The 214,707-nt window shown below is 40.4% G+C and overlaps 7 protein-coding genes, 1 long non-coding RNA gene and 2 pseudogenes across 15 annotated transcripts; 5 read left to right on the top strand and 5 right to left on the bottom strand.

The window, feature by feature from the left end:
- Positions 1-17,059: 17,059 nt before the first annotated feature.
- LOC116753552 lies at positions 17,060-24,245 on the top strand. Its single transcript, XM_032631428.1, is given in 1 exon segment — positions 17,060-24,245. A coding segment is annotated over 1 exon segment (6,924 nt). The 5' UTR covers positions 17,060-17,293; the 3' UTR covers positions 24,218-24,245.
- A 5,144-nt stretch (positions 24,246-29,389) lies between these two features.
- UBXN7 (UBX domain protein 7) lies at positions 29,390-99,250 on the top strand. 3 transcript variants are annotated; one of them, XM_032630328.1, is made up of 12 exons: positions 29,419-29,514; positions 34,169-34,276; positions 50,273-50,420; positions 53,102-53,169; positions 59,433-59,498; positions 60,721-60,833; positions 71,740-71,886; positions 73,235-73,325; positions 73,981-74,108; positions 88,619-89,012; positions 89,142-89,221; positions 90,904-99,250. In XM_032630328.1, exons 3-12 carry the CDS (start codon positions 50,299-50,301, stop codon positions 91,063-91,065), a joined length of 1,371 nt encoding a protein of 456 aa, XP_032486219.1. In that variant the 5' UTR covers positions 29,419-29,514; positions 34,169-34,276; positions 50,273-50,298; the 3' UTR covers positions 91,066-99,250. The 3 variants fall into 3 exon arrangements, with proteins under 3 accessions (XP_032486217.1, XP_032486219.1, XP_032486218.1); XM_032630327.1 differs by lacking the exon at positions 29,419-29,514 and adding an exon at positions 33,371-33,897; XM_032630326.1 differs by lacking the exon at positions 34,169-34,276 and having other exon boundaries at positions 29,390-29,514.
- On the bottom strand, positions 29,487-30,339 carry LOC116752993 (annotated as a pseudogene).
- A 3,814-nt stretch (positions 99,251-103,064) lies between the features above and the next one.
- Positions 103,065-116,653, top strand: TM4SF19 (transmembrane 4 L six family member 19). Its single transcript, XM_032629407.1, has 7 exons — positions 103,065-103,174; positions 107,093-107,228; positions 108,714-108,838; positions 113,441-113,642; positions 114,049-114,126; positions 116,053-116,222; positions 116,473-116,653. The coding sequence occupies exons 1-7, from the start codon at positions 103,065-103,067 to the stop codon at positions 116,651-116,653; spliced, it is 1,002 nt and encodes a 333-aa protein (XP_032485298.1).
- Positions 116,654-119,169: 2,516 nt separating this feature from the next.
- On the bottom strand, positions 119,170-122,022 carry LOC116753678. The gene is made up of 2 exons (XR_004349788.1): positions 121,884-122,022; positions 119,170-121,278 (listed from the first exon to the last, which is right to left on the bottom strand). It is a non-coding gene; the product is annotated as an uncharacterized LOC116753678 (long non-coding RNA).
- A 3-nt stretch (positions 122,023-122,025) lies between these two features.
- Positions 122,026-143,219, top strand: TCTEX1D2 (Tctex1 domain containing 2). Of its 3 annotated transcripts, none has more exons than XM_032631690.1 (6): positions 122,096-122,247; positions 125,196-125,329; positions 131,381-131,450; positions 136,830-136,911; positions 139,942-140,005; positions 143,064-143,219. In XM_032631690.1, exons 1-5 carry the CDS (start codon positions 122,123-122,125, stop codon positions 139,969-139,971), a joined length of 441 nt encoding a protein of 146 aa, XP_032487581.1. In that variant the 5' UTR covers positions 122,096-122,122; the 3' UTR covers positions 139,972-140,005; positions 143,064-143,219. The 3 variants fall into 3 exon arrangements, with proteins under 3 accessions (XP_032487579.1, XP_032487581.1, XP_032487582.1); XM_032631691.1 differs by having other exon boundaries at positions 136,854-136,911; XM_032631688.1 differs by lacking the exon at positions 136,830-136,911 and having other exon boundaries at positions 122,026-122,247.
- A 2,129-nt stretch (positions 143,220-145,348) lies between these two features.
- LOC116752558 (protein FAM114A2-like) lies at positions 145,349-147,260 on the bottom strand. The gene is given in 3 exon segments (XM_032629325.1): positions 145,349-145,839; positions 145,841-147,000; positions 147,003-147,260. Coding segments are annotated over 3 exon segments (1,437 nt in total). The 5' UTR covers positions 147,232-147,260; the 3' UTR covers positions 145,349-145,791.
- Positions 147,261-148,319: 1,059 nt separating this feature from the next.
- On the top strand, positions 148,320-190,017 carry PCYT1A (phosphate cytidylyltransferase 1, choline, alpha). 3 transcript variants are annotated; one of them, XM_032630171.1, is made up of 9 exons: positions 148,320-148,445; positions 165,263-165,389; positions 173,146-173,245; positions 178,874-178,990; positions 179,729-179,880; positions 182,431-182,509; positions 182,854-182,996; positions 184,449-184,637; positions 185,533-190,017. In XM_032630171.1, the coding sequence occupies exons 2-9, from the start codon at positions 165,273-165,275 to the stop codon at positions 185,737-185,739; spliced, it is 1,104 nt and encodes a 367-aa protein (XP_032486062.1). In that variant the 5' UTR covers positions 148,320-148,445; positions 165,263-165,272; the 3' UTR covers positions 185,740-190,017. The 3 variants fall into 3 exon arrangements, with proteins under 3 accessions (XP_032486062.1, XP_032486063.1, XP_032486064.1); XM_032630172.1 differs by having other exon boundaries at positions 148,336-148,926; XM_032630173.1 differs by lacking the exon at positions 148,320-148,445 and adding an exon at positions 156,636-156,709.
- Positions 190,018-190,537: 520 nt separating this feature from the next.
- SLC51A (solute carrier family 51 subunit alpha) lies at positions 190,538-208,300 on the bottom strand. 2 transcript variants are annotated; one of them, XM_032630174.1, is made up of 9 exons: positions 207,447-208,183; positions 206,729-206,823; positions 195,615-195,769; positions 194,760-194,833; positions 194,191-194,349; positions 193,533-193,644; positions 193,099-193,245; positions 191,475-191,580; positions 190,538-190,922 (listed from the first exon to the last, which is right to left on the bottom strand). In XM_032630174.1, exons 1-9 carry the CDS (start codon positions 207,482-207,484, stop codon positions 190,765-190,767), a joined length of 1,044 nt encoding a protein of 347 aa, XP_032486065.1. In that variant the 5' UTR covers positions 207,485-208,183; the 3' UTR covers positions 190,538-190,764. The 2 variants fall into 2 exon arrangements, with proteins under 2 accessions (XP_032486065.1, XP_032486066.1); XM_032630175.1 differs by lacking the exon at positions 193,099-193,245 and having other exon boundaries at positions 207,447-208,300.
- A 5,001-nt stretch (positions 208,301-213,301) lies between these two features.
- On the bottom strand, positions 213,302-213,529 carry LOC116752638 (annotated as a pseudogene).
- Positions 213,530-214,707: the final 1,178 nt, after the last annotated feature.

Raw genomic sequence — 214,707 nt, forward strand, 5'->3', positions numbered from 1 at the left:
GGGGACGCGGGTTCGTGCCCCGGTCCGGGAGGATCCCACATGCCGCGGAGCGGCTTGGCCCGTGAGCCGTGGCCGCTGGGCCTGCGCGTCCGGAGCCTGTGCTCCGCAGGGGGAGAGGCCGCAGCGGTGAGAGGCCCGCGTACTGCAAAAAATAATAATTTATGCATCATGTATTTCACTGAAACCTTTATTCCAAATTTAGTGGCTTCTGGGGAGGGATAAATTAGGAGGTTGGGGTTAACACATACACATTACTATGTATAAAATAGATCACCAACAAAGACCTACTGCATAGTACAGGGAACTATGCTCAATATTCTGTAATAACCTATATGGGAAAAGAATCCGAAAAAAAAAAAATATATATATATATATATGAATTACTATGCTGTACACCTGAAACTAACACCACATTATAAATCAACTATACTTAATAAAATGTTTTAAAATATATTTTTAAAAAATCTAAACAAATTTAGTAGCTTCTACATTAAATTATCTTTAAATGTCAAAACTTTATTTTGACACTTTAATTTTATGGAATGTGGTTTGTGTTTTTCTCCAGGGTCTTGAGAGGAGTCGCTACAGAAAACATTTATTTTAAATGAGGTTGAGGGTTTTTGTTGTTTTGGGTTTTTTTTCTCAATGTTCTAAGACCATTTGTATTTATTTTCCGTTTGCATTCTTTGCTTATTTTTCTATTAGGTTGTCAGACATTCTTCTCAGTTTCTGGGGCCTCTTAATGTATTAGGAAGCTTGACGCTTTTAAGTAATGATTACAAAAAATTTTCCCCATGGGAATGAGTCCCCACACACCTGGGAAAAGATTGATTGTTTGATAGCCATGGTAACAAGTAACCACCAGAACAGGTTATAAACCTGTCTAATCAATCAATGACAACTTGGTTCATTGAACACACCTCTGAAAACCAACCAATCAGTGACAGCCTCATGCTTTGAAAACCAGCTAATCATCAGTTGTCTCAGGACAGTAAACACACTTCCTGCACAGCCAACACCGTCACACTTCCCTGTGAGATCTGAGGTTTTCTTTGTGCAGTGCAGTCACCTGACCACCAGCATACCTGTGCTAACCACTGGACTGCCAGGGAATTCCTTAGTCTTATATTTTGACAGCAGTTTGCCATTTATCATTTGACTTTAATTATGAGATGCTTTTTTTTCCCCCATGCTGAAGTTTTTGACCTTCAAATAGTTTAATTTTTCAATCATTTGAAAAAATGGATTTTTTTTTGTTGAAGGAATTTTCTTCACAGCTATAAAGATGTTACCCTTTCCCCTCAATACATGTATATTTTATATGGTTTTATTTTTTACATTTCAATATTTTTTTCTCATTTGATGTTCAACCTGGTGTAGGGAGTAAGGTACGGTCCAACTTTATTATTTTTTTCATTGTTTATTCAATTTCCCCAACACCATTTTTTTAAAGTCCATTATTGCCACTAATCCGAGAGCCTACTTATATGCTAAGTTTCCGTACGTTAGGGTCTATTTCTGGATTTCCTGCTTTGTTCCATTGGCATGCTACCCACCCGTGCATTGATAGCATATTGTTTTAGTTACTGAAGTTTTATGATACAGCAAGTCACCTCTCATTGCTTTTTGTTTTCTCCCACAGTATTTCAGCTATTCTTGTTATTTTTGCATATCAACTCTAGAATCTCATTCTGTTGCTGTCAGTCTCTTACCCCCAGCCACTTCCTTTCCTTCATCACCAGTGGCTGCTACCAAGGGATACTACCTCTGCTTTCTAAAAGTATTCCCTCTCTTAAATCTGCCACCACTGGACCTATGTAATTTTTTGACTTTTCCTTTCCACCTCCCCCTGCCACCCTCTCCAAATGCTCTGCCTGACTCTGTTCTCAGATCTGCTCATAGGACTTCCACTCAGAACGGAGCCCTCACCTTCTGCAGATGAATGCTTGCTGATGTTCTTATGAGATCCTACCTTTAGGACCCCTTGGCACTTCCCATTCTTCCCCACTGCACCTTTTTAGCTCCCCAGGTTGGTTATTCTGGTAAAAAGTGTTTGAGGCCATGCTGGGGAGCCTTATGCGTCAGGGAACTGTAAATGGGCTCTAGGAGCTAGAGGGTGGCCTCCACCCAACAGCCAGCAAAAAACTGAAGTTCTCTGTACTACAGCTGCAAGGAACTTAATTCTGCCAACAACCATGCAATCAGGGGAGTGGGTCTTTCCCCCAGTGGAGCCTCCAAATGAGAACTAGCCCTGGCCAACACATTGACTGCAGCCTGGTGAGACCCTAGCCGAAAACATAGCTAAACCGTGCCCAGACCCCTGGCTGACATAATATAGGTGTGTCATATCAAGACATTAGGGTTATATTGTCGTGCATCAACTTAACTAATACAGGTCCTATGGCATGGACTGAGAAACCACCCAGCTTGAAATGGCCTTTCCTCCCCATTCACTGCCCCCAAAACACCTTCTCACAAGAAGTCTTGCTACTTTGTCCTTAAACTAACCCTAACTCACTAAACAGTATAACACGTATCTTCTGATTGCCCCTCCTTTTCACCCTTGTCCTGGGAATGCCCCGGGAGGACTGTAACCTGTAAGGACTAAATCGGGGGGCTCCCTGACCCTCTGATGTCTAGTTGAGTTATGCCAAGAGGAGCCCTAGCAGGAAATCAGAGAGAGAGGGGAGTACGATTGGAACATTAATCTCCCTGACTTCTCTGCAGGATCACCGAAGTCTGGCTGGCTATGCCCCTCAACTGGAAGTCAGAGCTCCCGTGAAGGTGCACCCTCCACACAGTCTCCCTCACCACACAGCCTCTCTTTCCAGGTTCTGGCAGCTGCTTCCTCCTCTCTGCCCCTCTGGTGCGGTGGGAACAGCTCTCTGGCATTGCTACAAAGAACCATCTTGTGCTTTCCCTACACCACGCCCACGCCTTTGTAAGTAATCCCTCTTCTCAAATTATCCAGTTTAACTGGGCCATCTATTTCTCGCCAGGCCCGTGACTGGTACTGTTAGCTACACTAAGAAGCATACCAGATATTAAAAGTCATGGAAATGTTCAAATATCTTGAAAACTCATTAAACAGTACTATTAAAATGGATGCACTTTTATTACATGTAAATTATACCTCAATAAAGTTGATTTTTAAAAAATTAGCCCATGAAATGGACCCATGCCCATTGGCTCCCATGGCCCACTTGATGATCCTTTGCATATTTCCCATGACACAAGAGACCCCTGCATACATGCTCCCCTGTGACTCAAGAGATCACTGAACCACAGAGAAAAATAGTTAACAGAGGAAAAAAAAAAAAACCTTCATGGCTTGCTCAAGTTGCTATGCTAGTTCTATATATTTGTTCTGAATAAAGATGTAATACAAAAATATATATATTTGTTTAATTGAAGTATAGTTGATTTACAATGTTGTGTTTCAGGTGTATAGCAAAGTGATTTATTTATACATATATATGCATATATATTCTTTTTTAGATTTAGATTTTTAGATTTAAATATACCTTAAGTAAAGTTTTTTTTTTTAATTTTTATCCGAATATAGTTGATTTACAACGTTGTGTTAGCTTCAGGTGTACAGCAACGTGAATCAGTTATACATATACATATATCCACTCTTTTTTAGATTCTTTTCCCATATAGGCCACTACAGAGTATTGAGTAGAGTTCCCAGTGCTATACAGTAGGTCCTTATTAGTTAACTATCTTACATATAGTAGTGTGTAAAAGATATATATTTTAAAGTTTGTAATCTTAAGGTACTGAGAGAACTGAACCTCAGCTGCATGTGTGCATCTCTATTTCTTCTTCCTGTCTGCAGATTTTAGGAAATGACAGCCTTACTTTTTTTTTTAAATAAATTTATTTACTTATTTATTTTGGCGGGCTTCTCATTGCAGTGGCTTCTCTTGTTGCAGAGCACAGGCTCTAGAGCACAGGCTCAGTAGTTGTGGCACACGGGCTCAGTAGTTGTGGCTTGCGGGCTCTAAAGCACAGGCTCAGTAGTTGTGGTGCACAGGCTTAGTTGTTCCGCAGCATGTGGGATCTTCCCGGACCAGGGCTCGAACCCATGTCCCTTGCACTGGCAGGCAGATTCTTAACCAGTGCACCACCAGGGAAGTCCCAACAGCCTTACTATAAGTTTGGAGACTGTCATCTATTTCCTCTACTCTCTCCCTGCCATCCCTCATTTTAGTTATTTTCAACCAGTAGTTAGGAGGAAAAGACACCTATTCCCATGTACTATTATATAACTACCTATTGTATTCAAAATATTATTTATTAATTTCAATGACAGGTTTCCAGGCATTTCCAGGCGTTTTCTTTGAAGAAAAGTTAAAATTCAGAACATTCCTGGAAATGCTGTTGAAAAATGACCTTGCCTGTGATGCTACCAGTATCTGCTCTCCCTCTCAAGTTACTTTCTCCAGAATTTCTGCTTTTCAAAACACCTTTCAGGTTTGTGCATCTCCAGGTTCTTGTAAATGTCTAGCAGGGCTTATTGTGGTAATGGAAGAAAGAGACTGTGTGGTCTTTTGTGTGTATCCTTTTATAACTTGGACATCAGTCAAGGACTGCACTATTAATATCACATGCTTTTTGGTATAAATATAAGTATGTTAATTAAATTCAGAAACAATTAAATTTCTCCACCCTCACTCTGAACAAAAGAAATCAACTTATCATTACATATTTTTAAAGTCCTAATTGCAGGCATAAATGTCAGGGTTTGAGATTAAGGTAGTCTTATGAGTCACACTCAGGATTATAATTTATTCTGATATTAGCCTTGCTACAATGTGTGCCAAGAGCCTCAACCTATTCAATTTCATTCATCACCTCTAAATTAAGTCTTGTTTGGGGACAAGTATAGAGTCCCAACTAATCAAAATTGAAATATGACTGCATAAAGGTAAGACATGATCACATTCTCAAGAGCTAACATTTACTGAAAACTAACTACGGGCTAGGCACTGCACTGTGTGCTTGATATCTCATTTAATCCTTTCAACAATTCTATGAGGTAGACACTATTACTGTGCCTATTTTACAGATGAAGGAAACGGAACCTCAAAGAGATTATTTGCCCAAGGTCAGATGGCAAGAATGAGGCCAAGTCAGGATTTGAATACAGGACTATTTGACTCTAGATACTGAACTCAGACTCACTCTTCTGTTCAAAAAGGAAATAAGCTAGGATCTGATTTATAATAAAAAAGGAAGGGATTGTGTGCAGTTTTAGGCATCCAGTAAAGGGATGGCATGCCCCATTTTACAGAGGAAGAACGTGAGATCGGGGCAGGTGTCACTTCCCAGGGGCATTCTGATAGTAAGTGGAAAAGGCCAGGATTTGTATCCAGATTGGAGTCTAAGGCCCATGTTCTTTCAAGCAAAATGTGCTGCCTTGTTAAATATAAATTATATAAAATAAATATAAGGATTATATAACACCTGAAATTTATAAATCGTACTTATTTCTGGTGATTAGAGCTGAGAGTATGGTAAGATTTCCCTTTTCCTACAGAGGGGAAGAGCGGTGGGCCTGGGCAAGTCTCAGGACACAGTGAATGGCTGGTAGAGAAGAATAAACTGCTGAAGAGGAGGGAAGGACCAGAGAGATAGGTCGAAAATCAGCAGGTGTGGTCCCAGGAAGCCAAGAGTGAGACTGTTGTAAGAATGGGGAGTAAGGAAACGTCAAATTCTATTGAAAAGTCAGTTGAGATAAAGACTGATAAATGTCTATAGGAATTAGCTTTGAGGTCTTAGGTGACCCCAGTAAAAGTGGATTGGGTGCACCGTGAGCAGAAATCATATTGGAGCGGGTTCTGAGGTGAGGGGAGAAAATGGAGAATTTTCTAAGATCAGATAGATGTGGATTCAAATTTTGCTTCTGGTTGGGCAGTCTTCTTAACCTCTCTGTTTCCTCAACTGTAAAACAGAAACAAAAAGATCTTCCTCACAGAGTTGTTGAGGATATGAAATGATATGGCAAGTGTGTGTCAGGATAGGTTTTTGGAATAGTAACCAATGTTTTACCTTGTCTTTGCATTATTTGGTCCTTCCCACATTTAGTCAGCTGGCCTGTTGGACGTTTATTCCTTCAGGAAAGATTCACCCAGGAAGAAGCAGAGGAAAAAGAAGTTCTATGCTTTTCAGTCTCAAAATCTACTCCCCAGAGAGAACTCAACACAAGTATATATTTGTAAGAATACCTGATGCTGAGTGAAGGGAATCAGAATTTGCCAACCCAAAATATACTACTTGGGGGCTTCGCTGGTGGCGCAGTGGTTGAGAGTCCGCCTGCCGATGCAGGGGACACGGGTTCGTGCCCAGGTCCGGGAAGATCCCACATGCCGCAGAGCGGCTGGGCCCGTGAGCCATGGCCGCTGAGCCTGTGCGTCTGGAGCCTGTGCTCCGCAACGGGAGAGGCCACAACAGTGAGAGGCCCGCGTACCACAAGAAACAAAAACAAAAACAAAATATGCTACTTGGTATAAAGATTATTTTAAGCTGAAGACATTTGAGGTTCAACAGGCACAGAAAAATAGTCTTCTCAAAGCCTCTTTATGTGACTCAAAGCAACAATGTCTTGGAAATAAGGCTGCCATAAATTACTCTTCAGGGCAGACCTACTCCCAGAAGGGAGAATACGAGTAAAACCTACCCCAAATTCCTTCTCCAGGGAAATTTTATGGCCCTGAAGTAGACACGAAGACCACTCATACCTATATAGACAAAGATTATTATGACTTTTTTATATCCTGTTTATTCTCCTAAAACCCCCAATTTAAAAAAAACTTTCCAAAAAGTCATTTCTCTTCCTGTAAGTGCCTTTCTCCCTCTCTTTTACCTACTAAGATGGTATATAAGCCCCAAATTCTAAGTACTCCTCTGAGTTACTCATCACTGAGTTTTCCTGCATTTGTGTGCATTGCATGTGAAAATAAACTTTTTTTCTTCTGTTGAACTGTCTTTTGTCAGTTTAATTCTCATGACCCCAATAACTAAACTTAAGAGTAGAGGAAAAAGTTTTTTCCTCCCCTACATGAATAAGACAGGATTTCCTGACCTCAGCCCAAATAAAGACTCTCTGGGCTGGTAGAGGGGAGAAGAAGGAGAAGCATCACAAGTTCAGGTGCAGTATGTGTCCCTAGAGAAGGAGACCCTTTGCTCAGATCTATGCATGTCTCAGAAACATATCCAAAACAACATGGAAATAGAGCAGACAACCTTAGAGCTTGCTTTGCCCCATTGTGGAATAGGAGCAGTAAGGCATTTCCTGTATGCTCAAGAGTGACACAGACATGTAGCCCTGAGGGCCTCTGGACCCGAAGGAATCCTGCAGATGGGAGCAAGGGAGAACCCTACAATGCCTGGGGGCCACTAAGCACCAGACAGGCTGTGCCAATATCTCAAAGATGGTGGTATGAATAGATGACAACCAAGGACCACATATATCCCCTAGGGGAACTAATCAAGACACTCTAGAACTTAGGCACAACTTGGGTAAAACATGAGGAAACCAACTTAACTGAAACTTGCCATCCCAGATGACAAGGGCTCAGTAGAAATTAAACTATAGAAGAGTAAAGATATTGTACAACTACTTCTCATTCAAGATTAGTATCAGGGCTTCCCTGGTGGCACAGTGGTTGCGAGTCCGCCTGCCGATGCAGGGGACGCGGGTTCATGCCCCGGTCCGGGAAGATCCCACATGCCGCAGAGCGGCTGGGCACGTGAGCCATGGCCGCTGAACCTGCGCGTCCGGAGCCTGTGCTCCGCAATGGGAGAGGCCACAACAGTGAGAGGCCCGCGTACTGCAAAGAAAAAAAAAAAAAAAAAGTATCAGCTTAAAAAAAAAGTATCAGCCATTTGTGGGGCTCATCTAGGATGTCTTAGAATTCTGGGGTAACCCGTATCTGCTTAAAGACTGAGTACTAACCCTAGACTAGGATTAGAGCTGAGCCATCCTGAGACAAAGACCATGATCTGGTTGGAAACTTGGTGTGTAGAACTGATGTGACCCCTCAGAAGTCTCTGCTGATTTCAGAAATACGAGTGGACAGTGATGAGACCAAGTATGAAAGAGGCCTACAGAATGATTAAATTCCTTGACAGACACAGGGTGATTGATAAAAGAAGGCTCCTTGTTAGAGTTTGCATTTATGATTAAATTTCCTAAATCAGAGAGGAGTGAGGTCATTGTTCCGGATTGAATTACATGCCCCTAAAAAATACATATATGTTGGAAGTCCTAACCCCCAGTACCTCAGAATGTGACCTTATTTGGAAATAGGGTCATTGCAGATATAATTAGTTAAGATGAGGTCATACTGGATTATTTCAAGCCCCTAATCCAATATCACTGGTTTCTTTACAAGAAAACGGCCATTTGAAAATGCAGAGACACACAGAAGAACGCTGTGTGATGGGAGAGGCAGACATTGGAGTTATACAGCTCTAAACCAAGTGCCAAGGATTGATGGTGAAACCAGAAGCTAAGAGATAAGCAAGGAATAAATTCTGCCTTAGAGTCTTCAAGAGGGCATGAACCTGCTGACATCTTAGACTCCTAGCCTCCAAAACTGTGAGAGAATACATTTCTGTTGTTTTAAGCCTCCCACTTTGTGGTAATTTGCTGCAGCCCTAGGAAACTATTACAGTTATTATAATGCCCTTGTCCCAGGGGGAATTTCTAAAAGACTGAGCCTCTTTTTAGGAAAGGAATAGTAATTTCAATGGCACTAACCCCAGTTGCCAAAGTAGAGAGGCACTCAAAACCCTTCCAGAACTGGTGTACCTCTTAATCTGCTGTAAAATTGGTGGCCTGGTTAGGTGGTGAGAAACTGAGTTTTGGAGGATGAAGCTAGTCTCTACAGTACTGTCTAGCCCCTGGCACCCAGGGGAGGAATTATTTAGGACCTTGAGATTGCTGCTAAGAGTTTAGGGAAGTGCAAACATTTCTCTCCCTGGCCCCCACCACTATTACTTTGTGGTAAAAATGGACAATTCCTAAATTCACAGAGAACCTACAGCTATTAATGCAGAAGCTAAGAGTTATCAGGCCTGACTTCACTGAACCAGTACCAGCCTGCTTACCCCTGGACATCTTGTTATGTAAGAGAAACAACTTGCTATTACTTAAGCCACTTGTAATCAAGCTTTTTTATTCATAACTTTTCCTAACTAATGCCAATGACAGTAGGAAACAGGATAAACAAAATCACAAACAACCTCAGGGTATGGGCAATATGTTTGGGAGATTAAATGATGGCTATCCAACCCCTAGACCACATAAATATTCCCTGGTCTGGAAATAATAAAAGTTAAACTGAGTTATGGAAAAAATAAAATTGCATTTTTCGTTACATGAGTTTGTACACTAAGATTTATACTTACCAAATGGTAGGGAATTCCCTGCTGGTGCAGTGGTTAAGAATCCGCCTGCCAATTCAGGGGACATGGGTTCGAGCCCTGGTCCAGGAAGATCCCACGTGCCGCAGAGCAACTAAGCCCGTGAGCCACAGCTACTGAGCCTGTGAGCCACAACTACTGAGCCCGTGTGCCACAACTACTGAAGCCTGCACGCCTAGAGCCTGTGCTTCGCAACAAGAGAAGCCACCACAATGAGAAGCCCGCGCACCGCAACAAAGCGTAGCCCCGGCTCACTGCAACTAGAGAAAGCCCGCGCGCAGCAGTGAAGACCCAACGCAGCCAAAAAAAAAAAGATTTATACTTACCATGTGGTAACTGTCATCTGACTGAAAATGTTATTCCTGTCTTACCCTTTGAAGTCTTACTACCACTCTAAACAGTACTCATGGTCATTCTCGGAAAATTCACTTCTATTCTACATTTCTTGATAGAAATCACCATTCTTTCTCCTCCCAAACTTGAAGGCTTGAGGTTGTCCTTCACTTTTCCCTCTTTTTCATCTCCTTCCCTCTTTTGACATCTGATCTATTATTTCTTGCTTTTCTTTCATCTCTCTCTCCTCTCCCACTCTCTCCCCACCCTCTTTGTCCACTTGCCTCCCTGTCTTTCCCCCTTTCCTTCTTGAAGCCTTCCATTATTGGGACTGTTGACATTTTTAGTACATTAACTCCTCCCCACAATGGAGCTGCAGCTCCATCAAACCTGATCTGTGGAGGGAGGTGTTTGGACAGACTGTCCCAGAGAAAACGACTAAAAATGCTGGATACTATTTTAAAACAAACAAAACTTCTTAAAACCATCAAAGAGATGACAAGATAGTAAGGAATTACTGGGCCAAAGCCAAAGAGAATGTGGAATCTCAGAAAGGAAGAGGGAGTTCTGAAGTCTCCTCTTTTCGAGGGCATATGCCAGATGTGGCAAACATGAGCTGCAATTTCACAGCCGCTTGGGGTCTAGAGTAAAGAAGTCAAAGTTCAGGGTCATGCAACGTGGGAAGTGGTATTAGTTTGCTCGGCCTTCCATAACAAAATGCCACAGACTGGGTGGCTTAAACAACAGAAATTTATTTTCCCTGCAGTTCTGGAGGCTAGAAGTCTAAGATCAAGGTGCCCATAGGTTTGGTTTAATTCTGAGGCCTCTCTCCTTGGCTTATAGTTGGCCACCTTTTCTCTGTGTCTTCACACGGTCTTTCCTCTGTGCACGTGCATCCCTGGTGTCTTCTTTTGTGTCCACATTTCCTCTTAATAAAGACACCAGGCAGATTGTATTACAGCCACCCTAAGGACTTAGTTTTAACTAAACATCTCTTTAAAGTCCCTATCTCCAAATGCAGTCACATTCTAAGGTGCTTGGTGTTAGACTTCCAACACGCAAATCTGAAGGTGACTCAATTTAGCCCAGGAGTACAGTATAAAGCACTCCCATAACACTAGGACTTCTCTGATGAGGGAGAACCAGAAGTAAATAAACCTTCCACCCCATGTCACAGTGGGGCTGCCTGCGTGGAAGTTTGCCTGAGTGATGGGTAATGGGGTGTAGGAACTGTCTCTGAGAAGCCATAGCCCCAGGCCTGCTCTCACATGTTGATTAGCAGCCCCAGTTCATATCATCTGCATGGTTCAGGAAGCCTCATGAGCTTAGTTTAAATTGTTCCTGGGGCTTCCTTGGTGGTGCAGTGGTTGAGAATCCGCCTGCCAATGCAGGGGACACGGGTTCGAGCCCTGGTCCAGGAAGATCCCACATGCCATGGAGCAACTAAGCCCGTGCTCCACAACTACTGAGCCTGTGCTCTAGAGCCTGCGAGCCACAACTATTGAGCCCATGTGCCACAACTACTGAAGCCCATGTGCCTAGAGCCCATGCTCCGCAACAAGAGAAGCCATTGCAGTGAGAAGCCTGCGCACTGCAACGAAGAGTAGCCCCCGTTCACCGCAACTAGAGAAAGCCCACACACAGCAATGAAGACCCAACACAGCCAAAAATAAATAAATATAATTAATTAATTAATTTTAAAAAAAGAGTTATAAATTGTTCCTGGCATGGTAGTGTTGACGTTAAGCAAATAGACTGCCAGATATTTCTCCAACAAAGATGGGTTTATTCAGGATCACCAGAGAACTGCAACTGGGGGCCTATGAATATGGTGAGCCATGTGTAAGTTCCCACACAGCAAGGGAAGGAAAAGCTTTTATAGAGAGGAAAAGGAAGTTGGGAGGGCTAGAGTAAACAAGGAGTCCATGGCTTTTCATTGGCTGAGTCACAGCTAGGAAAGAAATCTTTCCTCTTCCTGTTGGGCTCTGCTATGGACACAGTGAATGAGAGCTCCCCCTTCTGGTCTCAAGATTCTTATTTAATTGAGGTTTCTATTTATTAATTTTTTACAGTAGTGCCTCTAAATGGTTGGCAGGAACAAAGGTAAATCTTCTTTAGAGAAATGTGATTTCATCTTAAACTGCAAAGAATTCCCATAAGTCATGTTGCAAAAAATAAGCACCTCACATTAAAAAAAAAAAAAATCTAAGCATACACAGAGAAATCCAGTCACAGTGGATGAGAAACAGGATAAATAACAGACAGAATGAACAAACATGCAAAGTCTTCAGATACTGGAATTACCAGACAAGGATTAAAAAGTAACTATGATTATCATGTTTAGAGAAATAAAATACTAGCTTGAAAGCACCTGCAAGGAACAAGAAATGCTTTTTAAAAAAAATACCTAACTGGGAATTCCCTGGCGGTCCACTGGTTGGAACTCAGCGCTTTCATTACCAGGGCCCTGAGTTCCATCCCTGGTCGGGGAGCTGGGAATCCCACAAGCTGCACGGCGTGGCCAAGGAAAAAAAACCTAACCAGATTTGAAATATAAATAGAATTTATAGAAATAAAAAATACAATAATTAGATTTTTTAAGGTATTTCATATGTTTTAAACATACAGAAAATTTGAAAGAACACCTGTATACTACTACCTAGATTCAACAATTGTTAACATTTTATCATAGCTCTGTTATAGTTTTTAAATTTGCTGAACCATCTAAAAGTAAATTGCAGACATCATAATATTTTACCCCTAAATATGTTAGAACGCATCTCTGAGAAATAAAAACCACTTTTTCATAACTACAATGTTATCTCATCTAAGAAAATTAATAATTGCCTAATGTCATCTCATATTGAGTCTGTATTAAAATTTTCAGTTTGCAGAAAAAAAGTTTTCTTTTTAAAAAAAATCTCTACCTTTATTTCCCAAAGATGCCTTAAACTTATTTTATTTTATTTTACTTTTTGGCTGAGCTGCGTGGTATGCGGGATCTTCCCTGACCAGGGATGGAACCCGAGCCCCCCTGCAGTGGAAGTGCAGAGTTTTAACCATTGGACCACCAGGGAAGTCCAAAAAAAAGGTTTTTATAGCTGTTTTCTTTTGGTTTTTTGTTTTTTTATAACTAGGATCCAATGAAGGCATTGATTTTGGTGTTTTCCTTTTCACTCCCTTTTCATCTAGAACAATCCCCTTGCCTTCTCCCTCTTCCACTACCTGCCTGCCCCCGCCCATGACATAACATTTTGAAAAGACCAGTATGGTTGTCTTGTGAATGCCCATATTCCGGATTTGCCTAAGTGCTTCCTTATAGAGTCCTTTAACTTATTTCTTGATCTTTCTTGTAGTCTGGAAATTAGGCCTAGAAGTTTGCTTAACAATTTTGCCAAGAATGTGTCATAGGTGATGCTGTGTATTTCCTAACATATCACATTAGGAATATGAAATATCAGGCTGCCCCATTCTTAGTAATATTAATTAACTTTGATCTCTCGGTTGAGGTGATGATTGCCAGACATCTTCCCCAAAATGAAATTTAAAAATCCCTGGACTGTTTATCGGCTTCTTATAAAGTCAAACATGCACTATACAATCCAGCAATTCTACACCCAGGTATTTTCCCAAGAGAAGTGAAAACTTACGTTCACACAAAAACTTGTACATGAGTTGATAGTAGTTTTATTCATAATGGCCCCTAGCTGGAAACAACCCAAATGCCCTTCAACTGATGAGTGCAAAAATGATTGTGGTACATGCTTACAACTGAATTATATCAGCAATAAAAAGGAATGAAATACTGATATAGGCAACAACGTGGATGAATTTTAAATGCATTATGCTAAGTGCAAGAAGCCAGATTCAAAAGGCTCTACCCTGTATATTCTATTTACATAACATTCTGGAAATAGCAAAAAACATAGGAACAGAAAACTCTAACCCTAAACCAAAATACCAGTTTTTTTGTTTTTTTTTTTTTTGCAGTACGCGGGCCTCTCACTGCTGTGGCCTCTCCCGCTGCAGAGCACAGACTCCGGACGCGCAGGCTCAGCGGCCATGGCTCACGGGCCCAGCCGCTCCGAGGCATGTGAGATCTTCCCGGACCGGGGCACGAACCCGTGTCCCCTGCATCAGCAGGCGGACTCTCAACCACTGCGCCACCAGGGAAGCCCCAAAATATCAGTTTTTAAATCTCATATTGAGAGACAGAAGTTTCCAATGACCAACATATTCCTACACCACTCTCCTGGTATGAAGGAACCTGGAAAGTTTAAGTATCACTCAGAAGGATTCTAGGTAAAGGTAAAATCAGAACAAAGGAAGCAGAAGAATATTTCATCATGCTCAGAGTGAAGCTTTATGAATGGAGCAGATTCTGACAATTTCCTAATTAACACCCGTTCCCCTCCTTCTTCCTAAAAGCACCAGACTTTAGGGAGGTGTCCACCTTCCTCCACAAAGCCATATGTTTTACTAAACCAGTTATGTTTATCTCATATCCCTTGGCAGGGACAGCTTCAGGAACAGAATTGTGACTCAATTCAGACCGATGCATTTTGAAGGAAAGTCTCTCAAGGGACTTCTAGGAAATGTTTTCTTTCTCAATTAAAAAAAAGAAAAAAAAGGCAGAAGAGATAAGTTGGCTCTTTTTCCTCTGGATGTTATTGTATCTGGATGTGATGCTTGGAACTGCTGCAGCTTTCCTGCTAACAGCTTAAGACAAAGCTCAGACAGATGAGGGCAAGTCAAGAGAGAAGCAGACCTGGAGCCCTGTGGTACTGGGCATAGACACTGCCCTAACTTTTATTATTTAAGCCAGCTGAGTAGGAATTTCCTGATAGAATACATAATACTTAATGCCTGTCCCACAACGTAATATACCTTTTTTGGTGACAGTAACACTCAGCCCACCTGAAAGATGAAAAAAATAACTAGATATTTTTATTCTTTGGATTTTCTTTTTATATTTGCAGTATACACCACTCCTCAACCTTCTTGTCAGCTCCTTTTGTTTAGGTTCAAATCTCATCCCTTACATTACAGACAGTTCTAGTTTTAATGTAGTCAAATTCATCACTTTTTTGCCTTTATGGTTTGTGATTTTATGTTTTCTTTAAGAAAATTTTTCCCCTTCCTTGATCAGAACCTCCTGATTCACAACTTCAGGGCTTTCCAATCACCTTCTGGCCTATGTGAATGGCACCCCCTGGAGTACTAAGTGCATGGCATCCCCTCCTTGAGTTGTGCAAAGCAGTTTGACTTAAAGTCATTAAGAGAAGCCACTATACATATGCTATTATGAAAATTGCAAAGTTTTGCTCTTCTTACTTGATCTTGAATAAATCTGTAATTTATTTTTGTATCTGATATAAGGTTAGGATCTAATTTTATTTGGTCCCAGGGTCATTGATTGTTTAGTCCATCTTTCCCTCACTGATCTGTAATGTTGCTTCTGTCACAGTGTCCATATATGTTTGTGTCTGTGTCTGGAATCTCTATACTCTATTTGTCTATTCCCCACCAATACCACACAGTCTTAGTTACTGTACCTTTATAATAATTCTTGATATCTCGTAGGCAAAACTTCCACCTTGTTCTTCTACTTTAAAAGTGTCTTGACTATTGTTGATCCTTTGTTTTTGAATTTTAAAATCACCTTATTAAAATACTGGAGAAATCCTGTGGGATTTTTGATTGGAATTACATTGAATTTATTGATTAATGTATAGAAAATTGGTATCTTTATAACATTGGGTCTTCCTATACATGAATATAATTTAATTATTTAATTATATAGGCATTTAATGCCTATCAATATAGTTTATTATTTTCTTTATAAGACCTTGTGAATTTTTCTTGATCTATACTTAACGTATTTTATATTTTTAGTTGCTATTGTGAATGGGATTTTTTTTTTTTAATTTGTTTTTGACTGCGTTGGGTCTTTGTTGCTGCGTGCGGGCTTTCTCTAGTTGCGGTGAGCAGGGGCTACTCTTCGTTGTGGTGCACATGCTTCTCATTGCGGTGGCTTCTCTCATTGGGGAGCACGGGTGCTAGGCTTGCGGGCTTCAGTAGTTGTGGCACGCAGCCTCAGTAGTTGTGGCATGCAGGCTCTAGAGAGCAGGCTCAGTAGTTGTGGCGCATGGGTTTAGTTGCTCTGTGGCATGTGGGATCTTCCTGGACCAGGGTTCTAAGCCGTGTCCCTTGCATTGGCAGGTGGATTCTTAACCACTGCACCACCAGGGAAGTCCCGTGAATGGGATATTTTAAAAATTACAGTTCCAAACTATTTGCTGCTCATCTTTAGGAATACAGTTTTAAAATATGCATTTTAGTTTTATATCCAGAAATGTCCCTGAACTCTTTTATTGGTTCAAAAATTTGTCTGTCAGTTTGCTTAGATTTTTCTATGTAAATAGTCATAGAGTATATAATAACAATTTTTTTCTTCTTTAAAAATTTTTAATGTATTCTTTCTTGTCTTACTGCTAAGGCTAGGATTTCTAGTATATCACTGAATAGAAATAGTGATAGAGTGCATACTTATCTTGTTTTTTTTTTTTTTCTTTTTGTGGTACGCGGGCCTCTCACTGTTGCGGCCTCTCCCGTTGCGGAGCACAGACTCCGGACGCGCAGGCTCAGCGGCCATGGCTCACGGGCCCAGCCGCTCCGCGGCATGTGGGATTGAAGGGCTATGTTCTACTTTGGTAGAAATAGGACTGAATTGATGCCCTGCCATTAGGCCGTAGTGCTGCTAGGATTGCATCGATCTTCCTGTTTGTACTGTTTGTAACTATGGCCCCATCTTAAGTATTCCTAATTGAAAAACAAAGCCTCAGGAAACTGAAACTTAACCAGCCGCTCTCGCTTCTGTAACTATGCTTGCTGAACCCCCTTTTGCAACCATCCAACCAATCAGACGGTGACTAGTGTCTTTGTTTAAAAGTTAACCAATCAGTGACTAATGTCTTTGTTTAAAAGTTAGCCAATCAGTACCCCCCACCCCTGAAGGTCGCGAGCTTGTTTGTACCTGTCTATAAAAGAGCTGTACTAAACTCCATCGGAACCTCTTAGCGTCACCGGCAACGAGTGCGCGGAGGTCCAGGTTCGAACCTGCAATAAATGACCCTTGCCGTTTGGCTTTGACTCTTGTCTCTGGTGGTCTTGTGGAGGGGTCTCGTGACCGTGGGCATTTCATTTGGGGGCTCGTCCGGGATGCCCCCAAGCCCACCAGACATCAGGTCAACGGGTCATCGCTGACAACCGATCGGTAAGTAAGGTGGCTCAGGGTACCTTCTGTTTTGGGGACTAGGACAGTCCTGGCGGACGCGCTATAGGACACCTAGTCGGGCGTGGTTGGAGACGTCCACCGCGACCCATCTGGGGGTTGATAGCCCATCTGAAGCGCGCACGCGATAACCTCCCTTCCTCCTTTTACAGGCTCCGCTATTGGGACTGCTCTTAATCACTTTCGTTTTCAGAATAACCTTTTCTAACCAACCTCTTCCAGGACCTAAACATGGGCCAAACACAGAGTACCCCTCTCTCCCTCCTTCTCACTAATTTTGGGGATGTGAAATCCCGAGGACACGATCTCAGTCTGGACATCCGGAAAAGAAAACTTATTACCTTCTGCCGCTCTGAATGGCCAACTTTCGGGGTTGGTTGGCCCACCGAGGGTACCTTTTGTCTTCCTATAGTCCTAAAAATTAAATCTAGAGTTTTCTTACCAGGGAAAGAAGGCCATCCGGACCAAATCCCCTACATCTTGGTATGGCAGGACCTGGTAGAAAACCCACCTCCCTGGATGGCCCCCTTTTTGTCATCAGGGACATATAAGATCCTTACGGCCCGACCAACTAAACCTCCCAAGCCTCAGACCTCAACCGCACCCATACTTTCTGACAGCCAAGACCTCCTTCTCATAGAACCCCCTCCATATCAACATCCTCCTTTGGCCCCACAACCGGTCCCCCTTCCTGCTCCTGACCCTGCTCCTCTCCCCTTGGAAGAACCTCCTGTGGCCCCTCCCGAGAGGCCACCCAGGTCAGAACCGGAGGAGCGAGAGGCAGAGGCACTGCCGGCCCTCCTGCCCAATGAAAATAACTCCCCTGGGCCGGCTGGACGCACCCGTGGACGCACTCAGCGCGACCCAGGGTTCCGCCATCCAGATTCCACCACAGCCCTACCCCTACGAGAAATAGGCCCTCCCGATGAGACAGGGAACCCCCGACTCCAATATTGGCCATTCTCTACCAGTGACTTATATAATTGGAAAACCCAGAATGCTCGTTTTTCTGATAATCCTAAAGACTTGATAGCTCTTCTAGATAGTGTTATGTTTACCCATCAGCCCACCTGGGATGACTGCCAACAGCTTCTCCGGATCCTGTTCACTACCGAGGAACGAGAACGAATCCAGCTGGAGGCAAGAAAACTGGTTCCTGGAGATGATGGTCAACCCACCGCTAACCCTGATCTTATTAATGCAGCCTTTCCCTTAACTCGCCCCCCGCAGGATGATTGGAACTACAACACCGGAGAAGGTAGGGGACGACTGCTCATTTATCGCCAGACTCTAATGGCGGGTCTCCGGGCTGCCGCGCGCAAGCCCACTAATTTGGCCAAGGTATATTCAATTGTACAAGGTAAAACAGAAAGTCCCTCCTCTTATTTAGAAAGATTAATGGAAGCCTTTAGGCAATATACCCCTATGGATCCAGAGGCCCCCGAAAATCAGGCTGCCGTTGTAATGTCCTTCGTTAACCAGGCAGCCCCTGATATTAAAAAGAAACTCCAGAAGTTAGAAGATCTGGAGGGCAAACAGATACAGGACCTACTCCGTATTGCTCAGCGCGTCTTTAATAACCGAGACGCCCCAGAGGATAGACAACTTAAAGCCACTGAGAAAATGACTAAGGTCCTGGCCGCCATTGTTCAGAAAGATCAAGGGGGCCCCCCAGCCACTCGACCTCCCAGGCGACCATTGGACAGAGATCAATGTGCCTATTGCAAGGAAAAAGGCCATTGGGCTCGGGAATGCCCCCAAAAAAGGCAACCGCGCCCCAACCAGGGGCAATGGCAACCGAAGGCCACCACCCCAGTCCTGTTTACACATGATGCAGAGTAGGGGGGACGGGGTTCGGACCCCCTCCCCGAACCCAGGGTAACCCTACAAGTGGAGGGGAAACCAGTCCAATTCCTGGTGGATACAGGGGCACAGCATTCGGTCTTGGTTAAGCCCCACGGGAAAATTTCTGACAAAACCTCCTGGGTCCAGGGAGCTACGGGAGTTAAACGTTACCCCTGGACCACTCAGAGAACTGTAGACTTGGGCACGGGAAAAGTAACCCACTCCTTTCTGGTCATTCCCGATAGCCCTTGCCCCTTACTGGGGAGAGACTTACTTACTAAAATGGGAGCGCAAATTCATTTTCGGTCAGAGGGGCCGATCATGACAGACCCTCACAACCAACCCATATCTGTGCTCACCCTGAACTTGGAAGATGAGTACCGACTTCACCAGGAACCACCCTCCCAAAATCAAGATATAAAGTCATGGCTTCAGCAATTCCCCGAAGCATGGGCAGAAACAGGTGGGATGGGACTAGCCAAACATCGCCCAGCCCTATTCATAGAAATCAAACCAGGGGCAGATCCTGCACGTGTCCGACAATATCCCATGCCCATAGAGGCCAAAACTGGTATCACTCCACATATTCGCCGGCTTCTTGACCTAGGTATACTGCGTCCCTGCCAGTCGGCCTGGAACACACCCCTGCTGCCAGTCCGCAAACCTAACAGTAAAGACTACCGCCCAGTACAGGACCTGAGGGAAGTTAACAGACGAGTCATAGACATCCATCCTACCGTACCCAATCCATATACTCTTTTGAGCGCCCTTAGTCCAGAAAAACAATGGTATACTGTGCTGGACCTCAAAGATGCCTTTTTTAGTTTACCCTTAGCACCCAAAAGTCAAGAACTCTTTGCCTTCGAATGGTCGGATCCCGAGAGAGGCATAAACGGACAACTCACCTGGACCAGACTTCCCCAAGGATTCAAGAACTCACCTACCTTGTTTGATGAGGCCCTACACGAGGATCTCAGTGAGTACCGGAGACAAAACCCCAATATAACCCTCCTGCAGTATGTTGATGATCTCTTAATAGCTGCTGGGACCACTGAAGCCTGCCTGCAGGGAACCAGAAACCTCCTACAGACTCTCGGCACCCTGGGATACCGGGCCTCTGCCAAAAAGGCGCAGATCTGCAGGTCTGAGGTAACTTACCTGGGATACCTACTGAAAGGGGGGCAACGATGGCTCACAGATGCACGGAAAGAGACTGTCCTCCGCATCCCCAGACCCACCACGCCTCGACAGGTGAGAGAATTTTTGGGGTCAGCTGGGTTCTGCCGTTTATGGATACCCAAATTTGCTGAAATGGCCAAACCACTATACTTAGCCACCAAAGAACAGACGCCCTTTGAATGGACAGAGGAGGCTGAGCAATCGTTTCAGCAGATCAAAACTGCCTTGCTATCCGCACCCGCCCTGGGTCTCCCTGATGTCTCCAAACCCTTCCACCTCTTTGTGGATGAAAACAAAGGCATAGCTAAGGCCGTGTTGACCCAACCCCTCGGTCCTTGGACCAGGCCTATCGCTTACCTATCGAAGAAATTGGACCCCGTGGCTGCAGGCTGGCCTCCTTGCCTCCGGGTGATCGCCGCCACAGCCCTATTGGTAAAGGATGCCAACAAACTAACTATGGGACAGGAATTACATGTCACCACCCCCCACGCCATCGACGGGGTTCTCAAACAGCCTCCCGACCGATGGATGAGCAATGCTCGATTGGTCCACTACCAGGGTCTACTGTTAAATCCTCTCAAAATCAGCTACACTCCACCACGGGCTTTAAACCCTGCCTCTCTATTACCTGACCCAGACTTAGACTCCCCACTCCATGATTGTGCAGAGGTACTGGCTCAGATCCATGGGGTTCGGGAAGACCTACGTGACCAGCCCCTATTAGATGCACAAGTCACATGGTTTACTGACGGCAGTAGTTTTGTCCAGCAAGGTCAGAGGTATGCGGGGGCAGCGGTAACATCGGAAACTGAGGTGATATGGGCAAAGACTCTCCCCCCAGGGACCTCAGCCCAAAAAGCTGAATTAATTGCCCTGACCCAAGCTCTTAAGATGAGCAAAGACCAAAAAGCCACCATATATACAGACAGCCGGTATGCTTTCGCTACCGCACACATACATGGGGCAATATACCGAGAGCGGGGACTACTCACAGCAGAGGGCAAAGACATCAAGAACAAAGAGGAAATCCTGGCCTTGCTAGCGGCCATATGGGAACCCAAAAAGTTAGCCATTGTACATTGCCCGGGGCATCAAAAACCCACAAATCCAGTCGCCCGGGGCAACAATTTGGCAGACCAGACGGCTCGAAAGGCGGCATACACTCCAATACCATTACTTCCCCTACAACTGCCGGATCCAGGGCCCCGGGAATTACCGCCCCAACCCGACTACTCGGAAGATGACATTAGATGGATAAACAAACTCCCTCTAACCCAGGTTAAAGACGGATGGTGGCGGGACGCTAAGAACAATATCCTCCTTCCAGAAAAACTAGGAACCTTGGTCCTTGAACGGATCCATCGTAGCACCCACTTGGGCGCCCGACGGCTACAGGATCTCATCAGACAGACTGGACTTAAAATTAAAAATGTCTCCGAAAAAACTGAACGACTGGTTGCTGGCTGTGCAGTCTGCCAACTCCATAATGCTAACACCCACCCACCAACCGCTGGCATCCGGGAAAGAGGGAACCAGCCCGGAGCCTACTGGGAAGTGGACTTCACGGAGGTAAAGCCTGGCAAATATGGATATAGATATTTACTGGTGTTTATAGATACCTTTTCAGGTTGGACTGAGGCATTCCCGACCAAGAATGAGACAGCACAAATAGTAGCTAAAAAGCTACTAGAAGAAATCCTGCCCAGGTATGGCTTTCCAGTTATGATAGGGTCAGACAACGGGCCGGCCTTCCTTTCTAAGGTAAGTCAGGATCTGGCTTCCATACTTGGGGCTGATTGGAAATTACATTGTGCATACCGCCCCCAGAGTTCAGGACAGGTAGAAAGAATGAATAGAACTCTAAAAGAGACCTTGACTAAATTAACCATGGAGACTGGCGCTAACTGGGTAGTCCTACTCCCCTACGCTCTGTTTAGGGTGCGAAATTCCCCCTATAAGCTAGGATTTACCCCCTACGAAATAATACATGGTAGGCCTCCTCCTATTATCCCTAACCTAAAGACTAATCTTATCCAATCGGACCCAGAAAATAATCTCCTGTCTTCCCTCCAAGCCTTACAGCGGATACATGAGACAATCTGGCCCAAACTAAAAGAGTTATATACAACAGGACCCCCGCCTACTCCACACCAGCTCCAACCAGGTGACTGGGTCCTTGTCAAACGCCATCGACAAGAGACCCTAGAACCCAGGTGGAAAGGACCTTACCAGATCATCCTGACAACGCCGACGGCCATCAAGGTGGACAGCATAGCTGCCTGGATCCATTACACCCACGTCAAGCCGGTGGACCCACTTTCTGACCTCATCAAGTCCACTAAAGCTGACGTCACCTGGACGGTTGATCGGAGTAAGGACAATCCCCTCAAACTGACCTTACGCCATACCCTCCCCCATGAGGACCAAGGTACTGCTGATAGCTCTAATGACAGTCCTAACCCTCAACCCTCGGGCCACGAGGGGAGGATTCAACCCCCCCCCACTAAGAATGCTTTAATGCAACAACTATATGGTGCACCCTGCGAGTGCAGGGGAGGTACTAGCGAGACTCCTGTTGTTCCCCGAAGGTATACTCATATGCAGGATTGTGGGGGAATAACTGCATACCTTGTTCAGGTATATGGAGGCACCGGGGTCAAAACCAGCTGGCAATGCCACCATAAGCCTAAACCACTCCCCCCCCGAGCTATTTGCCCCTGTTCTACTTTTCAGGAATCAATGCATAGCACGTGCTACTCCTCTTACCAGCAATGTACAGGGACCAATAACAAGACTTATTTCACAGCCACACTACAGAATAATAAAAGTCCCACCATTAGTGATAATAATAAATACCTTCAGGCTGGATGCATTGGCACTCCCGGGACCCCGGTGTGCTGGAATACCAGGGCCCCCATACATATGTCAGACGGTGGAGGGCCCCAAGACGAAATGCGCCAGATAGAAACCCGAAGACAAATAGAAAAGGCCTATCAGGATCTGTACCCACAGCTCAGCTACCACCCCCTAATTCGCCCTAAGGTCAATCCCTCTGAACTGGACCCCCAAACCACGACTATACTAGAAGCTACTTTTGCGCTTTTAAATACCACCAACCCCAACTTAGCACAAGATTGCTGGCTCTGCCTTCCTCAAGGACCGCCCCGCCCTATAGCTATCCCCATTTTCGCCAATTTAAACATCAGCAAACAATGTAACCCAACTTTACTCCCCGAGCCGTTTCCCATACAATTTTCAAAGTTTTCAACTACCTTTAATACCTCATGCTTTGTCAAGAACGATTCCCTCTCTAACGCCAGTATTGACTTGGGAATCCTTTCATCTACTGGATGTAGTCAGTATATCCCCGTAAACTCCTCCCTCTGTAGTCCTAACACCACTGTCTTTGTCTGTGGAAATAACCTAGCATACACCTATTTACCCCAGAACTGGACAGGGGTCTGCAACCTAGCCACCCTCCTCCCTAATGTAGACCTGATCTCGGGAGACACTCCATTGCCCATTCCCAGCTTTGACCTTTGGGCAGGAAGAACCAAACGAGCCATTACAGCCATACCCCTCCTGGTAGGACTAGGAATTACAGGAGCTGTGGCCACAGGGAGTACAGGTCTTGGGGTCTCCCTTCACTCCTATAATCAGCTGTCTAGACAATTAATAGAAGATGTAGAAGCCCTCTCTGGAACCATTCAGGACTTACAGGACCAATTAGATTCGCTGGCCGAGGTGGTCCTACAAAATAGGAGGGGCTTAGACTTGCTGACAGCTGAACAGGGTGGGATATGCCTCGCTCTAAAAGAAAAATGTTGTTTTTATGCAAATAAATCAGGCATTGTAAGAAACAAAATTCACCAGCTCCAGGAAGACTTAGCCCGCCGTCGGAAAGAATTAGCGGACAATCCCCTTTGGTCAGGATTTCATGGGATGCTTCCCTTCCTCCTCCCCTTCCTGGGCCCTCTACTATGCCTCCTTCTCCTCCTCACTATAGGCCCCTGTATATTCAACAAAATCATGGATTTCGTCCGAAAAAGAATAAACACAGTTCAGCTAATGGTATTAAGATCACAATATCAGCCATACGAGGACTTAGAAAATGAAGAAACTGAGCCTTGAGGACCCAAGATTGGCTCCTCTGGTTCATGAAAGAAGGGGGAATGAAGGGCTATGTTCTACTTTGGTAGAAATAGGACTGAATTGATGCCCTGCCATTAGGCCGTAGTGCTGCTAGGATTGCATCGATCTTCCTGTTTGTACTGTTTGTAACTATGGCCCCATCTTAAGTATTCCTAATTGAAAAACAAAGCCTCAGGAAACTGAAACTTAACCAGCCGCTCTCGCTTCTGTAACTATGCTTGCTGAACCCCCTTTTGCAACCATCCAACCAATCAGACGGTGACTAGTGTCTTTGTTTAAAAGTTAACCAATCAGTGACTAATGTCTTTGTTTAAAAGTTAGCCAATCAGTACCCCCCACCCCTGAAGGTCGCGAGCTTGTTTGTACCTGTCTATAAAAGAGCTGTACTAAACTCCATCGGAACCTCTTAGCGTCACCGGCAACGAGTGCGCGGAGGTCCAGGTTCGAACCTGCAATAAATGACCCTTGCCGTTTGGCTTTGACTCTTGTCTCTGGTGGTCTTGTGGAGGGGTCTCGTGACCGTGGGCATTTCAGGATCTTCCTGGACCGGGGCATGAACCCGTGTCCCCTGCATCGGCAGGCGGACTCTCAACCACTGCGCCACCAGGGAAGCCCACTTATCTTGTTTTTGACTTTAAATGTTTTATTATTAACTATAAAGCTGTTTACTCTGTGTTTTTAGTAAATATACTTTATTAGGTTAAGCAAGTTTTTTTCTCTACCTAGAGCATTAAGGATTTTTTTTTTTAGTTTTGTTTTGTGAAAGGATATTGATTTATACCAATGTTTTTCTGTATCTGATCACATGGATCAAATGGTTTCTCATATTTAATTTATTCTACTATCGTGATTGCATTGAAAGATCTTTTTACTGTAAAATTATACCTTCATTCCTGAATAAATCTGATTAAAAAATAAATGTGTACATGTATGTACATATGTGTCTGTGTTATTGGATTTCTAAATTTTGGTTCAGTATAACATTTTTATCTCAGTTAACCATAAGTGAGGCTGAGCTTTCATTTACTGCTTTGTTTTCAGAAAGAGCTATTTGTCCCTTTTGTTTCTTTTTCTGGAATAATTTGCATAAGTTTGGGATCATCTGTTTCTTTTCTTCTTCTTCTTTTTTCTTGGTAGAAGTCACCTGTAAAGTCATCTGGGCCTCGTTGTTTATTTGTGTGGTGAAGTCAGTTTTGTTAATTGTTGTAAGTCTACTCATAGTTGAGTCAACTTTGGTAAATTTTATTTTTCCAGGAAACTGCCATTTATCTGTTTCCTAATTTATTGGCATAATGTTCATAATATTCTCTTAGTTTAAAAATCACTGCTGTATCTGCTATTTTCCTTTTTTTCTTAATCTAATTTGTAAAAGGATTTAAATTTTACTTGTTATTTCAGAGAACCAGCTTTTGTATTTTGTTTTCTATTTTATTTATTTCTGCATTTTCCCCTTCAAATTTCCCTAGGTTAACTCTGCTGTTTCTTTATTAACTTCTTGATTAGTTATTGAACTGTTCATTTTCTAGCCTTCTCTAATATAACCAGTTAAGGTTATAAACTTTTACTTTAGGCACTGTTAAAACTGCATTCCACAAATTCTGATATGTATTTCCATGACAATTCAGTTTTAAATATTTCTCACTTTCCATTTGTTTCTATCAACTTCCCTTTGCCCCTCCAGACCCACTCACTTCCTTCCCTCTCCACCCTGCTCTCTGCCCCACAGGCTGTTGTGTCCTCTGTCTTCCAGCTGGGTTCTGCTAGTGGGAATTCCTGGCAAGAGATGGTAGAGGAGAAGGAAAACGAGGTCAGGGTATTTATTTTCCTGGTCTCTTCTCTGTGAGATTGCTGGTTACATTCCTTGACAGAAGGTCACTGCTTCTTAAAAGATGGCCTGTTCTGCAAATAAGATTCTCTTTTGGTATTCCAGTAACTCCTCCATCTCCTGTCCCTTTGGACCTAGAGGTTGTGACTGTTCCACTGTTTCTAGTCCCAGATCCTCCATTGTCCCTTGATTCCCATATATCCTGCCCACATCTTTAAAATTTGTTTTTTAAAAATTGAGTGACCATCTGTTATCTGTTGGAACCCTGAATGATATACCACTTTTATTTTGTCTTTGGTCCATGACTTATTTAGAAGTTTGTTTTTAATTTCCAAGTATGTGAGTTTTTTAAAAGTTATTCTTTTAAAACTAACTTCTAATTTTTAACTGATCAATATTTAGAGAATATGTTCTATATCATCATGATTCTTTGGCATTTGTTGAGAATTGCTTTGTGGTCAATTTTTATTTTGTTCCACAGGTGCTTGAATAGAATAAGTATTTTCTGTACCTTTACTACTTTTGCCTGATAGATGGGGGTTGTATAATTGTATGTTTGTCATTTCTTCTTTAAAAATTAATTTTTCTTTATACACACTTGAGATCATGTTACTAGATGCATACAGATTTAGAATTATTTTATTTTCCTGGTGATTTGTTCTTTTTGTCATTGACCGCCCCCCCCTTATCTCTAATGATACATTTTGCTTTAAAGCCTATTTTGTCTGAAATGAATATAGTTACTCCACCTTTCATTTCCTTAATAGTACTTCTGCATGTCTTTTTTACTTTTCCCTTAATTTTTCTTTATCCTTATGTTTTAGGTATATCTTGTATCAACAGCATATAGTTGGATTTTTTTAAGCTACATAATCTAATTATCTGGTTTTTAAATAAAAGAAATATTGTCATTTTAGCTTACAGTCAAAGTATAGTACATTTAGGATTCAAGGGATTTGGATTCCAGTCTCTACCCCACCGTTGTGTGACCTTGAGCAACTCTTTCAAACTCTCTCTCAGGAGAGTAGTGATAAAATAGAAGTGTTGAATCAGATTATCTTGAATATCCCCTCTAGCTCATTTACTGTCATTCCCTTCAATTACAGTAACATGTTACAAATAGATTTGTGACAGGGACTCTTAAAACCAGACCTAAAAATAAAAACAAAATCCTAGTGTAATTTGGTGAAAGAATTCAAATAGTAACTGATGTTTAGCTTTGGGTATTTGCTCTTTGTCATCTAAAACTTTAATTTTCCGTCATTCAATGTATAATACTTTTGCAGTTCAATTTTCTGAGGACAATCCATGTTTTTTAAAGAACATATTTTCCATGATTTGGGGGATATATATTTTTTCTTGTGATTCTAAAGGTCTTTCATATTCTTTTCTTTTTTTTATAAATTTATTTATTTTTGGCTGTGTTGGGTCTTCGTTGCTGCCCATGGGCTTTCTCTAGTTGTGGAGAGCAGGGGCTACTCTTCGTTGCGGTGCACGGGCTTCTCATTGCGGTGGCTTCTTTTGTTGCAGAGCACAGGCTCTAGGTGCACAGGCTTCAGTAGCTGTGGCATGCAGGCTCAATAGTTGTGGCTCGGGGGCTCTAGAGCACAGGCTCAGTACTTGTGGCTCACGGGCCCAGGTGCTCTGCAGCACGTGGGATCCTCCTGGACCGGGGCTGGAACCCATGTTCCCTGCACCGGCAGGTGTATTCTTAACCACTGTACCACCAGGGAAGTCCCTCTTTCATATTCTTTAACAATCCAAAACTGATTTTCAAGGTTTTGTTATTAGTTTCCTGCCTCCTTTTCTTTTAGCCTACATTTTAATTTCTACAAAATCTTTTCTAGAGTTGTGGATACCACGATCTTTACCAGTTTTTCAAAAGATTAATCTAAAAATGACATCACTATATCTGAACCCTAAGACCTTGGAAATAAACCTACAGATCTCATTGTTAGTCTCTCCATTTAATGGAGGTACAGAAATAACTGCATCTAGTTTTTGTAGAGAGACTATTTTATTTGGAACCCCATTTTTCATGGTTGGCTATAGTGACACAGACTTTAGGATTAAGGCCTTTAGGAAGGAAGAGGTCACACTGTTTCTTGCTTTGGTTTTCACCTCCATTTTTGCACCTTTGTGTTAATGTGAACCAAACAGCTTCCCAAATCTACAACTGGTTCCTGGGTTTCCTCAACCCACCTAGAAAACTGCAGCAACCTAGGAGGTTGTCATTTAACTGACAATACTCTTGGTTAGGAGTCTGCTTTCTTATACACCAATCATATAACCCTATGGTTACTTTGATTTAACTTGGTTATTTTTTAATTCATCCCAATAGCGCATTTACAGACTCTTAGGATGGGTCAATTCTCCAGATGACTCATCTCATCTTTTATTGGGCCATTTTTCTGTGTAGATGCAAAATATGTGGGTGGGAGGTGGGAGGCTAGAACCTAAACTGAGTCTCTTTATGTTCAAGGTGGGTGGATCACCAGATTTGAGTGTACTCCTGTAATTGTTTTTTAAAGTACTTTAAATCATATAGTTAACATACTAATATTACCTCTGTTTAAAAATAAAGGATAAAAAACCCCTCAAGGTCCGCTTTCACCATGCCCTCCATTGCTTCCCTCTCTTAGAGGTAACCATTATTGTTTTGAGGACACCTTTCCAGTGACCTTTCTATACATTTCTTTCCTATACTGTATATACATATACACATTTTTTTCCTTACATAAATGACACCTTCTCATTTTATAGGTGAGGAAACTGAGACCTTGAGGGAAGATGTGTTGCAAATCTATTGAAGGAAAGTGGACTGGACCACGGGTTCTGGTATTTTACTTCTGATGCATGGGCTGCCGCACTAATCAATTAGTTTAGAGGCTGGGGAGCAGGTGCGAAAGTCGCTTTAGTGCAACGATGTAAGATTTGTACTTTGATAGGAGTTGCAGGAAACCTAGCAGAGGGCTCTGGAGTTGCAAAAACAAAAAATACACTGTCATCGGCAGTTGGGTCTGTTAATAAAGCTTGTGAAGCTGAAACGCAAATAGCCTACAACCTACCAAGCCCTTCGGAAACTTGGGAAGCAATTTCGCGTCTCTGAGACTGGCCTTAGAGATTGGAGAGGAAGGCACCAGAGGTTGCAATGAAGGATGCGGTGGCGGACAGCAACCGAGCAGCCAACCCAGAGAGCAGAAAGCTCTGCCTGACCGATCTGGAAGTGCGCCTGCGCAGGCCGCCACGGGGGGCCGGGGTGGGCGGGGCGGAGCTTGGGGGCGGTCAATGAGCCTGCGCAAACCGGGCGGCGAGGTGGGGGAGGGCGTTCCGTGTGTGTCTGTGTTGTTGTTCGGCGGCAGCGGCGGCGGCGGTAAGATGGCTGCCCACGGGGGCTCCGCGGCGTCCTCGGCGCTGAAGGGGTTAATTCAGCAGTTCACCGCCATCACCGGTAAGAGACGCGGTTACCGGAAGGTGGAGAGTGGGGTCTGGAGCGGGCGGCCGGTCTGCCCTGGGCTTCCCTTTACCTTCATGCATTCCTCCCTCGGGCTTTACCCACAGCTCTCGTCCTCCCTCCTGAGGAAGAGGCGACGACGGCGTCGGGTCTCCGGGTTCAGGCGGGAGACACCCCCTTACCCCCGCGCACCCCATACCCTCGTTCTTGGTCTTCTCGCAGTGTGGAGGGAAACCTCCCCACTCCCTTTCAGCCCAGACCCGGGGAATGGGCCGAGCTCATCCTCCCCCGCCGGCCCGGGAACCTGGGGGCGGGAGAGGTGGGGGGCCGCACCCGGGCCACCGCCCTCCTCCTTCATCATCATCGCCTCTTCTCTGTGCAGCCTTGGGGTGCAGCGCATCCCCTCACCTCCTTATTCCGTTTTTCCTTGGCCAGGTCATTCTCCCCCCCGTCCCTGGCCTGCCCTTCCCCTTTCTGGGCCCCTCGGAGCCATCGCTGTGGCCCTGGCGTGTTCGGGCCCTCCCGCCTTAACGGCGAGGCTGGGGGGTTCGGCAGCGCCTTTACCGATCTCGGGGGATAGGCCGCCAGAAAGGGGGGGGTGCTGAGGAGTACCCTCCAGACTGAGGTTTTAAGAAAAGAATGAGGGGGAACCCCCCCAGACCTTAATAGGAAAGGCCTGGAGGAATCTTCGGTGGCGTTTCCCACCTCCCCATTAAAAAATAATAAAGACTGAGACGATGGCGCCAGGGCCTCCTGCTGATAAAATAGGAATGACGGCAGAAACTTCTTTGAGACAAAATCAGTTTCTGGATGTCAGTATACCCCAAACCCACGGTTTTTCTTTTCTTTTGGACCCCTGCGAAGGGCACACGCAGATCCTCTTACTGCCTGGAGGAAAGGCCCTAAGCCGTTCTATGAATTCTCTCTGTCTTGTTCTCTGTGATGGTGCTGAACTTTTTTTGCATGAGTTATTAGAGGGCGGAGCAAATGATGAAGTTCTCTGTGGAGTGATTTGAGAGAAGAGTACTACATGTGCCTGAGTGTAATTTTGCCGTTCTAGTTTGTCATTTTGTAAGGAGGTCAGAATGTTAGCAGATCTATACATTATTTGGTAGTTTGTTAGATGCAGAGAACATTTCCATTTTCAATGTATCCAGAGTTTAACGTGCAAGATCTGGTTAAGTGAAATTTTATATTTTAACCACTGCCGGTTGTTTGCGAGTTGTCGTTTTATAGTTAAAGGTATTTTTATTTTTTACTTTGCAGCGATAACTATATGTTTGATGCATTGTCTAGCTTGTGGGCATGAAACATCGAGTCACAGTTGATAAAGTAAAATTTGTAACAAAATTGGGATGAGAATTGGAATAACTTTTCTTAATATTTAAAAATTGCGATTGGACTATTATATTAGAGATGTAATGCATTTCCCAGTGTCTAAGCAGATCATTATTGGGAAAATCAGAAAATTATTGTGTATATAAGTTAATACTGCTGTATTATGTTTATATAGAAAAATCTTTGTAGTGAATTACATATAGAAGTGATTATCATTATCTTTTCTTTAGATTTTCTAGAGGTGGTTTAAGATGCCACCTATTTCTTTCCAGTTTTTTATGCTAACTACCACTTTAGGAACTCGGATTGTTTTAGTCTCACATTATTCCTTCTAATGCAACATTTTTGGTAGGTGTAGACAAAACCCAAAATGTGGTGAGATGAAGTGACTCACTTAGTTGCTTTAATTCTGTTTCTGTGTGCTAGTCTTCATGGCTTGTTTCCTGGTCACAGGCCCTTCTATTCCTGAATCAAGTTGGAGACCCTCAGTAGACAGTGGTATCTGGAGGTCTGTAAAAGCAAAAATACCATAGATTCTTCTTAATGTATTATGGATTTATAATAATGATTTTTTTACAAGATAGTAATTAAATATTAGAAACACATGATTGACCCCTTTATTCCCTTTCATATATCCTAAAAAAATTTGTGTGTGTGTGTGTATATATATATATATATATATATATACGTGTATATATATATACGTATATTTTATAGTTATATAGTTAAAAATATTTTAACTAATATTTTAAATTGTAGTATTTATGACAAAAAGGTATTTGAAATTTATTTATTGCTAGATGAATGAAACTGACCTTAAGAGTTTATGCTCTCATTTCAAAAAGATTTTACTTACTTGGAAGCCCAACATTGTGGTGAAAGCAATGCATTTTCAAAAATGTGAGTCTTACCTTTTCTGTGGCATTTAGAAGTAGAAGAGAAAATTGAAAGAATTTTAACTTTTATTTCTCACTAAATAGAACAGATCTCTCTCACACTCTCTTTCTATGATGTGTGAGTATGAAGTGATGACTCTGACTTTTAAAAAACATTAAAAAGATATCACATGAAATAATTTTGAAAAAAGAAACACTAATTCATTCTCATAATAGCAATATTATTTATTTCACATATTATCTTCCAGTTCTTGTTTACATACTTATTTTTATTTTTTAAATTACTTTAAAATTATTTTTACATTGTGGATCATAATGTACATAATTTAGAATTCTGAAATTTTCAATTAACGTTACATCGTGAACATTTTTCCTATGATTAAACCCTTTGATAAGCAGATAGCCAAGGGAAGTGATGGTCTTTGAAGTGGTCACACTGAGAAGCTATGTACCTTTACCATTGATGCCATTAGCATTATTTCAAGCTACATAGAAATCCAGTCCTGTTATTTTATAGTCTACCACATTTTACAGTATTACTCAGTTTGATCTCCGTTGATGCTCTCATACATGGCTTAGACTGCTGACTGCTTTCAGAAGTTAAATCAGTTCTCAAAACCTGAGGAAAGAATGTGCCACTGGATCTGAAGGTAATTCCAGACGAGCAGTTTTTTAAAATGTTTTGAACCACGGCAGTATCCCATTAACACCAACTTGGACTGACATCCAGCCACACGTATACAAAATGCATAGATGTAATCAGAATAATTCATGAGATGAGGGATATATAGATGCTATAGAATAGGTAGAAGTAAATACACAATCAGAAGGTAAGGCCAAAAAGCAAGGGAATAGAAAGTGAGGCTGAGAAGAGTACAAGTGGTTGCTAGTGTAGCATTCCATAAAGCTTTGTGTATAGTAGGCATTCACGGACTTAATGAAATTATAGAACCCCTTTAGTTTAATCTTTTTTAAAATTGTTGAATGAATGCATATTTGTTAAATTAGAAACTCTTGGTGTTTGTAGTATTTGGATTTGTAGTCAACTTCCATTCATATTCTTTCTACAATACATTTTTCTTGGGTTAGTATTAAAGTGTATTTAAGTTCTCTGTGTCAAGAAAGGGAGTTGCAAGTGATCTAGTTATTAAAACTCTTCTGGAATTTTAAGAACTATTTCAAAAGGTGTTAATGAAGTTTGAGCAGAAATTAGGGAGGGAATAAATTTTTTTTGAGTTGCGAGTAGACTCTTACTAGTAGACTCAGTATTTATTAATAGACTACTATGTGCTAGGCATGGTTCAGATCTTGGGGATACTGCCATGAGCAAGACATGGTGTCTGTCCTCAAAAAGCTTAAAGGTTGGGCTTCCCTGGTGGCGCAGTGGTTGAGAGTCCGCCTGCCGATGCAGGGGACACGGGTTCGTGCCCCGGTACGGGAAGATCCCACATGCCGCGGAGTGGCTGGGCCCGTGAGCCATGGCCGCTGAGCCTGCGCGTCCGGAGCCTGTGCTCCGCAACGGGCGAAGCCACAGCGGTGAGAGGCCTGTGTACCGCAAAAAAAAAAAAAAAAAAAAAAAAAAAAAAGCTTAAAGGTTAATGGGAATACAGACACATAAATGGGTATTGTAATACATTGGGATAATGGTAAGGAACTGTTACGGTAGCACAAATGAGGGAGGTCAAGAAAAGCTTTCCAGAAGAAATAATTTCTTAGCTAAAACCTGGAGGGGAGCTGTTTCTGGCAGGAGAAACATGTGCAGAGACCTGGAGGAAAGAGGGACAGGCATACATATGGAGACAAGAAAGGAGAGACAGTAGGTTGAGGGAATTGATGATAATTCCAAATGAAGAGAGCATAGCTTGTGTGAGATGCAATAAATGGGGCTGAAGAGATAAGAGGGTACCAGATTAGGAAGGGCCTTGTAACTCATGTTAAGAAATCTTGGCTTTATTCTGAATGTAGTGGGGAGTCAGTGAAAAGTTTTAATTAGGGGAGTGACACAATCATATTTGGTTTTTTCAGAAAGAGCTACTTGGCCATAGGTGAGAAGAGGTAGGCATAGACATCAATAGAAGACTGTTGCAATAATTGAAGATGCTGGTGTCCTGAAATAAGTTAGTGGCAGAGAAGTGGACTCTGAAAGGTAAGGGAAGAATTCAGAGGAGTCAGAATGAAGCTTAGGATTCTGTTTTGGATGTCTAAGTGTATAATAATACAATTTGTGAAGGTATGGAATAGTAGCAGAGGTTTGGGGAGATGATTAGTTCAGCTTAGGTAAGTTGCTGCCTGTGGGACTTCCAAATGGAGCTGTTCAGTAGGGAAATGAATATTTGGGTCTAGAAAGAAGAGTGACATCTGATGAGTCATATTGATGGCAGTTGAAGCTATAAAAGTGGATGTGTCCTTTGTTCCAGGACACAAAGCTGAAGGAACACTAACATCTAACAGACGGTAAAGAAGAAAGTACAGAGAAGGATCGGAAGAAACCAAAGATGTAGGAGGAAAACCAGGAGAATGTGATGGTACTTCAAACATTAGGAGTAGGGTAATATGTCAGATATTATGTAGGCACTTTAGGAAACCAGAAATCATTGAATATTCACAGATTTTTCTTGGTTAGGGTTGGAAGACATCTTAGAAACCATATTGACCCATTTCTGAGTTAAAATGAGAAATTGAAGGCCCAGAGAAGTAAAGTGAGTTAGGGTTATATGTATAGGTCAGTGCTTCTCAAATTTATTTGTAGGAAAGGACCGCCCCCCCCTTAAAAAAAAATCTTCATAGACCAATACTTTTAATTTTTCTTTTTTTTGGGGGTTGCTACGCCACACGTGGCTTGGGGGATCTTAGTTCCCCAACTAGGGATCGAACCCGGGTCCTCAGCAGTGAAAGGAGGGAATTCCCCAGAAACTAATGCTTTAGTAAAAATGCAATAAAAATTAATTGTTTTAAAAAATGAAATAAAAAGAACACATACAAAATGTAAACCCAAATTCTGTTAAAATAAAGGGTATAATTTGCATACAGTAAAATTTAACCTTTTTAGTGTAGAGTTAAAGTTTTCATAAGTGCATACAGTCGTAAAACCACAATAAAGATGCAGAACAGTTCTTTTTTTTTAAAAATAAATTTATTTATTTATTTTTGGCTGCATTGGGTCTTGCTGTGTGCAGGCTTTCTTTAGTTGCGGCGAGCGGTGGCTACTCTTCGTTCCGGTGTGTGGGCTTCTCATTGCGGTGGCTTCTCTTGTTGCGGAGCTCGGGCTTTAGGCATGCAGGCTTCAGTAGTTGCGGCACATGGGCTCAGCAGTTGTGGCTCGCAGGCTCTAGAGCTCAGGCTCAGTAGTTAGGGCACATGTGCTTAGTTGCTCTGCAGCATGTGGGATCTTCCTGGACCAGGGTTGGAACACATATCCCCTGTATTGGCAGGCAGATTCTTAACCACTGCACCACCAGGGAAGTCCCCAAGATGCAGAACAGTTCTATCCTCAAAAATTTCCCGCCGCCCCTTTGTAGTCAATCCCTCCTCTCACCTGTAGCCTAATCTTTTTGTCTATTCTTTTCCAGAATGTCATATAAATGGAATCACAGTATGTAGTCGGGCTTCTTTTGAGTCTGGCTTCTTTTACTTAGCATACTGCATTTGAGATTCATTCATGATGTTGTGGTATGAGTAGTTCCTTTTTATTGGTGAATAATATACCATTGTATGGATATACTACAATTTGTTTATCCATTAAATGAATGGATAATTGTGTTGTTTCTTGTTTGGGAGATTATAAATAAAGCTGCCCAAAACATTAATGTACAAGTGTGTGAATATACGTTTTCATTTCCTTTGGATAAATAGTTAGGAGTGGGATCATATGATAGGTGTGTGACTTTAAGAAAGTCATACTATTTTCCTAAGTTACTATTGATACATACACCATTTTGCATTTTGTCTTTCTCTGACTAACTTATCTCACTTGGTGTGATAATCTCTAGGTTCATCCATGTTGCTGCAAATGGCATTATTTCATCCTTTTTTATGGCTGAGTAATATTCCACTGTGTGTATATACCACATCTCCTTTATCTGTTCCTCTGTCGATGGACATTGCTTCCCTGTCTTGGCTACTGTCAGTAGTGCTGCAGTGAACAGTGGGGTGCATGTATCCTTTCAAATTATGGTTTTATCCGGATATATGCCCAGGAGTGGGATTGCTGGATCATATGGTAGTTCTATTTTTAGTTTTTTAAGGAACTTCCATAGTGTTCTCCATAGTGCTTGTATATAAATTTTTTAAAAAATATTTTCTATTCCTCAATACTTAAAAACTCCAGGATGGGAGACCAGTGAGGAGGTTGAACTTTCATCTTACTTCTTGCAACTGTCACCGACTCTCATTTCCTTGGTGGATAGTCTGGCTGGCTTTATTACCATTTCTAGGGGAAGTGTAGAACCAAAAAGTAACCACTTTGTGTCCCTGTCATTTCTGTGCTCTATCCCTGTGGGGCAAGGAAGGGTCTGTAGAGGGATTTTTTTTCTTTTTAAAAAAAATCTCTGTGACTACCATACTTCGGTTCCTTGATAATAGTGAAGAGACTGTTCTTTCGGCATTGAAAATAGTGTAGAGAATAGGTATAAAGGACTACTAAAGTTTGAAATGTCTCTTGATTCTTCTTTCCAGCTGTGGTGGAAACATAGACTGCATTACAGGTTTGGGGCTATTTTCTATATGAAGTCATTAAAGGAGAAAGAGTGTGAACTAAGAGGCAGCAGCAAGGAGATGGCCACTGATAAATTGGGTGCCACAAGCTGGCTTAATGCCTTTGGTGCCATTAGCAAGCTAAAGCAGATGGAAGAAAAGGTAGTGGTTAAATAAAAAGTGCATGTGGTGAGAAACAGTACAGTGGGACTTTGGCCATAGATATGGATTATGGGGGGTTATGGACTGAATTTTTGTGTCCTTCCCAAAATTTGATATTTTGAAATCCTGAGCCCCCAGTGTGATGTTATTAGGAGGTGGGGCCTTTGGGAGGTGGTTAGGTCATGAGGGTAGAGTCCTTATGAATGGGATTAGTGTACTTAAAAAGGAGACCCCAGAGAGCTATCTGGGCCCTTCTACCATGTGAGTACACACACAGAAGACAACTGTCTTATCAACCAGGAAGTGGGCCTGCATCACACACCAAATCTACTGGAGCCTGATCTTTGATTTCCCAACCTGCAGAACTGTGAGAGATATTATGTTCATTGTTTAAGCCACCCAGTCTATTGTATTTTTGTTACAGCAGCCTGAACAAACTAAGACCCTGGGTTAGATTAAGCTATCCTGCTGCTACCTATAATATTGAGACCTCAAAATAAGCCCATGAACAGGTTTACAGGTAGTTTAAACCTACAAGTTTCTTTTAAAGGCCCCCCTCCCCCTTTTAAAAAAGATTTGTTCTTCATTCTGAATATAATAAGAGAGAAGTTCAAATTTTTTACGGCTGACTCATCAAAAATTGTTATTACCTCTAAGTATATAGGTAAAACTTGTAACTTGTTTAAATTTGTTTATCACTGTTCCTGTCCTCTATATCATTTAGCCCTCCTTACTTTTCCTTTGCCCTCTCAGTTAACCTTCTGTTCCTCTGTTTAGCTAAGTGGAAGTGTTGTTGGCATTTTGGCTAGGACAGTTTCTTGTTCTGTAGGACTGTTCTGTTCATTGCAGAAGATTTAGCACTTGTATGAGTTTCCTGTGGCTGCTGTAACAAATTACCACAAACTGCATTGCTTAACACAGTTATTCTCTCAGTTCTGGAGGCCAGAAGTCTGAAATGAAGGTGTGAGAAATCTTTAGGGGAGGGGAGACGTTTTCCAAGCTACTGAGGCACCCCTGGCTTCTCTCCACTAAATGCCAGTAGTGCTCCCATCCCCTAATCATGAAACACCAAAAATGGTGTCTCACATTTCTAGATGCCTCTACTACTTCCTGACATTAAGAACCACTGGAACCTTTCATTATCCTTCAGTTATCTTCTGTTTCTAAAACGATACACTTGGGACCTCCCTGGTGGTGCAGTGGTTAAGACTGTGCTCCCAATGCAAGGGCTCTGGGTTTGATCCCTGGTCAGGGAACTAGATCCCACATGCATGCTGCAACTGAGAGTTCGCATGCCACAACTAAGGAGCCCATGTGCCGCAACTAAGGAGCTGGTGAGCCATAACAAAGGAGCCCGCGAACCACAACTAAGGAGCGCTCCTGCTGCAACTAAGACCCAGCACATCCAAATAAATAAATAAATGTTTTAAAAAATGGCATATTCCTGGGCCCTACCCAGACCCTTCCAATTGGAGTGGGGGCAGGATCTACGTTTTAAAAGAAAAAAAAGATACACTAAGTGCTAAAACAAGTGATAAACTAAGAATGCCTGATTATACAAGCACAGATAGCTCAGATAATTTGGCTTTATTTAAGAAAGTGAATGGTGTATTTTGCTTCTTGGGCCCCTCTCTAATACTGTCTTCTTCAGTCTTGCCAGGATTTAGCATGTGCTTCTTTTTTAAAAAATCTCATGAGTAGAGACCCCTTTTATGGAAAGCTCTTAGGTCACTATACTGACAAGCTCCAATGATGGAAGTTATCCTGTCAGATTGTCAACAAATATATGATACGCTGCCTATAGTTTAGATTCTAGCACTAAATGGTTAAGTGAGGATTATAGATAAGAATGGCAGTTCTCACTTTGTTATACAGCAGAAACTAACACACCATTATAAAGCAATTATACTCCAATAAAGATGTTAAAAAGAGCAATTCTGAGCCTCGAGTGTTGACACCTTCTGCCCCCCAAAATATCACAGTTATTATTTCCTTTATTATAGCTTTATTTTTGTCTTAAAGTCATTCTCGGTATAATCCCTTTTAATAAATTCTATTTTAATCTATAGTTCAGTAGATCTCTGGAATACTCACCTATACTTTTTTTACATTTTCCTGTGTTTCTACATCAGCTCTTTTTTGGGGGGGCCACTTGCAGGATCTTAGTTCCCCCACCAGGGATTGAACCCGGGATTTGCAGTGAAAGGGCCAAGTCCTAACCACTGGACTGTCAGGGAATTCCCAGCAGTGGTCATTTTTAAGTTGAATTTCCTTATGAACAAATTTCAAAAGGAGTGAAGCAGCTGGGATTGGTTGCTATTATAGCAGAAGGGAGTTTCGATCCTGCATCAGCATGTTCTTTTTTTTTTTAATATTTATTTATTTATTTGGTTGTACTAAGTCTTAGTTGCAGCAGTCGAGCTCCTTAGTTGCAGCACGTGGGCTCCTTAGTTGCAGCTTGCTGGCTCCTTTGTTGCAGCACACGGGCTCCTTAGCTGTGGCATGTGAATTCTTAGTTGTGGCATGCATATGGGATCTAGTTCCCCGGCCAGGGATCGAACGTGGGCCCCCTGCATTGGGAGCGCGCAGAGTCTTAACCACTACGCCACCAGGGAAGTCCCAGCATGTTGTCTGTCCCTTTTGTGGTGCTTTAGTGCAGTGTGGTGAGCACCTAGAGAGACAAGAGCCAAAATGGTATAAACTCAGCCATTTAATTCTCTGAAAAGAAAAAGATAAGTAGGTGTCATTCAGAAGCTAGTTTTAGGGTTTATTATGGGGCAAAGATAATAGTTCATGCATCTCTTGCTGGAATAAGTAGCCAGAGTAGTTTACATACAGGAACCTTTTAATTTTCAGAAGCTGCTGGGTAGATAAATTAAAATGGTGGAGTACAATAGACACTGAACTTTTAGACTAGCATTTAAGAAATATAGTAATGTAACCAGTATAACTGGACACAATGTAAAAATATTAGAGAAGCGCTGAAAGCTTCAGGTTTTATGAGTAATGATATGGAAAATTTTCATCAAATTTGTGCTGGTTTTGCCCCAAGAGTCTGTATTTAATTACCTAACATACAGTTGGCTACTGGGATATTTGAACTCCTCCTTTCCCTCAAAAAGTTGAATTTGTTTTTATTTTTGTGTGTTGGGTCTTTGTTGCTGTGTGCGGGCCTCCTTTAGTTGCGGCAAGCAGGGGCTACTCTTCGTTGCTGTGCACAGGCTTCTCATTGTGGTGGCTTCTCTTGTTGCAGAGCACAGGCTCTAGGCGCATGGGCTTCAGTAGTTGTGGCACACGGGCTCAGTAGTTGTGGCTCATGGGCTCTAGAGCGCAGGCTCAGTGATTGTGGCGCCTGGGCTTAGTTGCTCTGTGGCATGTGGGATCTTCCCAGACCAGAGCTCGGACCCATGTTCTCTGCATTGGCAGGCGGATCCTTAACCACTGCACCACAAGGAAGTCTGAGATTTCACTTTTTTAAAGTGTTTCCTAATGGTGAGAATATAAGTCTGTATGTACTAGAACTTGAGAACTTTTTATTTTTTAAATTATTTTATTTTTATTGAAGTATAGTTTTTACAATGTTGTGTTAGTTTCTGGTGTACAGCAAAGTGATTCAGTTATACATACGTGTATATATATATATTTTTTCTTATTCTTTTCCATGATAGTTTATTATAAGATATTGAATATAGTTCCTTATGCTATATAGTAGGACCTTATTGCTTATTTTATATATAGTATAGAATTTGAGAACTTTTGGTTCAGCTTGACTGAGGACTTATGGAGAGAGAACTGGTTTGAGAAAAGTGAGAACTGGCCAGTTCAGTGAGTTTTTAAAGTCTGTAAGATAGAAGAGCTAGCAGAGACAAGGATAGAGATAAGGCCCTGTGGAAAAGTAGTATCTGTTATTGTATATACTTTAGGGCGAGGAGGGAGGGGGAAGGTCCACAACTTAACAGGTGGGTATTTGGTGTGTTGTCAAGAAAAATGAGGGGACTGGGACTTCCCTGGTGGTGCAGTGGTTAAGAATCCGCCTGCCAGTGCAGGGGACACGGGTTCAAGCCCTGGTCCAGGAAGATTCCACATGCCGCGGAGCAGCTGAGCCCATGCACCACAACTGCTGAAGCCCACACCCCCCCGGAGCCCGTGCTCTGGAAAGAGAAGCCACCGCAGTGAGAAGCCCACGCACCGCAACTAGAGAAAGCCTGCATGCAGCAACGAGGACCCAACCCCAACGCAGCCAAAAATAAATAAATAAATAAAATTAAAAAAAAAAAAGAAGAATGATGGGACTGATTTTCCTGCTGTCACTCTCCATATCATACAGAGGCATGGCATTGTAAAGTACCACCAAGTGATCTGCCTAGGTTACAAAAGCATCTTCACCTGGAGGGAATGGTACAGAGGTGAGATGAAAGCAGAAGGGTATAAAATAGGAGCAGTTTATAAGGGCCAAATCTTGTGTGCAGCTCAAGAGAGATGAAAAGTTTTCCAGTCAGCAGTGCAGAACTGTTGAAACAGGGGAGATAATCAAATTTACATTCTTTTGCGATATAGAAGGTTTATCAAAAGGAGCATGACCAAGAGCAAAGAAATGTGATAGTTCATGTAAGAGATGTTGAAGGCATGAACAAAGAGTATAGCAGTGGGCATAGAACAGTATGGATAGGGGTGTTGTTAATTAGATGGAAGCTGTAGGATTTGTTGGTTGACTGATGGGCTGTTTGCAGTTGAAGAGAGAATAGTGGAGGAAAGTTTCTCAATTTTGAGTAATATATGAAGCCCTTTTTTTTTTTTTGCGGTATGCAGGCCTCTCACTGTTGTGGCCTCTCCCGCTGCGGAGCACAGGCTCCAGACGCACAGGCTCAGTGGCCATGGCTCACGGGCCCAGCTGCTCCGCGGCATGTGGGATCTTCCCGGACCGGGGCACGAACCCGTGTCCCCTGCATTGGCAGGCTGACTCTCAACCACTGCGCCACCAGGGAAGCCCATATGAAGCCCTTTTAAAGAAAAAACATCCCTGGCCCTATGTAACTTAAATTACCATATATACCCAGACATAAGGCACACCCCAAATAGAAGGCAATTCTGTATTTGTCCAGTTCCCAAAAAAGATTTTTCAGTAACATAAATATGTAAATTTCTGGAGATTTAAGTGAAATGATTGATTTTTTTTATAATGTTACTTATTGAGTTAACATTAAATCACAACATTATATATTAATGCTTTTTTCCTGTCATGTTCCATGAAATAATTTTGTTCTTTTTTTGTTTTTTACTAGCATTTAGATATGTCTTTGTCAGCTTTCTGACAAAGCTGTAGCTGCTCAATATCATCTGAGAGTTTTTTGGAGCATGTGATTTTCACTTTATGTTGTTTGAAATATAGCATATTTAAAATTTGTATATGATGCTTTCACTGGACATTTTATCTTATGTTCATTTATCCTAAATACCCATTTGCTGTTTGTGATTTCCACAGCGTAACCATATTGCTTTATAAATGAAATTTAAAACATAAAATATATGCGGTTTAAAATTCAAAGGATAGGGGAATTCCCTGGTGGTCCAGTGGTTAGGACTCGGCGCTTTCACTGCCAGGGCCCGGATTCAATCCCTGGTCAGGGAACTAAGATCCCACAAACGTGTGGCGCAGCCAAGAGGAAAAAAATTCAAAGGATATAGAAGGGTTGTTTTGGCTGAAGTCTGGCCTTTCTTTCCCCAGTGTACTAACTGGTTAGCTGAAGTACTATGAGATAGTTTTAGGTCAGTTTATTAGATATTGATCACATGCAAGCGAACATGACATTAGATGCTGGGGTACCAAGAAAAAAATCAACCCCTGTGTTCAAGAAGCTTCTGCTCTGGGCTTCCCTGGTGGCGCAGTGGTTGAGAGTCCGCCTGCCGATGCAGGGGACACGGGTTCGTGCCCCGGTCCGGGAGGATCCCACATGCCGCGGAGCGGCTGGGCCCGTGAGCCACACCTACTGAGCCTGCGCGTCTGGAGCCTGTGCTCCGCAGCAAGAAAGGCCGCGATAGTGAGAGGCCTGCGCACCGTGATGAAGAGTGGCCCCCCGCTTGCCACGACTAAAGAAAGCCCTCGCACAGAAACGAAGACCCAACCCAGCAAAAATAAATTAATTAATAAACTCCTACCCCCAACATCAAAAAAAAAAAAAAAAAAAAAAAATATATAAAAAAAAAAAAAAAAAAAAAGAAGCTTCTGCTCTTTTGGGGGAGCTAGAAAGTAAACAAGTATTTACTGCTTAGTAGTATGTCCATGTATGTAATAGAAGAGTATCACAGTGGTGTGAGTGGGGAGGAGGTAGTGTAGAGAATGCTTAGCACAGGAATTGAAAAAAGTAACACTTATGGTGATTCTTGAGCATGCATGAACTAGACGAAGGGAGAGATAAGGGGAATAAAGACTTTCCAAGCGTGTAATTTGGTGTGACTGTACTGAATTGCATAGGATGGAGAGGAAAAGCCAGAGAGATAAGCTGACGTCTGATCACAGAGGACTCGCCAGATCATAAGAACTTTGGAATTTATACTGTGGGTGTCAGAGAGCTATTAACTTAAACTGTGTGTGTGTGTTTGTGTGTTATAAGCACACTTGTATTTTGGAACATAACTTCAGCAGCAAAGTGGAAGATAGAATGATGATCAGTTAGGAACCTATTGTAGTAATCCAGGTAAGAAGAATTAAGGACTTGATTTTAAAGTCTTAGAGATAATAATAGAGAAGAGAAAACAAATGAAAGATATTAAGAGTAGAGTCAGCAGTTCATTTCTGGCAGTAGGACTAAACTAGAGAGATACCATGAATAACCCTCCCAAGTGAGGAAAATCCTGAATAAAATATTTTTTAAAATCTTTCAAAATGCATCATTGGGCTGGCAAGAAAGTAAAGAATATTCAGAAGCTAAAAATGAAATGAAATTGGAAATGAGATGTTAGCAAGGTTTAAAGTAAGCTTTCACCCTGGTTGAATCTGCCCGAACTGGATGGCTTTGAACTTCTCTTTTGATGGCATCAGAGGGCACAGGAAACAAGCTTGCAGCCTTCCTAAGGAGAGGAATCTGAAAGGAGAACCTTCCCATACATGAAGCGGGGACCTTGGCATTTGGGGTGTGGCAGGAGAAATCTTCACTGAGAATTTATAACAAGGGTCCTTACAGGGTCACATTTCCCATGTGGTTTCATAAAACTTCAAGTCAAGAATGTATTTTATTTAAAGAAATTTTTTTTAAGAACTAACATTTATTATTTTTGGCTGCATTGGGTCTTCGTTGCTGCTCACAGGCTTTCTCTAGTGCGGCGAGTGAGGGCTACTCTTCGTTGTGGTGCACAGGCTTCTCATTGCGGTGGCTTCTCTTGTGGAGCATGGGCCCTTGGCGCGAGGGCTTCAGTAGTTGTGGCACATAGGCTCAGTAGTTGTGGCGAGCAGGTTCTAGAGTGCAGGCTCAGTAGTTGTGGCTCACGGGCTTAGTTGCTCTGTGGCATGTGGGATCTTCCCGCATCCAGGGCTCGAACCCATGTCCCCTGCATTGGTAGGCAGATTCTTAACCACTGCACCACCAGGGAAGCCCCAAGAATGTATTTTAAATAGTCTCTGTTTGGTGGTGCCTTCAGGTACCTTACAAAATCTCTCAAGTTACCTTCTCTTAGGAGAGATGTACCTTCAACCCAGCCTTCAAAAATCTACAGATTAAAATTCCAAGCCACTTGAGATCATAGTCAAAAAAAAATCACAAAGTGCACAAAAAAACATTGCATAGTGAGCAAGAGCCAGCAGAAATGAGACAGTGACCTCTAGAGACTGCAGAAAGTTTATATTTTGTCTTAGTAATTCCAGTAAGTTTGATTAATATATTAGAAGAAATGAAAAGAAATGTGAGTATGAAGTAAGGGTCTCTGACCAGGCAGATTAGGAAACAAAAACCCCAGAACTTCTAGTTATAAAAAATTAACTAAAATTAAAAGCTCATGAACAGGTAAAATACAAATTGGCACAGCATAGAATGAAGAGTTCTAACATACATCTAATTGGAGTTCCAGAATAAGTGTGAATGAAGGAGTAAGGCAATTTTTATTTATTTTTGACATCTTCATTGGAGTTATAACTGCTTTACAGTGGTGTGTTACTTTCGCAGTATAACAAAGTGAATCAGCTATACGTATACATATATCCACATATCTCCTCCCTCTTGGGTCTCCCTCCCACCCTCCCTATCCCACCCCTCCAGGTGGTCACAAAGCACTGAGCTGATTTCCCTGTGCTATGCGGCTGCTTCCCACCAGCTATCTGTTTTACATTTGGTAGTGTATATATGTCCATGCCACTCTCTCACTTCGTCCCAGCTTAACCTTCCCCTTCCCCGTGTCCATCTTAACCTTCCCCTTCCCCGTGTCCTCAAGTCCATTCTCTACATCTGCATCTTTATTCCTGTCCTGCCCCTAGGTTCTTCAGAACAGTTGTTTTTTTTTAGATTCCATGTATATGTGTCAGCATACGGTATTTGTTTTTCTCTTTCTGACTTACTTCACTCTGTATGACAGACTCTGGGTGCATCCACCTCACTACATATAACTCAATTTCGTTTCTTTTTATGGCTCAGTAATATTCCATTGTATATATGTGCCACATCTTCTTTATCCATTCATCTGTAGATGGACACTTAGGTTGGTTCCGTGTCCTGCCTATTGTAAATAGAGCTGCAATGAACATTGTGGTACATGACTCTTTTTGAATTATGGTTTTCTCAGGGTATATGCCCAGGAGTGGGATTGCTGGGTCATATGATAGTTCTATTTTTAGTTTTTTAAGGAACCTCCATACTGTTCTCCATAGTGATTGTGTCAGTTTACATTCCCACAAGCAGTGCAAGAGGGTTCCCTTTTCTCCGCACCCTCTCCAACATTTATTGTTTGTAGATTTTTTGATGATGGCCATTCTGACCCGTGTGAGGTGATACCTTATTGTAGTTTTGATTTGCATCTCTCTGATGATTAGTGATGTTGAGCATCCTTTCATGTGTTTGTTGGCAATCTGTATATCTTCTTTGGAGAAATGCCTCTTTAGGTCTTCTGCCAAGTTTTGGATTGGGTTGTTTGCATTTTTTTGATACTGAGCTGCATGAGCTGCCTGTATATTTTGGAGATTAATCCTTTGTCAGTTGCTTCGTTTGGAAATATTTTCTCCCATTCTGAGAGTTGGCTTTTCGTCTTGTTTATGGTTTCCTTTCATGTGGAAAAGCTTTTAAGTTTCATTAGGTTCCATTTGTTTATTTTTGTTTTTATTTCCATTTTTCTAGGAGGTGGGTCAAAAAGGATCTTGATGTGATGTATATCGTAGAGTGTTCTGCCTATGTTTTCCTCTAAGAGGTTTATAGTGTCTGGCCTTACATTAGGTCTTTAATCCATTTTGAGTTTGTTTATTTATTTATTATTTATTTATTTATTTTTGCGGTATGCGGGCCTCTCACTGTTGTGGCCTCTCCTGTTGTGGAGCACAGGATCCGGACGTGCAGGCCCAGCGGCCATGGCTTACAGGCCCAGCTGCTCCGCGGCATGTGGAATCTTCCCGGACCGGGACACGAACCCGTGTCCCCTGCATTGGCAGGCAGACTCTCAACCACTGTGCCACCAGGGAAGCCCGAGTTTATTTTTGTGTATGGTTTTAGGGAGTGTTCTAATTTCATTCTTTTACATGTAGGTGTCCAATTTTCCCAGCACCACTTACTGAAGAGGTTGTCTTTTCTCCATTGTATATTCTTGCCTCCTTTATCAAAGATAAGGTGACCATAGGCATGTGGGTTTATCTCTGGGCTTTCTGTCCTGTTCCATTGATCTATATTTCTGTTTCTGTGCCAGTACCATACTATCTTGATTACGGTAGCTTTGTAGTATAGTTTGAAGGCAGGGAGCCTGATTCCTCTAGCTCCATTTTTCTTTCTCAAGATTGCTTTGGCTATTTGGAGTCTTTTGTGTTTCCATACAAACTGTGAAATTTTTTTGTTCTAGTTCTTTGAAAAATGCCATTGGTAGTGTGATAGGGATTGCATTGAATCTGTAGATTGCTTTGGGTAGTATAGTCATTTTCACAGTGTTGATTCTTCCAATCTAAGAACATGGTATATCTCTCCATCTGTTTGTATCATCTTTAATTTCTTTTCTCAGTGTCTTATAGTTTTCTGCATGCAGGTCTTTTGTCTCCTTAGTTAGGTTTATTCTTAGGTATTTTATTCTTCTTGTTCCAGTGGTAAATGGGAGTGTTTCCTTAATTTCTCTTTCAGATTTTTCATCATTAGTGTATAGGAATGCTAGAGATTTCTGTGCATTAATTTTATATCCTGCTACTTTACCAAATTCACTGGTTGGCTCTAGTAGTTTTCTGGTAGCATCTTCGGGATTCTCTGTATAGTATCATGTCATCTGCAAACAGTGACAGTTTTACTTCTTCCTTTCTGATTTGGATTCCTTTTATTTCTTTTTCTTCTCTGATTGCTATGGCTAAAACTTCCAAAACTATATTGAATAATAGTGGTGAGAGTGGGCAGCCTTGTCTTGTTCCTGATCTTAGTGGAAATGGTTTCAGTTTTTCACTATTGAGAACAATGTTGGCTGTGGGTTTGTCATATATGGCCTTTATTATGTTGAGGTAAGTTCCCTCTATGCCTACTTTCTGGAGGGTTTTTATCATAAATGGGTGTTGAATTTTGTTGAAAGCTTTTTCTGTATCTATTGAGATGATTATATGGTTTTTCTCCTTCAATTTGTTAATATGGTTTATCACATTGATTGATTTGCATATATTGAAGAATCCTTGCGTTCCTGGGATAAACCCCATTTAATCATGGTGTATGATCCTTTTAATGTGCTGTTAGATTCTGTTTGCTAGTATTCTGTTGAGGATTTTTGCATGTGTGTTCATCAGTGATATTGGTCTGTAGTTTTCTTTTCTGTGACCTCTTCATCTGGTTTTGGTATCAGGGTGATGGTGGCCTCATAGAATGAGTTTGGGAGTGTTCCTCCCTGTGCTATATTTTGGAAGAGTTTGAGAAGGACAGGTGTTAGCTCTAAATGTTTGATAGAATTTGCCTGTGAATCCATCTGGTCCTGGACTTTTGTTTGTTGGAAGATTTGTAATCACAGTTTCAATTTCAGTGCTTGTGATTGGTCTGTTTATATTTTCTATTTCTTCCTGGTCCAGTCTCGGAAGGTTGTGCTTTTCTAAGAATTTGTCCATTTCTTCCAGGTTGGCCATTTTATTGGCATATAGTTGCTTATAGTAATCTCTCATGGTCCTTTGTATTTCTGCCATGTCAGTTGTTACTTCTCCTTTTTCATTTCTAATTCTAGTGATTTGAGTCTTCTCCCTTTTTTTCTTGATGAGTCTGGCTAGTGGTTTATCAATTTTGTTTATCTTCTCAAAGAACCAGCTTTTAGTTTTATTAATCTTAGCTGTTGTTTCCTTCATTTCTTTTTCTTTTATTTCTGATCTGATCTTTATGATTTCTTTTCTTCTGCTAACTCTGGGCGTTTTTTGTTCTTCTTTTCTCTAATTGCTTTAGGTGTAAGGTTAGGTTGTTTATCTAAGATGTTTCTTGTGTCTTGAGGTAAGATTGTATTGCTATAAACTTCCTCTTAGAACTGCTTTTGCTGCATCCCATAGGTTTTGGGTCATTGTGTTTTCATTGTCATTTGTTTCTAGGTATTTTTTGATTTCCTCATTTATCTCTTGGTTATTTAGTAGTGTACTGTTTAGCCTCCATGTGTTTGTAATTTTCACAGATTTTTTTCCTGTAATTGATATCTAGTCTCATAGCATTGTGGTTGGAAAAGATACTTGATACGATTTCAATTTTCTTAAATTTACCAAGGCTTGAATTGTGACCCAGGATAAGATCTATCCTGGAGAATGTTCCATGAGCACTTGAGAAGACAGTGTATGCTGTTGTTTTTGGATGGAATGTCCTATAAATATCAATTAAGTCCATCTTGTTTAATGTATCATTTAAAGCTTGTGTGGTAATTTTTAAATAGAAATGTCTGAGAATTTTTCAGAACTGATAAATGAAAACAGTCCTTATGGTGGAAGTCCAGTGAATCCCAAGGAGGATAAATAAAATCAGCCCCAGGAAATAGAGTGAAACTGCAGAAGACCAAAGACAGAGAAGATCTTAAAAGCAACTAGAGAGAAACCACAGATTGGTATAAAAATGTTTTTCTTTAGTCTGGCAACTTACTTCTCAGAAGCAACAACAGAAGACACTGGAATGCTATCTTCAATGTACTGAGAGAAAATAGCTGTCAGCCTTAGAAACGAATATCCAGTGGTGAAACTGTCTTTCAGGAACAATAGCAAAACAAAGGCGTTGTCAGACCAAAAAAACAAACAAAAAACCACACCCACACCCACAGCCTTCACTGCAGGAGACTCTTAAGGGACACAGTTGAGGCAGAAGGAAGGTCATCCCAAGTGGAAAGCCCAAGATGTTTTTTTTTTTTTCCCTTTTTATTTTTTTTTCTTTTTCATTGTGGTTTATTACAGGATATTGAATATAGTTTCTTGTGACCTGAGATGGTTTTTTGTTTTTTGTTTTTTTTTTTGGTGGTACGCGGGCCTCTCATGTTGTGGCCTCTCCCGTTGCAGAGCACAGGCTCCGGACGCGCAGGCTCAGCGGCCATGGCTCATGGGCCCAGCCGCTCCGCAGCATGTGGGATCTTCCCAGACCAGGGCACGAACCCGTGTCCCCTGCATTGGCAGGCGGACTCTCAACCACAGTGCCACCAGGGAAGCCCCTGAGATGCTTTTTAATGCCCACAAAATGTCCCACCAAATAGATTTACAATTTAGACTCTACTACTATTAGACATTTATGTTATCTATAATTTTTCAATTTTAACTGAAGCTATACTGGACATGTGTATAGATATGTTTATGCATGTGTTTTATATAGGTTTATTTAGACTAGATTTATTTAGATTTATTTAGACTTTATATAGATTCATATAGATCTTATTTAGACCACACGCCCAAATTACTGGGTCAAAAAAGTAACAGGCATTATGTTATAAAATTGATTTGTTAAAGGGCTTTACCAGTTTACATTGCATCAAACAGATTATGCTTGCTTTACTGTACAAGTGAGTGTGTGATAGGACCAGTTTTAAATGATGAAGATTGACATTTCTTACCAAATTTTGACTTAGTTATATCTTTGACAAAAAATCCCATCTTCCTTCTCTCCCGTTGTTATTAAAGTGTTTCTTTTCTTATAGAAGTAGAAATTGGTAACTGAATGTATTCTTTCTAACAAAATATTTCTAACTTTCTAGAGCATAGTTTTTCATTTTCTTTTTTAGTTTATTAACAAATATATAGTCGGCCCATATAAAGAAATGGCAAATAAATGCTTTATTTAGTTTTTGTTTTATTATGAAGGAAGACTACTATTTTTAATGCTGCTGCTTTCTTTTCTAGCTCTGTATATTTCACAGTAGTCAGCCAACAAGCATAGAAGTAAACAGTTTTTGTTTTAAAAATCATTCGTTCTAGAGAGGGAAAAGTACTATTTGCTTGGAATTCTGTATTCTGATGTGAACTGAATGTAAGAAGGTGTCTTTTTTTAAACTTTTTTCTTGTTTTTATACTATTTCAGGTGCAAGTGAAAGTGTAGGGAAACATATGCTTGAAGCCTGCAACAATAATCTGGAGATGGCAGTCACTATGTTTTTGGATGGTGGAGGAATCGCTGAAGAGCCAAGTACCAGTTCAGCAAGTGTCTCCACTGTCAGACCACACACAGAGTATGAATTTATTATTTATTATTGGGAGCTACCCCCTGCCAAAATTGAGCAGTTACATTTTTACATGTTAGGTTAATTCTCTGTTTTGAACAAATTAAAAGTTGAAAGTATCTGAAAGTGTCAGGTGAAATTTTTTATACTTATATGCTTTAAGTTCTCTACAGCACTGTCAAGTCCATTATTTAATCCTCAGAAGAACCCTATAGGGTGGCATTATTATCCACATTTTACAGAGGAAGCAGAAGGATAGCCATTTCCCCACACTATACAGCAATTAAGTAGCAGATATGGAAGGAAAGCCCAATAAAGCTCAGATTTCGCAATTCTGGATTTTCCTACATTGTCCCAGGAAAGTTTTGAGTTGTCATGAAAAAATTTTTGAAGAAAATTTATGCCTTAAATAGCTACATGTTGCTAATCTTTAGAGGCACCTTCAGCATATAGAACTGTAATATATAGAGCATAGTAACAGATGATAAATACATTTGGTGTTTACTGCCCTTTACATTTGATACCAATGAGAGTTTGAAATGAATATCTGTTAAGCAAAAGTCCAGTAGTCTTTGGAAAATATTGGAGATGAATTTTAGTCAAATGAAAAACATTGATTTTTGAGTCAAAATTTCAAAGATCCTTAAATAAGATTTTAATACTCATAGCCATTTATAACTCTTCAGTGTTTACAACATGAGATACTAAAAAAGAAAAATCCCCTTAAATAGGAATAGGCAAAAACATGGATTTTATTTTGACTAAATTAGATTTAAAAAGCTAAATAAACATTCAGGACATGATTGCCTCTTTTTTTTTTTATCTAGTTCCAGATTCTAGAGTAATATTGTTTCCCCACAAAGTGTGAACTCTAGAGGTTATTGTTTATATTTTATATAAGTTTTCTCCTATCGATGTTGGCTGTGTATTTCAAGTTTGATAGCCCATTCTCCACCAACATAACTCAAATCTTTAATGGAAATTAATATGAAAACATGATTTAGTTTACATTCACTTGAATAACAGGTATTCATAGCTGATTTCTGGGGACATATCAGTCCTCACTGTTTAAAACATGTTTTCTTAATTGTACTTGAAAATAGTTTTGATTAATGAATGTCTTTTCCTGCTGAATTACATTATAATTTTACTTAGATTATTTGTATTACTAATTGATTAACATTTGATAGTGGCACCTACTTCCTAAACTAAAATTTTCTTTCTTTACAGTTCACCTTCTGTTCCATTCTTCCATTTTGCTGGGTAGCTAACAGTCTTGGAATAGATGACCTCAAATATGTAGTAATCAAGTCTTTCTGTATAGGGACTACTAATTAAGCCATCACCCTAATTGATGTATTTCATCAGATTAAGGCTTGTTTTTTGAGTAATTAAATTGCCTTAGATTGAGATAACTTTGTACACACACACACACACACACACACACACACACAGTAAGGTGAATTATACCAATAATGGAAAGATCTATTCAGGTAAAAGATGTGTTTGAAGTTTTTAGTTTTGCTAAGATAATGGCCTGTTTCTCTTTGGTGAAAGAGATTTAATAGAGCTTCCTCTTAGAGACACATTGTCTGTTTCTTTAGAGTATTGCAGTTCTGTGTGTGAGCAGTGACTGAAATCCAATAGGAAAGAGTGCTTAACATAATTTTGAATTATCCTTTATCCTTCACTCATTTGGCTTATTGTAGATTTCTTTAACTAGTTGTTCTTTGATTACAGGATGTTAGTTTTTGTTGACAAATTAGTATTGATACTGTATTAAATAAAGTATGTTTTGAAGTTTCAACTTTCAGGTGTCAAAAACAGGGCCTTAAGCTCAGTTATTACTATTAGAAACACCTGAATGAAAAACATTAGGCCTAACATAAATTAATATTTATTATAAGGGGAGCATATTAAATTTGAAACTTACTCTTACTTGCTATGAGCATTAATCAGCAGAATTTCGTATTTGAGTTAAAACTAAAATAATTAAACTGATTTATAAAGAGATATACACCATTTTTACAGCATATTTTAAATGAGAATTGTTCACTGGAAGAGATGGATTATTAGTAAACCCTCTGGAGGTAAACTTTGAAGAGTTTTTAGGCTTTTAAAAGAGTATTTTTTCTGTTTTATATATGTTAGTGTCTATTTAATAAATAATTCAAGGGTACTACCTTTGTTAGCCAACTTCATAACTAGCATAAAATTAATTGCCTGTTTAAGCTTATTTTAATATATCTGTGATTTAATTATCTATTATTTGATATAGTATTGATGTAATATTGCTTTTATTAAGCTCATATTTTCCATTAATTTTTTGCCTGAATTGTGTGTGTATGTGTGTGTGTGTGTGTGTTTGTAAATTTCCTATCTTCTTTCTTTTCTAAAGAATTTAGGGCAGGGAACTTAGAGGAGAGGAGAAACATTTTTTATTTTTCTGTTTGTTCTCTTTCTTTATAAACCCATTTGCACTATCTATGCCAGGTACCTTATTCCAGTTCATCTCTATATGGAAATCACCTGACAGTCATTTATCATAATTCAATGTGGTTCCTAAAAGTCACTAAATCAGTTGTTCATTTTATTTGTTAATTTGAATGTGTTCACAATAGTTACAGTAAGAATAGGTAGCAGAAAACAGTTTTCATTTGGATATTCCCCCCCCCTTTTTTTTTTAATAGAGAGGAAGTCCGTGCCCCAATTCCTCAAAAGCAGGAAATATTGGTGGAACCAGAACCTTTGTTTGGTGGTAAGTTTACCTTTTTTCCTTAGCTTTATTTGACTTTATTGTTGTCTTCGGGATTTTAATGAAGCTATCAAAAGATATGAAGGCTTGCTCAGAGATTGTTACTTCAAGTAGAGTTGATTCTTATCTTGTAATTCTGTACTCCCCTCAGGAAAGTTGCACAGTTGGCTCTTTCCGAGGAGTGAGCCAGATGAAAAAGTTGATAGTTGTTGGCAGAATGCCAAAAGGAGGAAAATAAGCAAAAAGAACAGCTGCCTTAAAATGGAAACAAATCTATCATTAGATAAAAGACTATGATTATATTTTGTTTTTTGGGTACCCACTTGACTGCCATATCCTTACTGTCTTGATATGCTGTACCTTCACTCTTTTTTAATTTCTAGAAGTGCTGTTCTTGTATTGAAAAAAGGAGGAAGTAATCCCTAATCCATGCAAAAAATTGTGATATCAATCTGGGGTGCATAGAGAAGATAGTAGAAAATGGAACATTTAATCAAATTTAAAGAAAATTTATAGTTTTATTTTAATAAGCACTTATTTACCTTTTGTGAGCCAGATATTTTAGGCATTAATAGGTATATTAAAAAACAGAAGAGGGCTTCCCTGGTGGTGCAGTGGTTGAGAGTCCGCCTGCCGATGCAGGGGACATGGGTTCCTGCCCTAGTCCGGGAAAATCCCACATGCCACGGAGCGGCTGGGCCCGTGAGCCATGGCCGCTGAGCCTGCACGTCTGGAGCCTGTGCTCCGCAACGGGAGAGGCCACCACAGTGAGAGGACCACGTACCGCAAAAAAAAAACCAAACAAAAACAGAAGATAGGGGACTTCCCTGGCGGTCCAGTGGTTAAGACTCTGCATTTCCAGTGCAATGGGCACGGGTTCAGTCCCTGGCTGGGGAACTAAGATCCCGCATGTCATGCGGCATGGGCCAAAAAAAAATTTAAAAAACAAAAAAAAACCCCAGCAGATGAAGTTATGATTTGGTTGGGTAGACAGAGACATAAAAATGTATATTGTATATATTGAGAACAGCAGTGCAGAGAAATAGGCCTATAAAAAGTTTCGTAGGTAAACTAAAATAAAGAAGAAATAAATTGTAAGAAAAGGATGAAGAAAATTACATAAACCATATCTTTTGATTTGAAAAAGCAACTCAGTTGAGAGTTATAAGATTGATTTTTAACTTGGGAGCTTTGGAGTTTACTGTAGAAAGGAATAAAGAATATCCTTTCCAGATTCAGAAATAAAGATGGGAGGAAGAAAACAATAAGGTCTGAATATTGAAATATGATGTGTGCTTTCTGAACTGTTCAGTTTAGCTAGTCATTGTGCCTTTAATATACCAGAGGTAATAAAGCATTGTTCATGTTTTTTTTTTTTCATATAAATGTTATAGATTTTGGAGCTGAGGAATGCCCTTGGAAGCTTTATCTTTCCTTTATTGCAAGGAATAAAGGCAAGATCTTTGAGTGGGGAAGACTACAGCAAATGGATTCTGTGCTATTTTACTGTTTAACAGAGGCAAAAGAGTTCCCATTTGAAACTCCACTTTCTTCCTTCTACATCTGGTTTGGTGAGGGGGGTGAGAATGACTTTATACAGTTAGGAAGTCATTCCTAACTTTCATTATTAGACCTTATTATAACTTTGAAAAGGTTTTTGGAGAACTATTTTCTTCTTTGGGATAGTATCAATTTTTTAAAAATTGATTAATTAATTAATTTTGGCTGGGCTGGGTCTTCATGTGGCGTGCAGGCTCTAGAGCATGCGGGCTTAGTAGTTGTGGCATGCGGGCTCTCTAGTAGTGGTATGTGGGATCTTAGTTCCCTGACCAGGGATCGAACCCAGGTCCCCTGCATTGGGAGAGCGGAGTCTTAACCACTGGACCACCAGGGAAGTCCCAGGGATAGTATTGATTTAAAGTGTGATTCTCAAAGTGTGGTCAGGGAGTCCCTGATGCCCTTTCAGTGGGTCTGTAAGATCAAAACTGTTTTCATAATAATACTAACAAGTTATTTGCCTTTTTCACTGTGTTGACATTTGGGCTGATAATTCAGAAGCAGTGATGGGTCATACTGCTGCATCTTAATTGAATCAGGACAGTGGCACCAAACTGCTACTATTTGTTGAATTCTTCACTGACACACACTTGCAGTTTAAAAAAAAAAAAGCCAAAGCAATAAAAATTAATTTCATTTGATCTTGATCCACATTTTTAAACTATTCTGTTTGATGACATAGGATGTGTGCATAAAGCACTTCTGCATACTGAAGGACTCTGGTTACTTTAAGGTGAAACACTTGTACAGTTGTTTGAGTTGAAAGCAAAACTAGCTGATTTTTTTTATGGAACATTATTTTCCTTGAAAGATTACTGACAAACTATAGTTATTTAGACTTAAACATTTGGCAGACATTTTCTTGAATGTGAACGAAGCCTGTTAACTGCTTCAAGGCAAACAACTGACATTATTTGTTGCCAGTGATTTAAGAAAAGATAAAAAGGCTTTCAGGCAGAACTTAGAATTTTAGAAAGTTTATGTGCATGATTGTGAGCTTGATAGCTTCCCAGTACTTAAAGGCTTTCTGATGAGGTTAGCAATGACATTAACAGATGGTGATTTTTTTTTTAATATCATATGATGAAATGGTCAGTATTTGGAATATTTGCATAACTCAGTGAACAGGTATTTTCAAATGACCAAAGCAGAATATTACAAAATTGTGCATGGGTGAAAGATCTATTCGGATCTATATGTAAGTATCTATATATGCAATATAGGTTAGATATCTATTGCTGTTTAACAAATCGCTTCAAAATTTAGCTTCCTGAAACAAACATTTGTTATATCACCATTTCTGTGGGTCAGGAATCCAGGTGTGGCTTAGTTGGGTGCCTCTGTTTAGGGTCTCTCACAGGGTATAATCAAGGTGTCAGCCAGGGCTACGATCATCTCAGAGCGTGACTAGAGGAAGATCTAAGTTTACTCACGTGGCTGCTGGTTGGCTGGAGACATCAGTTCCTTACTGCAGAGCAAATGAGAGAGCCAGAGAGGGCAGCCCAAGATGGATGGAAGCCACCATCTTTTTGTATAAGTACCGTGCGCTAACAGATTGCACCACTAGAGCTCCATCCACTATCTTTTTGTAACCTAACTGTTGGAAGTGACCTCCCATCACCTCTGCCACATTCTATTTGATCCTGCCCATACTCAAGATGTTCACACACAGGTTATGAATCCTGGGAGATAGGGATAATCAGGGGCCATCACAGAGCCTGCCTAGCACATAAGACTAATGGATTTTAATGGAGCAGAATATGAAAAGTTCATTGTTAAGATTTCAGATTCCATGTTGCAGCCAACCTTTAAGAAATTACCACTGGTTGAGCTTTGGTGTAGTAGCAGGGGAGAATGTTCACAATTATCTTAAAACACTATTAAAATACTCTTCCCTTTTACAACTACATGTCTGTGTGAAATTGAATTTTAATTTTCTTCATATACATGAACTAAAGGAATAGCAGCAGATTGAATGCAGAAGCAGATCTAAAAATTCAGGTGTCTTCTCTTATACCAGTTATTAACAGAGATTTGTGAAAATGTGAAACAGTGCCGCTCTGCTCATTAAATTTTGTTCTCTGTTCCTCCCACTATTAATTATTCAAGGTGCCGGCTTGGTTATGAGGGTGCAGGTGTTAAGGGCTGGGGCTCAGACTGGCCACGGGGCGGGCGTGACTCGGCAGGCCCCGAGTCCAGCTGTGCTGTCCAGGCAGAGCCTCTGGGCGGGGCCTGGGGCCGGGTCTGCCCAGCTCCTTTTTGAATCTCTTTTAGCTCTTTGTAGCTTAGTCTCTTTGACCTCAGTGAGCAGCACTCCTATTATGTGGACAGTGGAGTGAGAGTACAGAGGACTGATGTTTACTTATAGCATATGGTTTGGAAGAGTGAGGAAACCACATATTGAAGAGGCAGGCAGGAGTAATAATGATCCTAGAGCTAGAGGTGTTGTGGCTTGAGGAGAGATTCTTGGTTAGACTTAGGATATATAAGGGGGAAACAAATGGGAGCAGGTGATGAGCCCAAGAAATAAAAGAGAGTGGTTGGAAAGCTAGCAATAAGAGGAGCTCGTATGAATCTCCAGGAGATCAAGTGTATAATAGAGAAAGGCTAAATTGGGGGGTGGGGTGGGGGCGGGGAGTGAGAGAGAGAGAGAGAGAGAGAGAGGAATGTAGAATATTGACTGGCCTGCCTTTGGCAGTTTAAAAGTAGGAGAAAAGTACCTTTTATCTACTATGTACTACCTCCCCAATAATAATATGCTTTCTTAGGCAGCTGTTTTATGTCTTATCCTAAGATAACCTTACTTTCTTAATTGTTATGGTTAAGTAATATCTGGTAATGAGTTTTAAGAAAGCATTATTTGAGCAGTTAATATTATTGCTGCTAGAAACATGTACATTTAAGATAGGAACTCTTGATTAAAAATAGTTCCAAGATTGAAAAGAATAACATTTCTTGCTTCGTGTTTATAAAGGGAGGGAGGGGGGACTTCCCTGGTGGTCCGGTGGCTAAGACTCCCTGCTCCCAATACAGGGGGCCCGGGTTCGATCCCTGGTCAGGGAACTAGATCCCACATGCTGCAACTAAAAAGATCCCTCGTGCCGCAACTAAGACCCGGTACAGCCAAAAAAAAAAAAAGGGAGGGAGGAAAAATAATGCAGTATTTAAATTTTATAAGTTTAATAAAATTTAAAATTAATAATTTATTTAAATAAAACAATTTATATGTAAAATTCAGTTTAAATTTTGAAATTCAGTACAAAGCTAAAATATGGAAGTCTCTGATTTTTACCAAATTTCCTTTTCCTAGAGATAATATTGTGATTCTTTTTTTTTTCTCAGTTTTTTTTTTTTTTTTTTTTTTTGTGGTACGCGGGCCTCTCACCACTGTGGCCTCTCCCGCTGCGGAGCACAGGCCCCGGACGCGCAGGCTCAGCGGCCATGGCCCACGGGCACAGCCGCTCCGCGGCATGCGGGATCCTCCCGGACCGGGGCACGAACCCGCGTCCCCTGCATCGGCAGGCGGACTCTCAACCACTGCGCCACCAGGGAAGCCCTGTGATTCTTTAATATAAATACTGATACACATATGTGCATAAATGATATACTGACTTGATAATGCTTTAAGCAAACGTGGGATTTTTTTAACATGTGGTTCTGCATTCTTTTGTTATTTTTTTGTTTTGTTTTTTACTCAGTAGTTCTTAGATTAAAAGAATTACCCTATATAATGGCAAACACAGGCTGTTGGGAAGATGCTTTGACATGGGATGGGAGACTTTTATAGTTTCTGTCTAATCTTACTATGTAATCATCATCTGTTAATGTGTAGCACTGTTCTGGTTACATGCTGGCAGTGCTCGTGGGGCTTGCCATAAACCAACTGAATAACTGTTACCCATATTGAAAGAATCATTAAATTTCCTTATTTACTGTAATGTGTATAAATGACCTGATAACTTTTTTTTAATTGGAGTATAGTTGGTTTACAATGTTGTGTTAGTTTCAGGTGTACAGCAAAGTAATTCAGCTATACATATACATATATCTATTCTTTTTCAGATTCTTTTCCCATTTAAGACCTGGTAAAATCTTTATGTTTAAGAACATACAGGAAGATAACGTGTTGATGATTGCTTTTTCAGCTTTATCTGTACAATACTTAAGGACTGGGTAATAGACGCTATACAAGGGTATCAAAGGACGTTGGTTCTGTTCATTTTTCTGTTAACTGTAGGAAAAAATTTTCTTCTGAAATTACAGTTTTTTGGTGTTTATAATTCTGCATGTGTATCCACTTACTAAGAGGTAGTTCTTAAATATTATGGTTTAGAACTTACTCAAGTATTATACTAAAGGGTAGGCAGATCATTTAGGCTAACCTGAATTATGTATTTGCAGCATGTATGTAGCTTCATCGCCATGGGAAGTCATCCTCAAAATCTTTCTTCCTATCTTTTTACACAAGTTTGGCCAAGTTTTTCAACTGGGCCTTAATTTTCTTTTTTGTAAAATATGATTGGGCTCAAGATGGTTAATTATGTATGAATGCCTTGAAGGTTTTTAAAGTATTTTATATTTTGAAGGAGGGCACCATTATGAATCTGAGTGTCTTAAAATAAGAAATTGCTATAGATAAGGACATTTTTAGAATTGTTACAAAATTAATGTTTAACTTTTTGTATCAATTCTATTTTTTCCTCCTATAGCTCCTAAAAGACGACGGCCTGCACGTTCAATATTTGATGGTTTCCGGGATTTCCAAACTGAAACTAGTAAGTATCTGTGAACCAGTTTATCATCTCTTTTTCCCTCCCTCTCCCTCTCTCATTGTCTTTCTCCCCTGTCTCCTCTCCCACAAAGGTGGAAAAGCACCCACACACTCCCCTTCAGGTCAAGATCCTAGTTTGTTTTATATAATTTTTTTTCTTAAGAAGATGATTAATATTAGGCCTAGTAACTTTGAGGATTCATCTTATTTAAAAACTAAATTATGAATTCAGTCTGTGATTGTTATTAACTCCCCCTTGAGCTGAATTGTTCCAGATTCTAACCTACTTGGTTATAGAAGAATAAGGCAGATGGATATAATGTGAGAAATATGGTAATTTACAAACTTAATCTGTTTCTGAATGAGCACTTAAATGCTGACTATAATAAAATAAAAAACCGATTTTCCTCAGGATCCTGATACATGTCAGTTAAAGGAATGACCACAATGAAAATGGTTATTATAGGGATTGGAAAATAGAAGAAGAAAAGGCCATACTACCCAAAGCAGCCACTATTAACATTGTGGCAACAGTTGTTTGGAATAGGTTTATATCTTCCTGTTGAATAAGAATGAGAGTCTTGGCCTTCTCCTTTTAGTGGACTTAATACTGATTTAGCAATGGAATCCTAGAGAAAAGACAGTTATGTTTAGAGAATGTATGAGAAACTCTTGAACCATATTTGATTTTGTAATAATTTATAATGAGCTCATTGAAGCACAGATAGGTCTTGTAACTTGAGAGTTGATGTGGAATCCAGACTGACTCAGGTCATCCAGGGAATCCTGTGCCCTTCCAGGAGAAGATGACAGCAGTAGTCATTCTCTCTCACTGCCATAATCTTTCAAGATTGGGAATGTAGCTAGAAACAACTAGAATGTAGCTAGATAAATTAGGATGAGTTTCAGAAATAGATAAATGAAGATGAAAGTTTTCTCCTGTGCTAAAGTTAGTTTTGAGTATGTGAAGGAAATATTTTGAATAAGTGACTCTTACATAATTTCCATTTTTATCCTTACCTTTGGATAGACAGCCCCAAGTCTTAAGACTCCCGCCCCACCTGGCTTTGTATTTTTTTTCAGAGTCAGCCTTAGATGTTTGCATTTGCATTTGAGGTCAAGCACATTGTTCGTTAGTTCTTGCCACTGATACATTTTTTTTTAAATGCAAGATTCATGACTTATTTTATGGCTAATTGAAACTTTCTCATCCTCCTTTGTTGCAGTTCGGCAAGAACAGGAATTAAGAAATGGAGGCGCAATAGATAAGAAACTAACTACCCTTGCAGATCTCTTCCGGCCACCCATTGATTTGATGCATAAAGGCAGCTTTGAAACAGTAAGTTGTTGGAGATTCTAAGCCTGAGCTATGAATCTTCTTGCATTTTTAGTGGCGTTTTTCCTTCTAAGAGCAAAAAAAAGTTTTCAGCATATAGAGAATTGGCGTCTTAGTAAGTATGAAATACCTAGAAGGTTACATTGATTTATATTTCTTAAAAGTTTGTATATTTTTAATTACTACTTACTGCTGAGAATATTGTGTGTGTGTGTGTTTTGGCCATTTGTGAGTTGTTTGTAGGTATCTTTTACCCATATTTTTATGAGGATCCTAGTGTGTTTTAAAAGAATATCCCTATGGTTGCGGAGTATGTTCTCCCTTAGTTCTTGTTTTAATTTAGCTGAAGCCAAAGGAAAACTTTCCGGAGCAGGTTTATATGATTGTCTGCTAAATTATAAGCTTACTGAGGGCAGGGGAACCATGTTTCTTTTTATTTTGGTGATCCGTGGGACCCAGTCTCTAGCATTTAATAGGAACACGGTATTTGGTAAATGAATGCGTTTAGTTAGGATTTTAAATATTCTTCTGTTGAAGTGTTCAAACAACTTGCTTTTGTGTGTTGACTATCGTGTTAACTCTCTTTTGAATCAGAAGAGCATTTCTGTAGATGTAAATCACTGAAATTTCAGGTAAGTCTTTTCTGTTAGGATAAAGTAGGCCAAACAATAACTGTAAAAATGACGTTAGTAGCTACATATTTAGAAGTGAATTTTGATTGTTTTTTAAAAAAAATTTTGTCCTTAGACATACTCTTAAACTAGCCTAAATGAAATATTTAGGTTAAGAAATTTAACTGTAAGCTTTTTCCTTCTGAATTCTTTAATTTTCTGAATTGTAAAACCTGAAAGTGTTTGGCCACGTGTAACAAAATCCAGATGATGGAGATTTGATTAAATGTGTTTCTTTTTGTTGTGTAAATAAAGTTCAGGGAGTCTGGTGTTCATTTATCAGCTCAAAGACGTCAGGTTAGATGTCTCCTCAGTTTTCTTCATCTTTCGTTCATGATCTTTAACATGGTAACTGCCTATCCTTTCTACTGTTCTGGTGATAATATAACCATTGACAGAATAGCACAATATGTAAGACAAAAAGGAACTGAGTTTGTTTTGATGTGCTTTCTATTTTCATTAGCTTCTGTGTTGCTCTGGGGCTTAACTAAATGACTCTGAGCTTGATTTAATTTTGTCACTTTGGGCTCATAAAAAGCAGTTACTCTGCTGCTTGTTATTAAGGGAAAATGTGAATATTTTTTTTTTTTTTTTTTTTTTTTGTGGTACGCGGGCCTCTCACTCCTGTGGCCTCTCCCTTTGCGGAGCACAGGCTCCACGGCCATAGCTTATGGGCCCAGCCGCTCCGCGGCATGTGGGATCTTCCTGCACTGGGGCATGAACCCATGTCCCCTGCATCGGCAGGTGGACTCTCAACCACTGTGCCACCAGGGAAACCCGTGAATCTTTTTTGATACTGTCATCTGAAGTTTGATTCATTTTGTTAAGTTGTGTCACCTTTTTTCTTTGAATTTTGTGACCTATGTTGTTTTCAACAATCTTCATTTTTTTCACTGATAATACTCAGCTTTATCATTTACAAGCCTTTAAATGATATAAACATTCCCAGAAAAAGTAGGCATTTCATTATGACTAATGATATATCCATTAGTTTTATAGAAATTAGGGAAGTAATATACAAAATTAAGTTCACTGAAATTTAGAGAGGTGAATATTAAAAATTAAAGGAATAGTCTGGCTGCTCAGCCAGGACCCACAGGTTTGAATTAGATATAGATCTGAGCCACAGTTTTATAGGTGTAGAAACTAGACTTCCTTCTTTCTTTCTTTTTTTTTTTTTAATTTAATTTATTTTATTTTTGGCTGCGTTGGGTCTTCCTTGCTGCACGCAGGGGCTAATCTTTGTTGCGGTGCAGTGGGTTCTCTTGTGGAGCACTGCTCTAGGTGCGTGGGCTTCAGTAGTTGTGGCACACGGGCTCAGTAGTTGTGGCTCACAGGCTGTAGAGCGCAGGCTCAATAGTTGTGGCGCACGGCCTTAGTTGCTCCACGGCATGTGGGATCTTCCCAGAACAGGGCTCAAACCCATGTCCCCTGCATTGGCAGGTGGATTCTTAACCACTGTGCCACCAGGGAAGCTCATAGACTTTATTATTTCTTAATGTAACTAGAGGTAGACCATGTTCAAGGGTTCTGGCTCATGCTAACCAGATGAGAGATTGATTAGTTCACTTGTTCATTCAGTAAATATTTAGTGAGGCCTCCTGTTGCAAGGCCTTGTTCTAGGGGATGGGGATTATGTGTATTGGGATAAAGATTTAACTATGTGTGAGAGAGACCAGGAATAAAACAAACATTAACTTAAACAAGATAGAAGTCCATGCTGTTAGGATGGTTCTGCTCTATGAAGTTATTAGGAATGCAGTTTTTTCTGTCCTATTCTGCAAGGTCTTGCTTGCCCTTGTCTACATGATTCAAGGTGGCTTACTACCGTGTTTGCTTTTCAGTTAGCATGAAGGAAGGGAGTGACTGAGAAGGGTACACCTTTTCCCTTTAAAGGCACAACCTAGAGGTAATACACATCACTTCTCACATTCCATTGACCAGAATTGTAACAGGGAAGAGCCAAATCTGACTACATGTTGAATCTGTTGCTTTTACTTTAACCGTTGCTTTCTGCTGCTTTTGCTCACTAAAAGGATACTGTCTATATATAATGGCCTGCCTCAGGGAACCCTGCCCCTCTGTCTGAAAGCTAAACCAAAGTGCCTTTGTTCAGGGAAGCATCCTAACCCTGTCCACCTGTGGATGGCTGCAAGAAAGAAGAAATTAACACATCCCCTCCCCAAGGCTGGCCATTCCAGGGGATATTTGCAAACATTAAAGGCCTTTTTACTTTACTTCCTCATCTCCTCCCCCTTTCTGTTCTATAAAAGAAACTGGCATCCAAACCACGATAAGGTGGTTCTTTTGAGACACTAGTCTGCCATCCTCATGGTCCACCGGCTTTCTGAATAAAGTCCCTTGCCTCAACACCTCATCTCTGGGTTTATTGGCCTGTCGTGCGGCGAGCAGAGCGAGCTTGGACTTGGTAACAGAACTTAGCAATGTGGCCACACCTACTTGCAAAGGACACTAGGAAATCAAGATGCTTAGCTGAAAATTGGAGATTATATATATATATATTTTTTGCGGTACACGGGCCTTTCACTGCTGTGGCCTCTCCCGTTGCGGAGCAGAGGCTCTGGACCCGCAGGCTCAGCAGCCATGGCTCACAGGCCCAGCCGCTCCGCGGCATGTGGGATCCTCCTGGACCGGGGCATGAACCCGTGTCCCTTGCATCGGCAGGCGGACTCTCAGCCACTGCACCACCAGGGAATCCCTCTATTTTTTTTTTAATTTTTAAATTTTATTTATTTTTTTATACAGCAGGTTCTTACTACTCATCAGTTTTATACACATCAGTGTATACATGTCAATCCCAATCACCCAATTCATCACACAACCACCAACACCCCCACACCGCTTTCCCTGCTTTGTGTCCATACGTTTGTTCTCTACATCTGTGTCTCATTTTCTGCCCTGAAAACTGGTTCATCTGTACCATTTTTCTAGGTTCCACATATATGCGTTAATATACGATATTTGTTTTTCTCTTTCTGACTTACTTCACTCTGTATGACAGTCTCTAGATCCATCCACGTCTCAACAGATGACCCAGTTTTGTTCCTTTTTATGGCTGAGTAGTATTACATTGTATATATGTACCACATCTTCTTTATCCATTCGTCTGTCAATGGGCATTTAGGTTGCTTCCATGACCTGGCTATTGTAAATAGTGCTGCAATGAACATTGGGGTGCATGTGTCTTTTTGAATTGTGGTTTTCTGTGGGTATATGTCCAGTAGTGGGATTGCTGGATCATATGGTAATTCTGTTTTTAGTTTTTTAAGGAACCTCCATACTGTTCTCTATAGTGGCTGTATCAATTTACATTCCCACCAACAGTGCAAGAGGGTTCCCTTTTCTCCACACCTTCTCCAGCATTTGTTTTTTGTAGATTTTCCAATGATGCCCATTCTAACTGGTGTGAGGTGATACCTCATTGTAATTTTGATTTGCATTTCTCTGAATTTGCATTTCTCAACAATTAGTGATGTTGAGCAGCTTTTCATGTGCTTCTTGGCCGTCTGTCTGTCTTCTTTGGAGAAATGTGTATTTAGATCTTCTGCCCATTTTTGGATTGGCTTGTTTTTTTAATATTGAGCTGCATGAGCTGTTTATATATTTTGGAGATTAATCCTTTGTCCGTTGATTTGTTTGCAAATATTTTCTCCCATTCTGAGGGTTGTCTTTTCGGCTTGCTTACAGTTTCCTTTGCTGTGCAAAAGCTTTCACGTTTCATTAGGTCCCATTTGTTTATTTTTGCTTTTATTTCCATTACTCTAGGAGGTGGATGAAAAAAGATCTTGCTGTGATTTATGTCAAAGAGTGTTCTTCCTATGTTTTCCTCTAAGAGTTTTATAGTGTCTGGTCTTACATTTATGTCTCTAATCCATTTTGAGTTTATTTTTGTGTATGGTGTTAGGGAGTGTTCTAATTTCATTCTTTTACATGTAGCTGTCCAGTTCTCCTGGCACCGCTTATTGAAGAGACTCTTTTCTCCATTGTATATCCTTGCCTCCTTTGTCATAGATTAGCTGACCATAGGTGCGTGGGTTTATCTCTGGGCTTTCATTTTGTTCCATTGATCTGTGTTTCTGTTTTTGTGCCATACCATATTGTCTTGATTACTGTAGCTTTATAGTATAGTCTGAAGTCAGGGAGTCTGATTCCTCCAGCTCCGTTTTTTTCCCTCAAGACTGCTTTGGTTATTTGGGTTCTTTTCTGTCTCCATACAAATTTTAAGAGTTTTTGTTCTAGTTCTGTAAAAAATGCCATTGGTAATTTGATAGGGATTGCATTGAATCTGTAGATTGTTTTGGGTAGTATAGTCATTTTCACAATATTGATTCTTTCAATCCAAGAACATGGTATATCTCTCCATCTGTTGGTATCATGTTTAATTTCTTTCATCAGTGTCTGATAGTTTTCTGCATACAGTTCTTTTGTCTCCCTAGGTAGATTTATTCCTAGGTATTCTTTTTGTTGCAATGGTAAGTGGGAGTGTTTCCTTAATTTCTCTTTCAGATTTTTCATCGTTACTGTGTAGGAATGCAAGAGATTTTTGTGCATTAATTTTGTATCCTGCAATTTTACCAAATTCATTGATTAGCTCTAGTACTTTTCTGGTGGCATCTTTAGGATTCTCTACGTATAGTATCATGTCATCTGCAAACAGTGACAGTTTTACTTCTTCTTTTCCAATTTGTATTCCTTTTATTTCATTTTCTTTGGAGATTCTATTAAGGAGTAGGGAATAATAGATATTTGTTACCTATAAGCAGTTTCTGCCACAGGGAGGTTGTGGTAAACAAATTATACAAAGTCCTTTGCCATCAAAAAATTTATAATCTAGAGGGAGAAACAGACTACCAGCAAATAAAAAACAATACCTATATAACATATTTAGTGTATATATATGTATATATTTTTGTATGTATGTGTTTGACACAGAGAAATTTCAGGTTACAGTAGTTGCTGGGAGAAAGAATAAAATAGAATAAGGGAAGGACAAAGAGAGGACTATTCTGTTTGGGGACATTAAGGTGCATGTGCTCTTATAGGCAAATGAAAAGCAAGGTTGATTTCATAGGTTTCACACACTTTTATAATTGTGATGAGAGAGGACTGATTCAGATAGGAAGATGAGGATATATTTCTGAAAGAATGAGATTTGAGTAGAAACCTGAAAGAAGTGAGGGAATGTAAATCATAGAAGCGTATCAGGGAAGAGCAGAAAAACAGTTAAGTGTATAGGCACTGGTGTTGGAAAGAGCGTGGGCAAATTTCTGGTACAGCCAAAGAAACCAGTGTAGCTGGAGCTGAGTGAGCATGAGACTTAGGATGAATAATCTGACCCGGGCAAGGGAACATTTCTTAGGTTTTCTTCTTTCCCATTAGCATGTAAGTTCCATGAACACAGGAATTTTGTTTTATTTATTGTATATTCACAGTGCATAGAGGGGTGTCTGGCACACAGTTGCCCAAAATCTTTGTTAAATGATTGAGTGGTATAATCTAGAGTATATTGTACAGAAAGAATCAGAACAATTTCCATAATATTCCTTATTTTCATAAGAAATACATGTTTATTTGTTAAAATTGCCATTCAGGGCTTCCCTGGTGGTGCAGTGGTTAAGAATCCGCCTGCCAGTGCAGGGGATGCAGGTTCAAGCCCTGGTCCAGGAAGATCCCACATGCTGCGGTACAGCTAAGCCCATGCTCCACAACTACTGAGCCGGCACTCTAGAGCCTGCAAGCCACAACTACTGAAGCCTGTGTGCCTAGAGCTTGTGCTCCGCAACAAGAGAAGTCACCTTAATGAGAAGACTGCGCACCACAACGAAGAGTAGCCCCCACTTGCCGCAACTAGAGAAAGCCCGCATGCAGCAACAAAGAGGAAATGCAGCCAAAAATAAAATAAGTTTATAAAATATAAAAAAAATATAAAAATTGCCATTCAATTGCACATGCACTTAGTCCTACTAAGAGTACTTTGTTAACTTCAAAAGTACTTGCTATAAATGCAAGTAAAAACATTTTAGTTAAAATATAAAGAACTAATTCAGAAACAAAATACATAAGATTAAGTTTTTCTAAATAAACTTTATACATAGCTTATATTTTTATTCAAATTAGGCAAAAATTATAGAAAAAACAGCAAGGAAAAATAATAGTAGTTTCCATTTACATAAGAAAGTATTGTGCATATTTTAATATATTTCCTTTTTGACTTTATGCATATATATTTATTCAAGCAAATTATCTTTTCCTCTGTATCCTCTTTTCATACTTTTCTGATCTGTTTGGGACTGGGAGAGATGTTACTCTCTCACTGTTCTCCCATTATCACAGATAGACCCTGTCACATACCTCTCTATTTGGTATAGCCACACTTGCTCTTGGGTTTCTCTATAATGGCTTTTGAATATTGATTCAGAACAACCTAATGAATTCCAAGAGGAAAGGTTCATCATTTGTCCCATGGCCCACTCTCACCTCTCGTCCTTGACTCATATAACTAGTATACTTAGTGAGATTATATAAGATTCTCTTATGTTCCCTCCAGACATTGCTGCTTTACATGAAATTTGTGTTTTTTTGGGGCCCTTCTTTCTAGAAGTAATTTCTTTTTTTTTTAAATTTAATTGAAGAATAGTTGATTTATAATGTGTTAATTTCTGCTGCACAGCAAAGTGATTCAGTTACACATATTTATACATTCTTTTTCATATTCTTTTCTATTATGGTTTATCACAGGATATTAAATATAGTTCCCTGTGCTATACAGTAGGACCTTATTGTTTATCCATTCTATATATAATAGTTTGCATCTGTTAATCCCAAACTCCCAGTCCATCCCTCCCTCACCCGCTCTCCCCCTTGGCAACCACAAGTCTGTTCTCTATGTCTGTGAGCCTGTTCCTGTTTCCTAAATTAGGTTATTTGTGTCGTATTTTAGATTCCACATATCAGTAGTATCATACGGTATTTGTCTTTCTCTATTGGACTTACTTCACTTAGTATGATAATCTCTAGTTGCATCCATGTTGCTGTAAATGGCATTATTTTGTTCTTTTTTATGGCTGAGTAGTATTCCATTGTATATATGTACCACATCTTCTTTATCCATTCACCTGTTGATGGACATTTAGCTTGTCTCCATGTCTTGGCTATTGTGAATAGTGCTGCTATGAACATACGAGTTCATATATCTTTTTGAATTATAGTTTTATTGGGATATATGCCCAGGAGTGGGATTGCTGGATCATATAGTAGCTCTATTTTTAGTTTTTTTTTTTTTTTTTTGCGGTACTTGGGCCTCTCACCATTGTGGCCTCTTCCGTTGTGGAGCACAGGCTCCGGACCGGGGCACGAACCCACGTCCCCTGCATCAGCAGGTGGACTCTCAACCACTGCGCCACCAGGGAAGCCCTATTTTTAGTATTTTAAGGAACCTACATACTGTCTTCCATAGTGGCTGCACCAGTTTACCTTCCTACCAACAGTGTAGGAGGGTTCCCTTTTCTCCACACCCTCTCCAGATTTGTAGATTTTTTAATGTGGCCATTTTGACTGGTGTGAGGTGGTACCTCATTGTAGTTTTGATTTATATTAGAAGTACTTTCTTAACAACATCTTCCAGTTTCTTTTGCTTGTATAAGGTTTCTCCCAATGTAAACTTCATGAAGTCAGGGGTTTTTTGTTTTGGTAACTGCTATAAATCCAGCATCTATAACTGTACCTGAAACATGATAGATCCTCAAATATTTGTCAAATGAATGAATCTGAATGAATGAAAGTGTGAATGTGAATAAATGAATTTTTAAAAACAATAGCAAATGACTCTCCATTGTTTTTTTTTTTTTTTTTTTTTTTTTTAAATAATCAGTGTACCCTTTATCCATGTTCCTCTCATGGAAACATCTTTTTTTTTTTTTTTTTTTTTTTTAATATTTATTTATTTATTTATGGCTGTGTTGGGTCTTCGTTTCTGTGTGAGGGCTTTCTCCAGTTGTGGCAAGCGGGGGCCATTCTTCATCGCGGTGCGCGGGCCTCTCACTATTGCGGCCTCTCTTGTTGCGGAGCACAGGCTCCAGACGCGCAGGCTCAGTAGCTGTGGCTCACGGGCCCAGTTGCTCCGCGGCATGTGGGATCTTCCCAGACCGGGCTCGAACCCGTGTCCCCTGCATTGGCAGGCAGATTCTCAACCACTGCGCCACCAGGGAAGCCCTCCATTGTTTTTGAATTCTGGACTTTTATTATTTTTCAGTGTTATACTTTAAAAAAAAAAAATTATTTATTTGGCTGCACCGGGTCTTAGTTGCGGCATGTGGGATCATTGTGGCGGCATGTGGGATCATTGTGGCGGCATGCGGGATCTTTAGTTGCGGCTTGCAGGATCTTTAGTTGTGACATGTGGGATCTAGTTCCCTGACCAGGGATCGAACCTGGGCCCCCTGCATTGAGAGTGTGGAGTCTTAGCCATGGGACCACCAGGGAAGTTCGTTATACTTTTTTTTGGTCAGTGTTGTAGTTGAGGCAGACTTAATAAATTTACTTTATTATAGGGATTATGTACTCTTCAATCTGTCTCTCTAGAGTGTGTTTTTTTTCTTCATTCTCAAATACTTTTTCTTCAGTTAAAGCAATATAATTACTCATTTATCTCCCATTTATCGAATCTATGTGCTTACTATAGGCAAGGAATTAACTGTAATACTATTACTTTCTAGAAGCAGAGAGTTATTTTATTAAATTTGTATACTTAAAAATAAGCTTTTGACCAGTTAATTGTAGCTTTCTGGCTCAATATAGGACTATTTCCTTTTAGAACTTGGGTTTTCACCTGTGGAATCAGTAATGAATATTATAAAATTATTTTCTCTGGCGGATTTGTACAGAAAAATAGGATAACAATTTTTGTAAGACTGCGTAAACTTTGTTATAAAACAAAAGATATTCTTAGTCTTATATTCTCCAGTACCTCGAATATGATGTATGTTCTTCAGTTGTTGTTAACCTGAGTTAATTGATTCTTAAGATTTTCCCATGTCAAACTGATTTGGAAAAAAATATTGTTCCAGGAAAAAATTATTCAAAACTATAGCTTTCATTTCATTGTTTCTGTGCAAAGGTTTGAGGTAGCATTTGTTCATTTGCTTTTCTGCCATTCTTTTCCAGTTCAGCAATATTTCTTAGGTCATTATGGTGATGAGGAAATGTGAGGCAAAAAAGAAAGTGCACACTCACGCACTCGTGATTGATAATTGTGCTATAAATTGGGGAGTCTTTTGGAGATTATTCTGAAACATTCTTTGATCTGTAATCTCAATTTTGAAATACACTCCTAAGAAAACAACCCTGAGAGAAAAAATCCTCAGCAGCTTTTACTGAAAGATTTAGAGTGATTCTATGAAATACCACATGCCTAATAATCGAGATGAATATATTTGGAAATGTTTATAGAAAATGATGTTGAAGAAAATAAAACAACATAAACTAATATGCACATACTAGTTACAACTATTAAAAAGGAGAGATATATTTGTGGATAGGGGTTGACAGCACAATAGAATTATGTGACTTGTTGCCCTTGTTTGTGGAATCTTTTTCAGGTAAAGATGTTTACATGTACAATAAAAATCCAGCTACTATAACAAATAACAGTGAATAAAAGGAAAACAGTTCATTTAAATTTGAGAAATGCTTGCAAATGGACAGTATAACTATATACATATAAGCAAAATAATGTAATTAATTTTTCTTTAATTTTAAATTTTATTTATTTTATTTTTGGCCGCTTTGGGTCTTCGTTGCTGCGCGCGGGCTTTCTCTAGTTGCGGCGAGCGGGGGCTACTCTTTGTTGCAGTGTGTGGGCTTCTCATTGCAGTGGCTTCTCTTGCTGTGGAGCACGGGCTCTAGGTGTGCAGGCTTCAGTAGTTTTGGCACATGGGCTCAGTAGTTATGGCTCGCGGGCTTAGTTGCTTCGCGGCACATGGGATCTTCCCGGACCAGGGCATGAATCCGTGTCCCCTGTGTTGGCAGGTGGATTCTTAACCACTGAACCACCAGGGAAGCCTGTAATTAATGTTTACACACTGAAAGCTATAGATGCCATACTTGGGGGAAAAAACTTAGTATTTATATGGAGAAAGGACAGCTTTTGAATTCTGAAACATACCAGTTACCAAGTAGAAAATCTTTCTAACAATTGTTATGTAACTTTACTCTTACAGGCCAAAGAGTGTGGCCAGATGCAGAATAAGTGGCTGATGATAAACATTCAGAATGTACAAGACTTTGCATGCCAGTGCCTCAACCGTGACGTATGGAGCAATGAAGCTGTGAAGAATATTATCCGAGAACATTTCATTTTCTGGCAGGTGGGGAGAGTTCATTAAAAATTTTGTAGTGTTTTACTTTGGTATGTGGGATGTCGGGGAAGAGGAATTGGGTTATAAACTGGAAAACATTCATAACTGAGTTAAATTTTGACATATGAAGAAGTAAAACCACCCATAATGGCTGAAATAGTAAGGATAAGTGAAAGGGCAGCAATGAAGGGAAGGAGGAAAAAAGGAACCAAGCCGTGTAAACCGTATAGTATTCATATCTCAGAAGAGTTTGAACGTCTTGATAGAGTGTGCAGCTGTACTGTTCAATAGAAATGTAATGTGATTCAAAATTTTCTAGTAGCCACATTTAAAAGGGTCAAAAGAAACAGGCAATTGATTTTAATATATTTTAAAAATCAGTATCTCTAATATAAAACTAATATTAAAATATTGATGAGGTGTTTTGATTTTTTTTTTTGGTGTTAAGCCTTCAGGATCTGGTATGTATTTTACACTTACAGTACAGCTGTTAGGACTAGTCACATTTCAAATGCTTTAGTAGCACATGTTCTAATGGCTACTATAATTGATAGTGGGAACTGTAGAAGATCTTGAAGTAATCAAAAAACATTTGACTAAGACGTGGATTTTAGCTTGAGTTTGATAGTCTTTAATTGTTTGTCCTTAAACTTGTCACTTAGTCTTACTGGCTCTGGTTTCTTTTTATATAAATTACCAAGCTAAGGGTAGATGATTGTGCTCCAATTGTTTATATTATGAAAAATTATAGGGAATTCCCTGGCGGTCCAGTGGTTAGGACTCTGCTTCCACAGGGGGCATGGGTTTGATCCCTGGTCAGGGAACTAAGATTCTGTATGCTGTGTGACACAGCCAAAAACATTTTTTTTATAAAATCAATACTTCTGAATGAACTTAATCTTTTCCCCACTGTAAGACATGCTATTAATGTTAGTAATTTGCCTGTTCATGTTTTACAGGCCCCTAAATTCAGTAAATTTTTTTCTGAATGGTAACCTTTTATTCAGCGACTGTTGATTGAGCGTCTCTTTGCCTAGCAGTATGCTATGCACTTGAACTTATAATCTTAATATATTGTGATTTATTAGGATATATGTGGTTGAGAGTCAGGAATGAAATAGGTAGACAGATAACTTGAAAAGGAAGAGCAGTACCTCTTTGAACTGGGAAATGAGGAAGAATGGATTGCTGTATTTATGTAAGTTTCACAAGTGACTGAGGGCAGGAAGTGGAGGGAGTTCACACTTGGTGACCTTCATTTTTCTCTTTAATTGCTGTTGGTATATAACAAGGATATAGCTAGTACTTTTCTAAGAGGCTGATTTTTTTTTTTTTTTTAATATCAATGATTTAACAGGTTTATCATGACAGTGAGGAAGGTCAGAGATACATACAGTTTTATAAGCTAGGGGATTTCCCCTATGTTTCCATCTTGGATCCACGGACAGGTAAGGGTTATTTCAGCTTATGGTCTTTAACCTATTATTTAACTTTCAGTTACCTAAATAATCTTTAGTATTTGACTGGGCCCAGTTTCAAAATTGTTTGTAGTAATTTAGTTGAAGGGTTCTTGTTCATGCCCTTTAGAATTATTTAAACACCTATTGATGTGTGTATTTAGGGAATATGTTTCCAACAACTTTGGGAGATGGTAGTATTTTATATTTGTGCAGTTCTCTTCTTTCAAAGAATAACTGTTTATCTTCCTTATGATTTGTAAGGAATCCCCTTAGGTCACTAAAATGTTAAGATTGTTCAGGTACTGGTTGTAATCCCACCAAAGAAGCAGAGGGTAGAGCTGGGTTTATTATTAATTGATTGAGTTTTATATAAGTATTGCTTTCTCTGAATCTCTTCTTCCTAAATGGCAATAAATGATATCAGTAGATAAAGTAGTTCCTCCATCATGATGGCTGGGAATCTCTTAGGTTGGTTATAATTAATGTATCCCCTAGGTTATGAAGACACTATGTAACTTAAGCTGGTGTTGGGTGGGGATATGTTCCCAGTAAATTTTAATTATGTATATGCTGAAAGAAATACTTAGTGAGAATTCAGAAAGAGTGTTGATTTTATTTCTATATCCTGGTTTTTAATCTTTAGGTCAGAAGCTAGTAGAGTGGCACCAGTTAGACGTATCTTCTTTCTTGGATCAAGTAACAGGATTTCTGGGTGAACACGGGCAACTGGATGGACTTTCTAGCAGTCCCCCCAAAAAATGTGCCCGTTCAGTAAGTATGACTAAAAAGTGGTGATGGGCAGTTAACTGTCACTGTGTAGAAGTGTCTTGTGTGAAATGTTTCAGGTAAAGATGGTAAAGATAATAATGTAAGTGGTGGACAGTTACAATTTGTGGCTGCACAACATCTTACATTTTGATAGTTTCCTACGTAAGGGTTCTCTCTTCTCAATGAAATTACAGGATTCATACTTCCCATCTCCTAGGATCAGGCATGTGACCTAAGACCTGGATTTAGAAGTAAACAATATGAATATGTAGCAGTGAGCAGGAAGACTGACCAGCAAGCCTGGTAACAGAAAAACCCACTTCTTCAGGGGCAGCACTGCTTGGACTTTTGGAATCCAGGTCTGAGCAGCAGCAGAAATGGTATTTTTGCTAGAACAACTCTCATGGTGTAATTGGGCATTATTGCTGGTTACATACCTTTAGGACCTGGGTCTCAGGCCCACCCAAAGATGATTTCTATATTTGATTTCTATAATATGCTATTACTAGGCAGACCTATTTGATAATTGATAGTAAGATTAGTTGCAAGTAGGAGACCTTCAAAGATGTGGGAATCTCACACTGGTTGTAGCAACTGTTTGGGTTTGATGGCCGTGAGATTAAAATTAGTTACAGAGGATATGACTTTAGCAGTCCAATATCATGCAGTGATGAAACAGTTCCTTAAGTTATTACCTAGAATAAAGTGCCCACTTAAGGAGAGGCTATGGGTGCTTGCCAAGGATTTGTATAGAATTCTTTTTTCTCCCCTCCATTACTCAGAAATTTTACTTAAGTAGAATTCTTTCTTAAGGCATTAAAAAACCCAGGAAGTTTCTGTGATTTCCCTAAGAGAGTTTTCTCATCTTTTACAGTCATAGGCTGATACTGTCAAAACACAGAGCCTGAGCTTGTGAGTTGATGAATTACAACATAAATTGAGTTTAAAATCTCACTAGATCTCTTATAAAAGTTAAGGGACTTAGTAGGGAAAAGAGTGGGACCATAAAATTGGACAGTGACATAGGGCTGATTTGGGTGACTAGTACCTCAGACCCCACTTCTGAACTAAATTCTCTCACTGTTACAAATTTTGATCAACTATGTGCAAGAGGCACAGCAACAAATAACGGCTTAAACAAGGAAGACATCTTTTCTCAACAAGAAGTTCAGAGGCAAGCAGTCTAAGACTTGACTCATGTGGATGTCATCAAGGAACCAGGTTCCTCCCCGTTTTTTCCCCCCTCCATCCTTAGTATTGGCTTGTGTCCTCGTGGTCACAGTACAGATGCTGCGCTCCCGTATTCCAGCATGGACAAGGAGGGAAGGGGGTGGCGTCTCTATTACAAAGGTAAAACAGCCACAGATAAAGAGTTCTGCTTGTTTTAGCTGGACACATTTTCTTGTACACAGTTGAGGTTCTTTTAATAAGGAAGCAAAGAAGACTGGGTGTAAAATAGGAAACTAACAGAGTCCATCATAATGTCATTCTTTAAAATCAGCCTTCATGATACACAGTATTATTATCTGTAGTCAGTCCAAGCCATTGTATGTCACGTGAGCACATCTGTTTGCTTTCTTGTGAGTGCTATTTAAGTTTATTTTGAAAAATTTCATAGCTTTGTTGAAGTATAATTAATGTCTAGTAACTGAGTATATTTAAAATTTGCAGTTTGACAAGTTTAGATATGAGCATCTTTTCATGTGCTTTTTTACCTTCTGTCTCTTTTGGTAAAGAGCCTATTCAGATCTCAGGCTCATTTTTCTCTTACTGGGTTGTATATCTCTTTGTGGGGGGGTGGGGCCCGTGCTGTGCAGCATGTGGAATCTTAGTTCCCTGACCAGGAATGAAACCCGTGACCTTTGCAGTGGAAGTGTGGAGTCTTAACCACTGGACCGCCAGGGAAGGCCCCTGGGTTGTATATCTTTTAACTGAGTTGTAAGGACTTAAGATATAAGTCCTTTGTTGGATATATGGTTTGCAGATATTTTTTTTTCAGTTTGTTGCTTGCTTATTCATTTCACGATGGTGTTTTTGAAGAGCAAATTTTAAAATGTTGATTAAATCCAATTTATCAACTTTCTTTTTTATTTTAACGTTTTTATTGGAGTATAATTGCTTTACAATGGTGTGTTAGTTTCTGCTTTATAACAAACTGAATCAGTTATACATATATCACCATATCTCTTCCCTCTTGCGTCTTCCTCCCACCCTCCTTATCCCACCCTTCTATCTGGTCACAAAGCAACGAGCTGATCTCCCTGTGCTATGCGACTGCTTCCCATTAGCTATCTGTTTTACATTTGGTAGTGTTTATATGTCCATATATAACCTACCACTCTCTCACTTTGTCCCAGCTTACCCTTCCCCTACCCTGTGTCCTCAAGTCCATTCTCTAGTAGGTCTGCGTCTTTATTCCCATCTTTCCCTAGGTTCTTCATAACCAGTTTTTTTTTTTTTTTTTTTTTTTTTTTTAGATTCCATATATACGTGTTAGCATACGGTATTTGTTTTTCTCTTTCTGAATTACTTCACTCTGTATGACAGACTCTAGGTCCATCCACCTCACTACAAATAATTTTGTTTCTTTTTATGGCTGAGTAATATTCCATTTTATATATGTGCCACATCTTCTTTATCCATTCATCTGTCAGTGGACACTTAGGTTGCTTCAATGTCCTGGCTATTGTAAATAGAGCTGCAGTGAACATTGTGGAACATGACTCTTTTTGAATTATGGTTTTCTCAGGGTAAATGCGCAGTAGTGCAATTGCTGGGTCATGTGGTAGTTCTATTTTTAGTTTTTTAAGGAACCTCCATACTGTTCTCCATAGTGGCTGTATCAGTTTACATTCCCACCAACAGTGTATGAGAGTCCCCTTTTCTCCACACCCTCTCCAGCATTTATTGTTTGTAGATTTTTTGATGATGGCCATTCTGACTGGTGTGAGATGATATTGCATTGTAGTTTTGATTTGCATTTCTCTAATGATTAATGATGTTGAGCATTCTTTCATGTGTTTGTTGGCAATCTGTGTATCTTCTTTGGAGAAATGTCTGTTTAGGTCTTCTGCCCATTTTTGGATTGGGTTGGTTGTTTTTTTGATATTGAGCTGCTTGTAAAGTTTGGAATTTAATCCTTTGTCAGTTGCTTCATTTGCAAATATTTTCTCCCATTCTGAGGGTTGTCATTTCATCTTGTTTATGGTTTCCTTTGCTGTGCAAAAGCTTTCAAGTTTCATTAGGTCCCATTTGTTTGTTTTTGTTTTTATTTCCATTTCTCTAGGATGTGGGTCAAAAAGGATCTTGCTGTGATTTATGTCAGAGTGTTCTGCCTGTGTTTTCCTCTAAGAGTTCGATAGTGTCTGGCCTTACATTTAGGTCTTTAATCCATTTTGAGTTTATTTTTGTGTATGGCGTTAGGAAGCGTTCTAATTTCATTCTTTTGCATGTAGCTGTCCAGTTTTCCCAGCACCACTTATTGAAGAGGCTGTCTTTTCTCCATTGTATATTCTTGCCTCCTTTATCAAAGATAGGGTGAACATATATGCATGGGTTTATCTCTGGGCTTTCTACCCTGTTCCATTGATCTATATTTCTGTTTTTGTCCCACTACCATACTGTCTTGATTACTGTAGCTTTGTAGTATAGTCTGAAGTCAGGGAGCCTGATTCCTCCAGCTCCGTTTTTCTTTCTCAAGATTGCTTTGGCTATTCCGGGTCATTTGTGTTTCCATACAAATTGTGAAATATTTTGTTCTAGTTCTGTGAACAATGCCAGTGGTAGTGTGATAGGGATTGCATTGAATCTGTAGATTGCTTTGGGTAGTATAGTCATTTTCTTTTTTTTAACGTGGTACAAACGTTTTTTTTAATTTATTTTTTTATACGGCAGGTCCTTATTAGTCATCAGTTTTATACACATCAGTGTATACATGTCAATCCCAATCGCCAAATCCATCACACGACCACCCCCGCCGCTTTCCACCCTTGGTGTCCATACGTTTGTTCTCTACATCTGTGTCTCAATTTATGCCCTGCAAACAGGTTCATCTGTACCATTTTTCTAGGTTCCACATATATGTGTTAATATACGATATTTGTTTTTCTCTTTCTGACTTACTTCACTCTGTATGACAGTCTCTAGATCCATCCACGTCTCTACAGGTGACTCAATTTCGTTCCTTTTTATGGCTGAGTAATATTATGTTGTATATGTGTACCACATTTTCTTTATCCATTCGTCTGTCAGTGGGCATTTAGGTTGCTTCCATTACCTGCCTATTGTAAATGGTGCTGCAATGAACATTGAGATGCATGTGTCTTTTTGAATTACGGTTTTCTCTGGGTATATGTCCAGTAGTGGGATTGCTGGATCATATGGTAGTTCTATTTTTAGTTTAAGGAGCCTCCATACTGTTCTCCATAGTGGCTGTATCAATTTACATTCCCACCAACAGTGCAAGAGGGTTCCCTTTTCTCCACACCCTCTCCAGCATTTGTTGTTTGTAGATTTTCCCATGATGCCCGTTCTAACTGGTATGAGATGATACCTCATTGTAGTTTTGATTTGCATTTCTGTAATAATTAGTGATGTTGAGCAGCTTTTCGTTTGCTTCTTGGCCATCTGTATGTCTTCTTTGGAGAAATGTGTATTTAGGTCTTCTGCCCATTTTTGGATTGGCTTGTTTGTTTTTTTAATATTGAGCTGCATGAGCTGTTTATATATTTTGGAGATTAATCCTTTGTCCGTTGATTTGTTTGCAAATATTTTCTCCCATTCTGAGGGTTGTCTTTTCGGCTTGCTTACAGTTTCCTTTGCTGTGCAAAAGCTTTCACGTTTCATTAGGTCCCATTTGTTTATTTTTGCTTTTATTTCCATTATTCTAGGAGGTGGATGAAAAAAGATCTTGCTGTGATTAATGTCAAAGAGTGTTCTTCCTGGGCTTCCCTGGTGGCGCAGTGGTTGGGGGTCCGCCTGCCGATGCAGGGGACGCGGGTTCGTGCCCCGGTGCGGGAGGATCCCGCATGCCGCGGAGCGGTTGGGCCCGTGAGCCATGGCCGTTGGGCCTGCGCGTCCAGAGCCTGTGCTTCGCAACGGGAGGGGCCGCAGCGGTGAGAGGCCCGCGTGCCGCGGAGAGAAAGGAAAAAAAAAAAAAAAAAGAGTGTTCTTCCTATGTTTTCCTCTAAGAGTTTTATAGTGTCCGGTCTTACATTTATGTCTCTAATCCATTTTGAGTTTATTTTTGTGTATGGTGTTAGGGAGTGTTCTAATTTCATTCTTTTACATGTAGCTGTCCAGTTCTCCTGGCACCACTTATTGAAGAGACTGTCTTTTCTCCATTGTATATCCTTGCCTCCTTTGTCATAGATTAGTTGACCATAGGTGCTTGGGTTTATCTCTGGGCTTTCTATTTTGTTTCATTGATCTATGTTTCTGTTTTTGTGCCAGTGCCAGTGTCTTGATTACTGTAGCTTTGTAGTATAGTCTGAAGTCAGGAAGTCTGATTCCTCCAGCTCCGTTTTTTTCCCTCAAGACTGCTTTGGCTCCTCGGGGTCTTTTGTGTCTTCATACACATTTTAAGAGTTTTTGTTCCAGTTCCGTAAAAAATGCCATTGGTAATTTGATAGGGATTGCATTGAATCTGTAGATTGCTTTGGGTAGTATAGTCATTTTCACATGATTGATTCTTCCAATCCAAGAACATGTTATATCTCTCCATCTGTTGGTATCATGTTTAATTTCTTTCATCAGTGTCTTATAGTTTTCTGCCTACAGGTCTTTTGTCTCCTTAGGTAGGTTTATTCCTAGGTCTTTGATTGTTTTTGTTGCAATGGTAAATGGGAGTGTTTCCTTATTTTCTCTTTCAGATATTTCATCATTAGTATATAGGAATGCAAGAGAGTCCTGTACATTAATTTTGTATCCTGCAGCTTTACCAAATTCATTGTTTAGCTGTAGTAGTTTTCTGGTGGCATCTTTAAGATTCTATAAGTATAGTATCATGTCATCTGCAAACAGTGACAGCTTTACTTCTTCTTTTCTGATTTGGATTCCTTTTATTTCTTTTTCTTCTCTGATTGCCGTGGCTAGAACTTCCAAAACTATGTTGAATAACAGTGGTGAGAGTGGACATCCTTGTCTTGTTCCTGATCTTAGAGGAAATGCTTTCAGTTTTTCACCATTGAGAATGATGTTTGCCTGGGTTTGTCATATATTGCCTTTATTATGTTGAGGTAGGTTCCCTCTATGCCCACTTTCTGGAGAGTTTTTATCATAAATGGGTGTTGAATTGTGTCAAAAGCTTTTTCTGCATCTATTGAGATGATCATATGGTTTTTATTCTTCAGTTTGTTAATAGGGTGTATCACATTGATTGATTTACGTATATTGAAGAAACCTTGCATCCCTGGGATAAATCCCACTTGATCATGGTGTATGATCCTTGTAATGTGTTGTTGGATTCTGTTTGCTAGTACTTTGTTGAGGATTTTTGCATCTATATTCATGAGTGATATTGGTCTGTAATTTTCTTTTTTTGTAGTATGTTTGTCTGGTTTTGATATCAGGGTGATGGTCACCTCGTAGAATGAGTTTGGGAGTGTTCCTGCCTCCACAGTTTTTTGTAAGAGTTTGAGGAGGATGGGTGTTAGCTCTTCTCTAAATGTTTGATAGAATTCACCTGTGAAGCCATCTGGTCCTGGACTTTTGTTTGTTGGAAGATTTTTAATCACAGTTTCAATTTCATTACTTGTGATTGGTCTGTTCATATTTTCTGTTTCTTCCTGGTTCAGTCTTGGAAGGTTATACCTTTCTAACAATTTGTCCATTTCTTCCAGGTTGCCCATTTTATTGGCATAGAGTTGCTTGTAGTAGTCTCTTAGCATGCTTTGTATTTCTGCAGTGTCTGTTGTAACTTCTCGTTTTTAATTTCTAATTTTATTGATTTGAGTCTTCTCTTGCTTTCTCTTGATGAGTCTGGGTAATGGTTTATCAATTTTGTTTATCTTCTCAAAGAACCAGCTTTTAGTTTTATTGATGTTTGCTATTGTTTTCTATTTCATTTATTTCTGCTGTGATCTTCATGATTTCTTTCCTTCCACTAACGTTGGGTTTTGTTTGTTCTTCTTTCTCTAGTTCTTTTAGGTGTAAGGTTAGATTTTTTATTTGAGATTTTTCTTGTTTCTTGAAGTAGGCTTATATAGCTATAAACTTCCCTCTTAGAACTGCTTTTGCTGCATCCCATAGGTTTTGGATTGTCGTGTTTTCATTGTCAGTTGTCTCTAGGTATTTTTTGATTTCCTCTTTGATTTCTTCAGTGATCTCTTTGTTATTTAGTACCGTATTGTTTAGCCTCCATGTGTTTCTGTTTTTTACGTTTTTTTCCCTGTAATTGATTTCTAATCTCATAGCATCGTGGTCACAAAAGATGCTTGATATGATTTCAATTATCTTAAATTTACTGTGGCTTGGTTTGTGACCCAAGATGTGATCTATCCTGGAGAATGTTCCGTGCGCACTTGAGAAGAAAGTATAATCTGCTGGTTTTGGATGGAATGTCCTATAAATATCAATTAAGTCCATCTTGTTTAATGTATCATTTAAAGCTTGTGTTTCCTTATTTATTTTCATTTGGGATGATCTGTCCACTGGTGAAAGTGGGGTTTTGAGGTACCCTGCTGTGATTGTGTTACTGTCGATTTCCCCTTTTATGGCTGTTAGTATTTGCCTTATGTATTGAGGTGCTCCTATGTTGGGTGCATAAATGTTTACAATTGTTATATCTTCTTCTTGGATTGATCCCTTGATCATTGTGTAGTATCCTTCTTTGTCTCTTGGAATAGTCTTTGATTTAAAGTCTATTTTGTCTGATATGAGAATTACTACTCCAACTTCCTTTTGATTTCCATTTGCATGGAATATCTTTTTCCATCCCCTCACTTTCAGTCTGTATGTGTCCCTAGGTCTGAAGTGGGTCTTTTGTAGACAGCATATATACGGGTCTTGTTTTTGTATCCATTCAGCCAGTCTGTGTCTTTTGGTTGGAGCATTTAATCCATTACATTTAAGGTAATTATCGATATGTATATTCCTATTACCATTTTTCTATTTGTTTGTGTTTGTTATTGTAGGTCTTTTCCTTCTCTTGTGTTTCCTGCCTAGAGAAGTTCCTTTAGCATTTGTTGTAGTGCTGGTTTGGTTGTGCTGAATTGTCTTAGGTTTTGCTTGTCTGTAAAGGTTTTAATTTCTCCTTCAAATCTGATTGAGATCCTTGCTGGATAGAGTAATCTTGGTTGTAGGTTTTTCCCTTTCATCACTTTAAATATGTCCTGCCACTCCCTTCTGGCTTGCAGAGGTTCTCCTGAAAGATCAGCTGTTAACCTTATGGGGATTCCCTTGTATGTTATTTGTTGTTTGTCCCTTGCTGCTTTTAATATTTTTTCTTTGTATTTAATTTTTGATAGTTTGGTTAATATGTGCCTTGGCGTGTTTCTCCTTGGATTTATCCTGTATGGGACTCTCTGTGCTTTTGGACTTGATTAACTATTTCCTTACCCATATTAGGGAAGTTTTCAACTATAATTTATTCAAATATTTTCTCAGTCCCTTTCGTTTTCTCTTCTTCTTCTGGGACCCCTATAATTCGAATGCTGGTGCATTTAATGTTGTCCCAGAGGCCTCTGAGACTGTCCTCAGTTCTTTTCATTCTTTTTTCTTTATTCTGGTCTGAAGTAGTTATTTCCACTATTTTATCTTCCAGGTCACTTATCCGTTCTTCTGCCTCAGTTATTCTGTTATTGTTCCCTTCTAGAGAATTTTTAATTTCATTTATTGTGTTGTTTATGATTGTTTGTTTGCTCTTTAGCTCTTCTAGGTCCTTGTTAAATGTTTCTTGTATTTTCTCCATTCTATTTCCAAGAGTTTGGATCATCTTTACTATCATTATTCTGAATTCTTTTTCAGGCAGACTGCCTATTTTCTCTTCATTTGTTAGGTCTGGTGGGTTTTTACCTTGCTCCTTCATCTGCTGTGTGTTTTTCTGTCTTCTCATTTTGCTTATCATACTGTGTTTGGGGTCTCCTTTTTTCAGGCTGCAGGTTCTTAGTTCCTGTTGTTTTTGGTGTCTGTCCCCAGTGGCTAAGGTTGGTTCAGTGGGTTGTGTAGCCTTCCTGGTGGAGACGACTAGTGCCTGTGTTCTGGTGGATGAGGCTGGATCTTATCTTTCTTGTGGGCAGGTCCACGTCTGCTGGTGTGTTTTGGGGTGTCTGTAACCTTGTTATGATTTTAGGCAGCCTCTCTGCTAATGGGTGGGGTTGTGTTCCTGTCTTGCTAGTTGTTTTGCATAGGGTGTCCATAACTGTAGCTTGCTGGTCGTTGAGTGGAGCTGGGTCTTGGCATTGAGATGGAGATCTCTGGGAGATTTTCGCCATTTGGTATTACGTGGGGCTGGGAGGTCTCTTGTGGACCAGTGTCCTGAATTTGGCTCTCCCACCTCAGAGGCACAGCCCTGATGCCTGGCTGGAGCACCAAGAGCCTGTCATCCCCATGGCTCAGAATAAAAGGGAGAAAGAAAGAAAGAAAGAAAGAGAGAGAGAGAGGGAGGGAGGAAGGAAGGAAGGAAAGAAAGAAAGAAAAGAGAAGGAAAGGAGGGAGGGAGGAAGGAAGAAACAAAAGAAAGAAAAAGAATTAAAAAGTTATTAAAATAAAAAAAAATTATTATTAAATTTTTTTTAAGTAATTAAAAAAAGAAAGAATGAAGAGAACAACCAAACCAAAAAACAAATCCCCTAACGATAACAAGCACTGAAAACCATACTAAAAAAACAGAAAAAAAACAGACAGAACCCTTGGACAAGTGCTAAAAGCAAAGCTGTACAGACAAAACCACACACAGAAGCATACACATACATACAGAAAGAGAAAAAGGGGAAAAATAGTATATATCATTGCCCCCAAAGTCCACCTCCTCAATTTGGAATGATTTGTTGTCTATTCAGATATTCCATAGATGCAGGGTACATTAAGTTGACTGTGGAGATTTAATCCGCTGCTCCTGAGGCTGCTGGGAGAGATTTCCTTTTCTCTTCTTTGTTCTCACAGCTCCCGGGGTTCAGCTTTAGATTTGGCCCCGCCTCTGCGTGTAGGTCGCCTGAGGACGTCTGTTCTTCACTCAGACAGGACGGGGTTAAAAGAGCAGCTGTTTCGGGGCCTCTGGCTCACTCAGGCCCGGGGGAGGAGTACGGAGTGCGGGGCGAGCCTGTGGCGGCAGAGGCCAGCATGACGTTGCAGCAGCCTGAGGCGCGCCGTGCGTTCTTCCGGGAGAGTTGTCCCTGGATCCCGGGACCCTGGCAGTGGTGGGCTGCACAGCCTCCCAGGAGGGGAGGTGTGGATAGTGACCTGTGCCTGCACACAGGCTTCTTGGTGGCTACAGCAGCAGCCTTAGTATCTCATGCCCGTCTCTGGGGTCCGCGCTGATAGCCACGGCTCGCACCCATCTCTGGAGTTCCTTTAAGCAGCGCTTTTAATCCCCACTCCTCACGCACCAGGAAACAGACGCAAGAAAAAATCTCTTGCCTCTTCTGCAGTTCCAGACCTTTTCCCACACTCCCTCCTGGCTAGCCGTGGCACACTAGCCCCCTTTGGGCTGTGTTCACATGGCGAACCCCAGTACTCTCCCTGGGATCCAACCGAAGCCGGAGCCTCAGCTCCCAGCCCCCGCCCACCCCAGCGGGTGAGCCGCCAAGCCTCTCGGGCTGGTGAGTGCTGACCGGCACCGATCCTCTGTGCAGGAATCTATCCGCTTTGCCTTCTGCACCCCTGTTAATGCGCTCTCCTCCTTGGCTCCGAAGCTTCCCCCCTCCGCCACCCTCAGTCTTCGCCCATGAAGGGGCTTGTAAGCCTAGTGTGTGGAAACCTTTCCTCCTTCACAGCTCCCTCCCAGAGGTGCAGGTCGTGTCCCTATTCTTTTGTCTGTGTTTTTTCTTTTTTCTTTTGCCCTACCCAGGTACTTGGGGAGTTTCTTGCCTTTTGGGAGGTCTGAGGTCTTCTACCAGTGTTCAGTAGGTGTTTTGTAGGAGTTGTTCCACATGTAGATGTATTTCTGATGTATTTGTGGAGTAGAAGGTGATCTCCATGTCTTACTCTTCTGCCTTTTTGAAGCCTCTCTCAGCTTTCTTTTATACTTCATGCTTTTTGTGTCTTATTTGAGAAATCTTAGCCTAACCCAAGATTTTATCTCATATTTTTTATAGTTTTAGCTCTTCAGTCAGTGATCCACTTTGAATTAATTTTTGTATATGGTATTAGGGTGGGGTTGAGTTGGGGTTTTTTGTTTGTTTGCCTATGCCTGTATGCTTGTCCCAGCACTATTTGTTGAAAAGATTATCCTTTTCCCATTGAATTGCCTTTGTACCTTTGTCAGAAATTGATCATGGATGTGTGGGTTTATGGCATCTATTCTTTCCAGTGATTGATTTGTCTACCTTTATGTTATTATTTTACTGTCTTAATGATTACTATAGCTTTGTAATAAGTCTTGAAATTGCATGGTGTAAGCCCTTCAACTTTGTTCTTTATAGTTGTTTTGGCTATTTCAGGTCCTTTACATTTCAGTATAAGTTTTAGAATCAGCTTGTCGCTTTCTTCGAGGAAAGCTGCTGGGACTTTGATTGGAATTACATTAGCTCTATGGATCATTTTGGAGAGAATTGACATCTTAGCAGCATTGAGTCTTCATATCTATGGACATGGCATATATCACTCTGTTTATTTAAGCCTTGAATTTCTCTCAGCAATGTTTTGTAGCTTTTGTGTATTGACCTTGTAGCCTGCAGCCTTGCTACACTCACTTATTAGGTCTAGTAACTTTTTTGTAGATTTCTTAGAATTTTCTATATACATGGTCATGTTATCAGCAAATAAAGACTGATGTACTTCTTCCTTTACAATCTCTATTCCTTTTATTTCCTTTTCTTTTTCTTTCCAGTACAAAGTTAAATAGAAGTAGTGAGATTAGACATCCTTAACTTGTTTCTGGTGTTGGGGTGAAATTATTCAGTATTTGACCAATAAGTTTGATGTTAGCTATATGTTTCTTATATATATATACTTTATCAGATTGAGGAAGTTTCCTTTTATTCCTGATTTGCTGAGGTTTTATGAGAAGTTTTTGTCATGTGATTTTTTGTATCTATTGAAATGATAATATGGTTTTCTTTTTTAGTGAATTCCATTGGTTGGTTTTCTAATGTTAAACCAACCTTACATTCCTGGGCTAAAACCCACTTGGTTATGATGCATTGCTTTTTTATATATTGTTAAGTTTGATATACTAAAATTTTGTCAAGAATTTTTATATCTCTGTTTATGAGGGTTATTGGTTTATAGTTTTTTTTTTTTTTTTTTTTTGTCTTTTGTTTTCCGTGTAAGAGCTTGATCTTGTCTGGCTTTGGTATCAGGTTAATGCTGGCCTCGCAATGAACTAGGAAGTATTTCTTCCTCTTTGGTTTTCTGGAAGAGTTTGTGCAGAATTGGTATTATTTCTTCCTTAATAATTGATGACATTTACAAGCGAAGCCACCTGGGCATAGAGTTTTCTTTGTAGAAGGTTTTAAACTACAAATTCAATTTCATTGATAGATATAGGACTATTTGGGTATCTGTTTCTTCTTTAATGAACTTTAGTAGGTGTGTCTTTCCAGGGATTTGTCCATTTTTACCTAAAGTGTCAAAGATGTAAAGTTGTTCATTGTATTTATTATTCCTTCAATGACTGTGGTATCTGTAGGGGTGGCCCTTTTTCCAGTCCTGTAACTGGTAATTTGTGGCTTTTCTTCCCCTGACAGTCTGACTAGAGGCTTATCAAGTTTATTGACTTTTTAAAAACCCAGCTTTGGGTTTCATTGATTTTTCTTTTGTTTCCTAAGTTATTGGTTGATTTCTGTCCTTTTTCCTTCTGCATAGTTTGAGTTTAATTTAATTTTTTTTGTATGGGGTACTTCTTAATTTAAGATGGAAATTTAGTTACTAATTTGAGACTTTCTTTTCTAATGTAGGCATTTAGTTCTATACTTTCTCTGTAAGTGCTGCTTTAGTTCCATTCCACAATTTTTTTTAGCTGCAAGGGGAACTGGTAAATAGAATTTTTTAGTGGGACATATTTCATTTATAGACATAATTAGGATTCTGTAAGTAAGGATTCAGAGGAGAAAGAATGTTGGGTAGGAAGCCAGCAGTGTCTACCATGGCAGCAATCTTTAAAAATCAAGCTACACGTTATGCAATATCATTATTATAAACCTGCAGTTCACCTAAGCCATTGCAGGTCACATGGGCACATCTACTTGCTTTTTTTTTTTTTTTTTGGTGGTAAATTAGCCTTAAGTTTCTTTAAAATTTAAAAAAGTTTTTTTGCTATATGACTGGCAGATAGGGAAAGCCAAATTGAGGGTCCTTTAGTTTTTTGTTAACAGCCTAAACTTTTTATGGTGGAAAATTTTTAAGTACAAGGAATTTATTGAGCTTCTGTGTATCCATTAACTGATTTAAATAATTAACAACATGTGGCCAGTCTTATTTCAGTTATACCCCATCCTTTGTGCATTATTTTGAAGCAAATCTCAGAATTCATTGTTTCATTCATTACTTTGGCATGTATCTTTAAAAGATAAAGGTTCTTTTTATTTTTAAAAAACAGTCACAGTACCATTAACATAACCTCTAAAAATTAACAGTAGTTCCTTTATATTATAAGGTATCCAGCGTTCAATTTTTGGCTATCATAAAAAATTTATTTTGTATAATTTGTTTTGAGTTAGGATCTAAATAAGTTCCATTCAAGCAATTCATACTTTGTGACTCAGTAAGTTTAGTGAAACCTGTGACATTAGAACTTTTCCAAGGCAAAAGCTATTGAAAATTGCTTTTCATGATCACAGTGAAAACCTTCATTGAAATTAAGCTTGGGAAAATATAGTTGTTTTTTCATATTTTTTTTTGCGGTGTTTTGTTTTGAATGTTAAAGATCTGACTGTTAGATTTTTTGAAAAATGATCATTACTGAGTTACTGATTGATTGATACCCTTCTGTGCGCCAAAGCAGTGCTAGTTGAAGTATACAACGGTAAGCAAGATAGACATCTTTCTCTGTGTTTAGTCATTTAAAATACTGATGTTTTGGTTTTATATTTGAAATCTTAATTCATGTCTTGTTCTGGGCAAGGAATAAATTGTTTTCTTGATTCCTCTCCCCTCCCACCAAATCTTGTGCTTGCAATCATTGTGCCAGATGGTATGACAGTTTTTATTTTTGTTTTTAAAATTCCATTCCAACTCGGCTGTGTAAGACAAAGTTGTTCCCCTCAAATAGCTTAAAATTTAATAGAAGAGATACATCCAGCAGAAAATAATAATGGCAGGCTGTTACATTTTCTGTGCCCTATTTGACTTGATTATTTTTTGGTTTAACTGTTTTCTTTTTCTTTCTACCCATGTTTTATGACTGCATCTTGCAGGAGAGTCTTATAGATGCAAGTGAAGACAGCCAGCTAGAAGCTGCCATCAGAGCCTCCTTGCAAGAGACACATTTTGATTCCACACAGACAAAACAGGATAGCCGCTCAGATGAAGAATCTGAATCTGAACTTTTTTCTGGCAGTGAGGAGTTCATATCCGTTTGTGGCTCTGATGAGGAGGAGGAGATAGAGAATCTTGCCAAGTCTAGAAAGTCTCCCCACAAAGATTTGGGGCATAGAAAAGAGGAGAACAGAAGGTCACTGACTGAGCCCCCTGCCAGAACTGAGCCTGGAACAGCCACAAACCACCAAGGATTGCCAGCGATGGATTCAGAAATATTGGAGATGTCACCTGAAAAATCAGATGGAATAGTGGAGGGCATTGATGTAAATGGTGGGTTACATTTTAGATTTCCTTTACTTAATACTTGAATATTACTGTAGGGATTTGTTTATTTGTTTAAATTAGTCTTCTATCTTAAGTAGCTATATCTCTCTATATATTTTTTAACCCTTCCTTTAGGACCAAAAGCACAGCTGATGTTGCGGTATCCAGATGGAAAAAGGGAACAAATCACTCTTCCAGAGCAAGCTAAACTACTAGTAAGTATATCTAATTGGAAGCATTTACTCGAAGCAGAAAAACTAATTGGCGTAATTAGCTTGATGATTCTTTGAAATAGGTGTTAGGTCTGACCTCTAACTGGAAACTTCACTGTGGTGAATCTTAATTCTAACTGCTTTATTTCCTTCCCAAATTATCTTGGGCAACTCACATAGTCCGTTGTAGCCAAGGCATTTCTGTTCCATGGCTGCATGTAATAGAAACCCAACTGAAATTATTACCTGGAAAAGGGGAGTGGGGTTATTTGAAGACTGTAGAGGGGCCTCCTGGGTTTCCTAGTAGCTGGAACTGCAAAGTAGTTAAGAACCAAGACTATTTTCCTGTGTGTTTCTCTTGTGGGGCCTGTTGGGTTTTCCCCTTGTGATTCTCTGCTTCATACCATTCTTCTCTCTGTATTCTGGTGGCTTTTGTTTGCAAAACAGCTTGTACATCGTCCATCATACCGGTGCTTTGAGGGCCTTTTCCTCCAGAGTCCGCAGCTGATGATGGGCCCTCCCTCCGTATTTTTCAACTTCTAGAAAAGAGAATGAGTCTGACTTGCTTAGATTAGCCTATGAATGGATCCTCCTTGAGTCAGGTGTTCATACCTGGCCATTTGCTGTGGCTAAAAATAATTAGAATCTTGAAGACTGTGACTTGAATGCAAGTAGGCTCTGGCCTCTGGTGCTAATATCCAGACTGTCTCCTTAGTCTAGTAATTGGAAAGGAATGGGAGATGAGACAATGAATAGAACAAGTATAGACCACTTTTTTGAGAAGGTTGGTTGTGAAGCTAGAGTGGGGAGTGGGCAGTAATCAGAGGGGAAAAGATGATCGAAGGAGAGACTGAGCATGTTTAAGTTTTATTGGAGGTATCTGCAGAGAAGATGTTGCAGATACCCGTAAAGGAGTGGTATTCCGTGGTGGCACAGTTTCTGAGATGGCAAGAAGGGATTCAATGCACAGGTGACAAGATAGGATGAACGACATATCTTCCCTGATAAATAGAAAGAAGGAAAACTGATAAAATGTTTAAAAATTAGGACAATAGTTTTTTTTTTTTTTTTAAGGGAACTTTATTTTTATTTATCTATTTATTTATGGCTGCTTTGGGTCTTCATTGCTGCACAGGCTTTCTCTAGTTGTGGTGAGCGGGGGCTACTCTTCATTGTGGTGCGTGGGCTTCTCATTGTGGTGGATTCTCTTGTTGCGGAGCACGGGCTCTAGGCACATCGCTTCAGTTGTTGTGGCATGAGGGCTCAGTAGTTGTGGCTTGCAGGCTCTAGAGTACAGGCTCAGTAGTTGTGGCGCACAGGTTTAGTTGCTCCGCGGCATGTGGGATCTTCCTGGACCAGGGCTCGAACCTGTGTCCCCTGCATTGGCAGGCAGCTTCTTAACCACTGCACCACCAGGGAAGAAATTGGGTTTGTTTATTGGAGAGACAGTAATAACCCTGTATATTTCAGTATCACTTAATGGCTCTAAATTATTGGGTGCAGGTTTAGTATCTCCCCATCCAGAGGGTTATATTGGCCCTTCCATAAGAGTAAGCTTCAATTATCTGAAAGAATAACTTAAACTTTTATCTGATTTTAAAATGAATGTTATATTTTTAATTCTTCAATATGCTCTTTCTTTTTGTTTCCATCTAACAGCTTTGTCTTTCTGTTATTTTTCATAGGCTTTGGTGAAGCATGTCCAATCTAAAGGATATCCAAATGAACGTTTTGAACTTCTCACCAACTTCCCTCGAAGGAAACTCTCTCATCTGGACTATGATATTACATTACAGGAGGCAGGCCTTTGTCCTCAAGAGACTGTCTTTGTACAGGAAAGAAATTAACATCATGGCCTGACCTCTCTCAGCTTACCCCTTTTTTTCCCTTTTTCTGTGAGATACCATGTCACTGAGTATGTATTTTGGCTCATAGGACCATAGAGCCAAAGTTGGGCAAGCAAGTCACCTGCCTTCTCTTTTATTTCTTGTTCTCTCCTATAATCAGTCTCACATACCCCACCCCACCCCTCTTTTTCTCTCTTCTCCCATTTTCTTCTTTTTCCTACTTTTCTCTCTTTCTTACCTAATCTGGTGACCAAATGGAAGTGTTAGGATAAGACCTCCTAGTACTGGCAGCAGGAAATGTATGTTCCAATAGGTGATCTCTTACACAGCACTTTTTTGGGATCAAATGATAATGTTACTCCTCAGATTCCTTTGGTAAAGGAATGGCTAGATTCAGAATAAGAGCAGCCTCCTTTTTTTGTAAGCCCCATGTTTAGTAGGGAGAAGAAATTCTCTAACACATGTTTTGTTTTATTATTCATGTAGAAAATATCGTGTAACAGTGTCCAGGGTTTTGTTTACATGGGAAAAGCGTCCTTTATAATTATTGCTCATCATATTTAAAATTTTTTTCAAAGGATTCCCATCTTCCCAGCTAGAATTGTTTCCATGATATGTGTTATTGACAGAAAGAATGTTAAACTAGGGTGAGTAGCATGGGGTGGCTTTCAGTATCCTAGCCTGAGACAGCTTTCGTTATTACTCTATGAACTACCTTGATCCTGCTAGTCCTGGAATGGACATTTCGTGAGCATATTGTGGTGACTGGGATAGGAAGGTGCTTGCTGTTCTTGCCAGTACAGCATAATAGTTCCTTTGGCCCTTCCATTGTTTGGGTCCACAAGTGATCTGTAGGAAGGCAGATGTTCAATAATCATGAGTGCAGTGGCTTGTAGTCGTAACCACTATGGTTATTGATTGTCCTATGTACTTTAAGGCATACTTAATGTATGCCCCAGGGGAAAAAGAAAAGATGCAGCTGAGAGTTGCTAACCATGTTCCTTTGGTTAGAAATAATGATTCATTTTTTACCCTTGGTTGGAACAGTCTCTAAAAGGCTCTGGTGACTGAATGAGCCTAATTCCTCATGCTGTTTCTTGCAAAAGGTATCAAAACTGAAAACCTCTCTAAGTAGAAGACCTTTAAAATCAAATTCATAAGACAACATTTAGTAAGGGAGGTGGGGAAGATTACCAGTAATCTTCAGATGTGGGTTTTTTCTGCCAACAAAAGCCACATTCAAATTGTAGTTGATGAATGCTTTTTTCAGTATTATTTAGAAGAGACCATCTTGAATCTATATAATATGATTTGACTTATCAGCTTCACATTTTGCTCGATTCTTATTTTGAGCTTTAGAGTCCTCTGAAGGGGTAGTAGTAACTCTGGTGGCAAAAATCAGAACTTTAACTTGTTATAAAACCATAATACAGAATGAACGTATTTTGTCAATTGAGGTTTAGATTGACTGATTCTTCTGCTTGAGGAACATAAATTGCTATTGCTCAGAGACCTTTAGGTTCCCATCTACTTTAAGATCACTCTCTTGGCAACTAGGGGATTAAAAAAAAAAACATGCTTGTTTTTGCTAGTACACAATTAGAGAATACAGTTTCTAATGGTTGGACTTTGAGGGACCCTCTCTAAAGAATGAGTTATGTATCTCCTCAAGGAAATCATGGAAAATTCTGTTTATTCTTCAGTGAGTCCTATTGAATTAATGTTCTTACATTTTTTTCTAAGTCTGTGTAAGTGCTTATGTATAAGTATATAATTGTATAAATATTTATAAATATATTTATATAATTACAATTTCATTTATACCTTGAGTCAAAGTTCTCTCTTTAGATTGGTGACTGAGTAATACCACTTTGGTGTTTTTTTCATAGGCTCTCGAGGCTAACTAGCAGCTTCTGATTTAGTGAGGAGGCATGGTTTTCATGTTAATTCCTCAGTTGTATATCTGAAATTGGATAATATACTTGCTATCTGAAGAAAAGAGCTATATACAAAGGTGCATTAGAGGGTAAAAAAATTGTTGGTTGTAGACAAGGTCAGAAATCTAGAAATTCAGGGAGGCACAGGGTAAGAAATGAGGTTATGCTCAGTGTTGGTGCTGTCATGGCACCTATCTCCACTCGGCAAAGTCACAGCTAAAGTCCAAATCTGTCAAAAATATGAAGTCAAGAATTTTCCCCATAGGATTCTGTTTCATTCTTTTACCTACTAGTTTCTTTTTATAAAACATATCTAGAGAACTTGAGACAACATGTTCGTTAATGATAAGATATAGTTCTTTCTGATAAGCTCAGCCCTGGCATATCCATTTATGAGAAACCAAAGTGACTTTTTCAACTTCGATTACTGTGAGATGACCACATCAAAGTGATATAAGTAAGCATATCAAAGAGATAGGGCATGAGATACTGATCCAACTTAGATAAAACTGGAGTGTTTAGAGTACAAGATTAGAGGATTTTATTTTATTTTGAGGCAGGAGTGTAATTATCCTGGCCTCGATATAGAGGCCCATGGGGGAGGCATTATGGATTGTACACAAGAAGAGTATGGATTGTGCTTTGTTCAAGAACTTAATCCACTTAGGTAGTATGTCTTATTTCTTCTGCAAATTCCTTAGCTCTTTGGAGGAGAGGTTTTATTGAATAGATAAAATGAAGTTAGTAAGATAGGTAAAAATAGTCATTCCTTGTAGGTATTGGAAACAGCTTGAGAGAGATCTTAAAAGGTAAGGAGAAAAAGAGCAAGATAGACTTTGAGAGTAAATGACAGGAGACAAATATAAAGAGATGAAATGAAAACTAGCAGGGGAAAAGTAACAGGAAGTCTTTTGAATTTGATTTAGGAAGGAACCAGAGAAGAGAACAGCCAAATGAGGGAAGAACAGGGAACTAATTTTGAGTAACTAACGTGCGAAGTACTTTATGTGCATTTTCTCCTTTAATCTCCCTAAGAAGTCTACCAAATGGATATTTCCCCCATTTTATAGATAAGGAAGAAAATTGAAGTGCAGAGAACTTGTTCAGGATGTCACAGCTAGTAAGTAAGTGGCAAAATCAAAATTGGCATTCATGCTTTTTTCACTCCCATGCTGTAGTCTCCTGCAATAGGAATCAATTTGCTCAAAAGGTTATCTTCGCATTGTTTGGCTCTGTAAGTTATCATTTGATTTTTTTCCTTAAAGCTTGTGAGATTTGTGCTATGCCTATAAATTCTTATTTACACTGTTATTTTGAGGGGCAGATTACTGATTGCTTTTTTAAAATGATGCAGTGATGAAAATGTAAGAGGAAAATAACTATGGCATTATTTGCCAAGAAAAAATGGAAAGGATAAAAAAGAATTTTATCAAATTTTTAACCATTTCTCAGAAAAGATACAATTATCTTTTCTATATCCCATCTGTATTAGATTATTGAAACTTCTATGTGTATATTTTAAAATCTCCTATAAAATTCTACTTCCTTGATTCTATAAGTTAACAATTATTTGAGTCCTTAATCAAAGTTGGAAAAATCTTGAAATCCAAGATCTGGTTCCTGCCTGTTTTATCCAGTTGGAGAGACACACTACACTTGAGATAAAAGGAGAATATGTAAATGCTTACCTTTCTGAGACTGAACCATAATTACAATAGAAGTTTAGAAAGGGTAAAGGATAGTGTAGGCTTTAGTTAGGAAAATAAAACTGGAAAGTGGCAAACACTGTGGCTCAGATTTTCTTTTGACTTACCTGTATTCTTTAGTTCCACCTTTTGTAACTACTAGATTTAGGGCATGATGTTTTAACAGTAAGGCATAACTAGTACCCAAGTAGGAAAGAATTATTGATTCCAGGATTAAAGATTTTAGCTAGCAGGGATCTCACTTGGATACTTAGGAAAATACCAGAGGGAGCCACTTGCTACTGAAAAGTGAAGGAAAGATTTAATTTCTATACCCAGGTACAAATTAAATGTATAGTACAACATATTATATATGATATGCAGAAAGGGCACTATATGTAGGCAATAAGTGTACTTGGGTAACAGCTCTGCTTCTAATTAACAGAATTGGACTAGATCAATAGTTCTTAGTCTGTTCAAGTAAAAGGGCTTGTAATTTTAAAATTCAGCAGTGGTGGGGAGTTGTGGGGTTAAGTATAAATATCATTAATTCCATAAGTGGAGAAAATGTAAATGTGCATATGGAATTGCAGACCTTTTGCAGAAACTCTTGGAACCTACAGATTGTAGACCACTGAATTAGATTATCTCTGAATCTTTTCCACTCCAAAATTTAATGCTTTTAGTCTCTTACCTTTATTTTATATATTATCCCTAGAGTAATTAAAAGTATACTTGTTAATCAGTTCTTGCTTTTTTTTTCCTGTGTCCAGGTTTCATTTGCCCAGTAACTTGATCTACCCTACTGTGATGACTGTAATCTCCAGAAAGGAGAATATAATAGTTACAGATCTAGTAATGATCTTTTAAACACAATTCATTACTTTTAAAACTTAATGCTGTGTTCCTAATCAGTGTTGAGTATGACTAAAATGTAATGAGAACCAAATATTTCACTGACACCAGAGTTAAATTTTATTTTGTATGTGTGCTTAAACAAAGCACTTTACTGGCTGAGCAATTGTTAGGAAATTGATTTGTGTAAGCTGTAGAAGTCACACTTGGTTTTGACAGAAACAAGTGTTTCAAGATCCAATTAGGCCGACTTTTTAAAATATTTCTTATCCCATAGAGTGTATCTCCATGGTGTCATTCTCTCTCTGGCCCTCTTTCATTTGGAGCCAGAGAGAGAGAGTAAGTAGTATTCAGTAGTACTACTCAATAGTAAATCATGGGATGGGGGTTGATGAATAAGTAATGTCTTGTGTAAAACTAAATGAGAGTAAGAAGAACCCACCCTTCTGGTGAACATGGCAGTTTTCCAATAGGACCACTTAAAGACAGCTGTGTACTATGAATATTGAACTTCATTGATTTGCCTTGCTTAACATTTTAGTTACTGCCTCACCGTGCAGTTTAGTATTGCACTGTACACATCTTAGAATGGTGGTAAGAATGTTCTTTAGCACTGAAAATAACCGACAGAGAACACCAAGCCTGACACTGCTTCCTCCTGACATGTAGAAATTTGGTATTTCAGTGATGGCTATTTTGGTCTTTGATTCACCTATGTATCAATCCTGCTAGAGAGACAGCTTAGAATCTAGCTTTTTTCAGTAGAGATTATGTTGACCTTGGTAGTTTTCCCCTGAAGTGATCTCGTGGTTAAATTATTGGATGTAATGAGACCCTTAAATTAGAAAATCTTTTAATATAATTTTCTATTTTATTTTTCCATTCTCTTCTTGATTTTTGACATCTGTTCTCAGAAAATGTCTTGATTTTTAATGAAAATTGGCTGTGTTTAAGAAATTCCATTTCTAAATTTTAATATGTAACATTTTTCATTTTTCATAAATTAATATACAAGGAAAGAATTTGAGGCAAACATCATTTTTATAACTCATTTTCTCTCTACCTAAGAATCCTTATTCCAAATATAGAATAGCTAGCTCCATGATACCCCTCTGCCCTTTTTTGGCCTATGGAATGCAGTTGTATTGCTTAGAATCTCAGTCATTCTCATAAACATGATAGTGTTTGGTACAGGCCTTGCTTTGACATATGATCTCAAAGTAGAGTTGAGCAATCTAATATGAACTACTTTAATAAAACATAATTTAGCATTTCTGTATTTTCAGAAGATAACCAGATTTATGTGTAGGATTAGAGATACAAATACCGATGGTAGTATTTTGCCTAAGAACAATCAAATATTAATCTATAAATATGGAAAGCTGCCTTGTTGTGCTTAATTCTCTTGCAACAAACAGCAAATTTTTGTTGTTTGCCTAATAGTATTTCCTCTACAGAGATCAAAATGCCCTAAGATTTTATATCCCTTATAAGGTCACTTGGGTTTACAAATTGGAAGAATAAGCTGGACTTAACATAAGAAAAATTTTACCTCCATTAAAAGAAGTTGTTAATCTAACTGGGCCACCATGAATCACTCATTTATTAGACATGGTAAATAAAATGGGAAACATTTCAAGTAATTAGATAAATTCTGACCTGGAATTGAATTCTCCCTTCCTTAAAATCTTTTCTATTTGCTTTTTTCATAGACTCAATATGGGCATCTTATCTGATAAGGGAGAAATTCTTGATAGGGAGCCATTCCCTGCCATTGTGCTTTTTTTCCCCTCTGTCAAGGTCACTGACTTTAAGTACATGTCACCAGGATATATTTCAAGTTAATGGCATTGGAATGTTGATGCTCAGTTGGATATCTTTCTGTTTTCAACAAAATGGCTTTATAGTATGCTTTTCTCAAAGCTTCTGTGTTCTTAATAATGGAAAATATCAATAAATGGTGTGATTCAAAATATAAATAGGTTTTTGACACTGATAATCAGATGCTCTTAACAGTAGCTTTTTGATAATTCATTGCCCTGTAAGTTAAACCTCATGTGGAGTGACCATTGCCACCAGAAAATCCCCTCTTACATGCTAATTAGAATGAAAGGAATATGTGACCTCCACTTTTCAGTTAATGAGTAGGAAGTTTGTAGGGGCTGTTTATCTTACCTGTTGGGGGACTTGGGCCTTGTTACTTTCCTAGGTTTGTCACTTCGGTTTGGAAAGGGTATTTAAAACTTGCTGGGAAACAGACAGTAAAGCTATGAGATAATCCTCTAGTCTTAAATGTAGAGAAATGAGTACCAGTTGATGCTAACACAATACTTGGACTTTGAGGGGCTTCCAGCCAAGCTTTGGCATGAATTTTAGACACAATTTTATTCACTCTTAAGAATCTTTCTTTCTAGAATGGTTTTCCCTTTGATTGTTAACAACTTCTAAGCATCTGGTGTCTTTTTTTTTTTTAACCCTTTAAGAAACAAAGTAGGTATTGATTGTTCCATGGAAACACTCAGGAGTGTTTGTAGGCTTCTGTGCATGCTTTGTATGAATTTAGTTTGAACAATGCGTTCTGAATCATCTGGGATGTCCAGTTCTGGCATGTCTTCACTAACTGTGTTTTTTAAACATTTTCCATGTCATTTTCCAAACCTCACTTCCCATCTTATTCAGAGAAGTTTAACCAAGGAATGAAATTTGGGGCTAGGCATGGGGGTGGGTTGGGGGCTTGAGTGAAGTCAGCTTAGGGTATTTGCTTTAGTGTTCTCAAGCAGTTTCTCACAGTGTTTAGAAATTCCCTGGGATGTTTGTGTACTCACCTTATTCTGGATAAAGTGGTGGTCTTAGTGAGATTTGCATTCTTAATGCAGGACAGGCTCTAAATTTAATCTGTAGTGTAACTTTGTTATTGAATCCAAGAAGATAATGGACAGAGACAGTGCTTCTATTGTAATGTTTCTGGCAAGTGTTCCCTAAAATGCACATATGTATAGTTCTCAGTTTTCTGGGCTTTAATCCCGTGGTGCTAGGAGATATCATTTATTTCTGCAGTTCTTCTCAAGAGTGGGAAGAAGGCTTTGGGACATGTGAGAAAGGGGCAACTGGATCATCCACTAAATTTTTTTGTTCAAGACACACTAGAGACCCTCCTGTATTTCTAGTAAGTGATAATAAAGGTGCTAGGGAAAGCCTTAAATCTGAAGACATATGGAGGCCGTAGAAAATCTAAACTTGTAGGAGGAGAAAAACAAGCCGTTACATAAAACAGAGCTGTAACTGCTGGCTAAGACTCAATGGAACTTCCACTTGCTCTAAAACCAGGGAAATCTTAGATAACTGAGTGTGATATATCTATAGATACACATAGTCTATAGGTAAATAATTTCTAAAATGAGGATCTTTCTCTCAGTTGGTGATCCTCTGGTTTTGGCTGTACCAAATTGTGAATATTCTTGCTGTGTTGTACCCAGTTGCTTTATATTGATATTGCAACTTGAATTGGGGAGGGGGGCGGTGGGACATTTGGGGTTGGGGAGGGAGGGAAGTCTTTTGAAGACATCAGCTCACTGTGCTGAGAGAGGGACCAAACTCAAGGAAACCTCTGATCTATAAATTCAACTGCTGCATTTTTTTATAAATACATGTAAATGTCCTGTTGTAATATTTGATCTTGGAAATAAAATCAAAAACTTTTCAGTATTAGTTTTCTTGCATTATTGTTTTTGTGAGGTAAGACTCTGGATACTACTTTTGTTAGTACAATTCAGGTTTGCTTGCTTTCATATTCTCATGTTTAGCACACTGTAGTATTTATTGAAAAAGGTTAGTTCATAGTCAGGTTGTCAAGGGTAAATGTTTGTTAGCTTCTTCTCTGCTCTTAGTTAACATGCTGAACATTCATGATAAATGCTCTATAAATGTTGAACTATTCATGAAATCACTGGGTTAGCTAGCCTTGTAAGGAAAGTAAGATTCTGTATTTGACATATTGGCCGTTCAAGCAGTGTCTAGTCTTTCAGATCAGCAGTGACTAATGACTAAGGACTCAGCTTAAACAAGTGAAGGAAAAAAAGTAATTACTAAATTAATGGGAGAAAAACCAGGAGTTAGAGAGACCATGATGAGCAAAACAGACACAGCCCCTGCCCTCAAAGAACTTTCTTTTTAGTTAGGAATACAGATAGTAAACAAATAAAAAACATAGATTTGATTCAAACACTATGAACTGTAGGGCGCGGCCGGATAGCCATTACGCATGCACTAAGTATGCCGCTAGGGCGTATGCACCTAATATGCTAATCAGGTTTTGAAGCAGTGGCCTATCCAAAGTCCGGCTTGCGAAATGCGATAACCATACGGACGAATCAGGGACTTACACGAGTCCTTAAGCCCTTATATAAGCAGACAGGCTCGAGCGTACGGGGTCTTCCTTCCATCCGCCCGAAACCAAGCTGTACTCCAATAAAGTGTGATGCGAGAAGAATCTAGCGTGTGGTGATTCGTCATTCTGCTGGTCAGAAGCGGCTCGCCGCGAGTGGTGCCGAAACCCGGGAACCTGCGCGCCCCGCATGGAGGACCGATTCAGAACTCGACACACGGAGTGAACCGCCGTTAAGTAGTCCAGTTTAGGTATGTTTTTGCTGCAATAGAGCCCGAGATTTTTATTTTCGCTTTCGTTCTCTTCGTAGCTGTCGCACTTTTTGTCTGCGTGTGGCTACGGTGCCATCAGCCCGACCGAGTGTGTCTCCCCTGGCCATTAGATAGGTCAGAGATCTTCCCGCTTTAGCAAGTTGTTCATATATGAGAGTGAACTATGGGGAATAGTTCATCCGCGGAACCAACCGTTGGATTCCATGAGCCCATCCAAGCCCTTCTGAACGATCGAGGACTTAAGATTTCACATAAAACTATTAGTAAACTGTTGCAGGATATTGATGGTGCCGCCCCATGGTTTGCGGTGTCTGGAAGCCTGACTGTTCCATCTTGGGAAAAACTGGGGAAGGACTTGGCTGATCGTCACAAAATGGGGGAGCTCTCTCGAGGCACGTTTCCGTTATGGAGAATGATACATTCGTGCTTAAGAGAAGGGAAATGCGAAGATATTGTACAGATGGGCCGTAAAGCTCTTAGCATACATCAAGATAGTGCGTCAGAAAGTGAAAATATAGGGACTACGGTAGATAGGCCTAAGAATCCTAGGAAAAGGAGAGAAAAACAAATAGAAAAATCGGATGCAACGCCAGGATTGTATCCACTTTTAGATGAATTTAAAGCGCTTTATTTGTCTCAAGATGAGTTGAATCCCAAGGAGGAGGCGGATCTGGAAGAAGCAGCTGCCGAATATGAAAGAGGACGATATGGCAGTTCCCCATGTGCTCGTCCGCCATTTTGTGCCTCTGCGGATGCTCGTCCGCCATTTTGTGCTTCTGCTAAATCAAAAGCTTTAACATGTACTCAGACTTCCGCTTTTATTACTAGCGCCCCCCCTGGCGCTGCGGTTCGGGAACCGCCAAAGTGTACATTCATACCCAGAGAAGTCTGGTCTCAGGATCAAGATCCGATTTGGGTCCCGACAAGGTTAACAAGAGTCGTGGAAGATAATCCCAAGAACGATGTGGAGCGCTCAAGGAGTGACACTGGACTGGATACTGTTGATGAGCTTCCCCCTGCTCAAGGCGGAGATCAAGACGTTTTGGGGAATTAGCCGAACCTGGCCAGTCCCCATCCCCGTTCATTCTCAAAGTACCATTCTCCCAGTATTGTATTCCACTAGCTGTGAGATGAATACGGCTTGTGCTAGGCCACTAAGCACAGATTGGATGCTCTGAATAAGAGCAAGCAGATTGGAGAATTCCTAAAGGGAAATTGGTCCCGCGAGGCGGAGAAGAAGATATTTAAGCAGAAGTTGAATATCCTGCAGCTGAATGCAACCAGAGTGGATCCAGTGACTCTTGGAGAATTTACCGCATGGCTAGCTAGAGCATTTTCCTTTTTTAAGGAATGGGTGGGTGTGGGACTGTTCGCAGCCTGCTGTTTGTTTGGGATAGTGTTGTGTCTCTGGTTGGTCTGTCGTATTCGCATTCGAACCCGGCGAGATAGGATAATGCTCACTCAGGCGCTTGTGGCCATCAGTGAAGGCGAGTCCCCCGCAGCCTGGCTCTCCACCCTAAAAAACATATGATCGCCTTTGCACAGAGGGGCCTTGCCGCCATTGCACCTCTATAGGGGATCGGCCCTAGGGGCTGCCTCTGCACGGAGAGGTCTCGTTACCATTGCACCTCCATGAGGAGCCCATGCCACGTGAAGACAGCCCTTGCACCCTGCAGTTCGATTGCGAGCATTGCACGCAGGAGGGTGTCTGCGAATGCAAGCGGAAACTACCGGTACACCGTGTACATACCCCGGTATGAGCACTGGTACAGGTCAATGTCCGCTGCAATGGTCGAAAAGAAAAAAGGGGGAGATGTAGGGCGCGGCCGGATAGCCATTACGCATGCACTAAGTATGCCGCTAGGGCGTATGCACCTAATATGCTAATCAGGTTTTGAAGCAGTGGCCTATCCAAAGTCCGGCTTGCGAAATGCGATAACCATACGGACGAATCAGGGACTTACACGAGTCCTTAAGCCCTTATATAAGCAGACAGGCTCGAGCGTACGGGGTCTTCCTTCCATCCGCCCGAAACCAAGCTGTACTCCAATAAAGTGTGATGCGAGAAGAATCTAGCGTGTGGTGATTCGTCATTCTGCTGGTCAGAAGCGGCTCGCCGCAATGAACAAAACTGGAAAAGGAGCCAGTAGAGAATTCTGCTTTAAATAGGATGTTGGGGAGTTAACATTTAGACTGACACCTGAAGGATGAAAAGAAGGTGGCCCATACTAAGAGTAGGAGGAAAACTTCCAAGGAGAACAACAAATGCAAAGGCTGTGGAGCAGGAAAGTTTTTGATGTATCCGAGGTATTGAGAGAAGGCCAATGTGTCTTGCATGTAGTGAGCAAAGGGAGTGGCATAAAATGTGTAAAAGCCAGATCATACAACACCTTATTAGGCCCAGTAAGGAGTTCATATAGTGTTCATATAGAGTATAACAAGAAGCCATTATTGTCTGGAGGGTGGATTGCAAAAGAGCAAGAGTAGAGACTATTGCAATGATCAGGGTACAAAACGGAAATTGCCTGGACCAGCGTCATGGCAATGGAACTGGGAAGTAGTATACAGATTAGAGATGCATTTTAAGGTAGAAATTTAAAGACTTAACTGTTGGATTAGATGTGGGGCAATGAGGGAAGGAGAAATCAAGAATGACTCAAGTTTCATGCAATGGATAGGTAGTAGTGTCATTCCTGAGGCAAGAATGGGGGATCGAGCAGATTTGGTGGGATAGAAATCATTTTGGATGTGTTAATTGCAGCACTTCCAAGTGCAGGTGTAGTATAGCAAGTTGGACACGTGATTCTGAAGCTAGGAAGAGAGGTGAACTGGACTTAAGAGATTTGAGAAATCATAAGCGATGTAGATGGAGTTCAGTGCCATGAGAAAGAATGAGGTCACTCAGGAGAAAGTTAAAGAAGAGGGCCCAGAACCCAGGCCTGGAGATCACCAACAGGAAGAGGCCCCGTCTAAGAGGTGAGGCCAGTGAGGGAGAAGAAACACCAGAGTGGGTTGTCAAGGGAGCCAAGAGTGAGAATGTTCAAAAACCATCTAGTGGCCAACTCTAATTCTTCCTAGGGGCCAAGTGTTCATTAGACACAAGAAATCATTGGAGACCAAGAACAGTTTCAATGTGATGTTGGAGATGGAAGCCTAACTTGAGTGGGTTGAAGTTCGTAATATTTTTATACTAATGAAGAAAAAAGGAAAAAATCCCAAACTTCCTCTTCAGTGGACTGGTGTAAATGGCAACTCTTTCAACATCACTTACCTTCCTTTTTTTCTCTCTCCAATTGAGGAAAATGTGCACTCTTGTTTAGTCAGCTGTCAGTCAAAGTTGAAGCCCACCCACGAGGAAGCTGATTAGTCTGTCACTCTTATTTGGGAAACACTGGCCTGACTGTCCTTATCTTTTCCCTTTCCCTCTACCAGTGAATTCCATTTTCTCAACTTCCTCTATTCCTTGCTCAAATCCCACCTCCAAACCTCTCAATATGCCCCAGAATGGGACATCTGTCTATCCTGTTTTCGCAAGCCTTTCGGCCATGGGAAGCCTTTTATGGCATTAGGCAAATTGTTTTCCCACCCAGGCCCCATTCTAAATTTGTGCCCACCCTAGACTCCCATTTACTTTCCCCTAGAAATATCACCAACCAAGTGATAACTAGTAGCTGTGTCTCCAATAGAGCCAAATTCTGATATTATTAACATACCTGTAAGAAGGTAATGTCTAGTTCTTTCATGGCAGTGACCAGGCCTCTGTGGCCATAGAGGGCTTACCACAGGGGAACGAAGAATTTGACCTAAGCTGGCCTTACTTGGTAAAACTTTAGTGCAAGCATATAGTTTCTAAAAGAAGGCTCTTGTTCATCAGATGAATCATTGAATTAATTGTCACAAATTTACCCTAAGGAAAAAGGACTTAAAGTTGCTCTCACCAGCCCCAACTAAGTTTGGCACTTTAAGGTGTTAAAGCCAAATTCCATCATTTTCCTTTGCTGGGTTATACCTCAGATTGGAATTGCTGGGTCATAGGGTAGGTGAATGTTTAATTTTGGTAAATGATATTGCCAAACATTTAACCAAAGGGGTCCTACTAACTTACACTCCCACCAGCAATGTTCCAGTTGCTTTACATTCTCGTCAACATTTTTAATTTAAGCCGTTCGGTTATGTGTTTGGTAGTACCTCACTGTGGTTTTAATTTGCATTTTCATGATGAGTTAGAGCTTTTCATATACTTATTGGCCATTTGAGAAGTGCCTGCTCAAGCTGTTTTGCCCAGTTTTTACTGGTTCTTTGTCTTCTTCACCGGTTTGTAGACATTCTTAATTCCAGGCATGAGACGCTTGTCAGATATATGTATTATAAATGTTTTCTCCTGTCTGTAGTTTGCTTTTTCACTCTCTTAATGTCTTTTGATGAAGAGTGGTTCTTGATTTTAAGTTCCATTTATCAATCTTTTTCTTTATGGTCCCTGCTTTTTGTGTCCTGTTTGAAAAAATCTTTGCCCACTTCCCACTGCATTTTTATTTACCTGTGCTGTTTATATGCCTCTTCCCCACAACTGTGAGATCCTTGAGGATAGAGCCTGCTGTATCTTATTCTGCTCTGTGGACTCAGAATCCAGCATAGAGCTTAGAACATGGTAGGAATTCAGGAATCACTTGATTAATGAATTAATTCATGCACTGGATGGAGGAGCACACATCATCTCTGTGCACAGAGATTTTACTAATGATGCAAACAATACTGAGAAAACCCTTGATGCATATATACGAGGAATAATTATGTTATTAATATTCTTTTAAACTGTATGTGAGCTGCTTTCTATGTGTGAAATTTCTATGTATGCAGATGTATATGTGCCTGACACAAAAGCTGGTAAACCACTATTGAAAAGTTCATTAAATAGGATCCAGTACAATGGGGTATCACCTCACACCAGTTAGAATGGGCATCATCAGAAAATCTACAAACAACAAATGATGGAGGGGGTGTGGAGAAAAGGGAACCCTTTTGCACTGTTGGTGGGAATGTAAATTGATACAGCCACTATGGAGGACAGTATGGAGGTTCCTTAAAAGACTAAAAATAGAATTACCATATGACCCACTACTGGGCATATACCCATAATTCAAAAAGACACACGCACCCCAATGTTCATTGCAGCACTATTTACAATAGCCAGGTTATGGAAGCAACCTAAATGGCCATCGACAGACGAATGGATAAAGAAGATGTGGTACGTATATACAATGGAATATTACTCAGTCATAAAAAGGAATGAAATTGGGTCATTTGTAGAGACGTGGATGGATCTAGAGACTGCCATACAGTGTGAAGTAAGAAAGAGAAAAAACAAATACTGTATATTAACGCATATATGTGGAACCTAGAAAAATGGTACAGATGAACTGGTTTTCAGGGCAGAAATAGAGACACAGATGTAGAGAACAAACGTATGGACACCAAGGGGGGAAAGTGGCAGGAGGGGTGGTGGTGGTGTGATGAATTCGGAGATTGGGATTGACATGTATACACTGATGTGTACAAAATGGGTGACTAATAAGAACCTGCCGTATAAAAAATAAATAAAATGAAATTAAAAAAAAATAGGATCCAGTTTCCATTTTCATCGTAAAAGGGAATCATGTAGAGCCCAATTGAATTCTTGTATCTCCCCAGAGAATTGAATTTTGATAGAGGATACTAGGCGAGGGCTCACAAGCTTTATATTAAGAAGAAACGCTTATTCACCTTATAAAACACATTTACAAACTACCTCATTAGATCCTTACAACAGACCTAAAGCAAGTAAAATAAATACTAGGTTAGCTTCATCATGCAGATAAAGAGATTATAGCCCAGAGAAATTTGACTTGCTCAGAGTAACAGTGAGTGAGGTTGGAGGAAAATGATCCTGTGTCATCTAACTACACTCTCTACAGCCCCACATATTGATGCTTTGAGATATTTTTTTTCCCAGCCCAGATTCCAACTATCTGTTTGGAGGCAGTACTATGGTGCTTTGGCACCTAAGAGACCTGGGTCTCAATTTCTGCTACAAATACCTATTAGCTGTGTGAACTTGGGTAGTTCACTGAGCCTCAGTAATAATAATCTGCTCATTTGTAAAATAATGCCTACCTCACAAGTTTATTTTGAGAATTAAATAAGATGCTAGATGCCTCTCCTGGGTTAGTCCTCTCTTTTTTTTCTTCTCAGCTTAGCAAAAAGGATTTTATTTGCAGTGTCTGTTAGAACATTTCTTAATTAGGCAATTAGAATGGTTTGATGACAGAATGCCAGATATCACTCAGATTTTAGAAGGTATTTCTGTTCCCAACTCAATGGCTTATCTAACAGCAGACACTCTCATATCAGTATGATTAAAATGGTGGTACAGATGATGGTGGCCTAGAGCTTGAAAAAAAAAGTTAGAAAGCTATTAAAGGAGCCACAGCTAAGAGCAAAATAAGGAAGGTGATAAGGAAAAAATGATGGCCGCCCTGCTTGGTGCTGTTTTTCCAAGGAGCCCAGACACTGCAGTGAGTGAAACAGATACGGGCTGGTAGTGTGTGAAAAAGTGTTGCTGCTTGGGAAAGAAAGGAGGATAAGGTATTTCTCATGGGTGCATCCTCTGACTCATTAAGGCATTTTAGCTCACGAGGCCATGCCTCCTGGTTCCTTTCTTAGGGTCACATGAAAATGAGTAGAGGGTGGGTCATCAGGAGAGGGCTCTTCAGGAAGAGGAAAGCTCCTTTGTTGCAGGCCTGTGGGCAGTGGTGTGCGGGCATGCATGCCCACACACACACACACACACACACACACACACACACACACGCCTGAGTGACTTCCACATATAAATAGCGCCTCTCTGACCCTCTGTAGGAGTCCTGAAAGAGGAGCCTCCAGTCCAAACCTGCAGGAGTTCCAGCTGAGGCCACAGGAGTTCAGACCCACTCTGAACACGGAGCCCTTCACCAGGTTCTTTCTCTCCCATCCTGATTCTTGCCACCGGATGCAGGTAAGCAGAAATGGAAGGGCCCAGTGAGGGGATGGCCAGGGAATAGTTTGGTCTAGCAGCTAAGAGCACAAACTTCCAACTCAAAGGAGATCTGGCTCAACCAGATCTGTGTGACTTCAGGCAATTTGTTTAACATCTCTTTGCCTCAGTCTATCAACTTCAGGCCTTTACACATGCTTAGAATACTTTTCCCTTCCCATCTTTGCCCGTCTAATGCCTCGTTGTCAAGTTTTAGCTCGTACAACGCTCCTTCCAGGAGGCTCTGCCTTGCTTCTGCAGATAGGATTAGGCAATCCTCTAGTGCTTCCATCACACCTTCAGCTGGACTGTTCTGCTCCACACTTTCTCATTGCCTGGTTGGTGTCCCCACCAGACTTCAAGTTCCTCAAGAGAAGAGTCTGTCTCTGGTTCACCAGAGTGAATAGCGCCTGGCAGATAGTGGTCACAATAAATATTTGACTGGCGAAAGAATGATAAAAGTCTGGCTAGGTGGTGATTTAGGTTGAGAGACACACAGAATTTCAAGTCTCTTCCTCTATATCACTCAGCTGATCACTTAAACTGTTGCCCAGACATCTAGGTAATGATTTGTTCACCCAGCCAGGATCTCAGGTTAGAACAGGGTGCCCCTAAAGCCTGGTTGTGAGGTTTTACCTTATGATCCTGCTTGTCTCTTCAGATATCAAATTAGCCAAACTCTTTGCTAATCTACTGGCTCACATTTGTGGAAGCATTTCTCAGAATGTTGTGATTTCTAGGGGAACAAATCAAGAGGAGGAAGTGAAACTCCAACTGAGCCACAGCCCTCCTAGATGCAGCAGCACAGCAAGTGCTTTAGCAGATTAGTAGGACAGCCAGGATTCTCTGGATCCCACTCATCCCAAAGGCCGGGCTCAACTTAGTTTTCCCTCTGCACGTTCATATCTTTTAGCTTCCCTTCTAAAACTTTCCTGATAAGAAAAATTTCCAAAGAAGAGATTTTTGGGGTGGGGAGGTTCATGTCGGTGATCTATTGTCTAGACAGGCCTTACTCATGGGTGGAATGATTCAAAGGAGGCTGAAGGCATTCCTGAACAAAAGGTTCTTCCAGCCGGTGGTCTAGAGTGTGCCTCAATGTCCAACCACACACCAGTCCTTTCTTGGGCCCCTGACAAAATGTCAGTCATCTGAGAGGCATGTGGGTTAAAGTCGTTACTTGCTAACACCCTGGACACACACTGAGAGTGCGGCTCTCAATGGCAGGAAGGTCTGGGGAGGGAGGCTGCATCACAAACTGTTTGGGTGGGTTGTTACCATACATATGCCCTGCCCGCTGACAGCAGAGCAGGCTCCTCACCCTGAGGACCTGTGGAGGAAGCAGCCAGTACCATACCGACTTGGAGGACACTTCAGGAAGAGAGGTCTCTGTGGTGGGCCCCTGGGGGAGGGGGCAGGGGAAGGGACAGACCATCCCTCCTGATTCCTGGTGCCCCCTCTTCCCTCCAGGCCCCTCGTATCCTTGGAGTAAGGGCCACTCTTCCTCCGTATCTTACCCCCAACTCCTCCAGCATGTGCCCCCCTCCACAGAGACCCGAACTTCCTTTCATCAGGGATGAGTTATTTTATTCACCGTTTGAGAGACATGGCTTAGAGAGCAAATACCCTGTGGAGAGGGCACACGGTGAAGGCAACTCATCCCACTAAAATATTAGCGATTGCATCAGAAAGTTTCCTGCTGGGAGGAGCAGCTGAGATGAGTTTGGGCTCTGAGATTAGGGAAGCAAATGTCACCAAGGGCTGAGGAGGCTGGGGAATGGGGGTATGGGCGGGCAGGACAAGAGCACCCCCTTTCCTGCCCCAACCAAATGGCCTGCTCAGTGCTGTGTCTAACACGAGTCTCTATATAAGCTGAAGTCTGGACGAACAAAAAAAACCTAGGCTAATCAAGTTTGTGTTTTTTTAAATTAAGTTCATAAATTGTAAAACCGTTTTTAAAAATGTATGATAAAATCGAAATTTAGGGTAGTCATTCCCAGGAAGGGGTACAGGCAGATGATAGAGAGGGCACACCTGGGGCTTCAATAGTATTAGTGGTAAGAATCTATTTTGTAAACCAGTTGTGTTTACATAGGTGTTGTTCAATTATTCCACACTACTAGCAAGAGCAAATATCTCATATACATTATGCTTAATTCTTTAACTCTGAAATATTTCATTATATACGTAGGTGTATGTATATAGGTAAAAGAGAGATTGGGGTGGAGGCTTTGATCTATGCATATTTTCTGGTTATGGGCAAAGCTGTGTGTTAGGAGGGGAGCGTCAAGAGCCTTAAGCTGAGCCAGATATGTAACTGAATTGCAAAGTGGCAACAAACCACTTCTTGGGGATGTCATGGTACTGAATTTTTTCAGATCCACATTGACGTGAGTGTACCCAAATATTACTAGTCCTATTCTAATTCATATTAAAAAAAATAAAAAGTTCACAGATCAGTGAAAATTTAAAAGGGAGAAACGGCTATAAGTAAAGGTGTGGAGGAGGCATTTTACAACCTATCTAGACATGACATTTTAATTTGTAATCAATTTTATTGATATATAATTAAAATATAATAAAATTCACCAATTTTAAGAGTAGTTTGATGAGTTTTGTCAATATATATATAGTTGTATATTCATAAGAATCTAGATATAGAACATTTTTATCACCTCAAAAAGTTTCCTTATGTACGTATATTAATCCCCTCTTCTATTCTCAGCCCCTGGCAACCACTGATCTGCTTCCTGTCACTAGTTCTGCCTTTTCTAGTGTTTATAATTTCATATAAACAGAATCATACAGTGAGTAGTCTTTTGTTTCTGGCTTCTTTCATTTAGCATGATTTTGAGATTTATCCATGTTGTTTCATGTATCAGTAGTTTATTGTTTTTTATTGCCTAGTAGTAGTACTAATTGTATGGATATACCACAGTTTATCTATTCATCTATTGATGAACATTTGAGTTATTTCTCACTTTTTTGTATTTCTCATTTTTAATTGATTTTTTATTGTGGTAAAATATATATAACTTAAAGCTTGTTATTTTAACCATATTAAAGTGTACAACTCAGTGGCATTAATTACATTCTCAATGTTGTGTAACTATATATTACCATTACCTGTTTCCAAAACTTTTTCATTACTCCCAAACAGAAACTCTGTAAACATTAAACAATAACTCCCCATTCCCCCTTGCCCTCAGTCCCTAGTAGCCTCTAATCTACTTTCCGTCTCTATGAATTGGCCTATTCTGGATATTTCATATAAGTAGAATCATACATACTTGTCCTTTAGTGTCTGGCTTATTTCATTTAGCATAATGTTTTCGTGCTTCATTCATGTTGCCGCATGTAACAGAACTTCATTTTTTTAATGGCTGAATAATATTCCATTGCACATATATATATATTTTTTTCATTCATTCATCTGTTGGTGGACACTTAGGTTGTTTCCATGTTTCTAATTTTTAGTTATTATGAATAAAGCTCCTATGGACATTCAAGTACCAGTCTTTGTGTGGGCATGTGTTTTCATGTCTCTTGGATAAATATGTAGAAGTGGAATTACTTGATCATTTGGTAAGTGACGGTTTAGGAAACTGCCAAGCTTATTTCCAAAGTGGCTGTACCATTTGCATTCTCACCACATATCTGTGAGAGTTCTAGTTGTTCCACATCCTCACCAACACTTGGTATAATCCAACTTTTTATTCTTTTTTTTGCGGTACACGGGCGTCTCACTGTTGTGGCCTCTCCCGCTGCGGAGCACAGACTCCGGCTGCGCAGGCTCAGTGGCCATGGCTCACAGGCCCATCCGCTCCGCGGCATGTGGGATCTTCCCAGACCGGGGCACGAACCCGTGTCCCCTGCATCAGCAGGCAGACTCTCAACCACTGCGCCACCAGGGAAGCCCCTAGTCCAACTTTTTAACTGTAACAATTCCAGTGGGTACGTAGTAGGATCTTATTTTGGTTTTAATTTTCACTCCCCTATGTTAATGATGTTGAGTGTCTTTTCATGTTCTTAGTTGTCATCCATATAGCTTTTCTTTTGTGAGATGAAATGAAGTGTCTGTTCACATCGTTTTCCCATTTTTAAAAACCATTGTTTGCCTTCTTTTTTTGCTTACATTATTTTATTTATTTGGTTGCGCTGGGTCTTAGTTGCAGCAGGCGTGCTCCTTAGTCACAGCTTGCGGGCTCCTTAGTTGCAGCATGCATGTGAGATCTAGTTCCCTGACCAGGGATTGAACCTGGGCCCCCTGCACTGAGAGCATGGAGTCTTAACCACTGCACCACCAGTGAAGTCCCTCAGTTGTTTGTCTACTTATGGTAGAGTCTTAAGAATTTTTTATGTATTCTAGATACAAATCCTTTGTCAGATGTATATGAGGTCACATTCACATACATATTTACAAAATATGTATTGTGAATATTTACTCCCAGCCTGTGTTTTGTCTCTTCATTTCCTTAATGGTGTCTTTTGAAGAGCAAAATTTTAATTTTGAAGTAGTTTACTTTATCACTTTTTATAGGTTGTACTTTTTGTGCTCTATATAATAAATCTTTATCTAACCGAAAATCCCAATGATTTTCTCTGTTGTTTTCTTGTAAAACTTTTATTAGGTTTAGATCCATGGTCCATTTTGAGTTAATTATTGAATAGGGTTTGCAGTAATAGGAAAAGTATATATTTTTGTTTTGCATATGGATTGTTCCAGCATCACTTGTTGAAGAGGCTCACCTTTTCCTACTAAAATACCATCCTTTTCAAAAATCATTGGATCATATTTGTATAGCTCTATTTCTGAATTCTCTAGTCTGTTCCAGTGGTCTGCATGTCTGTATACACCATTACTTTGCTGTCTTGATTACTGTAGCTTTATAATGTCTTAACATCACATGATGTAAGCCCTCCAACTTTGGTCTTCTTTTCCACATTGTTTTGAAAAATCTAGGTCTTTTGCATTTCCATGTAAATTTAGATTCAGCTTGTCAGTTTCTACGACAGAACACTGCTAGGATTTTGACTGAGATTGCACTGATACTAAGCCTTTTGATTCATGAACGTGGTATATCTCTCCATTTGTTTGGGTCTTCTTTAATTTTTCTCAGTAATGTTTTATAATTTTTAGTGTACAGGTCTTACACAGATTTTGTAAAATTTATCCATAAGTATTTTCTATTTGTATATTATTGTAAATGATGTTGTTTTTTAACTTTTATAATTTATTATTGCTTGTATATAGAAATACAATAGAATTTTTGTATATTTAAGTTTTTATTTGGTAACCTTGCTAAACTCACCTATTAACTTTTTGATAGATTCCTTACAATTTTCTACACAGATAATCATGTTACTGTGAATAATGATATTCTTACTTCTTTCTTTCATACCTGTGGCTTTTGCCACTTTTTATTTTCTTATTGCACTGGAAAGGACCTCCTGTACAATGTTGAATGGAAGTGGTAACAGCGGACATCTTTAAAATGACATCTTTTAAAGCAAGAGGATGACACCTTTAAAATTTTGTTTTTCGGGCTTCCCTGGTGGCGCAGTGGTTGAGCATCTGCCTGCTAATGCAGGGGACACGGGTTCGAGCCCTGGTCTGGGAGGATCCCACATGCCACTGAGCAACTAGGCCTGTGAGCCACAGCTACTGAGCCTGCACGTCTGGAACCTGTGCTCCGCAACAAGAGAGGCCGCGATAGTGAGAGGCCCGTGCACCGCGATGAAGAGTGGCCCCCGCTTGCCACAACTAGAGAAAGCCCTCGCACAGAAACGAAGATCCAACACAGCAAAAATAAATTAATTGATTAATGAACTCCTACCCCCAACATCTTCAAAAAAATTGTTTTTGTTGTTTTTCTGTATCAAATAGAAATAATCACTGGCTTTAATAGAGGTACAAGCAAATTATGATGGGATGAGGAGTGTGTGTGTGTGTGTGTGTGTGTGTGTGTGTGTGAGTGGGAGCTGGCAGAAAATGGAGCAATTAAATTCTATCCATTGGGAAATATTTATAAGACGCAGAGTTTTTAAGCAAGTTCCTTGGCTCTTCTTGATCTGACCCTAGGGGGTGACAGTGCCTCTGGTCTATTTCCCCCTCCCCACCCTATGCTCCTGGGGTTTCCCCTACCCACCAGCTCCCAGTAACAGAGCTACCATGACCCTCTTTCCATTGGTTCCAGGACAGTGTCCTCTCTCTGTGTGATGGCATGCTCACGGACCTGCTCCCAAATACTGGGGCTGAGCCTCGGGACTACAGCCCTGTTTGCTGCTGCAGCCAACACAGTGCTCCTCTTTCCTAACTGGGATGTGACCTACCTGTTGAGGGGCCTCATTGGCAGGCATGCCATGTTGGGCTCTGGGCTCTGGGGAGGAGGCCTCATGGTGAGTGTCTGGGGTTCCCTGGGTGTGAACTCCCAAAGTGCCCCTTAGAGGTGGAGCAGCGAGGTGGGGGTGGGGGTAGTGTTTAGATTCCTTGAAAAAAAGCTTGAACTAACAAGCTGGCTGTGGGGTCTATAGCAGCTGCAAGGGATAGAAGACTCTAGGAAGACTGGTCAAATGTTGCTGAATTTTGGACTAGGCAGGCTTGGTGTGAACGCTGCCATTCATAGAGTCACATTAGGCTAGCCATCCAAAACTGGGTCCTGACAGTCAAAGCCAAGCCCTCTGGGAAAGGTAGGGTAATTAAGTCCATGTGAGATGTCTAACCACTCTATTTCAGCAGCCACAGGTGGCAGCTAGAGATGTAAATTACCCAATCTCTTTTTAACACTCTTCCCTCTTCCCCCAGGTTCTCACTGCAGCTACCCTCATCTCCTTGACAGGCTGGAGATATGGCTGCTTCAGTAAGAGTGGGCCCTGCCAAAGTGTAAGCACCCGATTCCACTCTTCTAATACCTAGAATGTCCCCACATTCTATTACTTTAGAGGCAGGCAGAGTGATAAAGAGACAATTTCAGTCTTGGGGTTTGAAGTCAGGTCCTGACCGTACCTCTCTAAGGGTCTAAAAACCCTAAGCTTTTGGGCAAGTTTTCTGAATCTCGGATCCTTCTGTAAAATGAAAGTTAACAGGATCAAGTCCAGGGAGGAAGTGCTTAATGAACCATAAATGTCTACACACATGTGAGGAACTGTTCTTTTTTATTTTATTGATGTATAGTTTACAATGTCCTGTTAATTTCTGCTATATAGCAAAGCGATTCAGCTATACATGAACTGTTCTTATTAGTTTTAGCCTATTGAACAATATGGACACGAGTTATGTACATTGTAGTCATGTGTCATTGATAGAAAATTTCCTGGCTATTTTTCTTAATTTTTCTTGGAGCTGAAAGATTCTCCAGAGATCATCTGATGACTAGATTCTAGTCTAACCTCTCCATTTTACAGATAATGAAGCTGAGGCCCAGAATAAATTTGCACTTTATTAATTACAGCAACATCTATATATATTTGAAAAATCTCAGTACATAAATGTATAAGATATATTGCTCATTCAGTCTCAGACACATGAATTTGTGGCCTTTTTACAGTAACTCTGCATCCTGCTTTGATATCTACAGCCCACATGTTGGGAACCCTGCTGATTCAGAATTATATGTTAAAGAATTAAGTATAAACACCCACACAGTTCACTCACTATCTGTTCTCAGTCATGTCTGGTTTTCCCCTAGGCAAGTGGTTCTCGACTTGAATGTGTGCATCAGAGTCCCTGCAGCGTTTGTTAAAACACAGATTGCTGGGCCCCACGCCCAGAGTTTCTGACTCTGTAGGTCTGGGGTGGAGCAAGATGAGGAGGGGGGGAAATTTGCATTTCTAACAAGTTTCCAGGTGATGTGCTGTTGCTGGGACAGGGACCACATTTTTAGAACCTCTGTCCTAGGCTTATGTCAGACTAATTCATCTTGATCTTTTAACTTAGAGTCAAAACTTACTACACAGCTTTCTGCGGCCCCTCTCGAGTTCTAAACCAGTTTGACATCAGTGGGAAAACGACTCTGATTCTGTATAAAAACTATATATATATATACGCACACACACACACATACACACACGTATATATATATATGTTTTATTTAAAATTTTAAAATATGTGTTTTTTGAGAAGGAGAAAAAGAAAATCTGGTATCCTGAGAAAGAAACCAATCTGGAAGTTAGAATCCTGCCAAGGAAATAAACACATTGCTATCTTTTGGGAAGGAAATGAGTGGTGCACAGACCAGAAAAGTACAATGACAGAACTCGAGTTATTTCAGAGTTGACTGTAATTTCTCTCTGTCTCTGCCTCCCTCCCTCCCTCCTTTTCTTCCTTCTTTCCCCTCTTCCTCCCTTCCTTCCTTTCATGCTTGATCTGAGAAAGAGAGGAATCAGGGATGGCAGCTTGGGACTTTTGAAAAAATACAGCTTTCTTTTAAAAGGGTCAGAGGGGGGCTTGCGATAACCAATCTGACCCTTTAAGCCAGAGACTGAATGACTGCAGTCTGAGTGACAAAGTTTTTGATGCCACTCTGCTGAGAAGCTCTGAAGAGCCTGCTGAATCAGGCTGAACCTGCTGCTGGGACCGGATGCCAGTGTTTCCTCCTTCTCCATTCCTTCTTTCCCACCCCCTCCCGGCTCTACCCAGTGACCCCTCATCAGCCAGCCCTACCTTGGCTATGTTTTAAAGGAGGTGCTGTGGGTAGGATCCTCCCCATGACTGGGGAAGGCCTGAGCACCAGAGAAGTTAGATTTGTCCAGATCAGCCCACAAGTCACGACCCCCTCTCAGGCTCACTGTTTCTTCTCTCCTTCTGCAGATGCTTACTGCTCTGTTGTCAAGTGGCCTGGCTTTTCTTGGAGCCTTGATTTGCTTTATCACTTCTGGAGTAGCCCTGAAAGATGGTCCTTTTTGCATGTTCGATGTTTCGTCCTTCAATCAGACACAGGCTTGGAAACATGGTTACCCATTCAAAGACCTGCAAAACAGGTAAATGGATGGAAACTTGGATTTGCAGTCTCTTCAGAGAAAGAAAGACACAGAAAGGGACTACAAACTCCTTTTAGTCTGCATTCTAGCATCTTGCTTCTCTGATGCTCAGAAAATTGCAAATGCAACAATAGTCACCCTCAAAAATCTAATCCTACGACCTGAGCTGAGGGAGAACCCAGGTTTCTATCAAGGTTGCTGGGATTTTCTTACTTATTCCAACCCCTGATCTCCTTATTTTTGGGGATAGGAATTATTTGTATGACCATTCACTCTGGAATTCTGTCTGCCTGGAGCCTTCTAAAGCTGTCATTTGGCACGTGTGCTTCTTCTCTGCCCTTCTGTGCATCAGCCTCCTCCAGATTCTCCTGGTGGTCATTCATTTCATCAACAGCTTCCTGGGCCTTTTCTGCAGCCTCTGTGAGAAGTAACAGGTAATGCCCTCTTTTTAAAAAATTAATTAATTAATTAATTTGTTTTTGGCTGAGTTGGGTCTTCATTGCTGCGCGGGCTTTCACTAGTTGTGGCGAGTGGGGGCTACTCTTCATTGTGGTGCGCGGACTTCTCACTGCGGTGGCTTCTCTTGGTGTGGAGCATGGGCTCTAGGCGCACGGGCTTTCAGTAGTTGTGGCTCGCGGGCTCTAGAGCGCAGGCTCAGTAGTTGTGGCACATGGGCTTAGCTGTCGCGAGGCATGTGGGATCTTCCTGGACCAGGGCTCGAACCCGTGTCCCCTGCATTGGCAGGCAGTTTCTTAACCAATGCGCCACCAAGGAAGTCCCGGTAATTCCCTCTTAAACATGAGTGTTTTCATCATGAGCTGCCTTGAATCTTTTCTGCAAGAGTGGGTATGAATTATAAACAAATTTCTCTTTTAGGTAGTCATGTAGTAATAATAACAATAATAATTCCTTGCATGTATGTTGAATGATACAATGCATTTTAAATCACATTGTAGGGACTTCCAGTGGTTAAGAATCTGCCTTCTAATGCAGGGGACAAGGGTTTGATCCCTGGTCAGGGAACTAAGATCCTACACACCGTGGAGCAACTAAGCCCGCTCTCTCTAGAACCTGTGCACCACAACTAGAGAGCCTGCGTACTGCAACTACTGACCCCTCGCACTCTGGAGCCCACGCACCACAACTAGAGAAGCCCGCGCGCTGCAACAAAGAGCCGGTGCACTGCAACAAAAAGATCCCGCGTGCCGCAACAAGACCTGATGCAGCCAAATAAATAAATTAATTTTTTAAAAAATCACATTGTAAATTGCAAGATGATATATTAGAAGAAATAATTATCATTATTATTGTGTAGGAACTTATAGTCCATAAAATGTCCTCCAGCCATGATCTCATTTCAGCCTCTCAAAAGCCCCATAAAATTGGCCGCATGTTACAGATGAAGTTGAGGCTCCTAGAGGATAATGGACTTGCTGCCCAAAAGCAGTCAGTTAGGTTCAGGTAAAGTCAATACCTGACCCCCTACTTTCTAAATTTAAGTTCACTAGCTTAATGGACTGAATTATGTGCTCCCAAAATTCATAGTTTGAAGCTCTAGCCCTCAACGTGACTTTGGAGATAGGACCTTTAAGTAGCTAATTTAGGTTAGATGGGGTCATAAGAGTGGGACAATAATCGAATAAGACTGGCATCCTTATGAGAAGAGGATGAGACAACAAGTACATGAAAAGATGCTTAATATCACTAATCATCAGGGAAATGCAACTCCAAACCATAATGAGATATCACCTTATACTTGTTAGAATGGCTATTATCAAAAAGGAAAGAAATAACAAATGTTGATGAGGATATGGAGAAAAAGGAACCCTTGTGCACTGTTGGTGGGTTCTGGTAAACTGGTGCAACCAGCATGGCAAGCAGTATGGAGGTTCCTCTAAAAATTAAAAAAGAACTACCATATGATCCAGCAATTCTACTTCTGGGTATTTATTTGACGCAAACAAAAACACTAGTTCAAAAAGATATCTGCACCCTCATGTTCACTGTAGCATTATTTTCAATAACCAAGACATGGAAACAACCCAAGTGTCCACCAATGGATTAATGGATAAAGAAGATATGGTACACACACACACACACACACACACACACTCACACACACAATGGAATACTCTTCAGCCATAGGAAAAATGAAATCTTGCCATTTGTGACAACATGGATGGACCTAGAGGGTATTACGCTAAGTGAAATAAGTCAGAGAAAGCCAAATACCATATGATATCACTTACATATGGAATTTAAAGCAACAACAATAGCAACAAAACCAAGTTCACAGATACAGTGACAGACTAGTGGTTGCCAGAGCTGGGGCTGGGGAGTGAGGGAAATGGGTGAAGGGAGTCAAACGTACAAACTTCTACTTAAAAAATAGTTAAGTCATGGGGATATAATGTACAACAAGGTGACTATAGTTAATAGTACTGCATTGCATATTTAAAAGTTGCTAAGAGAATAAATCTTAAAAGTCCTTACTACAAGAAAAAAAATTTTTTTGTAACTAATGTATGGTGCCAGATGTTAATGAGACTTACTGTGGTGATCATTTTGCAATATATACAAAAATCAAATCATTATATTGTACACCTGAAACAAATCTAATGTTATATGTCAATTATACCTAAAAAAATGACATTGTAGAGTGTATTTCCAGCATAAAAGCATGATTAAGTTTCAGAAAGTTTATTCACCTATATTAATAGATTTAAGGAGGAAAAAATCCTAATGATTTTCTTCATAAATGCTGAAAAGGCATTTGATAAAATTCAACATATATTCTTAATAAAACTCTTTAAGAAAATGAGAAAAGACAGGTCCTTCCTTATCATAATACAACATATCTATCTCAACTCAAAAGTCAGCATCATGCTTAATGAAGGAATACTAGAAACAATCTCATTAAGGTTGCAAATAAGATGATGACACTCACTATTGTCACTATCATTTAATATTATTCTTGAGGTATTAGCCCAAGTAAGTATTCAAAAGGAAATTAACAGATATAAAATAGGAAAGAAGGTAAAGTTACCATTATATTCAGACAATATGATTACACATCTAGAGTACCCAAATAAATTATATTACAAACAATAAGAGAATTTCATACAATGTCTGGGTACAAAATAAATATACAGAATCAAAAATCTTCATGTATACAAACAACAAGCAGTTAACAGGTATGCAGATGGGGAACTCCCATTTATATTAGAAACAAAAAAGGAAAAAAAGAAAAAACCTAGTTACCAACAAAACAAGAATGTGAAATACTTATTGAAGAAAACTAAAATATTACTAAAGGATAAAAAATAAACTTGAACAAATATAAAGGCATGCCATGAACTTGGATCATAAGATATAAATGCCCTTAAACTAATCTACAAATTTAACATGATGAATAAAATCACCAAGATTTGGTGGAAGAGGATATGGAATAAGCTGGTTTTAAAGTTCACATGAAAAATGAACAAGCTTGGACAGCCAGGAAACTTCTGAAGAAGGCAGTGAGGTGGGACTAACTCTACTAGATATTAAAACCTAATATAAAACTACAATAATTCAAACAGTGCAGTACATTAAATGGACAAATTTATGCATCAGACTAGGGAGCTCAGAGATAGAAATAAATATTTGTGAGAATTTAGTATATGCTAAAGAGATGTGGGGAAAAAGAAAGTGGATGATATACCAGATCTGTCTCTCCATGAGAGCCCAGAGGAAAAGGCCATGTGAAGACACAGCCAGAAGGTAGCCATCTGCAAGCCAAGGAGAGAGGCCTCAGTAGAAACCAACCTTGTTGGCACCTCGATCTTGGATTTCTAGCCTCCAGAAAATAAATTTCCATTGTTTAAGCCACACAGCAGCCAGCAGCCAGTCTGTGGTATTTTGTTACGGCAGCCTGAGCTGACTAATCCACCAGTGTTCAGTGCCGTTCAATAAGTGGTATATACTGAGTGCCCACTGTGTGCTCAGCACTGCCATGCATGCTGTGAATTCAAAAATGACTGAGACATGGTCCTTGCCCTTGGGCCCTGCTCTGTCCTTGAAGAGCTCATGGTCATGTTAGGGAAACTCATCTACTAATAATTTGAATGTCATATGGTAGGGACCATGTTAGAGGTCAAGCCAGGATGTAATGAGAGCTTGAAGGAACCAGGAACCTCTAAGGAGAGGATCTGTGAGAGATGAAGGAAGGCATCAGTCATGTCTGAACTGATTCTTGAAATGGTTAGCCCAGTAAAGAGGGAAGGGAGCGTTTTTCCAGCAGAGGAAATAGAAGCTCAAAAGGGGAGATACAGGATGCTGTGGGTGGAGAACTGTGATGCCACAGCTCCTTCATTGTGGAATGTGGAAAGCAGAGCACCTCCCTCTCTCCTGTTCTGGGATCTTTGTTCAGGATGCATATTGGGGGAATTTCTTCTTCGTTTTTGAAGCTGGCAGGATAATACAGCTTTCTAAAATAGGACCAGGACTGGTGCTCATAAGCAGGAAATGCATCCTAAGTTTGCTCCTTCCTGACTTTTGCCCTGGAGCAGGAGTGTGGTGAGGCTGGGGGAACTGCAGGTTGGCAGTTATGGATTAAATCAGTACACTACAAACTTTTTCTGTAAAGGCCCAGATTATATATTTTTTCACTTAGTTATCTTTTTTTTTTTTATAGTTTTGCCTGGCCAAAGAATATTTCAGACTTTGAGAGCCATATGGTCTCTTTTTGCAACTGCTCGATTCTGCCAATATTGCAGAATGCTAATCTGCTGATGCTGGGTTGTGGTGAAGGAAAGTACAGCGTTTATTGCAGGGTGACAAACAAGGAGGATGGGGAGCTAGTGTTCAAAAGACTCATATTCCCCAATGGCTTTCAGTGCAATATTAGGGGTGAGGGTCCCAGGGTGTGTGATCAGCTCCTGGACATTCTTCTGATTGGTTAGTGGTGAGGTATGGGTGAAGTTTCAGGAATCTCAATCATCGAATCTCTGGCTCCAGCCAGTCTATGGTCTAGCATTTGCAGTCAGCAGTTTCCATCTGGTGGGGGTCCTGGTTTCTGTGAAAACAATTTAAGAATGTGCATCAGCAGTGGATGAGGGCAATGTTTTCTTAGCTGGAGTCAAAGGTTATCAATCACCTTAGGTACTTTTCCCCCCAATTTTATTTGTGGTAAAATACACGTAACAAAATTTTTCATGTTAACCACTTTTAAGTGTACAGTTCAAGGGTATAAATACAATCATAATGTTGTACAACCATCAAAAAAAAAAGAATGTGCATCAGAAGGTTACCTATATCCCTCAAGCAGAAGATAGGAATCCTGTAACTCTTTTTATGGCTGACCTATTATTATTACTTTTCTTGCTTGACTGATTTTCCATTTTTCGAAACATTAACTGCTAGAGTCTTTTCTTTAGAACTCGGAAAGACCTAGGAGACTAAAGCTTTTTTCACAAGCAAGAAGCCAAGTTCACAGGATCTGTCACTGGACCGCCCCCCACCCCTCACCCCAGGGTCCAGTTCAGTTTCACCGGCTGCTTACTAGCTGTGTATCCTTGGGCCTCTATGGGCCCCAGGTTCTGTGTCACTTTCTAAGATTGCAGAGCGGTTAATAATAGCTGATGCGTGTTTAAGTGCTTTGTAAACGGAACAGAAACAAACCAGTCTTTGCCGAAGTTATGGTCACTGCAGCTCCGCCGGTTCTGGTCCAGCATCCGGCGCGCAGGCGCGGGTAGGGCAGTGCGAGCACGACAAGAAGGGCGGGTCGCACAGCGCAGAGCGCGCAGCCGCCGCACATAGGGTCAAAGGCGGCGCTGTCGCCCTGGCGACCATTTCCCAGCTCCGTGGCGCCGCGAGCTAAGCCGCCTTCGGGAGAAATACGGGGCCAAGAAGCTTAGGCCATGTCGGTCGCCGCATCCTTCTCAATGCCCACGTCCTTCTCTGCGGTCGAAGGGTTGCCTGAGACTGAGAAGAACGCTGGGGAGTCGGAGAATACCTATATCCTGCGGCCCATTTTCCAGCAAAGGCGGGTAGCAGACGCGTTGTGGCGTGGCCGACCTGCGTGACTAATGCTTCCTGCAGGCAGAGCTTACCTGATAGCCGGGGCGTCCCAAAGGAACCCGCGGGTGACGGGCGGGGTGGGGCGGGGCGGGGCGGGAGAGAGGGGCGGGGCTAGGGACAGAGGGGCGGGCCGGAGAGGAGGCCGGGTTTTGCGGGGGAACAGGCGATGGAGGAAGGGACAGGACCGGGGAAGGAGGGGCTGGGCGGGAGAGGGTGGGGCGCTGTTCTCCTTGGGCTCCCAGCTGCAGGGGGCAGCAGAGGACCAGACCTGCGGTTTCAGGGTTAACGCGCCGGGAGGTTGTCCCTTAGACAAGCACAGTATGGATGGTTGACTCTAGGAGATCCAGAATGTGGGCACAGAGGAATTGAGATAGTTGCATGGCAGAAAACAAGCGGCTTGCATCGAATGCCATTCAGCCCTGTTTCGAGGGTTACTGTGTGCATACGTGTGCCGGAAAGCGCTTACTCTTCTTCAGGGCGCGAGACCTGTATGTGTACAGTCTTACCTAAGTAATATCTGGAGGCTTTTGGCCTGCCACCCTAATACCTTCCCAGAATTAAGGCACAACGTCTCCTGCAGAGGACAGTCAGTTAGGGCTGTAGGATCCATCACTAACTTCATTTTCACAAGATTAAAAAAAATAATTAAAAAAAATGACTTTCCTAAGCCCTTTTACTGTTTTTTGAAACTAGATTCCTGAATCAAATGCTTGGCAAATACTAGAACCCAGGAACTTTAGTTATAATGTGATAAAAAAATTCATGTAGCAGTTTTATGGTGGGTGGAAGGGACATTAAAAAAATATGTTCAGTTATCTTGGTAAAAGATTCTAAATACATAGAATGCCATTCACCTGTATTTCTGTTGTAAAACAGAACAAGATTAACAACAAATATATGTTATGTAGGAATAGCTCTATGAGATTATTTGTGACTCGTTTGAAGAAAACTTTTAGCATTTTACTGAGAGTGGAAAAGGCTTAAGGGAAGAGCCAGATATAGTATGTTTGTTAATAGGAAGACCACATTTTGAACAGATCAAATCCTAGAAATTTGTCCATGATTCTAAAGTTCGCCTGTGAGAATAAGCAAGCAAGAGACTAAAGAGAATACTGTTAAAAAGAAATAAGGGGCCTCCCCTGGTGGCGCAGTGGTTGAGAGTCCGCCTGCCGATGCAGGGGACACGGGTTCGTGCCCCGGTCCAGGAAGATCCCACATGCCGTGGAGCGGCTGGGCCCATGAGCCATGGCCGCTGAGCCTGCGCGTCCGGAGCCTGTGCTCCACAACGGGAGAGGCCACAACAGTGAGAGGCCCGCGTACCGAAAAAAAAAAAAAAGAAATAAGGGGCCGCTAGTACTACCAAACCACATTATAAACACAAAACTTAAAACATTCTGGTAACTTGGCACATGATAGACAAATCAACTGATAGAATATACAGCCCAGGGGCTTCCCTGGTGATCCAGCAGTTAAGACTCTGCGCTCCAAATTCAGGGCGCCCGGGTTCCATCCCTGGTCAGGGAACTAGATCCCGCATGCCACAACTAAAGATCCCGTATGCAGCAACAAAGATCCCATGTGCCACAACTAAGACCCCGCACAGCCAAATTAAATAAATAAATATTAAATATATATAGCCCAGATAAAGAAACCTAGTGTTGTAATATGTAATAAATACAACTAAAATGCTAATAGTATTGTTAGGGTGGTGAAATGAGGGGAGAATTTTTTCTCTGTCTTCATTTATTCAGTAATTAATTTCTTCAAAAAATATTGTCTACTATGTGCTGGATAGTGTTCTAGCAATGGGGATATAACAGTGAACAAAACAGATAAAAATCTCTGCTCTTTGGAGCTTGTGTTCTAGCTGGGTAGAAGGACAACAAACAAGATAAATGCCTAAGTGAACCATATAGTGTATCAGATAGTAATAAGTACCGGGAAGGGAGATATAAAGTGGTAGGAGGATGGTTTGAAGTTTTAGAGAGGGTGGCTAGGGAAAGTGACTTTTAAATAAAGACTTGAAAGAAAGGAAGGAGCTATGCATATAAGGAGAGGAATTGAATTTCAGGCAGAGGTTAACAGCAACTGCAGAAGCACTGAGGTTTCCATGCCTGGTGTGGTCAAAGAACATAGGGAAGGCCAGTGTGGCCTGAGTGGAGAGAACTAGGGGCAAAGTAGTAGAAAACAAAGTCAACGAGTTTGGTAGGGTAGATCATATGGGACCTTGCAAGTAACAGAATGTTGCTTTTACTCTGAGTGAGGTGGGAAATATTTGGGGTATTTTGAACGGAGGAGTGTCATGATCTGACACGTATTTAATAGCACCAGTCTAGTTGCTATGTTGAGAACAGGATTTAGGGACAAAGGCAGAGACAGAGAGACTTGTTAGGAGGCCATTGTAATCCAGGAGAGAAGTAGTGGTAGCTTGGAGCAAGGTGGTGGTGGGTGGTGAGTGTGATTGAATTTTAGATTATTTTGAAGGTAGAACTGATAAGATTTGCTCATGAATGGGATGAGGGCTGTGAGAGAGAAAGACAACCAAACTGACACCAGGGTTTTTGGCTTGAGCAGTTGGAAGAATGGAGTTACCATTGACTGAGGTGAGGACCTTGTTTTGGGGAGAGGAGATGATCAGAAGCTCAGTGTTGGATGTATTAAACTTAAGTTGCCTACTAGACATCTGGATGGAATATGGGTGGGAATATGTGGTCTGAAGTTCAAGGGAGAGGCTGGAGATACAGGTTTGCACTATGACTTGTTTTCTTAATTTGTTTTTATTACTTTTATGATAAAAATATGAAAAAGATGGAATAAATGGTTGTCATGACAAAAAACTGGGAGAAGTTAAGCTGCGAAGGTAAATTAGGGTTTTGGAATTACCAACTGGATGTTTCAAACTGTTTCATTTAGGTTCAGACCCTCTGTGGTTAGAGACTGTATCCATGCTGTGCTCAAGGAGGAACTGGCAAATGCTGAATACTCTCCAGAAGAAATGCCTCAGCTCACAAAACGTTTATCAGAAAATATTAAAGATAAATTAAAAGGTAATGGTGGTAATTGGAAATGACTTGTTCCCTTCAAACATCCAATTTTACTCATTTGCCTCCTTTATTTTTAAATAAGTGACATAACTGTGGATTCTATTAAACACACATTTTTCTTCACTGTCTAGTCATCTCAAGTATTTGGTAACTTTTACTCATGTAGGTTTTTGTAGATGGTGGGAAAGGGCAAAGGTGTGAAATACCTAGTTGTACCGAACTACTATCCAAGAATTCCCAGTATGCAGAAAGACCAGAAAATACAGGGGCTTCTTTCCCCCATAACTTTTGGTTGTTTTTTCTACCAAGATATCAAGTCCTCAGCCTCCCATCAGTACCCTCACAGTCTGACCTCAGTGCATCTCTCCTGCCAAATCCTTAACAACTTGCCCTACTCAGCACTCCACTTCTGCTTCACTCTACATCTGCAGAGCAGATCTTGTGCTTTTCCTCCCTGTTCTTTGTCTCTCTACCTCTCTCAGTCTCTTTTGTTAATAGTGTTATACAATCTGAAAAGTCCTTTCTATCTACCCTTTAAATTTTTAATTTAATTTAATTTTTTTGGCTGCACCACGTGGCTTGCGGGATCTCAGTTCCCCAACCAGGGATTGAACCTGGGCCACGTCAGTGAAAGCCCAGGCCACCAGGGAACTCCCTATTTACTCTTTTTTAAAGATTTTTTTTGGAGGGAAGAAATGTCTTTGTAATCATAATACATTTTCATTGTAATAAACCTGGACAATACACATAAAGTGTTTTTCTGTTTGTTTTTTTTTTTGCGGTACGCGGGCCTCTCCCTGTTGTGGCTTCTCCCATTGCGGAGCACAGGCTCCGGATGCACAGGCTCAGTGGCCGTGGCTCACGGGCCTAGCTGCTCCGGGGCATGTGGGATCTTCCTGGACCTGGGCACAAACCCGTGTCCCTGTGTCCCCTGCATCGGCAGGCAGACTCTCAACCACTGCGCCACCAGGGAAGCCCATAAAGTGTTTTTTTAATGATATAAAAGTCTGTTGTCCATGGTAGTTACTATTTAACACTTTGATGTATTTTTATTAATATGTTTTAATTTTTAGAAATAAAAAATATAGAAAAATACTAAGAATAAAATAGCAATTCTCTTTCCATCATCCAAATTAACTGTTAGTATATTAGCATTTTTGTTTTCAGATTTTTAGTGAAATTCACTATTAAATTATTGTAAAAAAAAATACATGCTTGTTATAAAAAAATAAAGTGTAGAAAAATAATTAAAATTAGAAAAATCACTCCTAATGCCCCCACCCAAGAAGAATCATTAATATTACGTGACCATCATACCAGTCCTCTTTTCTATGTATATATGCAGATAAATACTTTAAAAACAATGGTATACTATAGACTGTTTCCCATAGTGTTACAGCATTCGTTCTATATTTAAATGGAATGATTGCCCACTATTTAGTCCTTTCACCATGGTATTTCCGTTGCTGAGTTCTTTTTTCTGGTTCAATTCTTACCTGATGAGATTTTATTGTAAGTTTTTTCAGGAAGGGCTCAGAAATGCTGTATTCCCTGGATTCTTTCCTGTTTGAGAATGCCTTTAAACGAGAATATATTTTGGATGAATATAACATTTTGAGTTAATTATTTTTTGAGAATTTTATGGATGTTGCTTCACTGTCTTCTTGCATTGAATGTTACTGTGGAGAAATCTGAGGCCAGTCTGACGTTCTCTGCAGAAAGAATCCTGTCCCTAACCTTGATGCTCAGTAGTTTTTCTAGGGTATGGCTTGGTATTGAGCATTTTATGTCTGTTAATCTGCAGATTTTATTTTTTCCATATCAAGGAAATTTTCTTGTATCTCTGAGTACATTTCCGGTTCCATTTGTTAGATTATCTACCTTAGGACACCAAATATTGATGCGTTGAATCATCTCTGTCTTCCACATCTATTATCTTTGCTGTAATCTCTTCCTTTTTCTTTGACATATACTTGTGATCACCTTGTCAGTATTTGTTTTCATTTGTGTCTGTCTTGTCTCTTGCCATTAAAAAAAAAAATTATTTATTTATTTTTTGGCTGCATTGGGTCTTCGTTGCTGTGCGTGGGTTTTTCTCTAGTTGCAGTGAGAGGGGGCTACTCTTCGTTGTGGTGCATGGGCCTCTCATTGTGGTGGCTTCTCTTGTTGCGGAGCACGGGCTCTAGGCGTGCGGGCTTCAGTAGTTGTGGCTCGCGAGGTCTAGAGCACAGGCTCAGTAATTGTGGCGCACGGGCTTAGGTGCTCCGTGGCATGTGGGAACTTTCAGGACTAGGTCTCGAACCCATGTCCCCTGCTTTGGCAGGCAGATTCTTAACCACTGCGCCACCAGGGAAGCCCCTCTCTTGCCATTTTTAATTGATTAGCTCTGCACTAATATCATGTGAGTATTCAGTTTGTTTCCTAGGCCTATAATCTCCCCTTTCACCTTTCTGTTGTTTTGTAATCTGATTGAGTTCTTATTTTACTGAATTTGTGGGCTTATGTTTTTTTTTTAATAAATTTATTTATTTATATTTTATTTTTGGCTGCGTTGGGTCTTTGCTGCTGCGTGCAGGCTTCCTCTAGTTGTGGCGAGCAGGAGCTACTCTTTTTTTTTTTTTTTTTTTTTTTATTTATTTATATTTTATTTTTGGCTGCATTGGGTCTTTGTTTCTGTGCGAGGGCTTTCTCCAGTTGCGGCGAGCGGGGGCCACTCTTCATCGCGGTGCGCGGGCCTCTCACTATCATGGCCTCTCTTGTTGCGGAGCACAGGCTCCAGCCGCGCAGGCTCAGTACTTGTGGCTCACGGGCCTAGTTGCTCAGCGGCATGTGGGATCTTCCCAGACCAGGGCTCGAACCCGCGTGCCCTGCATTGGCAGGCAGATTCTCAACCACTGCGCCACCAGGGAAGCCCGGGCTTATGTTTTTCTATATTATGAATCAGTTGTGAGGAATTTCTCTTTGTTCCTTGACTTATATTATCTCCTAGGTTGAGTTTTTTGGTCTTTTAAGCAGTACGTTTCTTTTCTTGTTATTCTTTGGTTTGTTTTTGCTGTTGTACCTTTGCATATTGCCATTCAGCTTCTTTTAATTTTGTTCTGATTTGGTGTGGGTGAATTTTTTTTTTTTTACTCTCCTCCCACTGTATCTAAGACTATTTTATTTTATTAATTTTTTATTGAAGTGTAATTGATTTGCAATGTTGTGGCAATCTCTGCAGTACAGCAAAGTGACTCAGTTATACACATAGAGACATACTTTTTTTAATATTATTTTCCATTATGGTTTATCACAGGATATTGAATATAGTTCCCTGTGCTATACAGTAGGACCTTGTTGTTTACCCATTCTATATATAATAGTTTGCATCTACCAGCCCCAGATTCCCAGTCCATCCCTCTCCCTCCCTCCCTCCCCCTTGGCAACCACAAGTCTGTCCTCTATGTCTATGAGTCTCTTTCTGTTTTGTAGATAGGTTCATTTGTGCCATATTTTAGATTCCACGTATAAGTGATATTATATGGTATTTCCCTTTCTCTTTCTGACTTACTTCACTTAGTATGATAAATTCTAGTTGCATCCATGTTGCTGTAAATGGCATTATTTCATTCTTTTTTATGGCTGAGTAGTATTCCATTGTATATATGTACCACATCTTCTTTATACATTCATCTGTTGATGGACGTTTAGGTTGTTTCCCTGTTTTGGCTATTGTGAACAGTGCTGCTATGAACATGGGGTGCATGTATCTTTTTGAATTATAGTTTTGTCCAGATATATTCCCAGGGGTGGGGTTGCTGGATCATATGGTAATTCTATTTTTAGTTTTCTGAGGAACCTCCATACTGTTTTCCATAGTGGCTGCACCAACTTACATTCCCACCAATAGTGCAGGAGGGTTCTCCTTTCTCCACACCCTCTCCAACATTTGTTATTTGTAGACTTTTTAATGATGGCCATTCTGATGGGTGTGAGGTGGTACCCCATTGTAGCTTTGACTTGCATTTCTCTAATAATTAGTGACGTTGAACATCTTTTCATGTGCCTACTGGCCATCTGTATGTCTGTCTGTATTAAGGTGTTCTGCCCATTTTTCAATTGGGTTGTTTGTTTTTTTGTTGTTGAGCTGTCTGAGCTGTTTGTATATTTTGGAGATTAAGCCCTAGTCTGTCACATCATTTTTAAATATTTTCTCCCATTCCGTATGTTTCTTTTTTTTTTTTTATGGTTTCCTTTGCTATGCAAAAGCATGTAAGTTTGATTAGCTCCCATTTGTTTATTTTTGTTTTTATTTCTATTGCCTTGGGAGACTGACCTAAGAAAGCATTGGTATGATTTTTGTCAGAGAATGTTTTGCCTATGCTGTCTTCTAGGAGTTTTATGGTGTCTAAGACTATTTTATTTTTCCCTCAGAACTGTGTTTTAAGTGATGGGCATTTAATATTCTAGCCGCATTTCTAAAGCATGGGTATGAGAAAAGGAGGAAGAGGAATGGGTAGAGAAAGGAGGAAGCTCAGCTGAGCTGTGCGCACTGTTTTTTAAAAATAACTTGGGCTCTGTCTCCTTCTGAGATTTTATTAAGTATACTGCATTAGGGTTCATGTCCCACAATGGAAGGGTTCCTATAAGTGTTCAGATTGTTTGCCTAATTTACTGTATAATCCTGGAGCTTTTACTTTCATCAAAAAGAGTTGGCTCTGGGACTTCCCTGGTGGTACAGTGGTTAGGAATCTGCCTGCCAATGCAGGGGACACAGGTTCGAGCCCTGGTCTGGGAAGTTCCCACATGCCACAGAGCAACTAAGCCTGTGCACCACAACTACTGATCCTGCGCTCTAGAGCCCGCGAGCCACAACTACTGAAGCCCACGCGCGTAGAGCCCGTGCTCTGCAACAAGAGAAGCCACCGCAATGAGAAACCCGCACACCACAACAAAGAGTAGCCCCCACTCACCACAACTAGAGAAATGCCCTGCACAGCAACGAAGACCCAACACAGCCAAAAATAGATAAATAAAATAAATATATTTATATATAAATAAATTAAGCTAAATTAAGAGAAAGATTATTTTTTTTTAAAAAGGGGTTGGCTCTGTCTCAACTTTGCCTGTTTCACTTTTTTCTTCTTCACTGTTTCCCCTATTCCTTGGTCAGAAAGGAGGGAAGATAAAGATGCCTATTCAGTTTTCTGTCCCCCAGGTTTGTTGTTGGGGAGAATTTTCAGGATTTTGCTGTTTCAGCAGTATAGTTTTGGGGGAAGCAGCTGAGTTGTCCTAGGCCATACCAGTATTCTCCAGAATCTTATGGTTTATTTTCTATCTTACTGAACAGCTTGCAGTTTTCTAAAGATCCCATGCTCTTTGTCTTTGCATATGCTGTCCCCCTCCATAGAATGGAGAAACATTGTCCATCTGGTAAATTTTCACTCATCTTTCAGGACTCAGCTCACTTATCGCATCCTCCAAGAAGTCTTTTCTGGTCATCCTTTCCCTGTTGCCCAGTCAAAGGGAGGAGCCATCCAGTTCTGTGCTCCTAATGTACCTTATACATGCCTCTCTTTGAATTATTACTACATTGCATTTTCATTTTATTTTCCATGTTTGCCTTCCCAACTACTACGAGTTCTTTAAGGCAAGAAGAGCATCTTATTTATCTCTGTATCTTGAGGGCCTAGCTCATTTCCTGACTTAGAGTAGGGGAGAAAGGAAGGAAGCTAAGACCTACTGAGAGTCTACTATGGAAGAGAAATGGGTAGAGACAGGAGGGAGCTTGTCTCTACCCACTTCCTCACAACACGGCCAGGAGGAAGGTAGTGATATTCCCATTTAACAGTTGAGGGAGATTTAAACTAAAACGTTATATAACCCGTCTAAAGTTACACACTTACTAAGCTTATGGTTAGAATTTGTCCTTAAGTCTGACTCCTAAGCTTATAATCATACTCAGTAAGGGCTTGTAGACTGAATGCTTATGTTCATTTCTAGGCAAATTTGCCTTCGTTAAGTAATTTTACCATATATTTGCTTATAGATAACTTTCTTATTTTTTCTTTCCAGAAATGGGATTTGACCGATATAAAATGGTGGTGCAAGTAGTGATTGGAGAACAAAGAGGGGAAGGTGTATTGTGAGTAGTTGGCTTTTCCTTCTTGTTTTTATTTTTATATATTTCTTATTGGGTGTTCATCTTCTCGACAATCCAGTAAGATAGTGTCTTTGCAAGAGTGAGAGGAATGGACGGTATAATAAAATGCAGCTGTGAACTGAAGAGATCCTGGTACTGAGCAGCGAGGTTGACAGTCTGGGTGAACTCCATGGGGTAACTCACTTCTCATAGTATCTGTAGGCTAGTACGTCTTTCAGGGCTTATGTATATATGCTCCCAAAGAGAGTGTAGGATTATGTATATATGTTTCCTCCCATATTCCTTGTTGCCTGGTTTTTGGTCCTACCATTCTCCTAAATTAATATCTTTAAAGTTGTCTGAGTGACAATTTTCATAGCTATTGTTATTGGCCTGGGCTTCTGTTTTTTAAAATTCACTCTGGTTTTTTTGGCCCTGATGTCACTCGTGTAACTTGTTTCTCTTCTGTTTTTCTAACTGATTATTCTCTCCTAAACTGGTTCCTCTTTCTCCCCTACATCCCCAGCTGTGAGCTTTCCTCAAGACTCAGTTCTTATTCTTCTGCTCTTCTGTGTGCTTTTTCAATGAGCTCATTCATTCTCATTACCTCAAACCATCATTCCTGTATTGGCAAGTTCGAAATCTGTATTTCCTGTCTTTTCCTGTGCCCAAGTGTTAATCTCCTGTTTCCCTTTGTAAACAGTGCCTAGTCCAGTATTTTATAAGAAAGTATGAAAATATTTGCTGGATGAATTAAAAAAATACCTTGTAGATACTATCACTGAGAATTTTCACTATAGAATGTTAGCTTGGGAGGAGAATGCAGATTCTTTCTGGTGTCCAGTCCCCTTATTTTATGATGACGCTTATGAGGTTCAGCATGATTTGCCCAAAATTCTAGATCTGGCTGGCGTCAGGCTCACTAATAGAGCCCAGGCTTCTGACTCCTCGCACAGTACTCTTCACTGTGGTGCCCTCTACCATTCGGTCAAAAGGCTTCAGTAGAGTTCTTCACCACAGAGAAACTAAGAAATACCTTACTATTCTGTCATCTCAGAGTCAACGTGTTCAAATAGAGTTGCATATTTCTTTCCCCTTCCTCTCCTCAAATAAGCCTCTCATTTTCATTTCTCTGCCTCCTGCCTTATGACCAAGATTCCATTGACTCAGGCTTAAAAGTGTGGAACTCTCTTTTATCTTATGTAGCCATTACTCTCTCTCATTGCACGCACTGTAACCTGGATGCCAGGGTTGCTTAGCAGCCCCTTATCAGCACTTCCAGACTCTGATCTCTCTCCTCTGCAATTCACACAGCAGACCAGTCTCCCAGAAGTACACCCTCACCTCCTTTTCATAAACTCTATAGAGTTTATTTCAAATCCTGTATAGTATAAACTCCTCAGACTTGTCCTGACTGACTTTGTTCAATGTGATCAGGTTAAACTCTAAAGCATGGCATATAAGGCCTTCCCCACTTCCTTTTAAAACTTTTATCATCTAAAATTTTAGGCATATGAAAAAGTACATGGACTAAGGAACTCCCATATGTCTATTACTTATCTTTAAGGTTATTAACACACACCCATGTTGTTTCATTTATACCTCCATCTACTCTCCCTGACCCCACCAGATTATCTTGAAGCAAGTTCTAGTCATCATATCATTTAATCTGTAAGTACAACAGTATATATCTCTAAAATATAAGGGCCCTTTTCAACATAATAAAATATCACATGTAAATATTGAAAATCCTTAATATTATAAAACATTCAGTTAGCTTTTAATTATTCCCAGTTGTCTCATATATACATGTGCATGTATGTATATGTGTGTTTTTGTGCGTGTGTATGTGTATTTTTTTTAGTTTGTTCAGGTCAGGATACAGACAAAGTCCATGCATTGCATTTGGTTGATACGTCTCCTAAATTTCTTTTAGTCTGTCATTTTGCTTCTTCTCCCTCACCCCCCTTTTTTTTAACCTTGCCATTTATTTGTTGAGGAAATTGGGTTGTTTGTCTTGTAGAGTTTCCTACATTCTGGTATTTGAGGATTGTATCCCCATGGTATTGTTTAGTACGTCTTCTAGCTCCTGTATTTCTTGTAAATAAGTAGTTAGATCTAGTCTTTTTTTTTTTTTTTTTTTTGTGATACGCGGGCCTCTCACTGTTGTGGCCTCTCCTGTTGTGGAGCACAGGCTCCAGACGCGCAGGCTCAGCAGCCATGGCTCATGGGCCTAGCCGCTCCATGGCATGTGGGATCTTCCGGGACCGGGGCACGAACCCGTGTTCCCTGCATTGGCAGGCAGACTCTCAACCACTGTGCCACCAGGGAAGCCCAGATCTAGTCTTAATCAGTGATAGGTTCGAGTTTTGGGCAAGAATAGTACATAGGTGTTTAGTATACATTCTATTCCATCTTATCAGGAGGCACAAAAATGTCTGGCTCTTCCTATATTTATTGTTAAGATTGATCATGGAGTTTAGATGTTGTTGGATAGATCCATCTATTATAAAGTTCCCTATCAGCTTTACCATTAATGATTTTAGCATCTGTCCTAGATCCATTATTCATCACAGGTTACAGGATAGTGATCTTCTATCATTGTTCTTTATTTATAAGCTGGAATTCTTCTATTAAGAATGACTTTTTTGGGCTTTCCTGGTGGCACAGTGGTTGAGAGTCCGCTTGACGATGCAGGGGACGCGGGTTTGTGCCCCGGTCCAGGAAGATCCCACATGCCGTGGAGCGGCTGGGCCCGTGAGCCATGGCCGCTGAGCCTGCGCGTCCGGAGCCTGTGCTCCGCAACGGGAGAGGCCACAGCAGTGAGAGGCCCGCATACCGCAAAAAAAAAAAAAAAAAAAAAGAATGACTTTTTTTTTTTCATTTGTTTCATTACAATGAGATACAGTTTGTATAGGAAAGGAGGGATAAATTTACCTATTTTCAGAGTAATGAATTGGTTCCCTAGCATCCTCCCAAGGTTACCAATGAGTTTTTTTTCTATCCATGAACCCATGGTTTTAAATATATGTGATGTGTTTAAATCAATTGCAGTTAGTATCTTCACTGAAGCTCAAATTGTCCCATCTTTGGCCATTGGTAGCTTCTTCTTCCCCTCCCCTCCCCTCCCTTCCCTTTCCTTCCTTCCCTTCCTTCATTCCTTGTTTTGTTTTGTTTTTGAAAAAACACAGACGCTTTATTTCTCTTCTCAAAACACACCAGATAGGAATCCCAGCCTGGTGAGGTGCTTCCCTGCTGTCAAGGATATAGGCCCTCCTGTTTTGCTCTGCTGTGTCCTCATCTGCATGGTTGAAGATGGCTCAATACTACATTTATTTACATTCCTTAAGGGAAAGAGATAGAAGGAAAGCATATATGCCTTTCCATTTTCAGTACTTGAAAGATGTGATTACATTGTCTTCTGATTTCAGTTGGTTCTGTTGAGAAATCAGCTCTAAGTCTTATTATTGTTCCTTTGGAGGTGATGTGTCTTTTTTCCTAGCCACTTTAACATGTTTTTCTCATTGCCTTTTGACTATGAAGATATATGGTTTTCTTTGTACTTATTCTACTTGGGGTTCTCAGGGCATTTTGAATTTGTGGGCTCTTGAATCTGTTTTGTATCAGATTGGGAAAAGTCTTAACCATTATCTTTGTTTCTTTTTTTTAAATAAATCTTTTAGAATAGTTTAGATTTACAGAAAAGTTGCAGAGATAGGACAGAGAGTTCTTAACTACTTCACATCCATTTTCTTCTATTATTAACATCTTCTATTAGTATGGTACATTTGTCACAATTAATGAACCAATATTGATGCATTATTATTAACTAAAGTTCATACTTTATTTGGATTTCTTTAGTTTTCGCCTAATGTCCCTTTTCTGTTCTAGGATCCTATCTAGGATACCACATGTCATGTCTCTTTAGTCTTCTCTTGGCTCTGACAGTTTCTCAGACATTCCTTGGTTTTGATGACCTTGACAGTTTTGAGAAGTACTGGTTAGGTATTTTGTAGAATATGCCTCAAATGGGATTTGTCTGCTCATGATTAGTTTGGGATTATAGGTTTTCGGGAGGAAGATCACAGAGGTAAAGTGCTGTTCTCATTATATCATTCATTTCAGGGTACATACTGTCAACATTACATATTACTGTTGATGTTAACCTTGATCCCTGCCTGAGTAGTGTTTGTCAGGTTTTTCACTATAAAGTTACTCTTTCTTCCCCTTTCCATTCTGTACTTTTTACAAAGAAATCACTGTGTGCAGCCCACACTTAAGGAGCAAGGAGTTATGCTCCACCTCCTTGAGGGCAGAGTGTCTACATAAATTACTTGGAATTTTTCAGCATAAGAGATTTGTCTGTTCTCTCTCATTTATTTATTTATTCAGTCATTTATTTATTTCAGTATGGACTATGGATTTTTATAATTTGGATTATAATCCAGTACTACTTTATTTATTTTGTTGCTCAAATTGTTCCAGCTTTGGCCATTGAGAGCTCTTTCAGCTGACTCCTGGGTTCCTTTCACATACCCTACTATTGTGGGTTTTTTGAGCACAACCTCATTTACTGGCACTATAAGATGCCCCACCTTATCCATTCCCTGCCCCAGCCCTAGAATCAGCCATTTCTCTAAGGAACCTTGATTCATTGTATGGCAGAATGCATTAGAAACTAAGATCTGGGTGCTATATATATGGCTATTATCTTTTAAAATATTACCTGTGCTTCATTTGCTCTCTGCTATCCTTTATGGACTCCAATAACAAGTATTTAGATCTCTTTACTGTAATTTATGATGCTCTTTTCTGAATTTTTGTTTTTTCTCTCTGTGCTTCAGTTTGGATATTTTTTTATTGACCTGTCCTTCAGTTCACTAATCCTCTTTTCATTGTGTCTAATCTGCTATTAAACCCACCAACTGAATTCCTAATTTGTTATTATATTTTTCAGGTCTAGAATTCCCATTTAATTCTTTTTTCATAAAAATTGTTTTTTGTATATTCTAATTGTATAGTGAAATTCTTTATTTTTTATCTATGTTCTCCATCCTCCCTCTCTCCTCCTTTTTTGCATTTTGGTCATAACAGTGCTTACGCTAGTATCTGGGTCACATGTGAGTCTGTTTCCTTTGATTATTTTTTTGTCTTGTTAATCTTTCATATGGCTCTGTCTCTTGGCATGCCTAGTTTGAGTCCTGGACATTGTGTTTAAAAAAAAAACTGTAAAACTTCCAGATAATATTATTTTCCTCCAGAGAAGTTTAACCCTTTCCTTTGTAATTCAGGTAGAATATGGGCTACTTACCGTAATCCAATCAGATACTGAGCTGAGTTGAGGTTGGGTTGCTGATTTGATAAGTCTCTCTCTATCTTTAGCTCACCCTTCTGTCTTGAACATAGCCCTTCAGATCTTTCAATGAAGAACCTGGAGTGTTCATTGGAACCCCAGCCTCAGCAGGTACTGACTTTTAGTCCTTTCCTCAGGATTAAACTATCCTTCATTTCAGAGGCTTCTTTTTTAATGAATTAGTTTCCTTAAAAAGCAAAAATATATTATTTTACAGTTCTGGAGATCATAAATTCAGAATGGGTTTTGTGGAGCTAAAATCAAGGTGTTGGCAGGACTGTATTCCTTCTGGAGGCTCTGGGGGAGAGTCCATTCCCTTGCCTGTTCCATCTTCTAGAGGCTACCTGCATTCCTCAGCTCATAAACCCTTCCTCCATCTTCAAAGCCAACAGCATTGCATCTTCAGGTATCTCTTGATTCTGACCTTCCTGCCTCCCTCTTTCTTTTATAAGGACCCTTGTGATTACATTGAGCCCACCTGGATAATCTCCCCATCTGAAGATCCTTAGTTACACATCTGTAAAACCATTTTTGCCATGTAATATAACATATTCACAGGTTCTGGGATTTAGGACATAGACATATTTGGTGGGGGGCCATTATTTTGCCTACCACATATAGCTTTTTAGGTTCCTGCTTATGCAGTTTCAGAATTCAGCACATGTCTTGAGAGGAAACCTACTATGTGACCGGCTCAGTTCTACTCTCTCCTTTTTCACACAGATCTTGGTCCCTCAAGCCTCCAATTTTATCCCCCCCGGCCCTGCAAGACTGCCAGCAGTCCTGCTGGTTTCTTTTTCCCATAGTAATTGGTCCTGTACCTGGGCAAAGCCCAGGCTCTCAGCCTCTAGCTCTGTGCCCAGAGCTGGCAAATGCCCCAGGGAGAACTTTGCTGCAGAATATCAACTTACCTCATGTGGTTCACCTTTCTCTGGAATTTTGGCTCCCCTAGTCCAATTTGCTTCAGCAGCTCTCTGATTCATTTTATTCGGTTTTTCTAATTGACTTGGTGGGAGCATTGGCCTGCTACAAAGTGTTCCATCATATTTCTTCTAAGTCTTTTGACATAACTTTATCAATATAAATATATATACACATATGTGTAAAAAATATATATATACATAAATGTGTGTATGTATATTTTTAAATATAACATTCTTTTAAAAAATTTATTTATTTATTTGGTTCACTGGGTCTCATTCGTGGCAGGTGGCCTCCTTAGTTGTGGCGTGCGAACTCTTAGTTGCAGCATGCATGTGGGATCTAGTTCCCTGACCAGGGATCGAACCCAGGCCCCCTGCATTGGGAGTGCAGAGTCTTAACCACTGCACCACGAGGGAAGTCCCTATAAAATTCTTTTTGATATAGCGCAGGGTTTTGATATGACCAAGTGTCCCAGGTTTAATCTTGTACGTTTACAGCCGTGGCCCTAGAATTGGCCATTCCTCCGAGGAGCTCTGGTTCCTTTTATTGGGAAATTGTGTAAAGAGACCACAATTTGAAAGCAAAGACTTTGTTTTATGCATCTTTGTATCATTTGCACCTAGCACTTTGCTCGTATATAATACTCAACAAATACTTATTAAACACATTTTTATATTCATGCTTTCACTTGGTTCTGCTCAGCTTAAGCACTACTTCTTTGGCTTTTACTCCTCTCTAAATTCTCTAAAATTCTTTAGCACTTCTACAGATTTAATTCAACGATTGTGCATCTTGGACTTGAAGGCTTGATCTAGGTAGACATTATAATCCGTTTTAATCCTAATAACCTATAAATCAGCACCAACAATACATTATCTTATTCTTTTGGTGTGTATTAATTTTTTTTCACCTATTTAAGCTGAGAATTGTTTGAGGACAAACCGGATTTTATTCTTTCTGGACAAATGGTACTTGCTAAATAAATACTTGTTGATTGATCAGTTAAGTAGATTAATTTTATTTCATACTGTTACAGTTTGGAAATAGGTGGAACTTTTTTGATTTAAGAATGTGTGAAATATTAGGCTGGGGGGAGCTCTTCTATGTAAAACTGAAAAAAAAAGTCTTTTAAAATTAAACCAATATAGCATGGTGTATATATAACTTTCTCTACAGACTTGAGGCTGAACCACCTAGATTCAAAGCCAAGCTTTGTCACTTACTATATAAATGACCTTGGACAAGTTTACTTAGTTTCTCCGACTCTCAGTTTCCATGTTTATTAAATGGATGTAATAATAATGCCTTTCTCATAGGATTGAGTTAATACATGTAAAGCTCTTAGACCAGTGGGGCACAAAGTGCTCAATAAATGTTAATGATGAATCATATACATACATTTAATTAAAAAAATTTAAAATTACTTTTTAAACTTAACATTACATTGTGAACATCTTTTCATGTTCTTAAAGTTTTTTTTTTTGTAAAAAATACCTTTAATGGCTGCATAGAATTTCATTGCTAAGAAATTCCTTAATTTTGTTTACCAATCCAATGCTTCTGGGTATTTAAGTTGTTTCCACTTTTAAATAGGCTTTTATTTTTACTGACATTTTTTCTTATCCAAGAACTGGGGAGAGGAGAATGGCTAATTTTAGAACTTAGTATAGCATCCTCTAGAGATAATACTGCATTTAGAATTAGTTAGAAGATTGAATTCTAGTTCAGAGTTTGCCCCTTTCTTTTCTGTGACTCTGTAAAATGATCAGGTTGGACTAAATAATTTGTTGGGTCCTTTCTAGACCTACCTTCTCATATTATTATGCAGGAATTGAGCCCATTTTAGCCATAAGTCTTAGGTATTATTTCCTCTAAAAGTCATACATAGATATCTTACCTGAAATAATCTATAACAGAGCTTCCCACCCAGACTACCAGTGACTTAGGCCATCGGGCAGCTATCAGAGTCTGAGGCTGCTAGACCCCTGGGCTGGTCACCTCCAGCTGCAAGCAGCCTTATCTATGACTCCAGTCCCTTCTAGTTTACCCAGTATACTCTGCTGTACAAATATGATTTTCTGTATGTCATCTCATTCTGTGAAAAGGTTTGGAAGCACTGATGTATAAGAATGTATCAAGGAAAACTTTTGCTCGTGGCAGATATATATAGTTCAGATCCTTGTTATATTGTTAATACTCTCTTCTTTGACGTTTTAGCATGGCTACTCGCTGTTTCTGGGATGCTGACGCTGACAACTGTACTCATGATGTTTTCATGAATGTAAGCCTATTTGGAACCCTTTTTTTCCTTTCTCAGGGTCACGTGGGCATTCCAAATCAAATCACTTACTATTTGTTAAGATGTGAGGACACTTTATTTATTTTTTTTGGCCGTGCTACACCGCATGTGGGATCTTAGTTCCTCAACCAGTGATTGAACCCGTGCCTCCTGCAGTGGACCGCCAGGGAAGTCCCTGAGGACACTTTAGTTTTAGACATTTGTCTGAGACTTCTTCTGGATAAGATGATTTTACTGTTCGTTTGTGTTATTAAAGCAGAAACATAGACTGCTGCTTATAGGCAAGGATACTTTATGATGTAACTCTTCACAAGTTTGAATGTGGAAATCGCATATTATTTATTTGGTGCTAATAGACATATAGCAGTTTGCTAAGCTGCAAAGAAATTTGGGTGGCAGGGATTCCATGAGCAAAGGTGATTCTTCTTTCAGTAATAAAATTAATTACTTTATCTTAAAGCTATTTCTCAAAACTAAACAAAAGAGGAATTTTTAAAAATAGGTTTCATTTAAACATTGGTATGTTATTGACATGAGTGTCACGTATTTTAATCATATGTTGTTATTTTATACTTGCTTCCAGAAATATTCCCACCTTCTATCCAAATGCTCCCAGGTTGTGAATTAGTAGAGTCAGAATTAAAGTACAGTAGAGTAGAAAAGAACTAGATTGGGTGAATCAGGAGAGAGGTTCCATTTCTAGCTCTGTAACTTTCTAATTAAATGACTTCAGGTAAGTCATTGAACTTTTCTGTGGTTGTATCAGTAACACTAGGAAGCTGTACTAGATTTTCCTAAAGACTGGCTGTGGCTGCCTAAGAATAATTTGAGGAACTTTTTAAAAATACGGATGCCAAGGCTCTGCTCAATAGATTCTGATCAAACAAGCCAGGGGTTGGATCAGTGACTCTGAATTTTTAAAAAGTTCTCCACATGATTATACTCACTGCCAGGTATGGAAGCTGCTTGTGTAGATGATCTTAAGGTACCTTTTGGCTCTAAAATTCTATGGTCCTACCAAAGTTTTATTTTATGCCCAACTGCCCTAGGGATGGAAGGCTGAACAGTGGGAAGTACTATGTAAATCTTCATTTATCAGCTTTCTAGGGGAAGGGTAAATAAAGCTCAGGTGGTGGTTTTTCCTGCTTTTTGGAGTTAAAACTGCATATTTCTCTGAGTCCTTATATAATACAGTTCATTCATTCAACAAATAATTCTGAGCTCCTATTATGTGCCAGCTTCTGTAGTGGCCTATATATATATTTTTTAAAAAATAGATTTATTTATATTTTTATTTATTTATTGTATTTTTGGCTGCATTGGGTCTTCGTTGCTGTGCGCGGGCTTTCTCTAGTTGCGGTGAGAGGGGGCTACTCTTCGTTGCAGTGCGTGGGCCTCTCATTGCGGTGGCTTCTCTTGTTGCGGAGCACGGGCTCTAGGCGTGCAGGCTTCAGTAGTTGTGGCTGCTTTAAAGATTATCAGGATCAGGTTTTAGAATACAGGATTAGTTGGGGCGCTGTCTAAAAATAATTTTTGAAAGCCTGATCTAGGTTGCTGACTTAGTCTACTGTATCTTTAGTTCAGTTTGTTGAGTGTTTATTTAGGCTTAATTTTTTAGGACTTAAAGTACTTTATTTGGGAGAAGATCCCAGGAAGGACCAATAGAATATGAGGAAATGAGAGAGGGGAGAGAAAAGCATATACTATTGAGCTGATAACTGCTGTGGATAACCAGGGCTCAGTCCTGATGGAGAACTCTGGGTGGCATTGTAAGAACAGTGCCAGTCAAAGTGGGGTCCACAGACCAGTGCCAGTCTATGAACTGTTTGTTATAGGTCTTCAATAAGATAAGTACATAAATTAAGTGTAAGGGTTTAGAAACACTCATGGAATTTGACAAAGTAATTTTATGTTCATTGAATCTAATAAGTTTTGGTTATATTTGTATGTTTCTTTTTTCATTTCATTTTCTTAGTTATTAATTTCTATTGTATTTTATGAAAGTATCAGTTCATAAGGGATTGACAATTAAAACAAACAAAAAAATAGGTCCCTCACCACAGATAGCACTGTTTGAGAACACAGCTCACAGTAATTCCTTCCAAGAAGCCAGGGAACTGGGCTAACCACGGAATTTGCTTTTGGTTAATAATCGGGTAGTGGAACTCATGTTTTCTCCCATCATTGCCAGGCTGGAGGTGAGGTTGGTGAGTTAGGAGTTGCTGAGGCAGGTGGAACTCCTGTAATAAGTACCTAAAAAGTGTTTTAACAAATTTAACTAGGATCTGGAACACATTTTGAGATTCTGAGTTAAAAGCTGGACAAATGGGGGCTTCCCTGGTGGTGCAGTGGTTGAGAGTCCGCCTGCCGATGCAGGGGACACAGGTTCATGCCCTGGTCTGGGAAGATCACACATGCCACAGAGCGGCTGGGCCCATGAGCCATGGCTGCTGAGCCTGCGCGTCCAGAGCCTGTGCTCCACAATGGGAGAGGCCACAACAGTGAGAGGCCCACGTACCGAAAAAAAAAAAAAAAAAAGATGGACAAATGAATTTTATCAATTAAGAACAAACAACCAGATATCATTTGTCCTTATCCAGAATTTATGACAAGGTGCTGTATTTTCGTTATTTGTGAAACTATAATATCCTTGGGTTGGGTAATGCATTTACTCCAAGAAACTCAAAGCATTTTAATTATATTATTTCTTTGATAAATCAGGAAAAACAGGAATACTTGTTTTATGAATAAACGTTACATAAAGAACATTAGTTTGCATTTTATTTCCTCATTCAAAAAATATAATTCTTTACTCATCCTACCCTTTTAGCAAGCAATTTTGTAGCTACCCCGAGGCAAGCAAATTTATAATTATACTCTGGAAAACCTGTTTCTTAAAGAAGGGAAAGAGTCTTCATGATTGAAAATTGGCAAAGATCTGAGATGTTAATTTCACGTCCGTGCTGCCTTTCCTCCTTCATTAGTACTAACATTCTGGATTTGTGTGTTTGTTTTCTTTCTGTTTTGTTTGTTTTTTTAGGACAGTTTATTCTGTGTTGTAGCGGCATTTGGCTGTTTCTACTATTGAACCTTTGAAAGCTGGAAAAAGATATGACCATGAAGAAATATGAAGTTTTTTATATTGTTAAATATCTTGACAAAATAAAGTTGGCAGTTTGACAACGGAGTTTGTTGAGTTTTAGGCCTTATAGTTTAATGTTTTGATTTCTTTATAACATGTTATTACATTTGGAAGGTAGAGAAAAAAGTAGGGAAAATTCATAATTCAATTGTTCAAACATAACCAGTGGTGTTTTGTTGTTTTTTTTTTTTTGCAGGGTTAAAAAAATCATGTATATGATTTTGTAACCCGATTTTTCACTTCTCATAATGTCATGTGCAATTTTTTTGCCATTTTATTTGATCGCAATTTTCACTAGCATACTTTAATAGTTGTACTTATTCCATTAGGTTATACACCATTGGTTATTTTTGCCATGTCCTTATTGAGGGACTGATTATTTCTAATTTTTCACTATTATAAATAACACTGAGATCAGTTTATTTGTGCATAAAGTTTTTTATCCTACATTTTTTTGGAAATGAGGAATATCAAATAATATATTATTAATCAAACATAACTACAGTGAATCCCATATAGGAAATATTAATATCACCTTATAGCAATTATAGGAAAAGAGCTTAAGGAAATTGGAAAACTCCAGTTTCTTAAAGACAGTTTTGTCAAAAAAGGTTGGAGTTTACTCTCCACATGTCAAGATGCTCCTTAGGTCAATCTGCAGTGTCCTAAGATCCTCTCAGATGGTTTCAACCTAATCATTGCCAAGACGCCATCATGGACAGAGTTGTCTGTAGGCCATCAAGCTGGTGAGGGTTACCAGGTTCTGGGTAGGACAGGCTCTTGCAGGTACAGTGCATACACATACACATGGAGTTCAGGTAGGACACCAACTGCTCCATCAACTACAACGTGAAAGACCCTGTATGGAGGGCGATGTGATCATACTGTTGGAATCAGAGCAAGAGGCTCAGAGACTACGTTGATCCTGCTGAGCCCTGGATGTCTGGGTCAAGCACTTAGCCCATGTTTAGGATCAAACTTGTTTCAAGAAGCAGATCTGAATAACTCTGTATATCATTTTTCATGGTGAATTATTGGAAGCATTTCCTTTAAGATCAAGAAAAAGGGAAGGATGTCCTCTCTCACCACTTACACTCTATATAGTGCTTACATGCAAAGTTCCAAACAGTCTCCTTTTTTTTGCTCTGAACGTGAATATCATTCCTGGAAATGCAAACTGGCATCCGTTCACTGACCACGCAGAGGAACTGATCTTTCTAAGCCACGGAGTCAAGTTTTGGAAAACTGCTAGTGCTGGAGGGTCTCCTGCAGAGGCAGGAGGTGGCTGTGGCTCACCGTGGGGATGAGGACACTGGCAGCAGAAGTTCTGGGAAGTACTCGTTGGCGTGAACCCTCCCAGAGTCTGCCATTAGCCCCACTGCTTTTCCTACATTTTTGAATTACTGCTTTTATCTTTCACCCAGTGTTTTTGCTCAGCTCTTGCCACTCTACACTTTCCACAGCTTGTTAGTTTAAACATGTATTTGTTTTCTCCAGGGTTTGCCCAGTGTCAGGGTCAGAGTTTCCAGCCTGTATATGAAATTAGCTCTCCCTTAAGACTCTCGGAGATTATGTTGGTTACTATCCCAATTCCCACTATCTTTGTTTTTTTTTTTTATGAAAGATAAAAGTTATATTTATAAACATGCTAAAGAATACATTAAAAGAAACAAAAAAGAATGAGGAAAAATAAACTGTCTTAATCCTGTTATACATAAACATCGTTTCTATGGGACTCTACAGTCCACTTCAACAATATTCAAACAACAAAATCCCCATCATTGAAAGAGCTTCAACACTCCTTTGGAGTTGGCTATTACAGAATTTATCCTGCATATCGGGTATGCATGAAAAACATCCTGGAGGCTCAGAATATCTGCAAACATGAAACTGTTTCTCTAAATTGCATTTATTGGTCATGAATCCCGTAAAGGGGGGTCAACTACAACTTGAAGCTTGTCATCTTGCGGTGGGAAAGCAATTTGAAGCCAAAGGGCACCTTGCTATATAGTTCATTCATGTGGCTCTAAGTATATTCTATAAGCTTCTCTTCAATGCCAAATATCTACTGAGAATTAAAGAGGAGATGAAACTTTCTAACCAATTCCAAGAATTCATGTAATAAAGGGTAATCATTACAGAGTTTATATATACTCGGTTTTCTTAAAGCCATAGATTTTATTATAGAGAGGAGAAAGAAAATGGCATTAATAGCTCAAGCACATGAATTCCAGAATACTGAATTCCTTTTCCTCTTGCTTAACAACCAATTACATCCATGGACTGCAAAATTACAGCCACTGCAAAATTTTTAGTGTTTTGCATCTTGTCAAAGAAAGACCAATATTTTTGCCTGAGTGTCTCCTTAACCTTATGAGCTATTATTTTTTAACTGTCTATAAAACTTCTTTTCAAATAATTTATTAATTATAACAACTGGGAAGAGCAGTGTGAGGACCTGAATACTTCAACCAAGCACTGAAGGCAACAAACTTCCTTAAACATGCTCTCCTGCCTGGATTTTTATATATTAAAATAACCTTTCTCCCTCACTTCTCCAGGGGTACCCAGAAAAGAGTGGCATTTCTTGGCCATCACAAGTCTCATGTAGAATCTTCTCTGTTCTTCAGTGTCCTGACAAAGGCCTCTGGACCTGTAGCTCATGCCTCTGGTAATTCAGTCTTGTTCTCAATAAGAGAGATCTCCAGCACAGGTAAAAGTAGCTGAAAGGCATCCTGAATGTAGGAAGCACTGTTTGATGCCTCTAGAAATACTGCAGTGATTAACGGATTAAGGACGTCTGCCTTTTCCTTGACCCCAGCAGTTGTTAGGCAGGTGGTGAACTCTTTAGACAGAGAGGACAACTCTTTACACAACACAACTGTCATCTGGGAAAGGGCTCTGCTCCTTTCTATGGCTGTTACTTCCTGCTTCCTGCCGTGCAGAACCAGAGCCGCTGTTTTGTGAAACAGTTCAATTGAGCAGGCAGTCAGTTCTGCTAGGCTCCTGATTGCAAATGCATGGATATCCTCTATTGAATTGTTATTGATTTGCTCAATTTTTTCTGCTTCCAACTGTTTTTTTCCTTCTTCCTTCTCTTCTAATGGTTTGGCCAGAGATGTCCTGATCCATTCACAGGCTGTATTTCTTGCCCTAGTAAGTTTCTCTGGTTTGGAGGAGACATGCAGCTGGGAAAATACCTCTGTTATCTCTTTGGTAAAGTCTTCATCCCCTTTCTTCTCTTCCTCCTCTTCCTCACAGAACTCTGCTAGGGAAAATGCTTCTTTGAGTTGCTCCAATTCACATTTTAGAGTCTCCAGTTCTTCTCCACTTAGAGAATTAAGAATAGATTTCACCTTTATTTCACTTTCTCGGGAGAGCATCTCCAGAGCTTCTAGATGTGAAAGGCCTTGAAATTCATCAAAGAGTAGCCCATAATGAGTTTTCTTGTCCGTTTCCATGGTAACCTCATTGGTGGTCCATAGCTCTTCTTTCTCCTTCGCCTCTCTTAAAACCTGAGACAGTGTGGAAGTCCGGTTCATCAGACCCTTGGTTCTTTTAAATCCAGGATCCCCTTCTGCTATTACATCCATTGTCTTTTTCCCAATGAATTCTAAGGCATCCAAACCCCCACTGATAACGCTCTTTCCTGTGCTCTGAACAGCAGTAGAGATGGTAGAGAATACCCCAAATGGCCCACTCATTGGAGAGGAGTTTTCATTCTCTTTGGCACTTGTCTCTCCTGTTGCATACTGGACTTCAGATGAAATTTCACTGGGGCTAGGGATTCCAAGGGAAGTCTCTGCCTTCTCAATGACATTTGAAATACCTTGTCTTTGCCTGCAGCCTGTGATGTCTGAACAGGGAGAACGTCTGAAGTCTCAAGGTCACTGGAAGGTTTGGACTCTGGTCTTTTCCGAGTAGAAGCTACAGGTTCTGATTCACTCTCTGACTTGGCACTTTGGTCAACTGACTCAAAATTCGTGGTTGGTTCACAGTTCTCATCTTCAAGGATGGAAGTTGCTTCAGTTATCACTTCAGTCTCAATATCACCTTTATCCGACATGATTAGATCATTGCCCAGCCCGCCGCCATCCGCACCGCCACCACAGCCGCAGAGAAGCCACTCCCTACTCCCCACTATCTTTGTAGTAATGTTCCCCTTAGAGTCCCTGGTGTCTTCTCCAGCTAGCTGTCCTTATCTGCAGCACCTTAATCTATCTGCCCTATTCAAATAACTGTTTGAAACCAGAAAGGGAATGGTTACAATCCTTTTTTTCCGCCTGGAGGCTCCTTAGCAGATGCTTAACTTTACCCACCCTATTTCTTCTCAGCCACTTTCAAGTCAAGCATGTAGACAAAAATAAGAAGTAAATACATTAAAAAGTTCTTTTACATACTTCTTCCATAACATTGGGTATTTACTTGCCTTACATCTATAGAATCAAAAGGGACCCCTCCAAAGTTTCATTCTAGCAAAGGAAAAAGTTTCTCTTCACCAGACACCCTGCCATGTGATTTCCTACCAGTGGCCTCCCTTGAATCCGTTCCTGTTCAGCTAGCCCCCAGTTTATGCCTAGGGATCACCTTTTGTTGAGCCAACCTGGGTTAGAAATAACAGGAAGAGGGCTTTTCACAGGACTTGGCTGGAATTCTCTTTACATCACCAAGTAGGGAAAAGGTGGCTCTGTGTGAAGCAGCCGCAGACCATGGGGTGGAGGTAGGGGATGTCAAGGGTGGAAGGCATCGCGGCCATCTGCATTGTGAATGTGCTGCTACGAGTGCCTGGCACCACGCCAGGCGCTGGGGTAGAGTAGGAAGGACCAAGACTGACAGGTCCTCCTGGAAGGGACCGAGCCCGGAGCTGGGCAAAAGGGGAGCCATCGCGTTAACGCTTCTTGAAGGACTAACAGTGAGCACGAGTGACAAGTCACAGCGTGTCTCATTACAAGATACATCCGTATCCTCACCGCATACTCTACTTCCCCATGGAGACTGACCCTTTGCCATGTTGTCTTCTGTCTCTGGGGATTTCGGTTCAGTCACTCCGTCCCCGGGGCCTCTATGGAGGCGGAACTACTGTGTCAGGGGTCGTGGTTTTCAGGGAGAAGTCGTGGTCGGAGTGACAAGAGGGCGGGCAGTAGGCGGGACTTCCGGCCCACGGTTCCGTCAGCTGCCTTTCCCGGGCGTCTCCCCGCAACCCCCTCAACTTCCCTTGTCCGTGACGCGGCGCCCAGTAGAAATTCGACGGGACGGGGACCGGGGGAGCCTGAGCTGCAGGTGAGGACTCGATGTGTGCCTATCCTTGCGGCTCTATTTGAGAGGAGAAACTATGGCGCTGGGACCGCGGGGAGACTGACTGAAGGAAGAGTGGGTCAGTGACAGCGAAGGGAGTGTGAGGCTGGGGCTGCAAGGGGCAGCCTGTGACCCAGGGGCACTGACAACGAGGGGACTGTGACTGAGACGCAGCTGCTCGGGAGGGGTCTGCGACCCGCAGCAGTGAATGCTGAGGGACTCTGACCTCGGAGAACACGAGGCAGAGGCTGCGAGGGGACTATGACCGAGGAAGTATGAAGCAGTGACAGCAGGGAACTGTGACCAAGGACCAACGAATCGGAGGAGACCGATCGATGGATAGTAACTGTGAGGGGACTCTGACCTAAGGGAACATGAAGCGGCGGCTGCAGGAGGATTCCTACCAACGAGCAGTAACTTTGAGGGGCTGAGTTGGAGAAGAGTGTGGGATCAGTGACTGGACAGGGTACTGTAGCATGGTGTTTGGGTACGGGGTGTGGTGACTGGGTGGAGAAGGTCTTAGTGGGAAACACTGGTTTGGGACTTATCAGACAGACCCGAGTTTAATTTTATGGACAACCTTCTTGTGGCTGGGAGGCTCACCTCACCACTGAGCTACAGTTTCTTCCTCCGTGAATGGGAAGTTTGGGCTAGATTAATGTTTCCTAAACTGTGGCTTCCATCCTATGACTGGGTTGTGAAGTCTATTTAGTGGATGGAACCTGAAATTAAAAAAAAAAAAGAATAGAAATTTTCAGTGTATTCGCAGAGTAAGAGTATTATTTCATGAAACGTGTTTCAGCTATGTGTGTGTGAGATTATGATGTAAAATGGATTTCATGTGTCTTAAAATGTAGTAAAAAAAAAAGTTGGAAAAACATTGGACCAGATTATTTCTGAGTTTTCTTTCTGGTCTAAAATGCAACGATTCTACGATTAGGGGACTGTTTGGAAGTACAAAGATGCAATTAGGAAGACTGAATCCGGGGCTGGGGCACAAGCTCTATCAGATTGACTTAACTGGAGAAGGCTTCCCAAATAGATTAGAAGTGACCAGTTGTGACTGGGGACTGAAACTCAGGTTCTCAGCTGGGAGAACCAACAGGTATATATTGAAATAGGGACAGTGGTATTTATAAAGGCAGTGAGGATATAGGGGTTTGTGATAGGAAAAACTGCTAGGAATAGACATTGAGGAAGCGTGGAAGCTTTGAGGAGGGTAGGAACAAAGCTTAGAAAGGGAACCGAAGATAGAGACAGAAAAGATTCTGCCAAGAAATAAAGTGGGAGTAGGGAGATACAACCTTCACGGTCCCTTTCAATCTTGATATTTAGTGATTCTGCAAGTACAGAGAATTGCTAGTAAAAAGAAACTAGTTGAGAATGGAATTTGGTGCAGGAAACAGTGGTGAACAGATGATTATCTTGGAGAAGACAGGATGATCTGGGAAGGTCAACAATGGTGACTAGAATGCCACAGCGGAGAAGCTTTACTGTTTTTAGCTATCCAGTTCAATGATTTGTGCACTGGAGGCCAAGGTTGGCATACTGGGAATGATACCATGCTGTGGATAATTCAAATGATGTTTTAGCTCTGGTTTTATTTCCTACCAATTCCCTTTCATGAGGGCTGTTAGTGATGCAGATGAAATGAACTAAAGTGAGTTTCACTACTTCCTCCTCTTTTACAGCCCTTTGTAGAAGGTGCTACTTACTGTGTCACCCAGTGTTTTAAAAAATATATCTAATAGAAGAAGCTTGAGGCAATTTCAACTTACCAGACACTGTATTTATCTGATAACCTAATAGTCACCCCGCCCTCTACACACACATACATTTTGTGATAGGGGAAGAGAGTTCAGAAAGATCCTTGAATGGGAATGAGTTGGGAATAGTGAGGGATAGCCTTTGTTTAGCTAAAAAATGGCTTTTTCTAGAACATTAGATGTTTACTTGGCTTACATTCAACATAACTAAAAGGAACTACTCAAGAATTTGTTCCTAGAACAGAATATAATGCTTAAAGGTAACTCACCACAGAAGGGAAGACATTTAGACTTGGGGACTGCAGCACTGCCTCTGGGGTCATTTGTGTCTGCTGAATGAGATGATTCTTTCTGACTTACCCTGCTTTGCAAACTCCCTTTGAAAACCAGTATAATGGCCTGATTGATAAAGAATGAACTTTTATTCCTTCCTCAGCCTATGATTTCTTCTCCCATAAACAGGTGAGGTTTTATTTTTCTTGGGGAATCTCCTCTTTGGATATGTGATCCCTTAAGGAGAATGATCTAGTCAGATAGAGCCTTGGATTCAGAAGTCCCTGGTTACTTTATCTGATGTTAACACTGACTTACTCTGTGTCTCTGGGAAGAATTATTGCTTTCTCTTGCTTTAGATTTTCTATGGCAGAGATAACTGTTCTTCTGGTTAAATGGCCCTTTAAGAATCTGAAATATATGCATACTCACCAAATTTAGTGTACAATCTCGTGGAGTTTGTAAACCACCTGTCCTCATTCATGATTTTCCTGTGGGAGCTGAATAACCTCTTCATGTTATAAACTCTCATGAGGATTAATTTATGAAATAGTCATAGAAAAAGCAAGCATAATAATTTGCTATTATTTTTAATGATGGATAAGGACAGAATATCTAGTTATAATTGTAATTTTCTTATGCTTTTCTTTCCAAGTATTTGTGTAACTCTCATCTGAAACCAGATCTTCTGGCTTTTCTACTAATAGAGGTAATTCCTCCTACTGAATCAAACAGAAATAGGTCTGTCTTACACTAACGTTTGTGTTACCCTAAAATAGATTGGAAAGAACAAATTTTTCTAAAAGTCATGATTTGGGGGGAATTTTTTCTGTTAGAGAAACCCTGAAATCAGAGTACTTCCCAATCATCACTGAACTGTGAGAGTTCCTTTTTACTCAACATTGTGGCTGCTTCTACATCTTTTACCTATGTTATCAGTACATAAGTCACATTAGAAAACAATAGGCAGAAATAGAGACACAGATGTAGAGAACAAACGTATGGACTTCCACCAAGGGGGGAAAAGGGGGGGCTGGGATGAATTGGGAGATTGGGATTGACATATATATACACTAATATGTATAAAATAGATAACTAATGAGAACCTGCTGTATAGCACAGGGAGCTCTACTTCACTTCTCTGTACAGTAGAAACTAACACAGCATTGTAAAACAGCTATACCCCAATTAAAAGACAAAAAAAGAAAGAAAAAAGAAAACAATAGGAAGGAGAGTGTAAGAGCAGGGCTCAGCCCTCCTGCTTATATACCCAGAGGGTAACTTCTAGCACTTTCTCTTTCCTAAGCTTAAACCTTTCTGTTTCTAGTCCTAAAGTTCTCTTTTCACAATATTCCTGTTAAATGGGTACCTGGACACGTGTATGAAGTATGATTTGTCAATTGTTTATGAATGATTTGTGGCAAAATTTAAATTCTAACTCCCTTCCTCTATAATTCAGTCAGTAAATTTAGGGAATATACATTTTTACATACGTTATTTTGCAGTATATGCCAGGGCACCATTCCAGAAGAAAAAAAAAAGAGTGAGTCTCTAGTATATATTTGGCACTGTGTTTGGTTCGTTTACATACATTATCTCAGTAATATAAATAATTGTATTGACTGTATTTTCCTGTCTGCAAACCAGATTAGTAGATAGATATATAGCAGGGTTGTGTTTTGGTTTTTTGTTTGTTTGTTGTCTTTTTTCTCCCTTTGTTTTGGTAACTCTCTTGTTGAAAGTTATATTAGTTTGAAGTTTTCTATGTTTGGACTAGAATGATTGGCAGTGGAACCCATGGATCTGCTAGGCTGTTACATATCACATTCACAACTATTTGCAAACCACTTTGAAGTGAGGGCTGCTAAAAATAATGACTTATAGGGCTTCCTTGGTGGCGCAGTGGTTGGGAGTCCGCCTGCCGATGCAGGGGACACGGGTTTGTGCCCCGGTCCGGGAAGATCCCACATGCCGCAGAGCAGCTGGGCCCATGAGCCTGCGCATCCGGAGCCTGTGCTCCGCAGCAGGAGAGGCCACAACAGTGAGAGGCCTGCGTACCGCAAAAAAAAAAAAAAAAAAAAAAAAAAACTTATAGTCTTTGCTTTATATTAGAGAACAAAATGAGTGTATGGCACTTAACAGAAAACGGTAGTTTTTTAATCTACGTAGAATTGCCTCAGATGTGATTACGTTTATTTGTTTATTTTTTGGCCCCTAGGTCTTAATCTTTTTTGTGCCGTGGACCTCTTTGTCAGTATGGTGAAACCTTGTTGACTCCTTTTTTGGGATAATGTTTTTATTGCAAAAAAATACATAGAATTATAAAGGAAACAAATTATGTTGAAATATAGTTATAAAAATATTTTTTAAATGTGTGATATAGCACATGTAGTTTTTATTAACATAGTAAATAAAGTTTACTGTCTATCAGTGGGTCTTATAGCTATGATAATTTTTAAATGATCGTGTGTTTAAACAGTATTTCAAGATATTTGTAATGAGTGTGATATTATATGAAAATATCTATGATTTCTATTGGTGACAAAGTCTGTTCTACTAAGTGTACTATTACTATTGTGGCTTACGTTCATAATTGAAGGAATGGTGAATTTGCCAGAGGCTAGTGAAAATAAAGATATAATTTTTTTGGTCCAAATCCAAGACTCCCTGAATCTGTCGTAGACCCTGCCTTAGAGATATAAGTTCCATAACCCACTCTAGGAAGAGCAAAATCTAAACACAGGGTTTACTCACTGATTCTTCTAGTAGAATAGTGGCAGAGCAAAATCATTCAACTGTAAGAGATATTACAAGTGTCCCTTGTGGTTTTTAGGATAATCTCTTTCCTGAAATATCCTACTGTGTGGTCAGACCCAAGAAGAAACTTTATTTTGGTCCAGGACTAACCCAGGGTCTGGCACAGAGTAAGTGCCCACTCAGTGTTTGTTGAATAAGGGTTTCTCTGGAGAAATTAGAGGGAAGAGATCAAGTTCAGAGCTCATATCTTAGATGTGGCAATTTACAGGTCCCAAATATTGAGGAATAACATTGAGCTCTGATTTAAAACTAATCATCTGTGCAGATCATGTTGTGAAATTAGAACTTCCCAAATCAGGCATTCTTTTGACTTATTCTATACAGTGTGGTGATATATACAGGTTAGTGACATAAACTGTAGAAATCCTGTATCAGAAAGTTATGGTACAGTTTCTTGAAATAATTCTATTCCTAGCACTGTCCTCCACTTTAGAACTGTTTGCATAATCTAGGCAGAATTCACTACCAAATTATTGATAAAACTGATCCTGTCTTCATCTAGAATACAGTTGGCAAACTTTTTAGGTAAAGGGCCAGATAGTAAATATTCAGCTTTGAAGGTCATACAGTCTCTGTTGCAACTACTCAACTCTGCAGTTGTAGCACAAAAGTGTCCATAGACCACTTTTCATTCATTCATCAGTGAACGAGCGTGGCTGTGTTACAGTAAAACCTTAATTACAAAAACAGGCAGTGGGCCATTTTTGGCTTGTGAGCTGCTCTAGGAGTTCTGCTGGTTCTTGAATCCAGTCCCTCCTCCCCACTATGGGTTAGACATATCCTCCCTCAAGCTTCAAAGGTCTTTACACAAGGGGTGATGTGACTGCACTGTTATCTGTGGGAAGGCCTGATTGTACAGCAGATGACATGATTAATGCCAACAGTATTTGATTCACTTTAACCTAGGAGTTCACAGAGCTTGCCTCTTAGAGCACTACTTTATTAAGCTCCACAAAGGTAGAAGCCGATAAAGATCCCAAGTACAAAGTATGCTTGCTCACTCAGCTTTGGAACTGGACATTGGTATGCCAGTAGAAAATTACTGAGCATAGGGTTTTACTGAGGAAGATAATTGTAGGCCCAGAGACAGGGGAAGCAGGAATAGAATGCAGAGGAAAAATTCATGTTTCCTCTTTTTACAGATAGTTCCCTGTAGTAATCAGTCAAATTTGAATTAGTTTTAAGAGTATACATTATTGCAACTTCTACTATTTAGGTTGTTGCATAGCTTAGGAAGCAGAGTCCACCTCCTCTTTCACCCTGGGGTGCTTACTAAATCTACCGACAATAAGGAAGTAGAATAGAGAGGATTGGGTGGGAGTTTCTAAAACTGCACTTGTTGGAGACCTTCATCTTTAAAACAGAAGCATATGCATACCAGCGTCCAGATTTTGTCTCCTTCAAGATATTCACGTTGGAAAGACACTTGATTAGATTTATCCTCAGTATCTCCTCCCTGCTACCCCTCCCTGCTGACACACATTTCTACTTCTGTGTACTTCCTTAATAGCAAAGTTAATCCATCCAAGCAGGCATCTATTGGAACATTAAAGAACAAGGCAAGCAGTGTATGCTGGGAGGTTAGCAGAAATGGTGCCAGATTTTGTGAATCTGGGTAAAAATCACAGGAACAGATACCACATTCTGTATCTTGAAAGCAATTTGGAGACACTAAGGCACTTAACAGGCAGGGTTATGGTAGTGATGGTGGTGGTGTGGGTATTTATGTCCATATTTAGAATCTGTGCTTGAATGGAGAATTTGACTAAGATAAGGTGACTTATCTCGGGACTGAATATGTAGCAGTGTTGGAAAGATCAGGCCTTATAAATGCTGCATTCTGGCTGGCCGCTCCCTTTTTCTCTTTTGTTATAGCTTCTTTTGACAGAAACTTTCGGGGAGGATAAACTGCTAAGGAAATAGGAAGTTTTGGCCCACCCTAATGGGCTCATAAGTGAGGCTGTGTATTCTATCTCCAACTGCTTTCATTTTGACTCATCCCAGCTTAATTAATGTGGGTGCTGTGGCTGGAAGCCCGGCTCCACCTGCAAATCATTGGGCAATCTCCTGCTCCCCAGCCCCATTTTGATCTTGTACTGTATTGGCTCTGAGGAGGTATCATCTTTTCCCAACCCTATTACCCACTGGACAAACAGATATTAAGGCAGCCTGTGTTGGTGTGTATGTGTATGTGTTCCCTCTGGAATGTAGATATTTAAAGTCTCCTTTTCCAGCGTCATCACTCACTTTTACTTGACTAGTATTGGTTGGTTGCAAATGGGCAGTTATCATAAATGGAGAGTTGGGAAGTATTGTTCCTCATTGTTGGAGGTATTCAGTGGTTACTAGGCAATTGCGAGTATTGTAAAGGTGGTGTGATTTTAGATCAAGCTAAGTCTCAGTATAATGAACTAAAAAGCCAACATATATTTGCAACCCTCAGTATGCCCTCATCCTCCCACATACCTTTTCTCAGTAGCAAATTTGATGTGTCCTAGCAGACATCTATTGGAACTTTAGGGAAGCTGGGGGTAATTTTTTTCATCAGTTTAGGCACTAATTATTAAATTTTTATATATACTTTCATAGTGTATAAGGTAGTAGATGTGAGGAACATGGGGGTGGTCTAAGAGAGCCAGTGAAAAATGAAAAACTTGAGAGACCTATAAAGTCAAAGTTTAAAAATTAGTAATAGTTCTAGAGGAAAGGTGTGAGGGTTAATCTCTTTATAATTTCTGAATTCTTTTAGGGCCACTATTATGGAATGACTGTGATCTTGGTGTTTTCCATCTCCTAAGAAAGTGGAGAAGATATAGAAGTGTTTTGCATTATAAAACAAAAAATATTAGATGTGTTTGTTCTAAATCCAGAGGATCTTAAAACTTCAGTTTAAGTCTGATGTGTAATGTTCAGTTTAAAGTATAGTATAAGGGGCTTCCCTGGTGGCACAGTGGTTAAGAATCCACCTGCCAATGCAGGGGATACGGGTTCGAGCCCTGGTCCGGGAAGACCCAACATGTCACGGAGCAGCTAAGCCCGAGCACCACAACTACTGAGCCTGCATGCCACAGCAACTGAAGCCCACACGCCTAGAGCCTGTGCTCCGCAACAAAGAGAAGCCACCGCAAAGAGAAGCCTGCGCACCACATCAAAGAGAAAGCCCGCGCACAGCAACAAAGACCCAACACAGCCAATAAATAAATAAATAAAATTTAGAAAAGAGTATAGTATAAAATACAATATATGACACAAAAGTTATCTTTGGAAAATAGAAGAACTGTAAACAGATAAGAAAAAATACTTTTGACAGGATGAGAGCTTTGTTTTGCCATCTTTGATACACTTATAAATTGACAAGTACTTGACCTCTTTCCATCAAAACAAAATACTAACGTAAGTAGTGCTTTTCAAAATTTCAAAGGAGTTTTTCCACTTATTACATTTATTCAAATAGTTATTGAGCACCTACTTTGTGCTAGGGCTCATTGCCAAGTATTGAATGCATTAATTATGATTTTGTGGTTCTAAGTGATAAAAAACCAAGCTTAACTGAGCTTAAGCAAAAAGGGGAATGTATTGGTTGACACAGTTAGGCAGTTCAGGATCTGGCTTCTCTCCATCATCAGCATTGCTTTCTCTGTGTGACTATTTTGAGAAAGACTCTCTTCCTGGTTATAGGATGACCACTAGATTGTTATAGGATGGTTCCTAGAATCAGGTCTCCAGGCTTGAACTCACAAAGAAAGAAGTGATAATCTTTGTCCAAGAATTCCTATCTGGCGAGTCCTGAGATTCACTCTGATTGGACTATCTTAGGTCACCAATCACTGCCCTTCCCACCTCCCTCCTCCCCCAGTCTGTGGCCTGAGAGAGTGATGTGCTGATTGGTTCAGGTTAGGCACGTGGCACCTGACGGTATGGCTAAGGGTGAAGATCACACAGACCGAATGATACTGAGTCTCCGAATGAAAGTGGGCTCTACTCAGAGCAGGAGAATTGAACGGTGGAAAGAAGCAACATCAGAGAGTTTGTTTTCGAATCTCTCATTTGCACTCACCATAACTTAGAGTTAAGGTACTAGGTGGAGCTAGTTTTTTTTTTTTTGTCCAGGCTGAGAGGCTTGTGGGATCTTAGTTCCCCGACCAGGGATTGAACCCATGCCCCCTGCAGTGGAAGCGCGAGTCCTAACCACTGGACTGCCAGGGAATTCCCTGGGAGGAGCTAGAATGAAGTCCCCGTTTATATGATATGATTCCTGGTCTATTGCACCCTCTACTCTTCTACTCTGGCCCAAACCAAAATAAGCCCCTGGAGTTCCTAAGTAGTCTGTCAGCGATATGCCCAGTGAGAAGGAGCCCAGTCGTTGTGAAAGATGAAATTAAAATTCCTGCTCGGCACAGTGTAGTGCATGACCAGAGTGCAGTAAGTGGTTTTGTTTAAATTCATGTATGACCATTTTATATACTAGGCAGCATATAATAAGTAAATAAATACTAGGCAGTGTTGTTGTTAAGTACACAGATCCTAGAGCCAGAATGCCTTGGTTCACATCCTGGTTTTGCCCTGTCCTAGGTGTGTGACCTCAGTCAAGTCATTTAACCTAGCTGTGCCTCAATTTCCTCATCTGCAAAATAGAGCAAATAATATTATCTACCGCATAAGATTGTTGTGAGAATTAAGTTAATATATGCAAAAGGTTTATAACTTTCTGGCACAAAGGAAGTACTCTGTAAGTGTTAGCTATAATTTTTATCATCACTATTATCATAATCTTTGGGACTGTGATAGAGAAATGTGGATTATGTGATAGTACAATGAAATGGGTTTACATCTGATTGAATACCCTAATCATTAAGAATTCTAAATATATTTTTCTATCCTGTTTTCTAAAGATAAACTTTCCTGCGTTTTATATTGTACTAACCTAGAGTATTAAGAGTGGATCTCAATGAGGAGAGAGGGGTCCAGTGGTATGTCACATTGGTGTATGGTGACATATATCTATCCTGATCAATACTTTCAGCACTAACATGGATGGAAACATAAAAAACATGCTTTTCAAGTTTATAGGTTACATAACATTGTGAATGCTAATGTGATAGATGGCAGTCATGATTTGAGATTATTTTAAGATTAGAACAAACAAAAAGATCAACCATGATGGACTTTACAGGATTATGACTAATAAAATGAATGAAGGTATTTCTACACAACCTCTCCTTGAATGTCCTGGTATGCCAAAATGAAATGCCCCCGAGGTAACTCAGCCCCTTTTCAGATAACTCTTCGTTCCTAAAAAGGTTTTTATTATGTTAAAGTTTGTGTCTCTTCATCTTCCAACTAGTGATTCATTTTCTATTATCTGGACTTTCACAGAATAAGTGTCTGCCCTATCCAACATAACAGGCATTCAGATATTTAGAGATAGTTATTAGGTACCTTCTTGTATAGTACAGTGTCGCATTTTGTTGTATACCACAGTAGTTAAGGGTGTGTAGTCTGCAGCCAGGCTGACTGAATTTGATTCCTAGCTTCGCCACTTACTAGCTGTGTGATCTTATTTTCTGTGCCTCGGTTTCAATAGTGATAAAAATAATACATCTATGTCAAAGGGTTGTGAATGTTAAGAGGGTTTTTTGTGTTTTTTTAATTTATTTAATTTATTTATTTTTGGCTTCATTGGGTCTTCATTGCCATGCGCGGGCTTTCTCTAGTTACGGTGAGCGGGGGCTACTCTTTGTTGCGGTGCGCGGGCTTCTCATTGCAGCGGCTTCTCTTGTTGTGGAGCACAGGCTCTAGGCGCACGGGCTTCAGTAGTTGTGGCATGCGGGCTCAGTAGTTGTGGCTTCCGGGCTCTAGAGCGCAGGCTCAGCAGTTGTGGCGCACGGGCTTAGTTGCTCCGTGGCATGTGGGATCTTGCCAGACCAGGGCTCGAACCCGTGTCCCCTGCATTGGCAGGCAGATTCTTAACCACTGCACCACCAGGGAAGCCCCAAGAGTTTTTTAATATTTTTAAAGTTTTTAGACATACAGGTGTTATATAAATACTGATAGTAGTAGTAGTAGTAGTAGTAGTAATAGTGGTGTTTCTTCATCATAGCTTAACATCAGACTCTAGAAGAGTTCTTGCTACAATCGTAATTTTTTTTTGAATTAGTGTCTGTTGGGCAAGGATGTTCAATTGTTAAATTACTTTATTTTTAAAAAAGATTTGTTTATTATTTATTTATTTTACTTTTGGCTGCGTCGGGTCTTAGTTGAGGCAAGCAGGATCTTCGTTGAGGCAGGCGGGATCTTTTGCTGTGGTGCGCCGGCTTCACTCTAGTTGTGGCGTGCGGGTTTTCTCTTCTCTGGTTGTGGCGCTTAGGCTCCAGAGCGAGTGGGCTCTGTACTTTGCAGCACACAGGCTCTCTAGTTGAGGCACGGGAGCTCGTTGTGACGCGCTGTATTGGAAGGTGGATTCTTCACCACTGGACCAGCAGGGAAGTTCCACAGCAGTGATTCTTAAGTGGGGTAAGGATAAGATGGGGAGATGGAGCATACTTCATGTTTTATCATACTTTTACATTAAAAGTACATTTTTAATAGTAGTAATCATGGGTGAAAACTTGACAAAATCTTCTTGGCTATAGGGGATACACGGAAGATAGACTTTAAGGCAGATGATGGCAACTACTACTACTATGAAATAATAATAGTAGCTAATGTTTACAAGCACATACTGTGTGCCAGACACTGAGCTAAGTAAGGCTTTACATCCATTTAAACCACATTTGTTAGATGATGAAACTTAGACTTGGAGAGATAAAGGAATTTGTCCAAATTTTCATGGCTAGTTAGTGGTGGAAATGGGATTCATATTTAGGTAATATGATTTAGGGGCTGACCTCTATTTAATCACTACAGTATGCTAACGGAGTGAGGTTAAAGATTTTTACTTTTCTCAAAATGGAGCATGGATAAAAAATATTGAGAAACACTGCCTTAGACATTTGGTTAGAGGTATTTATATAAGACAGAAGGAGAGATTTTGTTGAAGAATGTATGTACTCAACTGAAATTCAGGTAAAATATGTTAGTATTACTATTATTTACCAATGGGCTTTGCAATGTGTCAGTACTAATACTAATGGTTGACTTGATTCTTTGTTCATGAATTTTACATTAGCTTTAAATAGGTAGTCAGATACCTCCTTTCTCCTCCCTTGAGTTCTCATTGTGATATTTTATATTTTTTGTATGATTTTTTTAATCTAGTGGAATAGATCCATGTCACAATATCTAGTGACTCCAGATATCAATTTGACTTTAAAATATCTTTAAAACCACAAGGGCAGTATTTAGCACCTTTGCTTCTTTCTAGTATGATGATATCTACCATGTATTTGGCTGGTTAAGTTGAATTATTCAAGATGGTTCAGTACTTCAAGAATTAAACAGTTAAAAAGCAAAGTAGAATTTATGTTATGTATATTTTACCACAATGTAAACAAAACAAAAAAGCAAAGCAAAGTCAGAGTAGGGAGGGAGAGATGGATTATAAAGTGGTATGAGGAAACTTGAGAGTGAGGGATATGTTTTTTAATTTTGATGATTTCACAGGTATATAATGTTAACACTCATTAAATTATACACTTTTAAATATATGGTTTATTGTATGTTAATTATAGTTCATTCAGTAGAGCTGTAAAAATATTATAGCACACATAATCCCCCCCCACACACCGACACACATACAGAGCAAAGACTTCTGAGAAGTTCCTATAAACATGTCTTTGGATGTGTTAAGTATTTTTCTATTAAACTTTAAGGAATTTTAACTTGAAGTCATGGAAAGTAACTGGTGAGAATATGACATGACATTTATTCCCTTTTTATTTTGGCATCCTTAAAGCTCTATTATGTATCATGAATGAAAAGTACAGGTGACTTAAGCACCACCTATTTGTAATGTCAGAAGAGAGATGAGCAGAGAATTAAAGAATTCTTTTTTACTTACGTTGAAAGCTTATCAGGAAATCCTAGCAAAACTTTTCCAGTAGGAAAGACCTGTACAGCTGACAAATCAGGCAGCTTTGGAATCAGGCCAGTAGCCATGTCAGTTCTATTTGATTGGTGCTGGGACCTTGTTTACCTTTAAGTGACTGTGACCTTTTATTCCACTGTTCAGGTAGGCTGGTCTGACTTAAGTTTACAAAAACTTCAGGAACCCATGCCGTGGAAAAAATGTTCTTGATTGAAGGAAGCAGCAGTAATGATGAGACAGCTTCTTTAAAAAATCTGTGAATTTCTGGGAGACAGTATTCTGGCTTTCTCATTTACTAGCTGTGTGATCTCTGGATAGGTTGCTTAACCTCCCTGATCCTTAGTTTTCTCACTTGTAAATTGGGACTAAAAATACCTGCTTCTCAGGTTATATGGGTTAAATGAGAATAATGTATTATGAATTTGCTGTTATTATCTTACTTTCTTCCAACACATTTAGATTCCTAAAACATACTTCTTGGAATATATATATCATCTACACTGATTCAAAGATTTAGGAAGGAGAGGAAATCTGTTTCTAGAGACCCCAAAAGACAACCTTAGATGAGGGCCTATCTGTGTAGAAAATGTTTATTGAACTATTTTTTTTTCTTTTGCGATACGTGGGCCTCTCACTGTTGTGGCCTCTCCCGTTGCGGAGCACAGGCTCCAGACGCGCAGGCTCAGTGGCCATGGCTCACGGGCCCAGCCGCTCCGCGGCATGTGGGATCTTCCCGGACCGGGGCACAAACCCGTGTCCCTTGCATCGGCAGGTGTACTCTCAACCACTGCGCCACCAGGGAAGCCCTTGAACATTTTTAAAAGTAAACTTTTTACTTAAAAAAAAAAAAGTAAAGCCTTTAGAAAAGTTGCAAGAATGTTAAAAAGAACTCCTTTGTGCCTGACTCAGCTTCATACATCGATAACATTTTGCCATATTGTTTTACCTTTTTATATGTAATATAATATACACATTTTTCTTTCTTTTTTTTTTTTTTAGCTGAGGTTAAGTTGCAGAGATCGTAACCCTTTATCCCTAGATACTTCAGCATAAAAAAACAATGACAGGCATCTGGTGGCAGGGTCTGGGGAAGGGGTGGCAGGTGCCATGTCGGGCTTCGAAGGTGGCAAGAAGCCCCTGAAGCAGCCCAAGAAGCAAGCCAAGGAGATGGACGAGGAAGATAAGGCACTCAAGCAGAAACAGAAGGAGGAGCAAAAGAAATTTGAGGAGCTAAAAGCGAAGGCCTCAGGAAAGGCCCCCTGGCCACAGGTGGAATTAAGAAATCTGGCAAAAAGTAAGCTGTTCCTTGTGCCTGAGGCAATGATGATCCTTAGTTCCATTCCTGTTTAAACATCTGGATTAAACATCTGGATTCCCTGCCATAACATCTGTTGCCACCTATAGCTAGAATGAAGTGTTGTCTTGGAATCTATTGTACATTTAAGAATAAACTTTTGTAAAAAAAAAAAAAACAAAAAAACCCCCCAAAAAACAATGACAGTCTTTTACATAACAGTATATGATCAACTTAAGGAAGTTTATTTTAACATTGATATATATTATTATCTGATACAGAATCCATATTTTAATTTTACTGATTGTCCTAATAACTATCCTTTATAACAATTTCTCCCCCAATCTAGAATTATGCATTACATTTAGTTGTCATTTCTTTGGTCTCTTTTAACCTGGAACAGTCTCTCAGCCTTTCATTGTTTTTCATGATAGACATTTTTTTGAAGAATACAGGCTTGTTGTTTTGTAGAATGTCCTTTAGTTGAGGTTTGTCTGATTATTCCTCATAAAGCCATACAGGTTATGCATTTTTGGCAGATGATGTATCCTCAGTGCCTCACATCAGGAGGCATTATTGGTGATGTTAATTAGCTTTAATTACTTAGCTGAGAGATTTTTTTCACTTTTTTTTTTTACATTATTAATAGTATACATTTTAAATTTTTATTTATTTTTTTTATACAGCAGGTTCTTATTAGTTATCCATTTTATACATATTGGTGTATATATGTCAATCCCAATCTCCCAATTCAGATTTTTTTCACTTTAAAGGTAACTCTTTTTACTTTGTAATTAATAAGTCATTGATGTGGAGATATTTACTTTGAAACTGTTCCTAAACAAACTTTCCCCCAATGGTTTTGCAATCCTAAGGAGCATTTTTTATCATAAACGTGGTTTCCTCACCTTGATTGAAGGCTTCTTGAGAAAATAACTTTTACTTTTAAAATTATGTTATAATACCTTGTGTACAATAAATACTCAATATTATTGACTGCCTGACCTTGAGCTACCTGACACCAGATTGCTGATTATATTTCTCATGATGGATTTTGTCTACCTACTAACAGATATTTGCAGCAAAGTCCTGTTGTATGCAAATTAGAAACAGTCATTAACTGAACTGATTAGGCATTCTTAGCAGGCCTCTCAGACCAGTGAGATGGGAGTAGTAAATCTGACCTCTGGATATTTCAAAAGAATAATTAATAACAATAATGAAGAAAATCTCTGATCATCATCACTGGAAAAGCTTGTTAAATATACAGTACCCTCCTTTCATTTTAATTTGTGATGAAAAGACATTTTAATTTTAATTGAATATATGATGAAAGGAAGTTTCTGGGTGGTGGTCATCTTTCACTTTAGATTCTGACATTTTTTCATACCAGCCTAATACTTAGCCATGACTCATGGGGTGTTTCTTTCAGTCTCTAAGAATTAGGTTAGGTTTCTTGTAGATCTTATCACATTGCCACTTGGAATTTAACCAGAGGAAAGAAAGAAAGGCACAATTGCGATTGTTTAGATAAACATGTATTCTGGAGGGCTTATTAGAGGCAGTGAGGCCGAGTAGAAAGTCCTCATTCTGTCTAGTATTTTGTTTTGTTTTCTGCTTCTGCTCTAAGGATCTTTTTTCCACCTTTCACTGTACCATGTCTTGGGCAGAGATGGCAGTTGATCATTGAAGTTCCTCTATCTCCAATTTCTGGCTGATATCTAAAATTTCATCATTATCAAGAAATTAATTTATTCGTGCAAATTATGTTACCTAAGAAAAATGCAGATATCCTTGTAGGGGATTGGAGGTGTAGCACAAGCCAACATCTAAACATGAAACATCAAATATTCAGAACTTTTCTGTAATTGTTAGTTGCTAGACACTTTCTGCTAAATGAGACAATAATAAGTTTTTCCTTGGGGGAAGGAGAAGCCTGGGTGGGGTTTTAGTAGTTGGGGACTCTGAGCAAGCTTAAGGTGCTAAGACTCTGAAAGAGGGAGGGGAAATGAATTGAAAAAGGAAGAGGAAAGACATTTAAAAGATACAAGTACACTTACTCTACAATTTTCATAGCTCTCATCCTGGAGGAGTGGTCTCTGAAATATACAGAGCATTTAGAGTTAAGAAATCCATGCTTTGTTAAACCAGGAATCGCTGGTGGCCATCCTTTAAAAAAAAAAGGCTCTTTTCTCCGTCTGTACCAAAGACATACCTTTCACATTTCCTGGCACCTGTCGTACTTCTGGGTGTCCTAGAGATATGATGTAAGAGTAGTGGAAAGTCTGTATAACTAACTTTCTCAGCCAAGTTCTTCCAGGTTTTTGCATGCAGTCAGGATATGAAATTAGCAGTTGGTATACAGGCTGTATTGGTTGGGAAATAATTTACAAGGTCCAGGTGATTAATTGTGCCATTGTTCCACAGAGAGGCATTTCAGTGTTTCTACTAGAGCCTGGGTTTTGTGAAGCTTTGCCGTTTTTGCCGGATGCAATTGGTTCATCTTTGTGAAATGTGTGCTATGGAATTGATACTAAGTGCCTCCATATTAACATCTCTGAAATACTGGTGGCAGGCTTTTCCCACCCCAATGAGACAAAAGTTCTTTTTCACTTTCTATCACCAGTTAGAAGAAGATGGATGCGCAGAATTCAGCCAAAGTCAACATGAGGAAGAGGAGGAAAGAGATACCTGGACCCAATGGGGCAGCAGAGGATGATGGAATTCCTTCAAAAATGCCACGCTGTGCAATTGTAAGTAAGGAAGAGATTTCTTTGTTGAGCACTTAACCTGGCAGGAGGAGGGTAGAAACTGATATAACACTGACAATATCAACATTACAAGTCTTCTTAAATAATGGAAAGAATGAATAGTAAGTGTGAATAGTAACTTTCCACCAGTTGTCGGAACTCTTATGCAGATTATAATTCACAGCTCAGTTGTAAGAGCTTTACACTGGAATTGAAAAAAGAATGTTAGGAAAATTTGGAGGTTGTACATATATTAGGCAAAATATCAAATTCAAACTAATGAAACAGAGAAATTGTAGCTCCAGGCAGTGATCTGATCTTAGCATCATCTCATGGTGTTTAGTTTTCTGTGTCTTACTGTCTTTTCTCTCATATCACTCCTCCACTCTATTACTGGTTATATCTTAGATGAGAACCTTTTTCTATTACTGCCTACCTTATGTTCCTTTATCTCTGGGATGATATCTTTGTATGTCCTAACCACTTCCAAGCCTTTGATGAAAGACCCCATTCCAAATGACTCATCCTGTCTCAGGTTGGTACCCTTCCTGAAGCTTCCCCTAAAAAAAAAATGTCAAAGAATATTTATACACAGTTGGAGTTATTATTGATATACAGTGTTGTTATGAAATCCATGTTTTAAAATCCCAGTGACAGAATTATATGTTTCTGTGTGTTTTGTACCTATATTGACCATTAGCCATTGATCCAACTGCAGTTGCCACTGGTTACTTTTGGAGCTTCATAACCCAAAAGGAAAAACATTTCTACTCGGACACAATTACTAGTTGTTATAAAACAATATTCTATCTTGAGCAATAAAAGCAACTGGACTCCACAAATAGTAGGTATATGCTTCAGGCCTGATATTGATGATTATGTTGGGGGCAAGTGTATTAGTTTTCTATTGCTGTTGTAACAAATTACCACAAATTTAATGGCCTAAAACAATACAGATATATTATCTTACAGTTCTAGGGGTCACGAGACTGAAATGGGTCTTAAAAGGCTAAAATCAAGTGTTGTTAGGGCTGGAGGTTCTAGGGGAAAAACTGTTTCCTTGCCTTTTCCAGCTTCTAGAAGTTGCCCGTATTGCTTTGCTCAGGGGCCAGCCAGCAATCACAACATTCTGACCACTGCTTCTGTCATCACATCTCCTTCTGATTCTGAATCTCCTGCCTCCTTCATTCACTTGTAAAGACCCTTGTAATTACATTGGACATACTTGGCTAATCCAGGATAATCTGTCTATCTCAAAATCCTTTAATCACATGTGCAAAGCCCCTTTTGCCATGTAACATAGTCACAGGTTCTAGAAAATAAGATGTAGACATCCTTAGGGGGCCATTATTCTTTACAGCAAGTAAACTCAGAAAATGACTCAGCAGTCAACAAAACAGGGCTTTTTTTTTTTTTTTTTTTTGGCTGCTTTGGGTCTTTATTGCTGCGCGTGGGCTTTTTCTGGTTGCAGTGAGTGGGGGCTATTCTTAGAAGCGGTGCGCGGGCTTCTCATTGTGGTGGCTTTTCTTGTTTCGGAGCACGGGCTCTAGGCACGCAGGCTTCAGTAGCTGTGGCTCATGGGCTCTAGAGCTCAGGCTGTAGTTGTGGCGTATGGGCTTAGTTGCTCCGCGGCATGTGGGATCTTCCTGGACCAGGGATTGAACCCATGTCCCCTGCATTGGCAGGCAGATTCTTAACCAGTGTGCCACCAGGGAAGTCCCTAACAGGGCATTTTTAATTTCTGAATGTTTCTTAGAGAATTCAGGTTAAGGGGATGGTGGTGGGCACCAATTCTGCACTCTCATTTGGAGTAGGGACAAGTTATAACCAAGTAGGTAATACTCTGAGCCAATCACCAAAGCCACGAATAGATCAAAGAAGGCCAATCTTAGTGGAATGGGCTCTGAGAAGTCTTAAATTTCTTGGTTCTTAGAATCTGAGGAATTTCAATGATTTAAGTTACGCGGCTTCGTATATTCATGTCACAGATCAGTTAAGTGGCTTGCTACCCATTTCACATTCCTCTTTGGTACACACTGGCTATTTAACATGGGCTAATGATCAAAGATTCACTCACCCAACAGGCTGGACTGACTCTAATGAAGAGTGTCTGCTAAATAAACTTGTGTGTCATCTCCACTGTACACATGTGCTTTCTATCTCTGAATCCCTTTCAACTCTGTAGCAAAAATCAACAAGGTTTTTTCTTTTTTTTATGATAGCTTTACTGAGATCATAAATCCACCCATTTAAACTGTACAGTTCAATGGTTTTTAATATATTCACAGAGTTGTGCTACCATCACCACAACCAGTTTTAGAATATTTTTATCGTCCCCAAAAGAAGTCCCATACCCATTAGCAGTCACTCCCCATTTCCTCCCACCTCCCCAAGTATTTGGTAGCTGGGTTGGTAGGTCAGGATAAAATGCATGAAGGGAGAGAAAAGAGTTAAGGAGGAAAAATTAAGGGATAACTTTATGGCTAGTTTGTCTATAACTATAAAGAATTTACTGAAACAGATGTTTTTAAAGGTAAAATCAAAAGGATCACAGAAATATTTATAAAGATAGACATTTAGACTATCTTAATATTTGTCATATGTATGAATAAGTCACAGAGTACTTAAACTCTGAGGTTAATTGGCCGAAGTTCTGCTTATGGAGATAGATCTTACAATCTCATTTCAAACTACATATATTGAGAACCTCTGTGTGTCATTTGCTATGCATTGAGATGCAAAGATGGAAAGGTGGCCTTGCCCTTAAGAAGCTCATAGACAAATAGGGGAAAGAGACAAATAATTAAGATACAGTATGAAAAGGGCCAAATAGAAGTAAGTTAGAGGTACAGTGACCCTCTAGAGGAGCAACAGATTAACTTTGACCGAGGGGTGGGGACAGTGGTTTTGGAAAAGCTTCATTGAGGAGATTATTTCAGAGTTGAACTTTGAAGGCTAAATAGGAATTCAAGAAGTGGACAAGAGATAGAGTACAACTTCAGAAGTGTGAAATAATAGTATGTTTAGCAAACTACAAGTAACATTACTGGAGCTTAAAGTTCAGAATAAGAATCTGCAATAGGTAAGGTAAAGCAAGGGCCTGCTCATGAAGGATCTTGTATGCTGTGCTAAGGAATTTGAACTTTATCCTATAGGTAATATGATCAGATATACAATTTAGAAGATCATCCTGATTGCTTTGGAAAGGAACAGTTGAAACAGGGATAGACAGAAGCCACAGGACTAGTTGTGAGATTATTGTGCAGTGTACAGAGGTTCCAATTTCTCCACATCCTTGCCATCACTGTTGCCTGTCTTTTTGCTTTTAGCCATCCTAGTGGATGTGAAGCAGGGTCTCATTGTGGTTTTAATTTGCATTTCCATAATGCCTAATATTGTTGAGCACCTTTTCATGTGTTTTTTGGCCATTAGTATATCTTTTTTGGAGAAATGTCTGGATACCTCTTTTTCCTTAACTCTTCTCTTCCCTTTTCTGCCTCCCTTCCATTCACCAGGACCTAACCCTAGATCTTTCAATTTCTGTTAATTCTTTGTTTTTCTTCCTGGACCTATTAACTTGGCCTTCTAAAGATTAAAGTTTCTAGCTTGATCTGGGCTGAATATAGTGCTCAGGAGTTCCATTAATCATTTGCTGATGCTCAAATATATACATTTCCCACAACAGCTATTCTAAATATTTTGTACTTTCCTCAAGTTTTCAGTCTCATTCCAAAGTCCCTGTTCTTTATAGGGAACTTCACTTTCTTCTTTGCTCTACTGAGAAAATTGATGGCATCAGAATGTAAGTTTATATACATCCTTCCTCCTTTACATCCAGTATTATCCTTTTATCACCTTTCCTTCCTTCTGCTTTCAGAAAAATGTGATCCTAATTACTTATAGGACCAACAGCTTCCCCCCTGCTCTCCTTTGAGGCCATTCCCTGTCATTCTTCTAGACTCTTCCTTCCTTAATTATCGGTTTTTTCCTTCTCTTGATATTTTCAATCTCTTCGGCTCCTTTTCCTTTGTCTTAGACATGTACAGATATCCTCAACTTTTAAGAAAACCTGCTACTTGATCTTTCTGTCCCCTCTAGGTACCTTTCTGTTTTTCTCATTCCCTTTATGGCTATACATCTCTAATGAGAGATTATTACTAGTCTGGTTCCTTGTCTTCCTATTTTCTTAAAGGCACTGGTGTTCTGACTTTCACTAATATATTCTAGGAGGTCTCCAATAGTCATTTGAATCTCCAGATTCAAAGACTGTCAGTTCTCATTTTCTTTGATCTCCACTCCTTTTTAAAAAACTTCTCTATTCCTGCTGATGGTACCACAGTCTTATTTTCTTCAGTTCAAAAGCTCAGTTATTATAAACTCCTCTCTCAAGTGACAGTATATTTTCTCTTTACCATGTCCTACCTATTCTTCCTTCACAGAATTTTTAACGGTCACTCTCTCTATTCAATATTAACGGAAAAATCCACAAATCCATTTCTTCCTCCCTGTAATAACCTCTGAACTGATCTCTTTCTAAGTATGCAGAATAACCAGTGGTGTCCTGATAAACCGGGGGGAACAAACCTCTGATATATAGCATTTGCTGATTTCTGTGGCTGATTTCAAACTACCAGCCCTCAAAATATGTAAATATTTAAAAACTGACTCCAGCACACCATTAATAATAAATTTCAGAGAACACAGTAAGGCTGTCTTTTATCTACATGTACTATAAGCACAATTTTTTCTATTTGTTTCATACATTTTATATTATGTATAAATATATTTATATATAAACAACTTCATAGAGATATAGTTCATATACCATTGTAATTCACCTACACACGTAGAGTGTTCAATTCAGTGGTTTTCAGAATATTCACAGACTTGTGCAACCATCATCATGATACATTTTAGAGCATTTTCATCACTCCAGAGAGAAACCCTGTACCCATCAGCAGTCACTCTCCATCTCTCTCCAACCCTTCCATCCCAGTGTAACCACTAATCTACTTTCTGTCTGTAAATTTTCCTATTCTTGGACATTGCATATAAATGGAGTCATACAATAAGTGGCCTTTTGTGGCTGGCTTCTTTCACTTAGCATAATTTTTTCAAGGTTCATCCATGTTGTAGTAGGTATCAGTACTGCATTCTTTTTTATGGCTGAATGGCATTTGTTTTTTGAGGTATAACTTACATACAGTAGAGTGCACAAACCTTAAGTGTACAGCTCAATAAATGTTTATATATGTATACATCCATGTAATCACTGGTACACCTAGAAGACTCCCTCACGCTCCTGCTAGTCAGTATCCTCTTTCCCCAGATTTGTTTTCTTTGTTCTCTGACTTCTATTAACCATAGATTAGCTTTGCCTGTTTTTGACCTTCGTATAGATAGAATTGTAGAATGTCTATTATTTTGTGACTAGCATATACTTTTAGAAACACAAATTACTGTTAGGCAACTCTTTGCATACTAACTTCTAGAGGATAAATTGTTTTTTTCTAATTTTATCTGTAGGTAAATTTCTAATAACTTCAGAAAATCACACATTTGTGTCCTTGGTCTATTCTTAACCTTTTTTAAAAAAACGTTCTAAAAAAGGATAACACACACACATTTCCTAAAAATGTTTTTCTTATAGCTTTAGCATATTTTAAAATAAGCTTATATAAGTGCTCTTTAAAAGAAATATATTTTAATTTTAAAGCCTTATTTTAAAAGTCTATCCTTATCTGAAATCAAAACAAAACAGTGTCTTCCCAGTTTCTGAATTTAGCCCAGTCACAATGTGATCTATATGTAATTTAAAAATCTAAATATACATCACTATAGCCCAACAGAAATTAAAAGAATTATAAGGGAATGTTATGAACAATATCATGCCAAAAAAATGTGACAATTTAGATGAAATAGACATATTCCTAGAAAGAGACAAATTACCAAAACTGATCCAAGAAAAAGATAGAAAATCTGAATAGACCTATGCCAAGTAAAGTATTGAATTGTCTTTGAAAAAATCTTCCTACAATGACAAAGTCAGACACAAATGACTTCACTGGTGAATTCTATCAGACATTTAAGGAAGAAATAATATCAATCCTATCCACTTTCAGAGAATAGAGGAGAGAACATTTCCTAACCAATTTTATGAGGCCAGATAGCAAAGACAGGCAAAAACAGCACAAGAAAAGAACATTATAGTTCAAAATCCCTCACAAACTTAGATGCAAAAGTCCTTAACAATATATTAACAAATTGAATCCAAGAACATATAAAAAGATTTATACAATGTGTCCAAGAAGAATTTCACTCAGGAATGCAAGGTTGGCTTAACATTCTAAAATCAATTAATCTAATACACCATAATTAATAAAAATAAAAGACAAAACCAAAATATGATTGTTTCAAAAATGTAGAAAAAGCATGTGACAAAATCCAATGTTCGTTCATTAAAAAACTCAACAGGGAATTCCCTGGCGGTCCTTAGTTCCCCGACCAGGGATCGAACCCAGGCACTTTCACTGCCGTGGCCTGGGTTCGATCCCTGGTCGGGAAACTAAGATCTCATAAGCCTCATGGCACAGCCAAAAAAAAAAAAACAACTCTCAATGAACTACAAAATGAAGAGAGATTTCTCAACCTGATAAAGGGCATCTAAGAAAAACCTACAGCTAAGATAATATTTAGTGTTGAAAGATTGCATGCTTCTCCCCTAAGACTGGGAACAAGGCAAGGATATTTGTCTTTGCCGCCTCTATTCAGCATTGTACTAGAGGTTTACTAGTGCAATAATGGGTAATAAAAGGAAGTTAAAGCCATCCAGATTGGAAAGGAGTAAACTGTCTTTATTCACAGGCAACATGATCTCATATGTAGACAGTCCTAAGGAATCTACCAAACTGCTAGAACTGATAATTGAGTTTAACAAATCCACAGGAGATGCGTCAACTGAAATTACTCACACTGATACACATACACACATACAAATCAATTGCATTTCTATATACTGGCAAGGACCAATCCAAAAATAAAATTAAGTAAACAGTTACAAAAGCATCAAATAGAATAAAATACTTAGGAATAGATTTAACGAAAGCTCTTAAGTAAGGCTTTCCTCTAAGGAGGAAAGAGCATACCTACATTTTTATTTCAGCATTGCCTCTGAGTAACTGCATGCAATTCATATAACTTCTCTGAACCTCATTTTCCTCATCTTTAAATTGAGGATACTAATTATTGTACTACTTGCCTCACAGGGCTGTTAATGAGAATTAGAACATATTTACAGTGTAAAGCATTATACAGTGATGATCGTACTTAAAGCACATGGCAGCTGTTTGCCTTCCCAGTCCCATAGTTGAAGTGGTATGAAAAGGCACTTGTGAACCTTGGCAATTTCATCACATAGATCAGGGTTGGCTGTTCTGCCGTCTGGCAGAGGAGCTGTCATTCTGGACCCAGTTAGTTGGGACTGTGCTTAGGTTCTCAGCCACCTTCCTCAGTCCTATTCTGAAATCACCATCAAGACATTTATCTTTCATGCCATGATTTGCCCATTTGGTAAAAGGTTGCAACTTTCACTTGTCATTTTGGAATGCTTTTATCTTTTTTCTTTTTAAGGTTATGAACTTTTAGGAAAATTTTAATCACAGCATGTTGAATAACTGATTATTCTTTAAAGCTGCCATTTTTTGAGTATTTTAGTTTATACCATTGAATTTTTCTTTTCCTTCACTTTCCTCCTCTTAAGGGCTTACGACAGCCAGCGCCTTTTTCTGATGAAATTGAAGTAGACTTTAGTAAGCCCTATGTCAGGGTAACCATGGAAGAAGCCAGCAGAGGAACTCCTTGTAAGTAAATGACGAATTATTTTGTTGTTTCACTATTGTTTTTAGCATTCAATTGTACTTATCAAATGTATACCTACTCACTATATTCTTCCCTCAGTTTACCTGTAAAAGCTACTTGAGAGAGGGGTTTCTCCCATCTCACTTGCTGTTCTATTTGGGAGGATAACTGTACTCCATAAAATTTCATTTATATTGTATACTAATTTCCCAGTATTTTGTCACAGCTCTGAGATACAGTGGTACACACTTTTTGGGGGGGCTGTTATCATCACAGCTGTGAGGTGAGATATAGAGGAGCAGAGACAATAAGATATTAGCCTGAGTGGGTTTATAATCTTGTCTGTTTTTATAAAGGTCCAAATAATATGTCAGACTGCCACATTTTTTTTTTTTTTTTTTTTTTTGCGGTACATGGGCCTCTCCCGTTGTGGAGCACAGGCTCCGGACGCGCAGGCTCAGCGGCGCCATGGCTCACGGGCCCAGCCGCTCCGTGGCATATGGGATCTTCCCGGACCGGGGCACGAACCCGTGTCCCCTGCATCGGCAGGCGGACTCTCAACCACTGCGCCACCAGGGAAGCCCCAGACTGCCACATTTTTAATAGCCTTCAGAATTTCCCACTAAGTTTTCCTTTCTGTCAGTCAGCACACTAGTCTGATGCTGCTGATTGATAGAGGACAAAGCTATCCTAAGTTGGGAGATGCTTATCACTTAATTTTATCTTTATTGATATTATAGTTTTCCAGGTTTTTTAATTTTAATTTTTTTAATTAATTAATTTATTTATTTGGCTACATAGGGTCTTTGTTGCTGAGTGCGGGCTTTCTCTAGTTGCAGCGAGTGGGGGCTACTCTTCGTTGTGTTGAGTGGGCTTCTCATTGTGGTGGCTTCTCTTGTTGCAGAGCACCGCTCTAGGTGAACGGGCTCAGTAGTTGTGGCTCGTGGGCTCTAGAGCGCAGGCTCAGTAGTTGTGGCACACGGGCTTAGTTGCTCCGCAGCATGTGGGATCTTCCCAGACCAGGGCTCGAACCCATGTCCCCTGCATTGGCAGGCGGATTCTTAACCACTGTGCCACCAGGGAAGCCCCCAGGTTTTTTAAAAAAAGACTTGCTTTATTATTTTCAAAGCCCATACTCTTTATTTGTATACTTAGTTTACATTATTAAGTAGCAATTTCTGGCCTCATAAATTATTAATATGTATTCCAGATAGTTTTGGGCAGTTGGTTTTAGGGATTATCATAAATAGAAACTTCCACAAGCATTTGTTATGATTACAAAGTCCTATAGGCATCTGTTCTTACTTCTCTGTAAATTCTCCATTTCTCCTTTTTTTCCCAATCCTTTTTCATTTCTTTTGATTACTGTGGTAAGTGTTTACTCTGTAAATGTAGGGCTGGACTCAACCCAGGCAAGCACTAGGGAATAAGAGGTAGTTATAGCCACAAATCTATACATTTTCAGTATATAGAAGATATTTGTAGTTACTTCTTAATTGTGTTAGTATGTTTACTCTCTGTTGTAACTTAGGAGTTCTGAAATATGAATAGAAATGAATGCTGGACAGTGTTAGGCTAGGGGTCCCAATACCCCTTGGTTATATCTTGGCTGTATGGAGTATGGTTTTGGGGTCCTCAAAATTCCAGAGAATGCTTTCCTTTTGCAAAAGTGTTTAGATATAGCTTATGTTGATCACAACCCTTCTGGTTTATGATGTGATTTTTTGGGTTTGGCTCCTCTTACTTCAGTAATAGGCAGGCTAATGGGGCAGAGTAAAATGACAACAAGGAAAGACAGACTGTATGTAACAGTGTAGTGGTGGCAGGTCAGACTTCAGAATGCCACTAGACAGTTCAAGGATCACATTCAGATGTGATAGTAGAGCCTGTTGAGGGCAAGAACTTTTCATATACTCTCTAATGACACACATTCAGAATGCAGTACCTCACTCAGATCTCATCACATTAGTTATATTAGCCACCTTGTTGCTAATCTAGCCACATACCATTTGTGATAGGAAAAATGTATGTATGTATATGTATACTGTTTCCAAGTTTTGCAACTTATAATTAACAAACACTAATAAATTACTTTCTAAATTTTAGAATAGTAAAATTTTATAAGTAAGTCATTTATGAGATTATATACTTTATACTCTCTTCATTATATACATGAATATAGGTCCATAGAAACTAAGAAGTGAAACAGCAAAACAAATAATTAGTGATAGAATTGAAGCTAAAAACCTAAGTTTTTCCATCTTTGTGTTCTTTTCATCCTGGAGTGGTGCTATTCTTTATATAGACATTAGTTATAAATAATAGAAGGCTTATCAGCAAGCTGATTGAAGTTTGGGTGGAACAGATAGTCACAAATTGGCCTGTAAAATTTGCCAGTCTAACTTGACCTCTGGTTTTTCCTTTATCTTATTCTGTCTGTTCAGTTTTATGTTAAATAATCAAGTAAGTGACTGTCTTCATGCCAGTACCAGACAAGGAATAAACAAATAAAGAATCTACACATGCCATATAGTTAGTGAATTTTAAACCAATAACTGGTTCAAGGGGCACCCCTCCCCCTGCCCCCAGGTTTTCACTTAGGGAGGTTAAGGGAGTACAAGAGGGAAGTTTGTGTAATCTTGGAGTAAACTCACTACTTAGAGATAAAAGGAATACGGCTTGAGATGAGAAGATCATCTTTTTTAGAAGATGGAAAAAAACCCAGCAGTATGTTCTCTTGGAGAAGGGAAGAAAAAGGCAAAGTCTGAAGGGCAGTGGAAATCTGTTAAAGATGAATGTTTCAGTGGTAGCTATTTGAGAGAATATATCAAAAGAGATAATAAATTGAAACTCAGGTCTCTTCTGCTTAAAGGAGAACATCTAATTACTTAGTCTAGCAGTAGTGAAAAGACTATAATTTGTAACCCAAATCAAGACTATTTTTGAGAATGAAAGCAGTTGCTCTTGATAGTGTAGTGGAACAACAGATATAAATCAGAGGGTATAGTCATCCTGACCAATAGCCACTTGGTAAAAGAATGGATAACGCATGCTTTCTCCCCAGATTTTTAGTTCAACAGTGGCCCCTTCTGGTCATTTGGTTAATATACAGGCCTGGGTTTGCCAAAGACTTGCGGTTAAGTCATGGGGAATTGAGAGGTTGGGAAGCTGGGGAAATGCTAAGAGGGCAAGAGGCACATCAGGGATTGCTCCAAGAAAGGGTTCAGAGGTGGCTTGGCCTAATATGGGATGTTTAACTGCTGGCAAATAGCCACTTAATCAACAGTGTCTGTGCTATTGCCACTATCCAGGAAATGTGTTTACTGGCTTAATCTCCCTCATCTCACTTTGCCCTTGGTGTAGAAACAACAGTACAGTATTCTCAAATTTTATATTCTATCATTTGTCTTTTAGGATCAAATAAAGTGAGATCATAGCCACTCTGGACTTGTTTAGGAAAGATAGAAGTATATTAGTTACTTCATGGTCATGATTTCTAGGATGTAGAAGAGAGATTATATTACTCAGGTTTTGTTTTGTTTTGCTTTGTTTTATAGATGAGGAAACTGAGGCTTAAAGAGATTAAGATTAACAAAGGAGTGAGGCTGGTTGGCAAGCTTAGGCTATAATTTTTCTGACTCTTTAAATCCGTCATATTATTTCTCAGTTTTTCATTGTATTAGTGTATTTATTTTATTTAAAATTTTTATTTCCTGTATTATAAAATTAGTACATTCCCGTGACTTAACATTCATAAAGTACAAAAAAGACACAGAGTGAAATGACTTCCTCTCACTACTGTCTCACAGCCACCTAGTATCCCTTTTACAGGTAACCAGAATTACCAATTTCTTATTTATTTAATTTATTTTTGCCTGCAATGGGTCTTTGTTGCTGTGTGCAGGCTTTCTCTAGTTGCGGCGAGCGAGGGCTACTCTTCATTGCGGTGCACAGGCTTCTCAGTGTGGTGACTTCTCTTGTTGTGGATCATGGGCTCTAGATGCGCGGGCTTCAGTAGTTGTGGCTCGCGGGCTCTAGATTGCAGGCTCAGTAGTTGTGGCGCACAGACCTAGTTGCTCCACGGTATGTGGGATCCTCCCTGACCAGGGCTCGAACCCATGTCCCCTGCATTGGCAGGCAGATTCCTAACCACTGCGCCACCAGGGAAGCCCAGTATTACCAATTTCTTGTGGATATCTAAGCAAATAATATATAAATCTTCCCACACTTTTAGTGGGTGGATCATGTCATATTCAGTCTTCCACTGAAATTTAGGTTGTTTCCAAACTTTTGCTATTACCAACAGTGCTGCAATCAATAATGCAATCTGCATACATATTTACAAACGTATCTGTGAGGTAAATTCCTAGAATTGGAATAACTGGGCCAAAGGGTATAAACATTTGTCATTTGTCTTTTCACAGATATTGCCTAATTGCCTTCCTTAAGAGTTGTACTAATTTATACTTCTATCAGCAGTGTATAATTTCTCAGTTTAAAAGCGACTTTTGTATGGATAAAGCTATCTATAAAGAAAAGTCCGTAAACCTCCTGAGAACCAGTTTCCTCCCCTTGATTCACCGTCCTCAAGGCAGGAAGGAGATGTATCTTATCCTTACCTTCAGTATGGTGTATTTGATGAGGCTCTGGCCCTTCTTTCGAAGAATGATGTAGATGCTCCTACTATTATTTTCTGCTGCTGCAGTGAAACAGCTCTTCCTTTATTCAAGTAGTGGAAATATGTTACTAGGACTCATTAGGTTTATCATTTGAAGCATGCTGAACCATTATATCAATTCCATTCTCAGTGTGTTTATTTGGCTTTGGAATTAGGCTTGTACCCCAAGAAATCATTTCCTCCTTTTCTTTCATAGTCCACTACCACTAAAAATAAATTGACAATCAGTTCTCTGTTATTCTCACTAATGGACAGGGGAAGAGGAAAGGCTCTAATATAAAGTCCTAAAATATTTATATTTGATTTTCAAATACCTAGTATATCACCCTCTACTGAGAAAGTGTAACATGCTCACTATCAAGGAGAAATGCTTGAAGGAACTCCATCTGTTATCACAGAGCAGTTATTAAGGGTGAATCTGGGACTGTGAAGCAATCTCACCCCTCTGCATCACTCTTTACCTTCAAAGCAAAGTATTTTATTTTCAAGCAAAGCATTAGTTATTAGTAATCAAGGCAGCTTGAAAAACAGAGAGCAGGCAGCCAGAGCATAGTTTAATTATACTCTGTTTAAACATAACTGCAGTTTAAACATAAGCCGAAGGCGAGGATTTTGAAGTTTCAGATATAGCTCTTGTATAACTCTTCCCTTCACTTCTAAAATAACTTAAAGAAAAAGCAATCATGAAATCCAATTACCCGAGCAGTTTGGTACAACCAGGCTAACAAAGAGAGTTAGTGGATACGATGCCAAGAGTGTTTTTGTAGTCAAGGAAGCCTGTGATGTTATTCCTCAGAACCCCAAAGTACCCCAAATAAAGGTGAATATCCAGAGAACACCTTAAAAGGGGGCTCTGCAGGGGTGGAACAGTCACACAGTGCCATTTCCATTTGTTAAATATGAGGTATTGAATCAATGTATTTCTGCGATAAATTCTTTCCTTTGGATTTAGGTGAACGGCCTGTGAGAGTTTATGCAGATGGAATATTTGACTTATTTCATTCTGGTCATGCCCGGGCCCTGATGCAAGCAAAGAACCTTTTCCCTAATACATATCTCATTGTGGGAGGTAAGAAAACATCTGATGACTTTAGGTGCTGTCCAGAAAAAAATTATGGTAGCCTCTTTTCTCCTATCTTTATAACCCAAGTACATTGCCTCTTACGTTGGTTTTCAAATGAGAGATATAGTGCAGCCTCTTTAAAATGTGAAATATATGAAGAACATGAAGTATATAAAACCTGAACTGTATAAACCTGGAGAGAGAAGCTCTAAGCTCATTGACTTGAGACGTCCAGGATTTATCTCGCTGGTTTTGGCCGGGTTTCTGCAGTCTGACCCCCAGTGCAGGCGGGAGTGGTCAGAATAGCATTAAGAATAAATGCTACTTAAGAAGAGCATTTGCTTTAGATTTCAGTTTATCATTCTGAGTCAACTGAAGTACAAAAGTCTGCTAAGCTAATGTTATGTTGTCCAGTCCAGTCTAATAAAAGTATAATAGGAAAACATTTTTTAAAACTGTTAATTGATACAGAGATGCACAGTAGTTTCATTTCAAAGCCAAAGATCTTAGTCCTCCATTGTATCCTCTCCTCTCCAAAGTGTGAACATATTTAGTGAATGTTGCTCCTGAAGGTGTATCTTGGATTAGGAAAAGCATTGTTATCCAGACTGAGCCAAATCCAGAAGACTCTTATCCAGGCTGGGGAGATTGGTTATGAGAGGTTGGGAAATGAGAGGTTGATGATTGAGGAGTGGTTAAGCAGAGGGGACTTTGACTTACAACCTTATGTTGTGGTGAACTCAGTTTGCAGTGATGAGCTAACACACAACTTCAAAGGCTTCACCGTGATGAATGAAAATGAGCGCTATGATGCAGTGCAGCACTGCCGCTATGTGGACGAGGTGGTGAGGAATGCCCCCTGGACCCTGACACCAGAGTTCCTGGCAGAACACCGGGTAAGAAACTGAACACATGTTTCCATTCCCTGTTCTGGAATTTCTTCAACTTTCAAGACTTCTGGTACTGTGGCTAGTTTTCCACTAGCCTTATTTTACTTCTATCTTCTATGTAAATTTCACATAGAAGAGGTAACAGTGTTATTACTTCTAATAATAGTCATCCCTGACATTTTTCTTGGGTTTGATGGTTTACAAGCACTTTTGCATCCATTATATTTCATTTGTTCCCCACAAAAATCCTATTGGGTAGTTATTAGTTATTTCCACTTTACATATGAGAACAGGGTCAGAGAGGCCAAATAACCAGGTCACACTCTAGCAGGGCTAGAAATTGAACTCTTCAGGGCTTCCCTGGTGGCGCAGTGGTTGGGAATCGCCTGCCAATGCAGGGGACATGGGTTCGGGTCCTGGTCCGGGAAGGTCCCACATGCTGCGGAGCAGCTGGACCTGTGCACCACAACTACTGAGCCTGCACACCATAACTACTGAAGCCCGCGTGACTAGAGCCCGTGCTCTGCAACTGCAGAGCCACCGCAATGAGAAGCCTGCGCACCGCAACGAAGAGTAGTCCCCACTCGCCACAACTAGAGAAAGCCTGCACGCAGCAACGAAGACGCAGCCAAAAATAAATGATTAAAAAAAATCTTATAAAAAAAAAGAAATTGAACTCTTCAGTTATGTGAGTCTGTTGCACCTCGCCCCCCCCCCCCACCCATTATAAGCGTATCCATCCTCACAGCATACCGGTCTTTTTAGAGTATACACAGCCCCAGACATGCTCTCAAGGAGTTCACATTCCAGGAAATAAGATATATAAACATAGACTTCTCTTGTATTGACTTAAATTTAGTTTCAAGACTTTTGATTTCAGGCTAGAAATTATGTGGGATCAGAAACCAGGGAGGTTTCTCACTTTTTCTCAGTGAGTTGGTATTATAAAAAACCCTTATCTCCTTTTTATTTTCCCACGTTAAAGCAACACGTTTCCTACAAAAGAGGGGTTTATAGTTGATAGCTGAGAAGAATTTATCAGGTCATGTTGGAGGCCCTTGAGCTTGAGGAACCAGCAAGCATATTGTCAGTTATCTTACAGTGGTGTGGAGAATGTTGAAGGTGAATTGTTCAACGAGGCAGGAAAGAACAAAAGTAGCCAAAGGGCTTCCCTGGTGGCGCAGTGGTTGAGACTCTGCCTGCCAATGCAGGGGACACGGGTTCGAGCCCTGGTCTGGGAAGGTCCCACATGCCGCGGAGCAACTAGGCCCGTGAGCCACAACTACTGAGCCTGCGCGTCTGGAGCCTGTGCTCCGCAACGAGAGGCCTCGACAGTGAGAGGCCCACGCACTGCGATGAAGAGTGGCCCCCGCTCGCCACAACTAGAGAAAGCCCTTGCACAGAAACGAAGACCCAACACAGCCAAAAATAAATAAATAAAAATAAAAATTAAAAAAAAAAAAAAAAAAAAAAAAGTAGCCAAAGTGCTTCAAAAGCAGTATTTGGGTAGGCCTGAAGCTAAGAGATATTTGTTATAACTGTTTAGGATTAGGACAGAATTTTTATAGTTCTCTAGCTTTACTGCTTCGCCGTTTAGCAGCCAGTGGTACCAAGGGTGATGAGCAAGATTATTCTCAGCAACATAGCCAGGCAAGCCCAGGCAGAAGAGGTTAGAGGAACTTCCATATTCCTTTTCTCCGTGTTAGCAGTGTATCCTCAACCATGAGTCTTGCTTGCTCACCATTCTTATTTTCAATTTGCTGCCTATGGATCCCTGACAAGTTGTTCATGGGTAATTGAGATGTTAGCTGAGAGTCCCTGACATAGTCCTGATGAGCTTCACATTACAGTGGCTTCTGGGAGCTGGGTGTGGTGGTGTTAGCAATTATACTAGCAAAGGGCATATGGCCTATTCAGGAAGGAGTAAATGAGTGAGGTTTAGAAAGATTATTGATCCCAGTGTGAGAGGTATTGACAGTAGTAAAGTAATAGATCTGAGACTTAAAGGTCTTTTATGGCCTTGGGCTTTGCATTTCTCAGGAGTACAGATGTATCTATTCTAGTAAAAGTGCTCTTGGTTGCTATTTTTATATTCCCACTCATCTCATAGACTGAGAAACCAGTTAACAAAGAAGTGACCTCTTTCTTATATTTTTAGAAACCCTATTTGACCCATCCTTGTAGACCCAGGAGGGTGGGGAGATTTCCTTTCTTCTTTCCTTGATTCCACCCACTTAACTAGCATACCAGAAAATCCTCTAGGCCTATTTACTACAGCATGGTGACTGGTAAACAGTGTGGGGGTAGCACTTCCAGTAGACCAGGAGGAATAGCTAAAAAAGAAACTGGCTAGCTTCATGTTTATGATCCATGAATAATTAGGTTGGGTGGCTTGTGAATGAATCATGGAATTTATGAGCAAAGCAAAGAGAGATAAAGACAAAAGTTCATTTGAGGCCTCACCTCTCTTGTCCTTTTTCTGGTCCTGAGAGTGTTTACTGGTTCTTTCTGAATGGCAGTTATGCTGGGTTTTAAATGGTGTTTCCTTACTTTCAGATTGATTTTGTAGCCCATGATGACATCCCTTACTCTTCTGCTGGGAGTGATGATGTTTATAAGCACATCAAGGAAGCAGGTGAGTAAGTTGATGTGCATCCTCATTTTATGGAGTTTGCTTAAGAGGTTAAGGTGAGCATAGCATCATATCCATGAATTCTCAGTCTAAACATCTACTTTTGATATCTCTTAATTTCAGGAAACCCTTCTCCAGCCCCATATTTTTCTTAATATTAGGGCCTTTCCTTACTCCTAACTTTTGATTCAGTATTCCTTCTGTATGTCAGTATCTCCAGACTTTACTTAGTAATAACAGACTCTGCTTTATGAGGAAGGAAAAGGAATGTGGCTCCCAGTTTCCATCTAGTCCTACTGCCTGAGCTAATCAGAATGTCACAGTGTTTGTATGTGTTCTTGTGTTAGGCATGTTTGCTCCAACACAGAGGACAGAAGGTATCTCCACATCAGACATCATCACCCGAATTGTCCGCGACTATGATGTGTATGCCAGACGGAACCTACAGAGGGGCTACACGGCAAAGGAACTCAATGTCAGCTTTATCAATGTGAGTTCCAACCTCATCCTAGAGTTCCCTGGCCCTATAGGACATGTTGCCTCTCACTTCATCTAAGTTAAACTTGCTTTTCAGTCTGCTGTTATTATCACCTCCAAAAGCTCAGTGGATACCTCTTTGCACATAACACTATGCCAGGCTCTTTACAAAGAGCGTATGGATGTATCTAGAGGCATTTTCTGCCTTTATGAGCTAGTATCAACACGTCGATATAAGGACATACAGCCAATTAAATAAATAAGAACGTGGAACTTACAAAGTACAGTACTTATATCAAATATGTTTAAAACAGTGGTTCTTAACCTTTGTTCTTTTTGACTGGATGGTCTTTGCAAATCTGATGAAAGCTGTGGATCCTCTCCATGTGTGCATAGTAACACACAACATTTTGCATGCAATTTCTCAAGGCACATGAACCTAACTTTTAAAATTCGATTTATGAAAGCAAGTTTATTTTAGCTTAATAAACAAACTGCTGTACATTTTGTATATAAATTATACCTCAATAAAGTTGATTTAAAAAGAAGAAAGCTGCTAACTGTATCTTCTACATAAGTAGTTTACCATGCTCCCTCACTTGCTCCCAGCTCTGTGAATTATGAATAGGTGAAATGGTTTCATTTAAATATGATTTATCTATTCAGGTAAACCCTAGCTGTTGTTAACAATCTAGCTGTTGTTATACTGCAGAATCTATCTTTAGATGTTTAAAAATCCTAAACATATTCGCCTTCCCCTTCCCCTTTATGATCTGGAAATGAGAATAGTTTTCATTTGGCTAAAGACTCCTCCCCTCCCCTCCCCTCCCTTTGGGAGGATTCATACCATTTTCCCTTATCTTTAGGGAAGCCTGTAGGACCAAAGAGTATCATCCTTATTTTGCAATGAGCAAACAGACCTCCAAATATTAAAAAATAAAAAAAACAACTCCTCTATAATCATAGAATAAGCCACTGATGGAGGAAAAAAATTCAGTACAATAGATGAATTACTTAAGTAAAAGGCCCACTATTTCCTTTTTCAACCTGTTACAGTTGGCTTATTGTTGGCAATATTGTGCAGTGATCTTGTTGCTCTCTCCCTATACATCTCCATCTAGAATGGGGTTTGGGTTTTGTTGGGCATGTTTATCTTCCAAGTTTATGTTTCATCTTAAAAAAATCTGACTTCGTTTAGTATGTGCCTGTCTGTTACTGGTCTTACACTATACATTTAGTTTAGTCCTGGGCTCTACAATCTTAGAATTATTACACTTTTGTATAAGATGACCATCCAGAGCATATCTTATCTGTTATTATGCTGGAGAAGTATGGGATAGATTAAAGTGAAATTCTCAAGACTGAAAGGAGTGTCAGTAGAGTGCCAAACCAAGTCTTTTCCTTCCCCTTAGTATGGAAGGTCAGAATGAGTATTATTTCTCAGAGCAGTTATTTCTTTATCCAGGAGAAGAAATACCACTTGCAGGAGCGAGTTGACAAAGTAAAGAAGAAAGTGAAAGATGTGGAGGAAAAGTCAAAAGAATTTGTTCAGAAGGTAGAAGAAAAAAGCATTGACCTCATTCAGAAATGGGAGGAGAAATCCCGAGAATTCATTGGAAGTTTCCTGGAAATGTTTGGTCCAGAAGGAGCGCTGGTATGTTCTTTCTTGCTGGATAATTTAGGGAAATTCATGAAAATCTAGGGAATTCTCATGCTGTGGAAGGAATTACAGAATCCTTGAGCAGAAAGGGACATTGACATTAAGAAGTTATCTAATCTGTTCCCCTTGTTCAGCAGAACTATATTTCCACTATCCCCAGAAAGTTTTTAAAAATCTTTACAGAAAGAGGTTACACATTCTCCTAAATAATTTTGCCAGCTCTCTATCAACCTCCAAATATGGTGACAAGATAAGTGAGTAGCCTTGCCCAGCTTGCTTCTACATTATAGTTTTAGGTGGAAGGGAAGGAAAGAGCAAAGAGCAGTAAAAAGAAAGCTGCCTGCAGTACACACAGCTGCTGCAGGACCGTTGGGTACGGTGGGAATTCTGTCCTTGAGGAGTAGCAGGGTCTTTTCGAGCCAAATAAAAGGTGCCTGTGTAGCTATGAGCAGATGAGCCCTAGGATATCAGGAACGATCTGACTGTGAGGGTGTTTGGATGCCAGAATAGATTATTCTGGGAGTGTATGGAATTTTCTCCTCAGAGAACTCTAAAACTAGGATAGGTACCCTTTTGTCTGAGTTAATTCCTTTGTTTTTGCCTACAGCCTAGACTACAGACCCAAGTAGCCTTTTAAGAATTCCTTTGACGTAGAGGTCAAGGATTGGGTGACAGTGGATAGCAGGTGGGAACCCTTAGATACACAGTATAGCATAGAGCACTTTGGAGAGGAAATTGCTTAGGATTATAGCTATGTTCCTCCTCTGGCTTACTTGATCACTTTTGACATTACAGAGGGCACTCATGATAATTTGAAGTCTCATATCCTCCAGTGGTGCTTTAGTAGGATCCATAGGTTTCTTCTAACTCTTTCTTTTGGTCTCCCCAGAAACATATGCTGAAAGAGGGGAAAGGCCGGATGCTGCAGGCCATCAGTCCAAGGCAGAGTCCCAGCAGCAGTCCCACTCGTGAACGCTCCCCCTCTCCCTCTTTCCGGTGGCCCTTCTCTGGCAAGACTTCCCCGCCTTCCTCCCCAGCAAACCTCTCCAGACACAAGTCTGCAGCCTATGATATCAGTGAGGATGAAGAAGACTAATTTTTCATCTCTCCTTTCCTCTCCCCTCCCTCTGTCCCATCACCTTCAGAAGCTCTCTGTTGAATTCTGAATTGTGATCCCAACACTAAACCTAAGGACAGCTACAAAGGAAAGACAATTGGGGCAAGAGTACTTAGGATGGGGGGACCAGACAGCCTATCCTCTGAGAGACATCACCCACCCCCACAAGAAAAAGGCTAACTACATCTTAGAAGCCTGTTTGGCATCCATATACCTTCCCCATGGACTTTGCTTTACTGTTTATGTTCATGTGATCTTGACAGGGAAATTGTCATTTTTATTATTTTTTTAAAAATTAGTCTTTCAAATGTAGTAAATAGAACTAATTTTTTGCCCCCAAGGAGTGGGCAGAAGGAAGTGGTGTAACACCCAGAGGCCTTTTCTTCCTGATACACTATAGTATTTGCCTTCCGTTCTGAGGCAAACTGTTTTGCCAAGTCCTTCAGGCAATGAGCCATGCTGATGGGTGATTTGGAGGGGAAATATCATAATTTTGGTTTCCTTTAAAAAAAGCAAAAAGCTGAGTAACAGTCACAAATCCCCTTAGTGTACTGCTGGCACATGTGTCATTGTGGCTATGGGAAGAAGGAGATCTGAGTTTAACTTTTCTTGCTCCCTGAGGAGTTTCTTATTGGACCCAATGGGGTCCATGAAGACACTGATGGGGATGGAACCAGACCACATGGCATCTGCTACGGTTTTTCTGCTGTGTTCATCTTCTCAGAAAACTCTGTTGCCCAGTTATTTGGGAGCTCTTGTCAATCTCTTTCCTGTAATCTACCTTTAAAGGGAGGAACACTTCCAGGTTTAGTCTGATTAAGGAGGGGAGTGGGACAATAATCTTATGCAAAGTCAGTTTTGATTAATTTTCTTCCTGAGAGTAAGTCCCTGGCCCTGTGACTCCTATTTTAATACTTATTACCTAGCTTTTTACAGAGGATACTTTGTAAATGTCTGCAGTTTGAACATGATCTGTTAATCCATGTTGCTCATAGCCATATCGAATATTCAGAGAGATTTGCACAGAACATAGGCGCAAAAGCATAAGGAAACACACCCCTTTCTAAAGCCTTTTCTTGACCTCTTCCTCTCTTAAGAGTGTCCTTGACTGGAACCAGTGCTCCATGAGGTGTTTATTTTCCCCTGAGAGTTGGCAGCTGGCAGGGAGTCCCGTCTGCTGCCCTTCCAGCAAGTCACCGAGCAAGGGCTCACTTTACAAGAGTGTGGTAGGTTCCCTCCTTCTCACTCTGCCTGGTTCCACCTCCCCTGGTATGTTGCCCAGGGGATTCACTGCTTAAATTTCACGTCAGAGAATGCTGAAGCTTAACACTTGCTGTTGAGCATAAGCTCTTTTTAAACCTCTAGCACCCTATAGTACATGACCTAGCAGATCATCATCTATCATAATCCTGTAGCTGGGTTCAGGGTGAAAAATTGCTTATGTCCAGGCACCATCCCATCACTCATAAATACCCCTTGTGGGGGTGGAGTTTTAGTGTTTTCAGCTAAGAAAACCACATCTTATCTTTCCTTGCCCGTCTGCTAGGGCTGTGAGCATCTCATAGTCCCCTCCCTAAACACCTTCTGTTAAAACTTGCTCTTCTGCCTGAGGGTCGGTGGCTAGAATCACTGCCTGCCTGCACAGCAGGACTACCTAGGTCCTCAGATCATCCAGAGAGGCAGAGCACAGCAGAGTAGAGGGACAGAGAGGGGGAAACCTCTTGTCCTGATGGCCTATGAAAATTACATTTCTAACTGTTCTCATGAAGTGCTATTTTTACTATCAAATCTGGTTTACACAAGCTTTGGCTTGGAATCCTTTTTTTGGAACAGTTGAAGTTAATGTTTTCCTATATTACTCAGCTTGATATGATCAAGCTGATATGATCACGTATTTTAACTTGCTGCTTCAGTCTTGCCTCTTTGGAAATTCTGCCCATTTCTGTCAATAGAAAAGCAGTGAAATCACCACTGAAGCCCACTTACGTGTTCTCTCAAAGTACACATGTTATCCAAGTGTATTTGGAAAATGAGGTGCCCAGAGTATGGTTTTCCTCCCTGCAGTCACTCTTCTCACATGTATTGTCTGGATCCCAAGTTTTTGGTCCTCCTCCTCCGCTCTGTAAATGGGCTGCTTTTGGCATATCCTGTCCTTGGAATATGACCTCTAGGCTGACAAGCTCCATGAGACTGCTAGCACCAGCATGTGCACGTGTTCTTGGAAAACTCTCACCCCTTTTGGTGAACCTCTGTGGCCTCAGTCTCCTAACACTAGTATATCTTCAAATAATTTTGACTGAAAGCAAAGAATTTTATGGCGTGGCATGCTAGATACTTTGGGATAAATGTGATCCTACATGCCAGACAAGGGTGGGTGGGTGGAAGAAGCTATTGGGATGATGCATTGTTTGATCATCTGTGCCTGATTAAATGAGGTTAGAGGTTCGCATTCCACAACCATGCATGTGATCTGTAAATCTTTAAATATTATTGTTAATATTAACTTCTAGCGTTAATTTTAATTAGCTGTTTCCCTGAATCCCACACACAAAGCTGTCAGCCTGAATAGATCAAATGTGGCAGAAATGGGCCTTAAAAGTTGCTTGGCTTCCAGTGGTTAAGAATCCACCTGCCAATGCAGGGGACACAGGTTCGAACCCTGGTCCAGGAAGATCACACATGCTGCAGAGCAACTAAGCCCATGCACCACAGCTACTGAGCCTGTGCTCTAGAGCCTGCGAACCACAACTACTGAGGCCATGCGCCACAACTACTGAAACCCGCGTGCTCTAGGGCCCGTGTGCCGCAACTACTGAGCCCACGTGCCACAGCTACTGAAGCCCGCACGCCTAGAGCCTGTGCTCTGCAACAAGAGAAGCCACCTCAATGAGAAACCCACGCACCACAACGAAGAGTAGCCCCTGCTCGCCGCAACTATTGAAAGCCCACGCACAGCAGCAAAGACCCAACGCAGCCAAAAAAAAAAGTTGGTTGGCCTCAGAGCCTCTCGCTGTAAGATAAGAGGGAGAATGGAGACAGAAGCCCTGTAGCCGGTGCTGAGGAGGTGCCATTTCAGCAGTTACCTTGAGATGAGCTGGCAAAAAGTTTGCTTTTTTCATACACTACACTCAGTAGCACTGAAGGATAGAGGTTGAAATTGTAGAGGAATAAAAATGGATCATTTGTACTGCTGCAGCTGCTTCTGATAGCTAGAGCCAAAGACCATTATCTTGCTGAGGCTTGGGTAAGAAGGTTGGGGATGCAAGGAGGTTGAAAACCTTGAATGAGAGAAAAAATTTGAGGGAGGTCAAGAGAGCTTTTGACCTTTTCTGATCACTGATAATTTCCTAGGCAGCACCTGAGTTACATTTTTCTTACTTTTGACCACACAGCTGTCCAGGCAGTCTTTGAATATTCCCTCCACAATGGTTCTTCACAGTGATTTTTATTCTGTTTCTTGATGTATGGGTAGCTTTTGTTTTTCTGGAGCTCATTGCCTTTTTAATGCTGTTCCAGACCCTATATCTAAAATCTTTCCAAATCAAGTATATTTCACTGCTTTTGTTTAATTTCCTAAAAGCCATAGCTTTTACATTTTCTGTCAGCACAAACTATCACCAGAAGTTGAATCAGTACAGGTAGGAAAAGAGCTCCCTTAACAATGCTTTTAACTAATGGTATTTTTTTTTAACCTTACCAATATAAGTGTTTTTAAAGTTATATTTTTCAAGGTCATGCAATGATTGTTCTTGTTTTCTCTCACAGAATAGATTGTCATGGGATAAAGAGTGGTCCCTAGCTATTATTTTTCCAAGTAAGTAGAACATGTTCTTGGGATTATACTATTAAATGTTAATTTTCTTTAAAACAAAGGAGAAAGATACTCTGCCAAAGTTTAATGTTAGTATTCAGATTGGGGTAGAGAACAAAAGTACTTGGTTTAACATTAGGATGACTCCAGTTGTGGTTTTTTTAGCTTCCAAGTGGGCTTTCCCACCCTTCTTAGGGAGGCACTGACTGCTTTGAACACAGAGACTTGATTGGTTGAGTTGTTTTATATTGAGGATCCTGAACAGAAAGAGTCTTGGAAAAAAATTCTGGCCTTGGCATGAATGTTGGCCCCATCACCAGTGCCGGTGTCCACAAGGACGTTTTCCTCAATTGGTGTTCAGTATATTGTTTTCCTGTCTGAGTGTTATTAAATTGTTCAGTTATTTTGGCTTTTGTCATTAGCCAAATAAAGGAAAAGTGATTTTATGTAATGTTTCATTTTCTGTGTTTTTGACCTTGTATACATGTGTATGATATGTTTTATGTATTTGGGGCTTTTACCTGTACTATCGATTCCTTTGCTTTTGCATCCTAATTTGGGGGTTTTACCTATATGATCATTTCCTTTGCTTTTGCATCTTAATTTGTCTCTCCATAACAACTCCATGACCATATTATCGGGATTCCTTTTGCTGCTTGGTACAGAAGACTAAAAAAACCATTGTCCCACAAAGGGAGGCTGATCCAGATCTCCCAGGTCCAATGTCATTAGTGCCCTACTGACACATCTGTAAGGGAAAGAACACCTTTCATCTGTTCTTCAGAAGCCTGGTTTCTTCGAGAGTTTGGGCTCATACTATTTTGCCTGGCTGAGTTCTATTCCTGTTCTTATACCAGTAAAACTATCACATACTCTTCCCCCTTTCATTTGCTTTGGGAAACCTCAGAGTAACCTTTTAATATACAAGCTTTGTGGGCTAATAGTGACACACACAGAGGCAGTGTGCCCAGTTGTAGAACATCAAACTCCATCCTGTTTATTATAAAACTTAAAATACCTTCCTCAGGCAAGATCCAAAACAATTTCATCCTATTGCATAGTTCACATTCGTCTCTACAGTCAAGTGTATACCATTAGCCAGCTTGCTCTGACAATGGAATCCATCCCCATTTGGTCAAAGCTGAGGAACAGTAAAGAAATCTTGTGCCCATCTAATGAGTGCAGTGTCTCTTTCATTGTCCAAGCAATCCACCTCCAGCTTTGAGGTTCAAATCCAGGTTTGGAGAAGAGAAAGGTTCATATCCAACCTTGTCGTCTTTCCTTCGGTAGTATATTCGTGTGAGCACGGTTATCAGAAAAGTCTCCAGGATGAGGAGGTGGCAGTTCATCACTGCAGCATGGGGCAAAATATAATGTAGATTATACTAACTTATAGAGGTGGTATACCACTAGCAGCCTTGGCATATGAGTTGAACAACACTTTCTCTAATTTGTCCTCAAACCAGGACCTAGAGATACTAAGTTGTCACAAGTAACATAGCAGGTTAATAGTAGAGCCAGAACCAGAACTTGGCCCTCTACCTCCTGCAATTTGAGGCTAGCACTAAACATTTCTTTTGCATGTTTCATCAGCATGACTTCTGCTTCCTAACCACACCCATTGCTCTTCCTGGAGCTGAGGGTTGAACCCATGGCTTCCTGGGTTGGCCATCAGGGCTGGCCTCAAGCTGTGGGATTGCAGCTCTCCTCTGTGTGATCAGAGAGGTCATAGTCTGCTTAGAGCTTCTGCTGGATTTCTTGCAGGTTCCTTTCTCAGTATTCTGAGCAGAACATTCTGAGTATTCTGAGATTGGCTGGCCCAACTTCCGTTCTAAGTTCCTCTCCTCCCTGACCTCCCCCTCTTGCCCATCCTGGAATAGAATAGGAGCTCCTACGTGCTCACCTTGAGACCTGATTTTAGAAGAAAAGGGAGGCGAACAAGCAATCTGCCCACCGTTGGCCAAGACTGAGAAGATGGATGGCTGCAGGGCAGTCAGAATAAGGAGAACCTGAAGAAGAGAAAAGAGAAGTGAGGGTAGGGGCTCAGCATCCCCGGCACTGAGGCCGGCTGGCCCACTGCTGTGTTTGAGATGTGTCTTGTACTTGCCCTCTCTGAGTACACTTTTCTGAAGCACAGCCTCTTCAGGGCAGACTTGGCTTTTCTAGGCTTCCCCACAATAATCATGGGCAGGCTAGGCAATCACAGGGCTTTTACCTGCTAGCCTGACCCTGAGTGCTTCTGGGGCCCTGATCCTTTCTGTGCCCCTTCAGTCCCTTACTCCATTTTAGGCTCTTCTGTCCTCTGTCTTCCTCTGGACCCTCCAATTCTACCTACTATGTGCCTGTAAGCGGCACCTGCTTAGATCAAATGAGAATTTATGTGAAATCACTGTTGACTGTAAAGGAGTCATTGTGCCTTGGGAATAGGAGAAGGGCCCAGCAAGGAGACAGAAAGAATGAAGTGAGAAGGGAAACAATATTGGGCTAGAAGTCACTGCATTTGGTGGAAAGGTTATCTCTGGGCTTAGAGAATGGAAAGTGTAAAAAGTAAACGTGAGTTTTAGAGAATTGTCAGAAAAGATGTGAAGATGAAGAGGCAGTGTGATAAGAAGAGATGTGGGTCTGGGAGTAGACAGATCTAGGTTTAAATTCCAGTCCCATCCCTTATGAGCCTTTGAACAAGCCCCATAACATCTCAGTTTACTCATTTGTAAAACAGAAATAATAATGACTCAGGATTATAGTGAATTTAAATGTAATTAATGTATGAAAAGTGCCTAGTATGTGGTATAGACACTTCATAGTTGTAGCTGTGATAATGCTGATGTTTCTGGTGGTGACGAACTGCAGGTTTTTAGAAGTAATGGGTAGTAAAGAAAAGAAAAAAGCAAAGGTAAAAGAAATTAAGGTTTGATAATACATGTGTTATGGGTTGCATTGTGTCCCGCAAAAAGATACATTGAAGTCCTAACCCTTAGTACCTCAGAATGTGACCTTATTTGGAAAAAGCATCATTGTTTTGGTAACTAATTAGACATAATTAGTTAAGATGCGGTCATACTGGAGTAGGGTGGGTCCTTCCTTATTCCAATATGACTGACATCCTTATAAGAAAAGAGACACAAGACACAGATGTATGAGGGGAGAATGCCATGTGACATGCCAGGGATGCCAAGGATTGCTGCAAACCATCGGAAGCCAGGAATAGTCAAGGACGGGTTCTCCCCCACAGTTTTCAGAGGGAACACGGGCCGCTGACATCTGGCCTCCAGAACTGTGAGACAACACATTTCTGTTGCTTTAAACCATCCAGTTTGTGATATTTTGCTACAGCAACGCTTGGAAACTATTAAAGCACAGGAAAGCAAAAACTGGGAAAGGGCAGGGATTCTTTTCCAAATCTCATCGGAAACCTAAGGCTTAAGAAGATTCCCGGACCCACTTTTATCCTTTATTAGTCTCAGCTCCTAACCCCTATTATTTGTGGCTCATTATTAACCATCTTTTCTCTCCCAGGGTATAGTTACCTGGAACAGAACAAATTTAGCTCCTATGTTCTGCTCGCCCAGGTGCAGCTTGGCTTGACGAAAAAGGATGCCCAGGGTCCACAGAGCTAACAGGGTGGACACACCAAGGAAAACGTTGATCCATAGAGCTGTGCTCTTCTCTGAAATCTGGTGGCAGGCCAGAAAGTAGTCAATGAGGAAGCAAGCCCTTTTCTCCTTTTATTTCCCCTCTCCCATGGTGGGAAAGGTAAAAAAGCCCCAAAGCCTTGGCCCCTTCCCATTTCTTCTCTCCCCATCAGAGTCCCTGAGCCTCTACTTTTCCACAGCCACCCTGTCCTTGGGGCTACCCCATTCCTGGGGCCCTGAATTAGGGGATATTGGCTCCAGCTATTCCTTCTAGAGCTCACAGGTATTTAATGAATCTTGGCCTCTGCTGCCCCTTACTCCTGACTTACATCTGCTGGGTCATAGATGCCATCAGGGAGGAGAAACAGGCCCACCAGACTCAGTGTTATCTTGAAGAAGGCATACTGGAAGGGGCCCAACATCAGCAGCTGAAGCTTTTTCCTGAAGTGTGAAGAGGGTTAGGACCATGGACCCACAAACCACCCCCAAGAAGACCTTCCAGCTCCCTCACCGGGCTCCGCCATCATAGACATCAACATGGTCAAATGGATGGGGACTTCGGAAGAAGCCAGAATGTTGAGAGAGTTGGGAACCCTCCTTCTTGCGTCCCACTCACCCTCAGACCAGAATGCTGCCTTTGAGTAAGAACTGAGTGTTGACCCCAACCTCAATAACCGAAATAGACGGAAGGGGAAAGTAAATAGTCCAAAATCCAGTTTGCTCTGTGTGGTAAAGTTTGTAGGGGACAGTGAGCTTAAGTGATGAGAACTTTGGAGTTCTCCTTCCTCTGCTCCCCTTACCCCTGCGTGGGTGCCCAGTGTGTGGACCCTGGCTGCGGGATGCCCACCCTTTCATCACTGGGTTTGTTCCATAAAAGCCTAATTCCATGAGGCTTGAAGCAGGGCTGAGAGAGCCAGCAGAGGCTCTTGGGAGAGTGCAGGAAGAGGCTAACCTGTTCTTCCAGGCGGCCTCTCCCTCCCACCTTACCTGGTGAGCATGAGTTGTGGGCAGCAGGGGCAGCAGCAGCAGCAGGGGCCTGTGTGGATCATCACTGGGGTCTCCTTCAGTGTCCTTACTACTGCCTCCTTCCCACCAAAGCCTTCCACCATGACCTGCATCAGCAGGTAAAAGCACATCGCATAAAACCTGGAGTTGGGGGAGAGGTGGGCCTGAGAGTACACAGAAGGGGAGGTGGCAGCAGCTGATAGGACAGCCCTTCCTGCCAAAGAAAAACAGACTGCAAAGGGGCCAGGGAGAGGTGGGGCTTCCTGAGGGGATCAGGTAGGGGCTAGGCGTTTTGAGTGTGTGACCCAAGAGGAAGTGAGAGAGAGGACAGGGTGGGAAGAGGGCAATTTCAGGCTGTGGGAATGAAATGGTGCCTGAGGATGAACTGGAAGTTCAAGGGCTCTATTTATGATCAGTTGGTTTGCACGGATTTATGGAAGGGATAGGGGATAAAAGAAGACAAGGACTCTGGAGTCCTGGGGTTGAGGGGAGCAGAGTGGGGGACCCCAGAAGGATATCCAGTTCAGCTGGGGGCAGGGCAGGACACTCACGAGGTTATGGCCATTTCCACGAGCATGAGGGCACGAGGGATCCAGAGACCAAAGCAGCAGAACACAGACACTACCTGCTTGGAGAAGAGCAAGGAGCTGGTTAGGGCAAGGAAGGAGGCTTCGTGCTCACCTTTTACAACAAGGGCTCAAGGAAGCAAAACCTAAACACTCGAGGCACCATTACTTCAAAGTGACCAGCTGGAAAAATAACTAGTTAAAGTGACCTTGAGTCAGGGGGCTCTTTTGAAGACTATCTCAACTTATATCACTGGGGTAAGAGTAGGTCAGTTCATCTTTAAGATGTTATTAGAGCATCTGATGTCTTGAGATGACCCAGGCAGATGTCATCTGGCAGGAAAGGACTTCAAGGGCTTTGTTCTTCCCCCCAAACAGACAGAGCTCACCACATGGAAAGAGAAGTCCCATTTTATGACCTGGGAACATGCCAAAGACCTATCTAATAGCTGTGGGAGCGAGTTAAAAAGACCTATGACAAGTGTAGAGTGAGCATGACCCCATGGGAAAAGGTTCTTTTCCTCCTACCCTCTGAGGAACAGGGAGTTGGTGTGTCCAAGAAGGAGGCTTGTAATGTTGTAGCAGGGGAGTAGCGAGTGAGGCTGCTGGTGGGCTGAGAGGGTTCTTCAGCTGTTTCTGTGGCTCTAAGATATTTCAAACGCTCCATCCCACTGCCTGTTGACCTTCCAGGCATGGGGTCTTGACTGCAGATATCAGACTAAAACCCTTACCCTAAGGTGGTAGAGGAAGGCAACTTGAATTGTTGAGTTTAAAGGAATCCTCAAGATGGACCCTGCCTCCCCTCCAGTCCCTCCCAAAAGGTAGCTACAGGGCCCTCACCGTGGGTGCAGAGCTGCTCCAGAGCAGAGTCTTCCTCTTGATGGGGCAGTAAGTGTTCTTGTATAGGTAGACAGCATCCTCCAGGAAGATGGCGACTGAGCCCAGGGCAAGCAAGGTCATGATGACTGTGAGAGAAATTTCCACAGGGCCCGATGCTAGAGTTGAAAGAGAGGGCAGACTCCAGTGAGCTGAAGATCAGGACTGAGGAGCAGAAGATGTGGGCTTCCTCATGTGGATCTAAATTGCTTTACCATATCTAGAATGACCTGGTCTAGGCCCCCTCATGCAGAAGATGGGCTATTTCTTAGATCTAGAGTATCCAACATGTGACTAAGAAATAGTCATTCTTCTGCATTCATGAGAGACTAGACCAGATAATTCTAGGTATGGTAAGGCTTATCTGAAGCAGGATATAGACACCAAACAAGTTTGTACATAATTAGCAAAAATTCTAAATTAGGAGGTCAACAGGGTTTATTCAGTTTTCTATTTCAGTGTCAGGTGTTTTGCTAGCAGAACAGGGACCAATTAACATTATAATTAAAGCAGAATATAACTCTTGATTTACTTTAGAGCTGTTTAAATTTGATTTCAAAAATTATGTCACAAAACTGGGACATAGGGAGGGACTTTAACAAAAGAAATGGGTATGAGTAAAGACTCCAAGGACATATGACCCACGTTGGCCTCACACTTAGTCTCACATTAAATGTGGCCCAGTAGCTCTCTTTAGTGTTTATTGAAGTCATTTGAGGAGTTGTTAAAAAGTAGCTGTCCAGGCCCTATCCGCATAGATGCTGTTTCAACAGATCTGGAACAGATCTGGGATGGACCCAGTAATCCACATTTTAAAAAATCTCGCCTGATAATGGTCAGAGGATAACAAACAATTTTTCAACAAACACCAGTGAAGCCTCTCTGGCCTCACCATTGCTAACAGGAAAACATTAATAGAGTCACAATATTTGTTTCTGAACATTTTCTAACCAATGCAACAATTAGTTTTAAACAAAGGGTTCTGTGTCCTCAGTGACTAAGCCTGGACCCTCATTTATCCAAGTCTCTTCCCTAGTTGGCAGACTCCTTCCTTTCAGCCACTTAACTGGCTAGATGACAGATGAAGTGGGGGAAGACTGCCAGAGTCCAAGCCACTGTCTTATTACATTGGAAGTAAAGTATGAGGAAGGCATTGGCTGCTCTGCCCTATGTTTTGGTGACTGGGGGCAGCTCAGGCAGAGGTATTAATGCTGACACCAAAACAGGGAGGAAGGAGTCCATACCACAGTAAAGACTTGAGTTGTCATCTGGGTCAGTCATACCTGGTGGCACCACAAGGAGCAACCAGGACAAAGGTGAATTTGTCAAAAAATATGTTGATCCTGGTTGTTCTTATTTCAGGGCACACATTTTTCTCTCTGTTTCTGTTTACTTTAGCCAAGAGGCCTTTACCTCTGACCACAGTTAGGTCTGTGACCAATCCAGAGGACCTGCCATGGGGAAGGTGGCACTTGGATTCCAGGTCCCAAGTTGTACTTCTGAAGTCAGTAGTAAGCTTTTCCTTTCTATTACAGGCCTCAAAAGACAGGACTGTGCTATTTTTCTTCCCTCCTCCCCATTCCTGCCTCTACCCCACCTCCACTTAATTAGGATACAGCCCTCTGGGTGACCAAATTACTGGCTTGGCATTGCTGTTGCTGTTTAACTCTTGCCTCTTTGTCAATTACCTCTACAGATATTGCTCCAGTAGGCTCTGCAAATTTTAAACATTAAGAAAACAAAACAAAACAAACAAACAAAAGCCAAAAAACACCTGATTGCAGTCCTTTATTAAAAAGAGACTTTACCTTCCTTCCTTGAAACTTTAAAAATATAAACATCATGGGGTGGGGGCTGACACAATTTCACCCTTATACAATAAAAATGTGGATTTAAAACAATTATGATTGTTTTATCATGAGATACACATAAAGCCTTCCATATATCAAAATAATTCCAGATAGATTAAAGAGATAAACCTTTAAAAATCAAACAGGGAAAATTGAGAGAAAGAAAAGAAAAGAGAGAATTGTATCTGCATCAAGACTTTGGAGAGGCAAAACCTACCTAAGCTTAGGTGTAATCCAAGAAATCACAATGAGAATGATGGTCAAATTTGACATAAAGAGTTTAAACTTCTGAATGTTAAAAAAATATATAGGCAGCAAACAGACTGGGGGAAAGCATGTTTAATAAATGTGTACACAAGTTTAAAATTTTTATTACATGAAGAAAATAACAAAAACAGAAGGCTCTTGCAAATGGGAAAATGATACTAACACAGTTCAGGAAGTGGGAAAATAGTCAACCTGCCTAGCAGCCAGAGAAGGCAAAATAACAGTAATATATTATTTTTTGTTTTATTTAAAGATAATGTTTCTAATATTATTAATAGCCCTACATTTTAAAAAACGTAAATGTCCAACAATACTGAAATTATTATGTAAACTACTCAATAGAATATTATGCAGGTGTGAAAAATTTGTGCATACCATAAAAAATCTTTGCAAAGACTATGTACTAATATTTAAAAAAATATGTTAACACTGTTTTAAAAAACAGAAAAACTTATTAACAGATCCACACATTTATGGTCATCAGATTTATGACAAAGGCTTCACTACAATTCAGGGGGAAAGGATAATTTTTGAGAAAGTGCTGGGTTAATTGCATCTCGTTTAATATGCAAAGTGATAAAAAAGAACACTGACCCCTCCCTCACATCATACAAAAATACCTAAATGTGAAAGTTAAAACAATAAAGTTTTTTTGTGGTACGCGGCACTGCCGTGGCCTCTCCCGTTGCGGAGCACAGGCTCCGGACGCACAGGCTCAGCGGCCATGGCTCACAGGCCCAGCCGCTCTGCGGCATGTGGGATCTTCCCGGACCGGGGTACGAACCCGTGTCCCCTGCCTGGGCAGGCGGACTCTCAACCACTGCGCCACCAGGGAAGCCCAACGATAAAGTTTTTAGAAGAAAACAGAGAAGTATACCTTAATGACTTTGAGATAGGCAAAGATCCTTTTAAAATAGGACACAAAAGCACTAATCATAAAGAAAAAATATTGATAAACTGGACTTCCTTAAAATTAAGAATTTCCATTTGACAAAGAAAACCATTAAGACAATGAAAGGGCGTGCTCAGACCGAGAGAAGATATTTGCAATACAAATACCCAACAAAAGACTCGTATCCATAATATATAAAGAATTCCTATCAGAAAGAAAAAGAACACAATTTTTAAAAGTGAAAAAGACCTAAACAGTAACGTTTCTAAAGAAGATATCCAAATGTTCAAGAAGCATAAAAAGGTGCTAAATATTAATAGTCACTGGGGAAATACAAATGTGAGGTGCCATTATATACCCACCAAAAGGGCTAGAATTGCTTTTAATTTTAATCATCCTTTGACCGATGATTCTAAGTGCTGGTGAGGAGGAGGAACAATTGGAACTCTCACACATTGCTATTGGGAGTGGTGCCACCACTTTAGAAAACAGTTTGGTAGTATCTATTAAAGCTTAACATTCACCTACCCTGCGACACAAGAATTCCACTCATGGAAACATATTTAATAGAAATGAGTGCCTTAATCACCAAAAGAATGTTCAGAGCATCATTGTTCATAATGGCCCAAACTGGAAAAAGTCCACATGTTCTTCAACAAGAATACAGATATGGGCTTCCCTGGTGGTGCAGTGGTTAAGAATCTGTCTGCCAAATCAGGGGACACGGGTTTGATCCCTGGTCCAGGAAGATCCCACATTGCCGCGGAGCAACTAAGCCCGTGCGCCACAACTACTGAGCCTGCGCTGTAGAGCCCGCAAGCCACAACTACTGAAGCCCGCACGTCTAGAGCCTGCGCACCGCAACGAAGAGTAGCCCCCGCTCACCGCAACTAGAGAAAGCCCGCGCGCAGCAACGAAGACCCAGTGCAGCCAAAAATAATAAAAATAAAAACCATTGCCCTTTACTGTATGTAATTTATGACTAAAACAAACAAATCTTTATGTGAACAAAGCAGAATGCAAAATTAGCAAAGGGAATTTCCCTGGCAGTCCAGTGGTTAGGACCTGGTACTTTCACTGCCAGCGGCCTGGGTTCAGTCCCTGGTAGGGGAACTAAGATCCTGCAAGCTGCGTGGTGTGGCCAAAAAATAAATAAAAATAAAAAATAAAAATAAGTAGCGTGGTAAAATTATAACCACATTTAAAGGATTTGGGGAGAGAAAGGTAGAAAAGAGTTGATGGAAAGAGTGGGGCCCTAATATCTTTATCATATAAAATGGAAAGTGAAGAAGTACTGTCCATAGTTGGCAGAATAAGAAATAAAATATAGGTATAGTATATACAGCTATACAGATAACCAACTAAAAATATTGACATAACTATGTGGAAAGAGTGGAAGAAGTTTGGTGCTAAGTGAATTAAACTTTCATGTGTTATAGAGGCAGCTACAGATAATGTCCAAAATTGATGCCACAGGAAATAATGGTAATTTGAAGGTAACTATCAGAATAATCATCAGCTAAAAAAGGAGGACTTCCCTGGCGGTCCAGTGGTTAAGACTCTGTGCTTCCACTGCAGAGGGTGTGGGGTTTGATCCCTGGTCAGGGAATTAAGATCCTGCATGCCGCGTGGCATGGCCAAAAAAAAAAAAGAAATGAGAATAAATAGGGCAGGGGATAGTTGATTTTCTTTAGTAGCCTTTTTGTACTATTTAAATTTTTAACACATGTTAATGTGTTACTTTGATAAAATAAAAACATTAAAAAATCATTGCCTAGAAAAAAGCCTAGAAATTAATTAACAATGCTGTCTTTGAGTGATGATACTGTGGGTGGCTTTTGTCCTCTTTCTTTTCCAATTACTCTATAGTGAATACGTATCTTATAACAAAAAGTTTTTTTAAAAACACATACTTTGCCAAACAGAATGACGTGAAAAAATCATATGATGTCGTGCTTATAAAAACAGGACATAAAATTGTAGTATAGTATGATTTCCACTAATGCTAAATAAAAGCATAGAAAACAGAACTCACGCTATGACATTTGCAGTGCTGGTCTTGAGTGGTGGGACCATACATTACTGTTCCTCTTTTCACTTTTCTCTATTTTCATACTGACTTCATTGAATTATTTTTACAATAGAAATGTTTAGTTAAAAAAATACAGATAAAATATAAAGTCCAGATAGGCAGAAACCAAAATTAATTCAGTAGATTTCTAAAAACCAACATCCATTGTCGGGAAGGGGCATACCGCTGCAGGCTTCTCCTTGTGGGATTCCCCCACCCCCTACTTGACTCTTGTCCTCATCAGCTCACTGAGAGCTGAGAGTGGAAACAGCCCTTCCAGAAGCCAGCAAGTGTTCACTGTCCTTGACTGTTCCCCCTTCTTGAAAATCTCCCTCCCCTTGACCCCCAGAACCACAGTTCTCCTGATTCCTCTCTTGGTCTCTGACCCTAGGTCTCCTCTACTGATTCCTCATCCTCTCCCGCACCCTGCGTTCTCCAAACTCAATCGCTCCCTTTCGCCTCTTCTGTTTATTGAGGTTTAGGATTTCCCTACCACTCCTCAGCCTCCCAACAACCACCTGAGCTGTTTCCACCTCCAGAACCTTTTGGTACTTGGCTTCTGTCAGTTCATCTTTCCTCCCTGAGCTCCCTGTGGCGGGCTCCTTCCTATCACTGAGCTCTCTGCTCAAACCCCCCTCCTCAGCCAGCCTCCCTTGAGCGTCCAGTATGGTGTTACCTCCTCTCCCCCAAGCTGCCCCCAACAGTTAGGTTATTTACATATTTATTTACTTGTTTGTTGTCTATCCCCATCAGAGTGATGGTAGTATAAACTCTGTGAAGGCAGGGATTTTGTCAGGCTTGTTTTCTGTTCTATCTCCAAGTGCATGGAACAGTAACTGTGACTATTTGTTGAATGAAAGAAATGACCCCATGAGAATTCTTATTGTCATCTCCATTTTATAGGTTTTTTTCAGGAAACTAGGCTTAGGGAGTTGAGCACCTCACCCATGGTCACACAGCCTGGAAGTGATGGAGCTGGGATTTAAACCCAGGGGTTCCTGACCCTAAGTCCATTCTCTTCACCATTACACATGCTGACTCTTAGTGTGTGTTCACATAGCTATGGAAGGGAATGTGGAGTGATATAAACGATCAAATGCAGCCCTAAGGTTGCTTAAGTTGATGAAGGTGGAGGTGAGGCATATTCCAACTGTTCAATATGGAAGTGCTTTTGCAGTTTCTTGTATCTGCTGGCTTTGGTGCTCATACTTGCAGCATCTACTGGCTCTTGTATCCACTTCCATAGCACAAAAGTATGAGAGAGAGAACTTCCTTAGCATACATAGCCCGACACCACTACTCTACTTCAAATTCATCTATCTTCTTGGAAGATTGTCCTCTATCTTTTTTTTTTTCTGCATCTTAATAAATATTATGGAACAAAAGTATCCAGTGGCACAAGGATCTTTGGAAACACTTTAAACAAGGTTAAACATGTTTCTTTCCTGTGGAATATACCAAGTTTTAAATCTGATTTATATTGTTAATTTCCAAAAGGAGGTTACAGAATATAGATTTTGCAAAACTTATTTTTCTACAGGCTCTGTTTTCATGGAGCACTCCTTAGGATTAGTATTCCAAAGAACACGTTTTGGGAAATGCTTGTCTAACTCACCTGTTTGAATACAATTATACCTTTAGCAACTAGCAAATTTCCCACTGTATCTGTAACAGTGAAGATTACTTTTTTAAATAATGAAAACAATATAAGAACATTAAAATTTTGAAAAAAGAGTATCACCGTAATCCTAGCTAGTTCCTAACCAAAAATTATTTTCATTTTTGCATAACGTATTTCCATGGAAGTTAAGAGCATAGGCTCTGAATTCAAAGTAAAATTCCATTTACTCCATGCTCTATAATCTTGGGCAGGTTGTTTATCCTCCAATTAAACCTCTTAGCATGGAATGTAGTATTTGCTCAGTAAAAACTAGCTTTAAAAAAGCATCCTGTTATATGTATAACGGATTCACTTTGTTATAAAGTGAATGTTAACAAAGTAAAGTTTGTTACTAACACACCATTGTAAAGCAATTATACTCCAATAAAGATGTTAAAAAAAAAAAGCATCCTGGTTAAAGTTCATACATATTGTATTACTGCAATCATACTGTAAAATTTTGCATTCTGTTTTTTTCATCTAACATTTCATCACAGCCTGTCAAAAATTATTTTTAAAATTATTAAGATTTAAAAAATAAATATAGTAATAGAGCAAATATTAATATATCCATAATCCATTTTAAAGAATGTTATGATATTGCCAACTTTGCTTCAAAAGTTATTCTTAGAAAAATAAAACATTACAGATGTACTTGAAGGCCCCTGTATATACCTCCTGGATCCTTTTCACTTCCCTACCTCACCTCCCAGGGCTAACTACTATTCTGAAGTTGAGGTGTATCTTTTCCTGTATGTTTTAATTTTTTACAATATATGTACATACTCAACATATTATATTGCTTTGCACTATAAAAAAATCTATATAAATGGTATTATCCTGTGAAATGCTTTTCCACTCAACATTGCTTTCATGGTTGTTATTATTTTCATTGTGACAAACAAATGTTACCATAAGCATTCTTAAATGTGTCTCCTTGGCATGTACAGGAGAGTTCCTCTATTCAAACACTTAGAATTAGAATTGCTGGGTTGTAGGAGATGAGAATTTTCAGTGTTAACGGTATCTAATTGCTCTTCAAAGTGGTTATACCAATTTGTACTCCCACCAGCAGTCTATGAGAGTTCACAGTTCACCTTAAATTCACCATCACTTGGGATTATCAGACTTTCAGTTTTCATCTTTGAGAGAGTAGTGAAATGTTATTTCATTGTTTAACTTGAGGTTCCCTAATTCCTAACAAAACAGGTAACCTTTTTGTACCTTTATTGGCCATTTGGGTTTCCTCTTCTAGTATGAATTGTATGATCATCTATTCTACCTAATTTTTACTGGGTAATTTTTCTTATACTGACTAATCATCCTTTGTTGGCTATAAGGCTTGAAAATATCTTCTCCCAGTCTTTGGTTTGGCTTTTAACATTGTTTATAGTGTTTTTAGTTGTACAGAATTTTGTTTGCTTTATGTAGTCAATCTTTAAGATCATTTGTACTTTCTTGTGTTTTATTTTAGAAATTATTCTCTACTTCCAACTATAAGGATATCTTTCCAAATTTTCTTTTGTAAAAATGTTTGCATTTACATTTAGGTACTTAATCTATCTGGATTAAAGCTATATTGGAGTTATTTTCATGTTTATTTTCTTGCCATAGGGACAGGCAATTGTCCAGCATCACTCCTCAAAGAGTCCATCCTGTCCCACTGATGTGTATACCATCCTTTCATATAGCAAGTCCCCAAGTGGCCATGGGTCTATTTCTAGTCTCTCTATTTTATTTCATTTTTCTGCTTGTCAGGCCCCTTGTGAAACAGGAGGGAAGGGGGAAGGACACAACCTCTAAAAACCATAGCTCTTGAGGATGTGACATAAACTGGTTAGAAACAACCAGGTCCAAGATAGTGGAAGATTCAACTTCCAGTGCACCTTGAGCCTCATTATACACAGATTGTAATATATTAGCATATGCTAAATGGCACACCCACAGGTGCTGTGACAGTTTGGAGGCCAACCATAAAAGGACAAAAAATGAGCGGTGCCCCAATTCCTGGAAATCTCTGCCCCTTCCCCAAAATAGTTGGAATAATCCTCCCACTAGTTAGCCTATGAAATTACCCAGCTCACAAAAACTAATCACCCCATATTTCAGGGCCTCTCGCCTTCTGAGATGTGTCACACTCTGTCTATGGAGTGTGTAGCTCTGTAAATAAATCTACTTCTTACCTATCACTTTGCCTTTCACTGAATTTCTTCTGTGCAGAAGCATAAAGAACCTGGGCTTCAGTAAGTCCTGAGACCAGGCATGTGATTTCAATGAAAAGACAGTGGGGAACTTCCCTGGAGGTCCAGTGGTTAAGAGTCCTCTCTTCCACTGCAGGGTGCATGGGTTTGACCTCTGGTCGAGAAATTAAGATGCGACATGCCGCTCAGTGTGGCCACAAATAAATAAATGTTTTTTAAAGGAAAAAAAAAAAAAGACAGTGGGTTCAAGTCCCAATCTGAGTTGTGTGGTTGCAGTTATTACATTATTGCTTTAATTACTCTAGTCTTGATATATAACCCTTAATATCTGGTAGGGCACATACCTTCCTTACTCTTTATCAAAATTGTCTTGGCTTTTCTTGGTCCTTGACTCCCACAAATAAATGTTTGGATCAGTCCATTAAAAAAATAATTGTGTAGGGATTATAATTGCAATCATATCACAGGCATTTCAAAAACAGATTATTGAAAGTTTCAATAGTTCTTCCAGAATAGTTCTTTCTTAAATGGCATTTAATTTAAGGAATAACAGAGTTTATAAATGAAGGAGGAAGGGGTTTCACCACATCCTCCAATGGGCACCTCTTCCTGACTCTCCTATTTCTGTCAGTGTCATCACCACTGTCCAGATTCTCGGAGTCATCTTTAGAGTTTCTTTTTCCTTCACTTACCTTGTCTAAATATTTACCAGATTGCCTGCTCTTTCTTTGGATTGCCTGTATTTTCCAATCTTCCCTTCCTTTCCCTGACACTGATCTGGCTCAGGTTTTGCCCTTCCTGCTGGGCTGGGGCAATAACCTCCAGTTTATACCCCTGATTCTCAAGGCTCTTCTTCCCCAAAGTCTATCTTGATTGCTGATTAATGATCCTGAAACACTATCCAGCCCCTCCCAATCTCAGAGCCCTTGTCCGCTCCTTCTGTCTGCGGGATAAAGTACAACTCCTCTGCCTGACACTCATCAGGCCCCACCTTACCTGCCCAGCCCTCTCAATTGTCCCCTGTTTCCCCACCTGTAACCTTGACTCTTGCCAGATCCAGCTCCTCAGTGTCTGGAGAACCTGCCTGCACCTTCTATCTCCACCCCAACCCCAGCCGTGCCCACCACCGGCTCTCCACTTTCCAACTGCTACCCACTCCAACAGTTCCACTTGGGGACAAGGCAGCTCTCCAGACTACCAGGCTCAGGATGGTCTCCCTGCTTTGAACATCCTTGGTGCTTCTATTTGCACATTTTGTAGCAAAGCAATGTGAGATCCATTTTCATTGTGTGAGGAAGGATTTCCCAATCTCAGCACTGTTGACACATTGGCCCAGATAATTCCTTGTCCTGGGGACTTTCCTTTGTTTCCAGGGCAACATCCCTGACCTCTATCCACTAGATGCCGGTAGCACCCTCTAGCTGTGGCAACTGAAACTGCCTCCAGACATTGTCAAAAGTCTCCAGTGGGACAAAATTGCCTCTGGTTGACAATACTGGTGTGTTGTCACGCAGTAGGGAAACCAAATAAAATGTGGATGGGAGCCACATTTGCTTTTCAAGATGCTAGGGTCATTTGATTGTCCTGTTTTACGTGTCCAAGGAATAAACAGAGTCCCATCATCTGCCTTTTCCCTTTCAAAAGCAATTCAGTAATAGGATCTAGTTGGCCAACACTGTCAGAATACTTTTACAGGTTCACCTAAATTTTCAGAACATTATTCATAATAACCATCCCACTAGAACTGTACAGACCCTCTCCTGAGGAGGATGTTGTGCACACCTCAGGGGCATTCTGTGGGGCTTTGGGCACCAGCTTGAGTCCCTGGGTGGCCCTGGGGTCTGAAAAATGCTCCAGACCACTGTCCCCAATTTGAGCTGGGGAGGCCCAACATGCAGCTTTGTCTGTGGGCCATGTTGTTGCACCTCTCTTTTGGCCTTTTGTCTCCTCTAGGAGTTGTTCTTCTCCCAGGTTTTTACCATGACAGACAGACACTGGGCCAGTCATCTTCCCAGGCCCTCCAGGCTGGCTAGCTCAGGACCACCTCTCCTCAGCTCCTCTCAGCTTTTCTGACTTCCCCCGGGATGTTCAGTTTTTCCCTCCTTTCAGTTCCCTCTACAGAGGGTCCCTGACTCACCTCTCAGAAGTTGGGCTGCTGTGGGAGGGTGAGAGAAGCAGGCAGAGGGAATGCTGTAATTGGTTTTCAGTACCTCCAGAAGATCTGCCGTGTACCTGGAGAGACACCAGCGTGTGTTCAGAATATGAGGACCTGGGGACGGGGAGGGTAGCAGAAGGGACACCAGCAACCTGACATTCCCTCAAATACTCCTGGGTTCAGGGAGCTTGTCCATCTCCCCTCAAGGCCCTGACTCTTAGAGGGAATGGAGAATTGGCCTGGGTCACTGTGTAAGGCAGGCTGCCACCTAGGCCATGGGTAGGTCTGGCTGCAGTGCTCAAAAAGCCCATGGTCCATTTTCTCCACTTCCGTTGGGACAGAAGCCCAGAGGTTGGCTAGGGAGAAACCGCAGGGTCCCAGAGAAAGAGTGGACCCTTAGTACCAGGAATGGATCTCCAGCTGGTCAGGGCTCTGTGCATGCCCCTCATTGCCCCCACCTCTGGGATCTTTCTCTCCCTGGTTGGTGGCCACAGCCAAGGCTCTGAAGGGTCATACACTCGCCCTACCCCACAGTGTCCCTGAGGACCTTGTGGGATGGCCAGACCATTATTAGTCCTGGGTCATTCTGTGTGCTGGGAGCCAAAGGGCCCTGAGAGGGAGGTAGGGACAGGTCAGAGTGAGAGGGGCCCCTGCTGCTTAGCAACCGGCTCCTGGTTCGGGGCTTGCCTCCCTCACTCACCTGGGATCAAGCTTTATCTGAGTCCTGTCTGGCTCCATTGTCTCCTTTTTCTCTCCGGCTTTCCTTCCCGGCAGGCACTGAGGACCCAGGAGGGACAGGCAGGCGTGGGCCCCGGGGAAGGTGGCTCCTGCCGGCTCTGCTGCCTGCGGGACTGGGCTGTGGGTTGGTGGAGTGGCTGGGTCTTTCCCTCTGGCTCTCTCCCTTCTCAGGCCTCCGTGACCACAAGCTCCTATCTCAGAGTTCACCGCAGAGGAATTTGATCCCCTCGGCTGGCTGGTTGAGTTCCCTGGTTCCTACTCCTCCCTGTCGGTAGGTGTGGCCCCTCCTTCCTCCCTCCCACAAATGCCTCTGGCCGCCCCTTGCCCCCAGCCCGCCCTCACCCTCCATCCCTCCTAAGGAGCCTTTTAGAGACAAAATCCTTGGTCCTCCGGGCAAAACCCCCTGGTCAGCAACCCCCTCTCGCTCAGAATCTGGCTGGAACGCTGGCTCTGTCCCCCTGAAGATGGAAGTCAGGGCTGAGGCCTTGACTGTGTTGGTGCTGTTGGCTTGGAGTGTGGAAGGGAGGGCTAGCCGGGAAGTCCAGACAAGGCCCATGTGGGCTTCCCAAAGCCCAGCCCACAGCATCCTGATGACAGGCTCATCCAGCCAAACAGCCCCCCCCAACCCCTGAAGATGCAGCAAATGGGGAGTGGGGGAGGGTGTATTTAAGAAGCAGAGTTACTGAGTGAGATTTCTGGGCATTTTGACAGATTCTGAAAAACCGCCAAATTGTATGCTTCTGAACTATTTTATTGATTGGTGATTTCTCTTCTCTCTCCAAGTAGATTTAAACCTATTTAAGGCCAAGCATAGTACCCCTAAGTTCCCAGCACAGGACCTCACACATACTAAGTGCTCCTTAGAATTGGTTGCATGAATGATAAAATAATAAAATCATAGCAACAGTAGCTAATGTATATTGAGCATCCATGCACCAGGTGCTGTAGGAATTGCTGCATGTTCCTTATCTCATTTAAACCTTACAATTACTCTTATGAGGTAAATGCTATCTTTATTCCCATGTTACAGATAATGAAACTGAGGCTCAGAGGCGTTATGACACCAGGTTGGATAGAAAGACATGGAGGTGTGGAGAGAGGCAGAAGGGACATGGGTCAGGGGCTGTGTTGAGGCTCAGATGAAGTTTTCGATAGTAAAAAAAAGAAAGAGAGAAGAAAAAAGGCCCATGAGAGGGTCAAGAGAATCAGTTCTGGGAAGGTAGAGAAATCCCCCCGCTCTGGGCTGGTAAGTAAATACAATCAGAGGAGGGAGTTACTGATGTGGCACCAAGAAGACTCCCTACTCCTGTCCCACAGCACCTCAAAATATCTCCTGAGTTTCAAGAAGAGCCCTCTCCCTCTTTCACCCTTCTCCTAAAGTACAGTTCTCTGGACAGGACAATGTAGTGATCCAGGAGTCTCAGGGGCCAGTTACCTCCTAAGGTAGAGGTAAGGGCACAACACATAAGACAAGGGCACTAACCTCCGGAGGGTCAGTCGCCTGGGCCCCACCCTAGCAAGGCGCAGGCTGACTCAACTTCCTCAACCATTTCCACAGGAGTGTTCCATCTTCCCTGGGTCATTCATCTCTAGCCTGGTGAGAGGCCTTGAGCTTAACTGCCCAGAGCCCTGAACTTTAGACTTCCCTATAGGAGAACACAGTGTGCTGATGTTCTCTGAAACTTCTTTGGGACAGAAATGGGGGGTCGGGGGTGGTGGAGGCAGGAGAGGAGGTTTGAAGAGCAGGAGGGAGTTGGAAAGGGAAGACTGCTGGGCTGACACTCATGTTTCCGCAGCCGGGCAGCAGGCGCTGGGAGGCCCAGGGGAGACTGGCTAATCCTCAGGATGGATGATGATGGAAGGAAGAATGGCAGGGGGTTGGTGAGAGGGAGGGCTTTAGTGCTGATGTGGTACTTCTGTCCGAACCAAAGTCCCTATCTTCTACACAGTGGGACCCATGGATTAGTTAAGGCCGAGCCATCCATAGCTAAGGCGTATCAGGAAGGTGACCTGGACCAGCCAATCAGGTTCTTCTCTTGCTAATTTAGGACTGCTAGCTGTCAAACACTGATTTTTAGAATCAAGAGCAACAAGTTCTTTGGATTTCCCTGGTGGTCCAGTGGTTAAGACTCCGCGCTCCCAGTGCAGGGGCCCAGGTTCGAACTAGATCCCGCGTGCAGCAACAAAAATCCTGCATGCTGCAACTAAGACGCGGCACAGCCAAATAAATAAATAAATATTTTAAAAAGTAATAACCTATTAAAGAAAAAGAACGAATTCTTCACTTCATTTTTCTTTTTTTGGGTTTAATTTTCTCCACAAAATCATATGGTAACATGATAAGACATCTATCACTTCAGTTTTGGCTTTCTCAGTGTAAGGGTAATTTTTGAAAAAAAAAAGACCAACCAACCATAAATTTCATCAGTTTTCCCTAGTGCTCCTCAATCATTTGATATTTATTTATTATTTTTTTAAATACCGTATTTCTTCTTTTTAAAAAAATTTATTTATTTTCTTTATTTCTTTGGCTGTGTCGGTCTTAGTTGCAGCACACGGGATCTTCGCTGAGGCGTGTGGGCTTCTCTCTCAGTTGTGGTGTGCGGGTTTTCTCTCTCTGGTTGTGGCGTACGGGCTCCAGAGAGCATGGGCTCTGTAGTTTGTGGCACTCGGGCTCTCTCATTGAGGTGTGCGAGCTCAGTAGTTGTGGCGCGTGGGCTTATTTGCCCTGTGGCCTGTGGGATCTTGTGAGTGTGTGTGTGTGTGTGTAATGTCTTCATATGGCTTGGGTATCATGGTAATATTAACTTCATATAATGAATTAGGAAGTGTTCTTTCTTCTTTCCTCTTCTATCTCTTGGAAGAGTTTGAGAAGGGCTGGTGTTCATTATTCTTTAACGTTTGGTATAATTTACCAGTGAAGCCTTAGGCATTCTTTTTTGAAGAGTCTACCATGTTATCAACCTTATTGATATCCCATTCTTCAATTCTAAGCTGTTTTAGACTAGCCCCTTATTGGTTGATTACTTTTGGGGTCATTTAAATAATATTATCTCTTTAAAAAAAAACCCAGAATAAATAAACGAACCAAATCAAACCAAAACCAAATAGTTTTGGTTTGGTAACCAAGAGGTTACCAGAGGGTAAGGGGCGGGAGGGAGGATGAAATGCGTAAAGGGGATCAACTGCATGTTGATGGATGGAAACTTTTGGTGGTGAACATGCTGTTAAGTGTATACAGAATTGGAAATATAATGTCCTATGCATGAAAAGTATATAATGTTAAAACCAGTGTTAACTCAATAAAAATACAGTTTTTTAAAATTAAAAAAATTTAAATTGCATTCTAATATAATGCCAATCAACATCATAAGATGCTGCTTCTTTTGCAAGATTTAAAATGTCACTTTGCAATAAGTTGTCATCGTACCTGTACTTGGCATTGTTTTGCATTGCAGTTGAGATGTAAAAGGAAGATGCTAGTATTAAAGGAAAGGTGATATTTGAGTGGGGCCTCATTTCTCATTCATTAGTGAATATTTTTGTGTTCTGATGTTTTTGTTTACTACACAACATCATAAGTTTAGGGATTCAGATGATGACAACTAAGAATGCAAAAAGGCCCCTGAATTCTAAAACTACAAACATGGAAATACAGGGTGCTAAATTCAATAAATCAATGAAAGAAAAAGTCCACAAACAAACTCTAGAGATTAGCACATAGGGTGTTTATTAGGGGATGATTTTGGGACCAACACCTGTGGAAGGCAAGGGAAAGAAAGGAAAGGGAAGGAAGCAGGGCTGAGCAAAGGGAGAAGTCAATCTGTGGTAAGGGCCTAATAAAAGCCTCAGCCAACTGCAAGGTCACATGGGGGCTAGGATGGCCCTTCGGATTTGTCCTGCACTGGGGCAAAGTGTCTGGGCCTTTATAACCTCATGTTGGACCACTCCTTGGATGCAACCTGCCCCTGGAAGGAAGTGGGACCCTGGGTGAGGCAGTTTTCTTTAGGGGAGGCAATCCCCAAAGCTGAGGCTGTTTTCTAGCCACTGGGGGGATAAGATCTTCATTCCTGAAGGGGGTTCTGGGAGGCACCTCATAGTGCTACCCGCAGATCTTAGTGCACATGAAGAACTTAGTATCTGTCGTAAGAGGGAAAGGAAAGCTTATTTGATAAATGATGCTGGAACAACTGATTATAAAGACATGGGGAAAAGACACGATTAGATAGACCTTTACCTTGTATCTTACCCTTACATTAATTTCAGGTAGGTTAAAGAGTTAAATGAAAAAGAAAACAAGAAATATAGTTAAATATTTATCAGATAGAAGGAGGGGAAAGACATAGAAATAAGGTAAGATGATGCTAAGGCAATGATCCATAGATTTGATTATATAAAAACAACAAAACTTTATACACTAAATATTGCATGCAAAATTAAAAGGCAAACAATAATTGGGAACATATTTGCAATAAGCACAACCAAAATTTTTAATATAAGAGAGCTCCTGCAAATCAGAAAGAAAAACCCAACACTCCCATCAAAAGCACAATGAGATACCATTTCATACCCATTAGGATAGATATTGTAAAAAACAAACAAAAACAAAAACAGAAGAAAACAAAAAGTGTTAGCAAGGATGAGAAGAAATTGGAGCCCTTGTCCATTGTTAGCAGGAATGTAACATAATGCAGCTGCTATGGAAAATACTATGGCAGTTCCTCAAAAAACTAAACATAGAATTACCATATGACCCAAAAGATTGAAAGCAGGAACCTGAATAAACATTTGTGCACCCATGTTCATAGCAACATTATTCACAATGGCCAAAAGGTGGAAACAGCCTAAACGTCCATCAACATTTAGGATGAATGAATAAACAAAATGTGCCACATACATACAATTAAATATTGTTCAGTATTAAAAAGTCAGGAAATTCTGATACATGCTACAACATACCAACTTCCAGGACTGCTGAAGCTCAAGGATGAACCTTGAGGACATTATGCTAAGTGGAATAAGGCAGATACAAAAGGACAGATGTATGATTCCACTTTTGTGAGGTGCCTAGAATAGTCAAATTCATAGAGATAGGAAGTAAAACAGTGGTTACCAGGAACTGGGGAGAGAGGGAATGAGGAGTTACTGTTTAATGGTACAGAGCTTCCACTTGGGATGCTGAAAAAGTTCTGGAATGGATAGTAGTGATGGTTTATACATAACATAAGTTTTATGTTATGTATATTTACCACAATAAGAAAAAGAGTTCAGGCAATTCAAAAAACTACAATAAAATGACCTATAGATATATAAAAATATTTAATTTCATAAGTAATTTAAGGAGATATAAATTAAAAGATCAAGTTATCACTTGTCATCTATAAAATTGGAGAAATTATTTTACATTAATACCTAATTATAGTGTTAGTATTATGATATGGGTATGGTCATAATAGTATAAACGTGCACAAACTCTCTAGAAAGCATTTATAAATTATGTAAAATATGTTTTATTTTAAATTTTCTTAAAATGTGACATACAAATTTTATTTAACAAAAGTAACAGGTAAATTCAAACAGGCATTTATATTAAGAGAAAAACTGGCTAGAAGAAATTTTATCTTAACCACCTTATAGTTAACCTACCTGCAGTTGCATTTAACTGAGCTCTGTTGCTGTGAAGAATACAGCTCACGCACAGACATGGATGAACAATCTGTACATTTGTACATTTTCCAAGTATTCACTGAATACTACCTTATATACACATATACATTAAATTTGAAAAAGACTTAATTGATGATCCCCAGATATACTTCAGTTTTGTTGACCTTTTGGAAGAGGTCGTATGAAGCGAAGGTGTGCTTCTGGCTCGTGAATTGCGTAATGAACCCAGCCTAGACTCCCAAGTCTCCTCCACTCCTCTTCAGACATCAGATGGGTTTAGGGTACTTGTTTGGAAAGTTCTCTGGGTAACATGACACGCCAGTACTCGTGGTGCTCATCGAAGTACTTGTCCGAGTAGCAGATCTGCTCATGGGCCATCCTGCAGGCGGGCACTGGGCAGCACAAGACTGGAATGACAGGACGCGAAGAGTGGATGCAGGTGAGAGACACGTCCAAGTCAGGTAAGGCAACGATTCGACTCTGAAATATGTTTTCAATATTCGTATTCATTGGCCCTAAATCCAACTGTTAGGAATCTATCGTAGGGAAACAGTTGGAGATGCAGGCATGTGGATAACGGCAGAAGGCACCGCTGGAACAAAGAATACAATGAAGTGAGGGAACAAGTTCTGTGAATATGTGGCAGAGAATTCCAGGGAAAGAGAAGAGCAAGTGTGAAGAACCCAGGACTGGACTATACCACGTGTGTTTGAGGAACAGCATGGAGGCCATTGGGCCTGGCGAGTGTGGAGTGAGTATGAGGCTGAGTGTTGGGAAATGAGGTCAGAAAGTTAGTGGGGCCAGATCAGGGAGGGCCTTGAAGGCCATGGTAAGGACTTTGAACTTTACTCTGAGTGGGCAGCGAAGCAGTTGGAAGGTTCTAATCGGAGGCCATGATCTAAGTTTTAAAAGGACAGTTGCTGCATCTCAGTGGACCCCTCAGTTGGTTGGTGGTAGCAGATCTGAGGCTAATTGGTGGCACCCAAGTCACAGGCCTGTGTGTTAGCTGCAAGAGAGGCTTTGAATGCAAGTATCTGGCATTTTCAGGTTCAGTTAGGATGGAGAAAGTCTTTGCCCTTCATCAAGACTTACAGTTCAGGGATCCTCCAAACACAGAGGGGTTCAGATGCTCAGTGACTAAAATAAATGACAAATATCAGTTGTATGTAACAGAAAACCCAGTTATTTTCTCACATAATAAACAGCTCAGAGGGAGGCGGTTCAAGGCTGGGGCAGTGACTCAGTATCATTATTGTCATTCTGTTCGTGTCCCATGTTGACTTATTGCCTAATGGGTCGAGGTGGACCAAGCCCAGCACGTCCAGGTTCAAAACAGGAAGAAAGGGGCAAAGCTGCACCAACTGTGTCTTTTCCCCCTTTTATCAGGAAAGCAAAAGCCTTTCTAGAAACGCTCAGACATCCACTTATGTCTCATTGACCAGAATTGTGTTGTGAAGCCAAACCTGGAAACAAGGGAAGATTTAGCTGCCTCCTCCCCCAAAGTGCAATTTTGTAACAACAACAAGGAAAAAATGGAGATAGAACAATGAACACCG

The sequence above is a fragment of the Phocoena sinus genome, chromosome 4, assembly GCF_008692025.1.
Source record: "Phocoena sinus isolate mPhoSin1 chromosome 4, mPhoSin1.pri, whole genome shotgun sequence".
NCBI lineage: Eukaryota > Metazoa > Chordata > Mammalia > Artiodactyla > Phocoenidae > Phocoena > Phocoena sinus.

What these genes read in the sequence shown, in the direction of transcription:
- TM4SF19 (XM_032629407.1), top strand. Translation starts at nt 103,065, where the DNA reads ATGGAGTTCAGTGCCATGAGAAAGAATGAGGTCACTCAGGAGAAAGTT. An exon ending in AGAGTGGGCCCTGCCAAAGT is followed by an intron (nt 114,127 to 116,052) that starts GTAAGCACCCGA and finishes CTCCTTCTGCAG; the next exon opens with ATGCTTACTGCTCTGTTGTC. An exon ending in TTCAAAGACCTGCAAAACAG is followed by an intron (nt 116,223 to 116,472) that starts GTAAATGGATGG and finishes TTTTGGGGATAG; the next exon opens with GAATTATTTGTATGACCATT.
- UBXN7 (XM_032630326.1), top strand. Translation starts at nt 29,442, where the DNA reads ATGGCTGCCCACGGGGGCTCCGCGGCGTCCTCGGCGCTGAAGGGGTTA. An exon ending in GGATTTCCAAACTGAAACTA is followed by an intron (nt 59,499 to 60,720) that starts GTAAGTATCTGT and finishes CCTTTGTTGCAG; the next exon opens with TTCGGCAAGAACAGGAATTA. An exon ending in AACATTTCATTTTCTGGCAG is followed by an intron (nt 71,887 to 73,234) that starts GTGGGGAGAGTT and finishes ATGATTTAACAG; the next exon opens with GTTTATCATGACAGTGAGGA.
- TCTEX1D2 (XM_032631688.1), top strand. Translation starts at nt 122,123, where the DNA reads ATGTCGGTCGCCGCATCCTTCTCAATGCCCACGTCCTTCTCTGCGGTC. An exon ending in CGGCCCATTTTCCAGCAAAG is followed by an intron (nt 122,248 to 125,195) that starts GCGGGTAGCAGA and finishes TGTTTCATTTAG; the next exon opens with GTTCAGACCCTCTGTGGTTA. An exon ending in CTCATGATGTTTTCATGAAT is followed by an intron (nt 140,006 to 143,063) that starts GTAAGCCTATTT and finishes TTGTTTTTTTAG; the next exon opens with GACAGTTTATTCTGTGTTGT.
- SLC51A (XM_032630174.1), bottom strand. Translation starts at nt 207,484, where the DNA reads ATGGAGCCAGACAGGACTCAGATAAAGCTTGATCCCAG. An exon ending in GGAGCAGCTCTGCACCCACG is followed by an intron (nt 194,834 to 195,614) that starts GTGAGGGCCCTG and finishes TTCTCCAAGCAG; the next exon opens with GTAGTGTCTGTGTTCTGCTG. An exon ending in GCATCTATGACCCAGCAGAT is followed by an intron (nt 193,246 to 193,532) that starts GTAAGTCAGGAG and finishes GCCTGCCACCAG; the next exon opens with ATTTCAGAGAAGAGCACAGC.
- PCYT1A (XM_032630171.1), top strand. Translation starts at nt 165,273, where the DNA reads ATGGATGCGCAGAATTCAGCCAAAGTCAACATGAGGAAGAGGAGGAAA. An exon ending in TACATATCTCATTGTGGGAG is followed by an intron (nt 178,991 to 179,728) that starts GTAAGAAAACAT and finishes TGGTGAACTCAG; the next exon opens with TTTGCAGTGATGAGCTAACA. An exon ending in TCAATGTCAGCTTTATCAAT is followed by an intron (nt 182,997 to 184,448) that starts GTGAGTTCCAAC and finishes TTCTTTATCCAG; the next exon opens with GAGAAGAAATACCACTTGCA.